This window comes from Larimichthys crocea, chromosome XVIII, assembly GCF_000972845.2.
Source record: "Larimichthys crocea isolate SSNF chromosome XVIII, L_crocea_2.0, whole genome shotgun sequence".
Taxonomy (NCBI): Eukaryota; Metazoa; Chordata; class Actinopteri; family Sciaenidae; genus Larimichthys; species Larimichthys crocea.
Genome location: NC_040028.1, coordinates 6,396,548 through 6,669,674, shown reverse-complemented (window position 1 = coordinate 6,669,674; position 273,127 = coordinate 6,396,548). Strand labels below are relative to the sequence as shown.

At 39.2% G+C, this 273,127-nt stretch overlaps 1 protein-coding gene across 5 annotated transcripts; it reads left to right on the top strand.

The window, feature by feature from the left end:
- Nucleotides 1-50,943: 50,943 nt before the first annotated feature.
- On the top strand, nucleotides 50,944-243,322 carry pard3bb (par-3 family cell polarity regulator beta b). Of its 5 annotated transcripts, none has more exons than XM_027290885.1 (27): nucleotides 50,944-51,278; nucleotides 51,770-51,988; nucleotides 63,796-63,897; nucleotides 91,881-92,034; nucleotides 99,212-99,306; nucleotides 108,291-108,361; nucleotides 114,329-114,412; nucleotides 115,353-115,478; nucleotides 119,725-119,983; nucleotides 121,138-121,246; nucleotides 122,963-123,102; nucleotides 123,229-123,357; nucleotides 134,901-135,092; nucleotides 135,984-136,142; nucleotides 138,543-138,696; nucleotides 143,632-143,734; nucleotides 144,172-144,302; nucleotides 148,679-148,723; nucleotides 158,185-158,400; nucleotides 160,941-161,184; nucleotides 172,196-172,306; nucleotides 172,742-173,110; nucleotides 189,271-189,388; nucleotides 220,418-220,494; nucleotides 238,960-239,175; nucleotides 239,288-239,398; nucleotides 239,614-243,322. In XM_027290885.1, exons 2-27 carry the CDS (start codon nucleotides 51,869-51,871, stop codon nucleotides 239,726-239,728), a joined length of 3,750 nt encoding a protein of 1,249 aa, XP_027146686.1. In that variant the 5' UTR covers nucleotides 50,944-51,278; nucleotides 51,770-51,868; the 3' UTR covers nucleotides 239,729-243,322. The 5 variants fall into 5 exon arrangements, with proteins under 5 accessions (XP_027146686.1, XP_027146685.1, XP_019125139.2 ...); XM_027290884.1 differs by having other exon boundaries at nucleotides 50,944-51,317; XM_019269594.2 differs by having other exon boundaries at nucleotides 50,944-51,988; nucleotides 144,172-144,275.
- Nucleotides 243,323-273,127: the final 29,805 nt, after the last annotated feature.

Genomic DNA, 273,127 nt, shown 5'->3' with positions numbered 1-273,127 from the left:
ACAAGGACAGGCTAGTGTTGCTTCAAATTTAATGAGAAAGGGATTTGACATGGAGCAGAAACCACCGAAGTGACTTGATAGAATCACTGCGGTGAGTAGGTTCATGCACAAACTGGGTAATGCTCAGTAATACTGTTTCTTCTGTATTCTTGTTATGTGCTGTATCGGGTCACAAAAATGGGCATTCAGACCAAAAACTGCACTGTGCTGTGCTGGTGTGGGTGTCACTATAATACAGGGTGGCTAGTAGGCTTATCAAATGCAAAAATGTTGCACAGTGGTTTCAGAATATTAGGAGACCATATTAACAACTCTAAAGAGTTGTCAGCTAAACACATTTTAACATTACAAAGTAGTCTGCGATATAAACTTATGTAGTATGTAATGTATCAATTTAATGTTACCCATATACAATATTTTCCTTTTAAGACAACTGGCAGTTGAGTTGTATGCTCTGGATCTATAAACTACCAAGGTGCAACCATACCGTGGGCTAAAGGTGAACTTTTTAAGAATTCAGCCTTGCCTTTATCGAAAAAATGATTCAATACAACATGGAGCTAAGATTTCCTTAACATATTTTTATTTCTCGTTTGACCCAGCAAAAAGCTCATTAAGTCATATTGGTGCCGTGATATTCTTGGTACCCTCAATAGTTCAAGAGACTATTTTAGTCTCGGATCAATAAGGCACCAGTCATGTGATAGTGACCACTCTGCTGCTGTGTCAGACAATAATTTCAGTGGAGAGGTTTTTAAAATAAAAGGTAGACTATGGAGAGTTTTACATAATCCTATGTGCTATACTGAAAGAGTTGTTGATGATTGGACAATTGCTATAATATTTCAACCTTGTTGAAATGTTAATTACAGCCAGCTAAAGGAAATCATAGTAATATGTTTATTCAGGCTTAACTATGTGTTTTTTGGGTGAAATAATATGTCTAAACTCTCGCAAACTCTCTATGAATCCCTCAGGTGGCAGCCAGGGTTCAATTACCAGACGTTTGAGGTTAAAAGGAAAGATCTTTTGTTTTTGTTTCAGAGCTTTTGTGAGAACTTACCCACATTTAGCTCACATTCTCCACTCTATTTTACATGGATACCAGTGGGAAAACCCTTTATACTGCTCTCTTTTCCACAAGCTGATTTCTGCAGTATATTTGTATGTTTCACCACTGATGTTTTATCGTGTTTTAGGCTAAGACTCGTGTGTTTCATGGAGCTCTTCAGCTTCTTTTCAAACGTGTGTTTGCACGTGTATCAAATGATGAATAGAAGTGTGTGTGAGAGGGCTCCTCTGCTGTGGACCCATGACACATCTTTGCCACATACTTTTATTGCTAATCAATGTAGATGACACAATTTTTTACACCCTGTCACTGACGATCAATGGGAATTATGCCATGCTTTTTAACTGTCACCGGTAATCAATGAGGGTGGCGCCATCATCTGCATCTCTTGATCATTACATCTGGTCATCAATAACAAAGCTGGCTTGGGATGACACATGATCATCACACTGGCAGTCTACCATGAGAGATACGTGTACGTGTTATGTGAGAGAATAGAAATAAGTGAAGTCCAATGGCGGAGACACAGAGGGAGGGGAACTCGCCAAAACACAGACAAAGGTGGATGGAAAAAATTGACACGGGATTGACACAAAGCTCAGGAAGTGGAGCGGTCATATTTCAAATCATGATTCTGTCAAGGCTATCACTAGACAGCCCAGTAGACAACACAACCTCCTTCCCTCCCTCCCTTCCTTCCTTCCTTTCTTATTAACTGTCTAGATGCTCGCATCGGTGCCCTATTGAAAAAGTGTATTGTGTTTGTATTAAAGGCATCTTTCAGGTTTCACAGACTTCCTTCCTTCACAGACTTCCTAAAGGCACTGTAAATTGTTCCGAAATATGTTCCTATTAGGAGCCTGAATGATTTTTTACAGCAGGGTTAGAACAGTTTTGATTATTTTGCATGAGAGATTTCATTACTTTTTCTTTTGACTGTGGTCTTTTTACGAGTTTGAAGGCAGCACAGTTCTGATAGAAGAAAAAGGTGATGTAATCTATTTCTGCAATCAGATATTATAAATAATCAGTCAGAATTTGTGTGATAATGGCAACTGTAATGGCATCTGGTGGTAATCTGATATAATAATCTGATTGTAACCAATTGAATACTGCACACCTCACCCTACTCTTCAACATGTGTAACTAGGGTGGCTGTAAAACTTTCAAAATACCTGAAAGGTCCAGTCAAGAGCAAGTGTTTGTTGTCTGTCACTACAGAGTAGCATTAGCACTCATATGGAGTCATCTTTCTGGCTTCCTGTCAAATATAAGTCCAATATTCTCTTTTGTTTATGGCTCTGTTGTGGTCTCCACCAATTCCAGAGAGAAATATCTTGCCCTTTAGCTGCTAATTGCACCGCTGTGTTCAGCAAGTAGTTGCTAAATTAGCTGTTTGTAGCATGGCAGGGAGTCTAAAGTGGGTTTGTCAGAGCTTTTATACTGAAAGCATCAGCCTGCTGATACTGGAAATGACAAAGGTTCTGTGCTTTAAAAGCAAAACAACGAGTTTAAAGACGCTAAAGGGAAAAGCAGCCAGGTACTAATCAACGTGGGTTTGTGACTACAAGCAATCTTTCACATTAAACATAGTTATGTAATTAATTGTTAATATAAAAGCATTGATCCGAGCAGCTTTAACAAAAAAAGTACAATAAATGGTCTAGTTACTAGCTTTTATTCAAGTTTCCAGGAAGACGCTGATCAAAACACACACAGTCCTGATGAAGCAGATTAGCTGACCTTTTGAGTATTAAACAGTTTTTCTCCTAACTTTAATTTTGATTTTTGCTTATGAATATTTAATGCTGGTGAGAACGAGATGAAAGATTTCAGGTGCCTTTTAAAGGTCTTCCGTTGTCTTTGGCTCATAATAAGCCTGTGTATGAGTCTGCATATGTGTCTATGTATTTCACATAGAACATTATCGCAGTTGTTTCGGTAGCCCACGTCAATGAGTAATCACATAATAATTATGGTTTCCTTTGCAACTACCGATGATATTATTTTAGAAGTACTGCGAATCCCTCCGTCTGTTCAGTTGAACAGGATATGCTGATGTGCAGATATGTATTAGGTGTGGTTCTCCTGTAAAAACATGAGGATTTACTGTTTCTCTTGTCCCAGTTCTCAGTGACAGTGTGGGCACAAGGGTGATTTATTTTATTTACTTAACCAGGATGAACTTTTCAACTTGGGTCAGCTTCCTTTTCTTTACACGTGGAGAACTGTACTGAAAATCTCTCAACATCTGTCCATAATCTTCTATAGTTATAGTTTTTGTATCCAAGTCTTTCTCTAAATGTTATAACATGTTTTATTATAGAAAATGAAACACTTCCACTGCCCCATTCCCCCTCTCAGACAGCCAACAAGCTTCTTAAAGTTGTTATTTTAACCTTTCTGACTTCTTTTTCACCCATGAACAATTGCATCTCCTTGAACAGGGGAAGACTTTTTCCAGAGATTTCCTGCTTGGCGCGCTCACTCCAACTGTTGACCTGACTTTTTTCTACATGAGATAACTATGAAAATATTCCTCATCCGTTTTTCCTGTTCACGCACCAAGAGATAAAGCAACAGAGAGGGTAGAAAGCAAGATGCAGAGGAAGGAGACTGATAGAAAGTGAATGAGGAATATTGCAATGGAATAGAAAGAGAGAAAACAAACTAGCAGAGACCACACAGCAATCATGCCAGTCACAGACCATCACCAAGAGGTGATCAGGCCATCTGTGTCTCTGTCCGCCTCTAAAATGACTTGCCATCAAAACAGGAAATAGCCAATATCACACTTAATACACTGAAGCAACACATAGAATGCCCTGATGTACATCTCTTTTCTTGTACTATTTTGTATTTGTGTACTTGAATGTGTGTGAGATTTTGTGTGTAGTGTGTAGCCTCTCTGGACACTCTTCATGTAAAGATGGAAAAACAGTATTCTCTGACTACCACTGACTAGCTAATGAAATAAACAGAAGAAGTGTTTAATCAAGGCTAATTCTGAAATTAAACACAGAATGACTAACTTAATATACCAAAAAAAATATTTCCGTGCCTGGACATAGTTTGAATTATTCAGTTTTAATAATGTGGGAAGGCATAAACTTGGACTTAATGTCATTTTATTGGGCATATTCTGGGGAAAGCGTACACAAGTTTGGGTGTGCATGAGAAAGTAATACGTTCATGATGGATTGAATCTGCGGCTTTATAGATCTACATGCTGATTTATGGTACCACTGGATAATGAATATGTTTGTATGTGTTGATGAAGAAAATACATCCTGACATATAGAAAACTTGAAACCCCTACTGGGCTGGTCCCTTGATTAAGGTAATACACATTGGGGGCAGTGTAGACTTGCTAATTGAGTAACCAAACAATGTCTAGGAATCACCCCAACCCCATTCTTTAGGTCTTGAACCTTCCTCACATACCAAACGTGTATTCTTGCCCTTTTGTCCATCTGTCCCCAACTTCTAGACCTCATGTAAGTGTCAACCCTTTGTCACCTACCCCCTCCTTTCCCTCTACTCTTGTTGCCCAATCCTTTCCCTTACCTTCCATTTCCGTTTAGATGTTGTGTAACCATGGCTGTCATCTGTATAAAAGAGTTTCTCTTCATTTGCTCCTGGTCAACTCACTGGCTCAGATACCCTCTGTGTGCCGGCATGCTTCTTAATAAACACACCACCATGACAAACATCTGCACTGGACTCGATGATTTGCTTCGACAGTGTGCATGCTTCTGTGTGTGTATTCTGATGTCTGTCTTGTGTCGATGTTTGCATCAGTGTAAGCATTTGTGTGTCATGACCTGACAGGTCATCATGAATAATGATGGTAATCAATAGCTGCACAGATCCTTGACCACTATGGAAGGCTGGAAGTTGTCAATAAGATATGTAGACACACACACATGCACACTGACACACACCATGATCCTCTTCCTCTCCTTACAGAAACACTTGCTGTGGAACAGGTTTGCATAGTCTGACCTTTCTGTTTGTGTCTTTTTTAAAGCAAGAAAACAGATACTTCACTATGATTATTTAAACAGAGGAGATTTGCAGCTAACTCAAGTTCACTTTTGTTATTTTGACCTCTACCTCTAGGTGGCACTGTTAAACAGCAAACAAAGACAACAACAACAGACAACTCTGGCAACCACCAAGCAAGGAAGCGTGTCTGGATTAGTTTGCTGCATAATGTGTGGAACTTCACTTTACTTTTAGCACATAAAGGACATTCAATGAACTAAGTGTCTTTTATGCCAGCTAACGTGCACCCTAATAGTATTTTGTTGCATTAATTTTAAAATATTAAACATGAATCCTAACATACATGCATCACGTAATACGTATTAAATAAGTATAAAATCAGTTGCAATTGCCTAAAAAGATAACAGCGCTTTTCCTCATTTAGAACTGCACAGCAGATGTTTCCCGAATGATGAAAGCTAAATATCAAAGGTCTTTTCTTAGTCTGACTCTTACTCACTCGCTGTGTTTGTGTGTAGATGTATGTAGGCGTGTGTAGGTGGTGGCTCCCCCACAAATGAGCATACAACTGTGAACTGTGACGATTGATTAATTTTACCAGCAGTTTAAATGAAAAACAGCTTTCTCTCAGTTTTCTAACGTTAACAAAGGGTTGAGACTCTGCCCCGTTTTTTCTTAATTTCATTATCATCCCCTTTCTCTTGCTCTCAATATATGTGGCAGACCTTAATGTCAAATCATAAACTTAGTTAACCCATAGACACCCTATCATAGGGACACACTACCGTACAGCCACACACCCACTGTACGAGATGGATAATGCTCTAGAGTAATCAAGCATAGACGTGTAAACACAGGAGCCAACCTGAGTTGGGCCCCTGCCCGACTGTCCTCTGAGGAGAGCGTGCCCTTTAGCCAAAGAAGAAGCATACAGTTTTCCTGCATGTGTCAGGGTGTCATCATTTCTCATGCTGTTGTGTCAGAGTCATAAAGCTGCTGAGCTGTTGGTGGCAGACATTCAGGGTCAGACCAGATCAACAAATCATAAAAGTTGCTAGCTGATGCTGTGAACAATACATGGCTTTCCCTCCTCTAAAGTTAATTCATTCGTAAATGAGAGAAAGCTTTATCACTCTGCACTAAAATGAGACCTAACCTTCATTTGTAGAGTTATTCATGGACATTAATGGATGGTTTTCTTATCTACTATATTGACAAAGCATGCTTACTCTGTAAACTCAGCAAGCACTAAAAACTAAAAAGCACTTTTCTTCATGTCTTTTGCATAATTATTCTTTTTGTCACACTCAGACATACACACAACCAAGCACAACCTAAACCATTTGTCAAACACACACTCACTTACAAGTCTAAACAGTACTTGTTTACATTAAGATGGTTGGACAGTAGCCACATTCGAGACCTCAGCATTACATAAACTTCTCTGATTCAGTCACACTGTGTCCCTATGCAGACGTTAGGGGAAATCCAATATTTCCACATAGATGCCATTTTCTTGGTGGAATATATGTCAAGTCCAATAAGGATAGTGGCCGGTGTAGTCAGTAGTAGTAAAATATTGTGTTTAAACATTGGTTTCGCCCCAGCCGAACATTTTATCTTCACAGGTGGACAGAAGGCACTGTAAAGTAGATTTACCACAAGCTATAAGATTGTGAAATAATAATGGTATGTGTTCCTGTAGAAGCCATATGTCTGTAATATCAAGCTTGTTTTTGCAATTTCATGGAGAAGTACTACACTACCCATGAGCCCAAAGTGTAACAGTAACAGCTCTGATGGGTGGAATTGATGAAGCTAGCTATGAAAATGCTTACAATAGAGCTCAACAGTGAAAATCACATTTATATTTTGAAATCGAGGATTTACATTCTTAGCCATAATGTCACAGGGGTAACATCAAACAGGGTGTCCCCATGTCACACTGGGGTCATTTGTACAGCTAAAGTAAGCCATGGGTCAAAGCCTTTGACCCTCCAAAGTAATAAGTTTAACTCTGTCTCATCTCTTTGGCTGACTAGACTGACACAGCTGCTTTGAAAAGGGTGAACACTGTGATCTGTCTCCTTGACAACCCGAGGTCAAAGTTTATTTTGTTTCAGACTGACTGGCTTTCTGTTGAAGGGTCACACAATGCAACTTTGACCAGCTTTTTTTTTAATCCAATCATCATGCATGTATGGGTGAATGAAGAATAACATTATTTGGACACGTAGTGAATCTGAGTACGTCTAGAAGGGATAAATACTAGTAGAAAACCTTCAGAATTGGGCTGGCATCTCCACAGTGATTCACTTGTACTGCTGATCTCCATTCTCCTTGATCGAGCTTCAATAAATAATGCGGTGAGTCATCACGGTCTCCTGAGAACTTCTCCAAACTACAAGTGAATCATTTCTCACCAGGTTTCCTTTACAGTAACCATCCAATGGTAGACTTAACAGGAGCTATAAGATTGTTAAACAAAGCTGTAGAAGCCACAAGTCTTGTTTTACATGTTTCATTCACAATCTCATAGAGAAGCACTACCACAAGCGTGAAGTGTAAAATAAATGTCTCTGATTGTTATCTCTCTTATTTTCTATGATAATTTACATCACGTTTAACACAAAACAACCATAGTTTTGTTTCTGACATACTGTATTTATTCATTATTTTAGATAATTAAGGTTATGGGTTCTGTTTTGGCCAGCATGAAAGACAAGACTGCTGTGATAAGCTGTGATAAGTTTTGCATCTACATTATGAATCTACCTGAAACTACATTACATTACAACATTATTAGGTTACATTTAAGAAGCACACTACTAACATTAAGTTGGAAGCTGTTGGAGAAGTATGGTGGTTTCTGGGATAAGTAGTTCCTTCACTCTTATCGTATCACCATGTTTTGTTTCCAATTTTATGGTTGCGATTCATCTTGTGGTTGTTTGGCTGAGTTGCAGGCTTTAAAATGCCATATACAATCATTTAATGATTTTCCATTATTGTAAATGAATGAGAAAATAACTTCTTCATTACAGGGTGTAAATATTTACGAGTAAACTTCATAGGGTACCTTTACAGAACTTGAATTTCCTGACAAACTTGCATCTTCAGTTGGGACCTCCTGCTGGATGTAACTGAAATGTCCGACCACTAAACCAATCTCCACAGTATCCACTGCCTATCCAAACTAAAAGCCCATTGGTTTACACTTTAGATCTCTGATGCTCTGCACAAAAGGAAAATCAAATTATAGCCTGATGGAATGCAGAGGAAGCAAAACACACACACACAAACGTAGTCAACATTAATTTGTATATTTAACAATGTGTGTCAGATACAGGAATAACTCAACGCACAGGCGCACACTGTGTCCTCATTAGCCATACACTTTGATTTAACCCTGATAAAGCACCTAGGAAAACAATAAGACCACTGAACACATACACTTGGCTATGAAGCAGCACACACTAATCATACTGCTACTTGATAATGTGATAAAAAAAACAGCATAGCCTTATACTACACACACACACACACACACACAGGAACAGCAGACGGTAACTATACACAACCACACACACATTAGTATAGTTTAGTGAGCCTCCATGCATACAGACTACCTGTTTAAACCAATCATTACATCGCCACTGGCTCATATGTAGTTCTATGGAGAGGAGGGGAAGTAGATAGATGGAGAGAGAGAGAGAGGGTGGGGTCAGGGGAGGGAGGGAAAGAGCAGAAGATGGATTGACCATAAGCAGAGAGGAACAGATTGTTGTGGTATGGCTAAATTAAAAAACAAAACAAAAAAACAACTCATGTTATAGTATAAGACTGGTGTAGAAATAGCAAGACAGAAGGATAAGACAAAAAAAGAGACATTAGGCAGAGGAATAGGGATGAATAATTTAAGTACCAAACAGACTGACCACTTTTTTTGAGAGTGAGATGTAAAGAAGGACAGGTGAAGGGGCGGCTGTTTTTAAAGGAGGAGAATTGATAAATGGGAAGAATATGATAAGAATAACACAGGGACAGGGATGGCAGGGTGTGGCACTGTGGACACGAAGGAAAGAGAGAGAGAGAGAGAGAGAGAGAGAGAGACGTGAGGATGCGATAAAGAGGAATGAGTAAGTGTAAGAGTGGGAGGGATCAAACCAGCTGGACGGATGGCTGGTGTGAGAAATAATATGTTGAAGGGAAAGAGGGAGAGAAGGTAAGTACACAGTTGGAATGAAACAGTGCCGGCCTCGGGGTGATGAATGTGGAACATTGCAGGTGGGAGGATGGTGAGGAAAGCTAGATGAGGGGAAGAGGGGATGAGGAAAAGAAAAGAATGAGGAAATGAATACTTATGTAAGGTTGCACTTACACCTAAATTATATATTAAATATAATTTAATTTTGCTTTCTTTTTTCAGACGTTTCGATTTCCTGTGCTCTTCTCTGAAGACAGAATCTTTATAGTGTCAATTTAGACACAAATTATCACCTAAGTCAATAAACATAATCCTGAGAGGGTTAGGGTGTGGGGGGTGAATATCTGTGTCAAATTTCATGGCAATCCTGCTTCTAGTTGTTGAGATATTTCCATCTTGTCCAAAGTGGTGGACAGACTAAAATTACTATCCCTACGGCCATGCAGCTTGCATGGCTAAAAATGTATTTATTTATTCTAAATGGAACTTTAGCATATTTGTAATAAGCTGCTGGATGAATAAACAGAGGATGAAGAGGAGGTGAAAAGGAAATTAAAAAGTGGTAAATGCAGGGAAAGAAGGAGGAAACAATAGATTGATAGATGGCCGAGGCAGGACATGGTGTCTGACTAATGGTAAACCAAGGTGGCAGGATGGGCGGAAAAAAAAGAGCTGAAAGGGAGGATGGTGAGGCACAGATGGATGGGAAGAGTGTCATGCTGCTTAACTAATGTTTCCCAGGCCTGTAGTTCAATTCCTTTTCAGAATTAAAGCTCCATATATCACCCCGATGTGCCTCGTTAGCAGTGAAGCTCTAACCAATCCCAACACAACCATTTACATTTTAAGAAAGACGAACGATGGAGCTTTTATCTGTCTGTGCTCCTGTCTGTCCGTCTATATCTCTTTATTTCGTCCCCTGTCCATCTTTTGCCCTTTAACACAAACACAGTATGTCAATATCGAATGCATATTCATGTCCAAAGACATAAGGTCTTTGCTGCTGTCAACCAAAAGAAATTGCTGCAGAGACGTTCTTGCAAAAACATGAAACCAGACACTGAGAAAAGAGACATACCCTCTTAAAACTGCAAATTATTGTCTCTCTGTCAAAACAGAGTTGTGTGAAATCTGTTTGATTAAGATAATAAGACATACCATTCATTAGACACTTTATCCCTGCTTGGCTTTGGCTATTCTTTATTAACATGGTACACATGATAACATAATAGCTCTCGCCTAATTAAAATTGCGCTATCCATTTTCTTCTGCATTTTGCAATTATTTGTAAAAATATATAAATATCTCAGTGTCTGGCGACAGCCCAACAGCCGGCTAATAATGACTGGGTTGTATTTCACACAATTCAATTTCAGTGATGAACTGCAAAAGGTCTTAATTGCTTTTAGGTTTTGCTTTCTATAAAGCTGAGTCATTTCCTGCAGTCCATGAAGGAACAGTTTCCCTACCTTCCATATTTACAACATAATTATCAATATGCCACAGGATCTTCACTAGATTAATCGCAATCTAATTTTCAGTTTAATATTAAGTTTAAGTTTTATATACTCCGAGAATGTATGATGCATGCATTTGAAGAAATGACAGAGAAGGAGAGGCCATATAACAGTACTTTATCTGAAACTATCTACAGTAACTAAACAGTGGTTTGGGTTAAAATACATTTGTTAGCTATGTCACTTGTTGTGTTACATATATGATATAAGTTGCATTACGTAAGTTATACCAGTCTGGTATTTTTGGGGCAATGTGCCTTCAGAACAATTTGTTTTTGGGATAAGAGACTCTTGGACAAATGGCCTTTCCGATCAACGGGACATTTTAATTGGCCATCAGAACAATGGCATGGCACTGTACCCTTCTTGTTGCCCAAAGTGAAGATCAACCTTCCCATATTTGCTCCAGCTAAGTCTCTATTTGTTATGTATTCGTCTATTCCCTAATCTTTATCCATGTCTCTATCAACACCTTCTTCTTGTCTGCTTCCTTCCTTTACCACTTCATCTCTCTCTCCATCACCTTCTCTTTCTCTCTCTCTCTCTCTGTCTGTCTGTCTCTGCTGAGGGTGGCCATTATTAAAAGCTGTCCTGTCGGATATGTCGCTCATGGCTGTTATTGATGCCCCTTCATTACTCATTATCGTTGAGTGCCTGTAGTAGTGCTGACTGGCCATAAACTGGCTCACACACACATACATATACACACACTGTTGCACACACACACACATACATCACATGGGCAAATGCAGGGTGTGCACTTGCAAACACGCGTACACACACACACATGCACATGCACATACAAACAGTAAAAGACAGCAGAAAGATGGAGGGTGTTGCTGTTTTATTCAAAATGTGATAGAAACTCACATTCGGAGGTCTGCTTGTTGCTCAACACTTGTATGAGAAGATAATAGATGCTGTTGAATTGAGTTTTTATCAAAGTAAGGAAGAGTAGTGCCAATAACATAAACTTGATATTTTAATTTGAGATTCATTCTTAATATGAGCATATAACTTAACTTGTAGTACAAGTCACATAAACGAGTGGTGTCATTCCTACTGCCCCATACAATCACCCACGAGAACTCAACGCTTATGGTCACAAACCACCAACTATTACACTTATTTTGGTGAAACTGGATCAGATTTTTCAGATTTTTTGTTTTGTCTTTGCTTTCCTGATGTCCTCCAGCTGCTCTGCCTCAACTCTCTGTGATTCACAGAGTTTTCTTAAGGGTAGTAAACTGCTACAAACTATAGCTGTCGTTAGCTAATGTTGGCATGATGGCAGAGGTGAAAAGACCAAGGGAGCTAAGAGGAGAAAAGGGCTTCATAAAATGAAAGGCTGAAAGTACAACAGTGGTATTTGTACTCTGAAATGGGGGTTGCTAAATTGCAAAAATACCAATTACACTCAGTAGCAGCCAACAAACATTAGCTAGCATTTAACGTTATCACGACGAGCAGCCAAATACTCTGCAGTGTATGTAATAATAAAGTTTAATGGGATAGTGCTGCATAGTGTTAGTTAACTACGAACAATCTATCAGGCTGCAACTTCTTATCGTTTGCACATAATTCTCTCCAGCATCAACAGGAAGCAGGGTAGATACTTGTTTAACAGCCAAAGAATACTCTGCAAATACTATAACATGTATAACATAGTCGCATGGGTGTTAAAACCTGCTCAGATTTGACCCTTTTCTAGCCCATTTATATCATTATTCTATCATTAAAATATAACAATATCAATAATATAACAAAAGTCAAGCATGTCGGGTACTGTTTTTCAGTACACTGACTCTTAATTGCTGATTGTACTGTTCAGTCCGCATACAATGTAATTATCACTTATTGTTGTTGCGCCATTGGTTGTCGCTTTGGTACCCTACATTTTGGCTGCAGTGTCTGTCCTGATATATTTGTATTTATCAAAGGCCAAAGTGGCCTTCCCTTAAAAATGATTTCAGGCCTGTAATTTTCATGACATGGTGAGAAGAATAAGTTCTAAAAATAAAACATTAGTTAAAGCTGTCAAACAAACCAACATAAGCTGTAAAATAAGAACAGAAGAAAGTCCAGTCTTTGCCACTGTATTATAATATGAAGCATTATGAATCTATATTTATCTACAGATCTTTCAGAGCACTTAATAGCAAGTAGTATGAGTCAGTATCAGTCCCATTTCTTCCTCTTTCATAAACAAAAAAACATGGTATACAATGGTATCAGTATAGATATTCAGATGTCAGCCATGGCATTATATGTCTGGAAAGAAACTCAATGGAAGTGGCCTGTTTGGAAGTTGAAAGTATGTAATAATGATTTTCGATAACTTTCCTTGGAGCTGCTCATGCTACAGTAGTTATATGTTACACATTTTCTGGCTATGTGTTCTTTAATGAAGAGGAAAGAGGAATGTCATGGATGAAAGACATGGTGGTTGTGTCATTTTTTTTTACATCAGTTAATTTCAATGATCCATCACACACACACACACACCCTTCACTCAGCCGCTACTGCTAACACAAGACTGTGTCTGATTTATAGGTCACAGGATACTGGCACTGTTTATACTTCAAATACCTCCCTCTCTGTCATATGAGAAAACCATGCACAGTGTAGAAAGTTATCGGACAGATGCCTTTTATGAGTCTTACACTCGTTCTCCTGTTTGCAAATACATTAGTTTTAACAGACCTCACACACACACATACTGTAGCCACAGAGGCATATGGAATAACTTCCCCTTGTTTGTCTATGTGCTTGTCTGTGTTGTCTTAGGGTTTGGTCGCATGCCATGAGATGCCATGTTAGATGTCCTCTCAGCACACACGGCTGAAAGGATCATTGAGTGCACTGGCCAAGGAGAAGAAATGAATTTAACTAAACGATAAGTCAATGAAGCTTGTTGATCAAAAGTTAGTTATGAGTACAGGCATGATGATGCCCATTTGTCTAGAACCAAAAGATTAAATAGAAGTAAATTTCTGAAATATAATAAGTCTCCTCAGATGTCATATATTCATGTCAATCCACCAAATAGGTACAAAATTGAGTTCATTATTTGTATACATAGGTGATGAAGGGGGGAAAGACATCACCACCACCAACCACCACATAGACTTACTGTAGTTTCAATACCAACAGCTGTGCATCCAGTTTGTCTGAGTCAAACACAACTGGCCAATGTTGGCAGGAAGAAATCCATTGCATTTTCCCAACTGCATTTTCTTCTGGCTTGTCTGTCTTCACTTTCTGAAATAAAAGTGCGAGTTTGTAAGATCCGTATACAGGAACTGAGCATTTTAAATCGGGAAGTTTTGTACTCCAAAGGGTACAATGTAGTCTACTTGAGTTTGTTTTGAATTAAAGAGTTTTGAAACCATGAGCTTGTCATAACTTAATGTCCAGTGTTTTTAACACGGACAGTTAAGTAATTACATATATAGCTGTATAAGATGCAAAGTTGTCATGGTGCCTATTTCAGCAAACAATGCCTATTTACACATCCACCAGACATGGAGCAACATTAACGTTCATTTAGAGTTATGTTTTTGTTTGGATTTTTTTTCTTTTACTTTGTTACTTTGTTTTTATTTCTATCAACTCCTGAGGGAAATATCTGGCTCTTTAGCTGCCCAATGCTCCACTATGTTCACAAGCTAGTTGTTAACTTTGTTTGGTACGGGCCAGGTAGTATACAGAGGGTTTATCAGATATATGGTTAGAAACAGGGTTGATGAAAGCAGTGAGAGTGATCCGAAACAGCAAATTTTGGGAAATTTAAAACATTGATACTTTAAATGTCCGTATAGTTGAGGCAAACCGCCCAGTCGAGTGGTAATTTCCTGGGACTTCATCAATACAAGCATCACGTTTGACATTATGCATACTTGTTTGATCTATAAAAACCTTAATTGATCTATGCAAAATATGAAAAGTATAGCTTTAAAACATCAGAAGGCTGACTTTTATGGAAGGGAACAAGATAAATCTTCAGAACTTTTGTGTTCAGGTTTTCAGCTTTCATGCTACAACACTACTACAAAACATCCTGATCTTTTTTAAATAGGACAGAGGTTATATTAACAAACACTATAGGTGCGGTGCATGTGGGGTTGAATCAGTAAAGTAATAAAAAGACTATGGGGTTGAAGTCTTGCAAACTAATTGCAGTGTGATGAATTTGTCTTGGAACAACAAGCAGCATCTCAATGTTGCCTTGTCTCCATGACAGATTATCCTGAATAACATCCCCCTTCATCTATCATACGTCTTTATGGCCTCTTTGGGGAATAGTTTGTGAACGTGTACAATACTTTGTATACTTGTTTCTTTGTATGCATCCTAGACTGCACACACACACACACACACACACACACACATACATACACACATACGTGTATGTCAGGAGAGGAGTGGCCAGGCAATTAACCAGATGTGCTAACGATCATCTCACTGCAGAATCACACAATGTTTTACAGCGGCATACAGCCCTTTACTGCCTTTGTTGTCACGGTGATATAGTATTCTTAACCATAAAGTGCTGATACTGGTTGATTGTTTTGGCCTCCTCAGGCTTGTTTTTTTTTTTTTTTTTTTTCGTGGCAGCACACACATGGACACATTACCATTCTTTTATAGCTTGTGTATTTTTTATGGCCACTGTGTACTGGTCTGCCCTGGGACCAATCTCAGGCTATAGATCTCCCTTATCATAAAATGAGTGTGGTGTGTAGAGTAGGACTGTTGTAGCCATGCTGGAAATCCTTTATGGTGCATCTCCTCTGCAGATATTCTCCATTCATGCAGACCACTGCGGCCCATTCATTCTTAAATGTTTGTCAGAACAGAAAAGAGACAGCTGTTAAATGCAGCAGTATTTACAGATACAAAAAAGCAACAACAAACACAACTGAATCAGAGAGAGGATCTATAAATAATAAATGCACAAGAAAATTAAAGAGAAGATTTGCAAATAAACATATTCAAAGATTAAATGAAAGATTGCATAGAATTATTACTGTATTACTGTATTTGACTGAAACATCCCATTAGCTCTTACAGTAGATGGATTGCCATGAAAATGTGCACCCCAGAGGATAAAATGTAATAACTTTGGTGATCCCATTTCATCCAGCGCCATCATAAGAACAAACTTTTAAATTGACAAATACTTTATGGATTATGACAATCCCATCAAAAGCACTGCCACAGCCTCACAGAGTTATTTCAGATACTTCCATGTACAGTTCTATGTAGTACACTGTGTACACTATGTACTTTCTGGCATAGTGCGCATCAATTTCAAAATGAGGTAATATTTTCCATGAAATGATAAAATGTCTCAGTTTCAACACGTGATATGTTGTTTATGTTCTATTGGGAATAAAATATGGGTTTGTGAGATTTGCAAATCATTGCATTCTGCATCAGCACATCATCCCAACTTTTTTGGAATTGTGGTTGAATTATTATCATATTCATTGAAATCTCTTCAACTCCAGAAGCTTGCTCACAATGCCCGTGGTCCCTCCTCTACGTAGCCAAAATGGTGACCATTAACGACGAGGAGCGTCGACCCTTCCACACTCATCTTTTTGACAGTTATGAGTGCACCATCTGGGTTCTCACAGTACACAGTACAGCATAACTGACAGTATGTATGTACTAAGCAGAAATCTCTGTGGCTGGGAAATTAAGCCAAAAACTGCAGTTCCTCGAGTGGCTGCTTGAGGCTGGCTACAGAATACGTCAATCTCCATAGGCCACCATATTAAAATGCCCAAACACAGCAGTAATAAACATGTTTACAACCTGGTACAAAAAAAAAGTTTGGTCTCTCGAGCTAATTTCCACTTTCATGACAACTGTACTGTGTATAATTAACAGTGTGACTTTGCACCCAGGTGTCTTTCAGCCTTAGGTCCGTCGATGACCCAAGTCTTTGTCCATTTCTTGATTACCCGGGAGGCAGAAGAAGCAAGACTGCCAGCACGGAGGTGGCCAGAGCCGCATATTCTGAGCGTCAAAACCAACTTTACAGTGTCATTAAGGTCATATAAGGTTACATATCTGTACATATATGTTGTGGTCCAATCACTAAATACAAGTAGTAATTTTGAAAAGTCCAACCTAACACAACATCCCTTTAAGTTAGACCATTTTTTTGAAAACAAAAACAGAAAAATATGCAAAGCTACACACACAAACTTCACACTGTGAGAACTCATATTCATCTCCCACAAAACTGCCCTTACATCCAAACACACACACACACACACACACACAAGCACGCCGGGCCCCAAACTGCAACAGATGCTACCCCTAACAAACCATTACAGTGGCATAAGCACCATCATAAACAAACCCTCATGGTAACATCAAGAAAAGTTTGCTGACAACAAGCTCGTTAATGTTGTTTGTTTGCTTTGTTTGTTGACTTCTTGTTGATGCTGTTTACTGTTTACACAGCCGGCAAACTCCTTCTTCTCTATGTGCTGCACATACAAAAGTTGTACATCAAATTATTCCCTTCCCATTACCCCTCTTCCGGAGCAGCTGCGGACATTGTAACTTATTGTGTATTTGTGCATCAATTTGTGTGCTTGAAAAGTGTATAAAAGAGTAATGGCATGTGAGCGTGTGTGTGTGTGTGTGTGTGTGTGTGTGTGTGTAATAGCGTCCTGCCTGTGCCTATATGGATTTATGTGTATGCGCGCGTTTGCCTTACTGCCTTGCCTACGTGCGTGCATGTTTTGTAAGAGTGTGTTTGTGTGTGTGAGTGTGTGGTGCACGGGGTCTTAATTAATCTCTGTCATTAATAATTTAATCATGGCTTTTTGTTTAATAAACAGTTTGGCAGTGATGTATTGCGGCTGGGTCAGGTAATTTGATTGGCAGTGGAAATGAGCTGGTTATGCATCTCTCTCTCTCTCTCTCTCTCTCTCTCTCTCTCTCTCTCTCTCAGAGATATTACTGCTGGCATTCAGGACCGGCGAGTGTGCACACACAACAGGGGGAGGGCAATTACGCTAAGATGCCATAATGATCAGTGATGGATGTAGAGAGAGGAGGTTCTTTCAGAGCACATTTCAGCTAATGGAATAACACTGTAGGGAAGAAGGGGGAAAAAAAGCAGCAAAGAAAATTTTCAAAATTACTTTATATTATAAAGTACATTTCCATCAATGTCTCTTCAACTATTATTTAGGGACCCAAAATGGGGTTGTATGCTTTTTTTTTGTTTGTTTCTGTGGTCTCCTTATTATACCTGAGTACATTTGATGAACATGGGTCCTACAGCAGGCCAAGATTGAATTTATTTACCTGTCAACACTAGATGGCACTCTTGAACAGTCCTCTCCTAATACAGTACAGCGCTACTTCAGAACTTCCCCTGATGTTTCTATCCCTCCTTCTTTCCTTCCTTAATCTACTTCTTTGCTTTCATCGTCCATTTCTACTTGTTTAGTTTCTGCCACGTGCATCTAATGTGCTCAATCATGAACATCATGAATACGAGATGAATGCCATTGCTGGTCAGCGTGAATGATCATAGAGTTCCAGTAACTGGCTCTTTCCTATGTAAAATGAATGTTTCCATACACATGTAAGAAGTACTGGTGCTGGGTGAAGCTGTCGCAACATCTGTTATCAACAAACCCACCCTTCAAATGTTGTAAAATGCTTTCACCCTGTGTCTTATACGTGTACTTTTACCTGTTTACATTGGCAGTAGGCCCTCTCCTCCCTCTTTTTTAGTTTAGTTCTGTTTCATGTAACTACAGAACATATTCACGGTTTTCAGTGATACAGTCCAGTTGCAAAATCACATTTTTTTTCCTCTCTTCTTTTTTTAAATCACTGCGTTAAAATAGCCTCCATACTCTATTTATTTTTATTTAAGCTCAGACAATAGAAGTCACAGTAAAGTGAACCTAGCTTGGCTTCATACTCTGCTTAACTTCCCTCTCTGTCGAACCTTGACTTGTAATCAAATGTACACAGTGTCTGTCTGCCCCACCTCCACCCATTCTCCTGCCAAATACAAAGAATTGTGTGTAGTTTTTTTTCTTGCAAAATGTTTGATGAAAAATCACAATGGTGTTATTGTAGCAGAAGGATTTTTGTCTTGATGTTCCAGTGTGAGTGTTTCACAGGCTATGCCATCCTGATCTATTACGCTAGACAGCCCTGGAGGAGACAGCCATGCTGTGGCACTGTTTGGTCCATTTCACTTGCTAATGTTGCAGTGGTGTAGCATAAGCCACTATGAGGATTTTCTATGTATTCTTTTGGGACAAGTGTATAGACTTTATGTGTGTGAAGGCAAAGATAGCAATGAAAGAAATCTGCGTGTAAAAAGATTAAGATTGATTGGTGTTGGTCTGTGTGTATGTCTGCATGTCTTGGGATTTATTTTCTTGGCTACACAATGCGCAAGCAACACTAACAAATGTTGGGATTTGTCTATTTTTCTTTATGTTAGTGCTGAAAGAAGCATCAGTGTTGCAAAGATGGAAGAAGAGATGCAACAAGACAAAATTACATGCAAACACCCCCTTCAGTTGATCCCTTCAGTCACCTAAAGGTAACCAGATAAAAATACTATGTCCAAAAGTATAAGGACACCTGAGTTTACACTGTGTGATTGTTGAATTTCTCATTCCAACATCATACACCAGAAAAAAAAAAAAAAACATGTCTTCAATCCGGCTGTCTACGGGGCCGGAGGAAAGGAAATAGAAAGGGCACCCTAAAGGGCACTTCATCACATTTTCTCCACAGAAAACCAAGAGGATATTTTATCACATTTCCACCACTGGAAAGGCACCCTAGTGAGCACATTATATATTTCCTGGATTTACTGGAGGAGAACCCTAGAGGGCACTATCACATTCTCTCCACTGCAACAGCATCCTCCACTGAAAGGGCACCCAAGAGGTCAGTTTATCATGTTTTCTACACTGGAAAGGCATCCAAGGGGTCATTTTATCATGCTTTCTCCACTGGAAAGGCACCCAAGAGGTCACTTTATCATGTTTTCTCCACTGGAAAGGCATCCAAGGGGTCATTTTATCATGCCTACTCCACTGGAAAGGTCTCTCTTGAGGCCACTTTTTATAGGTTCCCTACTGGAAAAATAGGGTGCCTTGAGGCCACTTTTTATAGGTTCCCTACTGGAAAAATAGGGTGCCCCTAGCTATGTAATCACCTTTTTTTTTACACATTGGGTCACTTTATCATGTTTTATCTACCATGGGTCCAAGAGGGTGCTCCATTTTTATTATTATTATTTTTTTTAAACAAATTTGGAACCACAGGAATTGTCTATTGTGTTTTTTTCTTAATGGGGACTAAGGGACCTACTCAAACATGAAAATCAGCCATAAATGGTACTTGAATGTACTGAATGTGTATTCTTTCATGTCTGTTCTGGTCATAATAGTCTAGTTTAGATTATTTAACACGCACAGACATACACACTGTCAGTCAAACTAATATTTGCTAATACATATTTACCATCTCTCTCTAACCCAGAGAGAGACACACACTGTCACACATATGCACATACAGTGTGTGTGGAGAAGAGGAAAGAGGCTGATGTGGTGCATGAATTTAATATCCTCCATTACTAGGGTTATATTTCACTGAGGAAAACAATAAATGTACCTCTATCCATGCAAAAATTTCTCAGTGTTGTGAAATTTGAATATGTTATTCAGTATGTGTCTAGAGTTATTGGTGGATAGACAGTTATTTTCCTTTATACCATGGCCAGTGAGAATTCATGATTCTGATTAGCTGGCAGGAGTCCATTAATTTCAAGTTACCAAACAGAATAATAAGAAACCTCTGACGCAGGTGGTCTGAATGAATGCACCAGAATTAAACTGTTGGTAATGAAAGCAACAGTTTAGGCTTCAGCAGTTAAGTTTAAGAGCTTGGAGTTTGTGTTTATTTTGTGCAACCAATATACTGTGGAAAAATAATGAGTATCACACAAATCTAATTTCGAACCTGCATGGTACTTTAATCTGGGAACAGGAAGTAAAAAGAAAAACAAAGGAGGAATAATGTTACCTATAACTAAGATGGCAGCCTGTGGTTTGAAGGACTACTTCAGGGGAAATAAGTTTAAAAATGAGTGTGAGGGTTAAGAGAAGAGTGTCTAAGACGCCTGTTGAGCAGGGCATTTACTATTTCAGTTTATATTGTTCTGTTCTACTGGTGCATACTACCTAAAAATGTGCAATTAATCAAATTACAACTTAGTGCACCTTAGAGGTTGAGGCCAGAGGGCACCTGTCCACTTTGCCTGGTCCGGCCTTGTGTGTATTCATAGTCACCCCTGTGAAAATGAATAATACTGCATTGCATGTGATTCAGTGCAATTTTAGAGCAGTCAGTGAAGTTAATCTTTGCATCTGATGAAACTAGACTTTCAGATTGGTCGAGATTGTAATACTCAACCCAGCCCTTGTGAAACAAACCTTTTTCTAACAATCAGTCTGGTGTTTAGCTACTTGTTGCCTAGCAACCCATGTAGCAGGACAGGAATTATGTTTTGTGATGTTTAAAAGAGAAAAGCAAGCTAAAAAAAAAAAAGTAAGATAGTAGAGTAAGATAAGGAAAACAGTGACTCATATTGTCATGTGTTTATTGTTGTTAAGTGGCCATGAGTTCCACAGTTGGAATGGATTATGGAGGTAAAGTACCATGTGAGAGGTTGTTGCTTCATTCATTCAATATATCCATTTATCATCCATTGCAATCATAAACCATATACATCATCTGGTACTTTTCTACTTTCTTCTTGTATGGTCCCAAACAATGACTGAAGGTAAAGACCATTAGTGGAAAATATTCCTTCCACTTGAGGGAACTAATGGAAAATATGGGAAAATGTGTGGGAGTACAGCATGTCCAATCAAAATAGCAATGAGTGTACTCAGTTGGTGTGTAGTACTGAATATGGTTAATTCTCATTCTTATTCTATAGATTCTAGGTTGCAATACTACTACTACTACTACTACTACTACTAATAATAATATATGATTTCATTTTAGTTTGAAACTAAAAGTAATCCAGCTTAGTCTCACCATAGAAATTTTAGCCAAGCCTTTCTCACAGCAACTGGGCCACAACAAAACTCTTACTTTACAACCACATCACACACAGTGTATTTCCAGTTTTTCTATAGATGTAGGTGTATGTGAAATGCATCTATATCTCCTAAATACACAATATTTCATATCTTACCTTTCCTGACTTTCACATTTTGCTCACTCTTTGTAGAAAGAGACAGAGAGTAGATTAGATAAAAACACAGAACTTGTTATATTCCACATTTGCCCAAGTGGCTATATTTTTAGCATGAGCAGTACTGCAGGAATTACATTACATGCAATATGAAGTATTCAGTAAGCTTTCATTTGACTTTAGTATCATGTGGTGATCTACAGTGTTTTAAAGTAGAATGTGTACTACAAATATATATGCATCTGTACATCTGCAAACTTTTGTTTTGTCTTTTTCCTTGTAGTTCAAGCAGGGGTTTAAATCTCAAACATTTCTGTCAGAAGCAAACTTATATGATTTTAGGATAGTATCCAAAACATATATTTTGTGTAAAAAAACACAAGATGCAGTAAAAAGTTTAATCCTTCATTGTGTACAACAGCTGTGATTTTAGCTTAACTCCATTTTCTTCTATGGCTGTGCCTCAGTTGCGGCAGAGTAAGCCCAGCAGCTTTGACATCCATTTTTCAGCCACATCCTCCAGCTCCTTTTGGTGTATCCTGAGGCACTTCCATTCCAAAAGGGACATTAAATCCCTGCAGTGTGTTCTGGGCCTGCCCCAGGATCTTCTCCCAGTTGAAATGCCCAGACTAACTCCACAGGGAGGCACCTGGGAGGTACTGCAATCAGATATCCAGACCACCTTTGCGTTTAAAACCCAAATAGGACTTCTACAACCAACTACCTACCGACAATAAATAAAAACAGTGCAATGATTTGCAAAGGTCTTTTAGACCTGCCTTCAATTAAATACAACACAAAGACAAGTTATTTAATGTTTAAACTCATACATTTTATTTTTGTTAATAACACCAGCAGTTTAAACTAACAACAACACGATGTTCAGGGCAATAGTTGTTTTTCTTTCTGCACTTAATCTGTTCACAGCTGAACAGATTAAGTGACACATTCTTCCCTCAAGCGAGTTGACCGGTTTGTTGAACATGTGATTAATTAGACACATTGTGCTCGGGTGTTTTCATTTGATGCTGTTGATGATGCAGAACCCTTACTGTACTGACTGATACATTGTTTCCCCCTCTGAAAGTAGTGTTTTATGAATCCTTTAGGGGATTAGACATGTATACGATTACTTTGAAATGTGTGTATGTGCATGTGGTATTATAGTGTATGAGATTTTTTTTTTTTCTCATTTATATGTATAGGGGACCGTGTGTGTGTGTGAGACTGTACTCCAGTTTGTGTGTGTCTGTCAGACAGGCTCATTAGCTGGTGGATTCACAGCGGTAGGTACTGAGAGAGTCCACTGTCCCTCTGGAGAGAAAGACTGAACATGTGTTTATTGTGAAGAAACTGTACAACAGAACAGGACAGGACACACAGCTGGAGATTACACACTCTGACATACACACACACATCATACACGTGAACACACTTGCACACAAGAAAGCTCAGAGGAGAAAAACACGGAAACATACACAAACAGATGTACTAACAAACAACTGAGTAAAGTGGTTACAAGCTTTCGCCCTCTCTCTCTCCCTCTCTCTCTCTCTCACATACACACACATACAATGTACACCCAAGCCAACATTCACGGTTAAACATTTTGATTTATATTCACATCTTAAAGAATGCAAATTGTAAATTATGGACTGCTTGTCTTTGAAAACATGTCCTTACAAGTAGTCAGAAAGGCTCTATGAAAAAGGCAGTGATCACAGGAATGAGGTCAAACTTCCACAGCAGGCTGTGATCATGTCATTTGATTCCAAAACATTTCTAAACGCTAACTTGTTCTAAACATGATCCAGACTTTTACAGTTAGAGAAGCAATAACAAGCAGAACAGAGGATCTCTGTGTCCATAAATGGAAATATCAAAGGTAAAGATGAAAATAAAGACCAGGGAGAATAACTGACCATAACAGACCATTTACTGAGCAACATTTGGGTCTGACAGCTGATTGAAATCAGTCAGTGTTGATAGTCGGCAGATAAAATCATATTGTAGTGTGTGTTATGTACAGATTCTACTCGTAAGTCTTCAGATTCAGTCACTGACAGTCATTCTCATAAAAATGAGATATGACTAACTCATTAGCTACCTCTATTATTACGTTACCATGAAACCCTGATACTCATATCATACCTCATCTGATGATTTGATGATTTTGATGATATCTCATAAATACAGTCTGGATTCTGTGTCCACGGTTGTAGCTTCAAAGAAAGGTTTTCTAAATTAACATAAACATGTCTAACTACTTAAAAGATTAACATTTTTCACTCAAGTTTTACATGTATAGGAAATATAGCCATACATATACAAAGGGCTTTTAGGCATCCAAATTTGGAGAGATGGTGGAGTGATCGGCAGCCACGTAGTGAAGGCCCTGGGAGCAGTTAGGGATTCGGCACCTCAGCAGTACCCAGGAATTCATGCTGGACTTGAACCAGTCACCTTCTGGTTCCCAGGCAAAGTCCATACGGACTGAACTGCTGCCTGACTATGACAGATTTCTTCTTCTGGCTCTCCCTGTCCTCTTGGAGACAATCTTGCCCCAGCTGGCCCTTGACCCTCTCTCTGATTCCAATGAAGTGCCCTGAAAAACTCAGTAGTATGAGATTAGAGGCTGAACAGGCAGAGGAGTCAAGGTCGGGGTCCTCTCAAAACTGGCCCCTGTGGCAGACGGCTGTAAGGCACAGAAAATAAAACTGTAGTGAGGATATGAGTTTAATAGAAATGATTTTTAAGTTGCCAACAATTCAATGTAATATATGTAACATTACATTACAGCTAATGTTAGCCATTTAGGTGAAAATGCATGGAAAAGAGAAAACCTGTAAGCACAATAACACGTCCAGCCTCAAACAAACAGAGCAAACAACCAATATGACTAATTTATTACTACTATTCAGAAATCAGTCTTACCTACGAGTAATCATCTCAGAGTTTATACTTAATGTGTGCTCTCAAGATAGAGGACTGCATGAGAGTGCAGCAAGCTCGCTTAGTGACGTTACTCAGTCACAGTTTGTTTAAAAATGATCATAGATGGAAAGTCAATATCTGCAGATAGATACAAGCATACTGTATAATTTCCTCATTTAGTGCATGATTCAGATAGATAATCCCCAAGAGAAAGTTGACTTTTTGTTCAGTGTCTAAAAATACAGTGGCTTTCTGTATTTGCATTGATTCTAATTTCCCCCAGGATGTAACGTTATTCACATGGCAACAATGATATGGGAAATGACACCATAATGTACTGTTTTCTATAATGTAGTACCTTTTTTTTTTTACAGCATTCTGTGTTAGTCCCAAACAGATCTATGTAACCTCACATAACAATGCTGTTCGCTAATGGTACATTATTGATATGCCTGCAATACTGAATGCTAAACGGTCACTTTTGTTAGTGCTCCATCCACTACGTACCCAAGAAACCCAAAGCTTGACAGACCTGCAGTGCCTGGTTACAGAGTCACAGTTGAAGCTTTGCTAAACTATAATTGGACATTTGCTTAATTGGGTGAGGTATTTACCACCATTTATTGTGTTTTATTCAATTTTTTTCTCAGAAATATGGAAAGGTTCGCTGACATAAAGATGTAGGGGAAAAAAGAGAAAAATTGTTGTTATAATTTAACTGGACAGCACTGTCATACGATCAAAGTTTTAAGGTTTAATACAAAACTCATGCTGGACTTTTATTAAACACATTGTTAGGCCACATAACTATAAAGCCAATCACAAAGAGAAGACAAGAAAATTAAAACTTTGTTAGCAGTTTTAGATAATTAAAAGTCATGCATGCTGGGTCATGGCAAGAGCCGGTCCTTTGTGCTCTGATTGGCTTAATTAGCTTTTTAAGTAGGAAATTACTCCTTCAATGAGATCGTGTGATTTCTGAGAGTGTGAGGAGAATGACTTAATCAAATATAATCAGAACGGAATAATTAGGACTTCTCTACAGCGTAATGACACAATGGAATTCTTTACATTAGGAAATTCAAGCGTATGGGTCTGCAGATAGATCAAAGCTATATTTAAACCGCTAATATACAAAAATATGTTTTCTGCCATTTTTATACACATGTTGAACACAGTATTGGCAGCCTTTTGTGTATTTAGGTCTCCCCAGATCCAAAATCCTAAAAAACTAAACAGGAAAAAATCATTCTAATTGTCCAGCTCTCACACATATGATGAGGTCCCCCAACCATCAGATCCAACAAAGCCAACCTGCTGAGTCCACATGGATGCAGCCTTTGAAGGCTAGCAGGAAGTGTGACTTCACAACAATCAAAGACGTAAAATGTAAGTCTCTGAAACCTATTTCACATCCTACCAGCTAGTAATGACAGCAGTTGCAGTGGAAGCGAGTATGAACAGATGATTGAGGCAGCCCACACACACACACATATTTCTCAGTCACTCAGTTGTCATGGGCACCCAGCTGACTAAAATAACTACTGCTCTTTGTTCAAACATCTATAATACTCCTTGTCTACTTTTTCTCTCATTTATTGCTGTATTCCTTTGTTTTGTTTTAGTTTTTTACATATTTTGCTGCTCTCCCTTCTCTCTGCCACTACATCCAACCGGCATCTTCAGCTTGAACCCATCATTAGTTGGACTCACACTCACAAAAACTACCGTTGTCCTATACAGCCTTTTCTTCCTAAATGCGTTCAGCCTACTGACAGCCCTGCTGCTGTCCTCACTCTTTTTCTTTGTTTAGTTCCTCAGTCACTTCTTTTTTTCTTTGCAAATATACTTCCCTTTTTGAACTGGACTCACCTATTTCTGAACACATACAGACACACATTTAAACACAGGACAAACAAGGCACACACACACACACACACAAAGAGCACACACAGAGCCCACACAGTGCCAATCCACTTAACCAAACCACTCTCTTCCTGAAAACGGCTGATTTGAGCCCCTGCAGCCCCTAATCATCCAATCAGGGATAGAGCAATCTCCTCCCCACTGGGCCTATCAGAACCCTTCATTCAGGTTCCACTGTTCCTGTGGTGATGGCAAGACGGAGTCGTGTTCAGAGCGTCCTGCCACTCATTCTGGGCATGTTCAGAAGGACTTTCCCTTGCTAGGATTTTGCAGTTCATTTATGAAGTTCTCTGCGGTGTACCAGTCTGCTGTGAAAAGTGCATATTGTCGGAGTCCAAGCAAGATCACACATCTCCAATTTTGCAATTTTTTTTTTTTAGCTGGAACTGACAACCACCATCACCTCAAAAATACATGACATATGTAGATAGATAGATAGATAGATTGATAGATAGATAGATAGATAGATAGATAGATAGATAGATAGATAGATAGATAGATAGATAGATAGAGTTAGTTCATAGTTACATAAAGAAAAGTAGGTATGAATCACCTTGCTAAAAGAAGGGGAATGAAAATTAAACTTTGTTAGCAATTTTGGGGTCGTTAAATGTAGTACATGCTGGGTCATAGCTACAGCCTGTCCTTTGTGCTCTGATTGGCTTAATTAGCTTTTGAAGTAGGAAATTACCCCTTCAATGAGATTGTGTGATTTCTGAGCGTGTGGAGAGAAAGACTTAATCAAATATAATCAGAATGGAATAATTAGGACTTTTATCTGTAGCATAAAGTTACAATATAATATGAGTTTTAATAAGAAATGCTCCAATTACAGGGCTACTGATGTATGGTGGTAAGATTATGCTTCATACTTTATTCAAGTATATGAATTAGGTGGTAGTGCATTTGCATTTGTGATATCTACACATCTCTATACATCTTTACATCAGTTTGCTTTTCATGCCATCCATTGAAGAGGTATCAGCCTTTCTCATGAGCAGTATTGCACAGCCAATTCAATTTTGAGATCTATCTGACCAAGCGAAGGCTGCGTTGATGCTGTATGACGGTCTTCAATGGCTACTTCTGATTATGACTGTGTGAAAACACAAAGATATCAAAGAGAAACTGAGAATGACTAGAGTCAGATGAAAGGACAGATAGAGGTAGACCAAGAGGGAGATGGAGCTTTGCCTTTGACAGAACAGAAGCAAAGTACATTGTGCGGGTGGTTGAGGGTTGTTGTCACGGTGATAGCAACCACAAAATGTCTCTTTTGTGAGGGCTGATATTGCCATCTGTTCATTTCAGTGTCATGAAAACAGCCTCTAACACGCTTCATGTGAAAGGGGGTAAAGAAAGCGAGTACAGGCTTTTAGAAAAAAATGGGGATGAGAAGGAGGGCAGGTGGAATTAGCTTTATATCTGTCTCTCTGACTGTGAAAAGGGACATAATTAGAGAAAAGCAATCTCCCTTCCATATCTCTCTGTCTTTCTCTACCTGTACTCTCACTCAACCCCCATCTCAATCACCCTCTCTCTGCCCATGTCTGATTTTCTCCTTTTCATGCTCCATAATGGCATATTGAGAAACCTCCATCCACCCTCATACCCATCCTCCTCTTCTCTTCCATTATCCTCATTTTTTGTCCTCTACTCTTTCTTTCTCCTCCTCCTCCTCCTCTTCCCCTCCTCCTTCTCCTCCACCTCCTTCCCGCCCGCCCTGTCTCTCACTTTCCACTTCTCTCTATCTCATTACTCCGAGGGGGCCGCCATGCTGTGATCCTGGCCATCGGTAATGGCTCATGGCCTCAGCGGATGGGAGATTGCAAATGTAGCACAGATGAAATATTAGGTGGTGACTGGGATTGTGTAAATCAATGGCTTATGAAGGCTGACCAGGCTCCATCCTCCCCTTACACATGCACATCAGTGGCTTGGCCTGTCCTTCCTATTATCTCCCGCTCCATAGGTGACCCTCACTTTCTTTTAGTTGGCAAATCACTCCTTCTTTGTTCCTTCCCTATCTCAGTTTGTCATTAACATCCCACTATTTTCTCTATTTAGATTCATAAATACCCACCCTCTTCCTTTTCTGCCTCCCCCCATCCCCCCCATTTATGGGATTTGATAATGAGGGCCATGACTTGATCCTCATTTTTAGCCTCTTTCCTCTCTTCCTCCTCCTCCTCATCCTCCTCTTATCTGCCTCTCTGTGCAGCAGAAGGTAGATAATGGGGATCAGAGAGTGTGTGTCTATTCCATTAAAGCCTCTGCAGGTTCATAAACCAAATCACAAATCAAACAAAAGTGCAGAGCTGCAGCAGGACGGACTCCAGATTATGGGAGCCAAGTCTCCAAACAGGGTTTAGTAATGTCTCGATGAAATTGGTGAGGGAACCATCAAAATAGCTTTTAAAAATAACTATAAGGGGCTTGCAAATGACCTTAATGTGTCTGTTGATTGTTCATTTGCACAGGTCGTACATTTGCAGACATAATAACATGCATGTAAGCCAAAGTGAAACATGAAGTCTACTCCACCAACGCCACTGTTCATACGCATGCATTTATGATCGCAGCAGTTCATAATGGTGTCACACTCTTATCAGACTCATCAGAGCCTTCTCCCTGATTAATGCGTATTAATTGTACCACAGTATTTTTCCGTCTGTCCTCGTCAGTAACAAACAACGTGTCTAGCAGTCTCATGACTATTCTGTCTGCTTTCATCTTGTGCTGTCCCGTAGGACCATGGGTTCTTTGTAGCAAACACAACTGGCCAACCCTGCTGAATAAATATGGGCGCTGTCCTAAAAACAATTACTTATCAGTTCATTTAGCTGCTTAGGTCAGTCAAGTTCAAGCTGGAGATACATGACTGCTTAATTAACGATGAAAGAATTATTAATTGTAAATTTTGTGTCTTTGTTCTGCTCGTCTTTGAAAAAGCATGCACCCATGGTTAATTATACAATGGTCTGTGCTTTGCATAATAAAGTAATTGTGGAAATGCACAAATTGGCTTTATCATCAGAGTTCCTGCAAGGGCTCAAATGTCTTAAAAAAATGAGAATCACAGTACAATAATGCAACTTAATGTTTGCTTTTGGCAAGTATGGCACGTTTTAAAAGTGTGTAGCTCAACAAAACTGCCTTCACATCACAGTGAACTGATTGCTCAACATTTATCATCATGCAGATGACAAAGAAGAAGGCACCACTTTAAAAAGATTCTCAGCATTCAGTAGTTGTGTAGCTCTTGCCAAACATGTCACTGTGATGTGAAGATTAGTTTCACTTTCACAATGCCTACAAGAGAAGAGCCTCGCTGTTTTGTTTACCTTAGATCTTAGCACAAAAGTGAAGTGTTAGTTTACTGCTAAATCAACCTCAAAACCTTCTACAGTTTATTCACAGTTAGACTTTGACACTGGTAAAACAGTCACTAAAACACTTTATTTGAAAGAAAGAAAAGGTGCAGCTCCAAATGAGATAATTAGAAGAAGATACGCAGGCAACGTGATTGTAGCTTGTGTGAATATCCTATTTGTTGACAGTTACCAGTGGTTTGTGTGTCTGTGTGTGTGTATACATACATACACTATAATTACACATCAGTTTCAACTTTATTAAACTACTTTATACTGTACACTTTATAATATTTTTTGACACACACACCTTCAGAATATCCCCATTTCCTTTCCAAATAACAATCAATCATGTTCTTTTTTCCTAATATAGTTAAAAATGTAACAAACTTTCTGTGTAAATGTAAGAACGAAATGTCATTGGAGCAAAAAAAACAAAACAAAAACAACTTTGACTGTAGCATTCTCAAATGTCACCGTATATTCGTATTCGCATTGTTGTGTTTTCGAATCAGGCAAAAGCCTCAATGCATTGTGTAACTAATAAGCCAGCGGTTCCCTGTCTTTATGAAAAGTGTTGCACTTTAGGCAGTTCACCAAATTCCAGGCACATGTAATTATTGATTGTGTGGAAATGTCAACAGAGGCTATTATGATTGCATCTAATGCTTCAGCAAAACACAAAGTCTGAGAAATTTCCAAAATGGCTGATGATTACTTTTTTCTTTGGTTAGTTAGATTTTTACATTATTAAATCATGTCAAACAATAGAGAAGCATTTATGTCTTCTTAGTATTGCAAAAACCACTACATTTTATGTCCAGAGGTTGAGAGTTGCAAAAGACATTTAGGATAAATGAAATATCAGACCTCCTTATATAAAGCAGTGCATCTTAACAGCTCTTTGCTTACAGGCTGTCTTCTGGATACCACTAAACCTAAAGTGTATACTTCTAAAGGGTATCTTCAATCAGTTTCAACCAGGACAACAAGTTTTGAATTTGGTCTAGTAATGAATGAGAGCAGCCTTGAAACAGGCTACAACATGATCCTTGTGTGCAATTACCGTCAAAATGTGTCCAATAAAAGTGCGTGTTTTTGCCACTGACAGGCTCTGATTTTTATTATTTATACTGAATATGATTAGCTGTGGGAAACCATGGGAATAAAAGGTTAACCGTTTCAAAGATTTCTTATTTAAATGAATGCTGGTAACCATCTGATAATATTAAACATGTTTGATTTTATCAGAACATCAAGACAAGAAAAAGAATATTTGCTCCAAAGTGACTGTCAACCGACTCTTATTTCACTGGCTGGATACATGAAACATGTAGACCTGCACAAGGCTAGTTAACAAGTTAGTAATCAAGAGATGGTTTATGTGTTGCTTGACAACCGTGCAGTCCTAACCCAGTTGTGGAGCTATTTGTGTTGGGGGAGCCAAATAAACAATTAAACAAACAAACAAATCATGATGCGTTGTCACTTATTACTGTTAATAATAAATGGTGCATTGTAGAACTATTGTATAAAAGCAATAACACACTTGAGGTCGTGCTGTTGTGCTGAATATCAGCACGGCCATGATTCATTTCAGCCAAATCACAGCTCAGTACAACAGCACTCTCTCTCTCTCATGTCTCTCATGCGATATTGCTTTTATATGACATATTTCGAGAATTGAGATCAACGTGTTTTATGGATCATCTTGTAATGATCACAGTCACACAGATGTAGTCAATTTATATGACACACTTTTGTAAAGCTTGTTACACTGTTGCAGTGCTGTTACAATCCCAGGAGGATGTAACATCTGGGTCTTCTTCATACTGACAAAGGTGCAGTGTTGTACCTTTGTTTTCAGAGGAAATTAAACAGATATTCATAGTCGATTCATTCGAATGTATGACAAAAATATGGAGTTTTAATACAATAACTCCATTACACATGCCTCATCTCTCCCACCCTCCCGTTTTCTGTCTCCATCTTGTTCTGTCTTCCACTCTCCATCTCTCTCTTCCTCTTTGTCTATCATTCTCTCACTTTCCCTCTTCCTCTCTTCCTGTCCCCAGTGTTCATTGCCACATTGAGTTTTCACAGGAATTTGAGCATGAATTAATAATTAGCAACAGCTGCTGTTCTTGTGTGCGTGTGCTCGTGTGTGTGTGTTTATGTGAGTGAGTTTGTGTGTGTCTGGTGGATGCTAACTATTCTCACGGGCTCACTGTCACCTCAATCACAGTTTCACACACCAAGCATTCTGCCAAACAGCGCACACACACAGACACACACATAGTGCACATGTGTGCGCGCATGCAAACTTAGGCATCCAAATTCACATATATACACATGTCTGCACACCCACACATGAATGCACATGACGCTTGCATCCATCATTCCATCCTTTGTATATTTTTCAGCCTCCTTGGCCTTCTTCCTTTTTTGTCCTTTTCATCTCTTTCCTTGTTCTCTCTTTCTCCCTCTTTGTCCTCATTTGCTCAGCTGTTAGCTATGAATTATGTATCATATCCTTATGGAGTGAGAAAAGTTAGCTTGGGGCTATCATTCCCCACTTAACGATCATTAGTTGTGTCTTTGCACCAATTAAAGCTTGATAGCAAATCAGGTCCTTTTTGCTGCCATCCAACTCCTGCATAATGCAGCTCATTGCACCTGTTACTGTTGCAGATTTGGTTGTGATTTTGCAAAAAATGATGTATAAAACTGAACAGTTCTTTTTCATTTCAATCTTCATTACTCCTGGTGACTTGGGGTATCCTGTTTTTTTTTTTTTTGCTGGATTACTCTAGACTTTTTTTGTACTCCGGGGCAACAAAAGAAAACAAAAAATACCCACAGGTAAAAGATAAGGGTGTGACCGTATCTGCATGGATGTGTTGGATTAAAAATAATAAAAAGATACCTTGTTGCCTCTTGTCAATCTTGTCAATAAGTTTCACAATGACTTACTACAAACCAGCAGTTGTAAACATGTACACGCATGGGCCGAGGCTAACTTTTTAGTGACCTATTTTCCTTCATTAGCACTTTCTTGGAGCCTAGCAGCATGCCATGCTGGATTTCTTAGTGCATACAGTGAAGGCTTTATTTGTTTTCTCTGACAGTCGTGTGCACATACAGAAATCGAAACTCTACTAACTAGCACAATAAAAGAACTACAACACAATGAGGAAATTGCATGCCAAGACCAACAGAAAAATCAGGTCAGTTTGATTGGATTAGTACAGTTTTTTAGCCACCACATGTGTCTCACTTTGGTCCAGACAAATATCTAACTACTGGAGGGATTGCCATAACATTCTTCATGATTCCCAATGGATCACATCAAGCTAACTTTAAACAAAATTAAATCAACAATGGCGACATACAGGGCAAAATCCATTTTAGCTTTTCTCTTTTTTTTCATTTCAATGAACAAAGAGGTGTATCCTTAAATATAGTGACTATTACCCAGAATTCAATGAGCCTTGACATGGTTACCGATTCTCTATTGGTAATATTGGTATGCACTCTAGTGGTATATACATAGTTAATATTAATAATAGTCCTTATGGAGTGAGAAAAGTTTTTCTTTTTTTTTTTTTAATAAAAATTGTCTCTTTATTTGGATAGGCATGATAGTGTAGTGGTTAGCAAGAAGGTTCTGGGTTCAGTGAGTGTGAATGGTTGTTTGTCTCCCCTGGCAACTCGTCATTGCCATTAATGTTTTGCCTCATTGCAGGCCAAGTGGTCTTGACCCTAAAATTATGTAATTCCAGGCCTGAGGGTGACCATTATCTACTAAACTTTAACATGTTCATCCATCCATATCATATCATTCAGTGGTTGTTCTATTTTGTTTCGCTTGGTTAAGAGGCAGGTCGGGAGCAATCTTTCCAGGTGAATCTAAATCGAATACTATTTGAAGTCTCTCCGATATCTGTATCTGTATATATCTGTATATACCTCTATGATTCGATGTTAGTAGCTGAATACAGTAGCTTGTCAGGGCTTTCTGCCTTCAACAGTCTATAGTTTTCCCTGTATATAAATGAATAAATCCAAAACAGCTTGACACTGTATGAGGTAAGAGTCATCTACCTTTCACAAGAACACTTCATTGTAAGTCTTAGCAGTTGATTGCACCTATCTCTAGCTACTGTCAGGATCAAACCCTCAACCTCTCAGTTACAATTCAGTTGGTTTCTCTAACCACTATAACTCCTTTCCAGCTAAGAAAACAATTGTTCCTGTTGTCACTAAGCCTGTACAACAATTTATTTTGTCAGCATATGCTTCCTCTCCTCTCCCAGAATCCCTTTCCCCTCACCAGACAGCCTGCTTGCCAGGACCAGATATTATTTTGCTGACTTCAAGGCAATTTGTGGGATAAATGTCATCCTTTCCATTATGCCCTTCTAGCATTAATACACATCTACAAACACATGCACACGCAAACACGTTCAACACTGAGTTTGTGTGAGTCTGTTCTCTGTTTGCACCCTAGCCAGATGTACAGTGGGTGTCATCGCGGTGCCATGGTAACGAACCATAAACCGAAAGTCATGTCATGCCTGTACTACTGACATGTCTCTCTCTCTGGATCACACAGATACAGTTACAGCCTAGAAGATATTGCCGTGCAATTCGCCATATCAGAGACACTTTGTACATAGTGTTGCAACCATTTTCTACTGCAGGATTGTTGCATGCAGTGAGAACCCACAATGACATGCTTCTATAGTTAAATACAAACGCCAATGTGGCATTCTGCGCAGCCTGCATTGTCCCACCATCTGAGCCTACAGACTTAGTGGCTCAGCTCATTTCACACCCAACTTCACCTTCCTCCTTCTCTCCTGTCTTGTAAGCAACTATAAGGACAACGGATGACAGAAAGGTGGAAGAAGGTGTAGCATTAGAAGCTGGAATTTCATGGAGACGATAAAGTGAGGGAGTAGCAAAAGGGTGAAATGGAAAGAAAAAATGATAGGAGGAAAGTGAGGTTATGATGCTATAACCAGACAGGCTTGCAGTGATGGAGATGAGAGGAAGAAACTGAAGGATGGATGGAGAGAGAAAGAGGGAGAATTATAATGATAGAGAGGGAAGAAGAGGAGGAGGTGGTGGGTGAAAGAAGATGAAAAGGTCATAGTGAGGCCAGCAACCATTCTCTCTAGAGATAAATGGGGACAAACAATCTTCAAAAGGAAAAGACTCAATACTAAAATAACACAGTTTTCTTTCTTTCTTTGAGTGTGTTATCTTCTTTTCAGTGAAACTAAAGAACATCTTGTTTAACTCTTATCACTTGTCTTTTATGTATCTGCTTCCTTAAACCCCACTTCTCTTACTCCACATGTGATTCCTTTCTTCTTTATCAAGAATATATTTACTAGGGATGAACAGAGCGCTATGTACATCAAGAGTTCACCTCTGAAAGGGGAGGGTGAAAGAATAATATTTTAAAAAAGTTCGAAACTCAGATTACCTGGGCAGAAAGAGTTTAGCATGAAGATAAAAGTGCAGAGAAAGAGGGAGATGAAGAAAACAAGGGAGCTGTAAATTGACAGGTCATGTGTGAATAAAGATTATAAAGAAATGAATCACCAGTTTGCATGCACAAGACATCTTTTGTTCTCTTTAGAAATAAAACAGGTCATGTGGCCGTCCTTGTGAGTGCATGTCTGCATTACTGCGATATAAACCCTTAAACACCTACATACACAAGAAGAAGTGATGCTGGGAACTGGTCCCCCTGTAACATTAGGGTCAAACTGAAATTTTCCTATTTGAAAACTACAATTTTTATTTTATTGCAAGCGTACAAAATAAGCCTTAAAATAACACTGAGGAATATACTTATTTGCTTTCTTGACAAGTGTGAGATGAGTACATTGATACCACTGCTGTGTGTGCAAATATGAAGCTATCACCAGTATCTGTATCTGTGTAGCTTAGCTTAGCACAAAGACTGGAAACCAAGGGAAATAGCTTGTCTGGGCCTGAAATCCACTTAGCACTAACTAAGACCCTATGTTTAATTTATTTAGACTTTTTTTTTAAAAAGGGTATGTGCAGGACTATTTCTTAGATGGTCAACTAGCAGAGATTCAAGGTACTCGCAGCTTTCTGGAGACTTTCTGGAGCATTTGTACAAATAAAAATTTTTAAAAAAGATACAAAGCTTTTTACTGTCTGTAAAAAATGTTTTTTTAAGTGTTTTTAGCGTAAGAAAGTCAACAGAAACTGGGTAGAGATTTCCTGTAGGACACCAATCACTCAGAATTGATCTTTAAATAACGTGCAGCACCATCCACCAAAAGTTGAAGCAAGAAATGTCAATTCGATTTGCTTTACAGAAAACATAGTACCTCTATTTCTTCGAGAAGGTTAAAGGGTCAATCTCCCAGAAACACTATTGATCCGATGGAGCATTAACATTCATGCTGATGTCTTGAAAATGCAGTGCCTGTCAGAGAAGTATATGCCAAAAGGCTGAAGGCTGAAACATGGGCACATGGGCATAGAATTACAATAGATGAATAGGACATTTTGTGCCGTAATGTTCATCATCTTCTGTTTCAACATGAGTAGAATTTTATACGATTAATGTTCTTTCATTCATTCTTTCTTTCTTTCTCGCAGGCTTGCTAGTTGTTGTTTTTTCATCACTGTACTTTTGAGTGTGATTTAAGGAAAATGACCCTGAGCCGTAATGAAAGGAAAGGAGGGGGGAGGAACAGGTTATCAAAAATGTGAAAAGCTTTAAAAGGTCAGTGTGTGTGTGTGTGTGTGCGTGTGTGTGTCAGTGGCAATGCCTGAGTTCAGGTACTTGAATGCCAAATAAAATAGACCTTTTTCTTGTCTTTCTCATTCTTTCATTCTTTATACAATACTCTACAGTCCTTTTTTTACACACTATTTCTCCATCTCTCTCACACTTTCTTTTTTCACTCTCCCTCTTTCAGCCTTGTGACCTGTTCAAACCATGGCCTGTTGAAAATTCAATTTAAGAGTGCTGTGATGGCTACTTCCATCCCTGCCCCCACTATTACAGGCTAAAAAGTTCACTGACCAACCCCTCCAGTCCACTCCACACACACACACACACACACACACACACACACACACACACAAACACACACAAAACACAAACTGCAGAAAAAGAAAAATGGAAATTTAAAAAAAAAACGTGTGAAGAAGAAGGATATGATTTCCTGTGGTTTCAGGAGCACCACAGTCTCAGGCCAATCATATATTATTCATTTTCACGAGGCACACAGCGATATCTCAGCACTGTGGACGTGTGGCTTCTATTTCGCCAAAGTGAGCAGAGGAATGGAATTTTATATGAGGAGACTATGAAAATATTGTTCCTAATAAATAGATCTGTTGGTGTTTTCTAAGATAGCTGTGGCTTTGTAGAACAGCGTATGAAGTTGAATATACATTACCCCCACAAAATAGATTCACTTCTTCTTACAGTCAGAGCTGAATATTTTCACTTTCTCATTGTCTCTTTGAATCCTTTCTCCCCCTCTTGCTTACTGATTCTTTTTCCCTCTTTTTGTCTCTCTTTTGTCACCATTTCTCCCCCTTTTTTCCTTTGTATTTCTAGTTCAACTTAACCCTCTGTGTGGGTAAGACTTTCTTTCACAGTGGGGGATGGAAAAATAACATAATTTCAACTCTGCAATGGTAGATTTTGTATTGATTTACACATTTAATGACAGTACAACACACACACAGTCGTAGGACCATGTGAGATGAGAGGAAGAAAAAGAGAAGCCAAGAGAAGAGCAGGTAGGAGAAAGGGTATTAAAGCCAAACAAACTACAAAATATAAAAAACTAATATGACATGTTTTTCCTCTAGCAGTACCTCTCTACAAAGAAATATGGCATCTTTGAAACCTGTGACAGGGACTGAAATTTATCACAACAAACTCTAGGGGGAGCACTTACCACAAAGCTCATAATCCCACATAACGGTTGTTCCCAATCTTGATAAATCAATTTAAGTATTTAAAGTTTAAAGGCCTAAAATTTTATTAATGTTTACCACTCATTTACCAACCCATTGTTCAGAAGGGAGGATGGTAAGGAGAAGATAGCATGAAACACAAAATGCATGTATCCCTCTCCTATTGATTTTTAGGTCATGTATTCGTTTTTAAAAACAAGAACAAATAACTTTTTCTTTCTGTTGATTTAAAGTGCATTCATCTTTAAAAAGGCAGTGGGAACAATGTCTTTTGTCTCTTTATGTCTCTTTCCTGTGATTGTAGACACACACACATATAGTATGCTTCATTTCTGACCTTCTTGGAAGCGAGTTAGATAAATACTAAATAAAATGGAAGTTAGAGTTGTAATGGTGTGCTTTATACGTCTTTAAATATCCTCTTGACTGTGCATTTTGTTTTAAAGTAATATATATAGTATCTGTATAATGTCATTATTTATTGCACACAACTGAGGTCCTGGATTTCATTTTGAGAAATAAATTTGACAGTGTGTTTGCAAAGACTACGTATAAGCTATTTGTAGGCTTTTTCAGTTAGATTAACTTTTTGAAATGTTTACCTAGTCTATATTAATCCTGGCCAGTGGGTTGTAGTCCAGTTTTTTGCACAATATGATAGTGTTAGCGGGGCAGCATGGTGGTGCAGTGGTTAGCAGTAAGAAGGTTCTCACAGCAAGAAGGTTCCTGGAGTGGAGTTTGTATGTTCTCCCCATGTCTGTGTGGGTTCTCTCCAAGTAGTTCAGCTTCCTCCCATAGTGACAATCTAAATTGCCAAAATGTGTGAATGGTTGTTCGTCTCTACCCAACTTGCCTGGGGTGTACTCCACCTCTTGCCAAAATGCCAGGGATAGGCTCCAGCCCCACCTCATGAGTTAACCTGATGTCACCTGATGAGTTTGAGTACAATACTCACTCGCCTTATATCTCTAGTTTTGTATTTGCCTACTCCTGAGAGAAGCACCTTTTTAGATGCTAAATGCTCCACTATGTTCCCAAGCTAACTAACTTTGTCTGCTGTTTGCTGTTAAGTAGGTAGCGTATATCTGACCTGGTTAATTGAGAGGTGAGACTGAACCGTAAAATAACCAAAACAATGAGCTGAAAGAAGCTAAAATGCTGCATTAAGTTTAATCAGCTTCTGCGCATTTACCACTTTTAGCAATCCCTTTGACATTTCATATAGATGTTTGATCAATTTTTAATTATTGTTGCAGTTTTGTATGTGTACATACATCATTTTATGTCTAACATTGCTTTTTAGGAAAAATATTACTTGCAAGTAGTGGTGCCTGCAGCAGAAGCACACTGTACACATTCCCGTCAAGGATTCATGACTTGCTTTTTTATTGTGTTGATGTTCAGTAATTCACATATACAGTACACTTGAAAGGGAACGTGCCATTTGCATACAGGAAGCACACAATGAACAATTCTTCCCATTGCTAAGACAGCTTAAGAGTTTGCACGCGTACAGTAGGTGGATATCTAGAAGTGCATATACATATTATTCTGCAGCTTAGGGGCATCAAACACATCGCATTCAGTGTAAAATTCTGAAATTCTTTGAACTTCTTGGGGATTAAACCTGAAGCAAGAGTTTGTGTCAATCTCCACTATTATTCGTGATGACAATGTTAGGATGAATAAAGCAGGCCAAGACATTTCCAATGAGATGGCGTGCTTAACATAACAAAAGGATGTTTTTCCCAGCATCTTATTCTGTTTTCTGAAGAAAAAAAAAACCTTGATTTCATTCACGCAGTCAGTCAGTCAGTCAGTCTGCTATCATCTCTTCTTTTCATTGCCTTGTTGTTTAAGCCCCCATAAGCCCCCATCTTTTTCTTACCCTTCACATGGCTTTCTTTTGGTCTTTCTTTCTGCCTTTTTCATTATATTTCCTCCTCACTTTCAGTTTTTTTATTCTCTCTGTTTCTCTCATTCCTCTCTGGGGGATTTGCCCCAGACATAAAATGCTTGTATATTCAATTATTTATTTATTTGTTTCTTATTTGCATGAGGGCAGAGGGTGTGATAGTGCGTGCGTGTGGGCTGGATAGGAGAGGTCAAAGTACAAGCATGATGTAGTTATGGGTTTGCAATTAATGAATTTACATACGGTAATGGGGAATGTTTGGCTGCCAGAATGCTGCTCCCAGATGGGAACAAGTCTGACCTCTGAAAAATGGACTGATCACAGAAGCAGAGCGAGAAGGAGAGAGAGAGGGACTGACCTTAGAGAAAACAGAACGATCTCCCACTTAATTTCACAGACACTCATTTACAGACGTTTTCATAAGAGAGAGAGCGAAGGGAAAGAGATTAAATTGCTTCATGCATTGATAATATCTTATATTTTGTATTAGAGGGAGACAGGACTGAGCCAAAGAAAGAGACAGGGAGAGAGATCGACAGACTGACCAATCTCTGGGCGATCTCCTTAATTTCACAGACGCTCATTTACAGGCGTTTTCATAGAAGAGAGAGAGATTAAATTGCTTCATGCATTGAAAATGTCATATTTTTTGTAAAAGAGAGCGGAAGGAGATAGAGGGCGTGAACCCGGTGGTCTTTTGGCCTGCAATTCCTTTTGAATCCAATTCAGAGACTGCTTCCCATTCCATCGCCCTTTATTCATCAGCTCACATAAAATTCTCATTGCAATGAAAAGCCAAATAACTGTATTGATTTAAAGGACCTTGCTAGTGATATTCAACATGTTTCTTCTTGCCAACAAATCTCTTTAAAATAACAAAACCATTGCCTGTGCAGCCTGATAGCATATTTCTCTTTGGCACAGAGTTTCGCTGTTGTCTAAAAACTATTAAAACCACATCAATGCGCTAGAATATTGCACTGGGTGACATGTTCCTTCATTACATTGAATATGAACCCTAGTTAATCCCGCACATATCATTCTGATGTCCATTCACTAGCATTCCACAGCTGAAATAGTCCCCAATAATAATAATAATATCTATGAACAGATATGTTCATAGAGTATGAATGCATATTATGTAGGCAAATGACCAAGATTTAGACATTGTAAGCATTCTGGTTTCTGTTTGCATTGACCAGTCATGTTGGGGCAGATTTTGGTTGCAACATGTGGAGAGCAAAAGAGGCAGGAGAGACATCGGCCAAAATGCAATCTCAGAACCCATGGGCTCTTGTTTGATGCTCTTGTTTCAAGCTTTTTATCAGCTTTGTTGCATTCATATGCAGGTATCTGTTTATAGAGATTAGCAGAAATGTGCCTTTCTCTTCATCTCTTCATGTATCAACTAATGAATCGGACTAATCGGATATTTTGGCCAAGATATCTGATGTCTGTTTTTCTGGATATCCACTGGTTACAACGGAAGTGCTGAAACAATGGCCATTACCCCAAAAGGCTAAATCATTATCAGACAATAGACGATGAGTTCCAAAATTGGTGGATGAGTGCCACACACAAGGTGAATTAGTACTGAGAGACTCACACATTGTTGGTCTTTTTATAGGAACAGATGACGTGAAGAAATATAGAGAAGAAATTCAACCACCAAGTTAAATCGCAATGTGACAGTTGATGATTCGTATGATTCGCTGATGTTTAGTCGAAGAAAGCTTATACAGAAAGAATATGAAGAATATGTCATATATATTTTCTTTAAAAGAAAACAGCATAATGTCTGACTGAAACCAATATGCTCAAGAGTACACAAAAGCGTTTCCTTTGTTTCTGTTTTTCTTTTCCCATAGCTGTAATCTGTTTTGATATACATGGTCAACCCACACTTCATTGGCTTCACACAGATATTCAATCCCAAAACATGCCTTAAAAAAGCCAATTTAATTCAATCCTGAACCACTTCTTTGACTTCACTGTCAAGTTAAATGTATATTTCTTGGAGTAAATTATATAAAAATGAACTAGAGATCAGCTTGCATGGTCCCACATGAGTCACAATCTGTCTGGATGTATTGCAACTTTGTTCTGTGGCATCAGCAGCAAATGGAGAGATCACAGCAGAGTCACGCGCAGACACACACCTCAGTCCACACAACTAATAGGTTTCTGGAGCTGTCAGAATAATTCTCTGCTTGTTATACACACATAATTAGTTTTCAAAGTAGCTTTCTGTGAATATAGTATCAATTACTTCCTCTCTCTTTGCTATCCTCCTTGGAGACAAGTGGATTTAGTGGGCTCACATTTCCTGATGTGACAGTGTGTTAATTGAGCTATTAGCCAGAGGTGTATGTGTGTGTGAAAGAGAGATGCAAACTCAGAGATGTGTTCAGGTTTAGTTCACGTGTCTATGTATGTGTGCGTCCTCACAGGTGTTTTGCCATATTTGCTTCTCTAATTAACACCCGCTAACTCTATAAAAGTGATAGGTGTGAAATACAGAAACTTCAGTATTTCTGTTTCTAAAAGGAAGGAATGGAGATTTGTCTGTCATTTGTCTGACACACACAAATGTGATATTAAAGAGTAGAAAGCCTTCTGCTATGAGGTTACAAAGCTCAATCGAACATTTGCCATTTTCATAAGAAGAGGTAGCTTTGAACAGGTAAAACGGAGTCTAAAATTAACTGGGAGTAGATGGAAAACTCGTTGCTTTGGCCTTTCTTTCTGTTTTTGTTCTGATCTGGCTATCTGCCATGCAAGACAACAATGTTCATGGGAAATGTTAGTCATGAACATTTGTACTTCAGGCTGTAATGTAAGCAAAAGTTAAATTAAAGACAGTTTTGTTTTCTGGCAAGGAGCCTATTTATATCCGTTCCTTAGCCAGCGTTTTCCCCCTCTCTAATGCACAAGTTTTGTTTTCTCAAGTTCTCTGTGGTGTCCACGCCAAGAAGTGTTTTTTCTTTCTCGTTTTCTGTTTCTTTTGCATCATTTTGCTTTTTTGTTTTCCACAGTGAAACTTTAGTCACTGTTTTACTTTCCCTGAGCTCTTCTATATATCTGTGCCAAATTTCTGCCTTTTTTTTTCATGTTTAATTCTTTGCCCATGCAACCTCTCCTTCACTCCTACTATATAATCAAGTTGAGAGCCAGTAGTCTGGTGCATCACATGCCCGGGTCAGAATGTAGTTTCCATGAGAAAACGTCATTATCAAGACTCTGTCGGACAAAACAAACAACATATAATCAATGCCTAAGAACATTTTCAGAGACGTTGGACGAGGTGATGGAGTTGCAATCAGCAACTACACCACTAGATATCACTACACGCTGGTTTAACTCACTTTTTAATCATGTAATCTTTTATTACAGTCTTAACACTGTTTTCAGGTACAATACACACTAGGGAACAATTTGAAAAAAAAATTCTCTTGAGTTAGATTTTTATGCTGATTCCAAAATTGCAATCAGTTTTTTCTAGCACGTCAAGTTTTTTCTCCACAGCTTACCCTCCAGATAAGCAAAATTCCACTTATTAGCTGTAATAAGACTTGTCAGCTGATTACGATTGGACTCATCTACAGCTATGTGGTAACTTGTTTGTGCAGTCACAATTGAGACAGTGTGGTGAGAGGTGTGTGCAGCTCCCAATAGGTCAGTACTATCAATATCTGCAAACAGAAAGCTAGCATAGTATGAATGAAGAGGATTTGTGCTGGCTTTTCTCTTAACCTTGTAACCATGGGCATACCGTTGTAAGTTCTATTTCGTTTTATGCTTGTAACTATTCCATCTTAGTGTTTTATTTCCATAGGTATATATTTCCTTTGTTCCAGATCATGTCTGCTCCTGCTACTTCTCGTCGTAAATGCCTAAACAACCCTGACTCCTTTTGCTATATTGTGGTGATTTCACCATTCCAAGTCAGAGGACAAACATCAGTGCATTTGGCAAACAAGCATATTTTGCATATTTTAAAGTAAAGCTCTGCGATCAAGACAAGCCATGGGCCCCTCACAAAGTGTGCAAGCAGTGTGTCGAGAGTTTATGGATGTGGACCAAAGGAACATGTGAAAAGTTGGCATTTGGTATCCCCATTGTTTGGCGAGAGAAAGAAGATCATTGCACAGACTGTTACTTTTGTTTAGTGAAAACAAGCACATATCTGTTAAGTACAGCATTTTTCATATTTCTTTAAGAAAACAGGGATCCTATAGTTCAAAAACTTGACGTGATAGAGAAAAAATTTGTTAAAAACAACTGTCAGACTGAACTCAACAAAAATTGTATTCCCCAGTGATATTGGCCAGTACTTTTAAAATCCCTATAATAAACCAGAAGGAATGGTTATTTAAAATTTAATGTAAAGCCATCTCAGAATTTGAAAAACAGGCACTGCAGCATCAAAAATAACCATATTAAAACACTTTACTTTCAGTATTTTCCCTTTTCAAACTCATCCATCCATCTATCCATAATTAGTCCAGCATTCCCACTGGTACTATAAACGTTTTTTTACTCTGCCCTGGATAGTAGGCTAGTACATGATGCATTGAAGATCTTTGCAGGGACAAGGCATGATCGACGGGGCTACCATTACCAGTGTGTGTGCGTGTGTGTGTGTGTGTGTGTGTGTGTGTGCGTCTGTGTGTTAGAGCGTGTAGTGGAAGGGTCTATTGACAGCCTGCTATTCTTTTTACTGTGCAGCGGGTTATGGGCTGTGACTGTTTGTGTGTGTATATGTGTGTATGTGGAACTGAGGGTTTAGGAGTGTGGACTGATCGAAACCTCCCCGCTGACAAGTCCTAGCATCGATCTGTCTGTATCTGTGGCCGACACATGGCCCCACACACACACACATACACGAGTCTGCAGGGTGGAGGAAAAATCTTTCAGTAACATATAACATGTTGAGCACCAGGGCATGGCACTCTGTCTAGGCTGGATTTATTTTGTTAATAAAATGTATTGATGAGATGTTGGATATTTAGAATACAATATGGAGCAGGCAAAGTAATGTGAGCAGAACGAAGACAACAAACAAAATCATTAAGATGAAGAAAATGTTATTGAAGACAGTGATATTTGCATTCTTTATCACACAAAAATGTCATTTACAATAGAAATTTGTTCTTTTGTCAACAATTATTCAATGTATCATATTACCATAATGACTTAAAAAGTCTTGGAACTGTATGACTGAGATTGGTTGATAGCTATGAAGTCATGGGTTAGAATCTATCCTGGTTCTGTTTTCCTGTATTTCCACTGTATTGTCCAAATGCAAAAACATCAAAAATGAACTGAAATTATTCCACGTTAAATATTACTCTTGAAGATTTCAAGCTTAAAACCTGCATCATGCATTTTTGGCTATGTGTGGGTGGTGCAACAAGCTGTAAACACATTGACATAATATCACCTTACAAAGCTGTTATGGCGATTGTGTCAGCAAAAAGTTGCTCATTTACACATCCAGCAGACACAGAATCAATATTAGCATTCATTTGGAGTCATATCTTACCCACCTGGCCGATGTGAGACTAACCTTATTTGGTCTCCGACAACTTCTAAGGGAAATATCTAGCTCTTTAACCGCAAAATATTTTTTCTCTGTCTACCTGTTAAGCAGTAGTATACAGTGGCTTCGAGACTCTAAAATGCTCCATAGAACTGAGGAAAACTGCAGGGTTGGGTGATCATTTTTTCTTCTCATTACACATAATGATTTGAGCCAGTGCAATGCAGCTTTAATCATCTGTTGTTTTATTTTCGAACATATTGTAAATCCATCATATCATTCTGTATGTTATCAGTGACAGATGGTATTCAAGACATTCATTTTGAAAGTAGGATTTTGGAAGTATTTTAGGATCCTCAGACAGTCTGTCTCTTCAAAGACACGTGACCAAAAATCATGCTTACCATCACTACTGGCAAAATGCTACTGCAGCTTGTGGTGTCGAACAGCACTGGAAAAATGCTTTAATATTCTGGTGTGTGTTTGAACATCATATCACACGTTTGTGTCGTACAGTAGTGCCATATGTTAAATTTTAAAAAAAGTATTTTTATAGACATTAATGCTGAAGGGTTCTTTGGAGTTATGCAGAGCAGTAGCAGCATATTATGTTAAATGTACCCTTAGATATACTATAATTATGTATTTTCATTCATTATGCCTTCTCTACCAAATGCTAGCGTGTTGTTCTCAAGTGAAAGCTGGCTGTAACCATGAATTCAGAGATGGTCTGCATAGTCTGATACAAACCCGTAAGGAGGACTGTTACATCATCATTAAGCCAAATGGTTGCCCTGGAATCGTAGCTGGAGAATAAGTGTTTGTAGGTATTATTGTGTATGTGGCCCCCTGTTGTCTCATGCCAGATGTGCCTCTCTCATTCTCAACTCTGAATGCCTTCTGGAAATGCATTTGATCTGAGGTTGCTTGGGATGATTTAGAAGGAAGATGCTGATGCTGCATGTGGAAAATATGAGGACATGATCTTCAACATTATTATTCTGTTATTTTAGTATTAGGAGGCGATGGAGAGACAGCAAGACGAACAAAAGATGATGTGTCCATTGAGTGCTTTCATGTACAGTATATACTACACCCTGTATATGTGTGTGTGTGTGTGTCTCCATCCTACATGTGCTACACCAGCATCTTATGATGCTCTCCCTGTGCGCTCTTTAATTTCCTTTTTGCTTTGTTATTTTTTTAAAGCTGAACATATTCTCACCACACATATTGATTTGTTTGCCAGGGCCTGGATACACCTGGCCCAACAGCAGGGGAGCATTTGGATCCTAGCATGTTCGCTGTGGTTCATAACAGTTCATAATGGACGAGGCACAACACAGAACACTGCTGAGGTTAGGGTTTTTACCATATGGGGTGAGGAGAGGGAATGAGCAACCATATGGATCAACTGGGCAAGGTCTGAATACAGGTTTGTGAAAGTAGCAGCTTGGTTAAGACTGGGTGTACTGTACAGATCAAGCTGTTTAAATGACCCTACAAATACTGTACTGAATCATCCATCTAACACCTTATTCCCACCACATGTTGCAGTCATGCATACACAGGCACCTTCACTACTGACAAACACACCTCATCTTATCCTTATCCCTTATCTTCTTTGTTAATAATAAATGACTTTCCCATTTCGCTTATAGCCTGTGTCTCCCTTGTTTTGTCATGGTCTCCGAGCTGGGCTGTGACACCATGCTGATGATTTTGTCCTCCTGCAGTTTATGGGTGATGCTCGATTTGGTAATCATGTTTTCTCCTGTTTTAGTTAGGAAATTTAAGAATCTATTATATTAGATTTAATTAGATTAACATCCCAGTTAGATTCATTTCAGTGTTATGTTGATCTTCTATTTATTATCACATTGTTAACAAATACATCACATAATTTGTCTCTTTTGTTGTTTGGTACTACTTTTCGCCCCGAAGATGGGTCACACCACTACATGTATCTACTGTTGTGTGGATATGGCCTCACTCACAGACCTCTTTCACAGTGGCCATTTTGACTTATAAAGCATCAGTGTTACTAATAACATTAACAATAGCTTCATTCCATTTAAGTGTCCCAATATGCTCTCTGGCAGTGTGACAGAGAGCCGGAATAGATGGAATTAAGTCCTCATTAATTTTATAATTTACACCTGTGCTATGATGTGGCATGTCAAAATGTTCTGAATATGAAAAAGGCCTTTTGACAGTGTCAGAGTAATCTGAAAAAGAAGTCTGTACAAATCAAATTTAGGTTGGTGCTGACAAATCACATGTCACATACTGAAAATAATTGAATTGGATCCTGTGAGATGAAATGGAGTGATATTAAATCAACTAACATTCAGTCCTTTAATCTTTTAATTACATTTATTGTTTTTATTGTGTGTGACGTGTGATGAAATTATGAATTCCAAAGTTATTGCAAAGAAAATAATTTTCCATTTTCCTGTTACTCTTCATAGAACTTCACAGCTAATTGAAACATTTCAAAATTCATATCCCAAATAATTATTCAAGTGTACGTCTAACTTTCAAACTTTCACCAAAGAGATAAAGAAGAAAAAAATGCATGCGTGCACAATGTTCCTGCTCCCCTGGGGTTCATTAGTAGCAATGAAATTCAGTGACCCAGAAACTAAACCTAGCCCAAATCAATTAGCAGACACACACATGCATACATTTGAGCTGCTAATTACAAAGCCAAACTCCACCTCACAGGGAGGGGTTTCCTCTTTGAAGATAAACCAGAAGTCAAAATGCTTAGTAAATACTGTAGTTCTGTTGGCTTCAGCATTTCAGTGCTGTGCTAGTGTCAGCCAGTAGAAGACTTTCAATGGGTTTGTGTAGGTTTCAAATTTGACTGCTAGATTAATGATTATAAATTAACATGAACTGACATTAAATTATACTGCATGTATGACAACTACAGTTCCAAGTTTAAATCTTTGTTACTGTTCAGAATATTTATAATATAATCTATATGTTATCTAGTACACAGCCTATTTTTTATTTTGCCAGTTTGCAGATCACAATCAGATGCACTGACTCATGATCAAGCTTTTCACAAAATTTATTGGTATGTAAATCCATTTATGTGCCTTTTTGCAATAGACCACCCCCACTGCCATGTTTCCTTGCAGCCAGTTTGCATTAATACAAACACACACCTTTGAAAACACACACACACACACACACACACACACACACACACACACACACACACACACACACACACACACACACTTGACCTGCATGCAAAATTTTAGCGCCCTAGGGCAAAATTTGTGATTGCCAAAGGATAGGGAAATTTTTGTGCCAAACCAACCAACAGAAGGAGAGACCCATAGAGCTGTGTTTCAGTGTCCCAGTGAGCTAGCATTCACAATATAATGATCCTGGAACTGATGTAGCCATCTTTTTTTTAGTTTATTTATTCCTGTGATTTTCCTACTGTGAAAAGGGTCTTTTCAAAAGCATCCCTTTTATTTTTGACTTTGACTTTTATGACTTTGACATTTTTTTTAAGGGAGGCCTGACCAGCAGCAGAACCTAAGAACAAGTCAAATTAAAACAGATACAAGATGCACACTAGACGCATCTAGAAAATATTTTAGAAGTTAATATTGTACACTGTAAGAAAAGATACACCATATCTACTCAATAAAAATGAGGCAACAGATTACAAGCAACATTATTAATTAGACTTCACAATGTTTGGTATTGAGTAAATATGAATTAAATGAGACCGTTAATAGTTATCAATTTTACATGAGTAGATTTGAATAGAAAACAGTACAGAATTTATTAAAACCTAAACAAAAATATTGAGTTAATTTGAAAAAGAGAAACTCCCAAATGTGTAAATAGTGCTAATAAAAATTAATTTAATTCAACATATCAGTGCTATATAACTGAGTAATAATCATCTAAATTAATCTGTACATTGATTTAAATTTAATCTATGCGATGTATTAAATCTAAATATTCTTCTTTCTTGGGAATAACTAGTCTATGGCCCAGAAAGTACAGAACCCTGCAAATACTCAAATAAGACTTTTATTAACTATTAACTTTTGTGCTTTCGACACATTGTAGCACAACAATGTAGTCTGGAGTCTGTAATGCTGCAGAAGATCACCCCTTGTTGTCGCTCTGAATCCACAGACCTTGTTTTGCCATCTCATTTGGCTGCACCTATAACGTTTAATCCACAACATCTATTAGGTGCCTGTAGTTACTAGTTACTTTTCATGTAAGGATTTTAAAAACCTACAATAAACATAAAATACAATGAATTCATATACATCCTAATAAAATAAAGAAGCTCATTTGCAGCCAATTAAAACATTTTTGCCCATAAAGTTGGGATAAAATATTCTTACCTCTTTGCATGAAATTATTGTGACAATGTGATTTGTGATCTCCTCAAAACTTTATTGATCAATCTCTTCCTAATGTATCACAGTGAAAAGTGAACTACAATGAAGATGATGTGTATAAATAGGAAACAAAAAGAGGAATGTGTCTCAGTTATTACAACTTTATGGGCATCAGTTTAAAAGAGATACTTTATTTATTAATCCCCTCAACAGGGAAATGAACCCCAAACACACATACAGTACAAGTACAAAGGCTCATAGACATGCAAATGTGGAGAGAGATGGTGGAGTGATGGGCAGCCAGCCGGAGCAGCGCCCTGCGAGCAGTTGAGGGGGTTCAGTGCCTTGCTCAAGGGCACCTCGGCAGTGCCCAGGAGGTGAACTGGCACCTCTCCACCTACCAGTCCACCTTCCATATTTTTGCTGGACTTGACCCTCCGGTTCCCAAGCCAAGTCCCTATGGACTGAGCTACTGCTGCATAATATATAACAATTTTAGGTCAGCACTTTTACTTGTATTCTTGCATTTACGTGCTTTATACGTGCATTTTCTTGATTTTTAAAGTGTTTTCAGATTGTGCTATTGCTACTTGACTTGTTACTCTTACAGTTTTTTTTTTTTACTGCAAGCCTATTTAAATAAAGAGTTTGAGCAACCTCTGCAGCAGGTGCTGCACGTCTATAACTTTATCCCCCCAATAGATTAATTCATCTCACTCTTTTATTACTAGTGGACGTGTTCACACACACACACACACACACACATCCTGTTGCCTGTGCCTGCAGGCTGTGCAGCTGCACAGAGTGTGCAGGGTGATGTGGAGTACTTCCCCTTTAAGAAAGTGACAGTGAGCGCGGCGGAGGAGCTGGTCAGGAACTGGTCAGGAGCGGACGGCAGTGAAGGAATCTCAAAACTTTTTCCAACACACTGAACCGTGCTCCGTTTTTACCGCTTCACTTCACCTCCTACTTATCCACGAAGGCGAAAAAAAACAAAACAACTTGTCCAAACAGTGTGTGTGTCGGTGATGAAGTGGATGCTACCGGCCGCTTTTTGGAAGAAGGAAAGTTGCGAAAGGAAAAAGTTCTGGAGTGATGCCCGAGAGACTGCATCCCTCCCTCCAAAGTTCAGCTAAGGTGGCTAACGATAGCTAGCGCAGGACTTCAGGCTTGATAGTAAGAGTTTGGATAAACTTTTGTGTCAGAACAAGTAGTGAGGAAATCGTTTTGAGGGAGGTAGTGAGGGGAAGGGGGAAGAAAAAGAAAAGCGGGGACGACATTTAATACAAAGCGTTCATCCCTTGTTGGGCTTGTTGTCTCTAGCAGGACCAGTTGTACAGTATCGAGCTAAACTAGCCGAGTGGAGCTAAATGAAGTGAAGTCTCACTGTGACACTGAACTCTGCAATGAAAAAAGACTGTAAAGTTATATTATTGTCATCACTTTTGAGTCGTGGTCGCTAGAAATGACCTGTAACACACAGTAAACACGTATAACAGTCGTACTAAGGAGCTCTGTTGACCTCTGGACCTCTTTGCAAAGCTGTGTGATGTGAAGTGTTTACAGCTTTGGACCCCCTCCCCTCATTTTTTTTCCTGTTTGGTCACATCCCCTGCCTCTTTATCAAGACTTTCTGGGGAACAGTTTAGGAGCCTTCCCTAGCATCATCATCCATCAGCCACCATCCATCCAGAGGGGCCTGCGTCTTGGATGAAGCGGAGAGTGCTATGATGAAGGTGACGGTGACGTTTGGGCAGACAGGTGTGGTGGTACCCTGCAAGGATGGCTGGACCGTGAGGGACCTCATCCAGCAAGCCACGCAGAGATACAGAAAACTTCTGGAACAGGTAACCCTGCACCGGCAATCAGCACTCATGTCTCTAGATCAGGGGTGTCAAACTGGTCCACAAAGGGGCCGTGTGGCTGCAGGTTTTCCTTCCAACCAAACAGCAGCACACCAGACTTGACTAATTTAATCAACTGATCTCAGTCTTCAGAGAGTTGAATGGTCAAACTGTGTGCTCTTGGTTGGTTGGAACTAAAACCTGCAGCCACACGGCCCTTTGTGGACCAGTTTGACACCCCTGCTCTAGATTAACTAAACGATGCTTTGCTCAGTGCAAAAAAACACTAGTATGGATCATGTTTGAACTTTTTTTCCCATAATATATCGTTTTTTTACTTATTTTTCACTGAGTTGACTAGGGATGTAACGATGCATCGTGACACAATTAAAAATCAGTACAAACAAGTGACGACTCGCATCGGTTGACAGAAAAAATGAATCGCGATTCTTGCCGAATGCGAGAGAAGTAGGATATGTTCTTTTTCTTACGTTGTCTTAAAAAAAAGTCACTGCTTGGTGATTCATTTGTTCAACGTCAGGCGTCAAGTCACGTCACTACGTAGGTACGGAGCACAGAGCGAGGGAAGACGTGGCGACGGTAGAAAATAGCTTTGAAATAGAGGATGCACCGAGTTTGAAATCGCCTGTGTGGCGGCATTTTGGATTCAAACAAACAAAACCAAAACAGCATGTAAATATTGCAAGAGACTGCGAACATATAGCGGCAACAGGAGCAGCAGCAGCATATTAGCCGCCACCACAGTGAGAAGCAAAGTAATGTTACGCCACTTCGTGAGCGAAAACTGCACATCTCTCTCACAGTTAACAGCAGTTTACTGTGAGACTGTTTCTAGAGAAAGCAGATATTTGTCATGTGTTTTGTTGTTTAAGATGTAAGTTGCACTTTTTAATTTAAGAGTTTCTGTAAAGAAAGATTTTTTTCCTACAAATGAAGATAATTTTATTTGGTCATAATTTGTCTGTAGCTGGGCGGTCGGTAGCGTAGTGGGTTAAGCGTCCGCCCCGGGTGTAGAGGCTATAGTCCTTGCTGCAGCTGGCCCCGGTTCGAATCCTGCATCGGACGGCCATTTACTGCGTGTCATCTCCCCTCTCTCTGCCCCCTGCTTCCTGTCTATCTTCAGCTGTCCTATCATTAAAGGCATAAAAGGCCTCATCTTAAAAAAAAAGAAAAAAATTTGTCTGTAGCTCATTTTGATTTAAAAAAATCCTGAAAAAATCGTATCGTGACCAAAAAATCGTGACTCGAATCGAGTTGAGTGTATCGATACATCCCTAGAGTTGGCACATGCATCAAGCTCAGACTGCAGATGTTTTGTGACTAGTATGAGTACAGCAGTGGATTTTGGGCACCAAAACCACGCCTGAGGCTTTAAAACCTGCACTTCTAAGTACTATTATTTCAAAGACATTGTGCCAGTTACGTCTCAAAGTACATCCACCTTGTGTATCACCTCATGATGATGCGTTTTCATGTTCACGCCGCTCATTTGAGTGCAAGTCTTCCCTTTTTCATTGACGCCAAATATTCCAGTGTGCTGGAGAACACGAACAGAAGTATGAACAAAAAAGTAATTTTAACTCTTTTTGAGGCTATTTGACCTTTGAGTCATCAGTCAGCTACATTATTCACATTATTCATTGTCAGAAGGAGTTTTAGTAATAATGTGCGAAGATTTTTATGAACTCCTGATAGACTTAGAAAAGAGGCGAGATAACTTTTTATGAAACAGCACTTTCATAACATTTGAGGTTTTCCCTGAAGTCATAAAATAATAATGGACAGCTCTGTCATTTTTACACCATGAAAGGGCCATATGATTTTCCACATCCCAAAGTCTTGGGAAATTAGACAAAGCCATGGAGGTCCGGTTCTCCATAATTGCTGTATGAAAAATTAAAAGCATATCTGATATGAATTGCGATGGTGCAGACAGGAGCAGGCGCGAGTCGTTTCCACTTTAGTTGTGAGTGTAAAATGCAAATGAATCCCTCTGGTGATTTCTTTATGACTGCTGTTGATTCCCCGTGCTGCTCTCAGGGCAGGAACACTGTGACCCCCATCAGACGACCAAATCTTCTCAGTGACTCTCTTCATATTGGCTCCATTATTCAAAGAGCACACCAGTCATACAGATAGCTGGCCTCAGTTGTGATTGAGTGGAAGATATCTAAGCTGTGTGTGTGTGTGTCTTTGTGTTTATGTGAGACAGACAACCAGACAGCGCTTGGAGATGCACCTGTTTTTTCCACCCTCCTCTTTCTCTCGCTGTCTCTACCTTTTTTGCCTCCCTTGATCTACTTTTATCTACCTGTGCACCAGCCCTCACCTCCTTGTGTTCATCTTATTTATCATCCTTTTCTTCTCACAAGTACATCGCCTCTTCACCTTCGACATAGCTCTCCACTTAGCCAGAAACCTATTGCTTCCCTTTCATTAGATCTGTCCTTCCTCTTTGAACACTTCCTTCTTCACCTCCTGTTCTGCTTTCATGAGATGACTCTGCTCCAGCAAGAAGTAGAGATTAATAGCGTACAGTTTAAATTTATTTACGCAAATGGGTATAGGCAGGGGCTTTAGGTCCAGATAGTATCATTTTAGGTATATAATATGGCATAGATGGAATATAATATGCATAACTATGTTCTAAATAGTGTATAAACTCCTGAAAATAAGATTGTTATGTTTTTGTTAACTTAGAATGAACCTTTCATATCTACTGATGCCGCAGCTCCTCTTTCATTGAGTCTGCCATGCTTCTACAGTAGCCTAGGATGGACAAACTAAAAACTGTCTCTCAATAGGAGTATTGAGTCCACTGTAGCTTCTCTTTCTCTTTGGGACAGGAGGGCGAGTCGAGGGGGTTGCAGTCTGCAACCACAGTGCTATATGCCACTAAATGCTTCACACTGATCCCCAAAGCGTTCATACTAAAAAGTTTAATTCTTCTTACTTTTTGTGTAAGGAAATAAAAACTGCAGTGATAATTTTCTGAAGCCGTTGTCTAAGCTTTACATTTCCAGCGGCAGCTGTTGGCTTGGTCACAGCGGGAAAAGCACAGGTGTAATTGATAACACCGAACGACTGCATTCCATTCAGGTGAGGTCATTCCAGGGTCCTCGTGTAGTGCATAGTGGCTCACTAGCTGGGCTTACTGCGACATGTGACAGAACTGAGCCATCATTAATGAAATTTGTTCCACCTCTGTTAGCTAACGCTTGGAAAATGGAAGCTGGATGTGATTACCACACGATGTTACTTTTACTTTTCTTCCTGCTGAGCCATCGACAGCTCCTACACAGCTTCCTCCCACATTTACAGAGAAGGGAGTGTAGTGTTTCCTTCATATACTCAGTTGTGAGGACACCAAATGATCAGACTGTAACCTTATTACTCTCTAAGTTACCTTGTGGTGTGAGTCACGACACAGAGTAAAGAGACTACACAGGGGTGCTCAAATAACAGATCGAACTAAGCAACAGTTAACAAATAACGTCATCCTCCAAACTGGTTAATGGTCTTTGGAGCTGAAGTGAAGATTTTTAATACCCGCCCACACGGATATTACACCAGTCAAACTGCCTGTACCGAAATCATCAGTCTAAACCAAAATTTCACGCACACTGGATAACATTAATGTAGGGGAACGCCGTCACTGCAGAAAAATACATTTTTTCATTTTGGTAATTACAATTTTGACTTACTGAGTACATAAGTCAAAACAAACACCTCGGGGATGTGCTCATTTCTGAGGAACTTTAATGTCAGTCTGACTTTAAAAGTGAAAAACAAAAGGCACCATGTCGCTGTGCGGTTTCTCCTGTCTTAACACCAGAGCAGCAACATTTGAGGTGTTTTTAATGTTCAGAGACAGTGTGAGCGCTCCAGGTGCGATGTGTGTAATGACGCACCTCCCTGCTCTATCGATCAGCTCTCCGAGTGTTTAAATACTTTGTTTCCTGTATGTGCGGATGAAATGCCTTGTTAAGCACATGCACACTGTGTGCCTTTTGCCCTACTCTCCTGCAGCTCTTCTTCTTCTGTTTTCTCTCTCCCACACCTTTGTCAACACTTTGCTATCTCCCTTTGTAATTTCTGTGTTTACTTCTCTTTCCGCTTGTCATTCTTCCCACTTTTCGATAGTTTTGGCCTCTTCCTCTTCTCCTTTTTTTTTTTGTTGTTATTTGACATTTTAAATATTCTGCTTTTGTTTATGTTCACTTTTTTCATACTCGCCCTTCACCTCCTTTGTCTGCCTCCTGCCGAACGTCTTTCTCCACCCTCTTCTTTTTTTCCTCCCTCGCTGAGATAGAGAATTCGTATTCTCTTTAATTGCTCCATCTCATCCTCTCTTCCCCCTTTGTATTTGTTTTTGTGTGCTCTCTTCCCATCACTCATTCATTTCCCTGTAACACTAATCTGTTGTAGCTGTGTAATTACGGCTGTTAATGTGTTCCAGGATTAGAAAGCCAGGATATGTGTGTGTCGTAGAGCAGTCCAGTCCCTAATCCTCCCTTGCAGTGCTAGGCAAATCATGTTTTAAAACTGTCACAGAGACAGCTCGCTTTCTGTCTGTCTCTCTCCCTCTTCCCCTTCCCCCTATCTGCTTCATCCCACTCAGAAGTGTATTCAAAACACTTTTTTTTGAATCTCGTGTGTTCCTGCACGAATCCAGTGTAGCTGACTGAGTCTTATCAGTTGCTTTGTTGGGAGTTCCCACAGCGGTGCTTAAGAGGCCTAACAGGCATTAAAACTACATTTTAGTGAGGAGATCCTCGAGGTTTAATCTTATGTTGAGTTCCAGCGAGGATTTATTTTGTGTTTAAGGTTGCATTGATCTTTATTTTCAGTTTCACATTGATCGCGGCCTAATTATTAGAATTTGTATTACTTTGTATTACTCAGGATGGAACTCAAAGAGATAGAAAAGACAAAAAGGGTTTTATAGCACTGAAAAGACTCATGTAAAGCTCTTTGCTGCTAAGTCTTGCTTCACTTCATGCTGTATACAACCTTGAATTTGGTTTATCTGTTTTTTGACACAAGCACTATACCAGTCCGAGGGGTTCAGGGCACCCGTGTAATGTGCAATATGCCCAGCTGAATTACTACTGTGTCTCACCAGATAACTCAGTCAGGAGTCTATCACTCAGAAAGTGTGTGATTATTAGGTCAATTATCATTCACCTCACTCGGTATATCAGGGAACTAAGTGCACCATGATCTGTAATTATTTGTTATAAAACCAAGAAGCAAAAACAGCTGGCTGACAGCTAGAATATAGAGCCATTGCTGTTGATGGATGAACATGGAGGCAAAGCAGAAATTGTGGCATAGGGAAAGGAGAATGAACGTGGTATCAAAGACTTAATAAAACTAAAATACTCCTTCCTGTAGAGAGGTAACTGGAAGGAAACGAATAAACCTTTCAAAGTAAAAAAAACAAAGATGATGAATATGTAAAGGGAGATAGCTGGCATAGCAGGAAGAAGAGGAAGCATGGCCAGACAAAGAGGAGGGAGGAGGGGAGCAGAGGTTGTGTTTTTTTTTTTTTTTGTGGGGAGTTGTCAGGAAGTTATCAGCTTGTTGACAGACTTCTTAATTACCTTTGTCCAAACAGACAAGCGTGCGTTTGCCTGTTTATATATGCCTGTTTATGTGGCTTCAGGTTACGTTTGTCTAATATCACGCTGCACAATCACGTCAACATATCAGTGATCATGTTTTAAATTTGTGTTTTCTCTCTCAGATGTATTTATTCCTGCATGTGGATTATCAGACGCTAAAAGAAAGTTTCTTGTATAAGTACAGAAACCAGTTGCTTTTGTAAGCTGTTGTTGTGTTTACCAGTGTGTATGCTTATACTTACACATATAGATTGTAAGGTGGATGTGTACAAAAGAGTTCCTGCCTATGTGGGTGTGCGCTGTAGTTTCATTAGCCAGGATAAGGAATGCTGATGAGGCGTGGCCAAACAAGTTGATAAAATCGTAAACTATCCTGGCCCCATGCCCGAGCAATTATTTCTGAGAGGGAGGGAGGGGAAGGGAGGAGACGCGTGCCGCTTTTACTGCAGACACACCGCAGGAATGCGTTGATCCTGACTTCTATTCTGTTCTAGGTGGTTAATTTTAATTAATTAGTTCATTTTAATTTTTTTTTTTCATGCCATATGAATTTTCAAATGATGGCTGCTCAGCAGACAGTGTTGAAAAGTGAAAACATTCACATTAATGAGTTCTGACTGGTAGCTAAAAATGAAATCTGATTTTAAACCATTCAGACACACTTAACTTTGCCTTCATGAGCGAAGAATCACCTTTTGCACAGCTTCAATTGGGAATTCTAAAAATGTTGCCACGGCGGTGAGTAATGGTTACCATGGCATTTCCACCAGCAATTTTCTTGCTTTGCCTTTCACAGAAGACAATCTTTGTTACTGCGTGGTCACAAGATGAGTGAATGGACAATTGAACTCAGATTTTGTTCTTTTTCCCAGATTTTGGTGCTGCATCACTACCCACTGCCTCTGTGAAATAACAACATGTATGCTACATGTTGATGAAATTGTAATTCCAGACCCTTTATTTCTGGCCAAATATTGGACATGTTATGGTGGAATTGATGTGAGCTTCCACAAACTCAACATAATGCAGCATTCAGCTGCAAGGGTCTGAAGCGGAAGCGGATCGCTTTTTGTGTATACCGCATGAGTTCAGGTGAACCCTGTATCTCGTTCTGCTGTGTGTACCCAAGTCCATTTTTTTTGTACCACCTCCAGCTATGACCACAGCATGCATACCAAACTCTTGTGTCAGCCACCTGACTAGAAAGGCGTACTGTTACAGAGATAAAGAATGAGGGAGAGGTGGGGGGTTAAATACATACGTGATAACACAGAATAATCTACATAGTGTTTTAACTCTGGCGGGATTTTACTGTAACCTAATAATAATTTCTAGATCATGTCCTGAGAGTCAAATACCTAAAATTGCTCAGGATTATCTGTAATAGAATCAAGCAAAACACTGTATTAAGTGCTAATCTCCTGCATTTTCAGATTAGATCAGTGTGTTTACAACTCTTATCTTTAGTCCTATACACTATCTAAGTGTCCCTCTAGGTTTTTAAACTGCCAGACAAGGAGGCACAGGGTTTCTGCAGTTCACGAAAAAATTGTAACACATTATCAATGCACTTCCTCTGAATATCGGATTAGATCAGTGTGCTCACGGCTCTTATCTTGCTACCTTTCGATTTCTTGTCTTTTAGCTTTATGGCTTGCCTCTTGTAACAAGAGATCAAAGGGGTTTGTTGACCTAAAAACATCAGCAGTTATCGTTTTCCTTTTGTAATTAAACCTATAATTTGATTGGGATTCCTGTGTCCTGGCTCTCATTTGCAGCAGTCAGTTTAAATATAGAGAGAAAATGTTTTTCCAATGTGTTTCCAACAAGTTGTGCAGCTACGGTGATGTGCCGGTAACTGCAAATTAAGTGGTTGAGCTAGTGCTAAGGTTAAAAACAGTAATAATCTGACCAGCAGTGTGCACATGGATATATAAATGAATATCATGTGAGCAAATAGGAATTTAATGAGTCCCAATTTATTATTCACTGTCATTCAGTGCTTGTGCGCACTGTCGGATATTACCAAAAAAAAAAAAAAAAAAAAAAAAACTGACAGCAGAATTCGCTCTCTGATGAAACTGATAAGAAAATACATTAACGGTGGATTAACGGGGAACCCTCACGCTTGCAGTGCTCATTAATTAGACTTTAGTGGCGAGGTAAGTTTTAAAATCCATCTGTGATGCAGTCTGAGAGAGAACAGAAACTCTTCCTTGCTGTCATAACATTTTTTAACTCACCGTTGTTCTCTCTTCATGTATCTCTCTCTCTTCCTCTATGCTGCCTCGTGCACATCAGCTGCCAAATATCGCGTGAGCACACAGCTCTCTCTGTAGATGTGCTGTGCTGTCCGAATGAAACTCCAAGCTGAAAATGTTTGAATGACAGTTGAAGTTAAGAGATAAATGAAGCCAGAAATGTTACATATTCTGTCTGAAAAAGGCTTATAATGAAAATATTAATAATGACAGGGGGAAAAGACTTTATTAAGAATCTACGGATCACATTTTCAGTAGCACTGCAACAAAATGAAAGAAAAGCAAAAGATTAAGTACAGCTCACGTAAAACATTACACTGCCTGATTACTAACTACACAAAGCGGGCAAACTGCCCTGAGGCTCCAGATCTCCAGGGTCCCTGAACGCTCCATGTTTACGATGTGTCATTTGGCCTGTTGTAATTTGATGAATTGTAATTTGTTTAGGACCATGCACCTTTTTTAAAGCACAATATCAACTGAAATGAGAAGTGCAATGTATAGTCGGCTGTGTGGACTGTACTGCAGGTCAGCAGGGGCCCACTGAGCCTCTAGGGCACTGGTGTGGACATAATGACGAGAGTAGGCTTTGTTGACATAAAATATGTTTTTCTTCCTTGTCAGTTCACTTATTAAATAATATTTGAGTATAAGATTAAAATTGTCACTCCTAACTCTACTTGTAGTCTTGTTATCTAAGAATGTAAAAGATGGTAGAGCTTTTGGTGTCTTTTTGTCAAGGCATAGTCACTAAAGTTGCTTTTGGGGTGACTCACTGTTTGTGTGAGGATGATGGATTAAGGACTTGCCATTAAACCAGTGAAAACAACATTTAAAACTATTGGAACACATTCTGGAGTCCGAGTGGTAATAAAAACACTGCTGTCTATGAGAGCAAAGTTGAGAAAAGATACAAAATGATTTACACGACACTTTGGAACTAAAATTCTTCCTATTAATCCTAAAAAGCATTTACATGTGCTGTCCCAGAGTTAATATGTTCCAAAACTGTGATTCATAGTGTTCAAGGACGATAAATACTATGCGAGGAAAATAAAACAATGTAAACACAATGTTTGAAAATCTCTGTCTCTCATACATCTGGCCTGAGTGTCAGCCAAGTCAGTATTACAATAGAGTCATACAATTAATTCCACCAGGAAGGGAGGAAGAGGGAAAGACAATTTAACAGTATAAACAGCCACAGTGTCAGAGTCTTGTGTAACAGTGATGGTTGAATGGTGGTTGGTTTTATGACATGAAAAATAAATGTTTTTAATGGACTCAGGCTACATTTAACTTGGCCTAAATACTTGATCTTATGTAAGCAAACACGCCCATGTTTGTTAATTTTATATCATATCTTGTATCAGCTGGAGCCAGGTGGCAGTGAACAAAGACTAGACTCATATACAAACGTTGCATGTTTGATCTAACACAGTAAGTAAGCCATATAGGTGAATAGTAGTGTTTTTACTATATGTGTGTGTCAGCAAGACAATAGCACTAATTTACAACAATTTTTGTCTAAGCACTGTTATTTCTAACTCATTTGGAAAGGTTTGAGCTGAGTTAGATATATTTACAAAGCAGAACCACTGTGCATTATCACAACTTTACTTATATATAATATATATATAAATCTTTTAATTAAAGCGGTAAGTAAAAGAACTTATTTCAAAACATTGCTGTGCCTAGCCTTAAGGCCCGATTCAGACCCATGGTGCGTGCCACAGGGTTGACAGGGGAAAAAAAAATAGTAACCCACAGTGAAGCTGTTTGGAGAAATGCAACCCAATGTCATAGTCCGGTGGTCAAGTCAAACGATCAGATCACTCAAACCCTCCACAGTCAGCCTGAAATGTCACTGAAACTGAGCACTATTCAGTTCAGAGTGCATGATACTCTCCCATATGTAGCTTTTTATTTATGTACCTTTATTTCATGTACCAGCTCATGCTTCTGTGTCTGACTCATAGCCTGTACTGCAAAATAGTGACACCAAGAAGTTTTCTTTTGGTTTGAGAGGGAGCGAACGTTGATTGAGTGACTTAGACAGTGAAACAGAGTGTGGGAGCGAAAGGTGGTGAATCAGCAAAATGAAAAAATATTTTTCGTGATTGTTTCGTAGCTGTTACACTCAGCCCATTAAAACACACTCCTAGCATTACCATTAAACTTTTGGATAGGAGATATATCTCTAACCAGATCTGATGTGTAAAAGAAACTACAATACAGTATCAGACTATTTAAGAACTTTAGTCATTTATTGGGAAGGGCTTTGCAGCAGAGCCGTGTTTAGTGTAAGAACTGGTACTGACAGTGAGACTTGCCGTGATATCCAGGGACAAAGCACTTTGCTCTATCTCACCCTCTGCCTGATGGGAGTTTTTGAAAAGCATTGACAAGCACCTGACCCTGAAAGAGTGATTTAAGGGAGCAGCACCCTGTAACGTTTCGAGTCATACCTTTCCTTGGGCTGTTTGTGGTCTTGTATGTGTGCCCGTGCTTGCACGCGCCGGTGTGTGTGTTGTCTCAATATGTTGTTCAACAACCAGCTCTATGTAGTCAGCTGTCCAGTGCAGTGTCGATGTCATTAATCACAGACCCAACACAGCGGAGAAAGGGAGTGAGGAGGGAGAGGGAAAGGGCCAGGCTGGAGTTGTAATCTGTACAAGGCACCTAGGGAAAGATGTGGAAGATGTAAGGAGGAAAGAAACAAAGAAGAAGGCAGAAATAAAATGAGTGGGGGCGGGGGAGTTGGGAGAGAGAGGTGTATGAATGAGGAGCAGAGAGAAGTAGCAGGCATGGAGGTCTTTTGCTGTCAGCATTGTTCTCGTCCCGAACATAAGAAAGACAAGTTGCGTTTAAGTTTTCTGTTTTTGATCCTCCCTGTTTCAAACCCTCGTCGTGATGTCCTGTTTTTTGTAGGGTTTCTGGGTTTGCACTGGTCTGAATAACGTCTGCATTCCTGATTGACAGAATGCTACACATTCTAGATCAGGGTTTTTTTAATCAGGATTGTTTTGATCAATATTAAGATTGCAATTATTTATCACGATTAGGAACAAAATACTTACACTTTCACATTTCAGTAAACTGAGCACTGCTTTCACTTCCATGTTGGACTATAATTCTGCTAATGTACAATTCTTTGCATCAAAACCAGACTGGTTCTTATAGTGCATCTCTGGGTAGAAAAAAAAAATTGTAGCACCACATATTACGCACAATTAAATCAATAGAACGCTGATTTCATAGTGATGTACAGTCTGGATGTTGTGGATATCTGAGTTGGATTCTGGTGTTTTTTCAAGAACGTAGTTAGCTTTGTGGCCCAAACACAAGTCTTAATAATCAAGCATATGATTTGGTCTTGCCTAACATTACTTGCCCTTCATCCCAAATCTTCCCAAACAATGGATGATGATTCATTTTGAGGGAATAGCTCTTCGCCTTTTTCTCCAGGCGTTTGAATTCAATTTTCCCTGCCTGCTCCCTGTTGTACTTACAGTACTGTAATTACTGTACTCCGGACTGCAGCCGCAACATCCAGGACATTTTTGCACAGGCTGCTGCTGCTGCTTGTGCACCCTGCAGCAGCACTGCAGTGACAGCTGAAGCCACATCAATCACTTCTGGTGGCTATGCTTGTTTTTATGTAAGTTTCTTATGTGCACAGATTTTAAACATCAACATCATAGGCAATCATGGTAAAAGTGTGATCAGCCCTACTTTTGATTATTTTTTTATTAAATAGATAGATATGCACATGCAGCAACCACCAAAAAAAGTAGTCGGATACATGTGTGTATACTGTAATGGGAAGAGTGGTCAGCAGGTGTCAGGTATATTCACATACTAAGTTGTTTAATTACATGAATTGTGTCCTGTGTAATAGGGAGGAGATTTCCTGGTTCGGACTCACCACGTTGAATACTGTGATGGGGGGATTCTGGACCCAGATGACATACTCAGTGATCTGGTAGAGGACAAAGACAAGGTAAGAACCGCAGTAGACCGTAGTAGAATCGGAGTAGAATTTAATTTTTACTCCTGCTTTTAATGTGATAAAGTATTCTACTTCAAGAGATTGGTGAGATAGTTTTGCTTTATTTGATTTCACTTCCTTTTCATATGAAAGCATAAAAACTGATTTCACGGCCTTTGCATGACTTTTAGCTGACCACAAACATCCATGGATCTTCTTAATTAATATCCGTGAAGTGAAACAAACACGTGTGTGGTTAGACTTTAATAGCCTTTAATTAAAATGGCCTGTTTCCTGAATGACCAACAGCACACAGACACGCATGATGTGACTAACCAAATATCCGGCCAGGCAGCCTACAAATAAGAGAAACAAGCACAGAGTGGCTCTTGTTCTCTACAAAATCACTGTATTTAAGTCAAAAACTTTATCCCTTCAACCCTTGGATGCCTCTCAGATAATGCATATACTCCTTTTGATATATACCTATTAATTAGTCACATAACAGTGTGTGTGCATGTGTGCTTGTGCTGCAGATGTTTGAATGAGGATCTATGCCTTGTATTTTGTGTGTGTTCACACTCTGTAGTATTGAGCCGCAGTGGCCTTATAAGCCACTCCTTTGGGTAGAATATTGCCTCACAAGCAAAATTCAAAGGGAAAAGGTTTTAACTCGCCTTCAGCGTTAGGCAGTGTCATTAGCAATTCACTTTTGGAGACTTTGCAAACTCAATCTATATATTCCCCGTTTTTCTTATTTCCCCCCTGAGGAATGTGTCATTTTTCATTTTCCCCTTTGGAAAGTCGAGTTTTTTAATATCATCTCATAGATTCGGGCATTATTAGAATGTGATGAATTGCGTAGATTAAGGGCTTTTTGAACCATGACTTAGGACCTTAAGTGAATCTTGAACCATCTGTTGGTAGCTCTGTACATTAAAACAGTATCAACATGTTTTAATGAGCCTGTGTTCTGTGGTGAACTGAATTTTTCATTTAGGTCACAGCTTAAAAAAAGTTGAAGAACCTACCGGCTAGAAAATATAATGTACTGTATATTTCCCTGTCCTCGGCTCATACTGTATGCCTTTAAGGGTGTATAAATACTGCAGGATGTGTTGGAGATTCTCAAACTAATTAAGAACAAAGTTGCATTAGTTGGCAGTTTCTCTTGGGGTTGTAAGAACCTTTGGGTAGGACTCAAGTGTTCTCTCCACCTCTGAACAGCACCCTGTTCATGTCAAAATAACCATTCTTCTAGTTCAAATCTTATATTTTAATCTTGTGACCACCATAATTTTGTTAGCAGAAGCCTAACTAAGTGAATAATGTTCTGTTTTTGCCTTGACAAGAACAAATCTGCTTTAGAAATGTGACAGATGAAAACTATCTTTACAGTAAAAAAAAAAGATCCACATGACATTTCTTAGAAATATTTATAGCCTAGATTGTTCCCTCTGCTGAATGAGTTTTCCTGATGAGCTCTCATTTCTCAAAGTGAAAAGCGTTTTTTATGTCACACTAAGCTGCAGCCCAGGGGCCACATGACTCAGTGACAGGAGCAATAACAGAGTCAGGAGACCAGGAACTGACCTAGGGGATTACTATTATCAGAGCCAGTTGCTATGGTTTTGTAGAGACTCGGAGAGCAGCATGCACTGTTCCTACTGGTAGGTGGGTAGTTGTCCCTCGCCTTGTGCCACTCAAAAGTTTCACAATGGAATGAAAATTGTATGGTCCGTGGCATGTAGACTGCTTTCTCTTAACACTCACATATTTTTTTAGATGCAAATTAACTGTCAAGCAATACAACAGTACATACATCCATGATAAAGTGTCCGAAATCTGTTTACTGCTTACTGTACTCTGTAGTTAAAGAGTAGAATAAACTCTAAACTCTACAGTAGTGTCTTTTATAAAGGAATAGGTGTGTTTTTAGACACTGCCCAAATGTTGTGTTATAAGGGCATTTTGGCCTCTGTTGGCACAATGCCAGATGCCCGTGCTTTCAGGAGGTTTGTGCTGTTACTATGGAGATAATGTGTGCCAAACATGTTAGTGCATTAGGTGCCAGCCAATGCTATATATAGCCCCTTTCAGATCATGTCAGTGTGCTGGCAGTTTAACATGTCGGTGTCATGTTTGAATACGCACCCTGGTTACTTTTACGTAACAGTCACGACAGCCATCTAATGAGGTTGGTCCTTTTTTTACGGACCACCTCCAAGACCGGTCTGAATTGAATACAATCAGATTAACTTTAAAGCTACATCAGCCTAAGGTGAAATGTCCAGAGGAAGAGAGGGAAATGTGGATCTTGCATTGTTTCCAAGTTCGAAGATCACTTTAATAAACATATTTTCTTACTTCATCTCTTAAAGAAAATACAATCAGTTTAATAAACTAGGAAACACAGTGACAGAGCCAATTCGAAGTTGTGGAGGATATTCTGATTATATCAGAGTTTGTTCCTCTCACTGTGCAAATAGAAGTGGAACTCAGGAGTCACTCTGCTGATTTGAATCACTTCAGTTCAGCTCAAAAATTGATTGTAACTGACTATGCAGTTTACTTTTCTTCCTAAGCTGAACCCATAACCGTTCGAATGCACTTCAGGACGTGCGTCTGTAAGTGAACGCACCATCATTTAGATGCACTTCATTATGTATGTCAGTAAGCGAATGCATCACCGTTCAAATGCACTTCAGCACGAAACAGTTAGTCAAAGCATCACCGTTCACACGGCCTGGCGTTCAGCGCTGATTCTGACTTTCTTCCGTTCAGCAATACATTAAGTCTGATGCTGGCAGTTTGCTAATTATCATACTGTGCTTTTGCTGCCTTTTTAAAATGCCTTTAATGAGGAAGTAACAAACTGTGAATCACAGCCGAGCTGACTATGGTGCTCTCCTTCACCCGTGAGGTGCACTCTGCGGCTAAAAGCTACTGATTGAACAGTGACGATGGTGATTTAGTATAGTCACTTACTTTGAAAGTTGGTTGACGAAGCAATGAGCTAATGAGTTGATGTCAGAAAAGGGAAATATCAGTCTGCCTAGTCTGATTAGATAAGTATTGGATCATTTGAATAGTAGGTCTAGAGTTGAAGCTGGTTTAGCAGGTTTCTGTACTGAGGATGGAGTTTTAATGACCGTAAATGTAGTGTGTGTGTGTCGGGTGGTATTTGTCTGAACGGCGTCTTGAACTATCTTGCCTTAAATTCACTCAAAAAGGATAGTAATGCTTTTTGTTAATGTTCTTTGAATGCAGTGGGGCTGCACAAAAATACGTTTGCAGTGCAGAAACCAAATATAAAAGCACACGCATAGTACAAAATACACATTTCAATATTGGGATCAAATAAAGTGCCACACACTAATTCCCCAAACACACATATGGTGAGACACGCAGACACACAGAGAAATAAACCGCACAGAATGATTCCCAGCAATACCCACTTCTGAGCACCAGAGATTGCATATGAAATGAAAGTGTGAAATATTCATTGGATTCTGGAGCGAGGCTCTCATAGTATTACTGAGCTGAGATTAATAAATGGCTCATAATCCCAGATGAGTGTTTTACTGTAGGCAGACTCAGACTGCCTGGCTTTAGGCTTATAACCACAAAGAAAACAGAGAAGATTTCTGAGGTCTGTTGAAGAGAGAGGTCAAAAATACAGTTTCAGAAATCCATGGCTAAAATACACTTCAGCAAAGTATTCGAAAGGGCACACATTTATGTAGGTTTGAAGTAAAAAAAACAAATGTAAATGTTTTATTTATGCAATAACTAAAGAAATGTTGGTGTGCATACTTTAAACTGATGGATCTGTATATTGTATACTTGCTATCTCTATACATCTGTCTGTCTTGGATAGACACAGTTCGTGCTGTAGTATAACAGTACAGTGCCAACAGTCCAGCCACTAACACCGGTCCCAAACTGCTTAATGTGTTAAGCCAGAAAACAAAAGCATAATAAAACAACACTAATATTTTGGGAAGCACTTAAAAATAATCTTATCTTTGTTTAATGAGGGGATTGATATCAATTTCATCTTTTTCAAAGATATTTTTTTGGGATTGATATCAATTTCATCTTTTTCAAAGATATTTTTTTTGGCCTTCAAGCTTTATTTTTGACAGAGACAGAGAGATAGGGAATGACATGCAGGAAAGGGCCGATTCGAACCCTGGGCCGCTGCTGAGCTTACGTACATGGGGCGGATGCTCTACCAACTGAGCTAATCGATACCCCGCCAATTTCATCTTTGTATTTACATCTGTACAACAGAGATGTGGGACAGGTTTAGCTTAGCTTAGCTCAAAGACAGGATGCATAGAAAACTGCCTCGGTGTGTCAAAAGCCAAAGGTATGTCAAAAATACGTTTAGTTTTTGTATCCCAACAAACCAATGCAAGTGAGAGAATCAGAAACTTGTTCAGTCGCGGGACTCTCAGCATAACTTCACTCCTACCTCAATGAAAATGATACAACTGTGGCAGGTGGAAAAATAATATGAGGAAAGTATTTCTGCGTGTGTGGTGTGCAGGTTTACCTTTAGACCACCACCCCCACCTTTTTTTCCATTACCCTAATGTCTCCCTTACTGCACGTTGTTTTTCAAGCCCACTCACAGCTTTATGCCAAAGAAAATGAAAAGTAAGCAGGAAGTATGGATTCCCATCAGCATTTTCAGTGTAGCTCGAAGTGTAATTCCTAATGTATTTTTCCCATCTTATAGGCATTGCAGAAACAGCCTTACAGGGAGCAGTGTTTGTTTTAAAAGGTTAGCTGGTAATGGAGAGAAGGGAAAAACACTGTTGCCTTGTCTGATATTGATGTTTGTTGTGGGACATTAATAACACATGCTCTTGATCAAATGAACACACACATACACACACAGCATGCGTCCCTTTGGACACACCAGTGTTAAACATAAATATTCTTTTTCAAGCATGCATACACGTGATCACAGCAAGCATCCATTTACAGTATATTTTTTATTTAGGTTCACTGATAGATCATTTCTATGAGGTTATTAGTATGCAGAAATGTGCTTGTGTGTTTGTATATAGTATACAAATATATTGTATACAAACACTCAAGCTTAATATTATTGGTCAGTGTAGAGAAGAGTAATTAAAAACCTACAGTCATCACATACAAAACAGTGGAACGTTGCCTTTTTCAGATACATCTGATTTAATGTCAGCTGTATATAAAATTACATTTTACATACATTTTTGTATGCTTATAAATTATTTATTTGGACATTTGTAAAATAATCATATCATTATTTTACATTACCAGTAAAAGTTACCTCTAATCCTGACCCACAATGCACCATGTTTCACCTATTTAGAAAAACATGCCTGAGAAACCCTCTATCAGAAAAACTACTGGAACTCAAACTAGTCTGAAAGTAGGGCAGCTAAGCATGGATAACTGTGTCAATCACTGTGTCATCAATTTATCACACTGATAGTTCGACACATGCACAAAACAGAGCAAATGGTTTGATTGCATTCTAATTTAGATAGATACTATTAGGGTTTACAGGGAATTCCTATTGGTTCTGCTTCTAGCAAAATGGCTCAGAATTTAATTGAATTGGATTTGGCTGTTCAATATGAAGATTCGATTAGGCCTCTTTGTTCAGTTTAGTGCCCCACTAAACTCTAAATCAGCCTAGCTGAGTCTCATATTTTACCTGTAAGACATTTTATTGGGAATCTTCATCATCTGTGTTGTGAAAACATCTGATTTTTCACGCATCCAGAGAAAGTAAGACTTCAGTGACAGTCATCACCAGAGCAGATAGTGTCAGAGTAGCCGCTTAGTTTTGTGGTTTGTGGTCATTTTGAGCTAAGCAGCTAAAAGAGAAAGTATAGAGATTCGACTGATAAAACGTGAGTAGACTTGTTATCGTCTCTACTTTCATGGGCATCCCTGCAGGATACACTATTTCTTAAGGTTTAACAGAACTCCTGTACGGTAAAGAAATCATTGAAATCTGCATTAGGGGAAGAAAGCAAGGCAGTTTACACATTAGTATCATCATCTTTTAATAATTGACGCCGTACATATATCCTTCCCCTGACCTGCACTTGAAAAACCTTATATGAATTTATTACGTTACCAAACCTGACATGAACATCAGACTCTTGGGATCAATAAATTGAATGTGAAACTGACAGAAGTCTTGAGATCTGTAATGTTCTCCAGTAGGCATGTTCTCAGAGAAGTTTAGTTCAGTTGGGCCCCACAGTGCCACAATAGTATAAATTGCTGTAGAACTTTCTAAATTGCCTTGTTAAGCCTTTTAAAAGACACTTGAGTTGATCAAACTTGAAGCATTTCTGGCCATTATTCTGTTTGGCTGAAGCAACCTCAAAAAAGTCTGACTTGGAGACGTTAAGATGGACAGTTGGTGGACTCAAGTCAACTCAGAGGGGAGCACATTGTGCGTGCGCGCGTGTGTGTTAGTGTGTTAGTGTGTTAGTTTTCAAGTCAGCCAAAATCATTTGCTGGAGAAGACAAAGGGGGCAGCAGATCATCTCTCAGTTTGGTTAATATTTAAATAATGCTCTCACTTTCTCTTTTCCTTTTAAACTTTTTTTTTTTTTTTTGTCCATCTGATTCCCTCTCTGTCTTCCTGGCCCATGTTGCCATCACATTCGAGGGTAGCAGGGGGACAGACATATTGGCATTCATACAGATACCGCCTGCGGCGTTGGCATGTTGACTAAAAATGTATTATCGCTTTAGAATGTGTAAGGATGACAAACTTTATACTTTAGGACAGAAGAGAACTTTGGTTCGAAATAAAGTTAAAAAGAAGTTATTTCATTTTGATTACTCAAGCCACATATTCAAAGGTCAGACATGATGTCAGCAATTAGCAATTGTCTATTTCTGAATATCTTTATCTCCTTTTCTTGTCTAACAACTCTTATCTCACTTTTAAATAATTATTCCAGTAGGTAAACCTAAATAGTTAAAATTTTTGAAGGTCACTACAACACTAGAATAAATCAATGTAATGAGGTAATTATTGAGAGCAGGTTCCCGGTTATCAGCCGCCTGTCCCTCCCTTGAGTCCTCTTTTAATTCTTCAGTTTAGTTGATATCCATGATCATAAAAACCTCTGCTGATCGATGGTGAACAACACAAAGGTGCTGTTGCTAACAGATGCTGCTCTGTTCAGGCTGATTTATTTCTGCCTAAACTCTGCCTTTGTAACTTTTAGCACGAACGCATATTAATGCTATATTTGCTAGACGTGATAGTTCTCGATACAAATTAATCAATTAAGTCCTTCCGAAAGTGTTCAATTAGCAAGTGTTAGTGAAAAATGATAATGGCAGGGCTGCTGCACAACATATTTAGACATACACACACACAGCAAAAGTAATTTGGCCGAGCTAATGTATGTGTTGCATCATTTACAGATTGATTGCTGTCATCAGTGATTGTGTGAACTTGTAAAAAAGCATTTACAATGAAGCTGGAAAATTATCGTTTAGGCATTCATCATTACAGATTGTTTAACTTTTTTAAAGGTAATTAACTATGGGTCTAATAGCTCTGTCTGTTTGAAAACACTTTTTTTTTAAAGTTCAAATATAGTTTTCTTTTTGTTTAGGAAATACTTGAGCCAGCTAATTTAATATTTTGTGAGTAGTAGTAGTAATATCTTGACATATTTATGTGTCTGTGTATGCTTAGTGTATGCATGCATGTGTGCTTGTACCCAGTAGTGGGGGTAAATGCGTAGTGGTACGATATTAGAAATGACATGAATCCAAAAACTAAATAAAGAAAAAGAGTAACAGAGAATGAACAGTAAGGGTAAGGCATTGGGATGGTAGGGGTGTAGAGGCAGGGGGGATATTGTTGCCTTTACCTATCCTATAGACCTAGAGTGTGTCTGCACACTTATTTGTCTGTCTTGCATGTCCTACAGAACTGATACGCTTCTATTTTAATCAATACATAGGCTGCCTAACAGCTTGTGTTCTACATAAACATGACCTAAAATTTAGCACTCCAAGCCTATTTTCTTCTTTTATGTGCACATTTATAGTGATATGTTGGGTTACGAGTGCTGCTAAAACGCAGGTGACCTCCACTCAGTACCGTGCCTGAACACACAGATGGAGCACTGAAGCTGCTGCTGCACTGCTAACTTGCTGCTCGCACCAAGCCTCCTGTGTAGACACTGTGGTTGGCAGTAACCTCAGCAAGTATGGCAATTCAGAGAAATCACTTACCTCCTTTTTGTTATTGTTACCAAGGTCTGACACTGACCACAGTGGGTGGAAAATGTTTCAAGTGTGAAGAGAAGTGCCTTTGAAAGCTCAGGACACCTGTAGAGGTCATGTGTTGCTAAAACAGTGACTAGATGGGTGAACATAAACTTGGGATGTAGGCTACCGGAGATAAATGGATGGGTGTAATGAGTACTGAAAAGCGAGGATGGTTGGAGCAATCAAGATAAGTCAAAGGAAAAAAAGCACAGGTAGAGATGGGTGAAATGATTTTGGTATTCAGACTACCAAAAAATCCCTAACAAAGTGAATAATCCAAAAAGTGCAGTACAGTTTTTTTTTCTCCATTGTTAGTGAGATCTGGCATTGCCTGAGTGTGTGGAGAATGTTAAGTTTGTGTAATTCACATATGGCATTAGCTGTATTTTTAGATCTTTGGCTCTCTCTCCCTCTCTGTTTTTACGAAACCATCTAAGCTCTCTAGCTTTCCAGCCTTTTTTTCAATCTCTCCTCCTCCTCAACTCTTCATCCAGCTCTCCCACTACTCTACATTCTCTCTACTCCTTTCTCTCTTTATCTTTTTCACTCTCGCTCTCTGTTCTTTCCCCTTTCCCCTACTCACCAGCTTTCAGTCTGTCATTTAAAAGAGCAAAACACGAGCCAGTCAGAATGAGGCAATTATGACCCTGTTGGAAGGGTTATTATGCATAATGCCCCATAATCCTCCTCTGCAGTTTTCATCATAAATGACATGTACATTAGGCCTGTGCGCTATATACGTGCTGACAGAAGCCTTCTAACATTGTGTGAAGATCACCAGCTTCTGCCTTGGTTTCTAAAATCACACGCTCACACAGACAAAGCCGTCTTTAAAGCGCTGATTAGTAAAGATGAAGCAGTTGTAATGTGATTATTTATAGCTGCTTATTCTGGTGTGACAAGATAATGAAGACAATAGACAACAGACAGACAGACAGACAGACAGACAGACAGACAGACAGTATTTGATTGGATTCATATGTACGAAAAGCTCTGTAAGTCATGTATCTGTGTATTAAGGTAGTTAATGATAAGTATTATCGATTATTTATTGTTTATAGAATTTTGTGTGTGTGTGTCTGTTACTGGTAGACATGTCGACATGAATCGGACCATGACCAAGATCAAAACAATGAGACTTGAAACATGCAGGCACATTCAGAAGCAGCTATTTGAGTGGGAGGCCTCTGACATAGTCCACATTTAATCACAACATTTTAATCCCAGGAAATTTAACAAAAGCCCGATACTTAAATCAAGCAGACAGGCATCCAACAGATCTCATTATTCACCTTGAAGCTATGTGTTGAGCTTCATAATCATATTATCATTGTGTTAAGTATTTAATAAATGATGATTATTTTCGGTAGTTTTGCCAGAATCATTAAGTCTTGTCGGCATCGTTTTCCAGTGCTGTAGTGGCGGAGCAAGTTTTAATTCAAGTTTAATTATATTTGTATATATTTTAGCACCATTAATTCTAAATTTAGGTGGAGATGAAATATTTGGCATTGACATTTCACCATCTGTCTGTAGTGGGCGCTTTGTCTTGGCATGTTTTCACATACCACTGAGAATATATAGACCAAATATCCGTCATCTGATATTTCTGAGTGGCTGCATTGTTATCTCTAGCTCCTGGGGTTGACTGGGCCTGACCCCAGACTAAGTGCATCTAATGAAAAGCTTTTCTGTTCCAGTCTGTGTTCAAGTCTGTTTTCTGGTGATATTTTACTTGGCCTGCACCTTTAGCTTTGCTATGATTATAAATTATAGGTTAGTTTATTATTTATTTTATTTTAAGCAATGAAAAAACACTTGCAGGATCCAATATGGCGCTTGTGTTTGTGCCAGACCTTGTATCTGACCACTGAAACTGAATTAAGTTCTAAAATTCTACTGGGGTGAAAGAAAATGTTTTCCTAATTTAGACATGCTGCTTTTATATTTATTTTCCCTTGTTAGTCTTAGTTTCTTTGTCCTTGGATTTAATTTAGTTTTATGAACTTTTAAATTACGTGGAATTTCATTGCACCTATTGAGATGAATAAAAATAGGTTAAAAATACACTGTCCCAACAAATTTTTCCTGCTGTTTTTCCAGCTTTTCCTAATCATACCTATCAATAAATCTTTCAGGCCAGCCGAGTTCAGACATATTTGTCTTTTTAAAGTGTGCAAACCTTGCAACTTGCAAAGGTTAAGTGAATGAGCAGGAAGGGCAAACGCACACAAACATACTCACCTACTTGTAAATGTGTGTGTGTGTTTGCGCATGCACGCGCAAACACACACACACACACACACACACACACACACACACACACACATTATGGTCATGTAATATTAACAGTATCATAGTCACCTTTACCCCCTCAGCCCTCGGTATGCAGTGGCCAACATGGGGAGAATAATATTGACCTTCCACTAAAGAAAGCAGTGCTGCTTATTGCTTTCACACATTGCACTGGGTATCTTGATGTTTAGGTGTGTGTGTGTGTGAGTGAGTAAGGATGTGTTAAAGCGAACATAATTCAGTATAAAGGGAGGTGTGACAGCCTTTATGTTCACACTGTTGTGATTAAAAAATAGGTATTTGCATGTATTGGCCTGTTGTGTTTTTGGCCTTAAAGAATCAATGTGAGTCATCGACAATCATGTTATAGGCTATATGAGTTCTTAGAACTTTCATATAGCACTTTATCTTCAAATTCAAGTTTATTTTATTACCACAGAGCTAGGCTGGTGGAAATAGTGTCAGTACAGGACAGAATAGCTGTAACAATACACCACATACAACATTAGTGCAACCATAAAAGACCTGAGTGCAAAAAGATTCTTAAAAAAAAGAGTTACTGGGTGGAGAGGGTCATCCATGATGTTGATTGCTCTTGAGATGCTGCGTTAGATGGAGATGTGAGGAGTTTGCAGCTTATGACCTTTGATGCTCTCTGTGGTGCGTTTCCATACCAGACAGTAATCGATAGTGACAGGATGTTTTGCGTTATGGCTGTGTAAAATTGGATCAGTAGACCTTGCCTGGCTGTTTTTTTGAGTTCTCTCAGGAAGTCTCTTTTGGGCTGTTTGCATTTGATGGTTGGTGTTGAGATCTCATTTCAGGTTATTGCTGGTGTGTGTGTCAAGAAACTTGAAGGAGTCAGTTATTGTAATTGGCTGTGGTTGAGGATGGATGCTTTTATTGATTGTTTTATTCTGAAGTCATGGATTTTTTTCAGCAGTCATTTTTTCCTTTCAGAAACAGGTTATTTTCCCTGCGCCGGTTGACTGGCTTCTCTACCTCCAGCCTGTAGATGTCTTTGTTGTCTTTAGAGATCAGTCCTAGTGTCGTTACATATTTCCTGATGGTGTAAATTAGAAATCATAGTAAATGACAAACATGATATGACAATGCAACACGATGTCAGCTAGTGTCATACAAACCCAAACTTTTATTTTTTGTCACCGCTTTCTTTTGTTCTAATTTATGAGTATGTGTACTTGCTCTTCCCAGTCCTTCAAAAGGGCACATTTTCTTTATGTACCCTGCCATTTTTCATTATATAATAATCGTATGTTTTAGTTTTTATTGATGGGTTGTCGTGTATGTGTGTGAAAAGGTGCATCTGGTAGTCCTTGAGAAGGGTAGAGGGACCATAAACCTTATCTTTCTTCAGGAGCTCAGATATCTGCTATCAGCCGAATTGTGAATTATATTTGATGAGGCTATGGCCTCATTGCTAAATTGCGGTACACTGAGACATATATCAGTCTCCATTGACAGTCAACATATATTATAATAGCACCTTTCATTATATGTGCATACTGTATGTATGTGGCAGAATTATCAGCTTTTCGTGATATATGATTTACTCCATTATATTTTCAGCACTGATTTACAGTATCGGTATGTATAATTAATACTCTCCTGTGTGTTTTTCATAATGTAAAAGGGTGTATGTATATATATGTATGTGTGTTTCAGGCTGTAGGGTGGTAACTTAAATCTTCACTGTGTGTGTGTTCAATCGTGTGTGTATTTTAGTTCTAGTCATTGGTGTGAGCTCTTTAAGTGTGTTTGATTTCAATGAATCATCTGTCAAGATGCTGCTGACACGTATCACTTCCATCTGTACGTCTTTCTCCTCACATACACAGACGTGCAGACGCGCCACATAACTCATTAAGAACACAAAGACTTCAAACACAACCTTTAATGCCGCATGGCCTCATATGTTACAGACATGTCATGTTTCACTTGAGCACACACACAGATGGGTGACACACTATAAGTCGCGTGGCACATTTTGAATAGGTTCGTAATGTTCCATTAGTTTGATTGCTTACAACATGTCACACATGATGAGCAGAAACAATAAAATCCAAAAACCTCAATTAAATGACCGTTTTTATGTTGTAATTTAATGGTTTAATTTTAATATTGTTCATTTACGACACGAGTGACGTGATTGTTGCACTTAGACACAGATACATGGAGATTAAATGCACGCATGTCCACACACAAATAGACTTATGCTCACACACACACACACACCCCCTTACACTCTTCAAAAGAAGTGGAGTGGAATAATGGACAAGGCGATGGAATAGTGGGGAGATTTTATCATTTACACTCTCTTAACGACCAGCCATCTGCATGTGTACGGTTGCACACACACATGCATATGAATGAATTCTGAAGTCTAATTCCTTGAAGGCTTGGACGAACACTCACCACGTTAAACCGGCTGATACAGTTAATTCATGGGCACAGTTCCATTCAGAAGAGAATTGTGTATCTTGCTTCTCAGTTACTAATTAATAGGAAAGAGAAAACACCAAACACACACACGGTGTGTAGACTGTGAAGTGTTCTGTCTAGTGCAGGAAAATACATGCTGAAATGTGTATGGAACAACCTGTAGCTGTACAGTTAGTATGGCAATAGTGCTGCTTGTGTATACTATTGATTTATTGATGCTTTCTTTACATATTTCCCCTAATTGTGGTACAATGAGCTGATTGTAAATGATAGAAAACAATACCAAAAGAGATAAAAGTTGACTGGAAAGTTAAAAAAATAACACAAAGTAATCTTTTTTTAAAAATTATATCTAGTGAACAGATAAATACCTTCATTTATCAAAGAATTTTAATGTTAAAATAACAAAGACTGTGGTCTAAATGGCCTTAAGCATTACAATAAACCCTCTTTTTAAGATGCATGGAGCTCCACCATAAGAGTTTCCAATTAATGGAAATTCTTCCTAAAGGTCATTGAGGCTTGGCTCGTGTATCATTATCTCTGTTACGTAGAGAGGTTGCTCATTATGACAGGATAAAGAGAGGACAACAGTGAGATGTCACCATAATGAACTTAAATGCTCCCCTTCACCTTCACCTCACCCCTCTGTTCTGCCCATCCTCCACCTCAACTCTCCCAATTTACAGCAGTTATCCACTCCACACTCATTCCTGTCATCCTCTTTTCCTACTCAGTGTCTACTCCTTTCTGGTTGTTTGTGCTGCCTTGCTTTCTCTCCCTTTTCATTGAACACCTTGCCGTGTCCTGAGTCCTCTAACAGTACTTAGTGATGCCTTGGCCCCCACTTCCTCGCTTCCTCTGTCCATCTTCCTTCCTTTTACCAAGCACCTCTTTCTTTCACCCTTTCCTCTAATGAAGCCAATCATTTTAGAGGCACACTTCAGTGTGCGCATGCATGTGTGTGTGTGTGGACTCATTCATTTGGTAAAGGCACATACAGACGTGATCCAGACCAGATACATATGTTGACCCTTAGCCAGGAACCTGGGGGGTTAATTGAGTAATGGCGGTTGTGAGATAGGGAGAGGTGGGAGGATGAGACAGAGAGACAGAGAGAGAGAGATGACGGGAATGAGAGCATTAAGAGGTCGTGAACAAGACAGATAGGTACAATTTGTAAGAGCATATGAAAAGAGAAGTGGAAAGGTGCAAGAGAGAAAGGGGTTAATTGTGCGAGTGAATAAAATGAAAGACAGAGGGAAGCTGGTAATTAAAGAATTGGAGAAGAGACAGTGAAATAAAGACAAATGTGGGGTTAATGGTGACGGTGTGTGAGATGGGCACGAGGTGACGGCATGAGGCAGCTAACCAGCAGGATATGGAAGATTGATTCTAAGTGATACAGAAGGGGGTAACAGAGTGATTGAAATGAAACAAAGAGAGAGGCAGAGAGGGTGAAAGCGAAAGGGTTAATTACGAATATAATAAATGATGATGGGCCTTGGCTCTTAATTAAGAAAACACAGCTGCACCTGGGACCCACTGCAGTACTGCATGAAATTGTGTGTGTGTGTCACTAATTGTTATTGTTATGAAGTCCACCTCCTCGTGGATTCATTGTGTAGATGAATTATCTTAATGAAGTGCCTGAATGTGGGGTTTGTTGGGAATAAACCAGCTAAATGACCAGATGACTAAGAATTGGTCTTCGTCTGTGTGTGGGCACACGCAGGAAAATCAAGTGTTATGCACAGAATGATAAAAGGTATAGAGTAATAGCTCACAGATTTAGCCTCCATTCATTCAGAGTTATTTTCCTTTTTGCCTGTTCTCTTTTCCCTTTTTCTCTGATTTTAAGAGTTTTCACAGCGTGTTGGATGCTTTGTTTTTGAAATGATGGTGTGGCATTCCTGATTTCTAAATATCTTACAGGCTCAATCTCTGTCAAAAAAAGAAAAACATAATAAATTAGCAAATAAAATGAGTTGTTCGTACGTAGGTCTAATAAATGTTTAGTTCATATACCAGGATTGAGAATTTCTCGTAAAAAGAACTAATTGCTCTCAAAACGATAAATCAGAAGAAACAGTCTAAGACTAAATAAATAATTCTTGGCGTATGAGACCAGTCAAATCATCTGACCTGCCAGTCTCATTCTGTAGTTTTTATTAAAATGGATAACAGCATTATTTGCTGCTCGACGACTAAGAACTTAAAATCTTCAAGTCAGCCATCTTAGTGCTGCAGCAAGCCCTGAAATCTACCTGAGATACTTCAGGCTAACTTTTGCAGCTGTGATTTTGGCATTGTGTAATATGTATTAATGTGGATTGTCTCTTCTTAAGTACACATCATTTAATGTCAAGATAAATTTGATTCACGGTCTTGTGACTAGAGGATATGATCGGTTAGGAAGATTAATGTTATCACTCTGTGATGCTATGAGCTTTACTCTTCACCTCAATCACAGAGATGTTAGAAGGACCACCTCTCATGTCAACCTTTTAGAAAAAAAAAGCAGTCTGTGATGTGTATTTGTGTGTGTGTGTGTGTGTGTGTGTGTGCTCTTTGAAGGCACTTTGTGTGTATGTGTTCTGGACAGATTTATGTGTGTTTTCATCACACACACACACACACACACACACACACACACACACACACAAAGCTACCAGCAGTTAGCAGAAAGATTTACATACATTGACAGAGTAATGCGCTGGGCGGTGAAAGCTTTATAAAGAGTGAACCTGTCCCTGAATGTGTGTGAGTGATGATAACAGGCTCATTTAATTGCCTAACCCCTATATATATATTAATATATACACACACACACACACACACACACAGATCATCAACTCCCTGAGTAGGCGTCACATCATTTTTGTCATTCACCTTGAAGAGGTGGAGGTAAGGCAGTATGATGGAGGGGTTGGAGAAAGGAAATAAAAGGGTAAGAATCAGTCAGCAAGAAAGAGAAATGGAGTCAACACTAATAAGAAAATACTTTTGCATGAACTGTTTCTTAGCTTTCACTTTTGGTAAACGGACACTGTTTGTCAGCTGCATCTTGGCAAGACAGTAACTCAAAACAAAATTCCTTGTTTTAAACTCTGTATTGTTAGGAGAGGAGTTGGTTCTAGGATCTTGAAGCACACGTTTTAAAATCCAGTTTTGGCACATGATGTGAAAACCAGCCTGACTCTGTTGTTGGACACATCCATCAGCAACATCTTTCCATGGGAAATAATAAGGAACTGAAGTAAAGCTTGTTCTTTGTGAACTGTGGTACTTTAGGTTTCTATATAGACTCACAGTGACTTACAAGTAGGTGAGATAGAGCATAGTTTGTGTTGAGCGTTAGAAAAACTGTGGTTTTATAGTGTTTTAAATTGCATACATAAGTGTTAGTCATCTTTTTCAGTTTTTCAGTTGAGACCATTGATTTGAAATGGTAAAAGTTTTTCTCCTTGGGTTTTCTGTGTGTTCTTCCTTCCCCTGGTTTGAAGTGACATGGTGAGATTGATTGTTCTCCTTCAGTAGATAAGCTGTCTGGGGGTCAGGAGACAACCTTTTAACAATTAACCCCATAATCCCTGAAGTGGTTACAGATTATAGACATGTGAATGGCTAAAGCAGCAATCATGTGTTGTATAGAATAAGGCAGTGACCCTCCTCCAAACATGTTTAAAGTTTAAAAGAATCTAAAGGTACACAGGAATGAAAGAATCAAAGATGATTCAACTTGAAATCAGTGTTATATTTTAGTCCCTTTTGAGAAGGCTAATAACTTCTACTAGTAGTAGGTATGATACAATCTGTTCTCTTCTTCTTCTGTGTTTGTGTGTGCGTGTGCATTGATCCAGGTTTAGAACTGTCAGCTGACAGTCATCACAGCTTAGCATTTTGACATGTTAATCCTCAGATAATCTACCATCAGAAGCCTTTTTGTGTGAATACGAGTGTGAAACTGAGTTTGCATGTATGTAAGAGAGAACATGGTTTGTATGGATGTGTGTGTGCGTGCGCGTGCGCGGCCTCCTCAGTCACATCTGACAGACGGCAAATCCTGCTTCAAAAGCCACTCAGACATCCATTGTTATGTGGAGAGCCAATTGAACGAGATAAGATGTTGGAAAGAAAGAAGAGGCGGAAGGAAAGCAAGGCTGAATAAATGAGCTATCGGGGGATGTGAGAGACTGAACCTTGATGTTGGTTTGAACATTGTCAACTTTTAAATGTTCTATGAATCACACTTTAACATCAATAAATTGTTAACGTTTAAACTGTTATTCCAGACCAAAAACAAAATTGTTTGACTATACTGTCATGTAAATGGACTGTACTTACATATCGCCTTTCTAGTCTTCCGACCACTCAAAGCGCTTTTACACTACATATCTCATTCACCCATATTCATACACTGATGGCATTTGGCTGCCATGCAAGGTGCCAACTGTTCATCAGTTTTTAGGAGCTAAGCATTCATACACATACACACACTGATGGCGCAGCCTTCGGGAGCAATTTGGGGTTCAGTATCTTGCCCAAGGACACTTCGACATGCAGACTGGAGGAGGAGCCGGGGATCGAACAGCCGCCCATGTACAAAACAATGGCTATAGTAAGTCTAAAATCTAGATATAAATTAGATTTCCAGCTATCAGGGTATATACAAATATCTACATGGCCATGTAGCATATTATGACCTGATAAATATGTGGCTTGATTCAAAACACGGTCTGTTCTAATGATTGAATAGAGTTGTTTAGAGCTGGTGTGGAGACATTGCTTTTAGCAGTGGTTAGTTGATCACAGTAGCTCTCTGAAGATGTTTCACCTCTCAACCAAGAGGCTTCTTCAGTTCTGACTGACTGGTGGGAAAACCCAGATCGGTTTCTTAGTGCTCCTGAGTTGTTAAGGTCACCTGAGGTCTGGTGTGGACGACAGGTGGTCATTGGAATCACGAGGCCCCGTGTGAATTATTGTTCAGTCTCCTGAGACTCTTGGGATGATAGGACAGCAGTGTCGGTGCAGATGAGTGGTGTCTGAGGCCTGAATGGTTTCTTTACTTTTACATAGATAGCTTCCTTCACTCCTCTTTCAAATGACCTGTCCTCCCTATCAGAAATGCAAACATGATAGTCACTAGTGTCTGTTGCTAATGAATGTTAGTACTCTTCTTTCTTTCCAAAGAGCAGTGTACTAAACATTCAGGGAGTAACTTTTAGCTGTCTATCATTGGTGAAAGACAAATGTTTTCAGTGACTGCTCATATCGGTTGCCACTAATTAACGATAACTCGTGAGTCTTTTGATGACCCAAAATTTGATTTGGCCATCATCGGTTTTTGTTCTCTGCAGCATCCATCTGTAACACCACTGTACCATTTTCGTTCATGTCAATAGTTCTGATTCAGGATGTTCAGTACTTGGATCAAGAAGCTTGTGACAAAATAAGTTGTTCCAAATTTGGTAGGCATCATTAGAATACATTAGAAACATATTTAATCAACATTCAGGTAAATAAAGTGTTGGATTTGACGAATTGGCAGATAACATTAAAGGGCTCAGATCAGAAACAGGGCCAACAGTCTTGATCAAGGCTTCCCTAGTTTATCACTCCATGTCCACTCCATTTATATCAATGAGGGTACGCTAAGCCTGCCAGACTTTGTTAACTTGCTCAGATTTGGTAATTTCTCTGCATATCTTCACTTCGGGGATACTTCTAAAATGTGACGCTTCTGGTGGAATCACAATCATTATTTATAGCGTGGGAAACAGCTTCAATGCCCACGGCGTGTGTGTGTGACACAGCTGTACCTGGGTAGGACTGAGCTATAAGTATTAAAATTACCTCTCAGGCTTGAGTTAGTCAAGGAAATCATTATCAGAAAAAGTCACATATTGTTAATTGTCTGACTTCATTGACAGTTTTTGCATTTTCTCTTTGTAAAAAGTCCCAAAATCTAATTTGCTATCCAAAATTTGCGAATAATATATCAGCTTTTGAAAAAAAAGATTTGACACAAAAGCTTACTCCCTTATTCCCAGTGGGTGGAGCCTGTGCAGTTTCCTCTGCATAATAGGCTCCCCTGGTTTATGAGTGCTGTCGTTCAGATCTCTATTGGTGGATCATTGAGAATATGGCATGCACAGAATGTGTCCATCTGTGCCATTGTGTATCTCCATAATGCTGTTCCATATGGCCAAGTGTGGTCTACACACAGCCTTAGGGAGGTCGGTGGTAGATAGTTAACACACACAAACACACGTGCACACTCTTGCACACAGATATTCCTTCTCATGCCCAAGCATACATATACTGCATGTCTGAATACAAGGACGAAAGCACACACACATGCAGGCAAGTACACACACTATCTGCATGACTGAGGAAACAGAAGTTGTCATTATATTTTGGCTGTGTGACAGACACCGAAGTTCTGCCCCTCTGAAGTTCACAAAGTCACTGAACAATTGTACCACGGGTGCTGATGGAGGATATGCTAATTTTGACAGATGAAATCATTTCAACTTTCTCTCAATAATATGTCTATAACGTAAATTTGAGTATGCATTTTTCTCTTTTCTGCTGTCTGTGTGTAACGGACTGCACTATATGTCTGTGACCATCTCTCTCGCTCTCTCTCGTCTTTGTGTTTCTCATTCTTCCCAGTATTTCTGTCCCCCATTAATCTTTTTCCTGCTGTCTGTCTTGTCGGGATTTCTCATGCTCTGCTGAGAGGTAAGGTGACTGGAGATCAATAGAGGGTCACTGCACACACACAAACACTTTAAACTGCTGAGCAGGTGAATTTCATTCATCCATATTCTCTATACGGAGACATCACCATCCTGATTATCGATCACCATGGCGATGGATCGACTGCAGCAGAGAGGTCATTGTCAGAGATGTGTGTGTGTGTGTGTGTGTGTGTGTGTGTGTGTGTGAATATTTTGGCCCCTGTCCTTTTCTGCAGTGTATCCCTTTGTGTCATTATTCATCTGTACACAAACCTATTGTTGTTGATGTTTGACTCTTTAGAAATTACAAGAGAATATAACAAGAGAAAGGGGACAACCCCCCCACCCCCCCAACAAAAAACATGAAGAAATAAAACAGAGAGATTAAGAGTATCGAGACCGAGAGAGTGAGCGCTGGTGTATCACATTCATGTATTAATCGATAAGCTCTTTGTTGCTTTGTGTGTGTATCCAATAGAGCAAAGTGCTGGAACATCATGATTTACATCAACTGATTTGTAAGGAGCCACTACAACTCAGAGGGAAGAGAGGGGCAGAGAGGAGGAAGAAGAGCAGGAACAGGAGAGAAAAGGAAGCAAAAGGAGGCAGCACGAGGGCAGGAGAAAGCAAAACTGTGAAGAAGGGAGGCAGCCCGAAAGGAGGAAAAGCAGGAGAGAGGAGGGGAAATGAGAGGAAACCAGAGAGAGGAGGCAAAGTGAAGCCAGAGGGGAAAGCCGGGCTAAGCAGGAATATTTGCTGATGAAAGATGAAAAGGCCAACTTGTACATAGCCTAGCATTAGAAGCTAGAGCTGACCTGCCTCAGGGTTCATTCAAATTCTCTTTGTGATCTGCACATTATTATTATGGGCATCACAGAGAAATGTGCAAAGCTTTTTTTTTTAAAATTACTTCTCATGCTCGCTTGCCTGTGTGCCTGCCTGAGTGACCTTATCTTGCCAGGCCTGCATCGACTTCTTTTATGGGCGCACCACAAAGAGCTGCATCAAAATTATGTCATGAGACATAAAAATACCTTTTTCTTACTTTGGCATTACATCAAAAGGGCAGAAAGGGGAATGACGACATGCTGATAGAAGGCGCCTCATTGCGTTTGTGAAGTGTAGCACCACAGTTCAAAAGCACATTTAATTGACACAAGTTTAAATCATTCTGCGTGTACCACAGGGCCGCTGGTTTTACTATCTAGGTTTGATTTCTTTGAGCTAAAGGAGGAAGACAGGTTTGTAATAGAAGCACTTTGTCTTCCTCTTAATTGTTTCCCATGGACAGAAAGCTGTTGTTTAGATAGGAAACACATGGATGACACAATAACAGACAGGGGTGGAAGCTGTCAGAGGCAGGTGGGTGGGCGGATGGGTGGGGGTCTGCCGGTGACTTAAAGGTGCTTTCAGATGCAGCTTCTGTTGTGTAGAGCTAGGTGGTGCTGTCAGTCTATCCACTGTCATTGTGTGTGTGTTTATATGTGTGTGTGTGTATGTGTGTATGTGTGTGTGTGTGTGTCACACTGAGTGATCAAACCCATTCACTTACTTATGAGGAACAGTTGTGTCAGATTAAGAGCTTTGTGATTTTGAACCTAGAAGACACATTTATTATCCTGAATTTATTGTTGTATTGAGATCATTGGAGTTCATTAATAACATTCATTTTTAATAAAAAAAAAGCAACACGAAAAGCTGAAATAGCATAGTTGGCAGTAAATTAGCATATTTGCAGAGAGAAAATTGTTATTTTAATACATCATCTTACGTTCCCTCAATCCTCTAATGTATCACACCTAAAACCAATTGAGCCCGTTGTAACCAGTCTATGAAATAATCTGCATAAAGCAGCATGTACAGACCTGCACACATGTGCACTTTACACATATGATGAACAGGTGCCATCATATATGGCACCTCTCCCCTTCAGTGTGTCGTTCAGGCTATGGCGATGGATTTGTCATTGCTAAGGATATTGCTGACTGCTTAAGATGCCGAAGTAAACACACGCTTGAACATCATAGATTTTTTTTTTAATGATAAGTGGTCATGAGTGGACATCAAAGCTCAGTGGTGTACAGATGGCTTAAGTATATTTAAAGATGTATATGCGTGAGAGAGAGAGGGAGAGAGAGCGTGTGTGTGTGTGTGTGCACTGTCATGTGTGTGCATTTGGGTGAGTGCAGCATTTTATCGATCCACTCCAAACTAATCAATCAGACCCTAATCGACCCGACTATGAAGGGTACGATGTGAAAAAAGTGATGTGCGCATACATGCACACTGTTGTGCACCTAAATCCTGAACTGCTATTAATCTACAAATGTTATGTTCTCTTTTAATTTAAAAGGAAAAGGAAATGCACTTCTCCAAATGCTGTTGCACACTTTCAGAGATGCTGAGTAGTGCACACATTAGAATGCACATTTATTGTGTATTGTATGTTGTGGGTTGACCACAGTTAACATTTAGGATTTTATCAACGAGGCGAGCTCACAAATACAAAAAAAAAACAAGCCGCCCTGATGGTTTGGCGGCTCCTGTTTAAATGACCGGGATGCCCAGATTGGTTCCAGTGGATTGGCCGGTCTTGAGAACTGCCACTCCAATCCAGGACCTCTCGGCTTCCAGGCACAGGTGCCATTGGGGCCACACCTCCTCAGCTGGGGTCCAAGCACTAAATGGCAACCGCACACCTGGATTTGCATACCATAAGAAACTACACAGCGGGATACACAGGGGTGAGAATCTATCAGTATTATCAGATAAACAGTCTTCATTCTCTGCCCCGTGCATCTATATTTGATGATATACATTAGACAGTTTGTGTCCAAAGTAAATGGCAAATGTATCATCTAGTATGAACTCATAAAGCCTCTACACGCTAATTGTCTATGCACCCACACAGGTGTTTTCACTTATATTGACTTATTTGACGTCTTCTCAAGACCGTGTAGGCGTACAGTCTGTGCTTGATTGACATCTCCTTCACTCTCCTGTAGAACCTGTTACAGTGTAGACCATTACTGTTAGTTTTTAATCCGATGTTCATCATTCATATTCATACATAGCGTTTAGTTGATTCAACATCATTCCAAGCGCAGCTCCACCTAACTGTAACCTGACTGGACGTATAATCAGCCTGAATGATTGTCGGGTCTCCTTTGAATGTATATAAATGGCGACGAGACGGGATCTCTTGTATCTTGTAAGCGCATCTCATCAATATTTTCAGAACATCGTTTGACTGCAAAATGAATGATAATGTTAGCATGGCAGCCAAAGTGTATTTTGGCATTGCAGATACATGTTAATGTAGTTACAATTTTGTAACATGAATATCTGAATAGCATGGCGTTACACAACATTTTATTTGTTAGCTTTGTTTAATGATAAATCAGTAAGACGCAGAATTTATGTTGCTGAACCAGAAGGCATAGTATAGACTGTATTTTAGACTGTAAATTTGAATCAAGGTCATTAAACTTTAAACATTTAATTCCCTCCCATGTTTGAAAGAAACAATATTAGGATATTTGATGCCTTCTAAGACACCCCTGATTCAAACATTGCTACTTGCAGCCCAAGTTTCAAACTGCATCCTAAAATACTAGAGTTTTGAACATTTGTAACTTTTAAATTTAACCACTCAATTTTACAAGCATTTAAGAGTGAGACCATTGGCCCAATGTGACATTCATCATTGTATTTGTGTCTAGGTGGAAGTGTTTGGCTTGTTGGGTCAGACCTTTTATTGATCTAAGCTCTCAGGTCAGGTAGTCCAGAGCGTATACACACACACACACACACACACACACACACACACACACACACAGACACAGACAAGACACACTAAGTTACCCCCCACTAGCCTCCACCAGCCTAGGTAACCTGTGTAAACCTTCTATTGACTAAATATACGGCTAGGAGAAAAGGATGTAGAGAGAGCTTAGAAGTAACCTTACGGGGAAAGGTTTGCTTGCTGTAGTGTTTAACCTCTGGGTTTCTATGTGTGCTTTTAATTAAAGTTGCGCTAAATTATTCTACAGTAGACAACCAAATGAAACATGGACATTTTTGTAATTCGGCAAAGCATACTAGGATTCAACGAGCATGACTCCCAAAACTTTCTTAGTTTGAGCCCAGTGGTCTCAGTAGTAGTGTGTTTTTCATGAAATTGTTTTTCTGTTAAAACACATGTAAAATGATCATCTCAAAGAATGGCAGGTGCTAGTAGAGTGATGATGCTGTGAGTATGGACTTTTTTACAAGATGCAGTCAACCACTGAGGCTGCTATCTATACTGCTGAAGTGTCCTTCAGCTAGACATTTAAACTGACGTGCTTACAGCATTGACATTTGTGGTTGAACCTGACCTCACTAAGAATAATGGAGGATTTTGTTTATGAATAAGACAAAATAACACACTTTTTATATAGTTTGTGCCATAGTCAGCCTTATTTATTTATTTTTTTACTCATTCCCAAACCCAAATGAAGACAAAATGAAGCCTTATTCCATACTCATATGCATTTTTGAGCTCAAGTAGTCAGACTCACTGATGGATAAACACATTTATACATGAGGTTGTCAGCAACACGATCAAAGTAAAATATGTGTTTTGACAGTGAGCTGAAACTGAAAAACAGAACAAAATCAGATGTTTTTTTTTTCTTCAAGTCTGCCAAGGCATAGCTGATGAGAAGGTTGCATTTTTAACATATAATATGACTGAGACACAGTGTTCAGTTGCAAGAAATAATGAACTTATGACTTAAAAGCTGAGTATTATTTGATGTCTCCTGTATCTGGAAGCTTTTTGTGAGCCTTAAGTAAAACACTGTCTTGTGGTCAGGAGTACCAAAGGCAAAGTGAGCAACATGCAGCTTCTCATTTGGCTGAAAATGGACACATCATTGCACAAGCAGTTCACAGAGTGACACTCAGCCAATCTCTAGTTTCAGGTGTGCTTTTTGCTCTTACTCTCTGACAAGATTTTCTACAGTACAGCACACCTGTCAGTCCCTCTCATTATTATCATTAAAATTCTCTCTCTGCTTTTGTCTCTCACATTCTCAGTGGCCATTTCTCGGGTTTTTCTCCTTCTGTGCTTTCGCTCCATGCAGTCTCACCTTTCTGTAGCTCTCACTCCTCTTTCGGCCCTCTTTTCCTCTCATGCTCAGGCCGCGGTGTCACTTTGATTGGCAGGTCTTTGAGTCCCCTGTTGAAGAGAACAGAGGCAAAGTCCTCCCCTCTCTCATCTGGCTGTCTTTCCTTTATTTCCACCTAAGCTTTAAAGAGACTCAGCAAGGCTATGTTGAATTTGTCTCCCCATTTTTCTTTCTGTCATTCTTTCAGATGTTCTTTTTTCAGAATCTCTGCCACCCCGTCTGTGTGTTTATCTCAGAGCCATTAGTCTTGTTCTACTCTCCATAACAGACAGATTTACTGAAACTAGATAAGTATGTAAGCTATTTTTTATATCAGCTTCCCATCTCTGGGGCAGCGTTTAGCTCAGTCGGTAGAGCAGCCACCCCATATGCGAAGGCTCGCTGCGGGGGCCCGGGTTCGAGCCTGTCGAACATGTCATTCCCCATCTCTCTCCCCACGTTTCCTGATGATCCTCAGCTGTCCTATCAATAAAGGCAAAAGGCCAAAAAAAATAATATTTAACTTCCCATCTCTCCACCTTCTTTTTGTCTGCTTCATTGCCATCCCTGCAGGTAGTTGCTGGGGAGTTGCAGCTTGATAGAAACATGACAGTGCTAACTAATCATTACCAAATTAACAACACTGTTGTTACATAACTAAACCAAGTTTTTATACTCATGACAGAAAGGCGTGAATTCAGTGCGGGGAAGGCGGTAAACAAACAAGCAAGTTAGAACGAAAGGATGAGAAAAGGTCAATGAGATTTGTTATAACTGGGAAGATCTAGACAGTAAGAAGTGTTAGATGGAAGAGGACAGCGTGAAAGAACATGAATGTGTGAGAGGGGCATCGGTTGGAGTGAATAGTTGGTGAGATATGGAGGGGGAGAGTGTGAGAAAAGTGCAATATTGTATAAGTCGATACTGTTCTGCTCTCTGGCTGGTGAAGTTATGCGGGAAAGTAAGTGCACATGAAATGAGTATCTACACACACATATACACACTAGGTAAAAGTATTTGTATTTTACGGGTATTTTATGGGTATTATAGAATCAGGAGTATAAAGAAGAAAAAGTGTCAGAAAAAAGAGAAAGATACAATTCACTACAGTCGTCCCTCGCTATAACGCGGTTCACTTTTCGCGGACTCGCTGTTTCGCAGATTTTTTCAGTGTAATTTTGCATGCTTTTTTTACAGTGTACTGTACAGTATGAACGCGCATTGTGTTCTGCGTCCTAAATTGGCTAAGGGAGAACCGCACATGTGTTCTGCGTCCTGATTAACTAAGGGAGTACTGTACAAAATGCCTGTAAAAAGGTGTATAAAAGTGTGTGGTTAGGGGTTTTACGGCCTTAAAACATGTATAATAATTGTAAAACTTACTTCGCGGATTTCGTTTATTGCGGGTTATTTTTAGAACGTATCCCCCGCGATAAACGAGGGACCACTGTATATCGAGATGTAATATGAGTCATGTACAGCATTTAACTAATACGATAAACAGTTCTTATATATGTGTAATTAACTTGCTAAACTAAATGTTGTGGTGTCACTATGGAGCTTTTGCATTTATTTGCCAGGCAGTTTTGTCCAAAGTGATGTACCTGCATGTAAGTCTTGAACAATAACTGCTTCAGCACTCAGTTAGACCTGACCAGTGCCACAGGGTTTTTTTTTTTTTGTTTTTTTTTTTGGGAGAAAGAGCTAGAGAATGAGAGAGAGAGACTGAGCGAGACCAATGAGAGCCTAATTTATCAAAAACCCAATGAAGAAACTTCCAGTGAAAATCTGCTTTAATCATCAGGTTGGCCTTGGGAAAAAAAAGAAAAAAAAAGATCCATCGCTGGACTTCTCTGTACCAGCAACTGCGTAAGCTTTTAGTCTAAAATGTTGGCAGTGCTTTGCGTTTTAGAATTACATTTTCATAATGTTGGCTTTGTTGTTTTTTGCTTTCTTGTGCAGTAGAGACAGCCAGCAAACAGTGCAGTGACTCACATCTCTGTGTACACTAGTGTGCACACTCTCATATGGTCTGTGCCTGTTAGTAGCAAGCATGTGTACGCACATGTCTGTATGTTGCACACTTGTGGGTTCCAGTGTAGCAGGAAGCATCTGGCTTTACTGGTAAAGTCCTCTTTCTTTACTCTTGGCCACTATTGACAACACACACACACATACGGATGCACACACACACACACACACACAGGTCTATTCAGCTTTTATGTGGAGGCCCCTAGAACACTGTGTTGACACGCTCTGTGCTATGTTAGGCTAAACGCAGACTCAGTGCAATACTCAATAGACAGGGATTCCACTATATAACACAGTTAGAACTCGCAGGGTCTCACACACATGCAAAGGGGGACACACGAATGGAGGCTGTTGCTAAACAATAAACACACACTCTGTCACAGGAATGCTGGGCTCCTTGGACGTCCTCTATCGCGTCCTCATTCACAAGGTAACACAGAAATTGTGTACATGTACCAACAACGCCATATGTGATTTTTTTAAAAGAACCGTGACCAGTGTGGTGTTTTTTGGGTCTTTGGCTTGAGATTAGCTCTAAAAATGTTTCTCCCAGGATTGTCTTTTCACTTCTCTCGATGGACATCTGCAATCAGACACCTGTTGATAACTGCAAAACATACTGTAGCTTACATTTTAACATTTTTAAGTGGGTAAGACGTGTCTTTGTCTGGTTGTGCTACTTAGGGTGGATCTGAATCTGGTAACTCTGTCTCAGCATTCGTTTTACTTCACTTTGTGTATATTCATGTTACCTCCAAGTTTTGCTTTGGGTTGTATAATGCAGCCAAATTAGAGTTTGTTTTTTCTCCATATGAGTTAAAAGAAAGCAGGGAGTAGCTAATAGAAATCTCTTAGTGACTGTGAGAGAAGTATGAGAATCAGGATTTCAGCTGTGGAGTATATAATGGATGAAAATAATAGAAAAGTAACATATATATTAAAACATATTAAAATAACAAACTGCATTGTGTGTTTTGTTTTTTCTTTTTAGCTGATGGCGGTGTATGAGGAGCAGGAAGCCCAGCAGAGGGGTGTGGCAAACACAAGCCTAGCCCCCAGCCCAGACCTCTACCAATCCGAGCTCTCTGCCTTCCAGCCAATCACAGGAGGCGAGATTGAAGTCAATTCCTCAGCCCTCAAGTCCAGTAAGTCATTTTTCATTTATTTATTTACCTTTTATATTTCTGTTGGTAGTGCACTGTTCCAACTTGACATTTGGAGTTTTTAGATCAACGCGTGACCCTTAAATCACGTCCAGCATAGTGACTGCCCTCTGCTGGTTGAAACGCAGCTTTTGCTATTTAAATTTGCTATTGGCAGATCTGGAGGCAGGTGACATATGGTTTGCTACATAGCTGCACTTACACTCCCTCACAGAAACATATATTGGAAACTTAAGCTCCAGTTACAACACAGGTACCACACATAAACTCTCGCTCTGATTTTGCTTCAAGTGACTGTCAAAGTTCCAGCGACTCTGTGGTCTAAAACTCTGGAGAGTCTCACCCCCGAAACCTCACCGGGCACGTCTATGCTACGTCTCTGTTCCGTCCTCCACGTGACTTCAAACTCCACAAGGAGCGTTTCAGAAGCGGAGCGTTTAGCCCTCCAGACTTTGTTTACTGGCTCAGATTTGGTCATTTTCTTGGTTTATATGCTTCTGTGTGTGTAAATACGTAGTTAATTTGTTTCACTTTTGGCTGTTATTACGACCGTCAATCAACCTGATTCTCTATGCTGTTTCCGTGTCTGGCTTCCGGCAGCTCGAGCTGCTCTGCGTAAATTGACGCGGGCTGCTCGTGGTAACCGTTAAGAAATAGAACAGCTGCGTATTCCCCACGAAACCGAGCGGAGGCCTGCTTCTGGGACGCTTGTGAACCGGACCACGATGGAGCAGGTGGGGTTTGAAACATTGACTAGAACGGCTGCGTATCACTGCAGCGATGGCAAATCCGTGCCCGGTGGATTTTGGGGGTGACAGCAGATCCTCATAGCTGATAAGCTCGATTACGCCTAACTACCGCAGCTCTATTCCTGTTACACTGAACTGTGCTCGGTCTGTCAGTCTAGTCGGCGTTACCTCCCATGTCACACACTATGTGACCACAAGACCACGCCTATATATAGTGATTATTCTGTGTAGTCCTCTGCTGCATTTAAAATGCTAGGAAAGTGGAGAGCTAGCAGAATTTAGTGGTGCAGTAACACTTTAAGAAAGTTTATAAGTTATATAAACTAGATTCATCCCAACCACAGTAATGTGCTCACAGTTATAATGAACTAGCTCTCCAGAAGAAGAACAATGACCTTAACATTAGTTATGCTCTGGCGCTTGTCGTCACATCACAAATTCTGTACAAATTAGACAAAGTATTGTGCCAATAAAGACAAGGCAATTCATGTTATCTGGCAACCACAACTGCTCTGTGTCTCTCCCCACTGGCTCCGACAGACCAAATACTCCAAGCATTTCCAGTACTTCACATTGACTAGGCTAGGACATGCAACACTTGTATTGCAAGAGTCTTGACTTTTACCCCACTCCATATACATTGGAAGTAGGAAAAGATATCCCTACTCTGTTTCTGGAACTTTGCAATTCCCAGGTTTAGTGACACAAGGTCTAAACGCTGTTTCAAATGACTCATCTGACTTTACAAAGAAAACAAGTCTTCATGGGAGCCCCTGATTTTACCTTTGAGGTGTAACCTGTAGGTCAGTGCATGAAAAGGTCAATGTCACAACTGATGTTAAACAGGAAACAGGTTCAGTTGGGCTGAAACGTGATGTGGTTGACTGCACGGTCAAGGATAGTAGTGAAGACCCAAAACACATCTCAAAAGAATAATCTGTAAATTGAAACATTATGGAAAGTGAGAAGTAATAAAGTACACGTTTGATATATTACAGAATGGCTTATTAGGTAGTTTTAGTGTCAGAGCCAAGCCACATATGTTTTGGAGACAGATAAATAGAAAAACAGAAATGATGTTAACTTTGAATTACAGTAAAGGTCAGGAAGTGATGGGCATTTTCTGAAGGACAGCGATGAAAGATGAAGTGATTACATTGAAATGATGAAATGTTGGCAGCACTGTCTCAGAGATGCAGAATGAGATGAGGATGAAAGGGAATCAGATGAGGAGAAGCAGAAGAAAGAGAAGACAGGAAGTGTGTGTGTAATGTCAGGCGGCAGAACAAACTCTGATGTTTGTGTCTGCTTACTGTTACCTGGAATAGACCTATCTGAATGACCTTTCTTCCTCTCTTTCCTGGTTCCTCTTTCCCTTCCTTCATCTCTCTCTGTCTTATTTCAAGTCAAGTGGCTGTTCAGTAGAGGTACTGTACATGTGAGTGTGAGAGAGCTTGGAGCTGTCACAGTGACTTGTCCAAATTAAATATTTGCCTCGACATAAGAACCCATGTGGGTAATGGATTGTGTGTGCCTACGGTTGCAGTGCAAAAAAACCTATGCATTATTTCCAGTCGCTTTCAGCTGTCAGCTAATCACATTCAGCTTCCTTTAGTTAGGAATTGTAGACTCTATGTCTGGTTTGTTGCGCATTCTGTACCATCGTCTAGTTGAACACTTGACATTTAAACATAATCTGTCATGGTTGTTTTCAAAATGTCATTAATATGTCAAATGAACTGTGATAACGCCCCTCATTATAGTGCAAGTTACATCCTATCAGCAAGATTCATTAGAGATTCATCCTATTCTTGTTGTTTTTGATGATATCGTTGAAATTTCTCACTCAGCTTGAAGGATGTTTAGCAGTTTATCGGGCTCAAGGACTCCCGTGCTGATTCAAAGTCATAAACACAATGTTGGACAGTAGATTTAGTAATGTTCTTTTCTTTTTTCCTGCTGCATTTTAATCTAATTTTACATACTGCAGCAAAAACCACATATCATGTGTCTGTACTACTGAGAAGAGAATTGACATTTCAGCTTGTTTGACCTTCCTGAATCACGGAAGAGGCCTGAGCTGTATGATCCAGACACTGTTAAGACAGGAAGTTTAGTCTGTTTCGGCATGGTTGCCTGTCAGCAGAGATTAGTAGTAATGTGTGACTGTCATGGTAGATTAGAGGTAACGTAGCTCTGGAGACTATCAGTGTCAGTGTGAGAAGGCCAGACTTAGACCTCTATCACTGTCGAATGTTTTACCGCTGACGCTAACTGCCTGTTTCTCTCTCACTGTCTTTGTGAGTCTCTTTCTGTCGCTCCAAATCTTCTTTTGTCTTTTTTTTTCATTTTGAATTTTTTTCTACTTTTATCTTTGTGTTAATCACCTTCATTCTTTTCCATTTCTTGATTTTGTTTCTTCACCTCCATCGTCCTCTTTAGTCTCTACCTCTGCCATACTCTGCCTCCTCTTCCCGGTTACATTGTCTTCTCATCTGAATCCACTTCTGCTGTCATTTCTGGTGCTTTTTCCGGTGTCACTTCCCGTCTGCATCCCTCCCCTGAAAACCTACTCTTCCCTGTGCTCCAAAATGCATGGTCCCAATCACCAAACCCACATTGTGGCTAATTAACTGAGCTTACAGTAATTAACAACGATGTACTTTACTGTCCATCAGCAGGAGGACATTGGAGAAGTAATTAGGTTGGAAACATGATGATCATTAGAATGAATAGGGATAAGCAGCATAGTAGTCAAAGACCACTGATTATAGTGTTTTTTGAGTGGTACTCTTAATCATGACTCATATAGCTGCTTCAGTTGTTACCATGGCTAGAATTTTAAGCGTAATAAAAGGGATTTAATTTTCACTTCAGTTTTATTTATATAGTGTTAAATCACAAAAGACGTTATCCCATGACACTTTCCTCATAGAGGAAGTCTAGACTGTCTCTTTATAATATTTTTTTACAGAGACCACCCGTTCCCGTTATGAGCAGAAATGGAGGAGCGCTACGTATTCACATTAACATTATTATTAAAGTCTGAAATGGGCCTTTTTCAGAGAAGACATTTTTAATTTGTCAATCACAGATGTAAATAATACAATTATTGATCGCTGAATTCCACTTAGTTGCTTCGGCATGTACATGCTGGCTCTTTGTTATACTATCACGGCTTACTGGAACACTAAGATTACAGCGGAGCCATCAGTAATGTTATAAGTATCTCGGAGTGGGCATTTTAAGTAATTTCCATATTCTAGTATTTGTATTGAATTATTACTGAGTGCTTTCAAAAAAAAATTCTAACACGAGACTAGGGTCTGAAATGAACATCCATGGTAAAATACATGTGGGGTTAGGATTATCCTACCCTTCTGCACTGCATAGACTGTAGGGATTAGCCAACATGAAGAAACCCCACATCCACAGACATTAACACAGGCCTTTTTCATGTGAAGGCACTTTTGCCGTGAAGCCGAACATTGAATTTTGTGTAGCATTTTGCCAATCAGCCGTCAATTTACCCACACTGTCCTCATACATCATCTTCACCACTCAGCAAGGACTGAGCCGTCGCACGTGGGGCTGCTGCTCTACCAACTGAGCTAAACGCCGCCCCACCACTCCTGTAGTTGTTTTGTTTTGTACGCCAGCTCAACAAATCAAAATGCAAGAACTCGACATGTTGTATGTATGTTGTACTCGGGTACTCGTCCTGCTCACCTATCAGTAACACCTGTGCTTTTTCTACCTTTAATACAACACTCTCACCAATCTGTACCGACTACCAACTGAACCAGGGATGCAACATTTGAATTCAGGAAAAGGCAACTATTCCAATACCAGAAATACAATATCCTATTACAAATCATGCTATCGACACTATCGTCTAGCTCTATATAGCAGTATTACTGCCGGGAAGCAGTAGGTACTGGGGATTACTTGGTGGTCCAAAATTTATATTGCATTCTGCAAAACCAATCTGGTAAGAAAGTATTGATCTTGGAATACCTTCAGACACATCCCATCCTATGTCCCCAGGTAGCTGTTGGTATCTGTCTTAATTGTTTTTGTTGATTCTTTTGTGTTCTTTTGTCTTCATTTTCTTTACATGTCGCTGTATTTGTATTTTTTTTCTTCACGTCTCACTTTGTGTCTCACTATATTTTCATTTGTTAGTCCTTTTATTTCACCTAAATCTCCTTCATCTGTTTCTCATTTTTACATCTTTTGTCCCCATATCGATGTATCCCTCTTTCATTGCCTTTCTTTAAAGAGATGAATTGATTAAGGGGTTTCTCCAGCCGGTCTTAAGAGCACCGAGGGTCCATTTTGTGACAATCAATATATGACCCTACAAATATCATTTGGCATGTGTTCTGAGTAGTCCACTCATTTAGAGGTTTCCTCCACCCGCACCACCACTTTCTCATTTTATTCCCAGTGGAACTATAGAGGCTAACATGACAATGCTCTTAATGTATATATGGATTGATGGGTGCTATGAATGGAGCTGGTAGATATGAGGATTGGCAGAGTACCACACAAATCATAATAATGCCTCCAATAATAAATGTTATTTATTTGCAGCTTTCTGCAGTGTTGACTTTTCTCACCATTTCACTATTTCCTAAAGCTCCAGCAGCAGCACAGGCATTAGTGTGGTGTGTGTCATCCATCAGCCTCTGTTAAATGATGATTTTATGCAGTGGGCTGGTGAGATGTGAGGAGGGAGACACTATCATATGTTACCTACATGCACACAGTCATCTGCAAATCAGCTGCTTATTGGCCATTTGGACAGACGAACACCAATGTATTCACCGAGGGGATATTAAAGGAACGGATCATATATTACCCCCTCACACACTTAGGCTGCCAGATCTGCCCCTTACAGACCTAATGAACACATGAAGCTGTGCACACTCACATCTCCAAAAACAACATTTAGGAATGAGCTTTCTGATGATGCTGCTGTAGTATGCAGTCAACATATATGGACACACATACATGACACAAGCTGTGCTGGCTGATGAGCTGGGATGAATAAAAGAAGCAGTAATGAAACCTATTTTCATGTCTTCCTTCTTGTTGTTTCTATCTATCCTCTCACTGACCACCAGTTATTAACATCCTATCATGCTTTAATTATTTATTTGCAACAAGCTAGAGATGGTACAGTAGATGTAATGTGAGTTTCCATGGAGTTGGCAAAGAGCCACTTATGGCATCTGCTCATCAATACACGTTCTGCTGCATGTTTTCATTGGCATTTAGACACAACTTTCTGAGCCATCTCTTTAGAAGTTTTTAAAAATTCTTCTAAACCTTCATTAAAATTGTCTTGTTGTTTTCTAGATAATGCAGCTGTGAAAAACTTAACCACTAAATAAACATGCACACATTTATACAATGTAAACATCATTTTTGATGTGTTATACCTAATTTTATGATAAGCATTGTGTTCTTACAATAACCATGTTCCTGCTGTTGTTTGAAAGCACTAATGTCATAGGCACATTTCAGTGACAGAGCGGAAGTTAATTTTGCCAACTGAAAAATATTAATCTCTCCTTTCTCTTCTTCTGTATCTTGCCATCTAAAAGATTATTATTAGACATGAATTCTGCTGAACTATGACTCCATCAAAATATCATTAGCAATTTTAAGGTGCGTGCGTGCGTGCGTGTACCAGAGAGGCTGTCTGTAGATTCGGAAGTAGTGCAGGTGCAGACTTTCTCTGTGCTCACCATTTTTTCATTCTTCCTCTTCTTTCCTCTCCGTCATATCTCATGTTCCGTTAACAGTCTGATTGGAAGTAGTCACACTGTCACACTGGACTGACAGAGAGCCAGGTTCCACTGGTTTTTAAAAGTGGAAATTGGAAGGGAAACGAGCACAGCTTGAAGAAAATACAGCAGATTTAATGTGGATTAAAACAGAGAAAAAAGGAGTAAATATAACGCAGTTATTTGGTTTTGGTGGTCCGTCGTCAAATTCCCTTTGCAGATACCGACCATGAACAAAGAAGTGAGAAAAAGTGGTTGATTTGACAGACTGCAGAACGTCTTCATTTACAGCAGTGATCCAGCATCAGACTGCAGAACGTCTTCATTTACAGCAGTGATCCAGCATATCCAGACAAACTATAAATGCACGCATCTCTGCTTCTGCTTAAAGCAATGTCTTTCCAACTTGGCTGTGGTAAAATGTATGCAATAGGTTTGAAAAGCAGTACAGTGACTAATCTCAGCTTTGCATCATGTTGTAGATGCTAGTACACATTATCACCTTGCTTTTGAACTTCAGGTATCCACCAAAATCTTTACGCCAGGCCTCAATGGAAAATGCTAAAAATCTACCTGCACATATCAGATGTGTGTGTGTCCTTGTGTTTTCCACAGACACCCCCCTGTTGGTGAGAAGCAGCAGTGACTCAGCCCTTGGCCCCCAGCCAACAGAGATTGAACCTTCTCTCAATGAGGACACTGCCGTGATGGTAAGACCCTGAGGCACTGGGATAAAAAAGACACAGATACGTGCAGTTTGAAACACACCGTGTACACACAGAGAAAGAGCAACACAAAGAAATGTTCTCCCCATGTGATTGAAGACACAAATCTATTGGTGAAAACATAAAAGACACACATAGCCAAGTGATGATGTATGGCATGGGTCTTCAACTACATGGCCAAAGGCCAGAATTAGCGAATGTGTCTGATGTAAAAGAAAGAAAATAAATAACATCTTAATTTAGGAATAAATAATCTATTATTGTTTAATATTCTTTATTTTCTTGCAGAAGTAAGGCAATAATTGGCCTTTTTATACCATTCTGTGAGCAACCTTGGGCAATAATTGGCCTTTTTATACCATTCTGTGAGCAACCTTGTTATGATTTTATGCTGCACACGACAGAAGTCTGTGAACAGCAAAAGTAAAAGTAGTTAAAGAGAAGTTGCAGCCTGTCTCTTGCAGCTCTTCATATAGCAGTTCACTGCCGCAGCCCGTCCTTCTTGTTCCGTAATTCCCTGCAATATTTCAAACTGATCCGCTGTCAGAAAATGCCAGAAAATGATCAGTGTCTTGTTTTGCAGACGCATTTTTGATGAATGATAGCAGTCAGTGTCAAGCTCATTACATTGGGGTTTCTGTGACTACTTCACAATACAAGTTAGCTTGTGTGTCGCCAGTTAAATGAAGCTGCAACAGTATGAAATCTTCAGTTTGATTTAGCAGCAACTTACTCCAGTGTGTAAGATTAAAGGGACTGTATTTACAGAATGCAGTAGAACTGGAATATAATATGCACAAGTTTTGTTGCTACAGTAGTTTCTCCTTCACACTAGGAAGGAAAGAGTGAAATCAGGGGGGTGCAATCTGCAACCAAGATGCCAGTAAATCTTACACACTGCTTCTTTAACACCATTTTTCAAGGGATAATGTCCAGTATTTTTTTTAAAGTACTTTTGGCTCCAGAAGCAACAGAAGGCTAAGAATGGTGCTCTATTACATCTTGAGAGGAACATTTTTGATAATTTTTATTTACCCCATCAGCTTTGTTGTGTTTCCACTCAGGCAGAAATAAAAAAGATTTTTTTTAATTGGAACATTTACTGAGCACTGCCAAGAGAGTAAATCCTCATGCTGGACGTCCCATTAACTACCCTCTAGTGTCATAAAGAGACTCTAAATGTAAGAAACATACAAGATGTCTCGATAATTGCTTATATATACAACACTACTGTTTTTTTTTCCTTTTTAAAGATGATTTTTTTTGGCCCTTTCAAGCTTTATTTTCGATAGAGACAGCTGAAGAGTGACAGGAAATGTGGCGAGAGAGAGAGATGGGGAATGACATGCGGAAAAGAGCCACAGGTCAGATTCAAACCCTGGGCTTCCGCAGCAAAGACTGAGCCTTCGCACGTGGGGCAGCTGCTGGTTTTAGCAGTGAGTGAATGAATGGTTTCCTTAAAACCAGTGAATTGCATTAACATTACCAGATAATACATTTTAAGAAGTGTAAAAAGGAAAGCAGATTTTTGTCATTAAAGGTCTTTCATCAAGTCTTATGGTCAGCTTTTGCTTTGTAATCGTATAGGTTCATCTGCTATAGGATATAGATATTGATTGTGGTATGATGAATCCCCATGGACACTATAGCATTTCTTTCTTTTGTTGTAATCTTATAAACAGAACACCATGAAAAATACTAAGCACATTAAAACTCCAGAGGGGATAAACACTTTGATTTTATTGACCCCATGGTCTTTCCTCAAGTAGGATTTCCCAGATGCCACTGCTGGTAATGCGGAGAGCATCGTAAGTTCTTGACATAGTCTTTTATACTTAATACTACCTAGAAATGTATTTTCTATTGGAATCACCAAACTTTTCTGTAAAAAAACACAAAATAGTTTTGGAACAGTGAGATTCTAATTTGTGTCAGGCCTTGTTCTGCTTCAAAGAAAGTTTTATTTAGTTTCATTTGTAAATTTTATTATGCATTTAGAGTTACTCAATAGATTTTAGATGAACAGTGAGTGTTTGGCTCAGTTCACTGCTACTTATTATTCTATATAATTCATACAAAATATTAAAATGTAAACACAGCAATTTTATCACAACCAAACAGTTTAAATTAAATTATATGTCTGATAACCTCTTTGTCTCTTTTCTGACATATACCAACAGTGTATTGTGGTGTAGATGTTTAAAGGGATAGTTTTGGTATTTTGAAGTGGGGTTATGTGAGGTAATCATCCATAGTTAATGTACAACAGAAGCAGAGCTATGAACTGCTGTGGACAAGGTCAGCAGTATAACATATCTCAAACACATAAAAAATCCCTCTTCAAAAGAGTCTATCAGTTTAAGTTAAGCTATATTGAGATTTTTTTCACTGCTTAGCCCTGCTGTCAGACGAAGCTGCTAACCGTAGAACCTTTGTAGTCCTATGCATAAACCTGTATTACGCTGCAGATCAGCTTTTTGGGGATAAAGGTCGCGAGACCAGACTGGAATCAGACTAAAGAATTTAAAGCATTTGTATGCTTGTGTTTTCTGGTTGTGCCGCTTTAACTCTGAACCAGACAGCACATGGATTATCTTCAAAATGCTTGAACTATCCCTTTCAAGGTTGGGTGTGAGTAGTGTCTGTGGTACTTTTGTACGTATATAAACATTTAACATTTAAAATCTAATTTAAGCCAACACACACACACACACACACACCTTTTGAACAATATAAACAGTAGCTGTGTTAATTAAACTGAACTGAGAATGAGCTGCTCTGTCTCTCCAATTTACTGTCTAATCGCCCTCTCTGTCTCCACTTTCACATCTGATAGGAGTTAGGAGATAGGTATAATCCCTAAATGTTTTTCAGTTTTCTCTGTGAAAGCAAAAAATGTTTTCACTATTTAGTCAAACTACAGAGACATGCACACAGACACAGTACACACTTACTTATTATAATACATAGAGATGCAGCTTTGATTACTTGTTATGATACAGTTTCATACTCCCTGTAGATGGTTGGACACAGCAAATCCCTCATGTTCACTGGTTAAAGAAACTCCATGCCTGATTGGACTCTTGAGTGGTGAGCCTTCGTCCCTTGAGTTTCCTCACTGGACAAACATCCTTTTTTACTCATGCTGTATTCCCCATAGAGCAACCTGTTTGCAAGGCTCAGTTCTTTTGGGGAATGTGATTGGTTCTCAGAGGTGGCCAGTCTCCCAGCTTAACATTGCTAAGGCTGGTAGTAGTGGATTAATGTTTTTGAGAAAGATGTAAAGACCTGCTACATGGAGAGACATTTTACATTTTAACTATATATCAGTTATATTTGTATGCTGTGTGCATTCACTTGTTAACTATACTGACTTCATGCAACTGAAAAGGACCTGCAGTCTGTTTGGACTAGCAACATAGCGCTACAACACAGAAACACAGTTTAGCAGAAATTAAACCTGGATGTCACTAATAAATCTAAACTGCCAACACAAATCCATTTACTTTCTTTGGTGAAATGCAAACGAAAGCTTAAGACTGCACATCATGTTGTTCTGAGCCCACCTACGACTCCTTACATCTCAGTCCTGTTGTCACTGCACACTATCAATCCTGTGGCTGCCAATCTGAAATATTTCTGGGTGTCAATTACACAGTAGGTCTGTCCAGACGGTGTGCCTCTGGGTGTTTATCTGTGGGAGTGCCTGCATGATATCATGCATATATGTAACCTCAACCACACCAGCTGTGGACTGAGTTTCTCTTTATTACAGTTCATGCTAGCTTATCAGGTTTCCCTGCTGTCTCATTTTACACATAACATTAGAGCTTTGATCAAAACAATAGCTCAATAACTTCTATAACCCTCAGTTTTGCCTTAAAACTATCACATGGTTTTGTTCTGGTTAATAATCTACACAGTGTTGATTGATTAATTGAAACACAAACCATATAGCTTTGTAAAAGAATGGGTCAAACATGTGACCAGGTTGTATTAGGGTTTTAAATAATCCGAAAAAAACGTTCTGTTTCTCTGATTCATGCACTCCTTTACTCCCATTAACTGTCTGTGTCGCTCAACCACTCTTTGTCTCTCTCTTTCTCACACTCACTCTCTCAAATAAATGGAAGCAGACAAAAGGAAATTTCTTAGTGTCACTGTGTTGCAGCGTAGACTGCAAACCAGATACAGATCTACGTGAAATAAACCAAGCTAGAACACAACAGGGGGAGTATCATCATGTAGTCTATGACCTCCACCTGAATAGCTCTTTAACCAGTTCATTGGCCTCAAGTCAAGTGAGAGAAGTCAGAGGTCATTAGCTCCAATGATCAGCTGTGGTGATTCTGCTTAGTCGCAATCAGTTTTTTATTGGAAAGTTTTTGGAAGCTCTTATCTCCATCTCTCTCAATCTGAGGCTTGTGCCTTATAATGTAACAGCTGATAGAAAGCGTCAGGTAGTAATTCCCCTTTGTTTTAATGGGCTCAAATCCTTCCTGCTCACAATTATCCTGAATTATTTTAACTTGAACCAATTTCATAAATGTGGGATCACCATCCAAATAAGAGTCAACGAGAAATGTATGTACTCATAAAAGAAAGAAATGTTTGAATAACTTCTAAGATGTACAACAATGATTTTAGTTTCTTAGCAGTGCAAAAGGATCATCACATATTTGGTTACAAATGTATCTACCTTAGCATAATACTTACTGTAGTATTAATTGTTTGTGTGTGTATCCTTGGACTAAAGTGTATAAAAACTGTTTTTTTTATTTGTTCATGCTGATTTATGTAAATGTGTCATGTTCATAGCTCCATTGAATGATTCTATTTTTTACTTGATTAACCTATGCGCCTTATTTTGGGGATAAACTGAGAATTCACAGTGGAGATTACATGGTAAATTACATGGTTTAGGCCAGTTGTTACAACTGAAGTGTCAAAAAATCTCACTCTACTATTTTCCCTTCACATCTTTTTGTCTGCTCGATGTCCGTCAGGGCGTCACATCTTTTCTCTGTATTTGCTTTTCTATCTCACAATAGCTACCATCTGAGTGTTGAAGTGGTAAATGACTCTGTGACTACTGTAAATGAAGGGGATCGCTTGCTGGTTTTCTCCCTAGTCTTACTCAAACATCATTTTCTGTCTCCCTTTCACTGTCACAGTCTTTTTTGGTCTCCTTCACTGCCCCTTGCTCTTTCACTCACATACAGCTCACAAATGCACACACACACACACACACTTCACACAGTCACTTGCTCATAGGTCTGTCTCTTCTCAACCAGCCAGGTTCGGATAGAGGTAATGGCTCCGGGTAATTGTTCAAATTGTCACTTGGCCTTTTGGTGAGAGTGATGAGGGGAAGAAAGTACTCTTCTTGCAGTAATTCTCTGTCTTTCTTTTCTCTCTGTCTTTTTTTTTTTTTCACTATCTGTCCCCTCTCTTTTATTTAATTTCAATCCACAAAGATTTACTGGTGCAGCTTCTGCTCTAAATGCCAGACACAAACGAGTACAGTAAGCAACGAAATCCTTCTCTCCCTCTCGCTTACTTACTTACGACTCACTTACAACACACGCACACGCATATACAGAGTTACAGGTTAATCACAACGTGCTAATCAGACTGGGAGTATTTGTTCTTGCCCAGAATACTACTGGGACTAATAAGGGAGTTCGCCACTTATTTATTATGCTTCACCTGGAAGTGTGTGCACGTGTGTTCGTCTTCGTGTGTGTCACACCTTAACGGCAGCCTGCTGCAAGTAACGCAGTTTTATAGCAGTGTACATATGCATGTGTGGCTTTTATGTGTATGTGTTTGTGCTCTACAAAGTGCTAAACAATGCTGTAACATGACTGTACCCCACCTCTTGCCCAAAGTCAGCTGGGATAGGCTCCAGCACCACTGTAACCCTGATGAGGACACATGGTTACGTGGGTAACGTAGGTAATGGATAGATGGATTTATTTACTTAAATGTCAATATTTGAACGAAAAAATCCTGTATCAACAAGTTTTAGGCGTTATTATTCTAAACACATAACTACATTTATCAAACAAAAAAATGCGTGTTATGTTACATTTAGAATATTAAATATATGTTTACTTCCCTGTTCAGACCTCTGGCCCCCTGACATTGTATTTATCAAAACACACACACTTCAATTCATCAGCCACAACTGCAAAGAGATATTTCAAGATAGATTACCATAGGTTTATCACTTTCATACACAGACACACACACACACACACACACAGACAGAAACACAAATCACAACGTACAGATACACACAAACTTCCCCACATATATTGCTATTAATCTATCATACTCACTCTGAGAGCATTTTCAGTGCACACTTAGCCTGATTGGTTAATCAGTAATTAGTAATATTACTAATAGTGCACTGTTTTTATCCACTTTTTGCAATTATTAAATTGGACCAAGAAGACTAAATGCTTTGCAGCCCATTTATTAGAAGCATAGTTATTCAAGGTAGGATTATCCATCATTGAGTTAAAATGGAAATTCTGCTTCTCTGTTCTTCAGTTTTTGGAAGGCCACTAATGCTCACAAGTATCGATTGAGCTGTCTTTGGTCGGCAGAGTAATGCATACATTTTTTTCCTGCAGTCATCCTTGATATATTTGTAATAATTCTTCGTCATTTAAGAGGTATATTTTTGATTGATTCTTACATAAAGCATCAGGTATTTCAATCGTTATTTCTCATATGTTTTTAGTTCTCATGTTAAAAAATTGTCTTTCTTCGTGGCGCTCTTTGTGGTACCTTTGGATATAGTCTAATTATCCATTACTGAGGGCATGATTGACTGACAGGGCTGATCTTAAATCAAAGCATAGTCATTTTGAGTTAGATTTTTTTTCCCAGTGAATTTTGTAGCTTGGTAATGGTTTAAGAATGTACCTTGAATTAAGCTGATTTTATTTTTCTATTATTGTGCTATTGGCTGCTGCAGCTTCCACATTGCAGGATGTTTTGTTGTGTGTGATTGGTAGAAGTGTTGAGTACAACAGCATCAGATATCATAATAAATAAAAAAAAGTTTTTAAGCAAAATGTAATGTATATTTAGCTGTGTTATTGTGTCTATGATATTGTGAGGTTAATATGAAAAATGAGATGCATTTACACGTTCCGATTCATTTGTTTGCTCTGAATTAGCCTTTGATAAGTAACATACGTTACCGGCCTGTAAATAATATGTCAGTCTTTCAAAAAGAGAGAGAAAGAAAGAGCAAGAGACTATTTCTATTCTCAGTTATTAAATGAGACATACAATTAAGCACCAAAGGCTTTCCAATTAATGTATGAGTGGCTGTTGTTATGACAAAGAGGTTAGGATAATTAATGTTACCTGTCATCCTGTTGTAATTAAGCTCATATGACAGCATCTGCAGCTAGGGAAGACTAATTGATTTCCAAGCCAGCAAATCCGAAACATATGGTTACAGTATCTGCAGTCTGTCACTGACCGTTGAGTCTCATCTCACCTTCATCCAAGTCCTCTCACCAGCCACCTTTTTTTTTCTCTCACATGAATCACTTCATCTCTCTGACGTCTTTCTCATGTTTTCTTCCTCATTACTCATCTGTCTTGCTCTCAGCTTCTTTGCTTTTCTCTCTTTCCTTCCGTCTCCCCTTCTCTGACAGGTGGTGTAGGTCATTTGGCAATAGGGTGAGAGGTCAAAGGTGAAAGTTCATGTTAAGAGTCCATTAGTGGCTGCTACAAACATTGAGCCTTATTGACCTGCATGTTTGCCTGCATATGCTCACACAAGCATGTGCGTGGCAGAGCTCAAATATCCACATGTACTTAGACACATATGCAAAAAGATCTGAATGGTAAGATGATAATTCTGATCATTTTTGCCAGATATTAAAGTGCTTTAATTTGAAAATAAAGCAATTAAAATCAAGCTTTTAAAACTCAGGATGCAAGTTATGTAGAGAAACATAAGTACTTGTCTGTACATTATTAATTGTGCAGTCCTAATGCATGTAATTCTGGTTTAAATAATGTATAATGAACACCTAAACTCAACCGTAACACTCAGTTTTTTAGTTTTTTTAGTTGGGGATGCAGTTTTTGTGGTTGATTATGTGTTACCTTACGTTACAGTGTAATCTGTTGGGGTAGACCGAAACCCACCAACCAACAACGGCCAGTGCTTGTAAAATAAATACCGTGTCTGCATTTGTCAAAATAACACCAGATAACGTCTCTCCCTCTTTCTGTCCGCTGTGATTGCAGATGCTATCATTCTGAGTGTGCATCTGTTTTTTTTTTTAAAATAACTTCAGTGCATTAGCTGCTAACAAATGTGTAAATAGCAGATCTCACATCATTTGAAACGTGTGGTATTGAAAAAGTATCAAAGTATTGATACTTTTGACAAGTCTAATTATTACAGCTCCCATGGCTCACATTTACACCCTTCTTTCTCACACCTCTCTCTCTTTTTCTCTGTGTTGCCATTCCTATTGACAGTGTTATTTATTACTGCTTGACAACACTGTCTTCTTGCCTTCACATATTAATTGCTATTTGTACGTCATCCATCCATCAATATAGCAGTTCCTTCACTCATTCCTTTATGTTTTCCTCCTGTCTTTTAAGTTGTGATTATCATTGTTGGGTGTAGTGGAGCAGACGCCACATTTGAAACAGGGGCTGTTCCTTAATATCTCCACTTAGTCATTCATTCACAGCTTTTTTTTGTTTATTTACACTGTTTATAAGACAATCCATCCTCATGTATCCTCAAGTATCCACATTATCTCTCTCTTCTTTCTTTGTTTTCCTTTAAGTATCCCACTTCCTGACAACATGAATGTGCTGTTGGAGCTTATTGTTCTGCTCCTTTTATTGTCTCATCTGCGAGTGCCACTCACTGACTAACAGGAAGGTGTTTTTTTTTTCCTGTGTTTTCTCTACAGGCAGCCAGTCCCACTGTGGAGAGGCCAGCAGGGGTAGACCGACCCCAAGGCAAACACACTTTCAGTGGCAGGTCAGTGTGTGTGTGTTTTGATTGTGATTCCTGTACTGCAGTCCACCTGTGTATGTTATGTCGTTGTGAGGATATCTTTTGCATGTGAGATTCATATTTATTGATGGTCACGTGCGTGTTTGTGTCCTACTTTCCCTTCATTAAAGCCAGATTCGAATCCACATCAAGGCCCTTACATATATAGTTTGTGTAAAGAAGCTCCATCATTAGCCCAGTACAAAAGACTGCCAAAACAGTGTCACGGCCGTACACACACAAACACAACACATACACACATGGCCTCAAAAATAAACAGCTACAAACACTTTTGCATTTTTTATTTATTTTTTCACAGGCAGACCAAACTGAACACATAATACACATGCATACGCTAATGAGTGCTGCTTAATTAAGTGTTATGGGTGCAGAATTCCCTATGTCTCCAGTGAGCCTTTTAAGCATGTGTGTGCACAGTATGCCTATTTGGCAGTGTGTGGGGCAGAGTCATGCATTCTAACACAGACCGTTCAATAGTTACCATACATGTAGAAAACAATATACTCAGCTCCTATGGATCTATGTATTAGTAATCAGAGTAAGGCATTACTGAGGTTAAGATGTTGTATTAATATTCCTTTATTTCAAGTTACCATTAGACTCTTCACTCAATGGAGGTCTGCATTGCAGAACTAATAATCCAATTTTATATGATGTCTATGATTTTTCAGAGCCAAGATAGTCAGAAGAAACAGAATTAGATTTTCTTTTTTAAGTGGAATAGTTATCTAAAAATGTATTTGACTAAAATGAATTATGTCTGTGTAATAGAAAATGTAATGTCTGGCCTTATATAGACTGACAAGCCAATGTCTAAATGCTTTGCTCAGTGGAGACTGGGAATTTTCTGGGTGGAAACATTTTTAACGATTTTAAAGAACCTACAAAGTCCCAGATGAAGTCCTCAGGTATCCGATCATCGCAAAGCTAGTGAGTGTAGCCTCAAAATGACTATTCAGTATCCATGATGCATAGCATCATACACCATTGGTTTAAATATGTGACTTTTGCAATGTTTTCAGCTTAATATTTAACCTGATATTATATTTCATAAACAGAGAATGCAATAAAAGTGAGATGTTTGGAAATCACAGGCATTTGCTACTTTTATTGATTCTTAAAGACTTTTTTTGTGTCTTTAATAACTAGGGTCTTCTTGTTGTAGCTTTCATTCCAAACGGATCTGACTATTAACTCACCAGTGCCAGAGGCTGAGAGAGGCAGTCTATTAGTGAACCCAGGACAAGTCAGATGATGTTACACAACTGATAAATGAATGCTATAATCACACTTCACATGTCAGTTTGCAACTAACTCGGATATGGAGGCAGAACCAGGAAGTAGCCTTGCAGTATGTATGGACGTTTTGCAGAATTATTGTAATGGTTTTCAGTAAGTTATTTAGTTAATATGGCTAAAATGCTACTTTGTCTATAAAATTTCTTGTCATAGTTGTGTTTTTTGGCTTGCTGAACTTTGAACTGTGATGTCTAACAATATCACACACACACACAAAAAAAAGGTCATGGTAATTATGACATTTACACAAAAGTATTATTGCCCCTATCCTACATTTTTCCATTAGTGGCTCTGACCCAAGTGCAAATAACGGAATGCAATTTAAATTTTTCTCATTTACTTGATTAAATGTCTCTGTCAGATTGAATATTAAAAATACAAAAAAAACAAAGTGTCCACACAAGCAAACCAAGACCAGTTTCTGCAAAGCGTGACCAATGCGACACCAAGATAGTGAAAGGGTCAGTTGTAAATTTAAGAAAGCGGCTTACATCATGTTACATCATTGATCAGTGTGCTGATCCGTCAGACAACATTAACCTCTGTTAACGGATAGGGCATTAATCTCTGTTATTGAAATCAACAGGTCAGCATGAGGCCGCAATTAAACCACAGTTAATTCATAAATACTAAAACAAAATAACATGTAGTTAACCTGTAAAGAGAACATGCAGGGAGAGAGAGAGAGTTATGAGAGCGCTGTGTGGAGCGAATAACGTCTGACCTCAGCCTTAGCTGTTTTCGCTCTCTCCATAGCAACCAGCTGCAACCACAGAGGACAGACAGGCAGAGATTAGATCACACACACATACACTCATATTCATTGTCCACTACATTTAGGGGCTCTCCAGTGTGGTCTGGACATGGAGAGTTGAGTTATGTCATGTTTATATTATTAGTGTTACTGTAACACTGATAGGTAAAAGAATGATAAGGACGTTCTGATTAATATAATAATAAATGAACGCCTGAATCAAAGTGAATCAGAGAATATCGTTTGGCAATTTTAGCTTCATTGCGCCTTATAGTACTATATATACAGTTCAATATCCTCTCATGTACACCCACTCACACACAAACCACCTCAGCTGTGAGTAATGTAAAAGTGATGTAATGGTTTTTGTGGTCGCCGGGGAAACGATCCTTGAAATTGCAAAAAAAAGTCTAAAATGAGTAGAGGAATGCAGCCATAAATATTGGAACAGTAAAGCATACGTTAAATGAATGAATGTGGGTGTCAAATGCTGTGTATGTTTATATGCACATTATGGTCCTCCCTATTTGTGTGTGTGTGTGTGTGTGCCTTTTGAGTGTGTACACATATAAAGACAGTAATGGCTCATAATTTTAAACACACAACACGATCACCAGGAAACTCATTACCTTTGAATCAAAATGGGCTTTTTATCCAGGGAAACAGATTTACTGTAAATTGTTTTATCGAAATAGCAGCATATTATGTCTTTGTGAAATAAGGAACTGTGTTGGAGGTGTTTTGGAAGCTTGGAGGTGAAAAGGTAAACAGGTTCCACTGGATGCACAAGACAAACTGGATGTGAAATAGGTTTTCCAGGGTTAACGGCGTCTGTTCATGTCATTTTGGGACAGCGAGGATCCCTGCTGTGTTGTTTTTCGAGATACTTGGGTCCATATCCATTCATCTGTCCGTCTCTACCTCCCTTCCTTTTATTCTTTAGTTTCCTTTAGTTTCTGCCTTTGTTCCTCTTGATCTGTTTATTTCTGCTTTTCCCACCTTATTAAGTTTCTCTATTCATATTTACTTTGAAGACCAGCCTAGGGAGATGATAAATAAGAAGAGGGTGGAATTCAGCACGAGGAAGAGAGTGGTTTGGTAATGCACATCCTCCTTTTTTGTTTTTTTCTCCTCTGTGTTTCTGTCTTTCATAGCGAGGATCAGTGAAGTGGCAGGTGGATAAAGAGAACACCTGCTCTCTTCATCTCTCTCTCTGCTTCTCTCCCACTCTGTGCGTTTCGTTCTTTTTCTCCGTCTCTTGTTCGCTCGGCGCACTCCCTCCCACTATTCTCAAGTCTCACCCATTTTGTCTCTCTCTCACCTCCACTTCATTTCTTTTGCAGTGATGCAGCTTGTCAAACATCTCATGCAAAAAAAAAGAAAAAAAAAAGGGAAACGCAAATGGATCTCAAGTGCTTGCGTGTGTGTGTGTGTGTGTGTGTGTGTGTGTTTGTTCTATTGGGAGTGTTAGAGATCAGAGGCACAGCAGCAGGAAGGGATAGAGGGGAGGGGTGGATGCTATTTTTCCTTCATATTAATGCTAATTCATTAGGCTTGTCTAATTAATTCAGTTCCTCCTCCTCCCTTCATTTCACTACATCTTGCTTCCAGACCCTTTTCACTTCCTACCTGCTTTTCCCCTTTTCTTCCTCTCCGATTTCTTCTTTTCTTCTTAATTTTTCTCTCCCCTATCTGTTTTTTCTTTAACGCCACATTTTGGTATGACGTTCATGGTTACCGATATATCCTGATGACATTAATGTTCCCCTGACTTTTCCTCTTGTTCCACTGTCAGGTCAAAATTGAACTTTAAAAAAAAAGAAAAAACTTTGGTTTATGAACATGATAAACATTCTCTACTTTACATCACCACCTACATGTAACATCAGTGTCAAGACACTTTGCCCAGGGGCTATGAAGAACGAACGAAAACAGTGTCACGGCCGCATCATCACGGAGCTGTGCCTGGTTGAATTGAGAAGTTAAGACACTCTATTTCCAGAATATGACAGAAATTAAATTCAATATATTAAAGCTATGTTTTCATTAATGTATGATCACCTGATTTTATTACCTAGAATGAACCTTTTGTATTTGCACACACAGCTAGTCCTCTTCTGCGGTGTGTGCCATTGAACTGCCATGCAACAGTAACCCGCAGACAAACTAAACACTGGCTTTAGACTGAGCCTTTTGCTTTTTTTTTTTTACACATTTTGTGGCCAGCATCATTTCTCCATCATGCTAGGGAAGAGAGGGTGAGTCGAGGGGGTTTCAGTCAGTAACTACACCGCTAGATGGCACTAGATCCTACAGACTTTTCCTTTACTTATGTATTTTCACCTATCCACTGCCTCCATTCTTTAATCCATTCCCTCCTTGCCTCTTTCCCTTTTCTCCACCCTCCCTCTGTCCTTGCCTTGTTCTCTCTTCCCCTTTCTTGCAGTCCCTTGTTTCCTGTTGTCTGGATTAACTCAAATTTGCTGAGTGATGAAGAGGCAGCATCCGTTTTCTGTGTGTGTGTGTGTGTGTGAGAGAGAGACAGAGACAGACATAAACAAAGAGAGAGGAAGAACTTGTTTTTGCACTTTGCATCTCTCCCCTGTTGCCACCCAGCATCATCAACCACCCTCTCTCTGGAGTTTATCAGCATCTGTACTGCTATCAGTTCATGGGGGTTTAGGGATGGATGGATGGTCTGGAGAGAGAGGAAGACAAAACAAGCATGGAGACAGACAGAGAGAGAGAGAGAGAGGGAGAGGAGGGTTGAACTAAAGAGTACAAAAATAAGTTTAGACAAACTGACTTAGAACACACACAAACACACACATAGACACACACAGGGTGCATGGAGAAGGTCAGGGGAGGATTAATGGCTGTGCTCTGATAGATAAACTAATCAAACAAACAAAGACTTCAGCACGCACACATATTAAAACACAGACAGAATGTAAAGCAGACACAGACGTGAAAAATACAAACTAGACAGAGACACTGAGAGATTGAAAGAGAGAAAGAAACCCATAAAGATGAATAGCACAAAAAAAAAGAAAACACAGAGCAGTCTGAAGTTTTGTTGGCTTTGAGTGTCTGCATCCTCTTCTCTAAATGTTGGGCTCAGGTGGATTAAGTCTTTGACAAAAAAAAAATATTTTTAGCACAATGCTTCCATGGAAAGTAATGTGTCAGTCTAGGATGGTCCGTTCCAAATTTATCATAAGGAGACACACACTTTCAAGACAGTTTTTATTTTCTTTATTGGATGCCTGGATGTGTTTGTATTTGCCTGCAACTCATGTCATTGTGCCCTTCTGTCTTTGTCACGGTTCTTCTCTCTCTTCCTCAATTTCCTGTTTTATATATCTGTATGAAGAAGGATTGATCCGATGTTTTTACTTTCATAGTGTTTGCTTTCCGGTTAATAGTAGCTTGTGTCACAGATTTGTCTGGTTAATCGTTCTGCATAGTGTCTCTGATGCAAACAGAGACACTAAAAAGGGGAGATAGACTGGCGTTAGGCTGTCAAGTTCCCACAAGAGTCAGTAATGCTTAATGCTTTTGTCTGATTGACGAAACAAAAGTACCTAGAAATTAAAATATTGAACAAAATCCTTCAGTAGGCCTTGATTTGTCTTCATCCTGGCATTTCCATAATTACAAAGGAATGCTACATTTTTGGAGTATGCAATAAGCCTGTCCTATACTCATTCCTCTAGCCCAACAACATTTGCACCAATTTCATTTTCCAGTCGACGTGTTAAAGTCTTATGTTAGTTTGCCACAATAACCTTTATTTTATTTCAGGGCTAATATTATATATCTTGTTTTCTTCCTACTGATGTGATGTTTGTGGTTGTGTGTGTTCTGCGTGTGTGCAGCCTGACTAGAACAGTGGAGATCCTGGGAGAGGACAGTCCTCTGGGAATCCATGTGGTCCCCTACTGCTCATCACTCAGTGGACGGTGAGTTGTGCACACATGCACAAACACGCACACAGAAACAGAAGTCCTAATTCTGCCCTTTAACCCACCAAAAATCGTATCGTAACCCATTTAGCAGCTGTAGTAGACCTGGTGTTGCATTCTTGTAATCCTGTTCTGCAGTTGTAAGGGATTCTGAACCTTGGCACCATGCTACAAAAACATGGCAGCCGCACATAACGGAGCAGAAAAGAATAGGAAGAAAAGTTGTACTGATTTTCTTTGGGTGTGTGACAGCCAGACAGAGGATGGGGATTTCCTAAAGGAAAGCAGGATGAGTTTTTATGGCTGTTCTCATGACTCACCTGACCCTGCCAATCTCCTCCTTAAATTCCTTGCTTTTGCTCTCTCTCCCTGTTCTCTTTTCCATCGCTTTCTTTATTTTTTTGTCCTTTCCTCCCTGTTTCCCGAACACCTCCTCCATCTCTTTCCAGCATTCACCATCATCCCTTTCACCTCTTAACCTAGTTTTATCCTTTTGCAGCTGGAGTCTTTTGTGTGTCAGTGTTACCACCGCCGCTTTGTTAAGTTGTGTTTTTAAGGCAACACTGAGGACAGATGGTACTCACACAGTCTTTTCTACAATTCCTACCATCCCACTGCCTGTTTTTAAATTTGAAAGCCTTTATATCTGCCCCCTTTTTTCACATTTTACTCCGTTATGCTGTCTTTCTGTCTTTTATAAGTGAAGGTGGGATTATATAAGCACTGATAGAAATCCACAACGGGACACAAACAGACAGTTAGGGGAGTGTAACTGACACAACACCGTGTCTAAGTAAACCATATGGACGGTCTCTGTGGGCTGCCCCATCAGACACATGAGTCTTCTGGGACACACCCAAAGTCACTCTCAGAACGCGTGTGTGCTTGTGGATGCATGCAATGTTTTATCCCTTACTTTCTCTTTCTCTCCTGTTAGATCTCTTGGTTTGTACATCCGAGGAGTGGAAGAAGAGAGTCGCTCAAGAAAAGAGGGCTTGTTTCAAGAGGATGAGTGCATCGTCAAAATCAACACCACCGACCTCATGGACAAAACATTTAGCCAGTGAGTGCAACACTACTGTGTGGTTTTAAAAATGCCTCTGAGCTGAGAGCATGTCCCAAGGATAGACAACAAAATTAATGTGCTTGTCAACAATATTTCGTTCCTTTTCTGAGAGAGAGAAGAGCAAATTTCCTATCTGAGAAATATAGTATGTTCAATCTTTGATTTTATATTAAAGTCTGTGTAAAGGCAGTTCTTAGATTTAGTGTTACAGTAGAGGTTAAAACTGTTTTTCTCTAGTTTTCAGTCCAGGATTTTTGTGGCTGTCCTAAAAGGGCTCGATGACATGATGAGGCCACCCTGAACACACCCCTGCACCCAGAGCAGAAAGATAGAGATTAATTCATCTCGCTCAGAGTGTTTCAAAGTTAGTCCATCTGTCCTAATTCTGCCCTTTAACCCCCCCAAAAAAATCATTTCAACCTATTTAGCAGCTGTAGACCTGGTGTTGCATTCTTGTAATCCTGTTCTGCACTTGTAAGGGATTCTGAACCTTGGCACTATGCTACAAAAACATGGCAGCCACACACACACATAACAGAGCAGAAAAGAATAGGAAGAAACATTTAACTGCTATGCAGGGCTTTTCTCTGGGTGTGTGACAGCCAGGCAGAGGATGGGGATTTCCTAAAAGAAAGCAGGATGAGTTTTTTCTGGCTATTCTCATGACTCACCTGACCCTGCCAATTTTACTGATTTTGACTCATTTCATAAACTTGTCGATATTTTTAATCATTCAAATTTGGCTGGGTGGTTAATAACACTTTCTTCTCTTGTCTGACAAACCCAGCACACATATTTATTCTTACTTTACGTAAGGTTTCTGTCTCCACCTTAATACAACCGAGACACAAAAAATAAATAAATCTGAGGAAATAAAATGCATACTAAAAGATGCATACGTAAGATTATTGGAGAAAAAAGAGCTCTGTGCATATACGGTATGAGTAGATGCATTTCATGTAAAACCATTTGAAGTAAGGTCTGGCCTGTCTTTTCTTCCTGTTCCCCTGTTGTTTTTGCATCTGTGTGTCTTGTTTCCCTTTTCCATTGTCAGAGGGCTTATATCACTGTCGCACTGCCATCACGGAAAAACAGCAGAAAAGGCACTTGGCAGATGTTTGAAGAGCATTGCTTCCACAATCAGCTGTGTGTGTGTGTGTGTGTCTGGTAGAGCTGGCCTTTGTGTGTGTTTCTCTGTAGAGTTTGCTTACTGTACCTTTGGAAGCCCCAGAAAAGACCTCCATTAACATGAGAGTATTTAGGGATGTAATGTGATTACAGAGCATGAAAATCACAAAAGACACACCTGTAAAAATGATTGGCACAGATTACAAGGACTGACACGGATGTTAGAATGATTACAGCACATTACAGTGTCTATACAGTCTGCACAATAGTCCTTGTCCAGCGTTCAATTTGGTAATAAGATTATATGTGAGGTATTTTATGCTGTACTGTAGGTAAATGGATTATCACCAGAGGGCCGGTTTGCACCTATTGTTCAAAGACATGTACATAGTCCCATGTGCACTCACACACACACACACACAGAAATATACACACAGCAGACACACGTTTTTTCACCCATACACACTCAACAATATAAAAAAAAGATTTTAGATAGAGGAAAGGACACTCAACTATATCCATATCCATGTCAACATGTTCAGACAAATGTCAGTATGAATAAAACCAGCTGGTCTTTAATCTTGTGTACAAGTCATTTCTTAGCATTGACATATTTGAGTGTGATCTTACACACACACACACACACACACACAGATACATACACACTTGCCAGTATTGTTCTGTCATGGCAGGTGTATTGAGTCCAGTGAAATATGTAGGCCACTGAAAGTCCACTTATCCCTGTGAGTGCCATGTCCACACATGGACACACACAGACACACGCACGCACGCACGCACACACACACACACACACACACACACACACACACACTTAAACACACACGCGCACACACACGCGCACACACACACCTCCATTGTCCCATCTTGGCAGCAGCATTGAGGTAGCCTGCTTAATTCTGAATATCTCTTTTACACGAATGTGCCTGCACACGTTGTCCAATCAGGAACAATAATGATATCATCTGTGCACAATGGTCCCTCTACAGACATCAACATACATAGCTTTCACATCTAGTTTCATTGTTCTGTATTGTGGTCTTAATACAATGAAAATCACCACAAGTGTCATTCAGCAAGGTGTGACACAAGCACTCGCTCAGACTGCCTAGTGTGTTTAACAGTTTTAATATGCAAATCCTATCTTGAGTAGAGTGGAGAGAAGTAGCCACACATCCCAAACACACACATTTACACTTACTTAGAAAACAATTCTTACTTTGTTAGTTACTTAAGTATACCCATTCACAAAGTTGGTCCTTGGGTTTACATGCAAACTAATATTAGTGAGCACTCTATGATTGCTGACAGGTGCAAGGTGTAAAAAAAAAAAAAAAATGTATACATGTTTTAGCTGTGAATTAATAATTTGCATCATGTTTTGTACTTAACTTGGGAGTGTGGAGCATTCGCTTCACTTACCTCCACATCCTAAGCATCAAAGATACAATATTATATTCACTAGCAGAGTTAAAGCATACAAGAAAGTAGGACTTTGCTATAGGTTCATTTACTTGAAAAAGCGCAATTAACCCTGTTGATTTCCTTCGGCGATTAATTGGTTGATTGATTAAGAGGGAAACCTCTCTATAATGCCATTTTATCACCAGTTCATACTGTAGCTATAGGTTTTTCCTCTTCTATCAATATAATAAAAGTATTATTATTGCATGTCTAATATATTCAAATGTGTAGCTGCTTCATTCATTGTTTTCTAAACATAGTCTCTAGTTACGGAACCATTTTCATCATTATACATCTAATACTAATCTAGGCTGGAAATAATAGGAGCGTAATCCAATAAAATTGAAATAAACTGGATTTTCCCTGTCGGTTATCAGAGGTGAATGATGGTGCGCGCCAATCACCTCTGACACAATGGTCCCTCTAATTAACTTAGCATAATCTGATAAAAACTAATTCTCTTCAAAATTGTCTCTTTTATAGATCATGAGATTATAATAGCCTGCTGCACAGGTGTCATGCTTCTGTGTTGCATCTCCTGCTCTGTCCTCCCTTCAGCCTGTGAAGATAAATAAACAGTAATGAGCACAAATAACTAATGGGAACATAGAGATATACAGGTTTAAATAAAAAATATGTTATATAACGCAGTTATGATAACATACATCTGTCTGACATACATCTTAAATAAAGTGTGGCATATTTGTGTTTGTTTACAATACTAGTTTTAGCAAGTGACATATAAGTGAAGTTAGTATTCATATGGAGTGTATTAATCAACAGGAGCATTTGATTTGATTTTGGTTTCACTTCATTACCAGACTTCTCGTAAATTTGTCTTGCATCACAAGGCGTTCACCGTTTCACATGCTCAAGAAAACAAAACAGTTGGCCAAACAACATGGATACTGCATCAGCCATATCAGAACAAATTTCCCCTTGTGGGACAATAAAGAGTACCCTTAAACAGACATTAGAATAATTAAAAGTAATACTGAAACTTTCATTGCTTGCTTTCACATTCACTGCTTACACAGAGACACATATAAAAGAAAAAAAGAACTGAGAACCAGACATTTCATTTCAAGATTTACTTGGGTTAGATGAAATAGTCAGCTGGATCCCAGCCTCAAATGTTTCCTACTTTTCTTTCTTTCATATTATTGTAAATTTAAAACGAGATTATGGACTTTTAAGACTAGATAATCAGTTGGATTCATTGAAAAAATAATTGCCAGTGAAAACAGTTAAGCCAGCTAAAGCCATACTCATCAGTCATGAAATTGACAATCACTTTCTAAATCAGTTTAGTAAAGATATGAGTCTAAGATATGTGGCTGCATATTGCAGTTTTTTAAGATCTTACACTAATTTTTCATTTGTAATCAGATTCCTACCATATATCTTGTATTATTTTTCTCCTAATTGAGTTATATATCCTTTACTCTTTACTCTGTTTGTCAGAGATTGATAACTGCACACTGTATTTAATTGTGATTAATGGCATAATTACCTTTCATGGTAAATGCGTGCCGTATGTAGTACATATAATTTACTCAAAACTCCATCCACTTGTTCAACAAAACTCTTTTCTCTACTGTTTCTCCTCCTCCTCCACTCCTTGCCCTCTCAGATCCCAGGAAGTTTTCCGCCAGGCAATGCGTTCCCCAATCGTCCGTTTGGAAGTAGTTCCCTCCTCCAACAGAGAACGCTATGAGAGGAGTCTGATTGGTCAGCTGTTTGGCAATGCTTCTGGTTCTGACAGCAGCCCCCGGATCACCAAGACCAAAGAGCCACCTCCACCTGTCAAAGCCAAACCCATCTTTAAGCCCTCTGAGAATCCAACCACGCAGCTGGCAGAGGAAACTGCCAGTATGGAAGCTGCTGTTGGTGTAAGTTGCTCTGCTCCAAGTCTACCTGTGGCATGAGACACATCTCAAGTCTGAGAAAGTTTTCAAAACTCACTCAAAAACATTATAAGTTAGTTTCAAGAGCACTATTTACTTCTCAACATTGCCTGTACATAAAAATTGAGAAAAGAAAATCTTTGATTATAGGAAACAAGCAACTTCTAAAATTCAACAACATTCAAGTTTTCCTCACTGCTAAATTGCAGCTTTTTACATTTTCTTGGAAAACAGACTAACTTTATATCTCCACGCAGCCTTCTTCAGAGGTCTTGAACTGAACTGAAAATTGAAATGATTTAAAGGTATCATATGTCATGATTTTAGGTTTTTGTGCCAAAATATTTCCCATGGCAATTACTCTGTCTCTCCACATTTTCCACAGTCTTTATTCCTCTGTATTTTTTATTGTATGCTTCTTTTGTGACTTTGAATTCTGTCAGAATATGTTGAGTTTGTATTAACAGTATTAATCCCTCACTATTTTAACTTGGTTCCTGCTTCTTGCCTAGAGCTATTAAGTCTTTCTTTTTCAGACACATGTAATTGTGTTGTCAACATCACCATGGTGACATGGCTGACATTTGAAAAAACAGCTGGCATGGAGGCAACAGTTACTTAGCAACAGTTGATTATCTTCTTATTTTATTCTCGAAAATCCAAATAAATCAACTGTCTATATTTGTTTCACAGTTTCATAAACCTTTGGCAGAGATCTATATTACTTTCCCTACACTACATAGTGATACATATTGTCCAGGTTTGTCAAAGTAAGACATTGATGGATTTATGTTCTTCCTTTTCACTTTTAATGAAGAGTATTTGGATATTCTTCATAATTTTCACAATGACAAAGTAAAAGCATTTGTGTGTGACATTGACAATGACTTGTTCATTGTCAAATACCGCCAAAGTTTTTTTAAATTGTCTTATGAATAAACCAAATCAACAGCTAATGGAGTAATTAAAGCCCAGAGGGTTTAGAAATGATGCAAGTGGAATGTGACAAATTCAGACAATTTGGCTAATGGGATATTTAAAATGTTAGGCTGCACTGTACATCTTCTCTTATAGCCTAACTTCTTAATGTGTTTTAGTGCTGGATAATTTACTTCTTGTGCTCATCATTTTGCACCTAGACACCCAAGGGCAGGAGTGAGAGCCCTACTCTGAAGAAAGGTCCTGCCTTCTCCAGCTTGGTGGCCAATAAGAGAGCAGGACGAAGACTGAGGATCGATTTGAAGAAAGGTGAGGAACACCTGGTAACAGAAAAAAACCTCATACACAGTCAGGTTTCGATTTGAGAGGTCTCAGGTCAGCGTTGTTTTGTAAATATCACTGCAAGGCCTCTCAAACATTTCCCATCAACAGTGCTACGGCATATTTCCTTACTTTTATTAATGCAATAGTAATTCCATTTGCGTTTATTCAATGTTTGCCAACATTCAGCAACAGTTATCACTAACTAGCTAGATGCCAGCAAACTAGCCAGCTTCAAGGCAGGTGCACAGTGTTACCAGATCAACGCTGGCAGTTTACGTGATGATTGATGATTTAACAGGCACGGAATTAGATAGGCATTATTATTATTATTATTAACATTTTCCCTCTTCCCTTCTTCTTTTTGCTGAGGCCTTGGTGGCTCTTAGGGGAGTACTGGCACTGACTTTGAAAAACACTGACTGACAGACAAGTGGAAACATATCTGAATTCCATCATATTAGATTTTTTGGTGCAATTTGTCCTTTGAAATCACTGTGTTCATATTCAAAAGTTCAATTATCTTCAACAGATTTTTTATTATTTCTCTCTGTGTTCAAATGGTGACTGTTTGTAGCCATTTGGATTGCCTATTGGGTGTAAAAAAAAAAGAAAAAAGAAAAAAAAAAGCCCTGCTATGTGTGTACACACATCTACTGTACACACTGCTTCAGAGATTCAGGTAGAACTAAAACAAGTTTATAGAGTCACATCTGCTCTTTTTCTGTATAGATTTTTACACATTTCTTGCTACATTATTAACCCTCTTTATTACTTTCCATTTTCTGAATGCACTGTATATAATTGACCCGCTTTATTTCTCCTGCTACTCGCCCAGCATTGTGCTTATTTTTATAAAGCTTCCTTTCTCTGTTCCCTGGCTGACTCTCCTTCCTCTCACCCTTCCTCTCTCCATCTTCCTGATTCCCTCTCTTCAGGGTCTATTAAGTCTTTATTGATCTGTTCATTTCTGCTGATATGAATTCATACTGGACCAAACTGCTGACTCGGCTCTGCTAAAGAGACCAGACTAAATGAAGTCTATAAAACACGCGGCTAGTCTCTCTGTCTGTGTGTGCGTGGTCTTTTTTTTTTTGTTCATGCATGCGTGTTTATGGCTGCTTTCCCACACGCTTGTGACTGCACGTGTCTTTCACTGATTACTATTTTAATCTTCATCTCTTCTCTTTCCAGAACATTCACTCTCTGTTTCCGCCGTGCTACACCCCATTCCTCTTTTACCTTTTCCTCGTCTCTTTCTCATTTTCATTTCCTCCTCTCTGCCCCTCACCTGAACCCATTTTTAAAACCTTCACACCTGCAGATACTGTAGCACCAGCTATAACTAAAGGGTTTAAAGAGACACACACAGACACACACACACATTCTCTGAAGGCTTTAAATAATCACACTTACAGTGTGTAGCCAGGAGCTGAGTCAACAACACTGTGCTGAAGTTCTCAGGAGTAGTTTAAGGTGTGTGTGTCTGTGTGTGTCTGTGTGTGTGTGGGAGGATGGATAGGAGATTTTCCTCTCAAAGCCTGTAGAGGACAAATACAGTTTTAAAAAGTAAACAGCTATACAGGATATCTGTGTGTTCAGATAGGCCTAAGAGTGTTACTAATGCCTGCATATTGTACTCGCCCCTCTATTCACATTTGTGTGTTTGCATATCTGTGTGTGTGTGTGTGTGTGTGTTTCTAGGTTCAGAAGGTCTTGGTTTTACTGTAGTAACCAGAGATTCTTCAGTCCATGGTCCTGGTCCCATTCTTGTCAAAAACATTCTGCCACGTGGAGCTGCTGTCAAAGATGGACGCCTGCAGTCTGGAGACCGCATACTTGAGGTACAGGGCAGCTGAAAATTTTTAAAAAAAAGGACATCTCTGTTGTGCGTTTTATTAGACTAAAAAAAAAAGGAACATTAAAAATGAAGTAAGTATGCTGATATTGGTGGTGTTTTGACTGTACAGGTCAACGGTGTGGATATCACAGGTGTGGGTCAGGAAGAGTTGGTGTGTATGCTACGCAGCACGCGGCAGGGAGAGAGTGTGTGTCTCGTGGTTCTACGGCAGGAAGATATGTTCCTGCCCAGAGAGATGGTAAGAACCAATCACACTGCGTTATTTTGTAAGCCACTGTAACAATATTTTCTGGCTTGTTAGCGGGTTAGTGGTCAGTTATGATAATAATGATGGTTTCTTACTCATTTTTCTAATGAAAGACAGGCGGACACACAACTACATTACGAGTTTGTGTTTTCAAACTTCCTCTAATTTTTGCAATGTTCGGTCCAATCAACAGGCTTGCCTGGATGATGCACAGCTCAGGAGCCTATAGGAAGGCTTTTATAGACATTAACCCTAAATGTCATTGCAGGCTTTTTAATCTGAAAGATGATATGATTCCCTGTCTGTGTTCTCTCTTTGAACCTACAAAGCAATGTAATACGGAACTCCATTCTGATTGAATCGAATTGTAAAGTTTTCTAATGATATTGGTAATATTCTGTGCCTGTCTTTCCCTGCCACATTGTTTCTGCTGAATTTCAACACTGTTTTGATTAATAAACACTTATTTTATTCATCTTTGCTCTATTTTTCCATGCTTTTTCTTTCATTCTGACTCTGCACGACCTCCTACTTTGCATGCACTGATGTTTATTATCTTGTTTCTATGTATTTCTAAATTTCCTGTTATGTCCCGATAGTCTCTTAATCTGTAACTGTGTGCTCTTCAACACAATGACACAACTCTTCCTTGTAGAAATTTCTCTCTGATCTACTTTCACACATTAAATTCAAATTTTGCTCTTTAAGGCCATGGGTCACCCTGAGGTGCCATCAGGAGGGTGTCATATCATTTTTAATTTATCACAGGTTTTTAACAGAATTCTGCAACATTTACACAAACTACATTTTATGTCATAATAAGAACAGACAAAAAAGAAAATAATTTCATATTCACTATTTAAAAAAACTGTTTAATATGTACTCATGTCACAGCTGTTGACATGACATGGTTGCCAATTGTCATGGTAACATAACGCATTTGTGGGGGAGTTTTTCTGGAGCTCAGCAGTCAGAAAAATAGCGACCATCAGAGCAAAAGATCAAAAGCTTTGACGTGGTTAATGTAAGAATGTGTCCACGCTAGCACAAAAAGGCTTACTTTCTTCGAATGTTATAAGACCACTATTTTTCTTTTGTCTCCTCTTCACCCATCATGTCTTTGGTTCATTTTTTTTCCATCTCTCACTGTATTTTATTCTTTTTATGTTACCTTTTGTTTCTTTTTTCCCTTTGTGACTCTTCCCCCTCGTATTGACTGATGTTTCCTCAACGGCTGCCAGGAAGTCCCACAGACACACGCGTGCGCACACGCGTGCATGTGACCCCGAGCTCCATAGGAAATTCTGCTTCTGCAGACAGGAAAAGGGGCAATGTGTCAAGAGTGTGTACATGTGTTAACATTTAGGATCATTTATGAGAGTTGTATCTAGTCCATAGTTTCTCCATGTACGCATGTCTGAACTCAGATGACATGTCGCCTTAGTGTGCTCTCTACTCCTGTAGTTACACTGCAAACTAGGCGTAGAACCTCCTTTCAGAGGGATTGCTGCTGTAAATTGGGGAAAACTTTAGACTTTTTAAAAACAAATTCTACAAATGTACAATATAAGTACAACAAATCAAAGTGTTGTGTGCATGTGCTACCATGGTTCTGAAATTATTGGCAGTAGGGCATATACACATCATTGATCATAAAATCTCTTCTGAACAGTTCTTAAGTTCATTAATCAGAAAAGATTTAAGTATTGGTTAGATTTTGGATCAATCAGTCACAAAATACTGTGATTGGCCCATTTTCTGTCAGTCCACCTAGAGGCGATCATCCTTTCCAGGAGGTCTTGGTCCACACCAAAGTTCAATGGCCATGGTTACTAGCGCAAACAAACTGCACTGTGAAACACAGAAGGGTTTGTTTTTTACTGAGCCAACGTGTATTAACTTGACTTCTTTAAGTTGTGCAATATTTTTGTAGGATTTTTCTTTTTCTTTTCTTTTCTTTTCTTTTCTTTTCTTTTCTTTTCTTTTCTTAACTTTCTTTAACTTTGAGCAAGTTGCCAAAAAACTTGACCACATGGCTACTCAACAAATTATCATTCTTTCAGTCAGGAAACCGACCTTCCTTTGGTCTTTTATTATTCACACACATGCTCACTCAAAATAAAGCATCGAAAATGACACACCGAAATGTTTCCCATAGGTAAGGTTTTGTTCTTTGAATTGTCCCTGTCTGTCTGGAGGGCTGTTTAAACCAAGCAAAGACTCAAGGACACTGCTGACGTTTGTGAGTGTTTAAGGCTGTGTGCCTGCAATTGTGTATTGTCTGTGTGTGTGTGTGTGTGTGTGTGTGTGTGTGTGTATTGTGTATCGTTAATTTATTTATTTATTTAGCCTTTTTATATACTCAATGCTCAGAGAAACTTATATTATTTTTTAAAAAACTGACAATTTCAAATGAACAGGGATATTTCACTTAGTCAGACGTTCAAATGTTCAGTTTTTTTAAGTTCAAATTAAGAATTAAAGAAAATGTGATGCAAATGGTTTATTGGTATTTGTTTATGAAAACACAGTGAGCCTAGTGTCAGAAGGATCTTTTTGGGCTTACTTTACATTGTTAACAGTTGATGCTGCTGGTAAAGAGGTATTCAGGTTATCCCACTGCACTCCTTGAATTAAAAAAGAAATTGGCGTTTCCACTGTTGTTGCTGAATTAAAATAAATGAGGATGCAAATTATATCTGGGCAAAACTGAACAAATGTGGTGGGGAAAAAAAATGTATAAAGATGTATTGGTGGAAATAGCAGACTGATGAGGCTCCAGTCCCATCACCGGGAATGAAGAATGAGTAAGAAAAATGGATGGTTCGACTCTTCATTTCATTTTAGCGCAAAAACTGATAAATTACACGGGTAAGCTGCAGTTTCTCATTGGCACGCTTAGCACAGCTTGAATACATCATTCTAGGTCGATGATGAGTGTGTGTGTGTGTGTGTGTGGATGGATGACGATATTAAGACTGAGAAAGATGTGGGCCTGCAAACAGGAAATGGAACAAGGAATCCACTCTGGGTTTGGTGGTTTCTGAAGGAGGAAAACATCAGAAAATGGAATACTGTACAAACTTATTCACGTCACTGCCATAATTCACTTTTGACTGAGTGAGTTTGGTGACTAAGGGGGAGATTTTGTGTTCGTACAGTATTTCAGTCAACTGACTTGTATCTGTCTGCCTCTCACTATCTCTCTCAGTCTTCCTTGAGCCATCACCCCTCTTCCTGACTGAGAATTGACCTCCGTCTAATTTGTGACATTGGTGTTTGTTCAGCGGTCATTACAGTTTCAAGAACAAATGCAATTGCTGTTCTGCAAAGTGAACACACTGCTTGATAGACATTTTTACTTTTGCATTTTTACTTGTGTTATCGTGTGGTAGAGTGTGTGTTATTACGTCAAGTTGGTCTAGGGTAGAGGGGAGTAACATAAAAGTACATGAAGATTATCAGGAGACAATTCGTTCAGTATGTCAATCTTTTATGGATGCCTATATGTAGTGTCAGGGAAAGCCCTGACCAAAGTAACAAACAAACCAGGAGGAAAGTGAATGTAACAAAGATTCAGGCAAGTCTCTTTTATGGGGCTTTTTGGCAGGAGTTACAGCAAAACTACTCTTTCTGACCTTAACACAGTGGAGCATAGAGTCACTGCAGGCGGGGCACAGATGACCAGGAGACGATATTGAGTGAAACTATGTTAAATTAATATAATTTCATTTGGAAAAAATCTAAACTCGGATCCCAATACACACAAAACTCTGACTATAAACAGAAAACAAAAGTGGCCAAGACTGTGCAAGTCCACAGATTCACCAGCCAATCGCATGAGGGAGGAGGAAAAATTGCAGAAGCAACTCAGCACATTTTTAAAACATCTTTATCAGTTAAACCTTCGTCAATGGGTGTATCCTGAATTTCCACATAAACACTCCCGCAGTGTTTATGTAGGAGAGGGGATTTCGGGACAGTGGGAGTCATCCATGACCAGTTGTTTTAGTGATTAAAAACTTTCGCTCCTTTTTTATGATTAGGTCAGCATGATAGAAATATAAGCTAAAATAAGTGTACTACTGTACAGCTGTTGTGTATTGCTATTCCAAACCACAACTACAATCTTTCCCTCACTGTTAACCAAGCCTCATGTTGTTTGTAGTAGTCTTTTAGGTCATACCTGTTTTGGGTAACTGTACAAATAAAGACTATTCAAAACAGGGAGTGCTTAGAACCAACACATTACACACAGTGTTTATATTTTCACATCTCAGAATCAAGCATAAGCCTGCTTCTGTTATCACACCTCACTAACTGGCATTGTTTCCAAGCAAGCTAAGATAAGTACTAATGGTCAAAGTTGTACTGCTGCCAAAAACAGAAAAAAAGAAAACAGGTTGTGCCATTTTGAAATCTTTTTCTGTTGATACTGTCAGGATGCAGATGGATGTGAGGGGGTCATCATTTCTCAATTTCTCTCCCAATCGTTTAAAACAAACAAACGTTTCAGCAGACTTTTAACAGTGATGACTACAGTTTGTGAGATTTTTTTTTTTTTAGTTTTATTTTTTCATGATTTGATGTGAAGGTTTATGCCAGCTTGTTTATGTTAACAGAGAGGAAACAGAACAAGGATGATGATGAAATGATGGAAGGATCTTGTCTATCTTCTCCTCCCCCTCTTCCGTTGTCTCATTTTAGTCCACCATCTGGTGCTGTCTGCTAATGTCTGTGCTCGCTGGAGAACAAAGACATTACACCAGCTCTACAAACACACACACACACACACACACACACACACACACACACACTAAAAGTCACTTTTTCGTGTAACATACAATATTCATACACATTCCACAATATAACAAGTATACATTCACTTGCTGTGCTGGCTCTCTGTAGAGGCAGGTTGCACACACGTACACACAATAACTCACACGTACAACATAAAAGGACTTTTTTTTTCACTCATTTTTCTTTACACACGAACAAGCATACACCTGCTGAGTTGGCTAGTGCCTTGAAGCTAATGTTTGAAACAAAGATGCTCTTTTTGTTTTGCTTCCAGACATTTCACACCTTTCGTTCTCCCACTCTCTTCCATTCTCTTGTTCTTCTGTTGAGGCAAATTCTTCTTGCATGTCACTGACATGCAAGCACAAGGACTCTTAAAGGATTTCAGTCAAGAAAAATACTTTGCTTTCGTTGAAATGTGTTCTTCTGGATATCTTAACTTAAGATAGGACTAGGATAGAATAGGATATTAGCAATTTATTAAAGTCAGAGATTATATATTGTGGACAAATTTGAAGAACTCATCATACAAAATGTATGTAAATAAGCATCAAATGTACACTACTTTTAGCTCTGTCTGTCTGACAAAGAAAAATATTAACATTAAATTTGTTTTAAGATGTTGAAAAAGTTCAGTTTGCAGAGGCACACTTCTCCCTCATTGTTCCTTTTTGCATTTTTCTTTTTGAAAGTTTTAACTGCTGAACACAAGATGTCTTCATGATTGTTTTCCAGATATAGTCACAAAATCCCCCTTTAGCAGAGAAATGCAAAAACAGCCCTCAAGTTTCACACTCTGCGCATAGATCCGTCTGCACAGCCAAGTAAAGCAATAAAAAGCAAGACATATTTTTTTTAAGTGGATGGAGGCTTTAAGTTGGGATTGATTTATGGATCAGCAAAACACAAGAATAAACTAAATGAAAACATTCATCACCATCTACCAGGCCTTAAACACAAAAGCATGGGTGATAAATATAATATAGGACAACCAAACATTGGAGCTTATGAAAATAAACCATTCACAAACACGTTGTGACTATTAATACAGAGGATTGACTGAAATGTTTTTTAGCATTTAGAATGTGACAGGCTGCAAGACAGTCTTATGTCCTTTTTTCCACAACAGGAAACATTCTCCTTAGTGCCAGATGCTCCTCTCAAACACACACACACACACACACACACACACACACACACTGACGTATTAAATCAGTAAACAGTTGGCAGCCAGTGACAGAGCACATTCAAAACAAAACAACTTTATTGAACAGTTTCTTCATTCTGATTATCCCTCATCCATCACCGCTGCAGCATGTGTGTGTGTGTGTGTGTGTGTGTGTGTGTGTGTGTGTATGCGCGTGTGTGCACGAAGAGAGTCTGTGTGCGCTTGTGCACGCCTTTGCAGTCTGTTGTCTATTTCTGTGTGTGTGTGTTACATCTCACTGATATCGTCACCAATGTGACCTCACAGAATCACTACAGTAGATCCCCCATCTGTTACACCCTCAGAGACCTGTGTATGCACACACACACACACACACACACACACACACACACACACATACACACTCCTTGGCAGCTTGGTGTCTCTGCAGGAGCTGCCATCATCCCAGTGGAGAGCAGCTGAGAAGGGTATCGTGTCTCTTTTCTCTTTCTCTGGCTCCGTCTTATCTCACATCTCTTCGCTGTTTATTGAAAGTTTATCAGCTCCTTCGTCAGTATCGTCTAAAGTCGCTGCTGTTTCTTAAAGCCCTCAACACAAGTGTCACACGCTCACATACCAACACACACGTCAGTTGTGGGTTCAAACCATTGGGGATCAGCAGTATTGTCATAGACGGTGCTCTCATTCTTACAAACACAATCGTTATTTTGTTGAGTAACAACACCAAAAAATGTTAATGAAATTCAAATTAAAGTAAATGTTTGACATTTGGGGAAATTCTCTGTCTGAGAGTTAAATGAGAATAGGCATGAAGAAGAAGCTAAATATGAAGCTACAGCCATCAGCTCACCAAATTAGCTCGGCTTGCTCTGCTCAAAGGTAACACAGTCTGCACAGCTCCTCTGATTACAAATTACACATTGTATCCCATTGTAAAAAAGTGTTGAAGGAGACCAACAAAATCACGATATATACAATTTTGATACCGACATTTCTAATACAACAATAGAATATATGTGGACAGTGTGCATCCAGGAGGGCAGTAAACAACTTCAGGTGTTGCAAAGTGGGACCTGAGCCACATGACCTCCTTTCCATCAGGGAGACCTGGAAGAGGGCGTGCCATGCAGAGCTCTGGACCCACATCGTATGTTTCAACACGTAGACAGATAACGGCTATGCTTTACAAGCTGTTGCCAAGAAACAGTCTCGGTGTTCATGTGTGCAGCCTCGGCACATGAACAGAAGGCTGCCCAGCGCGCACCATGACCCCATATTACAACGTGACCGCCCATGACCACTTGTAGCCTTGGAAAGCGAACCCTGTCCCGTCAACATCTGCTGTGGGTTCCACAGGACCTGCAGGCTTGCATGCCCTACATACACCTCTAATATACAGCTCCATGGGTGACTGTACATGGGTGATTGTAAACTGACTGTCAGAATATGCCCTCCCCCCAAAAAAGAAAAAAAAATATGGACACTGGTCATCCGTACTGCATTGCTTCTCCCTTGGACATTTATGTTAGCCCGACCAGCCATTGTGGTTGGCACCTCTCTCTTTCTTATGTTCTCTCGTTGTGTGTGCCTCCTCATTTTTCTTTCTCTTTACGATGTTATCAATGCACCTCAGTCACACTAAGATTGTGGACTGTGGGTCTCCCAATACAGCTTTTACAATGACCATTAGGGAATAGTAGGAAAAAAGGGTGTATGGGGATTGGACAACAGGGGCCCATCAGGAGTGGTCCATGATGGGACAGTTATTTTCATAAATCAAAAGCATAGCCCATAATGTCTTTTTTTTTCTTTCTCTGGGAGTACTTACCTCAGCCATTGGTGTGTCCGTACGTGTGTGTATTATCACACCAATCACCACATTTAAGCACAGCAGCTACTGTTGTTTGGCCTTGTAAAATGGATCCTTGGGTAGTCGTTTCCACTGCATGGGGCTTTCCACACACACAGTCTCTCCACATGGCTGGGCAGAAGGGCATCTGTGAGCAGCTCTCATTAAAGGACCATGAAAACAGGTGTCCTTAAACACAAATACACATATAAAAGAGTGATAATAAAGTGTTAAGCAGAGTATTGTTAAAGTGTAATACTAATATTACTCACACAACAGATAACTAAAGTTATGATCATCGTTCTTCTTATCTCCTCCCTCATTTTATCCTTTTTTTTATCTTTCTTCATTTCTCTCTCTGCCTTACAGTTCAGCTTGGCCTTTAGGGGTGAGTTAAAAGGGCAATTTTTCTTTTTATCTGTGTTTGTGTGTTTTACTTTAGTGCTCTTTTCGTCTTTCTCCCACACACGCTTCTCTGGCTCAGTTTAATAAAACAACACGCGTACTCATTCACACACAGCGACAGACACTGAGCTGTCTTTTTAATAGCGCGTCCTCCTGTTGATCCATCATTGTGGCAAACCCATTTAAATGTTAAACGACCAGCATGAGAGAGTTCATCTATGCAAACAGCTTTTTCTATAACCAGACAGATTTGATAGAGTTCATGTAGCAAAGATACAAACACCTTTTTTATAGCAGCAAGCAGAAAAAAAACAAAAAACACACACATGAGCGCACACCACTGTTTATTATTTTAGTACACACAGATATAACCACCTATCATAGCAATGAGGCTGAGATAATGGAAATGTTCCATGAAATTGAAGCGTGCGCTTACAATTTGTTTGTGGCCTTGTCCATTCCTGTGTTTGCGTTTGTGTTTGTGTCTGTGTGTGTTTAAAGCAATTGTAGTTAATGAGAAAGAGGGGCCTTGTTTAATTTTCAGCCACTGACTAGAAGCACTTTCTCCATCTATACACTTTGTTGTAAACAGAACAGTCAGGTTAGATACCAAATGATTATTTTTTTTTGTTACGTTCCTCACGGGCCATTTGTTTGTCTGGTAAATTATCGAAGGAAGCCTGGAGGCCGTGCTTATTCACTGTTTTACAGGGAAATTGAATTCATCACTCAGATAAACAACTTTACATACATTTGCATATTTTTGTCAGATTCCATAAAACATCTCCCAGCACTGTGGGTGGTCCTGACCCCCAAGCTGAGAACTGCTGCTTGAAACTTTTCTGCAGTATAACAAAACTCGTCCTCTGCTCTAAATTCATTCTGGCACTAGTTCTGTCCCGTGCTGAGTGCAAGAAAAAGAAATCATAAATTAACAAAGCAGAGGAAGTCAAATCGGATAAATAAAGAATTTAGAGGTGGCTTAAAAACCTGAAAACATGCCAAATCATAAACATTACTTTCAGACAGAATCTCAGTGACTAATAAATTCTCAATGTAAGTATGTGCAGAAAGTAGCTAACATTTCTCTTCTGGGTGTTTTGAAGTTCTTTGCAAGGTCGTGGAGCTTCCTATCAGGTCTGGACAGTCAGTCTGATTGGGGTTTTTTTTTCGAGCAGGGAAAACAGTTTTCTGCAGAGTAGAGGACTTTGTGTCGGCTTAACGCTGTTAAACCTACAATCCCCACAGACAAACACTGTCTAAACCTGACACTGCTGACCCACGCAATCACATACACACACACACACACACACACAGACTGAATTCATGCATAAACAGGCAGACAGATGTGGACTTTCTACCACAAGAATGTAGTTATTCATGGATTTGGCATAGATGAAGCAATGTACATGAACATATTCAAACTAGGCGATAGCTCAAACGTAGAAAATATATTCACAGACACAGACATACAAGCTACTAACACACAGCTTTTCCTTTAGTCTATAATCAGTGTTTTGTGCGTTGCCTCTGTCTATCTAAAACACTTTTTTACACATCTGGATGCCAATACCTATATTCAGTGACTTTCTTTTAATCATGATACTCTCTCCCATACCGTACATTACTTTACACCAGTGGTTCTCAAACGATGTGACCTGCACCCACTGCAGAGACGGCATAAATGACCAGGGGAAACATATGTAGTGAAAGTTGAATGAATATGATGTATGTAAGAAAAAGTAAACAAGTATGCTGATGCTATCATGCTCACCTTTATTTGTCACTAAAATTGTGATCTTTTTTTTATTAGTTGCCTCGCCATTGTCTGTTAAAGTCCGTGTAAAGTAAGAATAAATATCTGTTCAGAGACCAAAGAAGATAGTGTTATTAACCACCCAGCCAAATTTGAATGATTAAAAATATCGACAAGTTTATGAAATTAGGCGTCAAAATCTGGTAAAGAGCAGTATTCTCAGGAATGTCGGGGCGTGTCCACTGAATGTGCCGAAGCCACGCCCACTCGTGGGAGCAGTCAAGCAGCAATTTTGAAGTGACTGAAACGTGTCAGATGGGTTCAGAAAATGATATGACACACACTGAAACAGTCTGAGCGGGATGAATTAATCTCTATCTCTCTGCTAGGGGTGCAGGGGTATGCTCAGGGTGGCCTCAGTTTGTCATCGAGCCACCCTATAGGACCGCCCAAAAAATCCTGGACTGAAAACTGGTGAAAAGCATGTTTTAACCTCTAACTCCACATTTCAGTAAAATATCGGTCAAATTCTTTTCAATTTTCCAACATATTTAATGTATTTTGAAAGAAATCTCAAAATTGCCCAACATATTTAATGTATTTTGAAAGAAATCTCAAAATTGCCGATAATAACATTTCTTGCGCAAAGCTTTCTGTTTGTTTCTTTTTGTCTGATCAGCCAATGTTTTTTTGATCTAATAGTACGACTAGATAATATTTCATACCTAACTTTTTCTTTTACTGTTGAAATTTAAGGTTTCACAAATAAGTGTTTATTTGGGTTTTCTGAGTATTTGGAACAAAATGATGCTTTTTTTCATAAATGGCATTTTAATAAAAGTATAATCCATACATAGTGCAGTAGTGCTACCTCTCCCACTGAACCATCACAGGCTTCAAACACACTCTTTCATCAGGATACACATGCTTTCTTTTTTTTTCTGGTGTTTTTCCCACTCACTCTGTCTCAGACTTAGTCATTACTGCCATACCTCCTTGTTGATAATATGGTGTTTTTCACTATCCCTCTGGGTCTATAATAGTAATTTTTTATCTATACAGTCGGTTCTTGTTCTTGTTTCTCCGTCTTACAATCTTTCTTTCCTCTCTATATTCCCTCTGCTCTCACTACTTTTGTCTCCCTGGCTTTCTGTGTTTGCCGTATTCTCCAATTACGTCTTGAAAATGCACAGGTCATTTTATTGATATTGCTGAGCTGAGAGAAGGGGGAAAAGGGATGTATATATAAAAGCAGACAGTCCAAATGGCTTTTTTCTTTTTCCTTTTTTTTTTTCTCCTTCAAAAATAGTCTAGCCGCAATTTTTCACTCATAGAGAAATTTAGCTGAAAAGCTCCTTCTGATGGTTTCTCTCAAATGGAAACCATCAGAAAGACAGTTTACCTCAAATGGAAAAGCTTTTAGTTTAGCTTTTGGAGACTATTCAAGCCCAATGAACTGACCTCTGTCTCCTCACCCCCACCCTGTTCCCACTCCTTTCTCTTCCTTTATCGATGTCTCCCCGGGTTCTACCTCCACTACTTTCTCCCAATCCCAGAAGGACGAGGTGTCCCGTGTGCCGGGCTTTGTTTCTGAGAATGGGAAAGAGCAGCTTACGTTCGAGGTGCCGCTTAATGACAGCGGCTCGGCGGGGCTTGGCATCAGCCTCAAAGGAAACAAGTCCAGGGAGACAGGAGAGGACCTGGGAATCTTCATCAAATCCATTATACATGGAGGGGCTGCATACAAGGTGAAAATATTCTCACACATACACCGAATGAGCAAAATAAGTAAAGACATAACTGTGTAACTGTAACAAGCTTTATACAGCTTTGTTAGGTAATGGAGGCGAAATATTCTCCAAATGGAGTCAATGAAAGTTCAACTCCTCAATGAACAGCAGGTGAAGCAGTATGGAAAATGATAAATAACCGAACTTATTTTTTATGTCTTCTGGGGAGTGTTGTAGCCACCTCAGATGGATCCGCTTCTCTGCTGCCATGTGCTCCTATTCTATTAACCTCTGACCTCTTTCTCACCAGGATACACTTGACATGTCATAAACAGCAGAGATAGACAAGTATGCACATGCACGCACACACTCACGGACAACACACATACACGCACACCTGTGCAGCATTTATCTATGCACACACAGACAGACAGGAATAGATGGAAACAGGTCTGCTGTAGAGGCATTGTAAATAGCACACCAGGGAAGTCAGACAGATGGAGCTGATGGTAGTCTGATAGTGTGTATACGTGTGTGTGCGTGGTTGTCAGAAGAAAATGTATGTGCGATTTAGTGTGTGTTCAAAGTTTTGGTCCTCTGGATTTATGGTGGTTTTACTTTAAGAGAGATACTCATTGAAAACTCCTGGTAAATGTGTGTATGTGTGCCTGTACATACAGAAGCTCCATCAGTAGCTCAGTGATTAGCTCCATCGTGAACATCAGTCACGTGTCCTAACATTATTAAAAAGAGATAAGAGCAAGAATACACTGTAACGTCAACATGCTGCTCAAATCAATTACATGCATGCAAAACATGCATAGGTCTGCAAACTAGTACACTGCCCGTGTATGCAGATTTTCTAATCCAGCTGGTGTGTGTGTGTGTGTGTTTGTGTGTGTTTTACAGGATGGGCGTCTGTGTGTCAACGACCAGCTGGTAGCAGTAAATGGCGAGTCGCTGCTGGGATGCTCCAATCATGTGGCCATGGAGACACTTCGTCGATCTATGTCACAGGAGGGAAACGTAAGAGGGACAATCCAACTAGTCGTGCTCCGGGCCCTAAAGGTACAAACACACACACACACACACACACACACACACACACACTAATATGTCTAAATGAAAATGAAAATTCCTTGGTTCAACTATAAATACAAGTGACTGTAGTTTGACTGTTTCTGGTGTTTATTTGTGTAAATCCATGGAAACCAAACATAATGCTGATGAACATAAAGGGTGTGTGTGGTTGGAACTGTTTTTAATGGATACATACAGTAAAGGTGCTACTTTAAATGTATTTATGATAGATTTAATATCTGTTTTTATTGTCAGAAATAGCCAGAATCTAGGTTAGGACACCTGCTGTGAGACATAGAGTGCATGCATGTCATGACAACAAACATGCATGCTTCTTTTATCTTCACGCTGTAGCTCCTATCCTCTCTTTTGGCTCTTACTGACTTAAAGCATCTTTTTTTTTTCCCCAGTGGTCTATTGCTTCTGCCTCTTTCTATTCACACACACACACACACACACACACACACACACACACACACACACACTGACTTTTGAGCCCTTCCATCCATTCTTCACATACTTGACACTAGTCTCCCTGCTCTTAACAGCAGCAGCAAAAGAGCATGTACACTTCAGCTATTCAGATTTTGTGTGTCTGTGTGCTTCTTTGTGTGTATGTGTGCCAGAGTGTTCTTCGCTCAGCTGTGTCTCTTTTCTTTATGAGGTAAAAAAAAAAAAAGAAAAAAAAAAGATGCTTTTCATCTCGGCTGCTTTTCAGCTCATGCCTTTTGCACAGCTCTGGAGAATGTTTCTACAAACCTTTGCAAACACAAAACTGAGTTGTTGGCTTAAGGGTAAATGGCCCTTTGCATGGCCTGCAGGTTATACACTCTGCATGATATACTCACACACAAACACACGGATGCAAGGACGAGCACAAATAAAAATACATATAAAAAAGTTCCAGTATTTAGATATGAATAAAGTAAAATCTTAACAGCACCTTACACTAGAATGCAAAGCGGTTCAGCACCACGAACTACAGCCTTCAAAATGACAATCAATTCAACACCACTCTAATTACTCGTATTAATTGCGAGGCTGTTGAATTAAACTGCATTAGTTTCAGGTAAGAGTGCCTAATAATACTGAACGTATGTGTGCATGTAGCGGTGAGCTCGGGCTGCAGGGCTCAGGGCATCCTCCGTCAATAGCTTGATGGTGAAAGCTGTTAGAGACATCAAAGAGTCGCATCCATGTTTCGCTCTTTGTCTCAAGAGTGGAAAAGAAAGGATAAAAAAGAAAGGAAGATAAAGGCAGATAGATAAGAGACTAGTACCTTAAAAGCCTTTTTTTGGGCTTCAGTATTGATGCTTTTAACCTTACAGAAGTGGACCACTCTACTCTCTTTTTTTCCCCCCTCTGATCTTTTTTCCCCTTCTTTTTCTCGTCTATGTGCTTTGCTTTTTTCTCCCACTCAGTTCTTCCTACTGTATTTATCCAGCCTGCTCTCTCTAATCTCTCACTTTATCCTGCTGCTCTTTTCGCTCATGAACAGACCGAACATCTCCGACATCTTCAAGCTAAATAATATAACAAATATCTATAAGGCAGCACTGTCCGTAGTAAGACTTTTGAGTTCAAGAAAAAAAAACGCAATATGTAACATAAATTAAACATATTTATTTGAATCTAAAAACTTTTTTTTTCCACCTCAGTAACCTCTTTTCGCTGCCTGAAAGAGAATTTTGTTTTAGTGAGTAATGTGATTACACTATGACACTGGCTAAAAGGATGTGTGCTGGGGGGAGGGGGCCCACGGGACCTCTAGAACATTGCAGAGTGTTGTGCTTATGTACACTTGAATTAATATGCACACACACGCGAATTAAATTCCGAAAGAAATAATACACGTACAAAGACGCACATCAACACTGATGTGTTGAGGCTTTGTTTGACTATTTCAGGGCCCCAAGAGGGGATAGGTGTCAGCGTGACTGTCATTGCCACACACAGGCAGTTATAACCCGACAGGCCATGGGAACCGGAGTCCCCTCTTTTACCTTGATCATCCGCCATGTCTCGAGTGTCTCCCTCTTCTTCTGCTCTCTTTATTCAGTCTCCTTGAAATCTAATTGTATTTGAATAGACTACTACAAATCCCTCACTTACTCCTCTGGTCATCACTCAGTTCAAATGCAATCAACATACCAGATAATTACATCAAAGAAGGTTTAATAAAAAAATTAAAATGGATTGATAATAAGAATCATCAAGATGTGATATACCATGTTTTAGTGATTTGATTTAGTGATGTTTCTTTTCACAGTTGTAGCTGCTTTTACATACTTAAAAAAGGGAATTTCAGGAGCCACCACTGACCATTATCAGTCTGTCTGAAAAAAAGTTTTGAAAGTGTTTAGTAGTATTGTTTCCTCCCTGTTTTAGGATCAACATGGTGTGTCACCCAGTCGCTCATTTGACAGCTCCTCTGGCTTGTCAGGACTGGGGAGCCCAGTGAACGGTCAGACAGGATTGGTCAGCCAGACTAACGGCCCCATACGGCCTCCCGCGGCAAACAACAATCTTTATGCATTTAATGGTGAGTGGATTTTTTTTTTTCAGGCAGAAGCCTAGTAGACATTTACATACAGCATGCATTTAATTAGATTTTATGATTTTTATTTACCATTTCCTCTCTGTTTCGTCTCCTTTTTAGTCCCCCTCACACACAGTATATGTGTGTGTGTGTGTATGGGAAGGTAGTTTATACCAAAAACCTTTTTGCTTGATATCAGTACTGTAGTGAAGAAGCTTTTATTGGTTGTTAGAGCATTTCCCATGAGATCTGTTTTTAAGTACTAAACACTAAACTGTACTGACAAGTCCTGACTAAAATGTCTCTATAGCATCGATTATAAAAAGGTTTTCATCTGATGCTTGTGTAGAATCTTAGGATTGTTTATTTATTCTTACCAGTATATTCTACCATATATTATTAATACTACTATTAGTATTTATTTCTTTATTAAAGGAGGATTTTACTGCTGGGAAGATTGTTTTTTCATAAAACTGGCCTGTCTATGCAGTAGAAAGACATGAACATTTTTGGTATTTGTGCTACATGACCCGAGAAAAAAAAGGTGTAGCTAAAGGTATATGCTCAAAAAGGTATAAAATGTGCTACAACTGCCATGAATTGAGTGCCCTGCACTGAACCACCAAATGTTCTGGCTGGTGGTGACTCACTGAGAGTTTGCTGGAGTTCTTTGACACCTAAAACATAGACAGAAATATGTTTCTGAAATCATTTGAGAGAGAAACGGCAGTAACAGAATCTTAATTCATATTTGTCAGCACTAGTGTGACGGTTTGAGTTTTGTGAACCCGTGTTAAGCCACATTTGGTGATCCATTAGATTCGGTGACCTGCCCTGACATTTCACCCTAACCCTAACCATCTCACGCCGCTCCTCACCAGTCCGTCTGCTTGGTGGCTGCTCAAAAGTCATGCATTGTGAAATTTGGCAAAATTGATTTAAAAAGATATTCAAAAGGTACTTGCCACTTTTACTGAGACATTTAGGAATATATTTCAGGTACAAAAAGTTAAATCAGATTTCAGGTTTAGATGCTCTGAGGCCCACTCCTTTCCAAAAAAGTGCTAAATACCAAAAAACAGTATGCTGAAACCGATCTACACTTCCTCCACCAGGAGTGCTGTAACCCACTACATTTGTATTTCTAGTTGGCTGTAATAAAAAAAACAACAAAAAACAAACACATGATATATTTCTAGCAGAAATCCCTCAATCATTTTCTTGTAATTCTAGTATTACCGTTTAACATTAAGCACAGCTTCCTCCCTTGTTCTTTTCAGTGTCGTAATCTACACTAAGCATTATGTCCTTGTTTTGAAGAGAATGGCCCATTCATTTGAGCCTTGGTTGCTGGCTTTTGGAGAAATGCTGCCGTACAATGTTAATTAGTCCATTTAGTTGCACTTGATATATACCCACATGCTTTTACCTCTACTTTCAGGGCTGGTTACATTAGATGCAGTGGTGGAAAATGTACAGGGGGGAAACCCTGCATGCTTTTATGACATTGTTCACTTCTTATTGCTTGTGTCTAATACATTTTCTCCCTAAACACACTCACACACACACTTTACCGTGTAGAATACTGAAACACTGCTCAGTCCTGACTTTCCCTCCTGAGATAGTGCTCCTGTTCATACTGACCCAGTTCCATCCCTGATTTTAGCTGAACTTCATTAACTTTTCTATTATTTTGTTTACCCCGTTTTCCTTTTTGGAATTAAAATGGGATCAAAGGTGGCTGCATCATTTGCAATAAGTTCAGCAAATCACCGAGTAAGTTAAATAATCAGGAAAAATAAACAGTGTCTCCAAGATAAAACAAGCTAAAACAAACATAAACAAAACATCTATTTCCTTCTACACCGCAGCTTTAATTAGCCTTGATTCATTTCTCATCTTAGATCTCACCCTACCTTTATTTTCCTCTCATGTTTCTCAAGGTTGTTCTGTTTAATAAATGTTAATAAAGTGTTATTATAGTTCTTTGTGCTTCATCTGCCCACTCTCGCTCCTGTATCGTCTGGATATATGTTAAAGTCCTGCTAGCCTTTATGTGTGCCTGTTAAAAAGTGTATTTGTTTTTGTGCCTGTTAATGGCAGTTGTGTGTGTGTGTGTGTGTGTGTGAGTGTGTTGGTTGAGGGATTGTTAGCCAGTATTAAACAGTGTTGTTTTTGTATGTTTGCAATGGATCTGGTAAACAGCTCTGACCTTGAATACACTTTACTGTTCAAATTCACCTCAGCTATCGTGCCACTCGCATGGACACATTAGTGTGTGTCTATGCATGTGTCTGTATACAGTAAGCACATTTCTCAGGCTCTGGGAGTTGTGTGTGCTGATATTATCATTTGGTGTGTATTTGTGTGTGTGTGTGTGTGTGTGTGTGCGCGTGCGCTTGCCAGCATTTTACTCTCCTAATGAACTATTTCGCATACTGAATTCATTTTATTTGGCATTGAAGTCCAAATGAAAATGAAGATTTTTTTTTCTTGCATTGATGTGTGCGTTTGCAGAAGAATAAATTGAATTTAATGATTCTCTACATATGTATTTATGCAGATCTGTTATTTTTACATTTATAGATCTTTCTCTTTATCTCTTATCCATCGCTGCATCTCATTCTGTCTGCTACCGTGATTCCTTCTCACTTTTTACTCTTCTGTGCACTTCATCTCTTTATATTTCTCCATTTTTCTCTCTGGAGAGTTGATCTTACTTGATGGAATGAACTGAAATAAAATACAGTTTGAATCTAGCTTTAAATATTATGCAATCGTTCCCAAATTTGTCATCTAAGCATGTGCCCTATTTAAATTAATTTTGTGACAGAAAATCAAAATGTTCCTGACACAACAGTACAGTATGTGTGTTTCTGAAGATAAGTTTACTCGTTATTGCTACTCAGCTTGTGAAAATAGTTGTAAAATGTCTTCTTTGGCTCTGGGAGAGATTTGCTAAGTTTGAGAAAATTACCTAGATTATCAGGATACTATTATGATAATGATAATCTTGCATAGCCAGACCTCTTTATGCTTTGTTTTAGGGCTGTGTCAGCACTGGAGAAAGGACTTGCTGGACCCATTATCATTTCGGTACAAAAACAAAAACAAAATTAGTTAAAAAAACAAATAACTATGTAGCATATTTACACATTTAGAAGCACGTAACCCAAGCAAAGTCTGGCAGGCAAACTGCTACGCTTCTGAAATGCTCCTGGGTTTAAAGTCGCATGGAGGACGGACCAAAACAGCGCTGACAGAGACATGCCCGGTGGGGTTTTGGGGTTACTGTTCAGACAAAATACACTTGACTTGATCAGAAAGTTTAGGCATCTTTTAGTGATGCAGGCCCTTGTTTGATTGTCATAAGCCATTGGATTAATGCATAAAGTTGTTGACACACTCGTTTCTCCTGAGAGAGAAAAGGGAAAAGATGGGAAATAAGAGACACGGAGAGAGGAGATTATACAGACATGTTGTAGACAAATACAGACGGAAGGAAGGAAAAGTTGAGTGCAAAAAGAAGTGGATTCATATATCTGCCACTGGAGCAAACTGCTATTGATCTGTCATCCACACAGCAAATGCCTTTTTCACTTCAAAGGGTGGGAGTCAGTGAGAACAGCTTTCTGTGCATTTGTGTGTGTGTGTGTGTGTGTGTGTGTGTGTGTGTGTGTGTGAGGTGAAAGAAGAATGGGTTTTTGACAGTTCAGCTGATTAAGGTGCTGGCAGTGAGGAGGAGGGAGGAAGTTTAGAAGAAAAAAAATGGCAGAAAACTGAGTGGGAGATAAAATGATTTATGGGAGATCTGAAAGAAGAGATAAATGACAGCCAAAATATCAGATTGCAAGAATGGGACCAGAAGAAAAATAAAGCAGGTGATTAGTGCAGTGAGGAGGAGAGATGGAGATGAGAGGAGGTGATATCTTCAGACGCTGCTGTTTCCCTCTCCAGCTCCAGCAACTCTACTTTTTTAGTCACATGCGCGGATGCAAGCACATAAAGGACACACAGTGAAGACTGTGCAATAATCCCAGCATGTGTTGTGTGGCAGGCACGCACTCTGAGAAGTGATGACTGTATGTAAATCGTGCTCGGGCGGAATGTGTGTCTGTGCATCAAGTTGTCATAAAATCGTTTATCAAGCAGACGCAGCCATATCTCTGAGCTACATCTGCAGCAAAATTCTGTACATGTAGAGCAGCTGTGTTTGTAGTGTGGTGTTCATCCTCTTTCTGTTTTCTTTGTATTCCTCCTCATTCAACTGCTTATCGTTCTCTCCATCTTACTCTATCTTTTTCTTGTCTTTCACTCTCAAGACCTTTTGTCAGTGAAACTTTAGGTTTGACCTACTCTTTTTTAACATGTATTGAGTACAGTGTTAGTAGGTGTGTGTTTTTGGTTTAAGAGTTCTGCCACCCATTTTTTGAGCATCCAATAATCACCAATTATCACCATCAATAATTAGTGGGATATGAGAGTGGCTGTGTCCTAGCTTATTCACTGGTAAGCCCATTCTTGCTTGCTTGTTCATCTGAATTGTAGTTTACTGACACTGTTTCCAGGTCAGTTACGTTCTCGATAAACAAAACACTGTCATCGACGTCTGTAGATCAGGAAGTGGAGTGGGTTGTCCACTAATCAGATGATTGGCTGTTCGATCTCTGGTCGATGTTGAAGTGTCCTTGGGCAAGATACTGAACACCAAATTGCTCCTGAATGTTAATACGTATTAGCTCCCAGAAACTGATGAGCAGTTGGCACCTTGCATGGCATCAGTGTATGAATGTGTGTGTGTGTGAATGGGTGAATGACATATGCAGTGGGAAAGCGCTGTGAGTGATTGAAAGACTAGAAAGGTGCTATATAAGTACAATCCATTTACCTAACCCATCATGTCACCATTTCTCATATGTCACTTCTTTTTTTTTTCAGTGAGCAATGGGAGTTATTCTCACATGGATGAGGAAGAAGATGGAGAGCTGTATGGACATGAAGAGTTCAGCAGCTCTAACCAACACTCCTATCTTCAGGAAAGGTGTGTGATGGTGTACAGAGTGCTTTCTATATCAAATAATAAAATATAAACCAGAACAAATGATACAAGTGGAAAATAGTTGTTAAATAGTAGTAATGATAATGTTTTGGCTGCGGCAAGTCAAACCATGCCTCGTTGATTTGCATTTCCATTACCACAATAAAAATGGTAAGTCATGTTTAGCCTATCTGTGCCTGAGTTGGACCATCTCTGGTTAAAGTGCACCCAACTTGTGGCTGCGTTTACACAAAATTCAACAATATAACACCTTCTGGCAGGATTGTGCGGAGGTGTGGCTGTGTTTAATTGTTTTTTAGAACGTAACAGCCTTGAAACAATTAGAAAAAAGCATCAGATCAATTACATTCTAACTTAAAAAGATCACAGTAACTAACACATTGGTTGTCCGTATTGACCGTCTAATCAATTTGTTTCAGGGAAATCTCTCACACCTCTAGCCCGGCTCAGCCTCAGTCTCCTGCCCAGAACCAGAATCAGCGGCAGTTCCAACATGTCAAAGCTTCGAAGAGCATGGACCTGGGTACGACTCAGAACCAGCAGCCCACTGGTGGGGAGATTTTTTTCTGTTTATAATGCACTGCATGGTGGCTGCATGCATCTTTTCTTCAGAGAAAAAAAAGAAGAAAGAAAATCTGCTGATGCATGGCTGCTGCACTGATGGCATGCTGCTCAAAGCACTGCAAAACATACACTGCATATTGTCCAACCATACACACACATACTCACAGGTGGAGAGCCATGTATGCTTGTTGCATGATGTCTGTACTGTGTGTTTGTGTGGCTGTCTATGCTCACTTGGATTGGAAAACAACTGATATGATTGGTCATTCAGACACAGTTTGATGTGTTTCTCTGCTGTCATATGTGTGTAACTCTTTGTATGAAAGCACTTGTGTCATCTAAATTGTGGCACTATTTAAAACATAACCCAGATATAGAACCTGTTTGCTCCATCAATATCTGAAGAAAGTTCCAGTAAGAAGAAGTTTTGTATCGCAGAATAAGAAAGGTGTAGATGACAGGTGACACAGAGCAAATCTGTGTTAACAGTGAGGCTGAGGCAGCAGGAGAAAGTGGAAAGACAGTTGATTGTCTCTTTGCCTTGCAGTGATTTTCTCTGTGACTACCACTGCTCCACCGGCTGGAGAAGACTCATTTTTTTACTGTAGGAATGACAAGCTGTGACATTTTCTCATGTATAAATCTACAGTTAGCAAACTACTCCCTCCCTCCCTCTCTCTTTTAACTCTGATTTATTTTTCTGACTGTCTGACAAAGAAAATTAGAGTGGGTCACAAATTGTGTCGCAGGGTTTTAATTTCAGCTTCATTAGCCACAGTGATCCCGATTTCCACATCAGCTTTGTCACCTGTTGCTCCCTGAGTGCTAATATTCTGATGCGAGGGTTCAGTGACATTTCGGTGATTGTTAAAAAGTCAACTTTAGAAATATGTGTATGTGCGCAGTTATGTCTGTGCTCATGCAAACATCTGTGTCATATGACAGTGGATGGCGCAGTGCAACAAAAGCTTATTGTTTCAAATGTCACTTCCCTCAGTCCTCCTCCTCAAGCTGGCTCCATTGCCAGCCAAATGTGTGTGAGAGAGGAAATGGGACAAAAGAGCAGGAGACTATTTGAATAGCAAAGCCATTTCTAGACAAATAACAGACTAATGGTGTGTACTGTATGTCTGTATGTTACATCCTTTGTACTTTTGCACTTTTCATCTTTACTGAATGTTTGACAAACACTTAATTACTGCTCGACGGCATTATGTGTTTCAAGCAATATCAAGCAGTTAGTAATAACGGCTTAGTAAAAAACATGTCTCTTTTTGTCCTAACTGACAGTAGAGGATCAGAATTTATCAAAGACTAAGATGTTTTATATCCAGAAATACTGTTAAGGGGAGGACCTTACATCTTTGTGGATAAATGTTATCCCTGCAGAATAGCCTGAAATCCTTCTATATCCCTCTCTGGTGTTTTTTTTCTTCTTCCCAGCATGCTCTCTGTCTTTATAAAGTTCAGGAGAACAGATTGCTCACACCATAGACATTAAACATAGACGCCGCATTGAGCACTGAATCGTACGTCGACGAAATGTAAACGTTAGTGCTCTTTATTCAGAAAACCCTCATGTCATATCTACATTTCAGGATCTGGTTATTATAGACACAGATTAAATGTTAAATATAAATATTTCAATATTTATCATCACAGTAACAGTGTTACACACATTAGTAGCTGTAAACACTCAGCATTAGAAAAATACATACGTTGGTTTGGTGCTTACATAAGGAGTAAACATTTATAATCATCACTTTAAAAGTTACATACGTTGTTTTTTGGTGCCTGTTTGTTTCCCAGATATATTAGTGTGTGTGTGAATGGGTGTATAAGAGACATTAACTTAAAGCACTTTATAGAAAGGGACTTTATGAAGTTCAGTTCATTTCCTTGTATTAGTTTACGGGCAGATCTGCCACATCCAATATGGCGGACCCGTTGACGTATCACGACCAACGACCAACCCGCTCAATGCGGCGTCTATGTATATTTGTCTATGGCTCACACATCATAAAGAAGACAAGAACGCTGCAGCTAAGAAGGTGTACACAATTTCAGAAGTGGATGAAAACGAGTACACAAAGCTAATTTTGTTTTTACTTTGTGACGATGATTCAGTCAAAAAAAATCATGGCAGTCTCTTGTAGGGTCTTAGATGATGTGTACAATGTTCTGACAGAACGGGAGAATTATGCTCCTGAAGTCTTGCTATCACCACAAACCATGACCAGGTTGCTAATGAGGTAGTAATATCAACTAACCTGAGCATCAATTAGCAAATATTTCTCTGTCAGCATAGTCGACTTTGTGTAACAATCTGGCAATACGCTTTTGCTTATTAGTACTGTAAGGACAGTCATGTCAGCTCACTAGGTGGACATGTGACTTATACATTCATTTTCTGTTCATGTGCAGTTTTTTGAATGACAGAGTTATTATTAATATTTTTTTTACTCACACACACTCACAAATGCCGCCATAATTGGTATATTATCTGCCATAACATCCATGTGTCATTATAGTGGAATTCAAAATGTAAAGTCGGAGAGGCACACATTAGTGGCAGAATGGCTCTGAAATGCTCATTAAAATGTAAAAAATCAGGCGATATCACATAGTTTTGGCTACGCCACCATCAACAATGACTGAACTTGATTTGAGTGCTAATTATTAATGAAGCTGGCATGAGATTCTGATGTTTTCCTACCTCCGATTGGGTGCCGACCACAAACAGTTGATGCAGAACCGCTATGTGGCCCTAACATGTATGAATGTAAAATGATCTTGTTGGTGACACTGTCATGGAAACTTTTGTGGGTTTTCTTTAGGAAAATGAGAAATCACTTGTTTGTTTTCACCAATCTGCTGATTATAGTATATAATTGCTGCGTGTCAGAATTTTATTCTGTGTCTCAAAAGTGTTTTGTGCATTGTAAGACGTACATTTAGACAAAATCCAGCCCGCACTGTGTTTTGGCTGTTGTGTTTGTGTTAAAGAAAGGAAACATAGGAAGAGAGACATAAAGCATTCTCAGCATTTTATTTGTGCGTCATTTACATAATTTCATTTTTATTTAATTTGTCCTGATTTCATTTTCCAGCCAAATTAAAAATTTAAGAATACTTTAAGATTGGTTCCAAATAATGAACTCCCTTTCCTGTCGCCACCGTCCATCTTGACCTCTTTTCCTCTCTGTCTCTGTCAGTGTTTGTCTTTAGGTTTTGTTCTTTGTTTTGATTGAAATTCTTTCACTGCAAATGCAAACAGTAAAAACACTGGTTTTCTAACTTTGTTTAGGATCGAGCTACTTAGGTTGGGTTTGAATTCATCAGAATGAATTACGTTAGTTAGTTTTTGAAACAGTGACAGCCCTAGTGTGTGTGTGTGTGTGTGTGTGCGTGTGTGTGTGTGTGTGTGTGCGTCTGCATGTTTGTATCTTTTTGAGACTCTTTCTAAGACGGCTTTGTATCTCTTACACGTGGCATATACAGATATGCTGAAGTAGGCACACACGTGCACAGTGATCCACAAACTAGTGGGCTGCTGAAGCAGTCGTGTTGATTCACCGCAGACAGATGCCGTCAGACACTCACACATGCAGCTAGAATTACGCTTTAGGCTTGGTTTTCATTAGAAAAGTATTTGCTGGGAGAAGCCATGTTAGTGCTTGGTTTTTGTGGTCTGAGTGTGTGTGTATGTGTGTTTGAGTGCTACCAGTCAATGTGTTTCTTGTCGGCATTGGTCTCTTTGTGGCTTTAGGAAGGAGGGAGAAAAAGCAAAAGCAAGACTGGGGTAGAGGCAGAAAGTGAAAGGAGGATTAACAAGGAGCAGTGATGGAAAGGATGGTGATCAAAGGGGGGAAGAGGGAGGAGACTGCTGGGTGACATGAGTGTAACTAAAGAAAAAATGAAAACATTCAGAAGAGAAGTGAGGGTAAAGGGCAGAAGGTGAAAGGGATAGGTTGAGGCGAAGTGGCAACAAGAGAGAAACGGGATAAGGGACTGAAGGAGAGAAGGGAGGGCAGATGACAAATGAAGTGAGAGAGAAGGGAGGAAGGGAAATGACTTCAGTAGCAGTGAAGTTGGCTTAACATCAGAGGGAAAAAAAACAGCTACTCCGCCATCTTGTAAGACAAGACAGAAAGAATAATAGAGAAAGATGGAGACAGAAGAAGAGAGGAAGGAGAAGTACAATAACAATGAAACACGTTTTTAAGGATAAGGAACATGAGGACAGCAGTTTTGCACATTTTGCACATATACATAAAATGCAGAAGTCAAGGGAAGTCAAAGGTGGGCAATGGAAAGCATGTGAGTCAATGTTTGCATACTGACATGTTTTTGTTCTTTCAGTGGCAGATGAGAGCAACGTAGGATCTCTGGTTGGAAGCACTCCAGGTGAGACCAATGCAGACAACGTTCACCTGCACATGATTGATGGCACATACATGGAAAGATGCTAAAAAAACATGTGTACAATGTATACAAACTTTTTCAACTAACTCAAAAAAAGTTGTCATCCAAAGATGGCAAAAGCAGAGTAAATGAAAAAAAGGCAGTCACAGACAAAAATATACATAGAGGGTAAGAAACAGAACCAAAAAAACAATACTGAAAAAAATAAATAAGTAAATAAATAAGAAGATTAAAGTAATGGTGCACACTTGAGGCTCAATCAAGGCAAACCTGCTGAGATAATGTGTGTGTCTGTATTGTTGAAATTGAATTGCTAATTAGATTATAATTAAAAGTTTGTAGTGTGAGTAATCAAGTCTGAGCCACCCCCCATTCTCAATCACCCCTGTAAGTCAATATATATATAGAGAGAGAGTTGCATTGACATGCTACCTCTCTTTTCCTCTCGCATCATCTAATGTCTCGTGTACACTTGGCTACACTCTACATGCCTCTAGAAATACTACTTCTACTTGATTTGTTTGAAGTGCAGATGAAAGTAAATTAGCAGAAGGACTGGAGAGAGAAGAGAAGGCCACTTCTTAAAGACACATGTAGATAAGCTTGTTCTTAATAGTAAGGGAGAGAGAAAAAGAGAAAGCGATACAATCAGAGAGAACACACAAAACCTCTCACCTTCAGTAGCCTGCACATGCTCCTTTTTAAAAGTCTGATGTTTCTTTTTTTCAACTCGCCTTGAAGTCTCTCCCTTTTCATTTGCAGCTACTTGAATGTTAGAGCACTCACACTTCATTCCACTATATGTACGTCTGTCTCACTGTGTGCCACTTTATTGTTGTCAATCAGTCCAACCTTTTCCACATTCTGCTGTGCCTCAGTTTTATACTTGTATAGACTGGGTCCATATTCATTATAATGGAAGCAAGCAAGTCGATACAAGCGGTATAAAAGACAAGATATGGAAAAATGCAAGGCAGGTGAAACCCTAATATAACAAAACAGAAAATGACTTTCTTCCTCTTTTAACAGTTGAAACAATGGAGAAAACATATGTTTCTCTTTTTAGTTTTCAGTTTCTCATTTAAGGATTGAAGCTTAAGTGCACCTGTAGTCTACAAAGCATGCTGTATGAGCCAGAACATGGGGATGGTGGTTTCACGTGTTCTGGACAAGATATACTGATGTAAAAAGGAAGGCAGGGGGGAAGATCTTGTACAGCAAAGAGGATTACTTCAGAGGGATTTGAAATGGTAAACACAGAGAGGTAAGGCTTTGTGGGGAGAATAAAGAACAGTACAACTCAAGTGTCATAGACTCTGGTTGCATATTTCTCACATTTCCAAAGAAAAGCTTTAGATTGTCAGCAGACCGATTCTAAACATCTGATGTTTTTGTCAGCTTTTATTATCTATGACGACATTTATGTGGCCCTGTTCGCTCTCAGAAGGCTGTAAAATGGAAAAAACCTTGAATAACTATGAATTGCTTACAGATGTTAAATGAAATCAGCCTCATTGTCAGTTACTTCCTTTGTTTTCCAGTAGAGCACATTTTCACTCATTGACAGAACTGAGTGAATGACATAAAGGAATCTTGGGTAATATGGCTAATTTGGTACAGCAGAGGTATGGACCATGGCCAGATTAACCTCAGCCTTAGTGACTCAGACTCACCTTATTTCATATTATGCTTTGGTAATACAAATTTATAATTGCTCAAATAACCGAACTGATACCTAATGAACCTGGAGTTCCAGTGCCCCTGGGAGTCTTGCTAATCCGGCCTTGTAATGGAGGAATACAGAGCAAATTTGGATACATGGCTTTTTTTTTTTTTTCCTCAATTTGTTTTCATTTTTTTATGCTGCTCCGCAGGCTTCTGTTTGCTTTTGATACGCCTGTTTAGAGCATATGCTGCAGAACGCAAATAGTCTAGAAGGTTCACCCTGTCCCTATAACTCTGTTTTTATTGACTGAAATTGACAGAATACATAGCAATTTCAGCAAGTTTAGCAGAGTCAGTTTGTTTATGGTTGCCTTATCTGTTATCACTGAATCTAAATTGACCTGAACTTTAGGTCACAGTCAACCTGATTGTTTTTAATCTGCAAACCTGACCAGTTTCCAACCTTTCTAGTTTTAGCTCTGGTTTCCACAGTTGAATGTCCGGTAAAGCCTTTAAGGGCCCCTATCTCTTTTTCCCCCTGTTTGATTTTTTTTTTTTTTTTTTTTTTTTGTCATTTTTACTCAAGCTTATTTACAATATCCCTATAGACTACCTGTTGATTGTCAACGTGTCTCCTGTTTTATAATGCCACATAGCCCAGAGAGCTGTTAAAGAGAGTGTGTGCCTGGCAAGCATTACTGTTCTTTTCCAACCCACTTTCCTTTGCTCTAATGTATTTTTTATAACTGAAATGCTTCCAGCAACCCTGTGCTGGGACGTCAGGCAGCTGCATGGACTTTGGTGAGAGAGAAGGGGGTGTGGGGTGGGGTACTGGGAAGTGAGGAGTTTAAAGACAATGACTTCTGGGAATACTGTTTTCACTCCCAGCAATGGTCTTTCTCTCCACACCCCAAGAAACCACTGGGCACCAAAAGTACTCACACACTCACACACACACACACACAAAACTAATACTGTTACTGTATGGTAATGTTATGGTAATGGAAAGTCTCCATCATCCTGTGGAAAATGTGAACCTTGGAAGATTTCATATTATATTATAATTTTGCAGAATCTGAGATGTAAAGTGACGGAAATGGGAGAGACCACATTAAAAAATGTGTGTGTATGCATGTGTGGAAACCTTCCCTGGAAGTGAGTGTGTGGCTGTTTTTGTGACTAAATACCTTTCCCATTGTGTAGATGCTGCAGCTGAGTGAATTTTTGAAACTCTCTTCAGTAAATAATACATGTCATTAACAAACACCTTGCCACATCAAAAAGTCCTAAATTCAGCATTCTACTGTTATAAATATTAACACAGAAAAGTGTGTGTGTGTGTCGGGCTTTGTGGTCAGACATGCCTGACATCTTTGTGGTGGCGCACAGAAATACGAGCTCAATCATTCCAGTAATAAATCAAATCAGCTGTTGGAAGTGGAAACGCATGAGATACAGATAGAGTGACAGAAGAGATGCTTCAAAATAAATGAGATATTATTCACATCACTGTCACAACATACAGTATAGCTATGACATAAACAGTGTCTTAGTGAAAAATGGAAAGAAAAAAAACAACCCTGAATATATCCATATGTGGAGTAGTGTAGTGATTCTCTCCTCATACCACTTTAAATAGGACAGTACAGTCAAGTACTGCACACTGCTGACTTGACATAAAACAAACGGCTGCAGCTGTGTTTCTTTCACCGTGTTTTCCTTTGGAGATGGGGACAGCCTGGAGCTCCGTGTGTGTGTGCGTGCCAGAATCAATGTATCAGAGATGTTTCCTTGTGAAAATAAACGGTGAGCAACGAATATCTACAGGAATGATACAAAGCTTGTCAAAGGAAAGCGAGAAGTAGAAGTGTAGAAGTGTGTGCATGTGTATAAAAAAAAGTCTCCCCCCTAAAAAGACCAGAAGTGCTACTTAAAGGAGTGACGGCTGGTAAAATGGTCTGTTCCTGTGCACAAACACATCATGCATTAAACTGGTATTTTGGAAATACTGCGTAGCCCCAATTGCTTGCCTGCTTCCGTTGCACTTTTCTGTTTTTAATATCTTTGTATTGTCTTATTTTGGTTCCTCCACCCACCACCAGCTCTCGGTCACTCTCTCACTGGCTCACTGTCTTTCTTGCCAACGCCATTCAGGCTTAGTGGCTGACAGACAGAGTAGCTTAGAACGAACAACGTCTCTCTGAAAATGTGTTTGTGTGTGTGTCAGGAGACCAGTGTGATGCTGAGGGAGTCTGGTGCAGTCCATTGTCTGAATCTCTCCCTTGTGGAACTTTGACTTTGACTACGACAGTTGCACGCTCTGCCAAAATTGAGTCTTTAGAGAGCTGCATCTCCCCATATCCCCTCTCTGTGATTCTCTCTCTCTCTCTCTTTCTCTCTCTCTTATTTTTTCCCTTTTTCATTGTTTCCTAGTCTCTCTGGCTCTTTCAGACTTTGCTGTGGATTTAACCTGAAAGCCACCTTGTTAGACTGATGTGGATTGATGGATTCATTTGTCAGAGGGAGAGTAGTACATCCCTGTGTGCGCTTGTGCATGCGTGCAAATGCTTCTTAGACACAGGATTCAATTGACTGAACAAAGTAATCGCTGCTTGTCCAATCGTTTTTATCATCCTGCATTCACTTTGTGTGTTCAGGTGTGTGCGTGCATACGCTTGATCTTGAACACCTTTTGCTTTCGTATTTAAAAAAAAAATTTTTTACAAGGGTTCTGCCTCCGTCTGAAGTGTTTAGCGCACACCGACATCTTATTGTCTTTTGTGTGTATTCCTGGCTGCCTCTCTGTATATTGAATGCCCTTTGACCCCTCTCCATCTCCCACAGTAAGCCAATAAAGGTGAGCAGTAATCAGGAGATGGTCAGTGCTGTCGTTTCTTGCTGGTACAGCCATTCATCTCTATCAGGCTCTACACACTGGCCACTGACATGTACTGTACTTTATTTTGTATCATGCTTGAGAGGGGAGGGGGGTAGGGCAGGGAGCCATTTGTGTCTGTCCTGTACTACTCATTCACATTCCCTATGACAGAGGAGTTTTGTGTGCTGGCTTGCTGAACAATGAAATGGCTGTCTCTTGTCAATCTAGTCCACATCTCCAACTATAGTTAGGTTGACTAATGCTAAATTCCTGTCAGTGGCCACAAAACAAACCTGAAAAACACATTTTCTTACACAGCGACTGATGTTTTCTGACGTTTAAAGGTTGTTCAAGGGTCGTAGCTCTGAGCACTGAGGTAATTGTGAGCATTGGGTGACTTTGAAAAGCAGCTTTAGCTTGCAGGTAAAACAAAGGGACACTTGTGTGGGTTTACAGTAAGGCAACGGTAATAAACACAGGGTTATTAAGTGTAATTTGTTTTGGCACAAACACTGACTTTGTATTTATTGACTAAATTGCTTGGGTCAAATTAAGTAGGGACTTATTTTTAATGTGTGCACATAAGATAAGGAGTATATCATGATCTGATGAATTATACTTTTATACTTATTTGGTTCTCTACAAACCTCATTCAAGACACAGAAAGGACACATTCACGACTGTTGGGAATCAAAACCCCGTGGCTTGTTGTTATGAGCTGCCAGACATATTTGCATTATTATTTCTCAGTATTTCTTTTTAAGTTGCTGCTGTTCAGTGCAGCAGCATCTGCATTAACCTCAGTGGGAACCAGTAAATACTGACACAAGGCTGAGGATGATGTCATTTTTTTATGGTTTATGATCCCCATTCAATTATTATGGAGCCCTGTGGGAGAGGAAAAACTCATTTCATCGGCTGGGAGATTGAACCACATAACACACACACACATAATATTTCAGAAACTGTTGCTTTCAGGAATGATCTTCCCTCCATAGCCTATGACATCTAACTGCAGATACACACAACAGTCCACACACTTTACCATTCATAAGTGTACCGAGACTCCCGGGAAGAAGAAATCTTGTATCGCAGTGGCTTTCCTGGCTGCATAAAGCATACTGATTGCTCACAAGTTGAGAAAGGCATATGAGGTTGCAGATACATTCACAGAATGTTGGTGTTAAACAGAGTCATGTCATGGCCTTGGGGTTATATTACATGAAGAATTCAGTGTATGTCGTGTGAAAACTTAATTATTCGTATAAAAAGAACAGTTTTGCAATGCTGTCTTCAGACATGCCATATCCTGATGGATAGGATAATAAAGTATTTGGACTGTGATGTAGCATTTTCCTTCATTTCTGGGTTGCAACTCGAGGGAACTTCCACTGGTGGGACAGTGAGAGAAGTCCAATCCTCTCTTCACTGAAAAAAAGAGACATAAAGCATAAATTGAGTTGCATCTCCTTATGAGAGCTTCTTAAGTGTTATTTGGTGTTCTAGAAGTTGGTGCGGAGTCCTGCTGGCTTTGTTGCTGCAGCGTACTGCTAAGCTGCTCCTTGGTGTAATTTTGACTTTGAAAGTAGCCCATTGCCGTCCTGCCAACAAAATAGCCTTGGGATTGCTTGGCGTTCTCTCTCTTTGTGTTTTGTTTTTAATTTTTTACTTTTTTTTTTCTTGCTTTCTTTTCTCCTACTCTCTCTCTCTCTCTCTCCCTCTTGTTGTCAGTCCCATCCTCTCTTTTTCATTCCCATGCTCAGTTCGCTTTTGTCTCTCTTTCTATAGCGTCCTCTCACAGTGTCTGTTTTTCTCTGCCAGCCCCCATCTCTCCTATCCTCTCTCCAACCACTTTGTGACTCTTCTTGCTTATCGTCCACTCCCCCACCCCCCTCCCTCTCTTTCTTTAAAAGCAGCTTAATTCTATCATCTTACAGTTGGACAGCAGTAATTACATTTATGACACAAATCCTGCTACTCACAGCAAAATACTTGGTGTGTGTGAGAGACCAAGTGTGTGTTTGTGTCTTGGAGTAGGTGGATGCATGGTCATCACCACCTGTCTGTATGTAGTTATATATATACTGTATGTGTGTGTGTGTTGTTCATTCCCTGATAGCCCAGCACCACTAAGCTATTTGATACTATTTATTTCTTCCTACTACCCAGCCCTCTGCAAACAGACAACTTTGAAGTCAGAGGTCACTGTCTGTGTACATACTGTATGCCTTCTGTGTTAGACTTCTTAAACTGGCTGCAGTTGCCCTCATACTTTGTAGATCCCCTGGTGGAAAATGAACCCTGACCCTGCCTCCTAACACTGAATTTAAATCACACGGATATTTCACATGGAATGCATTAATCTATAGAAAGCAAGGCGTGACTAAATGACTAGCGTGACTGATGTGCACAAATCTAGACATGTCTTTTGGGACCAAAGCGTTCCGGATTATGAATTTATTGTAACTGAAATAACAACGTCAGATGTTGGTTTAACTTTGAGGGCACTTGTGTTTTGAGAATGTCGTTGGCAACTGCAAACATGTTAGCTTTCAGGACTCAGATTAGAGTGTGACTAAAAAGAATAATACATCAAAAATCCTGGACAATTCGTGTCGAGTTTATTCATGCCTTTGGTGGCCTTGGTTCAAATGTTACTGGCAGCTCTAATCCGCAGTCTTAATAGTTTTCAAAGTAGTGGATTATCTATTGAAATGAGCACATGTAACCTTTATTAAGAAAACGCACCACTCTCATCCCTACATTTGTTTTTGCATATGGTACGTCTCTTGTTTAAAAAATGTGACGTTAGCTATACTTTGCTTTAGGCTGATGGCCTAGAGTACGAAGTCGTATATATAGTTGGTTATCAGTGGTCATACAAATGAAGATCCGTCATGACAAATATGAAAATGCTGAGCAGGCCCTGATAACCTTGATTCTTGATCAAGATGGCCAAAAGGAAGAACCTGAATAACCCATTACAAAGAAAGAAATATATATTTGATGCAAAAACGATATAGTCACTCACATACTGACATATCATAACAAATATAATTGTACTCTGTTCCAAGGTTATCTTACACGTGGAGTTATTAGGGCCATAGCTGTTTGGAAACTGGAGGCATAACATAGTAGGCGTGAATTTGATTACATTGCCTTAACTTTTGACATGCAGTGGGAGGGAAGTTTCATGTTGATGAACAGTCAGACAGTCAGTCCCATTTTTCTTTTTGTTTTATCTTTTTGAATACAGAAAGTTTCCATTGTTCCTTTTGGATTTGTTGCAAGAGTATAAGTCAGCACTGTGTAAATGTTGTAGCATCACTGTCATTCAATCTTAAATGTTTTTTGTTTTTTTTTCACAGTTCGGATAATTACATCTCCACCATTTTTTGTAATTGATCTAGACTTGATTTGTGCATGGGTAGGTGGAAATTGGCTTGTTGTGACAGAACAACATGATTTACTATTCCAGCAAAAAAACAACAAAAAACATTTGAACATTTTTGAATTTGCCTGTATCAAAGAAGCTACAGAATCTGACTGATTCAATATAGGTTGTATAATGTGTGCTACTTCAGTATGCATCTGAATGTCATGTGGTCTGTGTTTATGGATGGAAATGTCATACGTTATGGCCCTTGTCCATCTTCTCTCTGAGGCGACTTACATTATGCATGTGCATACATTCAGTGTGTGTTATTACTCTTTGTGTGTGTGTGTGTGTGTGTGTGTTTGGTTAATGGTCGTTTAAATAGATCTAGAAGTCAGCCTCCTCATCTCCTCTGCTTTTAGGGAAAAAAACACACACACACAAACAGAAGCACACACACACACACAAAGAGCAGTGCCGTGTATAGGGAATCATTAGCTAAAGTGATGCAGGTTTAGCTATCATGAATCACAGTGGCATCATATCGACAAGCCAGAGCCAGCAAGGAATCCAAAATGTGTGTGCGTGTGTGTGTAAGGATTAGTATTTTGAGCTGGCAGCAAGCCCAGCCTTCCTCCCTTCTTCCCCATTTTTCTCTGTCTTCCTCTCTGTCACCATGGTATTCCCTAGAGGAAACTTCATTTGCTCTCTCCCAGTCGTCGTTCGTCTTGCCCTTTTTCCTACGCATCCTGCCCACCATCCCATCTCCCTGTTTCGGGTGGCAGTCAGTGGCAAACCAGCACACACACCACTTCCTCTCCTTGTTTTACAACCAGCAATCCTCGCAGGTGGTGCGAGGAGTGGTCTGCAGCGGGATATTAACATAAGTACTGCATAGTGTGCTTAAAGGAGAACATGCAAAGTTGGCATACCTCGCGTGTTTTTGTTGTTGCTTCTCAAGACATCTGATCTTTACCTTAATCTCCCTTGAATACCTCCACCATTGCTCTGTCTTCTAATCTGTGGTTATCCTCTTCATCATCCTTTCTGCTGGATCCCTCCCTCCCTCAGTAATATCTCTCACAATATACTTGTGATGATGGATGGAGAACCAGTAACAGTGAAGCAGACCTCACATCCATCATAAACTCAACAACAGCATAGTTAACTACATCACTGTACTTTTTTTTTTCTCCCTGGCTCTTCACTCTCGAGTTCAACTATGATTCTGGCTCTTAGCCAGTGTCTCTATAGGATTTTTTTCAATCAGAGGAGGGCACAGCAGAGTAAACCTATTTGACAGACTGATCAGTTCTGGGTAAAATACTGATACTTGGATACTTCCAACTGTATACATGAAGTATTTGATTGTAGCCATTTCAGTAGAATTAGACTATTATCCAAAAGAAATGTATTTCTCAATAAGGGTACCAAAGTCACCTGTTGTCCATCCAACAGTAACATATTTCTTACAATTTGTCTATTTCTTTCTGTTTTTCTGTCTCTCTCTCTCTGTCCCCTCAGCTCCATCAACTCCCATAGAACTCGGTCCTACCCTTGGCTTGAAGAAGTCCAGTTCGTTGGAGAGTCTCCAGACGGCCATGTCAGAGGTTAACAGAAAAAACGAATTCCTCCCATTCCACCGTCCGCGCCAAAATATGGTCAGGGGAAGAGGCTGCAACGAGAGCTTCAGGGCAGCTATTGATAAATCCTATGATGGGCCTCCCGAAGATGATGATGGTAAGGGATGAAGAGGCTCATTTATGTCTGTTTACTGTGTTCTTATAGTGCTCTGTACAGTATATACAGTAACAAACTCTCTCTAACTTATTCTATGTGGCTGCTAAAAACTGCTTTGATATTGCTGATCTTCACCATCCATCACCCCCCTCATTAGTCATCTCTAATGGTTAACATGTATCGTCAGTGCCTTTATTCTTTCTTACATGGCGATTGAAGCAAACTTCAATAGCTTCAATGAGAATAGTTTGGTAGTGAGCACATCGGAAACAGAGCAGCAACATTGTCCTACAATATGTGATTTAATTTTTAGCTTTAAATATTTATCCAGGAGCTAAATGGTATCTGCTCGGTTTGTTTCACCGGAAGGTGTGTTTCAATTCCCAGCTGTGTTATTAGCAGCAAACTCTTATCAGTCACCACCAGAGTAATGAGTCGGCCTGTTTCAGATCACTACACTCACACAGGATAGGACTAATAGGGCATGTCAACACCACACACACGCAGCGGTCACATCTGTCACTATCTTTCTAAATGTTCAACACTTTGAGAGCTGCTGTTAATTGACAGAGAACAGTTCTGTGAAGCCCACTTTCTTTCTTTCTTTCTTTCTTTCTTTCTTTCTTTCTTTCTTTCTTTCTTTCTTTCTTTCTTTCTTTCTTGGTGGATTAGTAGGAAGGTTAGTGTTGCTAACCTTTTGACAATGTATAAGTACACAGTGAATATTTAGTCATGGGTTCATGGGTAACTGATGCGTTGTGGAGTGAATCCAGCTAATACCACAGTGCTTCACAGTTTCCAGTGAATTTAGTTGTCAAGAGGACTACAGAGGCTTTGACTCATTGGCTTTGATGTCTTGTTCATCTGGGATGGATTAAAGTGCTGCACAGTTGTTTCTGTCATCCTGTGTCTGTATTTGTTCACACGTGTGTTACCTTATGTTTTGTCTCTTCCTCGTTGTCTTTGTTTCAACAGGCAAGCCAGTTATGAAGCACAAAATATGGAATATTCCATTTTATATTTACACCTTTCCATTATGTTTGTGTTTAGGGTGCTTACAGAAATAAACCCAGTGACTGGCTTAATATGATGACACATGATACAAATATCACAATGTCAGCATCAGAAGAAATTACGTGGCCGACCTCGATTAACCAAATTTCCCAAGTGTGTCAGAACAGAACTAGTGGTTTTCCCCAACTTAACATTTTGTTTTAGGAGCAAATTTCAGAGTGGAAATAAAAGTTAGACTAACCTGCTTCCTGCACAAGCATGCAACTGTGCATTTGTAGAAACTCTCTCTCATACAAACACACACACTTACACACACTCATACATATTCACACACACTTACACACACAAGCAATTACAATTCCATTCTGTTGCTAGACAGTCTTTGTAATTAAGGGTGAAGTGAATATCCCCACAAAGTTAAATCTCAATCGAAGTAACTAATTTGGTTTGGCTATCTTATAAAATCTGACAAGTAGTTTGTCTATGTGCGTGTGTGTGTGTGTGTGCGTGTGCGTGTGCGTGTGCGTATGTGTGTGTGTGTGTGTGTGTGTGTGTGTGTGTGTGATCGTTGTAATTCAAGGACAGGCCTCCAGTCTGCTGAAGAAGTAATGAGGCATCACAGTTTACACTTTTGGCTTTCCTATCTTTCTTAACTCACTGTACAGTTGATAAATCTCATGGAGATGTCGAGTAGGGAACGTTTACCGCTATGTGTCTGTTTGTACTTTAGCTGTTCATTTGTGGATATGTTCATTATTGTGTAATAGTTTCTTTTAATTTATATGTCTGTTTGTGTGTTTTGTTTGTAACTAGATATGTGGTTTTCACTTATGTTTCGCTGTGGGATCTCTCAGATGTGACTTTATTTTACTGCTTTAATGAGTCACTTGGGCAAAGAGCCCTAGCTAAATGTCTCAGCTACAGGCCTATGTACCAGTGGACCTCTCCCTTTACAGCACTGACCTCCTCTTCATGGTAGTTTGAACATTAGGACAACGCTGAAGACTGAAAACTGGCAAAAGTGATTAGCTTTGGACAAAAGTGTCTGCCAAGTGAATAAATGAAAAGGATTCTTGGGATGTTTTGGAAGGTTTAATATTTCTTATATTAGTTGTTGATTGTTCCTGTCGTACCATGGTATGGTATCATACAATGGTATATCACGATATGGTCAAGTTAGACCTGAAGAGTTTTCTTTTGATTTTATATTTAATATTTAAGAAGAAACCATAAAATGAACACAGACAAGTCATCATGTCATGTCTCCAATTGTTAACTTCAAGCCAATTCAAATAGAGTTCAGAGCTTTAAGTAGTATTTTAGTGATGACTCTTTCATGCTTTAGATTTAGCACTTCTATAAAGCATCTTATTGGTAATCTTTACAAAGAGTTTATTATTTCAACTCAGTGCAAGAACCTCCAAGTTTAATTGACAAGTGCATTTATTTTATTTTACTACTATTCTGTAAAGCATAGTTCTTGCTCTACTTCTCATCTGCTACCTTTCTTTTCTTCTTCCCCATAGATGATGGTTCTGAGCCGAGTTCAGGTCGGGATACTCCCGCAAGTAGTTCATCCCGCCAGGGAGTGGAAGCTCGGATAGAGGAGAAAGGCAAAAAAGACAAGAAAAAGAAAGAAAGAAAAACAAAGAAGAAGGAAAAGAACAAGCTGAAAGGAAAAGAGAAAGAGGAAGAGAAAAAGAAAAAGAAAGTGGAGGAGCCCGAGGAGACGGAGAAGAAGAGCAAAAAAATAGGCTTTGGCCTGCTGAGGTTAGTAACTGTCTGTGTCAAATCCGACTAATGCTTTGTTTTTCTTTTTCTGTCAGTAGGGGCACATCATTTGACACGATCTCTGCATACCTCATGCATTCATACTATATCAGACAAAAATAGCCTTTAAACATGAACACTGAGGTCTTTTTTTCTCCTCATGAATTGCTATCACATGCACACAGGCGCACAAAGACCACTCTAAGAGCGGTGCCCCAATTTTCTTAAGAGGTGTGGAGAGATATCTGTTGGAACTATTTTATGTGATTAACTTTAACACTATATCTTCCAGTGTGAATGGGACACAAGGCATGAATGGGGCAAAGTGTTTCAGTGTAAATACCTTCTAGATAATTCCTACCTACTACCAGTTTTTTGACTGTTTGTTTCTGAAATGGGATTTCACATGACCATTACATAGATAGAGATCTTTGGAAAAACACTTGTAATCTGATCTACAAAATACAGGGTAGGCCTTTCAAAATACACTTAGAAAGCAGTCTGTGTTAACCAGAACACAGAAAAACACTTCCAGATTTCAAAGTCAGATTTTATCACAATGATTAAATCTCAGAATTGCAAGTTATTTAAAGTGAAATATTAGGCAATTAGACTAATGTACTACTAATTTTACTTGATTAAATATGTTAAATGTTCTCCTCTTTTCCACCTTGTTTTACTCACTTCTGAGTGATTCTGCTCTCTCATAGCTATAACATTTAGTCTTTAGAAAGAAACTTTCTTATGGTGAGCCAGCACATCCCTTATATAATGTTAAAATGCTCTATTTGTCACGTAGTTCGGTGTGTAAATGGATTTTTTATCCATAGGTTTGTTTTATTTTTGTACGTAAAGAGAAGGTGGACTGAAAATGGGTATGTACTTTACAGTATGTTCTTTCCTTCACTCACTTATTATTCAACGTCAGACCTACCTATCTGCTTATAAATACCTCCATCTTTCTCAATTCCACCTCAGGTGAAAGCCCACTTCAACCAGTTATTGCACAATATGCAACTTTGGGTTAAGATTTGTTAGCTTTACAAATACAATTCTTAAAGCCTCAAAGGAAAGTGACACATTGCACAAATATTGCATGGCACCACTATTTGTAGTTAGTAGTAAAATATTTATTTTTAATTAAATGGGTGAACTGACCCCTAAATTTATTGTAAATCATTCCTAATTTTGAGACAATTTCGAAATATTTGAGCAAAAGATCTATGTTTGCCTCATGCCTGTAAAAGCTCCATGGCCACTCTTATGTAGAAACCACAACTTTAATATTTCTGGTTCAGACCTAGTAACATTTTCTTATCACTTTCAGGAAAGAACAAGAATTGACCTCTGTCAGATTAACGAAACATCTGTAATCAACATTGCTGATTAACACTAAAGGCTTCAGAACTGGGAAATAGCACACATGGGATTATGTAATAAACAGAAAATGTGTAAACAAAGTAAAATGTGTTTAATTTGGAATCTTTTTAAGTAGCCAACTTTTGCTTTGATGACAGCTTTGCACACTCTTGGCATTCTCTCAATCAGCATTCATGAGGGAGTCACCTGGAATGATTTTAAACAGTCTTTTATTGGTTCCCATATATGCTCAGCCCTTGTTGGCTGCTTTTCCTTCACTCTGCTCAACTCATCCAAAACCATCTCAATTGGGTTTAGGTTGGGTGATTTTGGAAGCCAGTTTATCAAATCAAAATCAAATCAAATTTTATTTGTATAGCCCACTGTCACAAAGTATGTATCTGATGCAGCACCCTGTCACTATCTTTCTTGGTCACATAGCCCTTACATAGCCCGGAGATGTGTTTTGGATACAGAGAGACAGAGAGAGACAGAGAGAGAGACACCCCCAGCAATCCACCTCAGCTCCCATCCTTCTCCTCTAAACCTATTTTCTGATTTTATTTTATTTTTTTCCTTTTTGTTGATGATGATGTATCACTTATTTCTGACCAATAGGTTTCGCAGACTGATAAAGAAAATAGTCCATCATTACATGAATTAAGCACAGAATATGAAGTATCCAAAAAGTACCTGTATGAGATCACTGTTAAGATCAACCAGCACTCTTAGTTCATTGTCTTCATGCTTGTTATGTAAATACCAGCAGAGATGACACAGTCATCGATTTATATTGTTCTGGTGTCGATTTTGATGGGGGTTTTTTTTCTACAAATTTTTGCTCTTTGTAGTCTCCATATCATTTTGTGTTTCATGCTGTTAGAATGGATTAATGTGCAAGCTATGTATAACCAATGGATAGCAGCACATTATGATATATTCCTTCTTGTAAATTCACAGATTACACAACTGAGGATCTCAATCATTCCTTCTCCGCCTCCATCTTTCCCACATTCCCCTCTTGCGCCTTCCGTTACAGCTCCAAGGCAATCTATAAAACACCTAAAGATATCTCTTTTTTTCTCCACCTACTTCACCCCCTCATTCTCTCTTACCATCTTAGCAATGTTTTAAGTGCTTCAGAGTTCATGGAAGGTTACGCCAGATTCCTTCTTTCTTCGTCTTCTTCTTTGTTCGCCCATCTCTCTTCCGCCTATCAACAACCTACACAGCACACCCGAGAATATTTCTAGTTAAATCCAACTGCTTCCCTCTATGCACCTATCCTTCCATCCATCCTTTTATCTAACCACCAATTCCCCCATCACGTCTTGCCTTAAGTGCCTTAAGAAACCATATAATACCACCCAAGGATATATTAGACCTTTCCTCTGTACCCCATCTCTCATCACCATAAGAGGGCCTTGATTAGAGCCCAGTGATAATTTCACCCTTTCTCTACTTCCACTCTTTCTTGCTATATTACTGTAACCTCTCTCCCTCTCTCTCTCCCTCGTAATCTTTGCATCATTCCAATTTTTCCTCACAGTCTGCTCCCTCCAGCTCCAGCTACCTATCTGCATTTGATTGCATGTAATGGTGGCAGACTTGAGAAGGCAAATTGGTGCTATTCAGTGCAGCTCAATCTAGGCCGAGCTGCTGATTTGTTTCATTCATCTAAGGCCAGCTTTGATTGGCCTAATGGTCTGGAGGAGAGGTGGTATGAGATACTCAACCTTACTCTGTACTCTGGTTTTAGAGTAGTAAATGGTAATGTTTATCATGCACGGGTTCACATATTTGACACCCAAGAAGACTTTACCAGATACTACATTATGTTTCTATCCATGCACCAACTGGAAAGTCACACACTTTAATGTTGCAATGTTCCAATACTAAATATATCTCTTATTGTACTGTCGAAGTCTCTTTTTGTATGAAACTGTAATTGCCATAACATACCGAATTACAATTGAGTTCTTCACATCACTAAAGACAGGGTGTAGAAGGTTTAATATAATTACTGTAATGTTTCATTTAATTGTTAACACGGAAATTATAGTCAGACTCTGAATATTTGTTCAAATTGCCCTTTAAAGTGGACAGCTGGCTCTGTCATCTGAACTGCTGCCACCTGCCAATCAAATATGCCAATCATCTGTGTGTGCTCGTGTGTGTGTGTGTGTGTGTGTGTGTGTGTGCACATGGTGGTAACCATCCCACCATCATGAATATTCATGTGGTGATAAAACATGATTGGTCACACAGTCAGATGGTTGTCATACAGTTGGCACGTGGTTGCTGTGAATTTTCCTCAGACGCCGTAAATGTGCGTGTTTATGTGTGTGTGTGTGTGTGTGTGGTCTCCAAATTGTCTGTTGTTGTGTGACCCTTTGTTCCAGTGTATCTTTTCACTTCTTTGCTCAGACCATTAAGTTTAATACTCAAACAAATCACTCAACCCTCTGAACATTCGTATTACACAGACACACGCACACACAGGCCTATAGCCATAACTTAACACTCTACAAACATAATTAACATGGGTTGAGAGTATGGTTCTCCGAGCTGTTCTGTCAATCTGTCTGTGTGTGTGTGTGCATGTGTCTGTGTAGCTGCTTATTGAAAGAGAGGCTGAGGGAGAGAGATGGCCTGTACAAATGAAAATATGGTAATCTATTAGGTGAGACTGGGAATGTACAAGATCTACCAGAACCAAAGAGGGACTGGTGCTGCTGTTGCCAGTGCATCATGTTTATGTGCTTGTTGATTTGTGTTGTAAAGTATGTGTGCGTGCTGTTCATTTTCAGATTGGAAATGGTGTGAATTTATGGGAATCTATGATAATAAATGCATGGTTGCCCATTTGGTTGTAATCATGCACTGCTGTACTCTCCTCCATCTTAGCCTCTGTCACTCTGTATGCATGCATGTGTGTGTTTTTGCATGTGCATATACAACCTTGATCCAAAAAAAAAAGTTGGGATGCCGTGGAAAAATGTAAATCAAAACAGAATGCATTGATTTTCAAGTAATTTTCAGTACAAAATATTTTATCTTCACAATAGTTCTTAACACTGGTTATGTTTTTTATGTTAATATGTTCCAAAAAGTTAAGAACAGGGACAGCATAAGACTGGAAGAGTTGAGGAATGCTCCAAAATCACCTGTCAGTAACATTCCACAGGTGTACAGGTTAATTGGTGACAGATAATACAACCATGAGTGAGTATGGAAGGAGCCTTTAAACGCCCAGTAGACTCAATAGTCCAGGTGCGGAATATAAGGTTTTCACCATCTGCAAGCCATCATATCACCAAGAGATCTGGAGAAATATATGCACATAAGGGGCAAGGTGAAAAATCAACATTAATTATCTGTGTTTTTCAAGATCTCAGGCAGCACTGCTTTAAAAACCAACATGATTGTATGAAGGTTATTGTTACACCTTGGGAAAACACAGTTCATTACGGCATCTACAAATGTGAGTTGAGTCTCTATCATGCAAAGTGAAAGCGTCAACATCCGTGCTAGACTGTTCTGCCTGCAGTCCGGACCTGTCTCGTCATGAAAAGGGTTAAGTTAAGACAACAGACACCCCCGGTCTGTTGAGTAACTTAAGTTTTATATCAAGCAAGAATGGGAAATAATTTTGTTTGTTAAGAGAAAAAGTGATGGAATACAGTGGTAAACATTCCAGTCCCAAATTTTTCCAAAATTTCCAATGCAACGATTTTGCAAGTCATTGCATTCTTTTTTTTATTTTTGGGATTACAGTATGTTTGCTGATTATCGGCTGCATAATCTGCATTGATAAAAAGGTATGTTTACCATACCAAAACTTAAAATACATGGAGCAATATAATTGGAGAAATAAAAACTATATGAAAGAAAAGCAGAAATGGTTACAATTAGTCCATCATCTTTCTCTTTGAGCACTGAGTCTGCTCCCTTTCTTTACCATTCGTGGATGCCTATAATTACACTCTCCTCCATATTTGATTTTTTTTTCGCCCTTCTTTGAACTTCCTCCTTCTCTGGTCTCTCCAGCTGATCATAATGTGGTACCTCCATTAGACTGAAAGTGCTCCTTCATTGGACTATTATACCATCTCAGCAGTGGGGGTGCCTTTACTGGCCATTGCTAAAGCTCTAGGATATCTTTTTTTTCCCTACTCTTTATTCAAAGAACAAGATAATCATTATATAGGCTTGCATCGTAGAAATAGGATTTAATACTATATACAGTAGGAGCATAACAACGTGGAAACATGTAGAAAGTAAGAAACTAATAATTACAAAATGTCTAATTTTAAAATAAGGGGATAAAATAAACCAGAGGCATGTGCTTCTAATATAGTTTAGAAAAGAAAACAACATCATGGTCAGGTAAAGGCAATGCGAACTGTGTGAAATGAGGCGGTCTCAAGTCCTTAATGCAGGAAAAACGCAGTCTTTTGTCCAGACATTTCCTGTCATTGTTTCATAATTAGACAGCTTGAAAGGGGGGGAAGGGCCTACCAGCTGCCAATCAAACATGATGACAGGAAGTCATTGGGGTGTCACAGACTTATGCCATGCCTGCCAATCATCTGTTTGTGTGTGTATGCTTTCATTTGAAAGTGTGCTTCCTTACACACCGTCTATCTGACTACATGTATGCATGTTGTTGCGTGAGCGTGTGCATGTCTGTGTGCTCGTTAGCGCAGCACACTTGTCAATCATCCTCTTTCTCAGGGACCCCATGTGCCAATGGTAGCAAAGGTAGGCGTGACTATAGAGTGGCAGGGGGTGGGAGTGAGAGAAGCGCAGAAGAATAGAAAGAATAGGTGAAGTGAGAGTCACAGATGTTTGCATTCATTTTCTGCTCGTTTGTCAGTGGTCTCTCTCCTCATGGACTATTCAGAAGCATGAGTGTGGAACCGCCCATTCCAAGTAGCACGTCTGTTTGCATGTGAATGAATGCACGCGTGTCTCATGGTTTGTTTTAACCTGTTTTAATGTTAGGCCTATTGATGCCATACTGGCCAGTGCTCATCTTAGGGATGAGGGTTTACGGTCAACAATAGAATAGGTGTAGTTAAAATTGAGGGTTGACGTTGAGTTATAAACAAAACATCCAAAGGTGTTCATGTTAGCAGTTAGATTTCCTGTTTGGTTCTGCTTTCCACGTTGGGATGCCGTCATTAAATGTGGAGAATTCTTTCTAGTGCTTTCTGGTTGAAATAATCACGCACAGTAGAAATCACACAACCACTCAGTGATAACCATTCTTTGGCAAACTAACCCCAAAGTTACACAGCAGTCATGCTCTTTATGACCATCTGTCGGGATGGTATACTGTATGCAGGGAAGTTATATATTTGAAGAAATGGTAGAAATTGCGACAGATGTTATGTACAGTAGATTTTGTGATTGTGCATATTGTTTAATTACAACTGTTTGGTAGCTCAACAAAACCAGTCATGAAAAGAAGTCCTTATTGTCCATGTTTAGACAACAGGCTCGAATGGTTGAATGTTGTTTTTCATCCCTACCTTACACAGATGGAAGCTTTAAGCAACCTGCGTATATATTTCTAATTAAATCATCTCGCATGCAAATGAGTAGCCATACACTTTCCATACAGATTGTGGTGTTAGAACTTGTGAATATTCATGAATCATCATTCTGTTCCCACTAATGACAGAACAAGAGGTAATTTATTCATCCTAACTGGCTGCTAATCAGCTGTTCTTAATCTGATATTCCTTGTAAAATGATGTTGTGACTTGTTAAGTCTTCTTGACAACCAGTCTATGTGTGTCTTCTTAGTAATTCATCATAGAGAAGAAAAAGAGAGAAGATGAACTAAAAAAAAAAGTGTAAGACACATTTGTCTTAACTCCAGAACCTCTCTAAGTTTGGAAATGAGTGCTGTGGTGACACTTAGCTTAATGGTTTGTGGTTTGACTGATTACTCATGTTGGACCAAAAAAACATTTTGGAGGAGTAACATGAGAAGGGAGTTCTTGACAGACAGAAATCATAATTGGATAAATGAAAGAAACTACTAGAAATAAAGTAAATTATGTTTTTCTGCGACACAAATGTGTAGACAGGACAGGACGGGAAAGGTCAGAGGTGATTGTCATGACATCATGAGACAAGCCAATTTTCTTCATTTTCTTCACTTTACTTAAACGTGCATGTACAAAAAGACTCTTGGCTTGTGGCTTTCTATTTCTGTTACTTCTTCCCTCGCATGCAAAAGGTTGCATACACAGATACTTCCTTACTTAATTGTTGTATGTCTATGGCCTCTATATATTTCTGATTAAATTTTATTATGAGTGTATCTTTGTGTTGCCTCCCACTATAGCCAAGTAATAACAATATCAAGAGGGACTGGAGAGAAAGAGAGTACTTAAGCAGTAGGTGCCCATTATCTTGGTGCATATTTCCCTTCCCTACATTCTTCCCTCACTGTTCTTTACCCTTCCATTTTCTGCTAAATGTCGATAAATCAAACATAGTTACAGATGGTTGCTTGTTTATTGTAATCGGTCTTGTTCATCTTCACTGTAAAATTTGACTCGAGGGGAAAACAAAGGCAAGGATGTGAGATGAGAGAAGGAAGGAACAAATAATAGAAAGTAAGGGAGTATAGTGTGTAGAGAAGGACATATTTCAACGTATTTCTTTTAGGCAATGTGTTTAATTATGTTTTGAAATATTAAAAGAGAAATTGTTAGACTTTGACTGTCAATGTTTCCCCAAATTAGCAAAATGAAGATGATCTTAAGGTTAAAATGTCTGTATTGCTTCTTGATTCATGGTTGGAATAATCTTAGTGTGGACAGGTGAGTTAATTATTATATATTATTTAGTCAAGATCATCATCCTTCCCCTCATAAATAAAAGCAGCATATGACCTCTTCATGATGACGTAGTTGATTGCTTCATTTATTATGACATCCTATAGAGAGGTATTGAAGAGGCCTCCAATTTCAATCCAATAGAGACCATGGATTCAGCTTGTGGACACAGCTGTGGTCTTTGCCAGGTTGCCATTGGCAACCATTTTGAGAAATTGCCAACTAATTCTTGGCCTTTGCTTGTAATCAGAGAAAACCTTTTTTTCTTTTTACATATTAAAAATAGGGACAGTACACCTCAAGATGAATACATTTTTAATATTTGTTTCATTTGTGATATTTAAAGTTTGCTGTTGCAGTCTGAACTGGAGCCAGACAATTGTTTTGTGCGATATGTGAACAACATGACAGCATCTGCACTCATGTAACTCTCATGTAAAACTACAAAACATTTTGTCTGGTTACTGTGATAAAGCTTTGAAACATTTTCATTATTAAACTGATGCATAGTATTGTAGTTACTCAAAATGTAATGTGACTGCAAACAGCAACCATATTTTCAGTTTCGGCAACCAAAAAGCTGCGCACCTGGCTACCACTTCTAAAAAAAGGTGTTGAGTCCAGCTCTATCCATCTGCATTGTCGTTTTAAATTGCTAGGTTTTGCGTACAGGCTCTTTTCTGTAAGCATTTTGACTTGACAGTAATGAATGTGTATGGTTATGTTTTAAAATACTTTGCAATTACGACGAACTGTGAAATCCAGCCCCTATCCCCAGTTTCTTTTTCATCGTTTCTATTTGTGTTTAAAAGCTGGGGGAAGGGAGGGAACCGGGATTGCAGCATAGAAGAGAGGAAAGGAGGGGATGGGAGAGGTTAAGTGCTGTGAGAGAAGTGTTTGATACTGAGGGGCGACATGCCAAACAAGGCGGCGAGATGAAGGGGTGATAGTGAGGTAAGCTATGGATAGAAAGAAACTGAAATGAGGGTAATGAGATAAAAGGAGGAGAGTGCTGAGGTAAAAAAAAAAAAAAGAGTAGGAAAATGTAAAAAAGGAAGGGAGGTGAAGGAGGGGTAAATGAAGGGAAGAGAGAGTTGAAGGAAAGGGTAAGCCTCTAACTCTGTAGGTAGCAGTAATTAATGCAAGGCTCGTCCCCTGTGAGGCAAATACACACTGCTAATTCACACACATGGTTATAGCCTTTCATTGCCAATTGAGCCCCCCTATGTGGGCGGTGAATAGGCTTTTTTACCACCCCCCCAAGTCTACAATAATGTTTCAAACATATTAACTCGGCACACACACACACACAATTTCTTTAAAAAATACAGCAATCAAGCCACAAAACCAGCACACGAAATCAAACACTTTAAAATGACTCACATGCGTGCATAGTGATACTTTTAAAACACTATCAGCTGTGGGTAGCAGAAGTGCAGACAAAAGATTAATACATCAATAAATTCACTGGATAAATAAAACATACCATGTTTTATAAGGTCACACTTTGCATGTTGGAGATATTAACTATTTAGCAGGTTTGACTGGCTCAATTAACCATGTCCCATGAGTGGTAATAAGTGCAGTGTGTGTGTTTTTTTTTTGTTTGTTTTTTTGTGCATCAGCACATGAACTGGCCTCTGAATTGCTCTTGAATGAATGACTAAATATCAATCAGACTGCAGCATAAAAGTGTACTTAAATCATGTCATTTGATAAAGAAAACAAAAACAAAAAAACAAGACAGCCCAGTTTGATTTATCATTCACTGTGAATTGTCGTATGTTTCTCTCATTTCATACACTAGCGAATGCCAGTGTGTGTACAAAGTCTGAAGCCATCATTGTTCAGTTGCATTCAGTTATAAAGTTCCTCAGGTTTGTTGATTTGTTGATTTGATTTGCATGGTTCATGGTCTTCTCTAGGTAATGACTTGTCCAGTGTCCAGTAATGCTGAGTGTGCCGTACTGACCACACTAAAACAGTATTGACTGGTGTGGTTTGAGAATTGATACGTGGCCACTTAAAATGAGTCTCTACGTCTATTATGTTCATGCCATCTTTTAATTTAGATTAGGCTCTACAGAGTACATACAAGATTAACTATTAGCTTTACATAGAACCTCCTTCTATCTATTTATTATTCATTCCAGTGTTATCAACCACAAATCTATATATAAAGCCATTTTACAGATGTTTTTTCCATCTACACAAATACATATTTACCTTTATAGCTACAGTATTGGTACGTTATAGTTGTTTGTATTGAGTTTGAGTGAAAAATTATCTATTTTAAAGAGGAAAGTATAACAAAAAGAGAGATTTTAAAGTTTAAGTGTGTGTTAAACATAACCGCTGCTTAAAATGGTCTGTATGAAGTCACCTGTAACAAAAAGTGGTGGCTGTTGTGTCATGCCACCAATAAGTTGCAGGAGAATGCGATGTACCTTTTCATTTGTGTGCATGTGCTTCTTGCTATGTATGTGCGTCCGTTAGTCAGAGGTTAGAGAGAGTCTAATGGTCTTGACACTTGAGTCACAGGCTGTGCCCGAAACTCTCACACTGAATAACACAGCGTGTGTGTCTGCGTCCACGTCACTGCGTTCTGCATGTGCATGATTTCAGCCATGTGTGGCTGTTAGATGAACGTGTTAATGTGGTGTTTTTTTTTTGCATCACATCTTGCTGAAAGCTACTGAAATGCTCATGCAGAGTTATTATGTTCTGATGTTCTTTCTAAATTATGAACTTTCTAAATTAGTTCTATCTGCCTGTCACTGTGTTTCTCTGTTCAGGTTCGGGAAGAAAAAGGAGGAAAAGAAGGAGGCAAAAGCAGCTCTGCAGCGACAGAAGTCAGACATCCTGAGTGATCTTGAGCTTGAGAGGATGAAAGATGAGAGGGAAAGGTGGGGAGCTTTCCAGAGGATTATGAACATGTGTGCTTTAAATTAGCTGACGTACAGATATTGTGTATTTAGTATACAGAGTAAATTTTCTTTTTTTATTGAGGCGAACTCTATAACCATCTTTTGTTTTGCTTCTTGGTCGCAGATGACTGCTCAGTTATCATTCTAGTGAAAAGCATTAAACCACTTTATTAAATGTCTGTCATTCCTTTCTTTTATTCTTTCTCATTCTTTCCATCCTCAATCCCTCTCTGCTCCATTCTTGCCATTCCTGAGCTCTCAGCTAATGTCATGCTTCTGTGTGGTTTGTTTGAAAATGTTTCTTTGTGGTGGCCCTTGTTGTAACTTATCATCATCATTAGCCCACTCAACAAAATCATCAGTGTTGAAATAATAATTCTAAAAGTCTTAACAGGCTTTCCATATGTGTGTCAGAATCGAGGCAGGGCACCCTGAGCTGCGACCCAGAGACCAACAAGGTGGAGGCAGCGGGTCAACATATCCAGATGTTGAGGATGACGACGCAGACCCCAACTATGCCCGAATACAATCCTTCAGGGACCGAAATATGGGTTCAATGCCTCAGCCATTGCCTCAGTCACCTCCCTACAGTACAATTCAGCACACTCATGCCCGCACCCCTTCTCCCCAAGGCCCCTCTGCCTTTCCAGGGCATGGAACTCATAGTAATGAACCTGCACCCATGCCTGACGACGACCCCCTTGATAGGCTGTATGCCAAGGTCAATAAACCAAGGGGAGCTGGAACTACATCTCCTCCTGTGTCTGCTACTGCCAATGACAGGTAAGGGACCATGACCTTCGTAAAAATGTATGGTTTGGTTTTTACACAGTATCTTGACACATGATGGCAGAATTTGTCTTCTTAAGTTTATTTTTTCTAAGATATTTTTCTTGTTTTGTTTTTTTGCAACCTGCGGATAAACCCCTTTCTAGAGCTAGACCCGGGCAGGAAGCTCCCAGGTTCCTACTCCTTTCCTCTCCCGTTCCTCTTCAGTTTCACTGTGCAACGTTATCTTGCTGATGCTTCATATTTCTCTCTCTCTCTTTTCACCTCACCTGTCTAAATAAGGTTTATCTACCCCAAGCCAGTTTGTGTGCTTGTGTGTGTGTGTTTGACAGCACTAGAGAGATGGAGACAGACAAAAAGGAAAGATTGAATTGTTTGTGCTTGCTTTGAGCTTTAGTATAAGCACTGGTGTACTCGTGTGCCCACTGAAATACGTATTTTGTGTGTGTGTGTGTGTGTGTGTGTGTGTCTGTGTGTGTGTGTGTGTGTGTGTGTGTGTGTGTATCCCAGCAAAAAAATCTCTGCAGGGCTCAACGTGTTCCACTCAGCCCCCCAATCCTTACTCCTTACCTTTATTATGTCAGTCTACAAGTACAGTTATTCTCACACACAGACACTTCATTTCTGTACTGTGTTTTCATGCAAGGAAGTAAACCTGTTTGATGGACAGTTCCAGGCCTCATAGAGGTGTCACTGTTTCTTTATCGCATTGTTTCCTCCCTGCATAAATAGTGCGCCATTATAGAAAGACAAGACTCATTTGACCTTGGCTTCTAGGTTAGACTTGTTTTAAGTTTTTTTATTTTATTTTAGGTAAATTGCCGAAATGTATGTTAATACACAAGGTGACGGGATTGTTCAAACTTTACTTTAGTTTTTAACAATTGAAGACAGGGATGTGAAAGCAGTGCCAAATTCTTTCAAAACTATACCAAGGTCCAGGGTGAGACACCACTGTCCTCATGTAAATACTACTTAAACAGAGACATAAAAACAAATTGTTGACTTGACTATATATATGAGCTTATATATGTGCAGTCAATCACATTAGGCAGTTTAAACGAAGTTTAAATTCTTCAACAGCTTTCTTGCCATGACAAACATTAAATATTGATCTTTAATAATGGACACTATGATAAAATGTAGGTTGTGTTTTGTTTCTGTTGATGAAGACAGTAATAAAATGTTAGTGGTTGGCTTTCAGGCAATGAAAAAATACATGATATTTTGCCCCAGAAAACAGAGGTAAAGTGATGCATGGGTCAAGGTTTTTTTAAGATCTGCACTCAACCTGTTATGAGAGCACATCTGCACCGCTCAGCTTGTAAAAATATCCATTAATCAACGACCCGAACCCGACCCACAAACTGCCAACTTGCATTATTGCATTATACTTGCATTATAGTAGCATGATTTTCAGGACTGAGGACACTGTGGCTGGGCTCTCTTTTTTAAATCTAAAATACTTGCCAAAATCAACACTGGTTAACACCGTGCTGATCAGTTTAATGTATCTAATATTTATTTACTTCATCTATTTACTGAAGTTCCCCCCTCTATTTCCTTCCTCAAGAGAAGAGTAACGAGTGTAAGTGTAATGTCAGGATTTTGGAAACCAATATCCATTGCCCCAGCAGTGTTGGCAGAGAGTGCTATTCATTTATCATCACTTCCTGAAACCTGATGATGCAGACAGGAGGAAGTCCAGGTATTGGCCGACAGTAATCGATGGTGCCAAAAAAAGAAGGTAGTGTGTCAGCGGTGTCTGTGTGTGCGTGACTCGGTGTTACTGTGTGTGAAGGGAGGCCAGAGCCGCAGTATGCATGTGGGAGACAGAGATAAACAAAATCGCTAAGGAGTCCATTCCATCAGCACCTGAGCAAAGCACACCGATTTACAGACACAAACACTAAGAGGAATACAGTGATAAAAACACCAGCAATGTACAGCTCACAAATGTACAAAGTTGCGTCTGCATGCAGACTGTGTATAAGATATAGATAGACTGCTGTCTGTTAGAAAATAAGTCACTGTTATTTAAAATCCAGACAACAAAACAGGCACTGCCTCGTCCTGGATAATGATGATAATCTCAGGGATGAAACAACACCAACGGCTGACTTTAGACTGCTCTGTCTGACTTGCACTTTAAGCTGTGAGTGCTGCTGGACATACCACGTTTGTTCAGTCAGTGTAAATAAATCCTTTCATTTATTAGGTTATGATTAAAAAAAAAAAAGATGAGCTGGAATATTCAATAAACAGCACACACAACACATATGTGGCTTCTACTTTCACCCTGTTAATTAATGTTGCATTAAGAAGTCGATGTCTTCCTAATGGCACTCTCATTTAAAGTTGTACACTGTATGACATCTTAAATTATTTGTACTTTGCCTGTTTTGTTTACTCAAAGGAAAACAAGTTGGGCCTAATCACTAATTAGGTCTAATTATACCACTATTGTTTTGTTTCAATAGTGCTACGTGCCTTTAATTTCTGGTCATTGCCTATCAGTAATACATAGAGAAACTGACTCTGCATCAGCAGTATGCCATTTTTTATTACCTTTATTACCTTTGCTCACGAATGCAGTCTGCTCTATAAATACCGGTGCACCTCCACTAATTTTAAAAGCCCCTTTGTGCTTTTAATCTAGAACTGAGACTGAGCCAACCACTTAAAACGCTCATTCATATCTGCACTCGGCATTTGCCCCTCCTGAACATAATGTTTGACAAAAGCTGCGAGGACTCCACAGCAGAGGAGCAACAGGCTGTGAGACCTCTGAAAAAAAATATTGAGGAAGATAAATGTTTTTTTTCTTAGCCAGAAATGACCACACTGAGACGAGAGCACAGTTGAAGTAAAGCGTGTTAGGCTGTACTTTGTTTAGTCCCAAACTTTCACCTCTTACAGCTAAACAGTACACTGTTTCTGAAAGTATTTGAGGTGAAAAATAGGCAGTTCTGTAACTGAATCTTGATTCATGTTGTGTGTTGTGCTAGACAGACTCCCTGATAATGACTTGTATGACTGCAGTGCCGCAAAGCATTACCCGGCCTTATTGTCGGTTTAAATTAGACTGTAATTTACAAAATGAATGTCATGGTGTATGAAAGAAGAGTTGAAGACCACACACTTGCGAGGAAGCCTTTTAATGAGGTAATCAATGGGGGAAGTAGGGTAATTTCCCCATAATCAATAATAAACAATCTGAGCTTTTTTGTTGCTGCCCATGAGAAAGAATGTTGGTTTAAGACACGTGCACGTTCGCTTCACTTCACAGACTGCGTGTGATCATTTATATAGGTCTTGAAATAATCAGTCATATCACCCAGCAGCACACATTTATGCATTTGCACATGTGTGTGTGTGTGTGTTGTGAGTGTTATCAGTGGTTTGCTTTAAACAGCTCTATTATGGAAGGACAGTTATTTAACCACACACCACAGTGATATATCACACTGTCTGCTTCTCAACTAGCCCACCACCTTTAATTCTAAAGGACACAGGCAGCTCAATTCCTTATGCATGGCAGAGTTTAATGCAGACTCATTTAGTAAACCCATTACACAAACACACACACACACACACACACACACACATACACAGACACCACACCTTTGGGAAAGATTACACATACATAAGGCATGAATGTGTCTCTCACACAAGCCCAAATGATCCACTGAATCATTTTTCTCCAAGATTCTTCTTCCACAGAGGTAAGCATTTCTTGTGTCCCCACCCTTTATGTATAAGACCCTTATGTATTCACACCAGGCTGTCGATGCATGAAAATATGCATTTTTAAATTTAGTCAGCTTAGTCTGGACGTCCAGTCATTTCTCTTGGTGACGTCCTGCATCTCTTCCAACTTAATACACAGTTGGACAGATCGGAGGCCCTGAATTGCTCGCATAGGGGAAGGAAGTAGCAAGGAAACTAGAGTGGGTGGGGAAAAAAGGGATGCAAGCAAAGGAGCTCTTCAAAAGATTTTCAAGTGGAGAGCAGGATTCTTTGCCTGGCATCAGCACACACACACACACACACACACACACACACACACACACACATTTACACTATTTTTCTTACTCCCTCCCATTGTCACACTAAAACCATTTTGTGCGCTCACACACTTAGCTGCACGTCCAAAACTGAAGTAGTTAGGATGTCAAACACACACACACACACACACGGACACAGAGAGTACATTTTCTGAAGTGACCACCCAAGCCTTGCATGAGTGCTGCCCTCAGTTTTCTTGAGTGGCTGCCCCCTCCCACCCTCACCCCACCACTACCACCACCACCACCACCACCTTCCAAGTGCCCCTTGCAGGTTACCATAACAACCACGACCTGTGGCACTCCACCAATTAGAAAACAATCAGCCTGGAGAGACCAGAGTGAAGTGAGCTTGCGGCACAGAGAGAGAGAGAGAGAGAGAGAGAGAGGAACTATAGCACGAGTGAAAGATAAGTAGAGAGCAAATAAAGTCACGGATGAAAGTAAGAAACGTAAAAATGAAAAGAAAGAAAGGACTGTTTTTTGTTTTGTTTTTTTACATGAAGAAAGCGTGGCTCCTCCTATAATATATGAATACGAAAGCACAATACAGTGGTACTTATGACAATGCAGTGGCCTCGAAATAGATGCTTATAATATTGCATGTTTTAAAACCGTGTTAGACAGGTGTTGAGGTCATTTTTGTTGTCACGTCCTGTTCTGTATATAAAGTCAGGTGTAAGTATGTGTACAACTTGCCCAGTTTGTATATGAAGGGCCGTACTGTTTGTCAGGCATACAGTTTTCACAGTATAATGTGAAAACCGTATGCCTGACAGTTGTATGTATCAACGGCTCACAGGTTCCATAGGTTTTTCCACACATAATAAAACATACCCTCCTTCCAAATTAAAATGAATAACCATCTGCCGGACGCTTATAAACTGTTGCCACTTATAAAAACGACAAAGTTCCTGCTCCATCCCTCTCGTCTTCCTCAGTGTTGCTCCACTTGTTTGTGTTGGGTTTGTCTGAAGAGGATAAACATGTTTGAAGTGATTTTGCCAATGGCTTTCACTTGTCCCACCATCTGCCATTGTGAGAAACTCTGAAAACTTTAGCTTTGTTTGTGCTGGAAGAGCAGCCGTTTTATATCATACAGTAATAGTCTTCCCTTCTGTATAGCAATCCACCAGACTTCCTATGAGATACTAGTAAGTGTGACAGAATAGAAACTGTAGTTTAAAGGCAGCTATGCTTCTTTTACAAATGTTGATTTATACAATATGTACTGTACTTTACCTAAAATATTTAAGCCTGCATATATAGATTTCACTCATCTTACTTCACATGAACAGAAACAATGCAAGCTCCCGAAATGTGTGAGAGTCAAAGTGATGAAACAGAAGCCAGGAATAGAGGGAGCTCGTACAGGAGAGATGAGCTTTTCGCATTGCTTGACTGATCACTGGAGAGGCTTTCTTTCCTCCATGTTAATTAATCAGACATTGTCTCAGCTCAACGACTGCCACACACACACACACACACAAACACACACAGGCCTGTTTTTTTACACTGTAATACATATTCACTGTCTTCATTTTGCACACTTTTCACATACACACACTGGAGGGAGCTTTCACTAGGTGACCGGCTGGTCTGTGGGAGTGCTGTTTTCCACATCACTCTCTTCTTGTAGGTAATTAGTTTTGGTGGGGCGGGGGCTGTGGGTGTGAGTGTGTTTGTGTGTATTTCAGGGTGTATCTCTGCGAGATTTGAGTAGTCACGTGATCATTAAAGCAAATAATATACATCACACATTGCACAAAGAAATAGGTGCAGCAGCAAGTCAAAGGCTTTATATATAAGTTTTTTTTGTTTTGTTTTTTGTCACATTTGAATAAAGTCTACAATAATCTAATGTAAGTCCAACTCTCTCTTTGTGACATCTGCATCCATGATGTGCAACTCCCCTCTCCAGAACAACCCGTATATCCCCAGCAACTGTTGATTTCTAAAAAAATAGATTTCTAATCTTCACTTCTTTCCTATCTACATTTACACGTCTAAACTTACTGTGGCAGGTATTTGTCCCGCAAATTGGCATGTAAGAATGCGCTCTCACTGTTTATTTGAAAGACCAATTGGAGACCTTAAAGACTTTATTATTATGGAAATTCTGTGGAAAGAAATGTGGAATTTTCAGCTAGTTCAAAAACTGAGAGAAGTAAGTGGATTTGAGGACCCTGGCGGATATGAGAGAGAAGTTTGGAGTGTTTTTGAACTAAAGGGAGGTAAAATGGAAGGTTAAGTGGGATTAGGAAGAAAGAGGAATGGAAGTTAAAGAAAGAAAACGAAGAAGGGGTGAAACAGAATTGATGTATGGAGAAGAAAGAGACAGAATGAGTGTTTGGAGCTGCAGGAACAAATTAGCAGTAGGAAGTGTTGAAGAAAAGGGGGATTTCTTTCTAAAAGCAGGAAGGATGCAGAGTAGAGGAAATGAAGGATAAAGGATAGAGAGAGTAGAAAAAAACAGACAAATGAATAGAATAGAGAGAAGACATGGAGATGTTTGAGGGCCAGTGAATGTTTGGAGCTAAAAAGGAAAGAGAAGATAGTTTGAAAGAGAAAATATGGGCTGAAAGGAGACAAGAGTGGACCCAAATAATTGCGGCAATGAGAAAAGTGGATCAACTAGTGAACTGAAAAGGAGAAAAGAGGAGGTAGCGAGGGATTCAGAGGGGGAGAGAGGCTAAGTGGATGTTTTAGGATAATTCAACAGATGAGATTGGGAACTAGGTGGTCAGAGTAGGGACATGCAAGGAGAATGATGAGGGAGGTCTGTGAATGTCCAGGGCTAAACAGACAAGAAAAAGAGGTGGGGCAGTAGAATAAAGTAAGGGATAAACTGAACAGAGATGCTGGGAGTTGAGAATGTGAAGAGGACTAAAAGAGAGGAATGAGAAGAGGTATTGGGAGAAGGGGGGGGGGCCTTGGGCCAGAGTGTGTGACTCAAAGCGTGTGATTCAGCCTGGCTAATAAGGAAAAGCTCTCAAGAGGCACTCGACCACCCCATCCCTTCCTCCCCCTTGCTCTCTTTCCTTCAATATACCCTTTTCTGAGTCTCTTTTTGCCCTGTTGCACTCTCTTCCTCTCATTTATGATTTCCGCCGCTCGTATTTGCACAAGTAGTTCTCAATGAAAAATAAATTCCATGCAAAGGACATCCTCCCACAATGGAGCACGTACATGGTGAAAGGACACATGGGCACATAGACTCAGGCTCTTAAAAGGACACACAAACAGATGAGCACACTAAAAGTTTCAAGACACAAAAGGATGTAGAATCTGGAATGGAATTGGCTTTGTATATCTTTCATGTTATTTTCCATCTATATAGATGTTTGTTGTTCCTGTACTCAATCTAATATCTTTTTTTTTCTCACGCAGGAGGGATATGAAAAAGTGAATTTGATTGAAATTTCAGGAGTGCTAACCTGTAGCTAAGCAACGTGCACACTCATGTACAGGCTTACAGTTGTGTGCCTTTACATTTGTGGCTCTGTTCTTTCACCATGTGTGAGAGGGTTAGTAGACATGCGTTTGTGAGATAAATATTTTAGCATAAAGCCAAGTATAGTTTATGTTTTTTGCATCTATACTCAATGTAATCTTGCATGTTATGTAATTGCAGTGAATCCAGTTGAGAGCAGGTTAACATATTGTCATGGCTATTAAGTCTGAATCTTAAATGATTCACAGGTGTTTATATATTATGGCCATATTGAATCAATAATTACTACAGGATTCTCTTCACCTTAGGTGACGTTGAAGTTATCACCACACCTTTTAATTAAATCTAATCAAACTACCTCAGTTGAGTCCACTTGGCCAGCAATTATTAACAAGCAAAGGACATTTGAGAGAGAGCATGGGAGAGATGTAAAGTAAAGTTCAGCTCATAGGACTTCTTCAATTTCTTCTTCAACATTTTTAGTGAAGTTGGAATCAAGTGTAAAAATGCCTAATGAAAAAAAGTAGACTAAAGTAACGCAAAGTCGACACAGACAAAAGTGATCTATGGATTGATTGTGGAAAAGCCCATAGCATTGTTTATTAGTTTAAATGCTAAAGTCTGACCTCTACAAACCGTTGCTTTTTGATTCTTTGGAAGCCTGAAACTGCGCCTTTCCTTTTTTTTTGCTCTAATATAACCTATAAAAGGCTCCGTTATAGCCGGATATCTTTGTTTATTCTGCCTCTACTTTCCTTTGCATTAGACAAAAGAGAGGAATTATGCTTACTAGCAATTATTAACCATAATCTTTCCTTACACGAGTAGTTTTAGTGCCCAAACTTTTACAAATCCTAAAACTGTTGACAAGAGATTAAAAAAAGGCTCATAAGAATCATTTTAGTAATGGTTTAAGAAGGCTCTGACAAACAATGTTGTCCTGCCAAATGGGGCATCAAATCAGAGAACATTGTATTGATCTTTTTAAAGCCATTGACAAACAACCAATTCTGTTGTTTAATTAGGAGGACGGTAGAGATTTTTGAAAGTGAAGACAACATAAAACATCTCCTTTACATTAACATACAAATACAATTTATCAAAGCCATCTCCCTCTGCATGTCTCCCATGGAGGTATAAAGATAATTGGCTACAGCATCCACTATCTTAGAGATGCTTCTTTTGCCATGTAAGCTTTAAGGAAAACGTATTTTTGTATCACTCTGCATCATGTGATGGACGTTCACTGCGATCATCACTCTATATTGCACTGAATGAAAGAACATGAATGTCAGTAGTTTCCTATTTGGTATTTGCTCCTTATCATAAATTGAATTAAATAATTTAAACAGAATTGCAGCAGGAAATCTGACTAGAAAACACTGACCATAACGGGATTATGCACAGTATAGTACATCTGTCGGATTTTGTTGTGAGTAGTCAACCACATATATCAATAATATAATGAATGATGAATCTAAATATGCAGCAGGTAACCCCTAGCGCCAATTACTAATCCAGATTTAGAGAGTTGCCATCCACAGATATTGTGCTTGGCAGAGGCATCAGGCAAATAGGCCTCCTGCCACACACACCGCTGCTAAAGTCAAAAGAAAAGTTTGAGCCAGACATCCTGCCTACATGATTTGATGCCAGCCAGTTTACCACCTGTAGCCCTCCCTCTCTCTCTGGCTGTCAACCACACACACACACACACATAAACACCGAAGGCTTGTCTAAATAATGTTATGCCAGACAAGTTTCAATACGTAGAATACACACACACACTCACACACACATTGATTGCCATGATAGGATGCCAACCTCCTATGCCACTGTGAGTGTCTCCCTTGCACAGGCAGGCATTTAGACAGCACGTCCGATTGATGTCACGGCACTCGATAGAGCGCTAATTACTCCCTGTGCTTAGACGGCGGCACGTAAGGAGCAGTGTCATATCCTGTCAGCTGCATTTTAAAAACACGTGTCACTTCCTGTTAGCCTGCAGAGTAGAAAGAGAGAAAACAGAGCAACGTGACAGCACATACACTCCCTCCCTGTCTCTCTATTCTTGCCCCTTTCTTTCCTTTTTTAACCCCCTCTGACCCACCTGCCAGCAGCGGTGATCTTTTGTTGTCAAACTTCATTTGTGAAGACGTCAGCTAATTAGAGCTGAGCACAGGCTCGGGAAATTAGGAGGAAGATGATGATGAAGCACGAGAGAAGGGAGATAGCGGAGGGAGGGAAGAGGGAGGGCAGGGCAGAGGAGATGGAGAAGAGATTAAGATGGAGTGGAAGAAGGAGAGATAGATGGTATCAACATAGGGATGGAAATGACAGCAGAGATGATTACCTGTATAAACTGGATGGTAGAATGTCGAAAGAGAGTGAGAAAGGGAGGAATGGAGGTGCGGGAACTGAAAATAGATTGTGGAGAAAGGTTGACAGAATTGTGAATATTTACCACACTAAATGAGTCACAGGAAAGATAAATGAAAACAAAATTGAATACGTCACAGACATGTCAAAATGACAGAACGTATAATATAAAATAAGCTAATATCCATGCCAACACGTTAGGAACAGTAGCTCACATTGATTAAGTTGTTTTTGTTACTTGCCTGTAATCTGGTGTGTGTGTGTTTATGTTGTGTATGTGTGTTTGTGTGTGTCTAAGTGAGAGCAAGCAGCCAAGTGAAACAGAGATACAAGATACAGGGAGAGAGTGAGATAATGCATTGACCTGTGTCCACTGTTGTGATCTAGTTGATCTTTGTAAGACACAGCTAATAACGATCCTCTACTCTACAACTAGACACCGGGGAGAACACACACACACACACACACACACACAGACCAGTACACATTTGTTGATGTGTGGAAAGAAAAAGACTACAACTCCCTCATCATCCCCAGTCAATATTAAACTAAATTTCTTGTGTTGTGCTCCTCACAGTTATTGACTGTGGCTTGTGTCCTGCCACTGCCAGAAGATGTTACCAGCATAAAATTAATATATAAAGATAATGATGTTTAAACTTTTTTTTTTTTTTGTGATCTGCAGTGATCTGCATCAGCAGGACGCAAAGTCACACATTTCCCACTCTCCTTGAAAAGGGTGAACGAGCCATTTATATACAGTGTGTAGCATCTCTTAAGCTCCTAAATCAATTGCAGTTTATGTTTTCAAGCTTTATTGATTTTTCCAAATGGCCGTCATGACTTTGTGTTTGTGCTAATGAAAGGAAATCCTACTTTACTACTGCGGTTTATTCAGAAGGTCAACAGCTCTGCCTGTGTCATTTAAAAAAAAAAAAAATCTTCTCTTTCTTTCTTCCAAGAATGCAAGACTGACATTCACCTTGTTTCTCTCTCTTTCGCTTAATATTTAAACACCAGCATACAATTTTACTCCCCCTATTACTGAATTGTAACATTCTACATTCATAAAAAAGATGTCAGTAGACTATCTTACAGCGAAGGGGTTTTAACAGGTACCTCTATGTGGTTTTGTGTAGCTTCTTTTATCTATACACATACTAACACACCCTCACATACACACTTTTACGAACATAATAAATCATCATGAGGTAAGAGTCTGAATATCGCCCCCTGTGACACATCTTAAGAGACCATACATCACCTATACGTATGTTCATACACACATGTGTGTTCATCTGTGTGTGTGCATTGCTGAGTGTAAAAAACACACCATTGTCCTTTGGCCATTTTATGTCAGACAAAAAACATCTGCTTGACCTTTCTCTCTTTATCTCAACCCTTTTCTTTTGTATCCATCTCCTCATCTACCCCTGTCTTCCTTTGTATACACCCTTTATGAATGTTCTAATGGAAGGAAATAATCAGTAGATCATAAGGTGGCTATATGTCATGTTATTGATGTTGTTATTAAGTTTAGCTTAAAGTGAACCAGTCTGATAATCCATTTTTGAGGTATTTCACTTAGAAGTATCTTTAAAAGAATTCAAACCTCTGCTTAGGTTCCTGATAGATTATGACAGTCATATCATTTAAAATGAATGTTGAATATACATGACCTATGATCACACATCACACTGGCTTAAACACTGGAGTCTCGCTTTTAGATGGCTTAAATGACAAGCATCCCAAAACTGATTTAAAAGCAAGCTGGAAAACACATTTTAAGGGCTTTACTATAAGATTGTGTACCCTTTATAACCATGCTGGTAAATATTTATAGGCTTTAATGACAAAGACATATTCCTTTACTGTGGACATTGATATATTTCAGGGTGTATTTCACCATGTTATTAATGGAACAGAAGTTTTAATTATTAATAGCAGCATTATTAACAGCTATGCCAAGTCTCCGATTCTGATTTTAAACATTTATAGAATTATTATTGGTGTGACAGAGCAAGAGCAAAAGATTGATCTCCCTGGGCTTGTGTATGTGTATGTGTGTGTGAAAGAGAGGGAAGCAGAAGTCTGTTGCTGGACTGAACTCAGGCCCATGCTTTTATTTTGAAACATGTAAGCTTAGCTTATTAAGCACAGTTTATAACATCACAGTTTCGTAACCGTACAGGCTCAGCTACACTGAGTGTTTCTGTATCTTTCAATCAATTAAGTAGCAGTGAGTTGGGCTTTCAGTGCAATGTAACCTCATAGCAACAAATCAGTTTGTAACGCTGCTTATACATTTAATTCTCACCAAAATGCCATGTAATCCCACCTACAAACAGCAGCATAAGAGATGATGATACTGAGAACAGTTTCATTTATTTCATTTTTACTAAAACTGCTAAACTAGCAAACAAACAGAATTTCTCATGTCATTTTATACATTTGTAGTATTGTGAAATAAATTAATGCATTATGATTGTGAAACCATGAAACCAGGATTTTTCCTCAGATAAATGTCATACTCACTTGAAGTAATTGCTGACATGAGATTTAACCAGCTGAAAGCATTTCACTTTCAAACATGTTTTGAATACAGATCAATGTATCACGCACAAGCACAGAACAGTGCCATTCTTTTTGGCTGTTACCAAATGAATAAATCCTATTGGTATTTAACTACCACAAGCTAGTTAAAAAGTGAATACAAGTCTCCTTTTCTTGTGGCTTACTTGTTTCTCTAAAGCTAGTGAATAACTTCCTCAGTCTGTGGTCATGGAAATATTTACATAAATATCCGTGTGAGTGTTGTCTTCTGTCTTTGTTTATCATATTTATTTCTTCTTGAGCCCACCCTCTTCCTTTTATGTGGGGTCATAAATCGTATAAAGTACTCTTTGTGTGTGTGTGTGTGTTTACTTGTGTGTGTGTGTGCATGCATCTATGAACAGAAAATGAATGCTGCGTACATTTTACCACCATATCCTCCCAGGCCCCTTTGTCAATAAAATAGAGCGCAGGGTGAGGTGGTGTGTATGTGTGTGTCTGTGAGTGTGAGGTGTGTATCATCTGGAGCTCCTTGTGACACAAATCATTTCCACTGTGATGCATAAACATGAAACAGCACAGTAAAAAAAAGAAAAAGAAAACAGCACAGAATAGAGCAGAGCCTGCAGAGGAATAAAATAGAATACATTTGACCACCGTCCAACAACAGCTTCAGGATAAGTAGAATTTATATATATATATATATTCTTTTTTTCTTGTTGTAGTTGAACATTTTCCAATGTTTTGTTTGAATCCTCCAATGTCTTTCCACTGGCCACTAACTGCAATTGTTTCAGGTCTGTTTAAACAGACCTGAAACCTTTGTTCTATTTCTCATGTTTAACCCTCTCCCTAATTTCCAATTCATCCAAAGTGGCCCTAATAAAAAAGAGAATGGGATACCAGTCATGACTCGCACACTTAGGAATCCAACAGTGGAACAGAAGCCACATAAAAACAGTGTCAACAAGAGTGGTGAGAGACGTTCAGTTTAATGATGATTTGTGAGGTGTTAAGAGTAGCCTTTAATGCAAAATATACTGTTGAGTGAGGCAGGGAGAGCGTTTACAAGTCACTTTTGTATGTGAGGGTACTACTTTTTTATGAGCACATGCAGGCAGAAGGGGTTGGTCAGAGTGTTAGGGAAAGAGGAAAAGGAACATGTGGGGTGCAAATCGATTGCCTACAAATCTGAGTGTTTATTTCTGTCTATGTGATATCCCTGTGATGAGCTGCCAGCTTGCCTAAGGTATTTCTCTGCCTTCTACATTCTGGGTTACTGTAGTCTTCATGATGAATGAATAAGGTGGCGATGAATTTAATAAAAACATGTTGACTGAAATAAAAAGACGACATTTTTGTGTTTAGTTTAAATTGATACAATATAATGCTTCAATGTAAACTAATCGAGAATTTTAAAACCTCGACTGCAACGGAAATATTTGAGTCGAAAAAGAAGGTGAGAATAGTTGAGACTAAAAAAAATGTGTTTTGCTCAGTCATTGAGTGCAATTAGCATCTGATTTCACTCAGCTCCAAATCTACTCTTTGCACAGTAGACGTTGTGTGTTGCTGCTGACACAGCTCCCTTTCGCTCATATAGGCTAGAATATGCAGCATGAATGCACTCACGCACAGACAGAGACTAGATTGTGTTTCACGATAATGCATTTCTCTATACAGTATGTACTGTACAAAAATAGCTTCTCTCAGTCTACAATGACACTCCAGTGCCCCCAGCCAAATTTAAAAGAGAATGAATGAAAGACAGACACTATGTATTCAGTCAAAGCATCGTTGCATTCTTTATTCCATTTCTGCCATATTCTGTAAATATTGCCCCGCATATTGTCACACTGGAGCTTTAAAGAAGTTAAACAGTTTAACAAAATGTAGGACCCCGAAGTAGTTAAGTGCAATCTTTCTGCTATATGAGGTTGAGAGCAAATTCAGTAGACATTATCTGAGATGTGAGGCCAGGTACGATGTATTTTCAGCACTGCAGCTATTACCGTCATTCACTGCTCTCTGGGTTTATGGTTTCAAAGAGAGGAAAGGAACGAAGGGTGAGAGCAAAATGTGAGGACGGCTGACAAAAAGTAATCAAGGTGTTGTTCTCATGATAGAATTGGTCTCATTTTGTAGGAATTAGTTTTGAATAACATTATCGCAGGTCCTGTACCTGTCAGTTGTACCTTTGAAGTGTATATGAACAAACATTTCCTTCTGCAAGTATGCTTTCTAGTCTGCTATGTCATTGTCCCGCATGTTTCTAAGCCTTTATTGTCATGTTTCTGATATGTAACATGTTTTTCCCACTCCACCGTCATCCCCGCTGAATGTTTCTGTCTCGACAGCCAGACATACAAGGACCCAAGTGTTCGTTTGATTGGTTGTTTTTTTCCCAAGCTAATCGGTTCTGTAGTCAGAGAGAAACACACACACACACACACACATACATGCACACACACACTAAATTGGGGCGAAGAATGTTTTTACAAAGACAAATTTTTACTTAAAGGAAATATAAGTTCATACACCTTCAGGTGCGCTTACATGTATATATTTAGCACATTTATGACTTTGTGGTTCAGTCCTGGTATTGCTGTTATTGTGATGTATAAACGTTAGTGTGATCTCTCAGAAGGTATAGTTTTGCTCACAGACTAGCTTTGAGACAGTGAGTAAAGTGTGCTGCTGTTTTTCTGACTTCTCATAAATCGCCTGATGGTGCATCGAGGTGTTTTTCCTCCTTCCATCAACTTGGCTCGTGAAATTGTTCCGCACTGCCGTTCTAATAGTGCATATGGGTACATACATGTACAATATGACTTTCTGTATTTCCCTTCTGTGTGGGTGTGTGTATGTGCATGACTCACAAGGGATCCCAGGGTTCAGTGTTGATATGCTGCATATTTCCTCTGTTGACAGAGAAAGAATATTCATATGATTGATGTTTTTGTTTTCTCGCCTTTTGCAAGAGAAGAAGAAAAAGATGGAAAAAACAGATATAGATGTAGTCAGTGGAATGATCAAGAGATTGATCTTTGCGGGTGTTTGTGTGTGGTGTGTGTGTGCAAGCGTGCACAGGTGGGCTTGTCGAGTCTTTATCTCTTCAGTGAAACTTCCGCAGGCTGAAATGACTGTTTGACTAAACAGATGGCTTCTATTGGCTGGCTCATTATCATGACAGCTGGTTGGCAGTGATGTCAGTCAAAGTTCTCAGAGTGTTTTATATTATATTGATAGTGATGTGATTCAGCTGCTGTGTGACAGTTCAGTAAGCACGGGTTCTGTCAAAAGTGCTCTCAAGATCCTGAATCCAAAAGTGACACTGAATTCACTCATTCCGGCTGTGCAGCAGACGGCGGAGCTGATCGCACCCATTCTAGACAATCACTGCGATTCCACCAAAAGCACTGCGACATGTTTCAGTAGCATCGCAGAAGCTGCAATTCTCCACGGAAAATACGAGGCTGGTGTATTTTTGACAAATGCCGCACAAAGCAGATCACGCTGGCCAGAAGTCAGACACAGAAAAGGCCATATCGTAAAAAAGATAAGAGTAAAGACAGAGGGAAACAATTTAACTATGTAGCCTACTTACTCGTGGTAGGATCATAAACCAAGGAAAAAATGACCAAATCTGAGCAAGTGCGTGCTTGTGACCGCCTTCGTCTCTGTGTTTTTTTGTGTGGCAGTGTGGACAGAATCCAGCAGCTGAGAAGAGAATATCAGCAGGCAAGAAGAGAAGGAATGGTGCCTCCTTATGAAGAACTCAACCCACGACGCAGAGGACATGAAAACGATGCACACAGGGTGAGGAGCTCAGACACACACACACATACATACACTTACAAGCACTTGAAAAAGCAAATCCACAGACAGACAGAAGGTCAGGTGAATAGCCTGATAATCTCTTAATCTGAAGCATTGTCCTTATGTTCGACCTTCCATCAATCTGTCCATCATCATGAGCTAACCAAGTGATCACTGTGTACCTGTATGTACATGGTGGGTGTGTATATGTGTCGTCAGCTCTCAGAATGATCACTGCTTTCACCGCGTTTGTCTAGTGATCAAGGCCCTTTAGCTGTCAGTCGCAACGTGCTCTTTGACGTGAATGGCTCCTGTAGGCATTGAGCTGATAGGACTTGATACGATCCACTTTTTATTGAGGATGAGACACAGGGGATATAAGTAGAGATGTAACTCTCTTGTCATCCTGCAGGTACTGTTTTTTCAAATCACAGAATCATAATCACATCCTCACAGATCCACTTCTGAGCTCAGGCTGTCTGAGTCACGCTGGATGAAGCTCAAAAACACATCTGTGATGCCGTAATGACGGGTAAATTATCAATGTGCTAAGAAGATCTCACCTCCCACGCTGTTACCAGGTGTCACCCTGCAGTGACTTTGTTTGCTACTGTCGCTAAGCAAATGAAAGTACTGCTATTACAATATCTGGGTTATCAGATTTCATTTTTATAATTCTCTTTATTTTGCCTTATCTCTTTGTCAAAAAGTCAGCGACAATATGTTTCTTCATCCTTGCTAGAGCAGCAACAAAGCATATATTATTATTTTTCTCTAGCTGTTCATACAGTGCATCAGTGCTGTTAATGTTTGTTGCTTTCCTTTAAGCCTAACATCTAGACTATACAAGTTGTTTCATGGGTTATGTTGTTAATAGAGCAGATGAATTGCAAAAACTGTCAAATTTTGAGAAATACAGCTTTGTGTTGGATAACACAACTTAACAAAAACAACACAGTAAAAGGTATAATTGAGCACAGTTACTCTTATAAGCCTGTTTGAAGTTTCACTTAAAAAACAATTTCACTACTGTAATTTTATCTTGTCTCTTGAGAATCAGAATCAGCTTTATTTCCAAGCTGGTTTTCACATGCACAACAAACGTTAAGTAGAAAATATAAAGATAAAAATCGAGTACTACTCTTCTCGTCACCGTGACATTTAAGCCTTCATGAGTTTTTTGGAAAAATATCACCCTGAGCATCAAAGATGAGGTCTTCGTGACTGGAGCGAAATTTAATCTGCTGTGGCGAATGGACAGGTTTATTGCAGCACATCACAGTTTAATCACTAAACCACGATCAGAAGTCAGAGGCTTCTCTGCCTGGATACTGTCAAAACTCATCATGGTGAAATTAAACAATAAAAACAAAATAAATAGTTTTCTTATTGAGTAATGAAAAATACAGCTCAGGGTTTTATACGCAGAGGAGGCAACCTTCCGTAAGAGTGTAAGACTGTTTGTGTTTGTATTTTATACATTAAGTATTACAGTATTACTAAGAAGAGTAACAATATACCAGTGTTTTAGTGTTATACAAAACATTGTATGCTTGTACATCAGGAAGAACAGTCAGTACAGTAGAAGTCAGTCCTGCTTGCAGGAATGCACATACCAAAACTTATTTTCTAAATGTATTAACTAAGCCAATGCACACAACAATTAGTTTCCCTGACCTTCAGTGTATGACATGTTATATCTGAATGACCTATAGTAATAATGACAACAAGCCAGGTTAAAAGTAAATATGAGGCAGATTCTTTCAGAGCATAAAGGCTGTAAAAGACAAGAGTCGCACAATGTCTTGGACACCATCTTTATCTTTAACTGTGGCGTAGTTCAAAGGACACTGCTGAAGGACCTCAGACTTAACAATTCAATAATGTAGCCCGGTGCCAGGACAAGCCATGTTTTAATAACTAGTAATAGAATTAAGATCTGAACTGAATCCATTTAAAGAGGTTACAAGAGGTAGGATGTCTAATAGTTTGAGTAAAAAAGCCTTTCTGCTGAGTTTTGGACAGCCTGTTTTTGGATTGAAACTGGTGAAAAGAGCATTATTAAGATGTGATGAAATGAGGGCATGTTTAACAATCTTAGTATCTTTAAAAGTGAACATTAGTTTATTTATTTTTTAATGTTCTGATGTTAGTTTATGAAAAAAATAAAATGTTTAGTTACCTGATTAAAGTTGGAATCAAATATTTTAACAATTGTATACAAGGTAGGAGTATGATTGGACATCAGTAGTAGCCTTTGATTTTTGTATAGTGAATGCAGCATAATAAACTTCTGGGTCTCCACAGTTTACTAACCAAATGATTAATCAATAAAATAATCAGTGGACTGATTGGTAACGAAAATAATCATTTGTTGCAGTATTATCCGTTATTTTTAATTTATTTGCGTTCCTGGGTTGCACTTTAGTGTTTGTGTAACAAAATACTGAAACCAACATTAAATGATTCAGAAATGCATTGTATCCACGTTTGTCATTGTATCCACACAGTGTGTTTATCCACAGTTATACCTGGCCCACTTTAATTCTGATCTTAAAGTCATTTGGTTTGTGACCAGCCAGGGGCAATCTCCTTTCCCCTGCGATCGATAGCCGCACATTACACCGCTCTCTGCCTCCAAATGAGAAAACTTTGTTGTTGTTTATAAAGCTGAGAACGGAGAGCAATTAGCATGCTTCAGAGGTGGAAATTAAGTTTGAAGTCTGAAAGTTAAAAAAAGGAAAGGAGAAGAAAAATATCAAAAGAAAAACAGACCAGTAGCAGTTGCCACAGTGCCTAACAAGCCCCTCTCATTAAGGATGATGCATTTATTAATTAAAGCAGAGGCGATTATTTACCTGACTGGCTTTCTGTGGGAAGGGTAGGGGGAGAAGTAATGGTTATGGAGGAGTGCCAATGGCAAACTAATTCAATTTCACTTTTATTGGTTTGTTTGTTTCTCCTTAAGACGTTTTTATTTTTTGTATAGGATTTGCTGAATGACTATGAAAAGGAAGGTGTAGCGGAAACAGACAAAAGATAAAGGGAAAGGCAAAGAAAGTTCCTCATGCAATGTTGCCACAATATACTGCGTCCCCCCCACCCCCTATGGCTCCATTACCATCTCATTGATTCATGGTTATGGGTTAGCTGTCTCTGCTAGCAAAATTATGTTTGCCTAAAAACAATTATCAAGCAACAAAAGCCACACCACAAGTTTGTTTCCAAGTGAGTGCATTGTGTGCTTGTGGGTGGGTGTGTGTATTTTGGAAGACAACAACAGACTTTCTCCCTAAGGAGAGGGGAACTAAATCAACAGGGCGCTGTTGTCACATACACACACATTCACACACAGTTCTACACAGAGTGTATGGAAGCCAATTGTTATTGTGGGCGGTGTGACACAGTCTTTATTATAAGATTTAATTATAATGAAAAGCTTTCATCTAGTTTTTTCCCGTACTTTGGGCCTAAATATGTATGTTCATTTGCAGTTAGTCATTTAATTACTAATGGCATTTTGTAGTGCGATGCAGAATTAAACAGAATTAAAGGCTCAGATTTAAAAGATACTCAGGTAGTGCTATTGTCTGTACTCACAGTGCTGTTTAAGTAATCTCTAAACTTTATCCCGTGAGGAGTTGTCTGGACATACACTCCTTTTTACACCTGATTTATGTCATGAGATACATTTATTGGAAAAGTCTGGATTTCTTTCGAAATCTAAAAGGAAAAACAAATATTTTCAGCCCCTGACATCCCCCACCATGTAACTTTACTCTGTTTTAATCACTTAACTGTGTTCTTACTTCAAAGTGTGAATGCCTTCACATTAAAATGACCTCGTCTTGTCCGAGTGTAGATTTCTTCACTTTACTTTTAATGAGTACAGTGTTAATGAAGCAGTCATTAGAGCTGTGGCCTGTTTAATTGGTCACCATGTATGTTGTCCATTATATGTAACAATATGCAGAAAAAAAGATCAACAGCACAATGTCCTCTGACTGCTCTGTGTCAACTCTGTCAGTCAGTAAAGTAAACTTCTGCGAAGTGTAGCTGCTGTTAGCTAAAGTTAGCTCACTTTGTTAGCCAGACTGTCTGGACTGTGAGCACAATGAGAGTGTTAGAGTCTGTACTACAGGTGTTTTGGACCCCCAGGAAAAGGAGGTTTTCAGGTCAGGGGCACGGGCATATACTGACGAGGAATGGCAATTTGGTCATGTCAGAACCAGAGCTGAGCTGGTCTCAGTAGCCTCTATGGACATATTAGAGGTGAAAAGACTGAAAGGGACGTTGATAGAGAAGGCTAAGAAGAGAAAATGAGAGAGTGACCAAGCAAAAGTCCACAGGACGAGAGTAAATCTGGGATTGATTTTGTCTCTGTCCCTTTTGTCCATTTTCTAAATTTCACATAGTGACTTCACAATAGTTGGAGTTGAAAAGAGCCATTTAGCTGCTTAAGTCTCAGTCAAAACCACCCCCACATTTTTTGACAAACAAGAGCACCTGTGTCAGCGTGTCTGAGGAGTTAGAGTGTTTTATTTCCTTTCCATCCAGTAAAAGTTAAAGGAAGGACAAGACAGTGATTCATCTTGTTATCTGTCTCTATAATTTACAACCTTATCTTCATCTTTCTGTGGAATTACAAGGAGGACATTAAAAAAGAAAAAAGAAAAGTGTCACTTTGTGTTTGTTCCCCCATTAATTGCTGCTCAACAATTAGAATGTGCATAGACTATTGAAAATAGCACTACAGAATACATATACATACATACATATATATATATATTATATATATATATATATATATATATATATATAGATATATATAAAATATATATGATATATATATATATATGTTATTCATCATTATTATTATTATTATTATTTTATTATATTATTCACCCATCTGTTTACTGCACTAATAGGTCTACAGTTCAGCATCATGGGTCCTGGCCTGATCCCAGCATGCATGGAGAAGTGTAGCCAGGCCAGGCGACAGTCAACCAAACAGCTAACACATACTTAGGCAAATCATACATTCACTCTCATATTCGTACCTACAGGGAATTTGCATTTGATATAATTTTCATACCTTTGGACTGTGGGAAGACACCCACACAGAAATAGAGAAAACATGCAAATCCTGCATAGAAATGTCCTCCCAGGCCGGCCGGCAGATCACTAGTCTCGGAATTGGGATTTGTGGGTTTGGAACAAAACAACTTTGCTGTCGGAATTGTTTCCACTTATACTCATGATACTGTACGGATGTCTGTGCGTCCAGCCAGCTGTTCCCTGCAGTCCTTCATTTTTTTTCCACACAGTATAATCTCTCCATATAATGAAGCTTTAAAATCAGACAGTCAGGTTTTTATTTACTAATTTGATATTCCATTACTCCTTCACTTACAGAAAAAAGTGCACGCATACACACGGTGTGCTTGTGCAAAGTAATAGGTTTAGAGCCTGGCCATAAGTCAAGTCCCTTTGTTATGTTCCTGTCCATAACAATGATTCAGTTTGAATAAATATAATTGTCGTTCTGGAGTCAAATACTGTACTCTTGGGTTATTTGTGTTTTAGATCATCCACAAAACCAAATCACTCTTCTGTTTCTAAATCACATAGCAACAACCTTTTGTAAAAATATGTCTGGTAGATAGATGGCTGGATATGACTCTTCTATATCAAACATTTAAGAATATTTATCTTTGTGATTAGTATTGATACCGACCTTATCCGTTTTATAAGAAAATAAATTGTTGTTTCAGTAGCAGTCCTTGTTTCTTTGCTTTCAGCTGAAGATAATCATAGACAGGCAACGTGTAAAAGTAAGGGTCACTATTGCCTTCAACAAGTCTTGGGAAACACATGGAATAAATTCAGTTTGGTTGTTGTTGGCAGAGAAGATCAAAAATGGTAAAACGCTCCTGGACATGAAACTAGTAGCATGGCTCATCTGTGCCGCCTCCAAATGTTGCCCATGTGTGGTTATGAGAGGATTTTGTATCATATCCTGTTGATCAAGACTGAATTCCCTGTACTGTCAGAACTATGTCCGGTCCTGTACGCTATGTACGCTGTTGTGCATGTATGTGTTTGTGTGTCTGCCTCTATTATTTTATATTTGTTCATCTTGAATTGTGTTTGTGCTTCTGGTATTTCTCTTTGTCTTTTAGTTCAAGGTTGCAGTCCTCTGAACTGGGTCCAATATTCTTTCTAACCTTGTCACCACTCTGAAAGACAAGCCATTGTGTGATTCACAATAGAATTTGGGAAAATCCCAGCACACGATTCCCATAACCTTTCTTATTTTTATCTTACTTGTTTTACCCAATTTGAACTCACTTCTGTAAAATGTCTTTTATCACTTCCATCCATTTCCTTCAGTACTTTAAACATACATATGTACAGTCAGCAAAACATTATGAATTTACATAAAGGCCTAATGCTATCTTTCAGTTCAGTCTAAATGAACCTGATATTTAACAACTGTGTGTATTACCCATGTATTAAAAAACATAATTCCCTTTTATCTTGATACCTTTTACCTTTTAAAGTCACCACCAAAAACTCAAAATAGGCACTGTGACTGACAGAGTATTGACCTGGGCAAAGACAGACAGTCTTTTCACAGTGATAATACAATTTAGTGCCACGATCTGTGTGTATGTGGGTACATTAGTCATGAGTATCACCCACTGAGACCCATGACTAACAATGAACACAGTTTTTCCATCCTTCCACCCTAACAGTGCCACTGTACCGCATATCTTTGGGTTTGGAGTGCAGGGTGAGTTAAGGTTAGCTCTCGGATTCTTCAGGCGATACTTCTCACTCTTTGTCGACAGTCGTTCTCGTTCTCTCTCATTGAGATGTTTTTAACCATTAATTAAGACAACTCAGTGAAAACCTCTCATCTATTGATGCGTAGGTTTCTTGGGATGGGAAAATGCTTTTATGAACTCTACCAGTACTATAAATATGTAGCGTTTCTGAAGTTCTGAGTCTAATTAATGATATTTTCACAGTTCTATTCTCACTATTGAAGATGTTTGTTGCAGATTCTTAGTTTTTGTGGTTTATTTATTTATTTATTGTTCCTGTGTATTTTGCACTTAGAACAGCAACAATCGATGAAATTATATTTTGGATAGGAAGTGCCGTGAAATAAGAGAGTGACCATTACATTGTTTACAATTAATAGTCTATATTTGGCAAGAGATCATTCTTGACGCTGCACATATACTGCACAGTGCATTTGGTATATAGTGCAAACATTAGAACAGTGACTGATTTGCATTGATTCATCTTGAGCGCATGGTTATTTTTGTAACCAGTAACCAATCATTGATTTTTGGCCAAATTGTGAACTTTTACTCATTGACAAAGTAAGCTGTCTGTCCTCAATCCAACTCAGCATGTGTTTCATCAACAGCACAGGTGTCACCAAATGTGTGCTGAAATCTCTGGGTCGTTGACTGTAGCCAGATATTGCCTACTCAGGATTTAATCGTATTATGTGTTTAAGTGAAATATTTAAGTAGTTTTGTTTATTGCACAGGCAAAAGACTTTGAATCAAGCGATTATTGGCTAAAGTGAAGAATTTGTACTGACCTCTGTTCACCCCTTTAAAACCATGTGCTGTAGTAAAGAGCCAACACAACAAAAGATATGTCCTTACACTTTCTGACCACGTTGGTTGTATTGCGCATGAATTTGCCTTTACAGGTAGTAATTCCAAAAACAGGTTCTGCTTGGATAAAACCTGTTCTGTCATGACAGTGCTATAAAGTTAGGCCTTATAAATACGCCACAAACCTCTAAAATGAGATATTCTTTGGCTGAACCTATTTGCTATTTTATAGCTGCTTATAGCCATGCTGGGGAGACAAAACCCCATTTGCCTTTCATCTCTCTCTCTCTCTCTCTCGCTCTCTCTCACACACACACACACACATACACCACACACATAGCGAGTTCCTCTGTGACCTTGAAAAGTATTCATGTGATTTCAGCCATTATAAAATAGAAGTAGCCGTGCTACCTTGGGTGTTTTTTATAGGTGGACAGGCAGGGGATCGAACCCCAACTCTCCATTAGAAGGAAGGGACAGCAGTAAACCTTGTAGCTGAGTCGGGCTCTTTGTTATAACAGATAGGGTTAAGAGAGTTGTTTGTGCTCTACATAAAAACTGTTTTTCAACTCCCTCTCAATCCATTCTCTCTCTCTCTGTATTTCCATTTTAATCTAGCTTTCCATCACATTCAGTTTGGTTGAGGTTCTTTCAGCATTTTGTCTCTCTCTAAAGCTCCCCGTTTCCCATTTCTCCCTCTCCAATAAGAGGTGCGTCATTATTTTTCTATTATATATGACATTGGGGAATAAAATGTTGTTGTTGTTTGGTTGAGATGATTGATAGATCCAGCCATTTATATATACTGTATCATCTTGTCACAGAGTTCAAGCACAGACAGGGAAAGATTGAAATACAAACAACCTTATGCTCATCACGTACATGTAAATATATTAGGTAGTCGGAGCAAGTGCAGTGAGAAAAGCAGAATTTTGAGAGATTAGGAGAGAAAAAAAAGTTGAGTTTTGTTCTCCAGGATGCCGACTCCACCATGTAAGGCCTTACCTCTCTAGTCTTCATTATTAATGCCAGCTCTTGGTGACCATAAATCCACTGGAATATACTGTACCACGTCACCCAATCACCAAAGACTGCAGTGCTGGCAGCAGACACACACACACACACCACTGACAGACTGCATTTCTAACGTGATGATTTGAAGGGAATGCATTTCAAAGGATTCTAATGTGTCATTTTTTTTGCTAAATCAGCACACACAAACACAAAATCACGTGCCTACACACCAATATCAGTGCAAAAGAGTTCCAAACATGGAAAAAGACACAGATACAAGTAGACACCCGCAGTTCATGAACACACATAAAGCACACCCGAGCGCACACTCACGCATACACTGCCAAGTTCAAACACTAAACCACAGCTTTTCTCATGGAAAAACACATTAGTGCCGTTAAAATCCATTGCTCAGATCATGTTCCCTGTTTCTCGCTCTGTCTGAATGCAGCCTCAGTGTAATTAACTTATATTTAACTGCAGCTCACTTGTATGAGAGAGACTTTTCAGCTGTGAGAACTTTCTTTGCACTAAGCATTTTTTTTGCAGAAAAAGGGCCCTTTATTTACTTTGCTGACAGATTCGACTAAGAATTGAATCACATTTCAGATTTTTCCCATTGCACAAATTGAATAAGGTTTAGTGTTTGGCATCTCTGGAGACTTGTAATGTAAATTTATCATCTGACAAATCAGCATTATTCCAGAAACAGCATGGTAAGACCTGCACTCTCTTGTTGGCATCAGTGAATACAAGAATGACTGACTGGATAAAGAAGTGAACGTTAATAAAGAAAAAATGTCAGACTGTTTCTGAGCAGATGGATTGCAATGGTTATAAGGTGCAGGAGTGACAACATTCGTATGCCAACACGTGATCATACAGAGGTATGCACACGCATGGACACATTCACGCATCTGCAGACAAATACATACTTTGCAGTCAGACAGTGGTGTTTCCTGTGTGATCATGGGATTGAACCTAATGCTGTGACTCAGTCTGGCCTTATAAGGACAAGTAGAGCGTTGGAACAGTATGAAAGTGCTGAATCTAATGGAACAGAAAGAAAACTGGGCTTACGCTGATGGCCCAGAACAACTGTGAGATGGAGAGAAGGAGGATGAGGACAGAGAAAATAAGAGAGGGGAAAGGCAAATTCAAAGCAATTAGAGAGCAGACGTTCAGTGTGCAGTATTTCTTTTAAGCAAAGCTTTATTGAACGTTCTTCTACCTTTTTAGTATTTTATTTTCTACCTGCTATATCTTCCAACTCCTTCTTTCATATATATCCCACTGCTTTATCTATCTATGTGTGTGTGTGTTGATGTATGTGAGCATGCCCAGCAGCAGGTCAGGGGGTTGTAATCCCCAAGTCAGACAAGATGGGATCAGTGCCGACTCTGTGGACCCAGACACATAGCTGTGTCTACTGGGACTAACGCAGACATACTCAGACACACACTACAGATATGATATACGTCCTGTCATAGCCTCAGTCAATAATGGAGACACTTTCATGCTAAGACATTTATTGTTCCTCCGCTCTCCTCCATTCTCCTGTCTCTTTTTTCCATCCCTATGGACCACTGAACCATTCAACTAAACTCACACACACACACACAGTCATGAGGTAATCTTAAGCAAGGTTCGGTGGTTATGACTGACTGAAGCAATTAACGACTGACTCATCGTCACAGATTTGGAGCCATTAACGGTTAAATCATTCACGCCGACTGACCAAGTAAGATAGTGGGCTTTGGGTGTGTGCTGGAGTGGGGTGGTGTAATGGCACATGTAGTAACTGAGAAAATGTAGAGAAATCTCAGAAGTGATTCCAGTTTGAAAAACACTCTGAACCCTGGGAAGGTGGCGATCATTATACATGTGTGTGCAGTGAAGAGTTCCCTTTGGGCCCATATGAAAGCAGCTAAAACCACTGCAGAAGACCAATCCAAGTGCATAACCATTTTGAGTCAGACTGGTCTAAGCCAAGTCACACAACCGCTATTTGATTTGGCTGGAGAACAGTAGAAGCAAACCTGGTGCTGATAGAGATCCACATAGACGCACACACATTATCCAAGCAAGTATAAATACCTAAAACAACATAAAGCTGACTTACAGTAAGAATATTTCTGTCACACTCTTGCAACAGTGAGACTCACCGCACTGATTGAATTGCAGCCATCCCTTGCAAAAATCTGATCCATAAAATCTGTGAGCTTACATCTAACAGTCACCCATGTTGTTCTTTTCCCACCAAAGTAGTGAAAATCATAACCGAGGAATCCTGCTACTTCTTAGGATTACAAACAGATGTTTATCTACCAAGGGAAAATCTGAAATCTCCAAATGAAAATGTATCCTCTAATGAAAAGACAGAAGCATAATCATTGCATGACACTCTTTGTATTACTTCAATTCACCATGTTAATTTCAAATAAACCCAATCAAATGTAGTCAACAACTCTCATGAGAGCTGCATCTAATTATTATTATTTCCTTTTTCATAAACAATTTTTCGGCACATTATCGTTCATCATAAATGTACAAACAATTTTTCAATCAGTTAATTGTTTTGCCTGTCACAACTTCACAGAGCTTGTCTTTTTTTTTGTTTGACCAACAGTCTAAACACTCGAAAAGATTCAGTTTACTTTCATATGTGACAAAGAGAAGCAACAATTCCTCACATTTGAGAAGTTTGAACCGGAGAAAAAAGTTAAATTATTTGGGAGTTTTTTTTACTTAATCAACTAATCAATTAATCAACTAATTGTTTCAGCTCTAGTCATCACCTATATGTAGTTTCCCCCAGAGGCAATCAAGTAGCAGATGTTACCTTGCCTTCTTATTTGTAGTTCCTCCATGATGCAGATGAATGCAATTTAAGACTACCAAAGTGCTGTACTACCACTAGTAGTCAGAAGTATTACACTTCACAGATAGTCAAACAAAATGCACAAACATTTTCATTTCATAAATGCACCACCCCGATGACACCAAGTACATTATCGACCCAAAAATGGAAGAACACCAAGTTCAGTTCACCACTTCATTGAATAGAACAGAAACTGAGACACAGTGAACTGTTTTTTCTCCAAATTAAAATGTCAAGACAAAATAGATAAAGGTAAAACTTTTAAGAAAAATCAATATTGCAAAAAACTTTCCTCCACATTAGAAGTTGTGCTTTTTGCTTGTTCTTCTGATCACAAAACGTGGCGATCAATTTGAATGTGAATGCATTTGTTGACTAAAGGACACGATGACACGTCATAATACCATATTCGCTGCCAGTCTTTTGTACAGGGTGCTATTCATTGCCCATAGTTCTGTGCCCTCGCGATTTATTTGATGACCTACTCAGACAGCAATGTCATTTCAGAGGAAAGAGCACAATAAAAGAAAGATGAGATGGCATTTAATTTGAGGAAACAGGAGGACAGTAAGAGAACGAGAGAGGGAGAATCCATGAAGGGAAAATGTGAAGGGAGGGAAAGCAGAAAAAACATACAGGAGTAAAGTCAACAAATGAGATAACTGTCGAAGGTCAGCGATGGACATAATAGTTAAAAGGAGGCAGGAAGAATGAGGTGATGAGGTAGATAAAACCAAGAAAGAAATATATATATATAAAGAATGGATGGGGGTGAAATGGAAAGCATGAGTAAGGCAGATGGATGGAGGGAGAGAGAAAAAGGCTGAAAAGGGAGAGTTATGCATTGGGTCATTATGGAGGAATGTTAATATGATTAGTGAATGACTCTGACCTCGCTGTCTGGAACTGGTGCCTGGCTGGTCTGATGACTGCCGAGCGTCTGTTACACACACAAACACAGAGAGACACACAAAATACGATACAAGGATAAAAACATACATGAGATATCTATACAAGAACAGACACACACACACGCAGTGCATGCAAGAATGAACACATGCTCTCACATTAACTCAGAGGTGTGCCTAAATGTCTAAATGCACATATTTCCTCTTAAACACACACACGTACACACACACACAACCATACACAGACTCCCTCACTGGCATGTGTGATTTATGACTTCTTTCTACCAGCAGGGCAGAATGAGTCAACATGTCATGACTTATTATCTGTTTTTAACATGCATGATTCCCTACAGTCTGGCCTCATAAAGTTTGGGTCAAAATCCAGAACCGTTCATGGATCTGAGGTTGCTGGGTCACCACATGACTACATCAGTAATTTGTTTGGGTCTTAGCCCATTTCTAACATGTAGGCCATGACATCAGAAACTGAAGTGACCTTCATTCCATTATTTAACTTTATATGAGCCACTAACTATGTCAAAATGTACTTTGTTCTACTATCTTTGGAAACATGGAGACAAAGTTTTTGCTTCTTTTCATTGTCATGTAAGAGCCAACAACCTCTTCCAAATGTGTTTACCATTCCAGTCTTGCAGTCTTGCAGCTGATCCACTGACAGACAAAAGCAAAGAAATTGTCTATGGGCCATATTTTAATCATTGGAGTGCACTAACAAATGCAAAGTGGTAAGTCTTGGGCGCATGGATTGTGTGGGCGTCTGCAAGCGCACCTGCTATTTTGGTTCATGTAGGTGCACCAGCGCAAAGTGCAAAATAGTCAAGGTGAAGTAGAGTGTAAATCGGAGGATCTGGTGACTGATAAATCCACTCTCAGCCAGGCACAACACTGATCTAATAGCTTTGAAACAACCTGTCCCTATCACATGGAAGGAGGACAACTGTAGCTCAACAAATGGAAACGCTTCTCAGGAAATCATACTGTTGTCCAGACAGTGACCACTGCCTCATTTGCAGGTCTTTAATGTGAAAAAGTAGCCGGAAGTGATTTCATTACAGCTCTCTCAGCACAGCTGACATCTGTTACACTCAGGTGAAACAAAAATGTCCGTTTAGGCATGAAACACACTGAAATGTGAGCATTGCGAACCTTTTATGACTGGCAACCAGTTCATTTGGATGATACATATCAGTTGAAGAGAGCAGAGGGGGTGTTAAGAGTTTACATGTTCTCTCTGTGCTTGCATGCCCTCTGAATACTTTGGTTTCTTCCCACAGTCCAAAGACATGCAGGTCAACTTGAAGCTTTAAATATGATTCCCTGGACTGTGTGTGTTAGCCCTGTGATAGACTAACATCCAGTCCAACGTGTGCCCTGGCTCCAGGCTTCCATGCTCAAGAGTGGGCATACAGGATATAAATGGAAAGCATGGTGTTTCTAGATCTGCTAGTTTTTGATGTATTGTCTGGGATACATTATATGTAGGAACATGAATTAGCCATGTTGGTTCCCCAGCCATGAAGAGAATGGCTATGAATTATTTTATTAAACACAATTTTAAAAGCAATATTAAACCTGACTTTTACCCAAAAATAAGCCTGATGAGTGACGATTTGATTTGATTCCTTGCATGTGGTGTCTATGAGTCTGGACAGCGGTATTTTTATTACATATTTTATAGCACACATGGGCACAATGGCCATTTTTCACAGAGATTCAGTCCCTGCATGTGTTTTTTTTATCTGGTTCTTAGGCAAATTCAGCAAAGGGCCATATCAATATCACATGCAGAAATAGAAATTATCCTTTAATCTAGCGTGAAAGCCTCTCTTGTTGCAGTGCTTTGGGCAGAAATGGTTGGAATAATACAGTTTACTATGTAGAGGTCACATTCTTGGAAAACCTATTTGTGGTTGTGGCCATGTGTGTGTGTGTGTGTGTGTGTTTAGCTCATGCGTCTTGATGTCGTTACGTATTATCAAATCTAGATTTCTATTTAGCTCTCATGACTTCTATTCAGGCTTTGATAAAGATGCCAGCAGGCAAACACACACAAACACAAATCCTCATCCAGGTATGTGTGTAAAGAGTGATGAGTTTTGGTCCAGTGGAGAGTGTTATCAACAGTGGCCACTGCACTGTGGACAGGACAGATATCCCACTGCCGTGCATGTTTGTGAGTACGTGTTTGCCCGTGTGCGTGTCCATGTTTTTTCTTGATTGTTGGCTCAGCTGTGTTGTCGAGGACGTACACACCTCTAAGTGTCAAATACGTGTACCTGTGAGCACACTGTATACACACTTGTCTGTGTGAGCAAGCGAGGATAAAGTGCTTGCACGCGTGTGTGTATTTGGAGATTGTCAGCGATTCTTAAAGCAGCATGCAGCTCTTGAGCTTCTGAGAGAAAAAATATATATATCTGACGTTGAAATATGGTGAGTCATCTGGTAGATAAGAAATACTGAGAGATGGAGAGGAAAGGATGGAGGTAAGAGTCAGTGAGTTCCACAATACAAGCAGGTTTAAGAAAGTCTGGATGTCACAAATGATTGAGTAAGGGTGTGGGAGACAGAGACACCTGAGAGTAATATGGGGAAAAGGGACTGTGCAGGAAAGCGAGGGAGAGGAAGATCAGGAACACAAACATCCTTTTCTAACCTCCTGCTGAATACTTCAAGGCTGCAGAACTGTAGGTGTCATTTTTTATATCTGACATATCAGCTACTCCCTAGTTAAGACACTGCAAATATAATTCTGATATATTTTCTGACACATTGTTCACAAGCAGGAATTATTCTCAGCACAAGAAAGTGACAAAGTAAAACTTTACGATGACGACCACCTGCTTTACTGTGTAGATTCACGACCAAAACAGAAACACACTCAATCTTTAGGTCCGCTTTTTTAAATCCACGCGCAGGCATAACTCTGTTTCACAAATCTCAATCGTTGTTGAACTGGATGCAAATGCACAAGCCCCATCTCGACTCCCACAGTTTTGCATAAATATAAAAATCCTCCTGATCATCTCGATAAATCTACTTGCTCCGCTACTAGAGAATAAAGAACGGCAAAGAAGAAATGCAGTTTCACCAATCATTTTGCATCAGAACAGCTGTTGTCACACACCACTATTATGCAGGCTGTGGCTATTTATATCAAACATGTCAGTAATTCATCACATGTATCTATAAACTATCATGGTGATATGTCAGTCATTGTTATTACACTTCAGGAAGATTAATGATCAAATATCAGTGACGGTTGACAGTGTCCATATTGGAACAGACATTGCAAACTGTTTCGCAAATGAGAGTATGAAATGAGAAGAGCATTAACGCGAAGAAATGATGGCTCCAATGTAAGTACAAGTACAGCATTCTGCTGTGATTGCAAAAAAAATAATAACTCAGTGAAATTGGCAAACCACCTAATGAAACAATCTTTTATAATAAGGTATTTCGGCTACATATTCTCCATGTTATCATTTCACCCACACCCAGCTCCTGAAGACCATGTGGACGCCTGGTCTGAATACCAGGATGTGTGAGAAATAACATATGCATTGTCCTGCCCCCAGGACTTTTGTTTTTAATATCTGTACCTCAGGCTTTTGGGGTAATGAGGGCCTTAAAACAGTATAGTCCCATCACTGTTAGCATTCTCAGCTGTCCCTAAGTGAGTGAGTGAATGCCTCTATGGATAAACCCTGTGGTGACCTGCCCAAAAGGTTTCCTGCCTCTCACCCAGTTTAAGCAGAATTAGGAGGTTATGCCCAATTTATTCCAGGTATAGGTCGTACATATTGACGTTATTGTGTTTGATCAAATCTAGATTTCTAATGAGCTCCCATGACTTGTATTTAAGATGTCAAACATTCTAGGTGTGTGTAAAGCTTGATGACTTGTGTAGACTTAGCGCTTTGCATGGATGCTGCCCGTTTGTCTAACATATCGTGCATAGAGATGAATGTGACATGAACGCTCCACTCTTTCTGTGCATATTTGTTTTCTTTAGTACTTTTCTCTTGCATTTCCCTGTCAGCACAGATGAGCCTTGATGCCATGTCAGTAAAGAGAAGCGAAAGTGTAGCTAAGAGAGATGTGGGGGAGAAAGTGTTATCTTTAAATATGGGGAAGAGCGTGTGTCAGGGAAAGATTCAGTAAGAGTTGTACAGAAATAGAAGAAATCCAAGTCACATGCTGAGATATTGAGGGAGGGGGAGCTTATGTAACTGTGACATTTCAATACAGCTGTCCAAAATGCTGACTGAAAGAAAGTCAGTTTCACTTAATGTTTTTTTGCGATAAAAAAAAATAGACATACTGCTAAAATGCTTGGCGAATTTTCACTCTGAATCAGTGTAACTAGTGAGGCGAGGAGAGCTTTTCAAGTTCCACTCTGCATTTTGTGTATTTTTCTCTATACAGCTTTTCTGTTTTTTTGTTGTTTTTCCCCAGCCCCATGACATTGAGGCCTTTCTATTTAATACTGAACATTTCTCTGTATGCCAACTTCTGAGTGCTCTTCATTAAATTAAGCTTAATGGATTAAGAAAATCGAGTCATTTGAGTTAGAACTGAACCTCTCCTATGTGTAACACATCTAAATTAAGAGTCACAACCACAAAACTACTGTTGCACATTGGAACCTATTAGACAAAATGTCATAATCTATAAACACGTTATTATAAGATAGAAAAAAAATAGTGTAGTGTAATAATGTCGTTTTGCAACTTGTCTCTTAAGGTTTTGAATGAAACTTCATGAGTTTCAAGAATATGTAGTCTTGATCTTAAAATTTGGCAGGTCTGCGGTTTGGTTTCATTTATATTTCTCCTGCTAGCAATAAAATTTTCCCATTGGTTGCTTTTAAATGGAGAGATTTGTCTCCAACTGCTAACTCAAAACTAGCCAACCTCTTCAGTGAAGATGTCTCAATAGTGTTTGGGAATTCAGGCCAAGTCTCTCTCTCTCTCTCTCTCTCTCTCTCTCTCTCTCTCGCACACAAACACACGCACACACAAAAACACACAAACACACACTTCCTCTTTCCCTCTCCCTCTCTGTCCTCCCATCTGTGAGTTCAGATGAACAGAAGTCTCCCAGGGCTTTTCATTGGCCGAGCTCCACACTAAGAGGCGAGCTAATTGGCCAGCTGGGGCCCAGCCGGTTGTTGAAGACAGGGCATTGGCCGAGAAAAGGGTCAAGTGACATGTCATTGGTCAGATTGGCCGGTAACCTGGCAACACTTCAGACTATCCCTCTTGAGAAAAGCCTGGTGAGAAAAAAAAAAAAAAAAATCAGGGAAAGACTGTTGAGCATAATTTGGCAAGTGAAAATTGTTAGTTAATTTGCAGCTTTTGAGTAAAAGTGTGTATTTGTGGGAGTTGAAAGTCCTTGCAGTCCTTGTGTGAATTTGCACATAACCCTCAATCATGAGGTCGAAAATTGTTGGAGGCTACGTGTCACCTTCAGCTTTACCAAAATATCAATCCAAACAGGCGAGAAGACGCAGCCAACTGGTTACCATGACAAACATGAGTGTGTGCGTGTGCTTGTATGTTTTATTTATTGGTCTTACAGTAAGTCCACATATTGACAGCACCGAATAAAGTTATCTCTCTTCAGTTATCTTCCTCATCCCTTTCTTTCCTTCCCAAACTTAATGTACACTTGTCTTCCCATTGCATATATACGACAAACATACGATTTTCTGATCTGGTAACCCTGTCAGTATGATGACGCAACCAATATCCTCATCTTAAACTATAAAATTAAAGCTTTTCCATAACGCCGCAGATCATTTTTCTGCATATTTCTTCATGTTGTGTTAACAAGGGGAACAATAATAACCTAGTTTACTGATAAGCCAGCAGGACGTGCAGTTGGCTCGATGGTCAGTACACTTTTGGAAGGTCCACCTGCTGATTACAACAGATGATCACAGATCAAGTATTTCACTTTCTCCCACATTATAATTTCACACCATTCTGCTCAGTGAGGACTGTCTCCACAGTCAGAGAGACACACAGCCCCTCCTCCCCTCTCTCTCTCTCTTTCACTGTAGGCTAATATCTATACACCAAAACCTTTTTTTATTAAGTAGCAGAGTGAGCTAATCCAGAGGAAATGAGAGGTGGAGGTTAGTCACCAAGATTAGTCTGGTCCCAGGACATCAAACGTTCAATTCCCACCCAGGAGATAATCATAGCCAGGTAGCCAGGAAATTAAGTGACTGCCTTCCAGAGGGTTTCTAATCCTCATCTTGCTCTCTCCTTACATTTCTCTTTCTTTCCCACCCATCTTGCTTTCTCTAATTCTGTCCTCTGCCCATCCCCCTTCTACCCCACGTAAGTCCACATCCCGGCCAATCTGCAACAGACTGCTTGTGTCTGCAAGAAAACTTCCATCTCCATTTCTCGGAGGGTATTTGATAGATGGCACTATCCACCCTTGTACTAAAAGTAATATCTGACCCTTCAGCCAAGTCAGAGCTTTCAGACAAATTGAAAACTGCTCAGTGACGTTTCTCGTCTCTTTGTGAGGATTTTGTGATTTTCACTTACAACATGAAGTCATTTGCCTATAATATACTGTAGTTTTTCTACTGTGTAAGCTCATCATCATACCTTGTCAGCACAACCATTCAAATACAATGAGAACTGGGTGCATTAAACAAGCTGTTTATTTATTTATTTATTTTCGCTCCTTCTGGAAGTTGACTGCTGGAGAACAGAAGGTTTCTCAAGGTCTGATTTAGGTTGAAAAAGGCTTAAGTTTAAAAGACTTTGTGAAAGTTTTCTGTGATTCATTGCTCATGATTCCCCCCCAGAAAGAACAACTTCTATCTCCATCCAATGCATGTCATGCAACACAAAAGCAAATATTGCCTTGATTTTCCAGACTTCTTTGTCAAACTTTCTTTTTTGCATGCTTTCACATGTACACAGTCATACATTTCACATCGAGACATAAAGGATAAAATAATAATTTAACAAAAATAATGATGTTTACATTTTGTTTGTCTGTAAATGAAAATTCTGCCGATTTTTTTTCTTCTGTTAACATTTTATCGGTGTAAAAAACAATTGCAGACTAATTGTCTAGTTGTCTAGTTTTCATATACTTAGTCACAGTACATTAAGCTTACACTTACATTACATCTGAGGCTGGACAGATGGCAGGAGAACCAAAGAAGAAGAAAAACAGGAGATGAGAAAGGAAAGGAGCAATGTGAAAATGGAAGAGGACAAGATATAAAACATGTTGAGACTAGAACAGCATGACACAGGGAGACAACAGGAGAGAAGAGGTCAAGATTTTTATGAGATTAGACGAGATATAAAACATAGGGGGAAAAAAAAAGACACCTCAGCCATCATTACCCTCCGACTGGAGCCAGTCATCTGAAAGAGCAAGAGAGTGTGTGAGGAAGCCAGAAAGAGAAAGTGTCACTTTCATCCTATTACAGTTCCATCTAACCTGGCACTGTAGCCACCTGCTCCCACTGTCACACTATCACAGAAAAAAAGTGTATTTTCAGACTCATATTCAGATTTTGTATGTGCACTAGCACATGCATACATCCTCTCTCACACACACACACACACAGTGGAAAGGTGGCTGTGCTTCTCTTATTCACATATGCTCTTATGCTAAGTCCTGAGATATTAAAAAATAAATAAATAATCCTTAAAAATCCTTAAAAAAAAAAAACAGCAGAATTTTTTTTTCTTACCTAAGGCGCTGACATTATAAAAAAATGGCAGAGCAGGGAGAAATTTACCCTTCTCTCATCTTTTGCTGTCTCTGTCCTCTTTCCCGTCATCTGTACGTCTCCGTCAGGTAAATTGTATACCCTTTAACCCCCACCTCACCTCCTCTCTTCCACTCTCTCAGTCTTTCCTTGGAATTCACCTTTCTTAGTTCCCTCTAATCCTCAAAGGGGAACTTTTTTTAAGTCGGGAAGTTTGGGGTAGAGAAAAGGAGTGAGAGACACAGATGGAGAGTAGGGGGATAGAGGTAGAGGGATATACTATCTGGGTGGCAGAGATGGGGCTTAGAGGAAACCAAATTATCTTCCTTCACTTTTTCGGCTCCCCTTCTACTCATCCGTCTCTCTGTCCCTCTATATACGCCGTCGCCCCTGACACTTTCTTTCTCTCTCTCTCTGTCCTCTTATCAACTCCCCACCTTGCACTTTCAAGGACAAGCTTAACTGTTATGAACACTAAGGACCAGATAAACCTGTGTGTGTGTGTGTGTGTGTGTGTGTGTGTGTGTGTGTGTGTTTGTTGGTGTTAAATGCATGTTATTTTTGTTATTTCTTTTGTGTGTCTTTGATTTTATTTTATTTTTTACCACATGTATAATGTGTGTCTATGTCACCACTCGGATGTGTGCATATAGCTGAATCTGTGTGTGTGTGTGTGTATTTTTCCACAGGCTTTGCAGCAGAGTCTAATCCTATCCTCTCTGCTATCGCCTTACCTTCCTTCTTACTATCATTTATTTATCCCCATCTCTCGCTTTTTCACACCACACTTGCTGTTTCCCCTCTTCTCTCTTACTATTTTCTATCCCTCCCTTTCCTCACTCTCTCTTCTTAAAAATATATAACTATATATAAAATATACACGCAGCATTTTGAACTGTAAAAGTGCACAGCAGTGTGTGTGTGTATGTGTGTGTGTATGGCTGTGCACGTGTGTGTGTGTTTTATTATTGTTTTTTCTTTTGGCAACAAAAATATCTTAACGTGTGAAAATCTGTTGAAAATTAGCTAACCAGGAGTTGTGTTTGTTGGGCAGTCTCTCACTATTTATGATAAACAGCCCAAAATAATAATTTTCATAACCAGTTATTTATTCATGAGCTCTTTGTGAACACCAAAAAAACAAATAAAATATTCTTGCTTTCAGTGACTTAAATTTGGTTTAACTCCATGCAGTATTGTGCGATATGACCAAAATCTCATATCCTGGTATAGGTAATTTCATATCCAGATAATGATATATATCACAATATAGTCAATTTCCTGTAAATTTACTGAATACATAGCTAAATAAAATGACCACATCTTCTGGTCCAAACGAGGCCCATGTTTTAGGTACAAGCTCCTTGATGTGAGTCCTTTTCCTGTTCAGAATTACTTCATTCTGTGGTCTGAGTTAAATCTCTGTCCTCACTTTACCAAAGGATGAAAATTATTTGAAAAGAGCAATTTGCTGTAAAACAAAATTTAATGTGACATTTTTCACATGACTTTGATCACAAGACTTTTTTTCCCCTTGATTCTGACCAAATGAATGATTGACTACAGTTAGCATTGGGGTTTATTTGTTTAAAAATATTGCCATTAGCCACTGTATTAAAACTGTACCTACTCTTCCTGGGGACCCCATTTGTATTTTTAACAATACATCTATCACAGAAAAATACAACATACATTATGACTTAATAAATAACACAAAGCTAGACAAGACAATAACCAACACCAAGTCTGTTTAATACATATGATAGCTCTACATAATAATTGTATTTTGTACATAACTGAGAAAAAGTAATTTTTCCACTCATCACAAATGTGTGAAGTGCGATGGATAGCTCTCTACATTCATATCACATTTAAAAAAAAACAAAAAAACAAATAGTCATGTAATGTTTTACACCTGTCCTTGTGTAAGGGTATGGGATGGGTTTAGGCAGGCAGTGGTTATTGTTAAGGTAAGTCTGTTAAGGGAATTATACAAGTCAATGCCCTCCTTAGTGACAAAACACAAGTTTGTCTGTGTGCTGTGTGTCAGCTTGTTGTTGCTGTCAAGTTTGTCGGGATGCTACCTGCCACTTCATATCTTTTAAATGCCATTTCTAAGAAAAGGAATTAATTTGATTGATAGGTCTTCATACTGATATGCATACAAACACACACACACAACACTTCCTCACTAACCTACAATAAATAAACAGGATATGGCGTGCATTAAGTAGTATTAATCGCTGTATTCATGGGAGACGCTCTAAGCTGCGTGCTTTGGGGAAAATTGACCTTCTGTGGTCTTAATTGTATGAGAGGCTCAGCAGTGATGTGACATTTAACTGTGCACCAGTCTTAATTCTTAGCCTTTTATTCTAGTGCTTCGCTGACATTTCAGAAGGAAGAGGTTTGTGAATAAAGACGCTTTGTACCTCTTTGGTGTTGTAAACAAATAAGCAAATTTGCTCATGATTATTTTATTCTTTCACTATCACTTTTCTACGTCTCTTAGAGTTTAGAGACTTTAACCTCCATCACCCTTGCTCTCATAGCTGTCAGTCTGTGCGTCTCTCAGCAGGACCGAGGGAGACTTTACAGCCCAATAGCACAAAGTGACCAAAATGGTGTGTTTCTGCAGAGGTTTCATGGGGTGGTTGATCGATAGCAATGACTCAGCAATTACTTTGCCAGGTGCTGAGATTTCTGGTTTTAAAACTTCACTTCCCAGCCCACAGCTTTGACTGTGTTTGTGTTTTGTAAACACAAACAGGAACACCACCCACTTACAGTACATTTCTATTTGCTCAAAGATGGATCACAAAGTTACAAGCAGACCAACGCATTTAGTTCTAAAAGAAAAGCAATGTTATTATAACTAAACTATTTTTATTCATTCTGAGCTAGCTTGCTCTCGTAGTAAATGGGCGTACCCTGTTTAAGGAATACTTATTTGTGTCCTGACAGAGTGTTGGTTGAGAAGATAACTTAAGCCTAAAGCATAAAGGAAACAGTGGGGCTAGTCTGGATCTGTCAAAACATAACAAAAATCTGTTTAAAGGCACCTCTAAAACTCACCAATTAACATGTTCTATCTCTTTTTATTTTATTTTTTTATGTATTTATATTCTTATTACAAGTTATGGGGGCTGTGGGCAGCAGTTACCAGGCAACCAGCGAAGAGTCCAAGAAGTCTCTGGTCCTAGCCAAGAAAAAAGATGCATAATCTACCATAGGAATTGGCATTTTATGCGCTTTGGTTTTTGTACAAATCAAACAAACTCAAGAAAACAGGCTCAAATTTAGGTGTACTTTGTCAGATAGAATCAGCTTACCTGTTTCCACCTGTTACCTGTTTTTATGCTATAGAAATGAGAGTTCTTCTTATCTAATATCATCAAAGCAAACTTCTCAAAATGTAGAAATGGAAACGGTTTGGGTCACTGAAGAACGTTATAGGGCTCAGTGTTGTTATTTAACTATTATTTTTATGAAACTACATATCCGCCAACCATAGCTACCAACCTATGATGCAGATGGATATTTAAATGATGAACAGTTGACTATGGAGGAGCAACTGTCTCCTGAGTGGTCAACCCTAAGTGATTAACTATGGAAAGACCTCATTAGAATAGCTGTGCGCCTGTGTGTGTGCAGAGGTGAACTTGTGGGTGAATGTGAATAAGCATGTTCTTGTGAGTGTACTCTCTTTCCTTTAGTGCTACTTTGTTAAGAGGGTGTACTAATTAGCCAGAGAAAATGGATGGCTTTGCACCAGCAGCTGCAATTACTGCTTTCTCGAGAATGAATGCATGGATGAAAGGAAGGAGGGATGTTATATAGGATTAAGTGAACGGGTGGAGAGTTAGGTGTATAATGGGACGAATAAATAAAGACTGGGAGGTTGTGATGGATAGCGAGGGTGGATGAGCGGAAGGAAGTATGTAGGCAAGCTGTAGGGGGAAGAAAAGATGGAGAATGTGAGGTTGGACAGGGTGAATGAGCTTGTTTTACGTTGTCTTCTTGTTTTTTTACTGCTTGATGAGCGGAAGGAGGTGGAAGTGGATGGCATCATTGCATGTGACCAGGAATAGCAGAGAGTTTGTGAAGGTTAAAAGCTAAATCTGCTCATCTGACTGGCTAATCTCTGATTTCTTTCTGCTATATGCCATTTGAAAACACAGGAGACAGTTTGTATGTTTGTGTTTTTCTTCCTCACTAAAGAAGATAACATACTACGTATCGTTTTTGATGAACAAGATTCATTCATTCAGCAGTAAATTGAATGTGGGTGCGCAAGACTGTGGTATGTAATTGCATGCACATGGATTTCCTTTCTCCCGTGTGTGTGTTTAAATCTTTTTTCATCCCTCAGAAATATTAAAAGCATGCCTGGGGTGAAGTAATCACGAAGAATTGTGTTTAATATGAACCGGTGACAAAATCCAACTAATAACTAACCAGGTGTTGTCGTAATTTTCTAAGCACCTGGAGCAGTTTTTACACAGAGTCACAAACCTGAGTGAAAACTGGAAGGCTTTTCTAAAGAAAACGACTGTTAGAAAGATGGGGGGCTGATATTTTTATGGATGCACTGCTGTGAATGTGCTGCCTAAACTGTTTTATGTTAACTAAATAACATTATAGTAGTACAGTAGGTTTTGAGGGGGGGGAAAAGTTCTGAAAAAAAGTTATTTCTCATTACATTGTAAGATTTTCATCACATCGTGAGATTTGTCTGTGCGTATTTAAAATTTTAAGGTCAGACATATACAGAGCCACAGTAAAAAATTTTAGATCTCACCAGCGGTGCTATTTCCATTGTAAAAAAAGGCACATTACATTGTAAATAAGTAGAAAGAGAAGACGCTGAGCCAGATTCAACTTAGCACGATCCAGGTGGAGGTGGACTAAACTATGATACTCCACATGTTGTACCCAGTTATTACCCAGTCTGATTCACACTCTGTGCTGGAAACTAGGCACGAAGAATTTTGCTTCAGTTCGTGACTGATAATAATTCGCCACAACGACTAATTTGGTTTGAATTTGAATTCTGCCTCATCGTTACCGCACTGAACTATCACATCCAAACATGAATCAGTTGATCAAAGTTTGAGATCTGCAAGTTACAAAGAAATAGTGGAGGAATTGGTTGATATGGACACACCTTCATTGTGGTTTGCATTGTTTGAAATTTGATAAGACGACCACAAAGCTTATGAGATGGTAGAAAGACTTGTTGAAGTCATTGGCTTGTTGTTGTTTACGTTAAACAGATAATTTATCATTTCAAGCACATACAAGTGTAACGTGTATTTATGTTAAATAATATAATGTTTTACAGTGCACCACTAAGAATGGTTACTTATTGTTGTTTGCTGTTTGCAGTCACAGAAAAAGCTTCTTCAGGTGGCCCTCCTCCCAATAAAATGCACAGGCATTAGGTATATCACAGACGGCAGATACTGCACACACACACACACACACACAGAAATTGCAGCCTCTTCAGAGCTGTGTTTTAATTGAGTCAGCCCAAAGTGCTGGCTGTGCAGAATGATATGACTGATACGGATTAGAACCAGCCTTCCCTTATTCATCGATTTCTACATGGGTGGGAGGCAGGATGGGAGTCGGGGGCGCAATGGAGGGATGACAGAAAGGGGGCAGAATCTTTTCCTATCGATTTACAGAAGGAGAAAAGGACATTGGGAGTGAGGGGAAAGACAGATGGACTTAGAGTTAAACGAAATGTATGGAAGGAGAAAGGTAGGGGATTGTTATAAGGGGGAACCATCCCCCTCTATTGGATATAGAAGACAGGAAGAATGGGAGGGGTTTTAGAAGGAGGAGAGCCCTGAAGGGAACACAAGTGACTGATAGATATTATACTGTTCCTCTTTGTCATCATTGATTTTTTCAGAAGGGACAGGGTAGCGAAAGACAATAGGGGACGGGATGTGGGAGAAGGATGGAAGTAAATGGGAAGGGAGCTTGTAAGTGGGAGAGTCGTAAATTCAGGGATAAGTGAGAGATGGACACATGGAAAGGATTACCATAGATAGAGTAAGACAATAGCATTATGGATGTAGCAGGAAAAAAAGAGATGTTAAGTAAGAGTTAAGGTCAGGGAGGGGAAATGAATTTAATTTAACAGTACTCACAAGAACCCTTTATTTCACTTAAGGAGAGTTGGTTAATGAAGGGAAAAGATGAGGTGGGGACACGAAGAGGCAGAGGATGAAGAAGAAGGAGGTGAGAAAGAGTCTAAGGGGGTTAAGAGGAGGAGTGAGATGATGAAGACGTGTTGAAGAAAGGCACAAAAAGAGTTGAAGTGAGACATGGAAGAAGGAAAGAGACACTTCACATTTGGGCTAAGTAGTCTCAGCTACCAAATACTCCATGTCGATCAAAATCCCTTCGAGATCCTCGAAACAGCTCAAGTGAAAAGGATGGCGTGTTTGAGTCAGTGTGTGTGCATGCGTGTGTGTAAGTTGGACCGAGACAGAAAAAAACAACTCTAAGGTGTGTGTGTGTGTGTGTGTGTGTGTGTGTGTGTGCATGCGCGTGCTGAAAGTGATGGGGTAGTGTGTTTTATGGGTAAATTGAAGGGTCTGTTGAAAGAAGAGAGATGAGCCTCTCTTACAGTGTGTGTGCTTGTGCAAGTGTGTCTTTTTCTGTGTGTGTCTGGTCTCTCTCTCTCTCTCTCTCTCTCTCTCTCTCTCTCCCTTCAGTATCAGTCTCTTCTGCTTGATTTCCACGCTCTCCTCTCTGCCTCTCCTCTGCTCGCTATGCCGTGAAATGGTTTTTCACTAGACCATTACCCCAACCAATGTGCTACACTACTACCAGTGTGTTTAAGTGTGTGTGTGTGTGTGTGTGTGTGTGTGTGCACGCCATGGGAGAAAGAGTGAGTGTGTGTTTGGCTGTGTGCATGTGTGTGTATACAGTAGCTGCACTTAAAAGAGAAAGATTGTGCGTGTTTTGGGGAAGATGGATCTTGTGTTGGTACAGGTGTGTGAGTGCGTGCACGTGCTTGTGAGAGTAAAAAAAAAAAACAAGTTGTGTACTGTACAGTTTGTCCCATGCAAGCTCGGCTGTCATAGTGTTTGCCCTGCACTGTACTCCTGTCACAGTTGTGAATGTTGGGAGTCTACTAACATCTAACATCTCTCTCTCTCTCTCTCTCTCTATGGTGTGTATGGTGTGTCCTATGGTCATACCCAGCGAGTCATTCTTCTCACTAATAAACCGATCTTCTAGCTTGAGCTGAGTTGTTTTTGGGATTGTCAAATTTTCAGCTATAAGCATTTTTTCAGTAGAGCCTTATACGGCCAAAAATGTTTGTTTTTTCCACGTACAAAACATACACACCGACTGAATTAACTGCTCGTATCTTGTACTCATTTGTCTGACAAAATAGTGAAGTTTCATTAATTTGTAATTTTTCTGACATCATTATTTTGGTCTGTGTGAGCAGAGTGCAAACAGGGGAGGCAGAGGCAGCTTGGCTCCTCTTAATAAGTAATGAGGTCCCCTGAAAACATGATTTCCTCTAAAATATTGACAAAATGCTGTTTTTTCTGTGTCTTCATCATCATGGATCAGGTGTAGATTAGGTAGATTAAGTTTGAGATGTGACCTTGGCATTTAATGTCTTAATTGTTCATGTTTAATTATTGTGCTGTGTAGGCTTGGTTAGTAATGGATTACATGTAACAGAGTTAGTTAGGTATTCAGGATAAAAGAAGGTAACTAATATAGTTCCAGAAAAAAATGCTGAAAAATGTGGATTATTAGCATTAACAGTTTTGAAATACTATAAAAATTAAACAGATATACTACCAAGAACATGTGCAGTGCATACATTACATCTTTGTGACACTTTGGTCTCTCAAGTGAAGCCTCTGGTGAAAAAAAAATGCTTTCACTGTGCGATTTCATTTTTATTTTGTCTTGAACAGAGAAATAGAGGACCAACATTACAGTACAGTGCAAGTTATGCCCTGAAAACGGTCTATAGGCTACTGCCTGGATTTACTTAATGAAGAGTGAGCACACATTGTTGATGTTATTGACATGTAATTTCTCATCTTTATCTGAATATTTGGCCTTCAGGTAGTCCAAAAGTAAAGGAAAGTAATCAAGTTACATCACAATAATATTGTTATACTCGGATTAGGTCACAGACTGCATTTTTTAACAGGTAAATATTATATCGGACTACGTTTTTAAAGTGACCCTCCTTACACTGAACTGATCCTTTGTAGGCAACAGGGTGTGCTTTGTTTTTTTGTTTTTTTGCTCATTGATTTGTGTGTTTATAGGCTGTTTTGCTGAACTTCCCCAAAAGCCATGGTAGGGTTGCACACTGTGTACAAGTTACAAGTCAGGCCTCTTGTTCTAATATTTATTCCAAATTAATGTTGCTGCTTCCGTAAACAGAAATGCATCAAAGACAGACTCAGAGATTTTTAGACACACAATGATAATGTTACTGAATATGAAGAATATCAATCAATCAATATCAAGTACCGTCATTACGTACCACTTACAATCTGACCATACATCTTTGTGTGTGGTCAGACATTTGTTACTTTCTGTACACTTCATACACACACATCCACTACACACTTATCTGTTTGTGTTTGCTCAGTCTGTGGCATCATGAAGTAATCTCCTCCTTCTAATCCATGTGTACGGAGACACACAAAGACATAGCACATATGAGCAGAAGAGCATCAAACCTCACACTGTCTGCCTGTACTAGGGCCCATATTTGTTTCATGATCTGAAGGACAAGGCTGGCAGCGTACTATATTTCTCCTGATTGCCCATTAATCCCACAAAAAAACCAAAACCAACAGTAAACTGATCCTGCTAACAAGTGTGGCCTGTGTAACCAGGGCTTGATCTATCCTATTGTGCTGCACTGTACTGTCGTGCTGTGCCATAGACCTCCATTATTGTCCAAAAATAGCATGTACCAAATACCAATACCATGAAATGTAGTTTATTTTCTAGTCTTATACTAACAGTTCCATCAAAACAATCTTTTAACTGGATCCCTTCCTCATCTCTCTGACACCTGCCTCTCTCTCTTTTATTCATTTTCTCTTCACTCCTCCATTCATGACTCTTTGCTTTTTCCTCACCCCCTTACTCATCACTTTCACCAGATGTTGCAGTCGTCTCCCTCTCGTTATCTCTCGCTCCCCATTCCAGCATCTTATTTAAAATGTGTCACTCATGTCCCCTTCACCCCTTCATTCTCGGTGTCCTCGTCTTCACCCGATTCACTCCCTTGTTTTATAATTCACCTATCATCTCTCCTCTCTCCCTGCCACCTCTCAATGGCTTCATAATATCCCTCCTCCCCTCTATATCTCCCTCGCCTGTTCTCTCTAACTCATTTACTTCTCATTCACTCTATCTCTCTTCCCTCATTTCTTCTCCATCTAATGCCTTTTCATTCTTTCCCTCCACTTCTCTATTTCCACCTAATATCCTGCTCTCCCTCTCTCTCTACCTGAGATATTGAAGCTATAAAGACAGGTGTTCAAAAGAAAGCAGAACCAGCAAATCTGTTTTATATGGCTCTTGGCATCATTCCCTGAAATGCAGAGAGAGAGAAGAAAAAGTTGTGGTCTGTAATATCTAATTCTCAGCACCTCCAGCGTTAACAATATTACCTTGAGTCGAGTAAAGAAGTTTTCTATAAAATCTTCACCACTTGGGACACACACATACATTTCACCCTCTTTCTATTATGTTTTGGACTTAATGGCACTCTTTTACTTTTTCCTTCCCCATGTGGGAACATGCTATATACACACCCTACTTTTACAGAACACCGTGGCTCCAAATTGTGTAGATGACACAGTAAATTATACAAGTGTGTATTATCAACAAAAGCACCATTTTACTGTAGCAACGGTGCAACAGGCTGTATTAAATGGTCTGTTTTCAGAGACTCTGCGTCACGCAGACCCTGAAGCGTCTTTATAATGCTGCATATAAGTCACATCACTCAATCACCTGAGTCATGTCTCACTCTCTCACCCCGTATTATGTTAAAATGAGTCTGATTTACATTATTCAGTGTGTAGTACAGAGAAAACAGCTTGTGTGTCTGTGTCTAAACATGTGTGTGTGTGTTTGTGTTAATGGGGCTTGTTGACGTTTCGGGTTTAGTCTGCTTCTTTAAGGAGCGCCTCAGCAGCTGGAATCTCCCTACTGAATAGACCGGGATAATCTCTGAAAGGGGGGGGGGTGTGTGTGTGTGTGTGAGGTATGGGAATAAGTGGAAGGAGAGAAAACGAGATGTAAGGGTGAGAGAGAGAACCAGTGAGATGAAGAGTAGGAGAGGAAGCAGGAGAGATTGAACTGTCAGCAAATTGACTTAATCTTTTTTTTTTCCTGAAGATAGAGACAAGACTTGACTCTGTGTGTGTGTGTGTGTGTGTGTGACCCTGTTTATGTGCAAGTGTGTGTGAGAATGAGCCTCCATCCTGTTTTGAAGTAACCTAATCTAGGATATATACCCTGTTCACCATCCCCCCCCAAAAAACTCAGAAGACCGAAACTCTAAATCCTTAATAACTATCCTTTGTCAATCCTAAATTACCCCTGTATCACAAACACACACAGACACGCACTCACATACACACATACAAGGAGAGTGAGGGGCTTATGGGTGCTCACTTTACATGCTTAGCTTCAACATTTTGCAATTTATTTGTACTTGAGGCGGCTAAATAAATATTTTAGGCTGTGTAGGCCACAAACTAACCCACTGTCTCTCTTTACTAGATGCCAGGCAGAGGGACAGATCATCGGTTGGCACCCCGTTACGAAGAGGTGGAACGTCAGTATGCCTCCTTACCAAGGTACTCCTTCTTCTTCTATTTATATGAGCAGATCCAGAAAATAAATGGTGTCACTGCTCTTTTCTCTTCTTTTCACCCCTTTTCTCTTTGAAGCCTCTAATTAAATCTGTGTCGTGTCTGTATGTCTTTCCGAGTCTGTAGAGGCCTCAGTCTCAGCCAGGAACTCACCTTATCCTCTCCCTGGGGAACACACACTTAGACACGGGTTGAAAACTGATCCTTGACTCCTAGCTCTGCTCCCCCACCCGAACATACTTTGCCTGACACATAATCAGTACTTTTCAAAGTCGTGATGAGTAGATTCTCTGGTGTTTTATTTTATTTATTTTTTGTCCTCTCTAACTTTACTATCATAGTTTGATGTTTGCACAGTATGTTATATTGAACTAGAGAGGCAGCAGATTTCAATAAAACATTTTATTTTATTTTAGCAACAGTCTAGTTAGTGTTAGAAAAAATAGCAACACAATTTCAAGAACTACACTTTACCAGGATGTTGCATATGTTATCACGGGATAATAACTTATCATGGACGTGGCTCATGTAGCACAGCTCTGCTTTTTAAATCCAGCAACATGAGCTGATGTCTGTGAAAGTGCATGTTTGCTTCTTCATAGGTCCACCATTACAGGATGTATAAGTTAAAGATAGCTCTTCAAATTTATATTTCTCAACAAGTAAACCTCTTTGTTAATATTTAAGAAAAAAATCTATTTAAAATAGTCAAAAACTTTCATTCTTCAATATGATGCCTTATTTGATTGATGATTTGTTGTAACTGACTAAAAATATTTTCCAGTAGTTCACCTTCTTTTTTAGTCACGTTAAGCATTCATCTCCCCTGTAACTTATTTCTGTGTATTCAGAAAGTTGAAAATCCAGGAGGCACAGGAGAGACAGTTCTGGTCAGACTTTACAGTCAAGCAGGGAACTTAACCACTCGACTATCTCTGTGCAGCATGCGTTAGCCTATTGCCCGGTGCATTTTGTTGTTTTTCTCTCCGGACAGCATGAAATATCACTAACATTAGCCAAAGCAAGAACAATAACAGCTTCCTGAGTGTACTAACTAATCAAGTCTTGAAGGATCATTTCCATTTATTTCTCATAATGTGTTCATCTGAGGTAATGGGACGAATATTCAGGTCCAGAATGGCCACAGTTCTTTAAAAGATTGTTAAAAATGTGTGTATGAAACCACAGCTGTTCACTGACCATTTAAACATCTCAATGTGAAACATGGTTGAAGACATATTATATTCTCCAATCGTCACCATCAGTCACTCCTGGTCTTTCAGCATCTCATTTTTCATTTGCAACCTTTCCACTTTAACTGCTTGAAAGGCCTCAACTTTAATTCTCTTCTCTTTCCTCACTCTTTCACTATCTTTAGATATTTTTATATTATTCCTTCTTCTGCATTCTTGCATTCATTCCCTTGTCCTCTACAGTACCTTATTTTCTATGTCTTTTTTTTTCTCTTCATTATCTTCTGCAGATATGGTTGTCACAATACCAGAATTTTAAACTTTGACACAATACTTCTTTAAAAAATGATATCCGATACCTGTTTTGATACCATGGCAAAAAGAGTCCTGGACTGTGTGCAGGTTGATTTAAAATTTGACTTGTTGCATTTTAGTGCATTTTAGATTTTTTCACCATCAGTTTCGTTTTCAGTGCAGCCACGTGTAGAGGTGGCTTGTTGTTAATGACTTGGATTGGATCGGTACTGGATGACATCGGCACCAACCCAGTGTGTTCACCGTTGCTTTACTCAGTCCATGTTTGTAAAATAAATACTGTGTTTGTGTCTTCAACATGATACCGGATAACTTGTTCTGGAATATTAGTAGACTTTACAGGAGGAGGAGAGTAAGGTGGTGATTGTCCACTAGTTAATCAATTACAGATGGCGTCTTCCGATTGTATATCAGAGATATTTTATTTTTTGTATTCAGTACTTTATATCCTATTAAATGTATCATTAATAGAGATTGTATGCTGTAAACATGTTCTGTATCTATAAATAAGACATATTCAAATGAAAATAGAAGTGAAAACTTTAACAGGAAAAACTCTGCGTCGTTGTTACTAGCTTCTTCTCACCTCATTTTATTTTCCTTCTAAGAACCAACACCTCAGCAGAATAACAAGCCAACAACAAATGTTTGTTTGTGCTCGTGTGTGTGTGTGTGTGTGTGTGTGTGTGTGTGTGTGTGTGTGTGTGTGTGAGAGAGAGAGAGAGAGAGAGAGAGAGAGAGTCAGTGAGTGGAATGACAGACAGAAGTTAAGAACGTTAGAAAGTTTATAGCCAGGTTCCCACCCCTGTTAAAATGGTGAGGGATGGCTATTTCACACCTCTTTCGTGTGTGTGTTTATGCATGAGAGGGTGTGTGCGCGCGTGTGTGTGTGTGTGTGCGCGTGCGTGCATGAGAGAGTGTGTGTCTGTGTGGGTGATGACTTTGGCAGATGGGAGCGAGAACAGTGATGATAGTTTTGAGGTCTGGCTGTGGTATCTGAAAAGCCTTGGGAAATTGGACACACACACACTCACATACAGTACACCCTGTCTCTGTTTCCACTTTCAGACATGCACTGTAATCCGAAAAATGCTGTGCCAATTTTACATGTAGGCCTCGTGTTTGAAAAGGACCCGAGTGATTTTGTTCCATAAAAGTCACTCTGACAGTCTGCCTACTTACAACCTGGGAACAGTTCTGAAACATTTTCTACAGAGCTGAACTGTGATTTAAAACACAGTGCCAATAATTCAGCTTTCTTCCATAGGATGGGTTTATTTTGTTTTGCTTTTAATGTTTAGGCCATACTGACAAATTATGAGATTGACATACATATGTCAGTGTGAAAACACATGGTGCACATGTGCAAGGGGAGGAAAAATAAAATAAATTAGTATATTAAATAATATGAAACCAATGGAATGTGGTGAAAAAGACTATATCTATACACACATATACGGTATAATATTAATAATATTATCAACTTGGGTTTTGCAGGGGTGCAGACAATGAGGAGGTGGCCAGGGAGGACCAGCAGGGCCCACCCTCCTTTAATTTCTTTAAACTCAAGAGATATTTCAGCATCGAGAGTGTCAGAGAAAGAGCTCATGTTTGGAAACCACATCCAGGCTGCTGACCTTATCAAAACAGATTATTTTGCCACTGGCCTAGAAATAGCTAGCAAGCTGAGTGTAGTGTCTGCGTGTCTTTATACCTGTATATATGTGTGGGAGGGGCCATGTTTGTGTATTTTATATTATACCCAGTGCATCCAGAAATAGTTTCAAGGCTGCATAGTCAGGTACTGTATGTTTGACTCAAAGTCAGTTAACTGGAGCACTGGGTGTGTTGTCTTGAGTGAGTGAGGGTGTATATGTGTCTGAGCATGAGTGTGTGAGCTCGATCACTGTGAGACAAGGTTTTGATGGCTCTAAAATTAAAACATGACCCAGCAGTGGATGATGTTTCCCTGCCTAAAGCACAGACGCTACCGAACAAGCTGTCAGTGTATGTCACTGCATGAAATACTGAGGAGTCTGTTAAGGGTATGTTGTATATTTTTGCAACTGCATGGGCATGTTTTGGTGACTAAACAAAGTTTAATAGCATCTAACGGTTGGGTCCAGGTGATTTTAGTCTATCTGCAACCATTTAAACCCTTTCAGTACTATATGACCTGTGCTCAAAATTCAGGAAATAGTATTTTTAACTCTTACTCTTTTGAAGTATCTTCTTAAGAGCTGAGAGATGGGAAGGGAACATTGACAACATAGAATAGGAAAGAGGGGATGACGCAACAGTGCATGTCCTTTCACTTCAAATCCCCCAAGGTCTCCTCTCACTGCCATTTTCTTGAAATTACCTCTCTATCCGCCTCGCCCCCCCAGTCCTCCACATCTCACCTTCTCTCTGTATTTCACCATTTTCCTATACTTCTCCCCTTCCATCTCACTTTCTCTTAATGGTGTTATTATACTGAAACAAAGGACCCCTGTCGAGAGCGTGCGTCCCCGCGCCTCTGCCCATGTGAGAACCAGTTTGAATTTTAAACATCGGAGGACGTTTGTCAAGGAATTAGAATTTACATTTGTGTGCTTGTAACAAAGCTGCTTATTTTCATTTCATTAGTTAAGGGTGTCGAGAGACTGACTGAAAGGGAGGAATGTCATACACACTTGGCAAACATTCTTGCCTTGAATCAAATCTGGAAAAACGGTTAAACGGTTTGCATCTTAGAACACTTTCCAATTTTGTGCTAATGTTTGAGCATGAATGAATGCATGAATCTGTTTGAAACAACCTCACTGATTTGTATGCGTACTGGTCTATTATGTGTCTGGGTGTGTGTGTGTGCACCTATGTGTGTGAGTTTCAGTCATTCTGAGGTCGGTAGATGGTTATCAGAGTGTATGTATGGTCAACATTAACAGGTTGCGCCCCTACCATGTGTGCACCATTACTGCCCCATTTACATATTTTCTTTCTCTGTCACACACATACAGACACTGGTAGACATGCTTGTTTTCTCTTATATTGTTTTTTTTTAGAAGAAGAACCTTTGTAACCTAAAAAATAAAAGGGCAGAACTGCTTTACATCCATAAACTTAAACAAACCCCCCTGCGGTGTGTTTTCCTGCTGTTTGGTAGAGCCCCTTTCTTCAGTGAGCCCATACTTCTTTTGATGAAGCCGTCAGTCCTGTGCATGCGCGTTTCAAAGCACACAGGACCAGTCAGCTTTGATTAAAAACATGATTTTGCTCTGTGAGGACTTCTGTTGATAACAGTGATCAGTTGTTCGAAACACAGCCTTGACCCAATTGGATTAGCCAAACACCCTTTCTCATTTGTCCTTGTTATTACTTTCTATTAGATTAAAAGAGCCAATCAGAATTGCTTTGCAGGTTTCTGGGAAGGCTGTCACTTCCTCATTGTAATGATAATTGGATGATTAGTAATTAGAAAGCAGATGTTGTCTTGCTCTCTGTCTCTGTATGTCTCTTTTAGTTGTATTTCTTCATCTATTTCCCTCCACTTTACTTTTTCTGCCATTCCCCTTTGCATCTTTCTCCTCCTGCTCCTCCTCTTTCTCATTCTCTCTGAACTTGGGGTGAAAAGGACATTGTTGAATATTTTTTTGAGTCTGCTGAGGAGGGAAATGAAATGGGAATGTTTCTCACTTATCTTTCTGTCCCTCTCTCCCTCTGTCTCTATTGAAAAGACCTCCCAACCAGGCCCAAGGGTTTCCCAGACCACTTTACAACTACTACACAAACCACCCCATTGTCCAGTTGTTTTCCTATGTGTCTCTGGACCTGGGTCTCTGCTTGTTTGTTACCCATGTAGGGGACCCTTCTTCTCGTAGCCTACCCTCCCTTTCTCCTCCCTCTCTCTTTTTCTCTCTTGACCCTGTCTTGTTCCTAGCTTCTAGTGTTTCTGATGTGTTCACCCATTCCTGCTTTCAAGAGTTCTGGTCACAGCTTTGATCTTGATCGTGGACTCAAAAAAAGTTGGGTTACAAGCGATAATGTGTTGCAGAACCAGTGGGTCCCTGCATGACAAGTCTATGATATGCTTTCATATGCCTGGACCCCGGGGTGAGGGAGGAAATTTTTCTTTCAGGTTCCAGCCAGTGAATGTTTAACAGGTCTTTGGGTGTGCTGGAGTTGAACTACTGTTAAGTGATACTCTGCGCATGTGGAGTGAAGCTACAAATTGTGAAATCTACACATTTGTACATTTTGCATAGTGGTAGAATAACACCCAGGTGAAGTTTACCTTTTGGATTTGAACATTTGTATCACATCTTTTTCGAATCAGCAACACTTCACCTCTACTTTATGGTAGTTAACTAACCACCAGAAATGTGAGAAAATACTTAAAGGAATGTTACATTATTATTTATGTCTGCCTGAAGAACAATAAGATTGACTGTGCTTCATACATTTGCAGCTGTGAAATGTTAACATCTGGCAGCAGCCTAATGACCATCTGCCGTCCCTGTGCTGCTTCCTCTTTTTTTTTTTCTTTGAGAAATTCTCAAAGTTATAGGGGCTAGTTAAATGATAATTAAATGTGTATTTGTATGTATGAAAAGTTCTTTTTCCCAATTACATTAAACATGATGAGTGGAGCTCATATTAAAATCTTTGATAACAAATAAAAAAAAACTAATTGTTATTTTATGAGAGATTTATCAGATTTATGAATCTGCTCAAAGAGAAGGCAGCTCGTATTATTGCAACAGGCAGGGGTTTGACGCTAAAATAAAACAGTAATATGTGCAATGGTGTAGTGATCTGGAGTGAGTCTACTCTTAATGTGTTTTAAAGCAGCGATGCAGCAAAGGAGAAACACCTCATGTTATAAACGGTGACATCTAGGACTATTCTTTCGTATTTAGCTCGCCCAAAAATGGGCCAGTAGTTTTTGCACATTGTCACTTGACTTCTGCTGCATGACTTCAGGGAGTAAGGATCATTATGGAATTAACAATAGTCACAGAAGAGGCGCAGACTTTGCAATAAATACTGACCCACAGGCAGGTGAGACAACTCAATAATTATGCATGTTGAGTGAAGTATCCCGTTTACCTTACTCCAACCACTCGTGAGAAACAGCTATGCCATGGCTTTGTCATACTGGGAAAAAAGGAAGTAGATATAAGTAGGTATACCCTGAACTATACTACCAGTTACTTGTGCATACGTATAGTTCAAACCCTATTTTTTTCAGGGTATCACTTACACACTGAGAACATGTTTGTTAAAATGTCTTTGTGTGTGCAGGAGCTTTTACAATCTCCCATCTCCCTGTTGAAAGTGCTATTACAGAACTCCTCTTCGTGTACCAAATTAGTGGCTATTCAGGGATCGTAATTTTGTCAGCAATTTGTATCCTGTGGTCATGCTCAGAGCAAAATGTCCCCAGCTTGAAACTATTACGTCTTGCTGAGAGGGAACCTTATTGGCTCAAGATGTGAAATAATGGAGACTCTTTGAATAGGATATGGTATTATCGGTAATGGATTTCATGATGTTTCATGAAGTCAACCACTACACTGCCTATAAGTGAGTATGTGTGATACTGCCATAACTTAATGTCACCTTTAGTTTGAATCATTTCCACTCATATAGATGAACACGACACATTCAGGTACTTAACAAGGTGCAGCCAATTCACTGCCAATGTGATCCATCTGTCTTTATGGCTGTTGCACATTCAAATATCTAAAAGCTGATATGGCTAGTGGCTCAGACTGCACCTTTGTCACGACTTATGGCTTCATTTGATGTTTCCAATTTCTAGAGGTTCTCCCTGCAATAAAATCTTGATTTCCTTTGATATTACTGCTCGTGACCATGTGCAGGTTGGAGAGTTGAATTTCACAACAGTCAAAAGTGACACCATCTGTTTCCTTAAGTTTTAACATTGATGTTATTGTTGCATACCTTGTAAAGTTATATCAATATGTATTCACTTTTTCCTTTTTTGTGTCTTCTGGGACAGTTTTTATTTGTAGAATTTATAGAAGAAACTTTGAAATATGGTAATAGTTTATGATGAAATGAGAAATCTGAAGTCTTTGGACTCCATCGCTATATTTGAAGGGGGTGGTGTACCCATTCATAGGAAACTCCCAATAGCAGTGGTCATGGTGAAGGGATGAAGACCTGGATGTGATGAGGAGTGGACTTCTGATGAGGAAAGAACACCAGATATGATGAATTTGAGATGAAAGGTACAATATGAGTATATGTGAAATGACAGCTCACAGCAGAGGAGAAAGCAGATTTAAATCTGTAAAGTAAGAATAAATATGTTCTGAGTGTCGGACCCAAGAAGAAAGTGTTATTAACCACCCAGCCAAATTTGAATGATTAGAAATATCCACAAGTTTATGAAATTAGATGTCAAAATCAGGAAAAAAATGTGCAGTATTCTCAGCTCCAAGACTGTGGGGGCGTGTCCACTGAATGCGCTGAAGCCAAGCCACGAGGAGTCAAGCAGCAATTTTGAAGCCACTGAAACGTGTCAGATGAGTTCAGAAAATAACATGACTAACTTTGAAACGCTCTGAGCGAGATTAATTGATCTCTATCTCTCTGTTAGGGGTGCAGGGGTATGCTCAGGGTGGCCTCAGTGTGTCATCAAGCCACCCTTTAGGACCGCCCAAAAAATCCTGGACTTTTTTCCAGCATATTTAATGTATTTTGAAAGAAATCTCAGAATTTCCTTTACAGAGACTTTAAAGTTTGACACCAACAACATGATTGGTTTAACAAAAAAATTAAACACCAACAGTCAGCTGATTTTAAGAAAACGTAGAGTCTTCCTGATTTCTATTATTCGACATCTTAAAAATGATTTGTGAATTGTGAAATGATTAAAACGTAATAGTAAAAATTCAAAGATTATGTTAGTTCTTCATGCCAGTGTATTAAAATGATTCCATTGTATATTAGAAAAACGTCCTCCTCTTCTTGGTTTGTATCTTCTTCGGCTGCTGACACAATATTATGGTTTTTATTTGTGACCGATCTGTTCGGTAACATACAGTATATAGTATAGGTGTGTGAATGAACAGGCAAGGGGAGAGAATGGATGCAACTGAAGAGGAGTTGCACTTACATGAACAAAGGTTTTGAAGGACATCCAACCCCATGATGTGGTACAGAACATGTGTCTTAGCTGTGATCTGTCAGCTCACCTCTTATTTATCATATTGATCAGAATTTATTTTTTGAGGAGCTGCCTGCAGTCAATTGGCAGTCTCTGCGTTTTTTGTTTTTTTTTGGGCTGCAGCCTCATCGCTCAGTTTCCAAATGGCATGGCCGTATTATGATGGGATGCGAAACACCACTCCAAATCCCCATTGTTCTGCCCTCTCTGTGTTTCCGCGGCAACAGTCTCCTACCATCTGGAAGGCCCTCATCCCTCAGTTCCTCTCACTTTCCTCTAATGGGTTTCTCGACTGTCCTTCTCCCATCTCATTTCCTTTCAGTACTGTTTCTCTTTTTATTCTTTTTTTGTACTCTGATTTAAATCGCTCTCCTGTTTTCTCCTTTCTCACTGTAGCTTTTCCTCATACTTTAAGTACTTATCACATCACCGTCGTCTTTCATGATCTATAAAAATATCCTCCTATCTCCTCCTGTGGTCATTTTCATTTCATCTCCTCCTGGTTTTGTCTTTTTTTTTCTTTTTTTTTAACACTTCAGCTGTCTTTTTTAATACCAGTACCCTGTATTATGCACCCTCACTCATTCACAGTCATTCCCATTCATACCAGGATACACACATGGCATATTTCCAAATGTGTATACACACACATACACAGGGGAACGTAATCATGCTGGTTTCCTGGACTGGTCAGCTTTTAATTCATGATTTCCAGGTGGATTAATCATATTTGACAGAACTTTATTGACAAAGACAGATAGGTGCCCCTGAAAGGTGTTTAGTTTCATTCAAACGTGAACTGTATAAGCAAGCATCCAGGAGTGTGTGTGTGTGTGCGTGCATGTTCCTCTAAAGTAGGGCCCATTATTCTCAGCAGATGCTGACCTTCAGCATGCCAGTTCTCTGGAGGGCAGCACTTGTTTCTCTGCCTTTTTTCTTCTCTTCTCCTCCATTCTTCACCCTCCTTTCCATTCCTTCTCTTTGTTGTCCCCCCCCTTCCTCATTTTCTGCTCCTTTCTTCCTTCTCATTTCATGTTCATCTTCTCAGCTCACTCCACAAGAGCTACATCAGGGAAGTTCAATCTCTCTTACCTGTAGTCCTATTTGTCATTCTTTTCTCTTCAACTTTCAAATGTAAAACTCTCGCCCTTTTTCCTGCTTCATTTCCTACCTCATTGTCTTCTCTCTTAACTTTTTCCCCATTCTCTACTTTTTTTTTTACTTGACTGTCAGAGTCTTTTTACTGCTTCTGAGCTTAATGGCTTCCTTCTGTTTCTCTTCTAAGTCTTGTTATTCAGACACAATAATCCTGGTCTCTTCCTCTCTCTATTTCTTGTCCTCAACATGGGCTGTGTCCAAAATCACCCCCTTGTCGATTCATTCACGACGGACTATTTAATGTGCAATCAGAAGTTTACTCAAGAGTAAATTGAGATTTTTAGTTATTTACAAGTCATCATCATCATCATCGCATCAACACTAACAGAAGTCGCACACTGGTGATTTTCGCATCTATGAATGTGAAGCATTATAATATGGCATTGTTGGTAGAAACTAGTGTACATGTGGGATACGTTTTCACACTCTGCATAATAAATATGTGCTATATAATGAAAAGGGGGTGATTTCAGACACAGCCCTTGTCTTCTTCCTTCCTCCTCTCCTGTCTGGCTCAGGCCTCTGTGGTCACACCTCTTTGCCTTCTGTTTATGCTAACTTCTTCTCTTTACATTCATCTGCCTTCTCTCTGTCCTTTGCTCTTTGGTTGTTTTAAAGAATACAAATGAAGATTTTATTCTTTAGTGGTCTCCTCTTTGACTGTCAACTCCTTGTTGGCCAGTCATTTTAACACAAATTTGCCCCTGCTATAAAGCCTCCACTAATTACATCTTTGGCACGTAGTCCAAAACAGAAAATTAATAAGCAGGATTGCATCTCCGTTTTAGTTAAAGTCGAATAATCCGCAGAGAAATAATGTCTGATCTTCTCGCAGGCTCTTGAGCTCTCTTTTCAACCTGACTCACCAACAATGTTTGACTCAAATTTGGTGATAGTCAGGCTCCACCTTACTGCAGGAAGCTCTCCTCTGATAGCAGTGATCCATGTTGTACTACATGAGTATATCATTCACTGTTGTTAATCTGCAAACAATTATTAACTGAACCTTCACACTTCATCTTGTATATATTTTAGCCTAACTAACCCACAATTACTATATGTATACCTGCAGTTGTGACTATAACTACTGTTGTTCATGCTAAACTGCATTTCATTGTCCATCCTTGGTGCAATGACAATACAGTCCCAGTTTTTCAGAGTTTAAATACCAATAGAAGCTCTGTCCTGCTCCTTAATTTGGTTTGATCAAAGTTACACTCCAGCAAAATACAAACATTAAAGCATAAATCTACCCCCTCTGTAGCTTGTCCAGGTATATGTTTTTTCTATAATAAACATTCAGTCCAATGTTTATGATGGACAAGCAACTCTTCAATCTCATTCTTACTTACACGATTACATCATCATGTTATTATAGGGCAACTAGGGAAAATTAGCTTTACCCTGTGTTGTTGCCCGATAGTCTAATCTAATATCAGGTAGACAGCAGTTGTTCATATTTAAGATTCTTTGCCAGGCTGGAAAAAATCTAAAGTCATTAGCCAATCAAAAAAACATTAGCCCACTCTGGCTAGCTACAGCTGCTTTTGTGTAAAATCACAGGCCCTTTGTGTAACACATGTATGTGAATTTTGATACTGTTACCACTGTAAATACAGTATGTATAATGTTGATATATGCCATATGAGAATGAAAAGCCTGACAGATTGACAGATATTAACAGTAACTAGAGGGGTAAAGCTTAGCAAGCAGTCAAAAATAAGTCTCATAAACGTTTTCATAAAATCTTAAGTAATAATAAGTCTAGTTTAGGATATTCTTATTCTCCGTAACACTTCTGTTTTTAAGGCGTGTTTAGAGGTGGTCCTGGCTAGATTTACACCCTGGGCGAACCATCCCTTGGCCCCTCGCCCAAAAAAGATTTTTTTAAAAAGACTTACCCTTAAACCCTACCAACAACACAACAATATATTATATTATTTGTATTATTTTATTATATATAATCTTAAATAAAAAAGCTAACAAGAACAGAGAAAAAACAAGATAAATAAATGAAATACAAAATATAAACACCAATGTAAATTGCACAAATCCTTCATCACCATCTAATAACCATGCTTGAAAAATCCCTGAAGAAAGCTAAAATAAATAAATAAATAAAAAACTACACTAAAATAAAAAAAAGATTCCACGACCATGTCTGTGGCTGCTGTGGAAGCATCTGACTCCTCATTTTGGCCAGTGGGTGCTCCAGCTCCAAAATATTTCAGAAACGCCACTGAATTTATAATTAAGATACAATATGTAAGTTAGATCACACTTACATCACATGCAAGATCCTTGTGTGCCCTCACATACATTGCGCCATGGGCGGTAGATCCTTGTGTGCCCTCACATACATTGCGCCATGGGCGGTCGCCCACATTGCCCATAGCAAAAACCAGCCCTGGGCGTGATGTCCATAAAAATAACACATTACATCAGCTTTGGTTCCACAGCAGTTGCGGGGTTATCAGAGGTCCAGTCCTCCACCAAATGGTTGTTAACTTTACCAAATGGTATTGAGGGTTTGAATGTTATGTCTATGTATTTGGTATGCCTCCTAATCTTGGTTGATAATACCCTTCTTTAGCCTTTGACCCCGTCTTCTAAGTGTTTGGTGAGAACTGATGGAGTATCATGTGACTTCAAGGGGTCAGGAGTCGAGGGAGGTTTAGGGGTGTCTAACCCACACACAGACGCACACACACATGAGCACCAACACAAACCACACTGACAGCTGAACCAACAGAATACCATCTCTGACATACACACACACGCACTCAGACACACAGTATGTAACCACTTAACCATAAGTAGGAAAACAGCTTAGTGTCTCATTGGGCTTCTCCTAATAAAACAGCAAAACCTCTCTTTGCGGCTTCAGGCGTCACTCTTAATGACTCAGCTCTGTTCTGTTTGAGAGTTTGTTTTTTCACTTCGCACAGTTAAGACAGTTCCAGATGCCATATACTGTACCTGCGCAGCGTGCTCACACAGCAGCTTTGTGCGGTTTAACTTGGTCAAATAAAGACAACTGCCAATCATGCTGAAAGCCTTCACTCTCTGCTTAATGCCTGAACATCTTGGTTGACAGCCTGCCTGATGCCTCTGGAATGATTTATGATTATACTCTTAAAGCCAGTGTGGTAATGTATGTATGTATATATGTGACATTGTTTGTTGAAGTTACATCCTGACAGCAATCAAAGTCAAATGCTCTGATTAAAAAAACAAAAAAGAAATGTGTATCTGTGGCTGTCACAGGCATGCTATAGGTGATTGGATGGCATTGTGTTCACCTACCTACTTGCCTACCTGTGTGCATGTGTTTTGGAAAGGTGGCTTTGGAGGGAAGCCTGGAGAGATGGAGGGATGGAGGAGGGATTTTCAAAATCTTAGCCTAAAGTTGTTTATTTTGTATACATTTTAATTGTGCATTGTGGTTCTGTGTGTGAACAGTAATACACATAGTTGGAACAAATAATACATGGCAGAAACTTTATAATTACATCTCAGTATCCCCTTCAGGATCAGATGATTTAATTGGTTTTTGAAGCAGCATAAATATGCATATTCATACGCACCTGGTTTCTTTCAAACTGAAGCTTTATAGTTAATAGTTACACCACATTACACACACGTGATAATAGGATTGCTAAATGTCCTTGTGTAATATTTAATATTGTTATGGAAGGACACTGGGCAGCTCGAGGGCACCATCTTTTTTTTTTTCCAACCATTTTCACCACATTTACAAATTTGTTTTTGATGAAGACATTTGGACTATTAGCATCTCCATTAATCAAGAGTCAGGTCTTCTTTTTAGTCACCTTTTTTACCACATGATGTCATTTTCATTTTTAATTTCAAGCTCTGCTTTACAGTATATTAATGCGATAAACTCATTAGAATTACTGAGCAGTTCAAACCCAATATTAAATGTCATTTGCAAAAAGCCCAAGATGTGACGCAGGTTTCGTTTTCACTCCAGCACTGTCTCCGCTCAAATAGACTTTCCACTCTTCTCCCACCCATCCTTAGATAGAAGATAAAATATTCATCCACCCTTCATTATTTCTCACTTAAGCCTATATTGCCTCATTGTTTGGACTGTGATGCCTCTGTGATTAAAGCTTCATAGTATCACATTAAGAAGATGGAACTAAGCTAAACTTAGTTTAACTCCAGGGACATTATACCACAGCAGCTCCATTTTCACTGCAGCTCACCAAATGACATTACGACAGCAGTTGTGGAACAATTTGAGCTATTAATCTGTTTTATTACCAGACTGTCAAAATATCGTGACTCTCATTGACAAAGAATATGACACTGTTGAATGCAATTTGAATATATGAAGTACTTTCCCAACCCCGAGCCTAAAATCCGTTTTAAATGGATATCAACACAAGTTGAGGACTCGGCTCCATAAAGGCTCATAAAGAAATAACTGAATTAAAGCTGCAGAAGTTCATCTCTGCTTCTTTCCGTCTCTCCTTTGTCAGTCATTTTAAATATCACTCTTTAATCCCCCCTCTGTCTCCCTTTTCTCACCTTCTATAACCCTCCCCCCCTCTCGTCTTAACTTTTCCTCTCCTCTCATTTTGAGGCAGTATTGTTTGTGTTTGTGCTTTAGTCTTTAGATTTATTGAGACAAGCCATCTGCCGCGCGGCCGTCATTGGCTCTCAGGAGTATTTTAATGTGCTGTGTCACAACGCTACATCTTGTCTCTCTTTCTTAAAGGTATTTGTGTCTCTCTGAGACAGGCTGAGATGATCGATGGCTGTGAATGTGTGTGTATGTGTGTGTGTGTGTGTGTGTGTGTGTGTGTGTGTGTGTGTGTGTGTGTGTGTGTTTCCACTAGTATAACAGCTGTATCCAGCCCTTTTAGGAAGAGTAAGTGAAAGTGTGGATATGAGAGAGAGGGGCAGGTGCAGAGGGCATATAACAACTCCTTAGTTCCTCCAAAATCCATTCGAAATCTCTTAAATACCGGGGAATTAGAAAGGCTCACATTACTCTCAGTTACTGTCAGACATGGAGAGAAATCTTTCCAATTAAATATCTAACCTATGTACTCTGAGTGCACTATCTACAAGACTAACAATATTAAAGAAGTCATCCCTAAATACATAGTTGGATTTCACTTCAAACTGATCCCTCGGTGGCTTTTCTGTTCTTTCTTGGAGTTTTTTGAGTTCCAATTTCATTTTGCTTTGATTACTCTTTCAATTATGTTAAGCTAGTCGTTGTATGTGCCAGGAAGCTGTTGTCATTCATTACATCTGTCTCTATCTTTCTCCCTGCTTCTCTCTCTCTCTGTCTCCCACACACACATGCACACACAGAGACCACCAGCCTCCTCATTTGGTCTTAACTCCTCTCCAGCTGTGTGCCAATTTGCCTCCTCCAGAGTGCGTGGGGTTTGGGAGGGGGGTGATTAGTAACTAGCACTGCATTTAAGCTAAGGTTTGCAGTGTGTGTGTGTTTATGTGTGCCAGTAATGGGTTCCATCCTCATTACCTCGTAATCCCCAGCTGCTGTGCAGTGCCGACTAAGTTCCTGGAGGGAGAATTCCAAACTTGCCACCGGATTTACAGTGAATTCCCTGAAGAGTCCCACTGGATTTCCACTCCATTCCCTCTCAGAAGTCAGGCTCCAACTAATGATTATTTTGATTATCAATAAGTCTGTTGAGTTTTTTAAATTATTTTAGAAAATTGGGAAAATGCACTGTGCAATGTGAAAACATTTCCTGAGCCAAAGGTCATATTTGAAATCACCTATATTTTCTGGCCAACAAAAGATATTTAACCACCTAATTGTTCTACCATTTAAATGGTCTGTCTATTTTTCTTATAATATTTGTAAATAATAATTACAGCTCTGTCCAGCACCTGTTAAACTTCAACCCTCCCAGAGATCCAATAAATTGTCAACGTTTTCCATATGTTTTTTTTCCCCCCCACTTGATTTCCAGTAGATCACTGTTACATTCCCAACAGGTGGTGACAGAGGTTTGGAGATCACATAGAAATCTAAGCAGACCAACCAAGAAGCATACATTCTTTGGCTAGCTGGTGCAGCAGTTTATAACCGTAACCACTGAAAGATCACACACATTGAAATAAAAGCTTAGTCATGAGATTTAATCTACTTTTCTTCTTCTTCTTTTTTTTTAGGTGTCTGTGCTGCCAAATTGTCTTTTAAAATAAAAGACTCACTTCTTGCCTTATCTCATTTCATTCTTTGCTCCACATTCGCCTCACTTTTTTTTCAGGTCACTTCTTAATCTCTCTTCCCTTTTTTGTCCTTTGTATTTTAAACTTCTTCTCCATCACAGCTCACTGTCCTTTTCTGCTTCACCTCATTTTCTCCTTATTTACATGCTTGTTACGAATAATCGTGTCTCTAAAAATGACGTTTGTTTGACAAAATCTACTGATGACTTAATTATCCGTAACTTTTAAAGATGGTGTCTTTTCTTCTTACACCCTACTGCTTTTTTATTGTATCTTCCACACCTCTTTCTCTTTTCTTGTCCTTCTTTTCCATCTGCATCTCCCTTTTCCCTCCGTTTCACTTTTCCTTCCCTCTGCTCCTTCCTTCCTATCTTATCTCTCTCTTGCCCCTCTCCGTCCTGCCTTCACCTCCCCGTCACCTCTGCACTGATCTTATCTCTATTATTGTGGCCATGGGGGCCAAATGCTGAGTGACGGATTTGACCGACTGATATGGGCATAGGTATATAGGCTCAGAGATGGATAGCAAGCCATGCAGATTAGCTTGCAGGAAGACTCGTAGCCATAAAATGTCTAAAAAGAGAGAGAGACAGAGGCAGACAGACAGGGCAGCTGGCAGACTTGATGTGTTGGTCGGCTTTCCAGCAGAAGCAAAGCAGACAAAACGGCTGTGGCTATCAAGACGGGAGACATTTGAGACATGAAGCCGATATGCTTACCCAGAATGACTTACAATAAGTGTTGCAGAATAAGTTGAAAACCGGCAGACAGATGACAGATAGGTTGACAGATGAGTTGACAGAGAAGCAGGAATGCAATGTGTGTGTGCACTCACACAAACTCACATGGCGGTTATGGAGCCAGACGGGGCAGTAGCAGACATCCCAAACATGATGGGCATGTAGTTAGTTAGGCACTTTCCACTGCTGACCACCCAAATTGACGCACACAGGCGTCAGCATAGAGACCACCAGCACTGTGTGTATATATGTACTGTATGTGTGTATGTGTAAGTAGTTATGTACGAATCTGTGTTTGATTCATTCTGTCTGTCTCCCTGCTTGTGTACACGTTAACGTTATTTCTAGGCAACAGCCAACAGGTCAACTTCTGTGATTGGTTAGAGGTTGTGGAGCCACACCCACTTAACTGTGCATATCAATGATAAGTGTCATTATGATACTGAATAAGAGTAACATGAGTCTGCTCTGAACACATTTTAACACAAGTACATGCTCCAGTACACATTATTTTTAAGTGTGTTCATACAAAATAATGCAGAATTGTTTTTTTGGATACGACACGCCTAATCTCACGTCTTAGTACATACACAAACATCCACGAATATACGAATGAAATATAGAAGCAACTACATTAAAGCACATTTTGAAAAACAGAAATGAGAGAGGGATGATTAGTCAGATTGAGAAAGGATGAGAGACAAATGCAGACAGATAAAAAGAGACTGAGAGACAGAGAGATAAAATGTAATACCTCATAATGTTAGCTATGTGGATGACACATGTTTGTGTACTTGCTATCCACTAAGCACAAGACATCGATATCTATTAACGGGACTGGACAGGATTACCACAGCTGTGTGTGTGTGTGTGTTTGCGTGTGTGTTAACTGAGCCCTAGCCTACTTAACTGTCACATGTCACTTATATTCTGTTGCTATGTGATCTTTGGCTGGGATGGGCTGTTGGCTCTCCTCTCTTTCTCTCTTCTCTGTAGTCCAAAACAAATAGTTTTCAGCAGGTTTTCATGAATATTTTAGTTATTTAGTCAACAGATTTACCAGACCGACTGGCAGTAAGTGCAGGGTTCACATTTGCTCATATTTCCTTCATAAAAGATGTGAAAAAAAGCACCACAAAGCAAACAAGAACAGCAACTGTGACATGTTCACAGGGCCAGCAGTTGGTTGATGATGTTTTGAGTGAATCCAAGCAGAGCAAGAGGCTGAAACCGCATCTGTGTAGTGGTGTCATGCAGGCAGATCATGTTAATTTTACTGACTGTCTTTCATAACATTGTCATTTTTTTACAGGTTTATATATCTATCACTATATGAAAATAATAACAAAATGCAGACAGTTTTCTTTCATTGACTACACAGTAGGTATAGTCACAGTCTGTTAAATGAAAGTTATATTTCGAGATCAGCCAATGCCAGCGTTTTCAGACAAGCTTTTTGACCACTCAGCCATTGGCTGTCTTCCTCTTTGTTGATTGGTCAAAGGAATGAACGAGTGAACTGTTTATTTTTTCCCAATGCCACATAAAACTAGTTTTAATATTGTTAAATATATAAAGCTCAGAGTTGGTTTCAAAATTGTGCCGTTCTCTTCTCCAGACGAGGTCCATTGGATCCAGCTGACTACCCCATGCAGCTCTGGTCAGGTCATTACCCAGGACCTCCCCCAACCTCACAGGGGTACCCTCAAGCCCCAACGTACCCTACCCCCAACTCCCAGTCTGGCCCGTCTTACTCCAGCTACCCACCTGGTCAGCCATATGCACGGCCAGGTGACCCTCGGGGAGTAGACCCTGGGTACTACCCCCATCCAAGGTGATTAAATTCAAGGAAAAGTCATGTTAAATCATCTGTTTTATTTTGAAAGAGCACACCTGTCCATTCTCATATTCTGATAGTGTTTTGACTTCTTGTTTTCCACTTCTAGCTCCCAGCAGAGAGGCCCCTTGCGGCAGGATGTGCCACCATCTCCTACACCTCCACTTCGTGGACTACGGTATGACACTATGACGCGTGGAACCGGGGGTGGACCTTACAGGTAGGGCTGATTTGTGGATGAAGATTATCTCAGGTAAACTCTGAGATCCGAAATCCTTTTTTGTTTTGTTTTGTTCAACTTAAAAATTAAAATATAAAATACTGTCAGGAGAGAAACAGAATCTTGTATTACTAAATTTGTTCCAATGTGCAAGTAACACCACAAATATTCACTAGGCCCTGGATCGATCTGAGAACTTGTTTGATTGGTTACAGGCACCTGGTGGATCCTGGTCCAGACCAATATGTTTATACTGGGGAGGGAGGAAGAGAGCAACAGCAACACCAAACCAACCCGAGACAGAAGAATGCCATGACTGCAGCTGTGTAGACAAATCAGGTCCAGAGATGAAAATGAGCAGAGTGCTAACTGCTTTGCGTTGTGCAGCTCTTCTGCTTTCGGTACTAGAGTTGAAATGGTGTGATTTGAATCACCATCATTATCAAACCTTGTCTACGCTGTTTGAAGTATATGGTAATACACAGACAAGCGAGGTAAAGGGGGTTAATTATAGAGTGGCCTGCCTGATGCATAATGTCTTGTTGTTTGAAGTCATATAAATTGCTTTGAGTCCTCCCAGAGTATAAAATTAGCAGGGTTTTTACTTTTCACTATACTCTGTCGTCTCTCTCCATCTCTATCTCTAAGTCGTCTCTTTCAAGAATCAGTCCGAGCCACAATGATGGTAATTGGATCCATTAAAATGATGACAATAAAGGCGTACATACTGCTCAACGCACTCTCATATTGTACCTGGTGGTTTCACTGCGGTCGCTCCACAAACAAAATCTCAATGCAACATATAGTGACTGAAATAAATCTTATCAGTATTTTTGTATGATAATGTCAAATCTATTCTGGAGACTGAAGCTGTTTACAAAGAAGTGATTGTCAGGCTTTAAATCTGAAGAGTAGAAGATGATAGAAACATTCAAAATGTTCCAAACCTGTGTGGGTAGCAACAAATTAGTCTGACTCATAACTCTGGTACATCGATCCATGCCATATTAACAAAAGATGCAGAGCATTTCAAATTTGGAGGTACATAAAGTGCATTTTTGTTCCTACTGTCTCAATTTGTGCAACAGGGAGAACGCCACTATACCAGTCTTTGAGAAAGGACAGATTTTCTGTGATTTTCTGATACATACGGCATAATTTTTTCAATTAATCATGAAAATATTCTAAATATATACATATATATATATTCAGTGGAGATGAGTTTAAATATATTTTTCCTACAGGACAATTCAAGCTGGAAACCACTTGTGGCTGTTGCTTTACAGCACTTATTAATGACCCTTTTTCTGCTTTAAAATCATCCCAGGACGATCACATTTAAAACCATGCTGTAAAAGTACTGCATCTCAAATTCACATTCCTTTAAGGACATCTTCCCATTATAAGATCTGCATGTATCTTTAAACAGTTCACTTTATTTAAAATGACCTCTACTTGAATGTATGAAAACCTCTTCTCATCTGTACTTAATCCATTGAGTCCACCTGTGTTTATTGAATCATTCCAGCATGACTGCAGTTTTTGCTCACTTCTTGGTTTTCAGAGATAATCCATTGCTTTAAACACCAAGCTGGCGGTCGCATTTTTCAAACTTTTCATCAGAATGTTAATCAACCTACAAACTTTGACATTCAGGGAAAAACTACATTAATTATTTTGTAATAGTTGTGGTAACACACGCCAAAGCAAGATGATTCCACCACTTCATTTTACACAGCTTTTTAATGCTGCCTTCTCCTCTACTGGGAGGAACTCCTACAGTAGTATTTGGTTTCAAAGCACATACCAATATATTGACATTGACATTAGCATGGTAACCAGCTAGCCCTGGCCCGTCCTGTTTAATTATATAATTTTATATCTCAAGAGGCTAAAGTGAGTCACTGTACTGTCCAGTCTGACCTCAGTCCAACAACATCAAGGTGGTTTCCTTGCAGGGTTTATCTCATGGCCCCACCGAAACCTCCGCTCAGTTCTCTGGAGGTGGACGCTGACTTTTGCTCCTCTCCAGCTTCACAGCTCTCCCGTCAAAAGTCTGAGTCAGAGTCCTGGTCCTAAATCACCTCTGTACTATATTCCCTGTCGTCAAACTGGCCTCCATTGAAGACCAACACCCTTTGTGGTTTGAGCTCCCAGCCAGTCCGGGTAGATTCAGCTAATAGGACCACTATCTACAAGACTAACTAAACTAACTAGCAGCAATTAGCAGTTATTCTACTGATATGCTGCTTTCTATTAGTTTAGTGTGAGTTGAACAGATTCATATTGCGCCTTTAAGCTTCATAGACAGCAATGTAAGATAAGATGGAGAATGCAGGAGATGAGCAAAACTCCAATAATGGTGGAACAGTTTATTTTAAATGATAATATCAAACCACTACAACATGCTTTGTTTTATTTACATGCTGAATGTGCCTTTGTGCCAGAGTTGTTTAAGGCTCACAGATGTCCATACTGTGGAGTCTTTTATGGGTTTAACTGACCACTATGTATCACTTAGCAGCCTCTTTTGCTCTGTATTGTCTGTGTATGCCATGTACTGTAGTTTGGATGTAATGGACGTTCATGGCACATCTCCGTGACCTGGCGGTGTAGGCGTCACTGTGCGATAAAGTGCCCACAAGTCCTGTTGAAACGTGAATTGAGCTTCAGAGTGCTCTTCACACTGCTGCACCATGGTGTATATCCATTTAGCCACTTACTAAACCATCAATTAAGTGTAACTAAGAGTTAGAGTCTACCTTAGCATTTCTGCGTTTCACTCTACAAAGCTCAGCAGTATTAATTTCAGTGGAGATTAAATGTTAAAAATGACATTTCAGGATTGGGTGAATTGCATTTCTGTTAATATGATTGAGAATGAAATCCCACTAAAGTGAATGTTGGGAGTAAAAACCCATGGAAAATGAAGTTTCAAAACCATCTCATTTGCTTGTTTGTCTGACAGATTTGGATTTGAAAGAGGAAAGTAGACGGGCGAGTAGGAGGGAGGGTTAAAAGAATTTAGACAAAAGAAAGAAAGGAAGAAAAGAAAAATAAGAGAGATAGATAGGTAGGGAAGCAAGGAAGGCAAAATGAAGCCAAAGGACGTAGAGAGGGAAGATGTGTGTAGATGAAGAGTGATTAAAGAAACGGGTAATAGACTGAAAGACGTGGAAGAAATGGCAAGAACAGATACAGTGGAATAACCCCAACGCCTTTGTGGTTCACAGTGGCATGATTCAGACAGTTTTCAAAGAACAGCAGAGCAGAGGAAAGAATGAAAGTTCATAAAAACTTGAGCGGCAGTTGATCTGCAGTAGGAGGAGGGTCACAGGAGTGGGCTCGTACTGACTGAATGTAATGACTTTGGGAATTTCTTACAAATATTTGTATTTTACATGCTATTATCACTTTTGTGCACCACTATGAAAATCAAACTGTCAAAGTATTACTGAAAGTAAATGAATACAGCACATGGTTTACGAGATAGGTCAGGTGGTCAGCTCATCTGTCAAGTATGGCGAATAGACAGCAAAATACTCCACATGCCCCTTTACATCATTTGCTCAGTGTTAGCTCAGAGTTTTGATAGTGTGCCGAGCATTACCAAGCTTGCAGTAGGTCATATGATTAATGGTGAATTGGGACTAAAGGGGAAAAACAGTAAAACATACACAGTGTGTAATATGATAATAAAATAAAGGCATTTTGTTTTATACTCCCAGAATGTTCTGGGTGATGAGATATTACAATGTAAATGTTCCAAAATGTGAATCTGAAGCCAAAATACCAAAACAAAGACTTCTGTTCATAATAACAAAGGTCATTTTTTTTAGCTTGGACCGTGTGTTACATAATGTTTAAGAGGAACACCGGAGAAAATGATCTACTGGGGTCACATGGGAAACATATTGCACTTATGTAAGACAGAATTAGCGAAATGCAAAGATGGAAGCATCTGAATGCTGATCTACAATGTATTGAGATGTGAACATTACATGAATGTGTATTATTCTTACTCCTCTGATACTCGTTACAAGTCGCATACATATAACTCCTCACAAGCATGTATTTTTTTGTATGTATTTCTCGCTAATGATAGTCTCTGTTGTTGGTTCAGTATACCAGAGCCAGAGTGTTACCATGCTACTGTAATAAAAAGAGGTACACAGTGAAGTTTTGAGCAAACCTTTAAATTCCATTCATGTTACGTTGAAGCAATTATCTGTAATTATGACAATATGAAATTTTCAACTTGCTTCTTCAAACATTGAAGGCACTTTGCATAGCATGGTTAACATGTCAGATATTCTGTGTGTATGGCTCTTTGGTTTTTGGCAGTACAGAATGAGATGCACAGGTTGAAGGTACTAACCAGAGTCTTCTATGTGAAGAGTTCTGGTACTGTCGGTTCTCTTTTACAGAGACCAGTATATGAAGGAGCCAGCTAAACAACCTCTTTGTCATTTTCTTTTTTATTATTAAACTGCTTGTATCCAAAAAAAAAACAAATCTCATTTTATAATGTTGTAACAATAACAATGATTGTTTTCCAACATTTTATATTTATGTATATAACATCTTTCTTTGCATTAAAATATTCATTTTAAAACGTGATTTGCTGCAGATCTTATCATTTAAATGTTTGAAACATGTGATTTTCTTGTTTAAGCTACAATGCATGACCAGCACATCTGCTGAGGTTAATTAAATATGAGTCAGGAGAAATTATTTCCCTCATGTCCCCTGTACACTGCAAGGTGAGTCATTAACATTGCCAACCCAATTTAGTCCATCATTTAAGCGGCAGATAAATTGTACCTTTGTGATAAGAGGTAGATGTTGGCCCCAAATTAATGCAAGACTAATTATCAATTAAAAGAAAGAAGATAAGGTACAGTGATTGCGGCACAAAGTTTTCGGAATGTTTCTGGCGTAGTGCCATCACACTGCTAGGTCACATTCCTCCAATTAATAAGCATTTAGTCACAGGCTGTGGCTTTAAGGTGCTTTCTTATTTATCAGACACTGGGTGCTAGACTTGGGGCTGCAATCAGAGAAGTTAGAAGTAATGAGACACAGAGGCCAAGGGAATGTTTTATCAGTCAATGCTTAATTAGCATATCCCAGACCTCTTGGCCAATGGGGAGAGGGAGAGAAAGTAATTAAATTCTCCTGAGTCACTGCCAAAGTTCATTTTGTTCACCGTGTTCGATATAAATGTGTCTGTGTGTTTGTGTATTTTCAGCGTTTACTATTCTGATTTAAAATGGATATTTAAGTCCAGGTATTTATGTTAATGTGGGACTTAAAACATTAATACTGCTGGACTATTCTCTCTGTCTGGATCAAATGTGTCACTGAAATTATCCAATGAAAAGTGGTAGGACTGAACAAGCGAACAGCTGATGGATGAACTTTTGACTCTGTAGTTTTTTCTCACTGCCTGATTGATGGATTGAAAGAGTGAAAAGCTTGCTCGCTTCCTAAATTACTGTAGATCAGATTTTTTTTACTTTACCGCTGCATTAAAAGACTTCGGCTGATCTCGCTGAGAATCCTCACCGCTCTTTGTAGATCTGTGCAGCTTTGAGGAGCTTTGAACTGAAAGAATTGTTTTGTTTTATTTCCCCATACAGCATGGATGAGTCCTAAAACCCAGACGAGTGCAGGACCTCTTGAAATAGAGTGAAGAAGTCAAACATTAAGCAAGCTACAAATAGGTCTATGAGAAGTTACTTTCTTGCTGATTACAGTGAAGATGACCTCAGTGGTATACTCGGGTTGCACACAGCCTGGACACCTTACAGGTTATGGGTAGCACTACATACAATAGCGTATGAGTTGTAGACAGCCTTCTGTGGGTATACAGGGAGCTGTGCAAAGTGGTGCCACACACATTTTGGCCTGGAGTTTGAGACCACACCTGGAAATTGGCACCAGGCTAAATGTCACTCTTCTATCAGGTTTGATCATCTTGCTGAGCACGATAGAAAGATACATGAAATACAAACGTTTGAAACAGCTGAGTGGAACCTCAAGTCTCTGAGACAAGGACTTACGTTACTTGCGACCCCTTGCATCTTCAAATAAATGTAACCATTAGCTCCTCTAAGGTCAATCTAAGCTCACCTAGCTGAGCTTTGAAAGGCTTTTTACCCCAAATCTAACGATGTTTAATAAAGGCTGTGCATTAATATAACAAATAGAGTCTGTAGATCAGTGGTCCTTAACCTGGGTTCGATCGAACCCTAGGGGTTCGGTGAGTTGGTCTCAGGGGTTCGGTGGAGCCTCCGCCCTGGAATTTTTTATACCATTTGTTACAACATATCTTTGTGAGCAATGGTTTTCGAGGATGCTGGACATAAAAACTAAGAAAAGGAACAGACTTTGCTGTGAAAATGACATGAGGCTGGCATTTGCCAAGGTGAAGCCATGCATATCTGAACTGGTCTCTCAAAGGCAACAGCAGAAGTCACACTGAGGTAAGTTGTTGTGAGTTCATGCACTGTGTTGGTTTTGTTATTTGAACAAGGTGATGTTAATGCACGGTTCATTTTGTGCACCAGTAAAAAAAATCATATTTTATTTTTTACTAAAGAAGGGTTCGGTGAATGAGCATATGAAACTGGTGGGGTTCGGTACCTCCACCAAGGTTAAGAACCACTGCTGTAGATACTAATTTCTGGAGGAGGAAGACATTTTAAAAATCTGTATTTGTTGCAATACACACCCTCGGAAATACGGTTAGTATGCCTTTAGGAAACCAAGAAACTGATCGTGTATCGCCTGTTTCTGGTAGATGTCTGTCTCCTTGTCACAATCAGTAAAAGCATCTGTAATTGACATGTAATCTGTTCAGATTATGACAAACACTACAGGTTTCCTGACAGACTAGCTGACTGAGTGTGCTGGTAAAAAAAAAAAAAAAAAAAAACATTTGACTGATGCTGTGTTTGAGAGACTGTCAAACAGCTTGTGCTGACTGTATGAGCTAGTCACCGACTGACTGAGTGTGTAATTGCTCCAACCTCCCTCCCAGGGCAGGTTTGGCATGCTGTAATTATCAGCGGTTATTATTAGTAGTTTTAATAATCATTGGAAGCCATTGTAATTAGGATTTCCTATTATGAGTGGCTGCCAGTTAGTGGATGTGTGAGTGTGTGTGCTTGGCAAGGTATTGTTCAGTTGTAGCTATTATTGGCAGCCTGGCAGCCTGCTTTTTGTTACCTTGACTTCTGATTGTTTTTCATGTACACACTGTGTTTGAAGGCTGTCCTTGTAACTGCCAGACCTCCCAAAATCCTCATTAATTATTGTCAACTTACGATCTTGTTGTCTCTATGACTGTGGACTCACTTCAAGTGTGACAAGCACGGCTCACTACACACACACACATGCATCCATTTTATTAGTACAAATTTACCACAGTGTGTTTGTTTTCCTCTGAAACTCCAATGAATTTAAACAACCACTGACTGAAACCGATGGTGCAATTCAATACTGTATAGATCAGCACTGATATGCAGAAGTTTGACAGAAGGTCAAATGTCAGTTTTCCATTAAGTCATCAGATTTGATCATCCCATTCAGCACTTTGTGGGCGCTTCAGAGAAATAAGAAGGAAACAGCAGAGTGGAACCTCATGCCTCGCATTTCAAAGAGCAGCTCGCTTTTGTCTTTGTGTGTTTGTATTACATTTGGGGAAATAATCAGCCAGGCTTTGTATTCTAGTGCAGTTTGTCAATTTGGGAGTTTATATGACCAGTTCAACCAAAGATAGATTTTTCTGTTGTTGATAGTTTCATTTAAATATTTTTTGAGGCATGAATTGGTGAAATTGTCAAGTTATTCACAAGAAAAAAAAATCTACTTTCTGGTCACATCAAACATCTCACAACCCATCCGGTGGTCACACCGGTTGGAAACCACTCTGGGTTCAACTTCACCTTCACCTCAACTGTGGTACTGAATGAAGAAAAGAAAAAGTGGAAGTGTTCATTACCTTTTTTTTTTGCGTGTGTGTGTGTGTGTGTGTCACATCCTGACAGGGTCATGGACAGTGCATTAAGAACACTGAGTGTGTCCTATTAAGTGTTTGTGTGTAAAAACTACATTTCCTCTGTCCCCTGTGTACAGTAATGGTAGTGGTAAAGTCCACTGGCAGCTGTTTCCCCTTTTCCATTCTTGCGCACATTCACACAAACTGCAAACCCAGAAGTAACCTTGAGCACACACACACTCATGTTTTCTCTCTTTTACCGGATCCTCCAGGCCGCTGAAGACTTGAGGGGGACTTGTTTTGTGCACCAGGCTCGATTTGGGCCACACTGGGTGGGATTTCTTGGTGTGTTTGGCTGTATGCCAGCACGGTCTCATGATGCAAGTTCACCCTGGGGCTTCCAGGACAGAGGAGAACAGCCATCAGTTGTATACAGAAATGAGGTATGATTGGCCGCATGCTCTGTGTACTGTGAATACAAACCAAACACTTAAACACTATTTATCTTTTTCACTTGTTAAGTTGTTGCTATCTCCGCGTGAAGCACCTGAAGTGGCTGTAAAGCTGAACATGGGGGACTACACCAGAACCGTATGTGGTTTTCTTGGTGATCACACAAACAATACTGAGACGTTTATATATTGTATTATATTGTATAATTTTTTTTTTTGCTGGGTTTATCTACTGGCATCACAAGACTAATCCCACCATAACCCCGCTCAGATCTCCAGAGGTGGTTGCTGCTGACTGATGCAGGACTTCCTTCCCATCTCATGTCTTTGTCATCTCCATATTCAGTTTCTCGTTTGCGGCAGCGTTCCCAGCCAGGCCATGTTCAAGTAAGTAAGTCATGACCAAGACCAGAGTGTATATAACATACTTAGGTAGCTAATATTCATAACTCTTTGGGTGAAGCGTAGTTGCTACATTGAGTCACCACATCAAGCATCGCCTTGAAGTATTTACAAACTACTGTATTTTCTCTTTCAGACACTGTTTAGCAGATGAACTCTTTGCAGGTTTACGAAACCGAATTTCATTCCAAAAGCTTTGGCTCATGTCACCTCACAGACAGTTAACAATTAAATCAGACATCCCTGGAGTTGTGGTCTTGACCGGCCTTGGACGAAAATCCAGAGTCCTCTTTGTGTGAAACCGAGACGAGACCGAGGCCTTTAAAGGTCGATCTCGAATACAGTGTTGCAGTATTCAGGTCATACCTGGTCAAACCTGGTCATATTCTGGCCCCTATTTGTTTGGTGTATGAACTCAACAGGCGGCCTGTTCTCATATTGCTTCTTTAAAGTCAAATTCGACTTTATAAGCAAAACTCTGTTAAATACAGCAAATAATATAAAGATGTCACAGTCTAAACTCCCTTGTTCCTTTATTGTCGTGGAGCTTTGGGTGTCAACTTATCCAGCAGCTGTGCATGTGTTCTTTGACTTCAGAAAACATATTTCTTCTCTTCAACAGTATTTAGTTTGTCAGGGGAAGTGGATAAAAGCAGAGATAACACCCATCAGAGACAGAATAGACTAAGTGAGAGAAAACAGGATGACAGCTTCTTTTCCTCTGAAAAGAAAATGACGTTGCTTTATTCACCTCAGTAATTGTCAACTTTTTTTTTTTGTCTTCTTCCTTTTTACCACAGTAAAGTTACAACAGACTTTTTATTAATGTGATTCTCCTGTCTGTATGTACAGTTCCCATCACCCTTCAATGATTTTCTTTTATTCGCTCGTCGTCATCTTTGGAAAGTTTTTCTGACCTTATTTTATAATAAAGTTTAAACAGAACATTTGGTTTTGTGTTATCTGTGTTTTTTTCCCCACTAGAAATAATAAATTGGCTTAATTTTCCATTAATGCTAATGTGTCGCTGAAAGTTTCCAGCAGAGTCTGAGGAGTTCATTGACTCTCTGGTCATCGAATAAATTCTGCACACATGCTATCATGATATTTCAATTAGAGAAAGAAAACAGTTGTATAGTTGTGAGGCTGTCAGTCAAGTCTTTTTGTGACTAATATTTAGTTGTTGTTTTTTAATAATTACAACAGAATAAGCTGTAAATAAATACTAATCATACAGAAATAACCAACCTCGCTAATTATGGACTGTAAATGACTTGTCATGTCAATTAATTCATTGAGAATATATTAAAAGTACTTCACATGTAGACGACAATCATTATGAAAAGCTACAAAACAATACGTAAAATAATAATAATGACCTCAAACCTGTTGTTTTCCTTTGATTTACATGTTTTTACTTTTGCATTGCACTCCAATAACACTGTCAATCTAATAGCTGACACTTTAAACAATCAAAATCAATGCAGCAGAACCTGAGATGATTGCATGCATTCTTCTTCCTAATCAAAACCGGGCTACTAAACTACTACTACAACCCCTTGGTCAGAGATTTGGTTACGTTATGCTTGTAGTGGCTAATGTAGAATCGACCCGCAAGCTGTGATGAGGAGCAGGATAGAGAGGTCTAGTAACATAATGCAGTTGTAATCCCAAAGTCCGGTAAATAAATTGATGGGGGAAAAGCTGTGGAGTCCCGCTTTAAGTTGAAGAAATTGCCTGCTGGTATATCATACTGTATATACATTACTATAAAACTGTATAAACTGTACAGCACTCAAAACAGTGTGCTGCTTTTTTGTGAAGGTAACATTTTGGAAATGATTCAACCCATTTCAACACTTTCTTGTCCACTATTGCTCTGATTTAGGTCTGACTTAAATTGCTGCATTTGTAAGTCCCAATTCTGCAAAAATCTGGCAGCCCCTTGGCACCACAGTGCCCGGGAATGGTGCTGACATGAAAATTGCACTTTTTTAAAATTTCAATTTCAATTTTCTATGTTTTTAGGTTATTTAAGTAACAAAATTGGATGACATGTTTCTTGTTTTTGTCTCATTTTTGGCATTTTAAGGACACAGCCGTTGCCATCTTTGTTGTGTATAGGTACAGTGGATCCAGGTGTCATTCAGGTCTGTTGTAAGGTTGGGGGAATCCGACATTGTTCGTATAACATTACCATAGCTGCTGGTGCTCTCCACTGCAGAGCAGTTGATAATTCAGAAGCTGGACTCATTCACCTCTGTTCATTGTTTGGCTTTAGCTTAGGAGAAGCTGAACACATCATATAATGTACTCATTTTATTTTAGTGAATATCAAGAGAAGGATTTTGCTGGTTGACTATTGAAATCAATCCTGAAACCTACTTGCAGCAGAGGACACTGTTTTACCAGTACATCAGTTGATGGAGAAATTTAATTAATTTCATCATAGTTGCCCTTTTTTAAATGTTAATTTAGTTTTAGTCTTGTTTTTGTTGTGTACTTTTCTGTTTTTAATGGCATTCTTCAATTTTATCTTTCAGGAACTGTTCTTGCTAAACAAACTTCCCCTGAGCAGGGTGATTTCTTTCTTTCTTTCTTATTTTGCAGAGAGGCTGAACTAAATGTAATGTTTATATTACATAAACACTTCTGAAATAAGCAGTTTGTTGTTTTTAGGCTGTTTCATTTTGGCTCATTTTGTACCACCATTAACTTTCAAAACAAAGTCTGGTTTAACAATCATAGATGATACTCTGTGAACCACTAAACATTTTCAAAGGTGATTATACTCCCAGGTTGAGTATACAGACCTCAAAACTAAATCAAATGTATAAATGAATGATGATGTTGTGATATAGTGTGGGATCATGGTTGTCTTTGTTGTTAAAGAACCACCAGTGCTGATGTTCACAGTCGGGCTAATGTATTCAAGTTTTATTCACGTTATGTTTAGTCACATTTGCCGACTTCCTTCCTCATTCTCTGACATATCCTCTGTTACCCCAGAAGTTATACCAACTAAAAAGGGTAAAGAGGACATGACACCATTAACAGACTAGCATTTATGTATATCTCTAATTTTGTATTTTTTAAGTACACAACTCAGCAAAATATATAACATAGTCATTTCTCTAGTAATTTTAATGTGTAAATGTTACATATTATAACTTTATTTACCTTCTGGGTTATACAGAAGTGTGTTGCCATCACACAAGACAAATAGAAATCTTCTTTTCAGGTCAGCACTGTGTGTCTCTGTCACACACACACACACACACACACACACGTATGCACGCACACACACACACACACACACTCACACAATGTTAACACAGCCATGGGGAGCTTTTAACCTAAACACACACATGCACATACAAATCACAGTTACAGTCACTCACAGGGATGGGACCAGCATGACATGAGCAATTATAATCTTCCCAAAATACATCTCCCTCTTTACACAATCCCTGTCTGAGCTAATAGAGTCTGTAGTTGAGGATTTGTGCTAAAATTGCTCGAGGGAAAGAAGCAAGAGAGTGAAAGAGACCGTGAGTATAAACTTACTTGCACAAATATATATGCATGTGTCATTTTTTAATACTGAGCCCTGTACAGTCTCTGTTCCTCCATCTCTTGTATTCTGTGATCGTTGAGTTATAGCAGGAACAGCCATGCCATGTTTGAGACAAGATGCTGTACAAATGAGAGTGAAACAGATAAACATGAAAAAGAAGGAATGACTGTGCCCACTTTTGGATTTTGCACTTTTGGAACGGAGAAGAAAAGAAAGGAATGAGGAAATGTTTCAGCGAAAGGGCCACACAAGGACAGAGAGGAAAAAGCTGACAGGAGAATGAAAGATGAAGATAAGTGGCGAGTAGAGGATATTGCACACTTGTTTGTATTTCTTTGTGTTATGCAGTTATACCACCAATCTATCATCTTCTCTGCTTTTATTAGTTTCTATTAAGACACTCATGCAACAAGCAATAATGAATCACAGTCTGGATTTAATCTGATGCCAAATATCTGAAAATATGAGGTATCTTTTCTTCTTTAAGTGGCACTTCATTTAGTTTTCTTTCTTTTTTTTCAGCTTTAATAGCATACAACATTAGCTGTACTGAGAGTCATAATTGATTTAATTCAAGTCTTTTCTTTCCCACTTTCCGAAAACTCTTAATTAAAGACACTTCTGGCAGAGATTATTAATATGTTGGGTTGTATTTGGACTAGATTTCACCTGATTTCACCTGATGTGCTTTTCAATCACCCTTTTGTTACATTTAGCTTAGAGTCTAGATAGTGAAGGTTTTGCCATAATGACTGAACAAATGTTAAAGCTTCCAGATATAGATGTTTCAGTGTTTCAATTTGAGGCGAATTTCAGTCATTTCGGCAAGTGTCTTAAAATGGCGTTCATTTACATTTAAATGACAAAGCCTTCTAAAAGTCGCAATAGCAATTATGACATGAGCAAAGGAGGATGTGAGGTGACATTATTTAAGAGTGATAAACTTCACCAGCGAGGAAGTATGGGTGGATGAATTCTGGGTGGACCCCTGAGGCACTCCACAGCCAGTTGAACTTGCTTTGTGATAAAGCAGGATGGCTCTCCTCTCCAGTCAAGGGGAAAATGTAAAATGTTTTACTTTAGTTTCACAAGTTAGACTTTATAGTGGACTTAACATGCCATGCTCGAAGAAATTCTACTTTTTATGATCAGAGAAAATGAAATGGGACCCTTTACATACCCATTGCCTTTGGGACCAACCAAGGTGGTTTCATACATTCAACACACACTCAGAGTTGATCTCTAACTCTGATCACCTGTTCTGGAAATTGAGTTTACCATCTCATTGTTAATCAACTCAGAGTTCAGGATGAGGTTAGAGTTAAACAGACAGCAATGCCATCATTCCAGTGCTCCCAGTACTCCAGATGGCCAGCTCGGCTGTGGTCTGACTCGCCTGATAAGAGTTTGATGGTGGTGCCATAACTTGATCTTCTCATGACTGACTGCCATGTGCTGGCATGGAGAACTGGAGGACAGATTCTCTCCTAAAGTCCATTTTATCCCCTGGAAGGCTGGAACTGAGCAGAAAATCTAGAGAGGAGGACGTGGAGAGAGTGGGAGAGCGGTTTATTAGGTCAGGACCCTCCAAATGTCACCCACTTTCTTCTCTCCATCTGTCTCGCTGTAGCTCTCTCTCTCTCTCTCACTTGGTATCCGTTCATGTCGTTAACAGAACAATAACTTTTGTGAAACAATGCACAAAATGTCAAGTCTCCACAGTTGAGTTTGTGATGGTTTGAAGTCAGCACGTGAGGGATGAAATGAAGAGTTAAATATGGATAAAGGAGTTAAAAAGGATAAAGAGTGTGAGAAGATGAGGATTAGCCGATTTGGTTTGTTCCCAGTGTGTGTGTGTGTGTGTGTGTGTGTGTGTGTGTGTGTGTGTTGGTCTTTGAGGGACAGTAGATGTTTGCAGTTTTTCTCAGATTCATGAATGCAGACACCTTAAAGTTTGCGTAAAGTAACAATAAATACATGTTGTGAGTTTGTCAGACAAAAGAAGAAAGTGTTATTAACCACCCAGCCAAATTTGAATTATTAAAGGTTTATGAAAAAAATCAAGCAGCCATTTTGAAGCGATTGAAACGTGTCAGATGAGTTCAGAAAATGACTTGACTAACTTTGAAACACTCTGAGTGAGATTAATTAATCTCTGTCTCTCTGTAAGCTGTGCAGGGGTATGCTCAGGGTGGCCTCAGTGTGTCATCGAGCCACCCTTTAGGACCGCCCAAAAAATCCTGGACTGAAAACTGGTGAAAAACTTGTTTTAACCTCTATCTTCTCATTCAATGTCTTTTCACAAGTTTTCATCGTGTATTTTCCAACATATTTAATGTATTTTCGCGTTGCCTTTACACAGACTTTAATGTGCACTCGAGGCTTGTGGGACCAAGATTTGAACTTCTGCCTGTAATATCTGTAATTTTGTCATTTTCAGATAAATAAGGCTGAAACTGGATTTAATAAAAGTAGTGTTGTGTATCTGGTTTCAGTTTGTAATGAGTACAGAGAAGCAGATTTCAAAAACTGTCATAGAAAGATGAGTCTTCTGTCTGTGTGCTCATGTTTGTTTATGTCATTTTATCTGTTGTATTGTTAGAAAATAGGACAAGGTGAAGCTCTTATAATTTCAGCGTTTTCGTTTACAGAATGTGAAGAGAGAGAAACATGCAGCTCAATTAGAAAATTAGAGCACACAAGGTCCTTATACCCTGTTGTGAATCATTGTGAAGAGCATGCTTTATAAACATGGCCTTACTTTTTTTTATTAAGTAATTTATTTATTTAGCTGTTTTGCCACCTTGAAATCACATTGAATTAAAAATAGAAACAAAAGTTCATACTATAGCGTATAAATCATCGTTATTTTAAACCAGTTACTGTAAAAATGTAATGTGGGTGGTGTGAAATCCCATTTTCTTCCATTGTAATTCAATAGACAGACAGGATGGCAATGCTAAGATTTTACTGGGAAAAGAAAATAGTACTGAGTCAGATTAAAGATTCTGGTGTTGTTTGAAAAAAGATTTACCATATTTATTGTATCTCTGTGTGTGCGTCCATTAGTATGAACAAGATCAGAAGAAACCGTGGCAAAAAAAAGAAATAAGGGAAAAACAATCAATTCAAGAGGAAGAACAATGGAGTTTCAGAGAAAAGATCAGAGTGAGTTTGAGGTTAGGATAGCTTTTTTGTTGACAATCTTAATGTGGATCAGCTTTAAGCTCTGAGTGTGTGTCTTGGTTTGAAAAGATTTTGTGACGAGGGGGTTTAGGTGAATTTGGGTAAAACCAGAGACAAAGCCTCTTCACTTGTGCCAAACCACAATTTGGTGTGTGTTCTGATGAAAGTCCACTGGCAGTGGATGCAACCTTTTCTCATGGAAAACTGTGATGGAACTAATCCATGGAGGCCAAAAGCATTTAAAAATGGAGTGAGCTTCACAAAGCTTTTTAAATAATATTAATCAGTGCTCAACCACACACACAAATACACTTATACAACATTGTCCCCATGGAAAAACACTTTACACTCCACAGTCATGAGAGAATTTAGAGCACTAGATTTGCAACAAGCATTTAAGAGCTCTGATGATACTGAGAGAGATTTTTTTATAGTCAGCGGGGACTTAATTAATTTTCCAGAATGTAGCGTCCATCATGGCTCTGCTTTGTGAGGCGATTCTGAAATGCAAATAAGCTAACAAGCAAAGTGTGACATTACTCTCTGTGTCATTTCATTTTAAGCTCTGTGGCAATTGTGATTTGTTCATTATTCACTTGAATAAATGTTGTAATGTGATAAAAGGTCGGACTAAATTAAAGAAAGACACGGTAGTGAGCCTGAAGGACAGGCATTACACTTATATATGTGTTCTACTATTTTGCAATATGTAAATCTGCCATGTTTGTGTGTTTGATGAGGGACTAATGTTGCCTTATTGGCGCTGTACTAACTACTAACTTACTGTACAACATGTCTGTGTAGAAACTGGAAGGAATGGCCTGGTCTGCATCATCCGTCTTCTATAGGACACACATGCACGCACTTTTACAAGTCTTGTGCGTGTGCATACTCATTTGTAAGACGTCTCACACGCTCTCATCACAGACACTTAGACATCCATTTACACACACGCGGAGCAAAGACAGAGTCCAGAACAAGAGTCAGTGGGGAACATAAACAAGCCTGACAGGTACGTTAACAACAGCATGTCCAGATAAAACTTAATGTCTTTACTGTGATACTGTCACTCTTACTTCTGTGCACTTCTGAACACTTGATATGTTTTTATCCATAACTCCTCTGCTTTTTTCCCTTTTGCTTACTCATGTAATAGCTGGAATAAACGCAATTTTTTTTTTTTTTTATGTTTTTGTTTTTTATTATTCATTCAGTCATTCCTTACTGAAACATGCAAATGCTTAAAAACAAACAAAAAAAGTTCTCTTTCGATCAACTTGCCATAATTACTGATTCCTGCTTGTGGACAAATGTTTTTCAAATTAACAAGTCTGTTATGCATCAGAAATCGTGGTTTTTGGAGGTAGAAGGGGGAAAAAGTTTCTGTTTCATGGTCACAATTCCAAGCAGGAAACTGAGCTTACATTTCAGAGTAACTTCTAACTACCGTTGGATGGTTACAACCTTTACCAGTGGCCCTCTAAGCCAAGTCACGTACTACTTCTACACATAAAAACAAATGTCTAATATCCACAAATGTACGCTGCCTTCCTCTGTGAGCATCAGAGAAAGTATGCCATGTGTCCAATTATGGAAGCTTATTTTTCATAGACTTTTATATTTTGGTAAAGGTGTGGTGATGTACATCTAATGGATCTTTTCAACAGGAGTTCTGCTCTGTGTTAAAACAAAGATCCCCCCTGAGAACGAAGCTTTTATCCTGCACGCTGGCATTTTACACACAAAGACACATAAACAGAACATGTGTGTATATATTTATACACACACACACACACACACACACACACACAGGAAGGAATCTGTGTGTTCACTCACATCAAAACACAAAAGTGCGAGAAATGGTTTTCACCTGGTGTGGATAGAGTTTCATCCTTTCAGCCGTGAGAGTTTATTAGCTGCTTAAAACATTACCACAGAGGGAGTTTCCCCTGCGCTCCAAAGTGCTGCATTCCTCACACACACACACACACACACACACACACACACACACTCACTGGGGAAACCAACCCTTCACTTTCCATCCTTCTGTCTCCATCAAGCCAATCTCTCTCTTTCACTCTATTACACAGTGCACAACACACTTCACCTTCCTTTTCTTTCTCCCTCTCTCTCTCTCTCTTTCTCTGCCTATTTCACTCCTTCACTCACTCACTCACTCACACTTGCAGACACCCACACACTCCTGTAGGTGTAATGTTACGATGCAGCCTGTTAACATTCCCGGGCCGGCCGCTGAAGCTTTCCAGATTGTCCTGTTTATACAAACGCTGCCACAGAGGAGCGGCGGAGACAGAGGAGGCAAAGGGACGGCGGATTGAGGCCGCATGGCAGAATATGAATAAACACACGTGTGCAAACGTGCACAAACTGACATGCGAAGAACACATGTGCATCCTTATGCACATATACACAAAACTCTGTGTACCAGGGGAGTGTTTTAATGTGCATATTTGTGTGAGCATACATCTGAACACACACACACACACACACACACACACACACACACACACACACACACAGAGTTAGCGTACATCCTGCAGAAGGACCCTCAGCTTTCCATATCTCATTAAACTGTTGAAATGTCAGCCTTGTTAAAGTGGCCTATTTGATTTAATTGAGAAGCAGAGTGTAAATAAAGGCTTCAGTCCAGTTTGTTTTCACTGGTCTCTCCACCACTCTGCTCTCATTCCAAACCAATTCATCAACTCTTCACTCTCTCCGGCTTTCTTTATTTTTTTATTTTTCACCTTTTCTTCATCACCTGCGATTTTCAACGTCTTTTCTCTTCTTGCCCTTTCATGAGGACAAAAATCTGAATGTTGCAGGAGTAACTGGACTAAGTTTTTAGCTTTATTTTAGGCATTTAGGAAAAATGGTGAATGACTAACTAATAGAGAAGAGGTGGTACTGTACATCATTCTCTAACTTTACATTTTGGCAAAGTGATTAGATCCTGCCTACACAAGTTGTGAAGTGCAAAGTAACACATGACTTAAAATAGCTCTGAAAAGCACCCACTCCATACAGTTAGTTTAAAGATTTTTCTCTGGCACCCATACTTTCTGATCATTTTAACATTTTCAGAGCAAAAAAGTGGACTTGTTCAAACCTCATTTGGTGCCTCCTATATAATCTTGTTTTAAAGCATTTTAGAACTTCTTTTAGACTTTTGGATTTGATAAATCACAGATATAATCCACAAGGCAAACTTTCCAAAAAACCTTGCAGGTTGTTTCACAACATTTGCTGCTATTTTGAAGACGTTTTCAGACAGAAGAATTAATGGTGTGCTTTCTCCCGTATACAGCTTTGTTTGGTTGAAGAAATAGAGTCACAGCTTCAGAAAAACATACACTTTACTGTGCAGTGGACGGGATGTATTACATTTTTTCCATCTATAGTAAGTGTTGTCAGATTACCTGCTTTGTATTTCTGTGTTATTTTCAGTACTTACCTGTGAGGAAAACATATCAAACCTTTGGTGGCTTATATTTGTGACTTTTAAGAAGGTTGTAATTAAGAAAATGTTTGATCTTTTTTTATTATTATTTAATTTTAAGATGTATTCATCACTTATGGTGAAATGCTTTGAATCAAAATCATAAGCTTTTATTTAACTTTAACAGTTATTCAACCGACTACCAGTCCAGTTCTGAGTTATTATTTCTCACCCTGAGGACCCAGTCAGTGATCACAAACTGCAAAGTCCCTGGTTTGAGTATTTATTTCTCTTTCCCTTCCCTTTTTCCTGTCGTCTCCCTATTGTCAACTCTCTGATTAATTGATAAAATGCCCGAAATAATAGAAATAATAAACAACAACATAAAGTGTAAATGATGCTTTCACCCACTCAACTCAAAACGTTCAACATATGAATGCTTAATGATAAAACTGTGGCTGTGGTCGGAGGAGGAGGTCTACTAATCAGATGATTGGTGGTTTGATCCCCAGCTCCTCCAGTCTGCATGTGGAAGTATCCTTGAGCAAGAACCCCAACTTGCTCCCAAAGGCTCTACCATCAGTGAGTGTATGAAAGTGTATGACTGCTTCGCTTAGAAACAAACTGAACTGAACCATGGTTCAATTTTATTCAGAGCGTGACCAATTTTTTTCATCATACTAAGGTTTGACAGTTTGGTCCAGGGAAGATTTCACACCTGTAATTTTACTGTTCACAAAGTTCAGATGAAGTAGGTGTGAAAGGCCCCTCAGAGCATTCACCCATCCAGATTTAGTTTAACACTATCCATCTCCACATTTTCTTTACCTTCTTTATACTCATCTCCCCGCCTTCTCTTTTTAACTCCATCCACCTTTCTCCTTGTCTCTTCCTTCCCTTTCATCCACCCTCACCTCTTTCCACTTCCTCTCAGTTTATTTCACCTACTAGAGTTACTTACTACCGCCCTGACACACACTGAACCTTCTCTGCCTGACACAAACACTTTGCAGCGAAGCAAAGACGCAAGAGTGAATGCTCGATTGCTCCCTCATACTACACACAGACCAACTCGTTGACCCATGCAACCTCACAGGCTGGCAAGGAAATACGGCCTGCACTCAAAAACAAACGCACACAAACACAAAGCCATGCAGTCTCTTAAATGTAGGCGCAAATGTCACACTCCAAATCCTCTCATTTCCTCTTTCCTGTAGCTGGTCACTGAGGCGTGTGTGACACTTTGAGTATCGATAGCAGGGGCAGGTTTTGGTAGCCTTCTGAGACCCACACACATACCCAAAAACACACACACACACAGGCACGCTTGCAAATATATGCGCACAGGCCCACACACTCACACCCCCTGTGCTCGCTAGAGATGTGGTTCAAATCCTGCCTAGTGACCCTCAACCGATACCAGCGCCTGAACCAGGTGTGTGCGTGTGTTTTGTTCTTCAATGGTCAATGGTACATTTCAGAGCCAGGTGATAATGAGGTCCTAGTTGATGCACTACCGTGTCACTGCAGGGTTTTATGTGTGCGTGTCTGTGTGTGTTTGTCCAGACAGGTCATGGACTGTTGCTCTTTACTGAACCCAGTGCTGCTCCCCAGACAGTCGTCATTACCTGTGGAGGGTCCATCTCTCTCCTCTGCTTTGCTTTCGCTCAGCTCAGTGTGTCCATGTCTGAACATCTGTTTGAACATTTAATCTTTTTTTTTTTTTGTAAATTAACAGTTATTAAAATGATCTAATATTCAGTGAGATATTTTCACAGCAAGTGTTTTGGTGCAGTTGGTTTAGGACTGAGTTTATGACTTTGGGAACTTGTAGAAAATTCATGATTTAAAGTTTTCTACAGTGTTAAAGAAGAAAAAGGCAGCTTTTCAGCCTCGCATTTACAAATAATATTTATAGTTTGTGCCGCTGTTGCAAAGACCGGATCACTTTCCGTTTTCCTCTGAGTCTATATCTGTGTAAAAAAGATCACTATCACCAATATCGCTATGGAAATAAGAGAGAAGAAGCATATACTGAAAGGGTAAATTGAAATTGTCACAATACTGTATTGAATTTGGAAACAGCCAAATATATTATAATGAAATGTATTGCATAGTAATATCAGAGTTTTAGCCATTACATTGTATAATCAACATTTTATAGAAATTGATATTGTTGTGATGCAAGTATGAACAACTGTACACATGTATTTGTTATGATTACATAACTTATGATCAAAAACTAGAAAGAGAGAAATAACAGGGACACCACCTGATTAAAAGTCAGTCTACTATTAAAATGATTTCAAATCTGTCATTTCAGGGAAGAAAAATTACAAAATGTTGCTTTAAAGCAACATTTTCAAAACGTATATGCATTTTAATGTAAAGTGTGTGTCTTTTAAAGGGCATACACTTGGTTTAATATGGGTACAGTGGTTTGTGTGCAAAATGTGAGACTGAAATACATTCTTTCAACATTGAGACATCAGTTTGATGAGTAATTCAATAATCATCACTGACACAAAGAGACATTTAGTTCTCTGTGTTTACATATACTGTAGCACAGCACCGACCTCCTTCATGCTCGCCACCATTTGACTAATCATCCTACTTTCAGTATACACAAATACGACATGGGATCATCATAATTATACTTACATAAAGGCACATTTGAATGTTGAGTAACAGTGAATTGATAATATTCAGATGAATACATTAAAAAGCACACACACACACACACACACACACAGACACATTATTGATGGCTCCACATTGCACTGATCACCTTATTGACCAGGATAGCCTTGTTATCTTTTCCAACCACGCACATATGGATACAGATGGATGTTAGATGTTAGATCCAAACACATACACCTACTCTTTGCTACAGGCAAAACACATTAAACATACAGTAAATACATACACTAATGCTCCTTTATTTCCCCACTGCTGCTTAATATTTCCATGTTTACATTTTCCTGACGTCGGCATCTTGTGACTGTTATTAGCGAACATGAATATGAGTGTGATGTTGTTATACCACTGCAACAAGGCTTGGGTGGTTCAGTGCGCAAAGTGTGACATTAACACAAAAGAGTGTCTGCAACACCGGAGACTATTCTTGTTTGCATGTCGTCTTCTCTAAAGGTGATGCTCTCCTCACTTACACTCACTCCTCACTACAACAGACTTATCCATGCTACAAAAGCAGATCAGAAAACTCAACTTATTTTTCTATTTAGGTATAAAGACTTGCTCTCTTATTCTTGTTGTTTTTCATGTGAAAAACTTTGGCAGTCTCACATTTCAACCTCAATCAAACAAAAATCTACTGTACTTGGTCCAATAAAGCCTTTTAGAAACCCACAGGATGAATTAAATAATTGCTGGTATTTTTCTGAATTCCTGGAAAGTTGAAAGATGCAAACAGGTTGTCATAAAATAAACATGTATGATTTAGAGGTATGGTATGTTTCGTGTGAACTAAATGTCCAAATATTTCAAAAACAAGCTTGTCACTTTCCTTTTCTTCAAATCAATAATCAATCAATTTGATTTGATCTGATTTGATTTAAAGGAAGCTAGTAAAGGAAGCTGTTGAATGAATGATCACATTTCTTCTCGTGTTGTTTCTGCTTTACTTTTGTGTTTTAGATGCTCTCAGCCTCCGTGAGCTGGTGTGTAGGCGGAGAGGAAGCCACTTACTAAACCAGCTACTATAAACTGAATGTTAACATGAGCGAGGGTACGAGGGGTTGTGTGTTTGTGTTTGCATTGCTCGGATAGATTACTGATTTGTCTGATTTTTGTGTGTTTGTGTGTTTGGGGTCTTGCTTGCATGCATTTCAGTGTGTGTTTAATAAATGAGGAAGGGCAACAAAGGTTGAGCGCAGTGCTTATTCCCCAGCTGGCTTCGTTGTATCATAGCAACTCCACATGAATAATAATCATAAACACACACAAACACACAACACATACACAGTAATGAGCCATTCTCCTACAGCTACTCTGGTTAATCTCTCTCAGCTGTTTCTATTCTGCACTGAGATCCAGTTTACAGCAAGTATTCATTTACTTCATGATTACTTCAATGATAATTTAGATTTTAAATTATTTTGGCATTTAAGCTTTAAAGTGAGCTGGTCTCCTTTTGCTTATGGCAGTAAAGTGATAATGTCCATCTGTGCCTCAAACTCTATTAATTTTCATTTGATTCTTTTTTTTCCAATGAATGAATTGTCCAAAATACAGCATTGAATCATCAAGACACCTCAAATGAGGCTCCATCAGCTTGACACATAAAGGTCACTATAATCACAGTTAAACTGTCCGTATAGTTCGTTAGAAGTGCTTGTCTTCTGTCTGATGTCTGATTACAGGATCTGTAACTTTCTCAAACAAACAATCCAACATTCACTCTCGCATCACACCACGATCGGCCAGCTGTGTGTAGGTGAGAAAGTAAGCAGGGTTTGTTTTACTCTCTCTATTTTTATTTATTTTTTTCATTCCTGACATGAGTATTTCTGCCTCTTTTTATGTAAGCAGCCATGTGCAAAATTATGAAATTGTCTGAAAATGTGCACTGTCGTCTCCATTTTAAACACTATCACTGTATCTCTGTATTGCGGTGGTCTTTTCGCTCCGCCTTCCAGCGTGGCTCAAACGACTGTAAACCCTTTTGATTTTCTGTCATGGTCTGCCAACATGTCATAGGAACTAGTTCTTCTCAGACATAACCTGGCCCTTACAGTCCTGTCACTTTATGGAAGTGCACGACTGAATTGCTCTCCTGAAAGACTTCATTTTCAACAGTTCCTAGAGGTACAGTATCTGTGAAAAAAAATGTGATGTTGGTCAGTTTGGTTTCAGTCAGGAGGCTTTTCAGAGACTACAGCTGACAACTATTGAAATGCAGAAATCAACAATGGTTTGGTTTTTTGCACAGATGTGATATAAAATCTAACAGGACAGACGGTAAACCATAAGTGATGATCATTCTGAACAATGAGATGAACGCAAAACAACTTTTTGAATCTTTAATTGTACCATTGTATCTCGGTGTTGAGATTTAACAATTGCTTATCCTGCAATTTCCAGTCATGCTCCATGAATGCCATAACTGCCTGAAAGCATCTCTGACTCTTCTTACATTCAACTGTGACGTTGGAGTCAGGATGCAACGGTGACAGTGAGTTTCTTGTTGAGCCTGTACACTGAACTATGGTCAGCACATATCTGCTCAAGACATCTGAACACCAGAACCATACCAATACCAACATGAATGCAGAAATTTAAGGGTCGTTGCTGTTTTCTTTACCAGGGATAAAATGGAAGTCAATAAAAGTCATTTGGACAGTTGGACTGTCCTGACAAAAGCCAGTGAAGCTGCTCTCACACTGTTTACAGTGTTTCAATTGGTCCGGCACTGGTGAAAATAACAATTTAACAGTGCTCTTAGGAATGTGTGCATGTGTGTGTATCTTGGAAAGAAAATTGTAGTTGACTGAAAAGTGTTCTTTTATTGACCCTACTGCCTATCTGTTTGGTTTTCTGCCAAAGCCTGTAAACACACTGAAAGAAGCCAAAACATTTTAAAAAAATGAAACAAGCAGCTGCAGATGTTCAGTTCAGCCAGCGTCTGTTTCTGCCAGAAGAAATAGTACCTAGTATTAAAGCTGCTGGAGCTGTGGACAATCATCACCGTTTAATGTTTTAAATGGCTGATCTTCAGAAGATTTTTACGTCTAATTTAATGTAAAAATATGTTGACCGCAAATGTATATTGGCTGTACTGTACATTCTTTCTATGTCCTTCTTTCTCCCCCTCCATTTCAATCCAGTTGTTCTTAAAAGTAAAGCACAACAGTAATTATTTATCTTGGTTGTGTGTTTTTGACTTCCTCCCTAAGACTTTCGACTTTCGATTCGAGACGTTCGATTGGTTGTTGCAGTGTGTGTGTCTTTGTCTCTTTCCAAGTCAAATAAAAAGGTTAGGTCAGAGGGCTGGACGAACAGGGACTATTCCAGCAGTCAACATGTCAGAGGAAAGAACGGTTTCATAGAGAAGTTGGGAAATCTAAGAGAGAGATCAGGGATTGTTTGTCACACACACTTCCTTCTTCTTTTAAATACTTGACCTTTGCTCGTCCCTCTTTTCATCTGCTGCTCTCTCGTCTCTTCCTCTTCCTCCCTTCTGTCATTTTGACACCCATGTGACTTCTACACCACCCCGTCTCTATCACTCTTCTCACTCTGTCCGTCCTCCACTCTGTTTCAGGATGTCATTGCACTCGAACTGCACACACGCAAAGTCCAACACCACAAGCATAAAAAAAAGTGACCCTGTTTAATAAACAAGCAACAGGGTGTGTGAGAGTAAGGAAGCTTTTGGTGGCGCCTCTTATCTCGCTTCCTTTCGACACACACACACACACAGGAAAGAACAGTGAACTGCCTCAACGTCTGAATGTCACCTTTGAGAGTCATTCACACACACACACACATTCATCTCAGTTACACACTCCATCCACCAACATGGACCGGCTGTTCTGTGAAAGGAAAGAATCCTAATAGTAGTGTGGGTTTTTTAAACACACACTTTATGTATAAAAAGAAATTATTTGAAAGAAAAATGTGCTAATATTTCAGATTACAGCCCACAAAAGATGCGGGACAAAAAACGTTCCTGAGCAATAAAGTTAGAAGTTTGGGGGAAGATGGGATAATGAGTTATATAGATATACACTGTTATACTACTTACCAACACTGGAGGGTAAAGATGTGATGAAATGAAGACATGCACACTACATGGTTCCTAAATGGCTGCAGAACAGTTCAGTTTTTCCAGTATTATCAGGAACATACTGTAGACCTAAACCTATACGCTTATATATGGTTATATAGGTCTTCAACAGCCTGAGGTGGATCAGGTTTATATGCACTGACACTGTGGTTACACATTATTGTATACAGCAGTAAGTAGGAACTTTTACTTATGATGAGTGTTTATTGATTTTATATCCTGTCATTGTGACGTCAACAGTAAAGGACTCAAACACTACAGTCATTGGAAAACTTAATTGAGAGTTGTTGCGCAATATCAAAATATGATTAAGTGAGCTATTGGTCATTTCATAACTTTTAAACTTTAAAGCTTGTCTTTTCCAACAGTAAAGTAACTATTTCAACTCGCAAGCATCCAAAACTTAGTAGACCCACTGCCAAAACCACAATAAATAACTATATAAAACATCTCCACAGTATCCCTCAACAACAGCTCCATGGATCAGTACATACCACTAATACAAATAAATACTCAGAACCGAATTACACTGTATGTTGTTGGCTGTCTAAAGTATTATCAAAAATACATTATATTCATTAAATACAACTCAAAGTGCTTCCAATAAAAAGTTTTCAAAGAACTGAATAAAATGGTAATCCGGTGTAAGGTCTTTGTGGATCTACCCAGTTCCCCAAGTTGTGCCAAATCCAACTTTTATTCAGTCTAATTTGATCTGGGTAGGATCCTGTTCTACTGCTGCAGGTCTCAGGTCAATATGTCTAACACTCGAGTGGACTCACTATCAGTTCTCATGGTTCAGCATCATAATCATCACAGGAACAAAAATGTTTGTCGAGTGTGAACTGCAGACTTGATTTTAGCACAAAGTATTTTGCTACCCTGCTAGGACTGCTAGAGCTTCTTAATTGGTGAGTTTTTGTGCTACTGCCATCACTGTTGGCGTTCTCTCTGTGAGTGTGTTCACATGAAGCAGTTAAATTTAAAATGAGTGTTTTTCTTTCCGCTTCAGCCCTCTGTCCTCACTTCGTCAGTGTTTTTCTCATCTAAAAACTAAGCTTTTCCAAAGCTGGAGTCACCGAAGTGGATAGATCTGTTTGAACATTTAGTATCTTACAATGTTCTCAATATTATTATTACAATCAGGAAATAAGGATTTTTATCACTGCAGCACAGCAAATTTGAGAGTATAATATTTATGAGCTGTGATTAAATCACTATTTACACATTACATACAGAAACCCAACAAGTAAAGATTTTAAGATGAGAAGAACTATTTGGCTGTACGAAAACACAGTGTAAGTTATTATTGGGACCATGAGAGGGCTATACAGAGGTTTAACAGGCTGACACTATTTAACTACTGTTGGTATGTTTACTTGTGTTTTACACTGTAAAGTGTTGTCATGAGAACTGCCTTTATCTCCTAGTGTTGTGTGTGTCTGTTCATTGAGGTGAATATAGGTAAGTTAGTTGCTAATTTAGCCTGATTAGTTGCTTTAAACGCAACCGTGTACTATAGAGAGGGAAAACACTGAGCACAGAAAGAGAATAAAACAACCAGAAAGAGGATATGAGAATAGTTGAAGGTAAGGAGAGGAGAGATAATGAGCAAAAAGTTTATTATCTGCTGCTTGGAGGAATCCAGACTGAGGCCGCACTATGTGTGGATGAAGTTGAAAGGGACATTGATACTGAAAGTTTTGTGAACTTTTTAGATCATTAAAAGTTTGTGGTCAACAGAAAAACACCAAAGCAAAAAAAAAAGAAAGAAGAAACCTAAAGAAACTATTTTCTTTTACTTTTTCAATTTAATATTGGCTTGATAACACCAAAATTGTTACTGCCTCCATCTGATAAGACGTGTGGGTGAACAGATATTATAGATGACCCAATCTGCTTGTTTTTTTCAGGGTATATAATAAAAGTATTTACTGTCACTTTTCTTTCACATATTTTGTTCTTCAGTATACTTAATCACACATTATAAGCGTGTTGTTGTTTTCATTTCTCGTTTCTGTTGTTGTGAGATTACATGGATACCAAGGGATTAACTGTAGCATCGGCTAGCAGACAGCATAAAAAATTCTTTGTCAAATCACCTTCAAGTGTTTTTAGTGCACAGATAGAGTAGAAAGATAGTAACAGAAACTTTGGAAACTGATTTTGTTCTCTGTTGTTGCAGAAGTAATTGCTTCATGGACAGTTTCTATAAAAAGGAAGGTTGTTAACGAATAACTTTATGGATATACAATCTGTTTCTCACCATTTTGCAGATGATGTGGTTCTGTTGGCTTCATCAGACAACCTCAGCATACACTGGGGCAATTTGCAGCCGAGTGTGAAACAGCAGGGATGAGAGTCAGCACCTCCAACTCTTTGCTGGAAAGATTCGGAGGTGGTTCTATGCTGGAAAATGGTAGAATTCTCCCTCTAGGTTGGGAGCAAGTTGCTACCCCAAGCGAAGGAGTTCAAATATCTTGGGGTCTTGTTCCTGAGTGTTTGGAAAATCGAGCGTGAGATGGACTGGACATCCAGAGGAAGCTTGAAGTAGAGTTGCTCCTTTGTGTCAAAAGCAGGCAGCTGAGGTGGTTTGAGCTTCTGATTAGGATGCCTCCTTGGCACCTTCCTTTAGAGGACTTCTGAGCATGTCCAATGGGTAGGAGACCCCGGAGCAGACCCAGAAACTGCTGGAGGGACTATATAGCCCATCTGGCTATATAAACCTGCTGCCACTGTGACCCATCTCCAGAAAAGTGGAAGGAATGGATGGTTGGATGGATATATGAATATACTTCTGTATATATAGTCATGTGAGTATTGTGTAATACTGAAAAAAAATGATTGGAAAAAAGTTCACCAATCCTTCATTATATCCTCTTCTCGCTCAATCTCCGCTCTCTTTTTACTTTCTCATTCTCCTTCGCTCTCAGAAAAGAAAAAAGGATAGAACACAGAGCTCATGAGCACAGCTCTCCGGTTCTCATTTGTTGTTTATATTCATTTATTGAAATATAAACTACCGGTGGAGTCTAATCAGTCTCTCTCCGGCTGCCTGTATTGGTGTGTATGCACGTGGATGTACTCCATGTGAACACAGTTTCTCTTAGGAAGACCGAACTGAACTTTGAAACTGAGCGAAAACTTTTTTTTTTTATGCCTCATGCTATTTTGAACTTATTACCTCTGCTTTTTTCTTTCCCTTTGCTGTCTGTCTTTATACCCACAAGTACACACATGCATGCACAGTCATTCTTTTAAACAACATGTACATAAAACCTTGGCAACCTGTAGCTTTCCCAAAAACCTGCCGTCTGGCATTTGTCAAAAACACTATGGCGCATAATCTTTTTCTCCAACTGACACATTTAGTAACATGCCAATTTAAAATTCTGGAGCTGTGCAGAGGAATTTCCTTGAACCATGAATCCCTTAGTTAATTAAAGTATGAGATATACATTCTGTATCAGCTTCTGTGTCTTCGAAAACTAACTACTATAATTCATGTATATGTATTGTTTTAATGGCATGCACACATGCATGTTGTACCTACATACGTCACTGGTTTAACTACATTACCTAGGATATGCTAACTCATGGTGCTGCATCCCTGTAGTTGCCTGGCAATGTACTGAGCTGTGTTCCAGAAATAAACACAACGATCAAAAAGTATATGTGGAAAAAATATTTGTCTGTTCGAAATCCTCTGCATACGCTGGGAGGAAGCGCAAAGTGAAGATTAGAATTAAAGAACACCAAATATTTAGCAAGAAAGGGACATTTCTTTTCTGAATATAGACTATAGACTTTATTTTGGTTGTTTTCTTTGCTTTTACTGTAAGAATCACTGAAATCATCATGTAGCAGGTGACTATTAGCTCACGTGGTGTCTGTGTGCACGTACATGTGTTTTGTGTAGTGAAACTATACAAAAGAACAAGCGTTTGTTTCAATACCTGCTGTATGCGTTTGAAAGAGAGAGTGAAAGAATTGAAGATTCATTCATCCACAACACATGTATGAGTGGGATGATTGCATTGGTTACTTATGATTCATTTTAATTAATGTGTCTATACATCAATCTTTGCTGTGTCTGTTTATATGTCTGAGACAAACACATAAAAATCTCACCAATCTAAAAATGTGAGTGTATTGTTTGTAAGTGGGTGTTAATTGATGCATTCTCTTCTTTTGTCGGTTTAATGGAAAAGCACTTCTCATTAAACTGTCACTCACAAATCCGTGTTCATGTGTGCGTGGAGCAAGAGAAAGAAAGAAAAATGGGAGCAGGTCATTATAATACAGTGTGAAAGGAGAAGAGAGAGGTTGTAAAAGGGGAGCGGAGAGAGAGCGAGCACAGGAGAGGTGCAGAGGAACAGACCATTACAACAATTAGCATGCCATTTAATAAGCTTTCCTTCAAAGCTGTTTGATATTGAAATGAAGCAGTGTGTCTCTGCAGGAGGCTGTTGGGAAATTAGCCTAACAATACACTGACTGACACACACACTCGCTCTTCATCACCTGTGGAGGGCTTGTTTCCCTCTCTCGCCCAATTCAGTCATTTCATTTGGATTGATTTAAATTGAATTATGTTCAAACCAATTCAATTACTTTAAATACAGTTCAGTTCAGAGTGCCCCACTGAATGAATTTTACTGTGCTGACAAAACATCAAGACAATATGATAAAAAGACATTTTTTTTTTAGATTTAAACAATTTTGTGTTTGTGTGACCTAAACTTGTGAAACCCTCTTTTCTTGGTTGGTAGCTTTCTCTAGTCCTCCACCATAACGGCAATACAGGGGACACCCAAGTTCATTGCTCAAAAAATCTCTCAACAATGATGAGAAGTCAGTCCCAGATTTACTCTCATCTTGTCTTCCTTTGCTCCTGTTTGGTCACTCTCTCTTTTCTCTTTTTAACTTCCTCTATTGACTTTTCACCTCTGACATTATGTCCATAGCAGCTGCTGAGCCCAGTTACATTGCTCTCTGGTCTAGTTCTGGTCATCACTGGCTCCAGCAAACAGCATTCCCTCGTGCCCTGTGCCTGAAAACCACATCTTCCCCGTGATCCAAAACACCTGTGGTACAAACAATAAGACTCCCCTGGTGCTTTGAGTTCACAGTGCAGGTAGTCTGGCTAACAATCCAAGGTAACATTAGCTTATAGCAGCTATAGCTTGCAGCAGTTTACTTTACTGTCAGTCAGGAAACTCTATAAATCACAGTGAGTTGATGCACAGCAGCCAGGGGACATCAGAGGAAAACCAAAAATCATTTCAGTTGAGATACATGGTAGTAGATAGTGTGTGACTGTGTGCTGTAGAGCATCACAAACTTAACATATTTATGTACAGAGCACAGAGTGGGAATGACAGAGACTCCGTTCACCAAAATTATTTAAAATCTGTTATTTAATGATGGGAAAGTTATGCAATGTTTATTCAAATCTGGATCACACTCTCCAACAGACACATACATTAATAAATAGTTTACTTGGAAAACAAGTTCCACATGTGGATGTGAATGGTGCGTTGCTGTATGTGATAATAAAACTTAATTCTGCAAGTGTAATATATTATCGTGGGATTATTTCCTTCTGAGTACCAGTATATAGTGTGTGTTATCACAGTATATTTTACAGCTTAATAAGCAACATGCATCAGAATAGTGAACTTTAAAATAACCCAAAATATAATGTGTGCAGTACCTAAGGTTACATTTTTAATAATCATACTGATGGTGATTTGTAACCTTTTTTGGACATGAACCCCACTGAAAAAAGGCTTGTAAAGTACATGTACACACATCACACTCAAATTTAAGGTGATTATACGATACAAGATAAACATTTTAGACATTTTAATTGTAGATTTCAGCATGTACACTTAACATGATAGATTATCATTTTCCAAAGTCTGCTGTAATGGAGGAACTATATTCCTTGGATGGGAGCTGTGTAGGCTCATTAGAGAAAGTGAATGAGAGAAACTTTGTGACTGATTGGGAAAGTGTAAAAGGGGCCGAGCTGAATCCACACCCTGCTCTCGGGAGAGGCACTTGGTATACATTATGGGTCTCCTACCCTGCCAAGCATACCATTATTGTGCACTCATTTCTGAGAGATGGGTTTGCATGTTGGCAGAAGATTAGAAGTCTGTGGGTTACAGGGCGAGGTTCTCAAATGAGGCTGGGACTGGGTTTGCCTGGGCGTGGAGCAAGGGTGTGTTCTGGTTCTCATCATGAAGATCTACTTTGCCACAGGTGGAGCCTCACTGCACTGGACCGGTAACGCATCACACAGTATTATCCAATACCTGGGAACCTCAGTGATACAGGCTCATAAACATACATATACATGCTACTTTTAGTATACAGTTACGTCTCACGATGACACATCTTTTGGATAGACAAATGCAACAACAATGTAACATACAGAGACTTATAAAAGATATGTGTATAAAAGCACCCGGTACCTCTCTTACTATCTCATGTAGTGTAAGTAAGACCTTTCTGTTCATGTGAAGTATCTATGAGATTCATACCATCACAAGTGAAGGTAGAAGTGTTAATTTGCCTGTTACGTGCCATAATGTGAGCGCTGCTTTAGATTATGATGGTAAAGAGAGAGCTTTACTACAAAGCTATGTTCTCACCTAGCAATATAGTCTTAGTTCTGTGTCTGTATTTCTCTTGTAAGCTATCAACACGTTATGGTTACAGACATTAGGGTTATATTCTTTAAGAATGAGATTGTAGGTACAAGTGAACAGAATGCAGATGATGCCAGATGAAGAGCTTAAACAAACTCTTAGCCGTATCGCTGACAGAGAGAACACATCTGGGTATAAAACAGGACATGGTGGATGGACTACATGTCATGGCATGCCTGCGAGGGTCAGTAGGGTCGTATTGAAGCAGTTGCAAAGATGTTGGCACTGCAGACAAGATAGAAGAATGGGTGTACAGAGAAATGGGCCTTTCTCTTTATTTAGGTTCTGCATCTGGGTTTTGTTGCCTTGTCTTGGCCAGACCCCCAAATATGAGGGTAATGGAGGTCACTGTTGAGACAGATACAGGCCGAATATTTGAGTATTTTCTCACTGCTGTGGCATGCTGTGTGTGTGTGTGTGTGTGTGTGTGCGTGCGTACTTAACAGTCACAACCCATTAGTCTTGATGGAGTGGGGCAGCAGTAGGGGGTTACATCAAGACAGCAACTGTGTTCATTAGGAGCTATTGTTTTAACAGAAAAGAGTTCTCTACATGGTCATATATTTGTGTGTCTGGTGTCTGTACTGGTAAAATTCCTCAAATGAGTCTTAAAAGTTATAAAAAACCCAGATTCTTATGTAAAATTTAGTAGCCTATGTAGATTTATTGGGAATTTCTTGTTTTCTCGCCTAAATCTTTATTTTCTAATCTTTTTTGTGTGTCTCTAACTGACCCAAACTGGGTTTGTTATTTAAATGACATCCTCACTGGACTGAATTACTGGACTGCCCAGCCACCTGGTTTGGTCACTGGGCTGTTTGACTGTATGGTCGACTTATTGACTGACCAGCTGAATGACTAAGTGACTACTAAACGCTCCTTGCAGAAACAATTCTTCACTGGCCATTTGTCTTTTGTCTGTTTTATTACAGCACCATAAAACTCTGAAGTGAGAGAAGAATCCTAAAGAGATGGAGCTGTAAATAGAGAAGCTGTGTGTGTGTGTGTGTGTGTGTGTGTGTGTGTGTTAGAGAGAGATTGAGAGAGATGCTTCATTAAATCCTTTGTATTTCATCTTGCGCCTTGTTCTAAGGCCATCCAGAGCTATAAAGAAGAGAGA

What these genes read in the sequence shown, in the direction of transcription:
- pard3bb (XM_027290885.1), top strand. Translation starts at nt 51,869, where the DNA reads ATGATGAAGGTGACGGTGACGTTTGGGCAGACAGGTGTGGTGGTACCC. An exon ending in GTATGGAAGCTGCTGTTGGT is followed by an intron (nt 119,984 to 121,137) that starts GTAAGTTGCTCT and finishes TTTTGCACCTAG; the next exon opens with ACACCCAAGGGCAGGAGTGA. An exon ending in GAGGATCGATTTGAAGAAAG is followed by an intron (nt 121,247 to 122,962) that starts GTGAGGAACACC and finishes GTGTGTTTCTAG; the next exon opens with GTTCAGAAGGTCTTGGTTTT.